At 40.4% G+C, this 288358-nt stretch overlaps 5 protein-coding genes across 13 annotated transcripts in view; 3 read left to right on the top strand and 2 right to left on the bottom strand.

Moving 5' to 3' along the window:
* Positions 1-97499: 97499 nt before the first annotated feature.
* On the top strand, positions 97500-222825 carry slc38a10 (solute carrier family 38 member 10). Its single transcript, XM_041217004.1, has 16 exons — positions 97500-98687; positions 103794-103911; positions 110370-110415; positions 118844-118937; positions 119854-119997; positions 124981-125105; positions 129565-129667; positions 131271-131456; positions 131818-131929; positions 149307-149413; positions 163219-163372; positions 211521-211676; positions 212872-213336; positions 214976-215113; positions 216195-216362; positions 218513-222825. Exons 1-16 carry the CDS (start codon positions 98598-98600, stop codon positions 219739-219741), a joined length of 3435 nt encoding a protein of 1144 aa, XP_041072938.1. The 5' UTR covers positions 97500-98597; the 3' UTR covers positions 219742-222825.
* An 8874-nt stretch (positions 222826-231699) lies between these two features.
* ndufaf8 (NADH:ubiquinone oxidoreductase complex assembly factor 8) lies at positions 231700-235235 on the bottom strand. The gene is made up of 3 exons (XM_041216680.1): positions 235087-235235; positions 233306-233416; positions 231700-232153 (listed from the first exon to the last, which is right to left on the bottom strand). Exons 1-3 carry the CDS (start codon positions 235165-235167, stop codon positions 232136-232138), a joined length of 210 nt encoding a protein of 69 aa, XP_041072614.1. The 5' UTR covers positions 235168-235235; the 3' UTR covers positions 231700-232135.
* Positions 235236-235359: 124 nt separating this feature from the next.
* Positions 235360-269955, top strand: tepsin (TEPSIN adaptor related protein complex 4 accessory protein). 6 transcript variants are annotated; one of them, XM_041217149.1, is made up of 14 exons: positions 235360-235450; positions 240124-240196; positions 241782-241873; positions 247032-247125; positions 253598-253665; positions 253875-253959; positions 256843-256999; positions 261913-261984; positions 263721-263921; positions 264229-264397; positions 265126-265239; positions 266260-266338; positions 267098-267232; positions 268448-269955. In XM_041217149.1, exons 6-14 carry the CDS (start codon positions 253900-253902, stop codon positions 269213-269215), a joined length of 1755 nt encoding a protein of 584 aa, XP_041073083.1. In that variant the 5' UTR covers positions 235360-235450; positions 240124-240196; positions 241782-241873; positions 247032-247125; positions 253598-253665; positions 253875-253899; the 3' UTR covers positions 269216-269955. The 6 variants fall into 6 exon arrangements, with proteins under 6 accessions (XP_041073083.1, XP_041073077.1, XP_041073082.1 ...); XM_041217146.1 differs by lacking the exon at positions 256843-256999 and adding an exon at positions 239840-240005 and having other exon boundaries at positions 235380-235446; XM_041217144.1 differs by lacking the exon at positions 256843-256999 and adding an exon at positions 239840-240005 and having other exon boundaries at positions 235385-235450.
* Positions 269956-275240: 5285 nt separating this feature from the next.
* si:dkey-21c1.1 (protein FAM104A-like) lies at positions 275241-285713 on the bottom strand. Its single transcript, XM_041217021.1, has 3 exons — positions 285373-285713; positions 280073-280184; positions 275241-277384 (listed from the first exon to the last, which is right to left on the bottom strand). Exons 1-3 carry the CDS (start codon positions 285387-285389, stop codon positions 277160-277162), a joined length of 354 nt encoding a protein of 117 aa, XP_041072955.1. The 5' UTR covers positions 285390-285713; the 3' UTR covers positions 275241-277159.
* Positions 285714-285807: 94 nt separating this feature from the next.
* si:dkey-21c1.4 overlaps positions 285808-288358 on the top strand; it is a 12071-nt gene continuing 9520 nt past the window's right edge. For 2 of the 4 annotated variants that reach the window (XM_041216559.1, XM_041216558.1), the window contains exon 1: positions 285816-285942. The gene's annotated coding sequence lies outside the window, so the exon portion shown is untranslated. The other 2 variants (XM_041216557.1, XM_041216560.1) reach the window with 2 other exon arrangements.

The following is a 288358-nucleotide window of genomic DNA, read 5'->3' as shown; positions in this document are numbered from 1 at the left end:
GAAATGAGCCATTTCTGTCCATTATGCACAAAAGTTGTTATTCTATTACCTGGTTGTCAGGTTCTAAGTAACAATATCATAAGTATTATTATGAATATCAGTGCTCAATATAAAAGACTGCTCACTTCACATGGATGTAAAAAGGATTTGGAGTGTCATTTTCCTATAAATGATGTGCTGCTTGTGCCAGTAATGTAGACCACAGATCTCTCCCTCCATGTTAGCAGCACTTTTCAGGCGCCAGTTGGAGAATTCATGGACATCAGCCAGTCAGCAATTCATAATGTTCCTTTTCAAGTCACTACTGCCTTTTTCAGGGGGGCCTCCAATGTATTAATTTTCTGACATGCCCTCAAGTGCATGTGGAAATCAAACTTGGATTCATTGTTGTGGTTGGAGTATAGGAACACAGGAACAGGAGTAGGGCATTTAGCCCTTCGAGCTGTTCCACTATTCAGTGACATCGTGGCGAACTCCAAATACCTGCCTTTGCCCCATACTGCTTAACACCTTGGATAACAGAAGTCTTCAATCTCAGTTTTATAATTAACAATTAATCGCTCTTTAATTGCCACTTGTGGATGAGAGTTTCAAACTTCTACTACACTTAGCCTGAAGAAATGTTTCTTAGTTTCACCCCTGAAAGGTTTGGCTCTGATTTTTGACTAGGACCTCAGTTTTAGACTTCCCAGCCAGTGAAAATAGCTTCTCCCAATTGACCTTGTCTGTTCCTCTTAATATCCTGCAAACTTTGATCAAATCATCCGTTAATCTTCTAAGTTCCAGGGAACACAACCCTAGTTTGTGTCACCTCTTCTCATAACTTGAGTCCAAGCATCTTTCTATTAAACCTATGCTGCACTCCTTCCAAAGCCGATATATCTTTCCTGATGTGTGATGTCCAGAAATGCTTACAGTATGACAGGTGTAGTCTAACCAGGGCTTTGTACACTGAAGCATGACTTCTATCTCCTTACATTTTATTCCTCTAGATATAAAGACCAACATTCCATTTGCCTTTTGATTATTTTCTGTACCTTTTATACCCAGATTGACTTTGTAAGGATTTGGGAATGCAATTAATTATATTCAACTAATCATCCATGAAATGTGAATTAGCACATCTGCCTTAATAGAACTTTCTGATAAAAAAGTCTACACCTAAAATATCAATTCAACTTTTTCTTCACCGATCCTAAAGGACATGCTCTGTATTTCAAATAATAATTTGTATCCCTTGCAACTGTATCTTAAAGCATTAATATGATAGGAAGAAAGAAATGCATTAATATAGTGCCTTTCCTGACCTCAGAGCACCCTGAGGAACTTTCCAATAATGAAATACTATTGAAGTGGAGGCACAGTCGTAATGTTGGGAACGCAGCAGCTAATTTTGTGCACAGCAAGCTCCCATAAACAACAGCATGATAATGATCAGATATTCTGTTTTAGTGGTGTTTGTTGAGGGGTACATATTGGCTAGGACACCAGGTAGAGCTCCCTTATGCTTCTTTGAAACAGTGCGATGGGATCTTTAACATTCACTTGAAAGGACAAATGACCTTTGTTTAACTTCTCAACCAAAAGACAACACCCCCAGTAGGGCAGTACTGCCTCAGTCCTCCACTGAAGTATCAGCCTAAATTTTGTGTTCAACTCTCTGGAGTGGGACTTGAACCAACAACCTTCAGTGCTGCTCCTGTCTTTTAATAGGTATATAACTGAATGATATCATATATGTGTGTGTACACGGGTAATAAAATAACAGCATTATACTAAACAACTGGCACATAAATCTACATTGTGTACATCATGTGCATTGGCAAACATCAAAAAAATTAAATTCCATTTACTTAATTTACAATGATATCTGCCTCCAGCCTTTTGTTAGCTCACTGGGGAGAAGTTTCAATCATAACATTTTAATAACACTCACTTTAAAATGATCCCTGAGTTACAAAATATGTTTTAAATTCTGGCAACTGTTGAGTTCTTTACTAATATCCAGTGTTTAAAAGCTGAGAGTTCTTCATCTGCATCTTAAATTCCTTAAGTGGGACTATGTGTTTAACAGTAAACTACGTATTCCCCAAAAAGGAGGGGAAATGGCGAATGTTTCTTTGAGACTTCCTTCACAGCATTTGAGTCCCAGAAGATTAATTTCAGATACAGCTTCAGGTGTGAATGGTGTATAATGCAGGAAGATGAAAAAGGATTGGGAAGAAAGTATGATAAAATAAAGTTAGGAACTATACCATCAACAAAAAGGTAATAACATTTATTTCCTTTTATGTTGTCCTTATTATTTTAATCAGTTCAATGTGTCTCAGGCTACTGATTAAGCAGGTAGCATGCAAAACATAACTAATATTCAGTTTAACATTCTATCAGCAGCAACATGCAGTAAAAAACATAATTAACAGCAAAATATAAGGCACTGAGAATTAACAAAAATGCATTTTTACAGTTTATTATAAGCATACGATGTACAAAAACATTGAATTCTTTTTGAAGTGTAGTCACTGCTATGTAGGTAAGCTTTTCATGTCGAGACATAAAACTGGATCCATTACTTCCTACAATGTAAGATGTCAGAATTTTAGGCATTGAGTTGGGAATTGATTGAAAATCTATTAACTTGGTAGTCATTTTTCAGATTTATATCTCCCATTTTCCCAAAGAGTTTTAAAAGGCAAAAAGTTGGACATCATTATTGCTGTGTGTATAAAATATTTATTTTTTTATAAATATTATTTATGGCTCTCTTGGGTTTTGTGATTGAATGCTGTAAAATTGTCCAAGTAATATTTAGAACAAAACTGCACTGTTACCACCAAAGCTTCTAAACAACTAATAACCAGTTTTAGTTGTAGGACTGTTAACTTTTAATTTGGAAGATTAATCTTTTGAGAAAGCTAGAAAGATTTAATGATGTATCTTGGTTAAATATAAAACTGGTAAAGTACTCAACAAATTGGCAGTGTTTAAAATGAGTCATGAATTGCTGAGGTGAATGACTAACAAACAGAGATTTTAATTTCTCACAATAGGTTTCTTATATGCACGCAAAAGTAAATGTACACTTTACATGTGACTATATGTAAACATATGGCTTAAATGCACCTTTATGTAAATATATGCTTTCTATGCACCTCTACGCAAATACAAGCTTTATAAATTACTATTCATAAACAAATACTATAAACTTGCTGCGCATAAGTATTTTGCTAACCGAACTATTCCAGTGGATACCATATTGAATGCTAAACAGATAACATGAAGAATAAACATTACTAAATCTAAGGAAATCTACGCCGTGGAACCATTACAAACTTAGGATATAAAAAGGATTATCTACTGGCTGTAACTTGCACAGATCGAAGTTCAGGGAACCAAACTACAGTTTGTATATCACCCACATCTAAGTGAAAGTACTATCATTTGCAGTAGCAGAGTTTTGAGGTTGCAAATTTATTTAGATGTACTGTGTATTTTCTTAAAATTGCACCGAGTAGTTTTTTTCGAACAGCTGCTTCTGTCTTTCGGAAGAGTATGGAATATCTAAGTAGAATATTCTGCACTGACAATACTGGCCTCAGATTTATATTCTTACTAACAATCCTCCCCAGCTGCTGTTAACTATAAGTTTGGAATTGGCAAGGTAGAATGCTGGAGCTGTGCTACAGGGTGATACAACATGGGTTTGCACCCAGGGGTTAACCTTTTATTAGCTGTGCCTTTCAAGGGAGAAGACAAATGGAGACCAACCAGGTGATTTCTCACAGGGAAGGTGACAGAATTAAAGGGTGAGTCATGCAAGGCTTCTCTCATGTTTCCTAGCAGCCTGTAGTAGAACAGCATTGGCAGAGGACTGGGAATATGTTGGCAGGTTTCCCAATTGGCAGGGGAATCAAGCGTGACCCACCTCAGGAGAGGGAAAAAAAACTAAGACGAATTACAAAACTTTTGAAGAAAGAAGAAACAGAAGTACAATGAATTTACTGCATGTGCGCATACTTATGAAGTGATTATGTTCATTGTTTAAGCTCTGTATGGTCGGAATATAACAAGTTTATTATTTATTATCTTCCAACATGTAGCGTGGCGCCCTCTGGTGCATACCAAATGAAAACTGCAAGCGGAACAGAGGATGGAATTTTCTAAAATGTTATATCATTCTAGACTTTGTAATGTTGTTTTTAAAAAGCCGACTTTCAAAAAATCATTGGTTAAACGGTGGTAATGATCTGGATGGACCTATTATAGAATAGGGCTTAAAAAGGCAGTGTGGAATAATGAATGGAATCTGCACAAACTTAACAATGCGGCACATGTGCGAACTTATAATGTATAAAAACAAGAATCCTTTTTCAAGATTGTCCCTCACCTTTCCCGAAAGTGCTGGCTCATTAATGCTGTAAAGATCTGAGTGTGGGGGGAAATGCGAAGTTGTGTGCCTATGGGCACTGGTTGGCTTACAGGACAGCAGCCAATTACATCCTTCATGTGTGGGCATGGATGATAAAACTGAGCCTCAAAGATCACAATGATCTTTGGTTTAATCCCTGGTCCATTTTGAGTTAGCTGATCCTAACCAGAGCAGCACAATTTAGGCAGATAATTTGACCAGGGAGCTACATTCTGTATTTCCCTGCCATCCAGGTCCATGTAACATCTAGCAGGAGTAAACAGGTAGCAATTAGAATAGGATCTTTTCCTTCCTATATCCATTATTTTTAAATGTATTTCCATCCATTGTTTTATCTCTACCTTTTAGACTTTTTCGATCCCTTCCCTTCACCCGCCCCCCCCCCCCCCCCCCCCCCCACTAGGGCTATCTGTACCTTGCTTGTCCTGCTTTCTACCCTTAATTAGCACATTCCTTAGATAATATCACCACCTTTAACAGCTCTTTATCCTTTTGTCTGTGACATCTTTTGGTTATCTCCACCTATCACTGGCCCTCTATCCAGCTCTACCTGTCCCACCCACCCCCTCCCCATTAAACCAGCTTCTGTTTCACCTCTTTTTTATTTTTACTTAGTTCTGTTGAATAGTCATACAGACTCGAAACATTAACTGTGTTCCTCTCCGCAGATGCTGTCAGAGCTGCTGAGTTTTTCCAGGTGTTTTTATTTTTGTTTTGGATTTCCAGCATCCACAGTTTTTTGCTTTTATATTAGAATGGGATCTTTGTTTGACACACCCTTCCCTAGGCACTAAGGTTAATTGTCACAACCTGTGCCTCATTGGGCACCAATTTACCATTTGGGCCAGTAGGGAAATCATAACTTATCATTGTTAAAGGGTATTGTAAGTGCAATATGTGCATTGAACAATAAGCACTTCCACACAAGGATTAGTTGTTCCTTTCTAGTTCTCTGTTTTACTTCTCTTTGCGGGCATGATCCATTCTAAGAAAACCACCTAAAAACCAAATATATTACCTTCAGTGAAATGAGCATTAAAACCACAATAAAAACCAAAAACTGCTGGAAATACTTGGCAGGTCTGGCAGCATCTGTGGAAAGGGGAACAGGGTTGAAGTTTTGGCGAGAAAAACAGTTAATGAAATGTTGACTCTATTTCTCTCTTCTCAGATGACGCCTGACCTGCTGAGCATTTTCTGTTTTTATTTCAGATTCCCAGCATTGGCAGTAATTTGCTTTTGTATTAAGAATGACAATTGGGTGAAATATTGCATTAAAAGTGACCATTTAAAGTAGTTGTTTGGTAGTGGAAAACCTGAGTATTGCTGAAAAAGACACATGTTGTCGAAACTTTTCATCTGGATCTCATCAGAAATATTCACAAGAATATCAAATGCAAAGGGAGCAACAATTTATAATTCATGAGAAGAAAGCGCTGATTGGTTGGCAAGTGGACTCTCACTGATAGAGGCATTGCCCATGGAGAATACACTTCATGGAGAGTCCACTTGTCAACCAATCAACACTCTCTTCTCATGAAGTATAAATTGTTGTTCCCTTTATATTTGGTATTCTTGTGAATTGTCCTGATGAGTGCAAAATGAAAAGCTTTGACAACATGTGTTTTTTTTCAGCAATACACAATTTTAAATGTTGCTGCACTTCAACTGAATACAACTGAGCAAGGCTGTATGCATTAATTCTCAATGCAGGTGTTGCATCTTGGCAATTATAGTTATACTTTTGTAGATTTAAACCTGGGTGTCCAAACTACAATGCATAAGCCAGATGTGGTCAACAAGTCCTGGCAATTAGGGTTATAAAACCCATTAGTTTCTATTTGTTTAACTGTTGTTTTGTGCTAGTTAAACGTTGTAGACTCAAAGACTTGGATATGCTGTTGCATCTTTAGTCATCAAAGCTTCAATCATAACCCTGAAATCTCATTATTATATATGAGAGAGATATGTAGTTTAATGAAAATAGTGCATTCTCAAGTTTTTCCTAATTGTGTTTTCTTTCAGTTTTCTCCCATGCTCTCCTGGCTTAAAACTGCAGGGATACCAGTGGCCTGATTTTCTTGATCTGACCACCGCAGAGACTTCTGGGTGAGGAGGACTGCACCCCACCCCCCCTCCCACTTAGTGCAAATTCCTGCTGCTACCTGAGGCCAAATGCTCGAGTTCACCTGTCAGTCCCCGTGTGTGTGGAGGGAATAGGAGTGGCTGGAAGGAAAATGAGCTGGCAATCAGGTCTCCACTTGGAATTTGAATGTGGTGGGTGGGAGCAGCAAGCCAAGAGGAGATCAGACTGATGGGACCTCACCACACAATGCTCCTTGTTTACTATGGCTATCTGGTTTCAGCCAGGGTAACGAGGAAATTTCAACTCCCAAGAGTCTTCTGGCTCCTTTCCCAAGGGGTTACCCTTCCCACATGACCCTAGATAGCAAATGGTTTCAAGCTCTTTGAACTTGGGTGTTACCAATGCCAAGTTAGATTTTATCCTTAGCCAACATCTATGCATGCACTTCCCAGAAGTCATCACTGGATCATCATCAAAAGAATGTTGTCTGATCTTCTCTTCTCTAGCTCTCGGGTGTTGACTCCAATTGCAAAGCCATTATTTCTGTTCCAGCCAAGATACGTTAATTCACCAAAGATCAGGGTTGGATCTGAAACTGCTTTGCCATAAAGTGCATAATAGTCCATTTGGTAGGCATTTATCCACAGAATCATACCAGGGAAACTGAAATCCAATTCCTTTGCCATTATTTTTAACTGTAATAATAACGTGAAATAAATTGTGAGCTGTTATGATAATTGAAAAATCACTTTAACAGCAAAAAAACATTGGACAGAGTTTCTCCAGGGCTGGAGGACATATCAGCACCTAGCTGCTTCAGTCATATCTTGCGGCAAATGTATTATCAACAGAGGTGGATAGAAAGTAGAGGGAGTGAGACAAGAGCACAAATCTCCAGAAAACAAAGTGGGATAAGGTCAAAAAGATTGAATTTTCTTTAAATGGCCTGTTTTTACTGAATGCTGCGCTGGCCTAAAGATGTGATAAATTCTTTCGACATGGGCCTCTGGATCAACGGCGACTGAATAGTCCAGGAATATGTCGTCTCCATGACCTGGACGGCACCGATATACTTGGGCCTTTTGGAATCGCACAAATTCAGCGTGCATTGTGAAGTTTTGGATCACAGGGTCCAGCCAGTCAGCAAGAAACCGCGAAAAGGCTTTTGTGATCTCGGAAAATATGCAGGAGATATACGGATGGAAATGTGCAAAGAAAATTGAAAATCACGTCAGCTGACCTTTCATGGTTTAGTTCAAAAACAGGAGGCTGGAATTTCAAGGGACAGGACGTTACAACCAAAATTACATGCTGCAACCCACAGCATCGTTTTAAAACACAGCAGGGAAGAGCTTTCAAGTTTACCAAAGCCCTCTGCAATTCAGCGAGGTAATTAATTTATTGCTTTCATCAAAGGATACAATTTGCCAAGCTATTTACATGTACTACTCATCACCCAGTCCACTGAAGCTCCTATCAAGGAATTATTTGTTCATCTCCATCTGTGAGAGGCAGTACGGCTATAAAAGCTTGGCAATATTGGTTCAGTGGGGTTGGGCTGTGTTCCTTGTACACATTAAACTCTATAGCTTCCAGTATTGTTTCTAAGAGCCTGGAGAGTGACTGTGGAATTCCTGTTATCTGCTGCCAATAGTGTAACTTTCTAAAGCATATCCTTTCAAAGAATAAATCTCTTCTCCCTGTTTATGTGGTGTGATAAACTTCGGGGCAAACAGGGCCACGCCCGACACATCAAAGCAGGCTAAAGAAGGGATAAGCAGTGCGGTACCACAACTATCCGACAATAGGCGCATTCTCCACTCCCCAAAACTTTCAAGAATATCTTTTGTGTGGGCTTAGGCAGAGCGAAGCCAGAAGGAAGCGTTTAACTCAACCAGAGTGCAAAACTGTCCCAACCTTGTCCAGTTTTCCAGTCCAGATGATTCCTCTTTCCTTCAGATTACTCCAAGTCACACAAGGCAGAAACACAAGGACAGAAACCACCCAGAAGGGAAAAAAAAACAGTTCGGACCAGTACTCTTATTTCACAGTTGTAACTGGTGTTCCATTTTAGGGTAGACAAGACCAGTTCGGACCAGTATTTTTATTTCCCAGTTTTTACTGGCTTTTCCTTCTGAGCGGGCAGGCGGCCAGTTAAAGCTGCCCATGGAACTTGCCTGTTGAGGACCCACTGCCTTCTAACGGGTTTCAAATGTAAACCTGGTCTTCAGCGAGCGAGGCAGACCCAGGCCAACTTCTCAGGAAAAAGAGACAGGGCCTGAAGAGGTTTTGAAAAACACATAACAAAAAACAAAAACACCTGGAAAAACTCAGCGGGTTTGGCAGCATCTGCGGAGAGGAACACAGTTAACGTTTCGAGTCCGAATGACCCTTCAACAGAACTAAGTAAAAATAGAAGAGAGGTGAAATATAAGCTGGTTTAAGGGGGTGGTGTTTTGGATTTCCAGCATCCGCAGTTTTTTGCTTTTTTTTTGAAAAACACATGCCTTCCTTAAAAAGTTCAATATGCCCGTAAATCATTCAGGGCTGTAATCCAGTGTCATGACATCAGTCACTCCATCAATAATTATAGACTCTAATTATTTCAAAAGGTTCATATTTTCCATTTATTTTGCTTCCCTTGTGAGGCCAGGAGAGGGAATTCTGCCCCTTCCTGGGGATTACCCTATCCCCTGATTGTGGCTTCCCCAACGGTGAAGGCCAGCATGAGGATAGGGAGGCTGAAGAGGCTCTCTTACAGGTAAGTGTCTCACTTTTGTTCATGGGGCCAAGAGGAGAAGGAAAGTTTAAATCTCCTACTCCAGACTACTACCTAACCCTCCCTTCTGTGAGACAACTCTCCCAAGTCCCCTGGAGCCCATTTCTCTGCATTCATCTGAGTGGCTCTGGGTTAACTTTGTGACTCAATTTTTCCAGAGGTCAGTAGGAATTTTGGGAAGTGAACCAACAGTGAATGAAACTCAATGGTTGGCATTCCAGTGGCCTCATACTGCAGGCAAAGGCACTCTCTCTCTCTCTCTCTTTCTCTCTCTCTGTTGCTGGAGGCAAGTCAGCAAAGCCATAATCAAGAAGGAAATAGGACAGCTCTTCAACCAACCTGCAGTACCAAGTGTCTCCAAACCAACTGCTAAACAGTCAAAGTCAGCCCCACCAGAATCACCCAACTTAATAGCTGCAACATTTTACCATCTACAGCTCAACTTCTCATTTATGGTCTATGTGCATGTGTGTTATGTTTTTATTTTTTTTTCTTGGGTTTTAGTAACTAATAAACTTACTCTTTATACGACTCAAGAAAGCCTGGTTAAATTGGCTCCTTCTAAACAAATAAATACATTTAGACTAGGGAAAGGTATCCACAGGGGGGAGGGGGTCCCTTTTAAAATAACCTTGTCAATAACCAATCAAGGGGGGGTTGAATAAAAAAGGGAGAGACAGCTGATTCCTCCTCACCCGGGAGCATGACAGAATTGGGGAGGGTTAACAACTTGGGAGACCTCACCCGGGGACCGGTCGTAACACTGAACACCTTGAAAGTTTTCGGCTGATCAATGAGAGGCAGCATGGATTTGTAAAGGTACATCGTGCCTGATGTGTTGGATTTAATTTTTGAAGAGGGACTGTCTATACCTGTTATTTATGAGGATTTGCAGAAGGCATTTGATAAAGCCCCGCACATGAGGTTGTTAGCTAAACTTGAACCTCATGGAATTAAGGACAAATTATTGACCTGGCTAAGAGATTAGCTGAGCTGCAGGAGACAGAGAGTGGGGATAATGGGCAGTTATTCAAATTGGTAGGATGTAACCAGGGGCATTCGACAGGGATCCATCTATCTACCTATCACTGTATTTATTAATGATCGTAGATGACAGAATAGAGAACAGCATAACCAAGTTTGCTGCTGGCACAAAGATCAGTGGCATCATAAGTTGTTTAAATAGCAGCATAACATTGAAAAGAGACATTAACCATTAAGTGAATGGGCAAAACTGTGGCAAATGGATTTCAGTGTACAACAATGATGATAACGCGTATAAATATAGCACCTTTAACAAAAGAAAATATCCCAAGATACTTCACCTGAGTGTTACAAAGCAAAATGTCACATAGCAAGTTTTAAGACTGATGATCAAAAGCTTAGCCAAAGAAGTAGATTTTAAGAAGAATCTTAAAGGGGAATAGAGAGGTAGAGATGTTTCGGGAGGGAATTCCAGAGTTTAGGGCCCAGGCAGCTGGAGTAGAGCCACCAATGGTGGAATGATTAAAATCAGGGATGCTCAAAAGGCCAAAACTAGCGGAGTGCATGTTTCTTAGAGAGTTGTGGTGGGAGGAGATTATAGAGAAAGGGAGAGGTGAGGCATACGTGAATTTCACGCCCGCCCTTCTCGCACTACCCACCCCCCCACCCCCACCCCCACCCACACAGGCAGTGCTGAGCGCTACCACTCGCATTTCACGCTAGATGGGCCTTAACTGGCCCACCAGCATGAAATCGCCTTCTGGCCTCGATCGGCTTCCCAACCGTCCCCGCCGAGCCTGCCCGACAAGGGTTAAATTCTGCCCTATGTGCACACCACATTTAAATATATACTGAATTTAAAGAGAGTACAGTGTAGATTTATTACAATTGTACCTGAATCCCAAGGGTTAAATTACATAGATAGATTACTCAACTAGGGTTGTGTTCCCTGGAATTTAGTGAAGAGATGATTTGATCAAAATTTTCAAGATATGAAGCGGAACTGAGGAGGATAAATATGGAGAAGCTGTTTCCACTAGTTGGGGAGTCCAGGACTAGGGGACATAGTCTAAAAAATAGATCCAGGACTTTCAGGAGTGAAATTAGTAAACACTTCTATGTGCCAAGGATTGGAGAGGTTTCGAACTCCCTTCTGCAAATGGCACTTAATGCTAGGTCAAAGGTTTAAATCTGAGATTGATAGCTTTCTGTTAACTAAAGGTATTAATGGGGTTTGGAGTAAAGGTAGATATATGGGGTTAGGTCACCAGATCAGTCCTATGCTCATTGTATGACAGAACAGGGCCAAATAGCTAAATGGTCTACTCTTGTTCCTATGTTCCTAAGACTACATTTTTAAGATCTTTTGCAATTTCCCCAGAAAATTTTGAAACATGAAAATATTTATTACTGTTATGATCCCAGCTGATGTTAATACTGGACAAGTCAGACTCCAGAGTGAAACATGACTTGATAAATCCTAACTCTTTTTAGAAAGCATCGAGGAAAGTTACTGAACAAGTTCACAGGAGTCTGCTGATGAATTTTTAACACAAAAAAGAAAATATTTATTAAACAAGAAAAACAGACTGTAGTACACCAGACAAAAAGGTTGTAAAGATCTCAATATAAATACAAGAAGACAATTTAATTTCCCAATATTCCTTTTACCCAGCAACATCTTTACAGACACATAAACCAGTAAAGTGTTGCGACTAGCTTAACAGAAAGGCTCCTTGCTTGGGACTGTCACACGTATAAACGATTTTCTTCTGGTAAATTCTTGAGCATTCACTTGATACTTCTCACCCAACTCGTATCTCTCCCCTAGATACCCAAAACCACACTCTAACCTCACTATTACTTCAATTGCAGAGCAAACACACGAGTTCCCTAAACTCAGTCTCTCAGTAGCCTTGTAGTTTTTCTTATCTCACAAAGCTGAAAAAACTCTGTCTTCATTCTCTGACACACACCCTGAACTCTTCCCTGTCTTTCTCAGTGTCTGTCCCACTTGACCGCTGTCATGAGGTAACAGCCCAGTTTTTTTTCTACTTTTGTGTTTTTTTCCCAAAATCACTTAACATCTAATCCCTTTTTAACTTCAGGGGTTGTAAAACCTCATTAAAAATATATTTTTATATATAAACAAACTCAAAAGACTAAACTTTCAGCCACAGGCCCACCCAGACTCCCAGGCACCAAGGCTCATAAATAACTAAAAATGAAACTGAAACCATTTTACCTTTCTTAACACACAAATATACGTAATCAATTTAAAAATTAGACATTGCTTCTAACATTACTTTTGAAGCAAAAACAGAAAATGCTGGAAAAACTCAGCAGGTCTGGCAGCATCTGTGGGGAGAGAAACAGGGTTAACTTTTCTTCAGAGGTTTTAGACAGATTGACGCTGTAGTTTGAAAAGGTATGATTATTTTCAGCAGATACATCTAATAGATTAATGACAATTGTAAACTAACAGATGGAAAGCCTTAATTGTCCAGGAAGAAACATGGGGTGGAATTTTCCATGCCTGCTGGTGATGGGCATGATAGCTGGCATGAGCAGACAATATGGCACAATCGGTTTCACCATGGCGGGAAGGCAGGTCGCGATTGTCCACTTAGCCCGGTTGTCGGGAGCCTCACTGTAATACATCAGCATATCATCATCAGGCCATCCCACCAGGGTCTTGTATCCCCACTGGATCATCCGTCCATGCCGGCGGGAAAGCACACCGAAGTGTTTCACAACAGCACAGAGGCAACGTGCACTTGGTGGCCTTCACTTTGGGTGAACTGGAGGTGAGTGAACAGCAGAGCTCACCAGGGTCGCCTGTTGCTTTGCAGGCTTCAGGGGCGCTGGGGGGTCTGGGTTAAGTGCCGCCCTGCCCGACTGGTGGTGGTGGTATTGGGGGTGGGGGGGGGAATCAGGGGGCAAGTGCAGCACTGCCTCTGAGGTGACATTCAAGGGTAAGGGGGAGCACTGTGATGGGACTTCAGGGAGAGTAGCTCCAGATTCCTCTTCAGAGGTTTCTTCGGAGCTTGAATGGAGGCCCTGGGTCATGGACTCTGTCAGTTGTTTGGCAGATGTGCCTGAAAAAGCAAAGAGAAATAATTAGTTTTTTGGCAGTGGCCTATGAAAGAGGACATGTCACTCACAAAATGGTTTTCTGCTGGATGTTGCACTGCTGGGCCCTCACTTGGTAGAGCAGCGCCGACCTCACTGTCAGCACAGCATTGGTCCAGATCCTCGCTGGCCAGCTGGGTGACTCTGTTTTCAAAGTCTGTGAGGATCTTGATTTTGGGCATTCCACCACTGGTCTGCAACACCTCTCTCTCTTGTTGAGTGCCAGCTTGTCCTGCATGGATAGAGATGGAGAAAATATAAGCAGGAAGTCTGCCAGGCCAAATGACAAGTGTGCCTGGCCTGTGTGGGTGTTGAGTGGTCCCATGGATGGGATGAGGACAATGAAAGTGTGAGAGAGAGAGTGAATGGTGATGCCTCTTGAGCCGGCAGTGAGTGTGGGCCCTGTGGATGTGTGATGGGTTTGTGAGTGTGTGAGTTGAGTGATGAGATGAGTGACTTACCCTGGCAGAATGGAGGAGATCATTGCGGCACTGGGTGGCTGTCCTCTTTTGCAGGGCACTGGCACTGACCACCGTTGCCACAGACTTCCAAGCCAGGTTAGTGCTGTTGCTGCCCATCCTGCAGCCAGAATGGGGGTAAAGGACATCCCGGCTGGCCTCCACAGCATCCAAAAGTCGCTTGAAAGACGCGTCGCTGAACCTAGGGGCTGCAGTCTTCTTCAATTTCAGGGCCATGTCTTCCATGCAGCTGTGGTGAGCTGGAAGCGCTGAGATGTGTGCTTGCAGCTGGACTTTTAACATGGCGCCCAGCGTGATGCAGCGGCAGGGTAATGGCGGGTGGGTGAATGACAGCCTGCCTGCCATGGAAATGTTGTGTTTCCAGGGTGTGCATAAATGATGAAGTGTGTTCGGGACAATACAGCGTGAAAACCCACCATCTCAGCTGGCGGGTAAAACGTTTTACCCGTCCGCTCCGGCACTTAGTGCAAATTTGGGAAAATTCCGCCCATGATCTTAGGTGAATCATGATAAGCCTTTCTGTGTTAAACAAGGACACTTAACCTGTGGTTTCAATGTAAAACCAAATGTTTGGCAAATCAGGGGATGTTCTGGCTCTGATTAATTTTTGTCTGCCTCTACCCAATGTTAAGATAATGTTCTGTCCAGAATAGTAAACGACACGACAAGCAAGCAGCTTTTGAATCACTATCAGGTCATCATATTATCAGTTTGGCTTTCAATGGTAAAACTAGGCCTTGTGGGAAAGCCAAGCAGCAGCATGTTGACTCAATCACATGGTCCAAACCCATGGTTGCTGCCTTCAGTAAAAGTTTGTAGAGGGCAACATATTAAAGTTTCAAGCTGCAGGGGGCAGCATGGTGACACAGCATGTTGTAGCTCCGGGTGAAAAGACACACAGTTGTGTGTGTTAATCCCTATCAGTTGAAGCAATTGGTATCATTGATGCCACTAAGCAAAGTGAGGTTGAGAGGTAGAGTGGAAGAGGTGTTCCCGTCGAGAGGGAGGAGAGGAAGGTAATGTTGGACCACCTGTTCTTTCCGATGGCTCTCATGCACTTCTTAGTGGCCTGCCATTGACTGCAGTTAGCAGATTCCCAGCAGTCTGTAGTCCACCTTCTGGGTTGAGGGAGAAGAGAGGCCCCTGTAGGATAGAAGAAGTCAGAGATGATACAATAACATGAAATGGAAAAATCCTAAATGGTGCCACTTACTTGAGGTTTTGGAATATTCAAACTGTAATAGAAATTTACTTTGTATTTTGCTGCTGGTCAGCGTATGAGAGGAAGAGTCAGATATGTGAATAGGTGAGGCCCAAACAAAAATCACGTCAAATTTTTATATGCTGAGGAATTTCTGATTTGCCAAATATTAATTTTTGCATTGACTATGGAATTACTTGGAAAACACATGAAAACTATGAACTGGATGCAATTAATAGTGTTTCATCTTGGAGAACCCTTATCATCAAAATCTATCTACAAAATATCACATATTTGAGGTCTATGTAAGCCTCAACGCTGCCAGCCTTGTGCTCTGAGCAAGGGAAAATTAAAATACAAAAGCATTAATTTTATTGGTCGCCTGATTCTGCAATAAACAAACAGCATTTTCAAACCGACTGGCGTACAAATTCTCAATGACAACGTATCAATTTGTAACGCTAATAGATAAAAACTTTTTTGCATAGCCGTGTGCTTTCTGCAGCGTGAACAGGGCTTGAAGTTTTTGCCGATGAGAATTCTCTATCATTTCCAAGATGTTAACGAATTTTTGCATTCTGGTCGACGGTATAAATCTCATCATTGTGATTTACTGCACACACGCTCATGTTGTCAGGCTTGGCAATTTTTATCACAGCGCCCCAAATCATAAACAAAAGGGCTGCAGTTCTTATCATGGGTAACTGGAGCAATAAGTCAGAGCAACTCCAGGTGCTCGTGTAAACAGAATGTTTAAAGAATGTCAGAATGAATGAGCTTTGAGTATAACTGATCCTTTGTGTGGTTTATAGAGTCAAAGAATAAAATAAGGAGATTACTCTTATCTATGAACTTATCAGCATTATTTTAGTCATATCCAGTAATTTATTAGGTATGTCCGTTGACTACCTTGTATTTAAAATCAGTTATCGTATTGAGTTCTGGCTGACTGTATTAATAGTGGAGAGGGAGGGAGATATTAGTTGATTCCACATAGCAGCAATAAAACCTTAATGGTCATAGTATTCCTCAGGCAATATAATAACGCTTTCGTTCTGCTGGCACTATGGGTGTAACATGCAGAGATCTGTTATTTTCTGCTTGCGGCAAGGCTACTTAAAATGTTTGCATGTCCTCAGAGTAAACTTCACAGTTAATATTTTCTATAGCTGTGGGCTTCGAATGGATGAACAGGGCATTTGCTAATTATTAGTTCCATCTTTTACTTTCAAACTATTATGACTAGTGAGTCAGCTGTGGCTTCGTGGTTACACTCTCACTTCTGAGTTAAAAGGTTGCAGAATTCAAGTCTCATTTCAAACACTTAAGCACAAAATCGAGGCTGACATTCCAGTACAGTACTGAGGGGGTTGTGGCACTGTTGGAGGTGTCATCTTTTGTATGAGACATTAAGCCAAGACCTCAGGGTGGCTAAATTTGATGGCCCTGGAAACCGGATGCAGGGATTATGATACACAATTAACCCATGCCCATTAACTCCGAGGCAGGCAGCATGTCGACTTGTCCTGTTTTAAATGATTTCAGTGTCCAGCCAGCGCTAACTGCACTGTTGACTGGCCGGGTGCCTGAGTGAGAGGCCAATAGGATTGGCCGGCAGCAGCCAAAGTTAACCTGCACTGCTTAAAGCTAGCCTGCACCTCTTAAAGGGAAGGTGTATTGTGGTTGGAGCAAGTGCTGGGGAGCTGAACCTGATCTGGGAAAGACAGAAGAATGGCTGAATATAGAAGCGATCAGGCACCCTGGTTTTCCAACACTGTACTGGAGGCTTTGGTGGAGGTAGTGAAATGGAGGAGAGATTATATGGAGCAGTGTCATTGGAGCTTAATGCTTCAGCTAATGTCCTCTGTTAACCTCCCATAGCTAAACACATGTTCAGTAGAAGGAAGGACCTCCCACCATTTCTATTAGGTTAGATGCTGGTTGATTTCTTCTGGCTGTTGTTGCTTTGATTCTACAAGTGTTTGATGCTTTCCATAATTGGCTAAAGTTGCCAACTCTACTGGGAGTACTGTGTGCTACCTCGGTTCTGTGCCACCTTGTCCACAGGGGGCCAGGGGAACCTCCTAGCATTTGGTTAAATGGCAGTATGTGCTGTGGAGGTCAATGGCAAGAGCCTAGCACTGAGGACTTGGATGCAGTACCACAAGAAGTTTAGTGACCTCACGTGAGTGGTCAAGGTCAGTGAATCCATCTTCAAATGCCATATCATACCCGCTGCATGCATGGTCTCAGGCACTGTTCAATTCAACACACCTCTACACCGACCTACAACAATCCCTGTTCATCACAGCTCATATCTAACATTCATGTGCTTCACCTCAGCCTCAAACTTAGCATCACACCCACATTTCATAGCTTGCACACACTGCCAGCTGAATTCAACCATGTCAGCCACATCAACCAAGCAGATTGCGCCACACTGGCACACTTCCCCCTCTCATGCTGGACAAGGTGGCACAGAACCGAGGCAGCGCACAGTACTCCCAGTAGAGTTTGGCAACTTTAGCCAATTATAGAAAGCATCAAACACTTGTAGAATCAAAGCAACAACAGCCAGAAGAAATCAACCAGCATCTAACCTAATAGAAGTGGTGGGAGGTTCTTCCTTCTACCGAACATGTGTTTAGCTGCTGGAGGTTAACAGAGGACATTAGCTGAAGCATTAAGCTCCAATGACACTGCTGACATCAAATTAGCATTGTATTTTGATTGCCATCATGCTCTGTATGGCCTGCACACTTCTGGTGGGTGTTCATTGCACTAACACCTTCGCCAAAATAGAGACTTAACCCGAAAATGTGCAGGTACCATGGGTAGAATTTTACGCCTCGTGGGTGAGCACACATCCGACCTGATTGGGCGTAAAATAGCGCGAGATGACATCGGGCCAGCGTCCTGATGTCATCCCACACGTGGACAATCTTCAGGTCGGCGGGTGCACGCGGGTGTCGGAGCTGCATCCGCCATCAATTAAAAGGCCACTTACGGCCATTAAAAGGCCAATTGATCCCAATTTTACATTGCCCGTGCGATTTCACGCTCGTCACATGGGCAAAATGGGCAGGCGGGCAGCCCAATTTTTGCAAAACCTCATCCAAGGGCGGGGGGGGATAAAAAAGGGTCAGCAGCATTGCCATTGTGAGTAGTGAGGAGTTTAGGAGAGAGTTTCCTATTGGTTGCTTATTTGATCTTGACAGCTTCATCTCTGCTCTGAGCTTCAGTCTTAGCATTTCCAAGCTTCATTTCAAGCTGCTTTGGTGTCTCCAAGGCCCCCAGAGAATTTTGACCGTGTGGACCCTTACCACCACCAGACAGCCTTCTGTTACCCTGGTATTGGGGATTGTGCTCCTCGCTGGTGGCACCTCCTCTGAGTAGGAAGAGAGGGGCAGGCGTCCCAATGCAGCTTCGAGGGGAGTGACCTGTGGAGGAGAGGCGCAGGTACAGAGGGCACAGGGGTCAGCAGGTAGTCCAACGTGGATGGGGCCAAAGAAGCCGCCACTCTCCTGGTGCCAGGGTTTACAGACAGCGATGCAGCTACCTCAACATGTCTAAGGTGCAATGCCAAAGGAGGCTCCGCCTCTCCAGGGAGATTGTGACCTCCATTTGTCATATAATTAGGCCTGAGATCACCTCCAACTGTATGGGGGGATACCCCATGCCAGTGGCCCTGAAGGTCACAGTGGCCCTCAACTTCTATACTTCCGGCTCTTTCCAAGGCTCAGTGGGGCATCTGTGCAGAGTAACCCAATCAGCTGTCCACAGTTGCACTAAGCTGATGACAGAAGCTCTGTTCAGGTGGGTAATGACATTTATTCATTTTCATGCTGATGAGGCCAGCCAGGCTGAGTGAGCCAGAGGGTTTGCAGCAATTGCTGGCTTCCCCGCATCCAGGGTGCCATTGACTGCACACATGTGGCCATCAAGGCGCCAGTGGGTTAGCCGGGTGCCTTCGTCAACAGGAAGGGACTCCACTTGATGAACATCCAGATAGTGTGTGACCATAAGGTACAGATTCTGCAAGTCTCTGCAAGGTATCCTGGCAGCTCTCCTGATGCTTATATTCTGAGACTAGGTGCCGAGACTCTTCTGTGCTCCAGCCCGACTCATTGGATGGTTGCTGGGTGACAAGGGCTATCCATTGAAAAGGTGGCTCATGATGCCTCTCCACCACCCAAGAACAAAGGCAGAGCAGCATTATAATAAGAGTCAAGCCTCCACAAGAACAATGATAGAGAGGACCATAGATCATCTGAAGATGTGCTTGCAATGCCCGGACCGTTCAGGGGGTGCACTACAATACCCCCCAGAGCAGGTGTCACTGATAGTGGTTGCATGCTGTGTTCTCCACAATCTGGCACTGGTAGGGGGGACCCACTGGAGGAAGATGATCTTGGCACAGCTCCACAGGCCACGGAGGATGAATCCAGTAGTGAGTCAGAAGAGGAGCATGGTGAAGAGAACACTGAGGGTGTGGAGGCAGACCTCTGTAATCTCCAGGGAGGCAGGGACACCAGGGGTGGCTTGATCCAATGCTCCTTCAGCTTGGCTGCCAAAGATCTGCTTCCACCTCATGCCAGGGCTGCTGCCTCCATCCCGGATGTCTGAAATGACCGTTTCATTCAAACCCAAAGTCCACTCAGTGCCTGTGCAATAAAGTTTAGAGCCACCCACATCCAGCATTACATACTGGCGTACCCTGCACCAAAGAAAGAGGTGAAGCCTCCTCAGGCCATTACGACAAAAGCAAAATTTATACAATTTTCACACTCATAACAAATTAACAATACCACCTCTGGTGTTCATGCCCACACCAGTAAACATATAAACAAAAGATCACACAACAGAAGATCACCCGTGACCAGTCCTGGTGCTCATAGTGCCTTAAACTTATGTTTACAAGTGCTGCATCTTGGTGCCTCCCACCACCAACTCACTGGTAGTGGTATTGGAGGCAGCTTTCTGACTCTGCTGTCTTGTTGGCCTTGATGACCTTGGCGGTCGTCCTCTGGCCAGTGGAGCCTGTGCTGGCCCTGCCTGCCTGATAACTTGTATCCCCCAGTTATCGCAGCCTCATCATATGCCATGGTCACCGGCAGAGGGGCGGAGGGATCCCAGAGCACCCTGAATCGAGCCTGCAGAGATGACAGGCAGTTTGTTCACCAATGTGAGGTCACTCTGGACCTCCCTGCTCGCCACTGATGGACGGGCACCCAGCTGGGATACTGGATGCCTCATCCATCTCCCACACTGGCACTGACCACCTGAGGTCAGTGCCTGTGTGAGGGCTTGCAGATTCGAGCGTGACCCCCAGAACTCCCCCGATTCTGCCTCTGCAGCTGCCTCTCCATGAGAGTCGCCACTCTCTTAATGGAGGAGGCAGTGTGCTCAGCCATGAGGGTCAACGCAGTGATCATGCTCTGTGTGGACTCCTCCATAACAGAGACCATGGCACACAGACCCTCATGGGTCTCTGCCAGATCCTTCCTCACATCTCGCTGGACACCCAGCATCTGCCGCCTAATGGACGACTCCAGAGACTCATCATCAGCCTTTGACTCAGCATCATCCTGGTCTCCAGCAGTCCTCTGACTGCCGGCGCCCTGGGCACTCTCTGCCTCCGCCTGCACCTCAGGTGAGTGTGAAGCGCCCTCACCGCTGTGCACCGACATTCTAGCCGCCGATCTAATGCCCTCCAAGGTGCTGGTATCCACACCAGTGGCTGGTTCAGAGAGCGCATGTGATGCAGGTGCATCTGCAACCCGGTGGTCCTCTTTGGGGTCCTGCCGAAGAGGGGTGGCTCTTCGGGGTCCTGCGATTGGGTGTGTGCTGGCGAATCTAAGGGAGAACAACAATGTGCCATTAGTTTAAGTCATCACACTGTCACTGTGCATGCCAGGCAGCCTGGTGAGACCATGGCAATCCGCATCATGGTGCTACCGTCTTTCAGTGATCAATGGGGAATCCAGTTTTGAGGCTCCCATCAATGAGGAGACCACACAGGAATGTTCGCACCATCCGAAACTCTCACCTCTATGCACTGCACTCTTACCTTCGTCTGACACCCCAGCCTCTCCACGGCCGGCTGACTGAGGTGGGTGGCATCTCTCTAACTCCAAGGCATCCAGTTTAAATCTCATCAATATCAGGAGGTTTGGAGGGCCTCCATCTGTCCGCAACCTCTCAATGCTGTTATGGGCTGTCTTCCCCTGAAAGGACAGGGGAGCATTGATCAGTCCACTCTCTACCTGCAGCACCATTGCAGCCTGGCCAACCCCACCTGAGGAACACCTCGCAGGGCACGTCTGAGTCATGGCCCTCGAGCCACAAGGCACTCAGTCTGAGCAGCCAGTGCTCACCCCCTTGGCTAGCTCCGGCATCAGTGACAGTTGGCACTCAGGCTCTAACACCCCTGAGCTCCATGGGGAAATGGCCAGACCTTAACACTTCTCCACACTGATCCATGCCAACATGGTACTCACCCTTCCCGAGCGCAGAAGGTCATTGTACCTTTTGCAGCACTGCACCCATGTGCACTGCACCTATGTGCACTGCACAACGTCGTGGCTGCTGACCTCGGCTGCCACTTCCTCCCAAGTATTTTTTGTCTGGTGCGTTGGCCTCCTCCCATCCCTGGGAACGATGGTGTGCCGCCTGACACCCACATCCTCCAGGATAACCGTGAGGCACTCGTCCAAAAAACAGGAGTCCGAGTGCCCACCCAACCTGCCCTCCTGCCTGATGTCTCCAGCTGCTGTTGAGGCTATAGCTCCAATCTCCAGGCCACCGAATATAATTCTCCCCTGGCAGGCATCAGTGAGCTGCCTCTGCCGTTTTTAAACCACCTGCTGGGTCGCCATTGGACCTGGCACCCGACAGGCCCCCACCCCCACCCCCACCCCCACCCAGCCCTTCCCGCCCATTCAGAAGACGTGTTTCATGTCTTAATTGGCCAGCCAGCGTGAAATTGCGGTCGTGGGCCTATCGCAGTCAGGGGACTGTTTCCTGACCGGTCCCAGGCCCGCCAATCACGCGCACCCGCCAAAGGTAAAATTCAGGCCCATTTTACACACCAAACAGGCCCAAACAAAGGGCACTACTGATCTGAATTTCACACTGCCCATCTACCCACTCAGATGGGCCTAAAAGATCCCATAACATTTTTTGAAGAACAGCAGGACTGTTCTCCCTGGTATGCTGGCCAATATTTATCCCTCACCCAACATCATTAAAGCAGGTTATTGTGCCAGTATCAGATTGTGGAACCTTGAGCACAAATTGGCTGCCGTGCTTCATACATGACAACAGTGACTACATTTCATTGGTTGTAAAGCGTTTTGGGTCATCCTGAGATTATGTTAGACGCTACATTAATACAGGTTCTTTCTTTTAATGTGCAATGGGCCATAAGACTGTAACTTTTGAGTTCTCTCTCTCCAAGAACAGTATGCTATTACTGTGGAAATTGCACCCAAGATAATGCAGCGAACCAGTTTGCTGGGAGTAGGACATTTCTTTAATTGTCTCTATTTCTGGCCTGTACCTCAAATACTTTACAATAAGAATTGGCTAGTAGATCAGTAATATTGTCACTGGATTCCATTAATGCCTAAGCAGCCCTTCCTTAAATCCAGTGGTAGCTTCATATCAGCAGTATTAGTATAAATTAAGCTAATTATTCTGGTATATCACTAGCGCCATGGGGAAAATCCAATTGCCAATGACCATAAAGCTGCTCCCAGCTACCACCAAAAGGATTATTGTGCAACAGGTGTGAGAAAATGGAGATAAAAACAAAAAAACTGCGGATGCTGGAAATCCAAAACAAAAACAGAATTACCTGGAAAAACTCAGCAGGTCTGGCAGCATCGGCGGAGAAGAAAAGAGTTGACGTTTCGAGTCCTCATGACCCAGTGTCAACTCTCTTCAGCTCTTTTCTCCCAATTGTCATTCTACTGGTTGGTGAGCGCTTTCTAATACCTCATCTCAGTAACTATTGTTCATCTGTGAGACTAGCCCGTGAATGTTAGCAAATTAATTATGCATGAGGGGTATTACACCAAAACCCAATCCTATTCTCGCCTAACCTTCACACACGTGCTCATTTCTGGAAAGTGAGCATGGAGCAGGAATGCACCTCATTTTCCCCTTCCTAACTCAGGGACACTGAGGCCAGTTACAGCAATCCCATCACAAGCCTAGCTGAAAGAAAGTTAGTCAGCATTGACCATATATCCACCCTGGAACCCTTCTGGCCTGTAAGGCTCAGTTGCTCAATTTTTTTTTAATTAGCTGAGCCATTAAGGCTAGAATTGAACTTTTTATGCATTTATGATAGTCTATTTATGTGTGAAGTGAATATTTCCCAGTGTGATATTCAGGAAGCCTCTTCGCAACCAATTGCTAAATGATTCATTTGCAATAAACAAGTGTTTGTTTGAAGTGTTTGTTTGGTGGCTGGGGGGAGGTACTATTCTGTTTGAATGTTTTAAATCACTTGACAAATTAGATACAAAGTAAATTCTGTCCTGTACACATCACTTTACAAAGCATTGATTGAGGTAAATAACCTGTTGGGAATAGAGGAAGCAAACTAGTTATCACCATCTTTAGTTCTGATGCCTTAAACTAACTCATCTTACTGTTACACACTTTTAATTTGATGTGGCTTCATAGAAATTCTTCATGAGAAGTAGTCTTATCAAAGAGAATATCTTTCAAAAGCATCGTCTCATCAATCTTCAGTAAATGTTTTACTGTTGTGTAGAAAATCAATTAATTTTAAAAATGCAATAATCCCTTCAGGACCCTCATGAATGAAGTCACTGTTGTCCCACTGTTTCTCATGCTGGGCACACTGAAAGTGCTGAAGCATAACTTCTCAGCAGCTAGCCTCAGGCTTGTATCCAAAGCTCAATGTATTCAATACAACACCAAAAATATAAATCAGTTTCAAAAGCTGTTTATAACAGCTTTACCATATTACCTGAGCCATATTTTTTTAGATAGCCCCAATGAAGGCCAGTACTTCATTTGTTACTATGCAGTGAATCGCGAGTTTGCATTCTGGATATTGAAAATTAGAAGAACATGATGAGATTTTAATTTGTAGATATTGCTAAGTTGTCCTAATAAGTCAGGTAGTTAGTTGCCATATTTTTCTCAGAAGGCCTGTCACATTTTTGTGACCTGTTTTATGTTGCACACTATTCACAGGCGATGGAATTGTAAAGATTTCCTTCAGAGGGAATGTAAAATGCTTATGTACAGTAGGCACAGGCACTGTGTGTCCTACAATTATGTTTGGCCTGCAGATCTTGTATGAATATTATATATAAACATTTTTTATATATATATATACACACACATATACACACAAATGCACACATCCTTTGGCTTGTGTTTGTCTTTCATGCTGGATTACAATAATATGGTTTAAATTCATACCTGAGGTGGGGAAGGGTGAATGCTCAGAAAAACAAATCTCCAAATGCATATTGCTAAAGCTTATATTGATTCCATTGTTATTCTCGGTATAAAATAAAAGACCATCAATGTTCTAAGTATAAGGCAAACCTATACCAGACTTAGAAACAATCCTTTCCTCTGTGTTGCAACCATTTTATATGCAATTAGTTTGTGATTAGTTTTGCCTCAACTGAGGTATTGTGTCCAGTTCTGGGTGTCACACTTTAGGAAGAATGTGAAGGCATTGGAAAGAGTATAGAGAAGATTCACGAGAATGGCTCCAGGGATGAAGAACTTCAGTTACGTAGATCTATTGGAGAAGTTGAGACTGTTTTCCATGGAGAATAGAAGGTTGAGAAGAGTTTTGATAGAGTTATTCAAAATCATGAGAGGTCTGGACAGAGTAGATAAGGTAAAACTGTTCCCATTGGTGGAAGGATCGAGCACCAGATTTAAGTTAATTGGTGAAAGAAGCTATGGAGACATGAGGAGAAACATTTTCATGCAGTGAGTGTTCAAGAACTGGAATGTGCTGCCTGAGAGTGTGGTGAAGGCAAGTTTAACCAAGGCGTTCAAAGGGGAATTGGATTATTATCTAAAAAGGAAGAAAAGGAAGAATGTACAGGGCTCCGGGGAGAAGAGAGAGAATGGCACCAGGTGAACGGCTTTGTCAGCGAGCCAGTGTTCTTACTGTCTCTCGCTTTTACTCACACATATAACAAAAGAAAGTCAAGCTATTCGGGTTATGTCATCAACCTGATAAGGATGCTGGTAAAACAAAAAGTAAATTAACTCTCCTATAACTTTATAGTAGGTTTTTGGTTTATCTATTCAGGGTTACTGTAATGGGAGATAGAAAATCAGTTAACGATAGATAAGGCAATGTGGTTTTCATGTTCTGAGGAGAGCTGTATGTATGCATTGAAAAGCGAAATGCAATGACATTGTAGACTAGTACTAGAATTGCTTTCTTACCAGCCTTAGAGAGACATTAACAGTGTTGATTCCTGATGCATGAGTTGCATGAGGCCCAGAGGGAACCCAAAGTTAAACTTGCTGAATTCGTAAGCTCCAGTTTTGGAACTATTTTCAGCAAAGCAAGCAAGGAAGCTGATCTCCATTTTTGCTTTCTGTTAATGATCAGGTCACATTACATGAAACCCAGAGAAACTGACTCTTGGGGATGAATCTTAGTTGCAGAATCCTGATGACACCGTCTGTCCACCAACTGGAGAATCCAGACAGTGTGTGAAGAATGCCCTTGATGGGCACCTTAATTGGACTAAGTCACTACCCGCAATGCGTGGGAGGTAGTTGTCATCACCCCTCCCCAGAAGCCACCTCTGTGGAAATAGACCAGAGGAGAGGACATGCCAAAAGACCGACATACCGGCCAGTATCCAGGGGGAGAATTTTCTCCCCGCCATGGGGGCTGAGCGAGTGCAGGAGCGGGTGTGGGCAGGTGCGCAGCCGATCACTGCCCACGATTGGCTGCCTGGCACCATTTTACGGTGGGCAGACCAATTAAGGCCCGCCCAGCGTGATGCGCATTCGGAAGCGCTGAGCGCTCCCTGTGCGGGTGGGTGGGGGAGGCTGAGTCTGGGCCTGCACTCCTTCACGCGTACGCGTGAAAGAGCGCAGAAATCTCCTTGAGGCACAGAGCTGCCTCAGGGAGATTAGTTGGATTACCAAAAATTTAAATACAGGAAAAAAAGAATTTTTAAGACATGTCCCCTCATGTGACAGTGTCACATGAGCTGGGACATGTCAATGAACTTTAATAAAATTGTTATTCAATTTATAAATACTTCATGAAACTTCATCCCGCCCGTGGATGAGGTTTTGCGATAAATGCAACCTGAAGGTTGGACGGACAGCGCTGTTAATTATTCTAATTAGTTTTTAAATGGCCTTAATAGGCCTTTGACAGTTCGGCGGGCGCACAGACAACTCTGGTGCGTGCCCATTGAACTGAACATCGGAATGAGGCACGGTGACATTGGGACACACGCCCTACGTCACTGTGTGTCATTTTACGCATCGGCGAGCCCAGATGCTGGCCCAGAAATTGCTGCACTCCACCTCCACCTCAGGATGAAAAATCAGCCTCCGATTAAAGATTCCAAAGCTTTTGTCCATCAGCCTGCCCCCTCTGCTTTCATTTCATCCATGACTTGAATCTCCTACTCATTAGTTTCCCTCCCCACCTGACCATTCACTCTCTTTCCTGGCCCTTATGCAGCCATTGTCATCAATCATCCTCTTCCCAACAACCATCCTTTACTTTTCTAAAGCTATCACCCATCTTCACAAAAACCTTTTCATGTCCAGCTGTCCCCTCCTATTACCATCCAATCTCCAGCCTTCTTTTCCTCTTTTTAATTCCATTGACAAAGGAACTGCCACCCAGCTTTATGCCCACCTTGGTTGAAACACTGCTCAAATTCATCCACACCACTTCTACACTACTCATAGTGTAAAAAAAAACTCCTAAGCCAAAGTCATGAACACCTTCTGACCATAACTGTAGATTGTAGTGCATTATCCATCCTTGGCCTTCCTACAATGTTCAATGTGCTTGAATGTATCATTTTCTATCGGTCTATCTTCCCCATTCTACCTGTTCAAGTGCTGCAATTAAATCTCCAACAATGGATTCTCTTAATTTCTTGGATCCATTATACCAGATATCGCCATGATTCTAACTTTGCCATCTGTCTAGTACTGTCCCTTGGTAGTTAAATCACCAAACACAGGGATAGCTTTCATAGCTGCAACTTTGATGTCAACCCTTTGATTGCATCCACACTTTCGGACTCCTTGGCTAACATAAAATCCTGGATAAGTCATAGCTCCTTCCACCTCAGTATTAGGAAGACCAAAGCCATCCTCTGTTTTAAGTTGTTTCCTGATTATGCCTCCCAGTTGAATTGCTGCTTTCAGATGCTTATTGTGTGTTTGAAAACAATCTTTGTGAGTGTATGGAGCTTATTGCAACTGAGCTCTGCTGATCATCATAGTTTTCTTAATGGTACCAGACCAAAAAAGGGAAACTTTGTCTGCATGGAGCCTGATCCTGAGTAATAGTAGATGTGACATTTGAAACATCTGCTGGGTATCTGCCAGTTGCAGATTTCCCACTGGAACAGATCATGCGTAATACTGGGCAAAGACAGAATTCATTTTAGGTGGGATGGTCACTGCTATCAGCTTGTCCTCACAGTACAGGAGAGAAAGGGAACAAAAATAAAACAGGGACATGAGAATTGCTGAAAAAAAAATGACATGCTGCCAAAGCATTTCGTCATGCACTCATCAGGACAGACACAAGAATGCCAAATTTCAAAGAGAGCAATGATTTATACTGCATGAAAAAATGGTTGGCAAGTCAATTCTGGTCAAGGCGTTGCCATGGAGAACGCACCAGGGAACTACTGTCCCCCACAGTTTTGTTTAATTCAAAAAAGATGCCATGCCTGAACATGTTTCTTTTGCCTGCAGAAGACAGGTCCCTGCGTATGAATATGTGTTGCTTCTAGCAAGTGTAAATGAGCCACATTGCAAGCCCAACTGCTAATCTTAAATTGGTTGTGAGTGTAATTCTTAACAATCTCAGGATTGTTCAGGAAGTGCTGTCCAATCACAGAATCATATCTAACGTTAGACATAATATTCTGAATTTTGTCATCAAGGGCTGGTTGAGTATGATCAGTACTCCGCCTATTCTGCATTGCCCTAGGGATGTACTGTTTGATATGGTCCACCAATCATTGGGACATATGACCTATATGCCTGGCATCACATCGGCACTGAAATTCACATATCATGTTATTCATTTGTGTGGTGGGATGACAACATCCTGTTGGTGGAAAATACCAGTTGTGTTGCCAATCTTCTCCTGTTGCTCAATTTTTTGAGATAATTGCCTTTCCAAGGTAATCTGAGGTAGACTGGGCACTTTTCAGGTCTGAAAGTGGCAGCATGAGTGTGCACGATATACAGTGAGCAATGACCTGATCAAGGTAACCATTATCCCGCAGGATAGCTTTGATGTGCCCGATTTCAGGATCAAGTTTGCACAGTGAGCAAATTGCTGGGACCCTATTTACGAGACAAAGCCATAGGTCCCAATGACTTGTGAATCATTTCTAGCATGTGCAGACCATACTCAATCAGCCCATAGTTACAAAACATAGGCACATGCCCCACACGCCTGAGCGTAAAATGACGTTCGGGCGTGCGTCCCAAAGTCACCGTGCACTCGTGCAATATTTCATCTGGCAGGCGTGCGCCGGAATTGGCTGCGCGCCCACCGGTAATTAAAAGGCCTATTAAGGCCATTAACAATCTAATTAAATTCAAATCTACACTGCCTGTCCAGCCTTACAGTTGGTGGGCAGGTGAAAAGTCCAAGCAGCCTTTACATTTTATAGGAAACCTCATCCACAAGCGGGATGAGGTTTCCTAAAGCAAATAAACATTAAATAAAAACTTTATTTTGGAATTGAAAACATGTTCCATCTCGTGTGGCAGAGTCACATGAGGGGACATGTTTTATTAAATTTTTATTCTCTTCATTTTTTTTTTAAAAGCACTTAAATCTTCCTGAGGCAGCTCCGTGCCTTAATTGGCCCGCCTGCATGAAATCGCAGTGTGGAGCTGATCGTGGCCCGCTGAGCACCCCTGCCAAGGGCAAAATCCTGCCCATAATGTCTAACATTGGATGTGGTTCCATGATGGGGCAGCACTTGCAGAACAATCCCGAGTGTGCTAAGAATTACACTAACAACCAATTTAAGATTATCAGTCAGGCTCGCAATGTAGCTCACTTACGCTTGCTAGAAGTTATATACACAGGGACATGTCCTCTGCAGGCAGAAGGAACATGTCTGGGCTTTGCGCCTTTTTTAATTTAAAAGCATGGAGTTCCGTGGTGCATTCGCCATGGCAACAGCTCAACCAATCAGATTCAACTTGTCAACCAATCAGCTCCCATTTTTGTGCAGTATAAATTGTTGCTCCCTTTGAAATTTGGTATTCTTGCATCTAATGAGTGCAAGACAAAAAGTTTCAACAATACACAAGTTCTATGCTACTAAGATAGTGACAGCTTGAAAACAAGACAAATCCAAGATGAAAGATCTGGCACATGATACAAAGTATCTTGAAGATATAATCCAAAGCTCCAGCACTACTGAATCCTTAAAGCAACGATTAGAATTAAAATAGGAAATTAAGTAGGAGTATTATTTTAACCATAAAAAGCAAATAAGAATTCCTTGATTTTCTAATGTTGTGCACACTTTCACAATATACAATTAAGTACACCAGATTTGTGGTGATTTTTTAAATTCATTTGTCTTTAAGTCATTTTTAGTTGAAATCCCAACCTGGCCAGTTGTTTTAAAGCTGCTTGTTTGAATTAACTGAAAAATGCTAGCTGTGTCATTTGTAATGATATGTTGCGAGATTGTTATGGAAGGAATCAGAAGGTAATTGGCCATATAGTGCATGTGGGTGGTTCTTTAATGCAATTCAGCTGTGATTTTGCCCACATTAACTAACAGACACCACCAATACAATGATGCCTTTACTCAATTTAAGAGAGTAATAATATTTACATTTATCTTTTCTAAAATTACAATATTTAAAATTAAAATGAGTATTCTACTGTACCCAAGCATTTAGAATGTGATAGTTATCTTGGTCCACCATTACATGTGCAACAGTGAGGATGAATTACTATAAACTTTTGGAAGCAAAGCCAACCACTCAGTCTGTTTTACTTGAGCACACAGAACTTTTATAGAGTCCAGACATGCAACTTCCTGTTTTTATTTGAACATTCTTTCTATTACTTCCAAATTCTCACTCTTCCCAAGCAATTTTTTTCTTTGACATTATCTGTGAAATATCTTGCATGACCTTCCTCTGTATTCCATGACCTATTACATTATTTTGGGCAGTGAGTCATTTGGTAAATGCTTTACACCACCAAGCCAGCACAAGGTAGCTTTCCCACAGTGTTACTCAGTTGAACTGATCCCAAGTTCTTTCCTCATAACCCCACATAGCTAATCATGTTTGGCCATTGTTGTGTTGCTACAGAACTCTTGTATAAACTGTTACTTCATCAAGTTCCAGATTTTGGCTTGGAATTGTGTTTCAAGTTTTCTTGTAGAAGGGAGCCTACTCCTGAGCACTCAAATCAAAAACTTCAGGCAGGACTTCCCTCCATGCGCAGGAACCAGAGCTCAGGACTGTTTCTGGGTGCCAAACTTGCTGCAGGGGGTGGGGGAGGGGAAAGAGTCACTCGTGATTTTCTTGGGGCTGCACCCTTAATGGTCTGGAGACAGGTTGCCTGCTTTAAAGGAGCAACAGGCTGCAATAGCAGTTAAGTAAGACAGAGAGCTTCAAGATGGAACCACCCTCTCTCCAACTTTTTTAAATCTTAAATTAAAAAATGGCTTTTGCAGCCAAGCCACTGTAGAGTAAAGGGTCAACATCAGGAGCACTTGATACTGATGTAACTGCTGATGTAGCTATGATATAATACCACATGATAAAGAACTAAGATCTGGTGAAAAGCAGAAGTACAACTTCATGTAGAGTATTGAGATGTATATAGATCTGTATATAAACAAGAACGTTTTTGTGAATAACAGTCTATGGTAGCATTCTTAGAGTAATAGGCAAACCCTAAAGAAGCCCCATTTAGATGCCAAACTCAAGGTAAAACATGGTGGCAGTGGACAGACCATAAAGACACAGAAAAACTCCAAGTGAAGACTGCAGACCCAAAAGACGTCCAAATCCTTGGAAAAAGGATAAGAAGAAGAAACATTGAAGGCTCAGCTGAGAACAGGGCATTGTGGATGCTGTGGATGCAGTCTGTCACACAGGCCTGGAGTCCACACAGCAGTGAGTACAGATCACAACCTACAAGCCAACCTACTGAAACAGAAACAGATCCAGGGCTTAGAATAAGTATGGAGTTGACATTGCCACTCCCAGAAAATTTCCGAAGCGCTGATGGCTCGCAACAGGCTCAACACTGGGACAGCTGGAGGAAGACATTCTCCAGATATAGAACAGCTTCAGGTTCACATAAGATGGAACAAAAGGATCAGGTCAGTACTTTATTCTATGCAGTATGGGTTATTGTAGATGATGTAATAGCAAGACAGAGAGTCAATGAGGCTTCAAGCTTTTATGATGAAGTCCTCCAAGCATTCAATTCATACTTCAGTGTTCAAAAAAACTTAATCATTGAACAAGCAAAATTTAATAAGAGGAAACAAAAACCAGGTGAATGCATGGATTCATTCATAAATGACCTATACAGACTAGCATAAAATTGTGACTATGGGATCCTCAGAGATGAATTAATATGCAATTGCATAGTAGTTGGGGCCTCAGATGAATCTTTATCAGACCTCTCGCAAAATGAGAGATTTAACTCTCACAAAGGCAGTGCAAATAGCATGACAGACCGAGCTTAGGAAGCAAAGCAGAGCGGTTGTTCATGGGGAAAATGATGTCCTTTGGAAAAGAATGAGTGAGGCCGTTTGATACAGTATGTCAGACAGAAAAGAGCACATTGAAACAAAAGCCCATGAAATTGGGGAAAAGTACACCAATTGCCATCTTGAAATGTTCTTGATGTGGTTGGGAACCCTGTAAAGCAGGAAGAATGTCCAACAGGGGGAGCAGAGTACCACAACTCTGGAATGTAGGGAGATTTTAAAAGTGTCTGCCAATCTAAAATACATATAGCTCACAGGAAGAAAGAGAAGATGACAAGGATAAGTCAATCCAAGAATTGGGCCACTCAAGTGACCAATGAAGGGCCACTTTCTGCCTCTCTGGGCATTCTACATGGATCGGGAAGGCTCACCACCATGTGAGGAGACTGCCCAGTGAAACCAGGCAGCTTCCCAATGGGCTATGGGTTGGGTTGAACCCTCCTTGATGGGCTCTCCATGGCACAAAAATGGGGCCCCCTGGTGACAATGGCTGGCCTTGCAGCAACAGTGCAGTTGGTGCTCCAAAATACCTCACCACCAATTGCCCCAGCCAGTGTTCCCCCAACCCTACCTACCTTCCTTGGAGTGCGCTCGACCATTGAGGCAGCTTCACCCTGGAAGTTCAGCCTCAGCAATGGCCACCCACTAGCACAGGCACTGTTGATGCTGCTGAGCTGCTAGCCCTCTGATTGGGCCAGCAGCTCTTTGGGGCAGACCATTGAATGGCAGCCCCAGCTGCAGCTGCCTAATTGGCCACCACCAGGCAATAAGTCTCCCCAGATCTGGCTGGCTGCCAAAGCAAGATCACCTCCTGCTTTTGGCTCCAGCAGTGGGACTTCAGCCACCTGCACAAAATTCAGCCCAATACGTCTGTCTGTGAAGGTACCCTATGGAGAGCCAGCAATGTAAAGAACAAAGACCCACTCACTCTGTACACATGTGTACACATGTGTACCCTATGGAGAGCCAGCAATGTAAAGAACAAAGACCCACTCACTCTGTACACATGTGTACACATGTGTACCCTATGGAGAGCCAGCAATGTAAAGAACAAAGACCCACTCACTCTGTACACATGTGTACACATGTGTACCCTATGGAGAGCCAGCAATGTAAAGAACAAAGACCCACTCACTCTGTACACATGTGTACACATGTGTACCCTATGGAGAGCCAGCAATGTAAAGAACAAAGACCCACTCACTCTGTACACATGTGTACACATGTGTACCCTATGGAGAGCCAGCAATGTAAAGAACAAAGACCCACTCACTCTGTACACATGTGTACACATGTGTACCCTATGGAGAGCCAGCAATGTAAAGAACAAAGACCCACTCACTCTGTACACATGTGTACACATGTGTACCCTATGGAGAGCCAGCAATGTAAAGAACAAAGACCCACTCACTCTGTACACATGTGTACACATGTGTACCCTATGGAGAGCCAGCAATGTAAAGAACAAAGACCCACTCACTCTGTACACATGTGTACACATGTGTACCCTATGGAGAGCCAGCAATGTAAAGAACAAAGACCCACTCACTCTGTACACATGTGTACACATGTGTACCCTATGGAGAGCCAGCAATGTAAAGAACAAAGACCCACTCACTCTGTACACATGTGTACACATGTGTACCCTATGGAGAGCCAGCAATGTAAAGAACAAAGACCCACTCACTCTGTACACATGTGTACCCTACGGAGAGCCAGCAATGTAAAGAACAAAGACCCACTCACTCTGTACACATGTGTACACATGTGTACCCTACGGAGAGCCAGCAATGTAAAGAACAAAGACCCACTCACTCTGTACACATGTGTACACATGTGTACCCTATGGAGAGCCAGCAATGTAAAGAACAAAGACCCACTCACTCTGTACACATGTGTACACGTGTACCCTATGGAGAGCCAGCAATGTAAAGAACAAAGACCCACTCACTCTGTACACATGTGTACACGTGTACCCTATGGAGAGCCAGCAATGTAAAGAACAAAGACCCACTCACTCTGTACACATGTGTACACATGTGTACCCTATGGAGAGCCAGCAATGTAAAGAACAAAGACCCACTCACTCTGTACACATGTGTACACATGTGTACCCTATGGAGAGCCAGCAATGTAAAGAACAAAGACCCACTCACTCTGTACACATGTGTACACATGTGTACCCTATGGAGAGCCAGCAATGTAAAGAACAAAGACCCACTCACTCTGTACACATGTGTACACATGTGTACCCTATGGAGAGCCAGCAATGTAAAGAACAAAGACCCACTCACTCTGTACACATGTGTACATACGTGTACCCTATGGAGAGCCAGCAATGTAAAGAACAAAGACCCACTCACTCCGTACACATGTGTACACATGTGTACCCTATGGAGAGCCAGCAATGTAAAGAACAAAGACCCACTCACTCTGTACACATGTATTTGCATACACAACCCAAATTATGGCATTGGAACTTAGTATAAATAATTTTATGCGACATATATTTGCATCTATGGGTTGGATGATACTGCTTTAGGCTATGACCGACATGCTGTCCAGTGCTGTAGGTAGATTGTTTACATTGGTCTGATTGTAATCAACTTAATTTTAAGGAAGTTTTAACAATGCTTTTTGCTCTAATTTTTGGAATGAATAGCCTTGGACATTCACGTTGTCAATGGAACTGGTAGCACACTTGCCTCTGAGTGAGAAAGTTTTTCGTTCAATTCCTGCTCTAGTCTTGATGTGTCTAGCCAACACTGTGCCTTCAGGAGGTGCTGTCTTTTGGATGGAATGCTAAATCGAGACCTCATCTACCCTCTCAGGCGCACGTTAAAGATCCCATGAAATTATTTCAAAGAAAAGCAGGGGAGTTCTCCCTGGAGCATGAGACAATATTTATCCTTCAATCAACATCACCAAAACAGAATATCTGGTCATTATCATATTGCTGTTTGTGGGGGCTTGCTGTATGCAAATTGGCTGTCGTGATTCTTGCATTATAATAGTAACTACACTTCAAAAGTACTTCATTGGCTGTAAAGTGCTTTGGGACATCCTGAGGTCCTGAAAAGCGCCATATAAATGCAAACCTCTTTTTAAAGCAAACCAGTCCACGTTTAAAACAAGGTGAATTTGCAGCTGTTGTATAACCAGAGAATTTAAATGGAGCAACCTACAGTAAACTAACACTGTTGTCTCAATTTAGTTCTGTCCTCCATCCGTTTTGTTATCTGCTATGTGCAGCAGTATGCTGGACAGCTGCGTGACTTCAAAGGAAATCGTCATTCTCTGATTCCCATGGTGAATATATCTCAGGGACAGATACCTTCAGGCAGCTTCAGCTTCCTTTTAACGTTTATCATCAGGCTACATGTGCCTTCCAGACTTTTCAGTTAACCAAAAGAGAAACTGTAACTCCCAAAAGATAAAAGAAGATACTGTGAAGGAATCATTTGCAGAGATGACACATGGGGGCCTTGTTTGAGTCAGTCTGTGGCCTAATCTGGTTCACGAATGAATGGAAGTCTTTCTGAGCTTATCCAATAAGATAAAATCTGACAATTTGACTTTTGTTTTTAACTCCAACGATATGAAAAGTATCTAATCACCACAGTAATTACCAGCTTGAATGCGGTTTTAATGATTTGAAGAGAAGTTACTCTTCTCTTTTCTTCGTTGGTAATTTAGAAAGCCCAGATGTTCTGGTGTACTATGAGGATGATTTGTTTGTTATGGATTAACTGCCTTAAAAGCTGTTATATCTTTGCATATGTTAGATCTTTGATGCATCAGAGCTGTAGTGATGATGGAAGGCCACAAGCCTGTTTTAATTTTGACAATATTGCTCATTTCAAATAGCTTCAATAGCAAGATGATTCTTCATCTAAATGAGAAAATCCTGTTTTCAGACATTCAGAATTAAGAACGTGGCTATCTAGGAGGATTCCTGGTTTGTAACCATGGCAACAGGTAACAGCAACAACTTATTTTACATTGCACTTTAAATGTTGTAAAAATGTCAAGGTGCTTCACAAACAAATAAGCAATCAAAGAATTTCATCATTAGGACAAGCGACTAAAAGTTTGATTGATATTGATTTTAAAGAGGGTCTTAAAGGAGGAGAGAAAGTTAGAGAGGGGGAGGTGTAGGGAGGGAAATTTAGAACTTAGATGGCAGAAATCCCAGCTGCCAACTGTGGGGTGATTGAACTGGGGTATTCATAAACAGCCAGAGTTGGGAGGAATGTAGAGTTGAAGGGGAGTTGTAAGGCGGTAGGGGGTTACAGAGGTAGGGCAGAGTGAGGCCATGTAGGAATGTGAACATGAAGGTAAGAATTTTAAAGTCAAGATATTAGTGGACTGGGAGCCAATGTAGATCAGCGATCACAGGGGTGATGAGTGAGCAGGATTTAGTGTGAGTTAGGATACAGGCAGCAGAGTTTTGGATGGGCTCAAGTTTACAGAGGATGACAGGTAGGAGGTCAGCCAGGAGAACATTGGGCTAGTCAAGCCTGCAGATAACAAAAGTATGGATGAGGGTTTCAGCAGATAGGCTGTGATGCTGAGGACTCAAACGTTGTCCAAGTCCGCTTGAATGCCCAACTTTGTGAAGCATCCTGCAATTGTAACAAGAGAAAGAGATATAACAGATCCTTTATCAAATATGTAGAGTTATTGCAGATGATGCATGTCCTCATCCAGAGCACAGTTTGAGCAACTTCTGAGAAACCTAGATGGCCTTCCCATTGATCACACCAACACACTCACAGGAAAGGAGGGTGAATAAGCAACATCGTCCAGCCAGAATCCAGGCACCAACTGTAGCAAAATAATGTAGACAGGACTCCCCATCTGACCCTTTCCCTCTTTGAATTGTCATAGCTGTTCCCAAGTTGTAATAGTAGCATAATATGTACAACTATACCTGGAAGTTCATTACACATTTCAGCAATTCAATGTATCAATGGACTTGTCTATATTCCTGAAAGTACAGTTGAAACAAAATGTCACATTTACATTTGTATATATGTATGAAATATTTAACACAATTCTGCAAACATTTCAGTTTTGAAGTTAGGAAATGTAATTAACAAATTAAAAATTGATATAAAAATGTAAAGAAAAAAGATTTGTGAAATCTTAGCATCAGGTATCAAGACATGGACTGCAAATTTTTCAAAAATTAATTCACAGGATGTAGGCATTACTGGCTAGGCTAACATTTATTGCCCATCCCTAATTGCCCTTGAGAAGGTGGTGGTGACTGTCTTCTTGAACCACTGCAATCCATGTGGTGTAGGTACACCCACAGTGCTGTTAGGGAGGGAGTTCCAGGATTTTGACCCAGTGACAGTGAAGGAGCGGCGATATATTTCCAAGTCAGTCTGGTGAGTGGTTTGGAGGGGAATTTCCAGATGGTGGTGTTCCTATGCATCTGCTGACCTTGCCCTTCTAGATAGTAGCAGTCCTGGGTTTGGAAGGTGCTGTCTAAGGAGCCTTGGTGAGTTGCTGTAGTGTATCTTATAGATGGCACGCACTGCTGCCACACATACTCACAGGGCATATGATTCTACTCTGGTGAATTAGGTTAGCACGATTTTTGCTTGTTCTTGGATAGTGTTGTGAGCAACATGTGCTCAGCTACAGGCAGCCATAATTGAACTAAATTTATTTACACCTCTCCAACAGAGAGGGCAGCAGAGAGGGCAATATAACAAAATGCTCAGATCTTGCAATATACCACACTCCCTCCCCAGTTAAAAAAAACAGTTTATATATTAAAATATAAAATGGTATGTGCACATAAGTTCCTAGAATGCAATATGACTAAAGTCACATTAGTAATACCTGAAAATTTAACAGGTCAGATACTTGTTTCACTGATAATCACAACTAAAACATATATAACCAAAATTACCAGTAATTTACATGTAAATAAAATATTCTTTTACCTTAACACCTGTAGGTGTTGAACAAAAATATCGTCATTTGACAAGAAATAATGAAAAGAACAACTTATTTCATCTTCCTTCCCACATTCTTTCTCTTCTTTTCTGGCTATTTCCTTCTATTTCCATTTGATTGGTTCTGCTCTCTCAACATCTGAGCTTTGAATTTGACTACCATCTCCACTTAATGGTTAGGACTGTGATATTGATTGATTTCTCTTAATCAAAGGCCTTGGCTCACCATGCTCTGTCAGTGGATTCTGTGATGCCAGCAAACTTTCAGTTTCTTTGTGATTTTCACTTACTTTCTGACTTTCACTTTGGGCTATAGGAGGAACTTGGACTATAGGAGGTTTCTCATGCCCTCCCTTTATCAGATTTCCTCTTTCAAACAAATGATCTACATGATACCAATGGAATCTCTCTCTAATTTTTTGCTGGATATGTGTGCATGCACCTAGTCTCTTTACAACAACTCCAGTCACATAGTTCTCCTTATTATCTCAGGGGTTTTTCACCATGACCTTCTGACCAGCGCTGAACTTGAAGTTCCATGCCTGGTGTATCATGACTCTTCTTCACTTTGTCCTGCTTTTCTCTTACATTGCTATTGATGTCAGGCTTAAGCAAATGAAACATTGTGCTGGGACTGTGTTTAAACACTAACTCGTAAGGTGAGCAACCTGACGTAGACTGTCAGGTTAACTCTGTAAGAGAACAGAAAATTGCCTGTGTTGAAGAGAAACATGGAAATTGCTGCCTAGTTTGTCACCTAGCAAATACTTCTGCAAAGACCTTTCCACGAGCTGTACGCTCCTTTCTACAGCACCATTTGATGCTGGGTGATATGGTGGCATTAGTGTACGTTTGGCTCCTTTCTTACTCAGAAATATTTCAAACTCTTCTAACGTAAAATGTGGACTATTATCTGATAGCAATACATCTGGCAAACCATAAATTGCAAACCAACTTCCAAAACCTCAATAGTTTTAGCACTTGTGGTATTGGGCATAGACTCAACATTCATCCATTTGCTATATAGCTATAGACCAAACAAGGTACTCTTTCCCTTCAACTTCAAAGAAATCAATGTTAAATGGATCACAAGCCACATAGTGAAGTATGAAAATCCTTTTCTTGACGGTTGATTTAGTTACAGAAAGCAGTTTTATACATGTGCAGGTTCTCTGTGTACTCTTTTGAGTGCAACAAATTAACCAATTGAGAAAAAAAGCCAATTAAATTAATTGATAGCCCCTAAGGGACACTGTAGCTAAAGAAAAATTTAAAGGAACTTTACTGAATTAAATTGCAATGTAATTTTGGGGGCTGAGGAAACACTCCAGCCCCCATGGTGCCCAACAGCCATGGAAGGCCTCAAGTGTGCCAGTGACACCGTTTGCTCCCTCTCTGAGGACACCTGGCCATGAACATAGCCACAGAAGAGGGGCAAATAAACAGGCTGGACGATCCCCTCGACCATCCATTGCCTGGACCTGTTGTTGGAGTTTCTTTTTATAAGCACTCTAAGCACTTAATTAAACAATGCCTTCACCTATTAACATACAATTAAAAGATTCCCCCCTCTTTCTTTAAACAATAACTTTCTCAAGCAATTAAACAATTACAAAACAAATCAAACTCAAGCCAGCGTTTCTGCAAACAGGGTACTTTTAATGACTCTTTTTATTTTCTTGGCTTCCCAGGCCAAGGGACAATATTTTCCAATTTTACCTATCAAGAATGTTATAAACTCAGCTGCGCTCAAATACCCATCAGGAAGAGTCACTAAAAAGGAGTTATTCCATGTCTTTCACATCACCTAGGGCTGGAAACTTGAGTACACATGTCTCTGAATTTAATTTCTTTAATGTTTTATTTCTCCTCAAAACTTCCTCAATTGTAGGACGCTTCATCATAGTACTAAGTTCCAAAATGTCATGACTGGCATTGGGTCTTGTCTGACTAGGTAGCTAAGTTAGCTGTCCAATCATGCTTCTTAACTTCCCTGTCTCTTCTTTGGATATAAGATCATCTTTCTGTGACAACCTGGCCCAATTTATCTAGATACGATTAATACTTTCTAGATAGGATTGTTGATTCAAGGTTAGTCCTGACCTGTTCTGATCAATGTCTGAGCCTATTTATTTATTTATCTATTTATTTATTTATCTATTTATTTATTTATCTATTTATTTAAAGGCCCCTAAAGCCTGACTTCCAATCTTAAATTCCCCTTTTATCTTATCTATAATAATTTGCTCAATTTCTGCAGAACCTCCTCATAGAAACTCATCAACAAGCATCGTAAATATACCTGTGAGTTTATCTTTGTGATACCTCCGGAGCATTGCTGGACCTGCTTTGAGCTGAATACAACCTAATTTCAGCAAGACAGACCTAACTGAGAAATACCATACCCTCCACACGTCGTTTGATCCATAATCATATTTGTTTAGTTTGCACAGCTTCCCTTCTACATCATTTGCTTCTTTAGGTGATTTCAAAAACACCTTTAAAAATTTTCACTTAGCAAATTACAGCTTTTGTATCAATCAGTTTACATTCCCACAAATACCTGGCTAAAAGAGCTAAGAAAATTTTCAAGATCACTTTTCCTGCCTTGGGGAGTTCAGTCTAACAACTTGATCGCCCAGTCTCTCTTCAAAACCCTGAACCACTAGTCTCGCTTTAGACTTATATGCCCTATCAGGGAGTACCTTTTCTGTACATTTCCACTTGTGTGATAAGGCTGGCTGCCCCCTATCTGATACTTCAGAGCCGACACCAAATTTCATCCCACTATCCAGCTCATTTTGTTTTGCCTCTTATTAATTTTTTCTCTAATGACATAATAACATATCATGACAGTCAAACTAATTTGTTTGCAGCCACCAAAACTTCCGGGTTATAAGGGCTTCTCCTTCTGGTTGTGTTCCTCAATTGTTCTATAGATGTTGTTCTGTCACATAACTCAGTCAAACTATGGCCCCTATTTGCCCTCTTATTTCTTTCTGGACTACTGCTACAGTCAGAGGTTCTGATTGCATGATCATTTCCTAGTGTCAGAGACACTTCCAGATCCACTACAGGGACTCAAACTATGTTTTCTTACTTTCCACCATTTCACCTTATTTTACCAGTCCATAGATGTTATCTCTTGTCTATCATCCTGGACATTTAGCTAATGTTTAAATTTGCTGCTGGCTTTCCCTGCTCTCCCTACAATGGTCACATGCGTACATGCATTAGATCCTTCTGGTATGTACGTTACCCTTGTACCGACTTTAGGCAGTTGCCCTTTGGATAGAACAGCCCTATCCTGTGCATCAATATCACTTTGTTTATCATCATCGGGCCCCTCATCTATCATATTCTGTTCCTCACAACAGTCAAATGTTTGGGCATGTGAGGTACAGGATGCCTCATCACTTCTATTAGTAGCTCAGATTCTGAAAGTTTATAATCAATCTTGATTAACTGAGATGAATGGACTCTAATAGTTTGATTACCCCATGTTGGAGAATTACTGTCTTCCCATTACACCCTATCACTTTACACAGACCTTTCCACTCTTTCTGACCTCTCTTTTATAGCATACTAAATCCCCAGGATTAAAGTTTATCTCTGATGGTCTTATGTGATGCCATAAAGCTTGCCGAATTTTCTCTGAGACTTCTACTTTGATGAATGCCCTTGTCCCTGCGTGTAGGGCATTCCAGTGCACAGAAAAGGTGAAACTAATTGCATTCCCTTTTAGGGCCAGGGGATTAACACAAAGCACAGATGGTATTTTGGAATTTCTCGCACAGACCAACTGATACAGACTATGGGCCCCAACCATTTAAGGAGGTAATGTTGGTGAATAGCTTCATAGTTAACTGTGATTCAAGATCAAAAGTGATGGATTCTTACCTTCTTCCTGAAGCTGTCCAGCAAGTGACTCAGTTGTATCAAATGCCACCGATGAAGGCCACCAGCATCTCTCCAGGGAAATGAATCCCATCTTTGCCAGCAATGCCTAGAATCTGGGGCAGAATCTTGCCCTTGTCAGCGGGCTTGGCGTAGGAGGTTAGGGGCAGTCAGAAGCCGACTGCCGCTCGCGATCAAGGCCAGAAGGCAATTTCATGTTGGCGGGCCAATTAAGGTTCGCGCGGCATGAAATGTGAGCGGTAGCACTGCCTGTGCGGGCAGGGGGGGATTGTGAGCGCGACCTTCACACATGCACATGAATGCATGCTTCATAATCTCCCTGAGGCACACAGCTGCCTCAAAGAGATGAAGAGTTTTAAAAAATACATAGAAATTAAAAATGTTATAAAACATGTCCCCTCATGTGACTCTGTCACATTAGCAGGGACATGTTATTAATTAAATGTAAGTTCTTAATTTTTAATTTTTATTTGCTTTAGGAAACCTCATCCCACCCATAGACCCAGTCCTTGACCTGCTCCAGCACTGAAAGGTTTATCAGCCTAAATATCAAACTAAATTTTATTACTGTACAATCTCTTCATGCATTTACATAAAATTATTACCCGTTAATTCAAGGCTCTGTCCTTTGTTCATCATGACTAAGAGCATTTTTCTGGCACATTATGATAAACTAACAAGATGCAGTTGGCGGCAATTGCCCCTGACCATCATTGTACACATGACAAAACTGGAAGACATTCTACTGTAGTGGAAACGGACACAGGTTCACCAAAACTTCCCAGATACTTTGAGTAGACCCTGGTCCTGGAAGTTATAATTAACTCTGTATTAGCACTTTTCCATAAAAAAGGACATATTCCTGCTGCCTGAAGTGCTTGAGAGATAGTTAAACAGCATGATAATTGCTGTGTGAAAAGTTACCTCTCTCTGGTATTCCATGTGGACCTCAGGATTGATGCAGAGATCTGAGATGCAACTGCGGGTAGCTTATGTGTTCCAGGCATAAATATAAAGGTCTGGCTTGTGAACTAGAAACATTTAGAAATTACAAAGTAAGTGTGAGGCTGTTATTAACAATGCTAATTAGATATTGGGATGTATCTTCAGAACATTTGATTATGAGTCGAATAATTTTAACACTAAAACTTAATTGCTGCATCCACATTTAGAATATTGTGTACAGCTTCAGACACACTATTCAAAAAATCACTAATGCAAAGGGTAGAGGCAAGGATTCTTAACTGAGTTACTGAGGTAAACTCGAATAGTGAAACTGTTTATCATTTCAGAAGGGGAAGGGATAGGATATAAATGTTTGAAGTGCTGAGACATGTGGATCAGGTGGATTATTTGGCAGAGGATAACATCCGCTGACAAATTCTATGAATTTTTCACACTAACTACATGTAGTGCAATTTGCTGCCTGAGCATTGCAGTTTTGCATAAAAGGTCCCGGAGAAGGTGAAAATACTGGTTTCTAAGTGGATTTGAGTAATAAATCATTTGCCCTGGGCATGGATAATGCAAATATATCTCAGAACTAAAAGACAAAATTAGAAAACCTCAAGGAAGACGAGAGATTAGAAAATTCCCTTGAGGGAGTAGACTCCTGTCAAAAGCAATTAAGAATATGCTGCTTAAATTCCTTTAAAAAAAACGTCCGATAACTTTCTGGGTTGGAATGAAGTTGACTGTTGTAAGGGCAGTTACTGGCAAGGGTGCTTAAATAGTTGTACGAAACACAAGGGGGTGGCAACTTGTCGATGCCCAGATTCCAGCATAGCCCATGAGCTAACTGGAAGCCCCATGACTGGTCTGAAATTGTATTTTATCAATAAAGATTAACGAGCTGTAACTGGCTTTCCTATCGTGAACATGGAGGTCTAATTGAGGGTTACAAATCATTACAGCACTGAAATTTCACTGCATTCCTGTTCGTTTTAAAATGAAACAGATAAAAAAAATATCTTGGGGAACAGTCCTTTGACTGCCTAATACAGAACATAAGCATTTAAATTGCAATCACAGTGCTTCTAGCATCAAGCACCCTCTTGTACCTTGCCCAAGCAGCCATTATTCATTGGAGCTTTGAGCAGTGTCATCAGATTATTTGACCACAGGAATAACTCAGACAAGGCTGATCATGTGAAGTCCATTCATATACACGTCTAGCAGGGATTGCTGGATCATGATCAGACAGGACAATCCTGTCTGATTTCCCCTTGTCTAATCCAGGAACGCTGATGCCACTTGCAGTGCCCTGGCTGTAATCAGACAAATATTCACAGACTTGTGGTTCCAATTGTATCTCTGGGTAGCTGGGCAGCGAGATGATTCGGAAATCCACCTGATGATCAGAAATGAGGCCATGTTATTTTAACTTTTCGGCCTCAGGATGAGCTGACTTCCTGCTCAGAATGAGCAGCAAGTCAGTGGGAAGTGACGGAATCTCATGTTGTCTGGAGACCTCCCTGTTGACACAAGCTAAATAAATCTTGTATTCGAGATGGAGAAGGGATGGAGAGGGGACTGGTGCAGGGCAGACATAAGTCTTCCTTGTTGGATCTGACACTGCTCCTCCTGACATGCAAAAACAAGTTAAAAATCGCAGCTTCTGGCACCGGCACTTCACCCCACAGTGTTTGTCAGGTGGCAAAGACACAGCGCCTTCCCCACTCAGGTCACCAGTTAAAACTGCTGTCAGGTCAAGATGACATCATTGGGACCCAGTATAGATATGTTAAGAAGGACCACACTGGCTTGCAGTAGACATTCTTGCAGCCTGCTCAGTAAAGCAAGTTAAAATTCAGAAAAGTTCTGACCTGAAACACTAACTTTGTTTCTCACTCCACAGGTGCCAGTCCTGCTGAGTATTTCCAGCTGCTTTTGTTGCCAATTTCCAGCATCTGCAGTATTTTGCTTCCATAAAACTCTGAATGTTGGGTTCCTGGTAGCTTTCTGGCCGGCAAGCGGCACGGGCAATCACTTATCCTGTTTCCACTGGGCAGATAAAATTGCTCCCTATAAATCAAACCTCAGATTTCAGATGTGAATGACTCAGCGACTGACCATTTGGAGCATTTAGATATTGCTGCTGAATGCACTAATAAGAAGGAAGATAAAATACAAGTTCATAGTATTAATTATGTTCGATTTTTTTCTGTTGTTTCCACCTGTCAATTTATCCAATGTAGAGACAGCTCATTAATAAATAATGTATTCAATTCAGGAGCAATCATAAATGTAAGAACTGAAAATAAACTAAATGCTACATATTTCTGTAGTATAACAGTATATGTTCGACTAAGCCCCATAGAAGGTTAACTATAATAGTCTATGTTGTCATATAAGGAAAACGTACTTACGTGTCGTGAGACTCTGGGACAGTATAAAGGGAAAGTAAAAGGAAAGCAAGCATGGTCAGAAGATTGTGAGAGTGTTCTCCATAATCTGTAAATGTGTTAAAATAAATGTCACAGTGTTTGCAGCTAGCAGTCAGTTGTATTATGGGTTCGTTTGGTATCTCATTGGTGAGATCTTGAGACTTGTATATTTAAACATGAACCATTTATTGATAATCCTTAACTATGTACAGATCCCAGTTGCATCTATGCATGATGCTGCACCCATGCATGGTTCCTTCTAGACTGTTCTCCAAGTCTATTACCATGTGAGTTTATGCTATTCTCCATCCCCACATTAACCCTTGATCTGCCAAGCACCTTTGCTTTACAATGGCATGCAGGCACATACAACATCCCCCTTGCTTCTCAAATGAAAACTTTCCAAGGGAGTATAGCCATTTACAATACAATCTTTACCTGCTATCCCTTCTCCCCTACCCCAAGTCTCTGGCCAGAATTTTTCCGTCGGCGAGTTGGGGGCGGAGCCCGCTCGCCAACGCGAAAATGATACAGGATGACATCGAGCGGAAACCCCCGACATCATCCCGGTCCATTTAAATCTTCAGGAAGGCGAGCGGACAGCGAAATCAGCTGTCCACTCACCGACCTGTCGATGGCCATTTGAGGCCATTGACAGGATAATTAAGTAATTAAGCCAATTAATGGCCCTGCCCATCCAACCTGATGAGGTTTCACGTCTGTTTTAAAAAACTTTAATAAACTTTATGTGATAGTTATTAACATGTCCCATCTCGTGTGACATTGTCACATGAGGGGGATACGTTAATAATTTTTTTATTTTTCTATTTTTTAAGTTTATAAAACTTTCAGTGCTCTCCCTGAGACAGCGAAAGAGCGCACTTTAACAGTTGGGGAATCCCTCCCCCCCAGCGCACAGGAAGTGCATAGCGCTTCCCATCAGACGGCCCACTCAAAATGATGGTAGGGCCTGTTTCGGCGGCGGGGGTCAGCTGCCCATCAAGGGCAAAATTCTATCCTCTGAGTTTATATATTCAGGCTTCTTGAGGCTTGACAGTTCATCCGCATCTTGGTCTGTCATGTTTAGAGGAGTGGTAGTAGTACTCTGTGTTTCTGTCACTTGGTTATCTCCATTTGATTCGCTTTTTGTGCTCCTTTGAGTTGTGTTTCTCTTTATTAACAACCAGTCTGCTTTATTCGGACGCTGTGAGGTTGTCCCATTCCTTCCACAGGGAATGTGCACTTCATTCATTCCTAACATGGACTTGAATTTTCTTTTCCATGGTGTCTGCTATGTTCTTGCTGCATGTTGACATTTCACAAATGGAACCTTCATTTCCACTTATTTCACAATTTCAGCCATTTCATTTTTCAACAACTCAATGGGTTCTCAGAATGAGAACTGAGACATCCAGTGCTATTTGTTCTACTAGTTCCTTACACTTCAATGTCGGGTTTACATTTCCCAGTCTCATTTCTGTCTTTTCTTTCCCTGTCTGCAACAGAACTTTTGACCTTCATTTTGGATTCACTATTGGCCTGGTCTGTCTCCAGTGAAGTCTTAACTTGTTTCAGTTCCGTAATTGTGCTACTCATGGCTTCATTATCCACTCGTAGCTTGGGAAGTTCTATGGCTTTTCCTTTCAGTGCCTCTTCTTTTTAATTCAATTGGTTCTTCAGCTCAACTCTCTTTATCTTGTAGCTTTCAGCTTCCCCCTGGAATATGGAACATTGCTGAGTCTTCTCTGCCAACTGGTTCTTCAATTTGTTCAGAGTGATGTTAAATTCATTTTGCTTCTATTCGTAGTTTTCCAGAGGTATAAATTTTGACCTGAGGGATCCTTTTAGCATGTGAAGGTCTTTCAACAGGTTTTCCTTTTCTTTGCGGAGTTCGCTTGCTTCATCTCGAGTTTTTCTGTAATTCAGCAGAGTCTCCTCGAGTTTCTTTAACTGTTCTTCCATGCTGCAGTTTAAGGCAGTTTTCATTTGTTCATGTTACTGAATGGTTATGCATTCCTTTTGCATTTGATCTTGAAGAACAACCAGCTGTTCTTTCAACTGTTTAACTTTTGTTGACCTCTTGCCAGCTCACTCTGGGCTTCAGTGCATTGTTTTGTTGCTACTAATAGTTCCAACACAAGTTTTGCTGAAGTAATATTCAATGTTCTTTTTAGCTCCTCATGTTTTTCCATGGCTACATTCTTCAAGGATTCTTTCAGGGTAGCAACGTCTTTGCATGCCTTTTTTGCCCGCTGTTTTGCCTGGATGTACATCTGGTTGAGTTTTCCCAACTCTTGCTTTGATTCGGCAACTGTGGAATTAAGGGTCCTTACTTCCTCCTGATGCCTTTGTGTTGTCTCTGAAATTTGTTTGTTCAAGCCTTGAGCAGCTTGGTTCATTGAAAACTTCAGTTTGTCATGCATTTTCAAAGGTATATATTCAGCTTGGATCTTGTGCTTCATGGCTTCCAGTTCAGCTCTGATATGAACATTTTACTGTAGAGCAGTTTCATTTACTTTTGGCATGATTTGCTTCTTTGGAGTTACCTCAGATAGCTTTCCTTCATTCACAGCCATCTTCTCACTCCACACTGCCATCTGCTGTTGCTGTTTGGGTACTGTGTCAGCATTTTCAAAAAGCTCTATTTTTAAGATTTTCAGCTGGTTCTCAGCCATTTCTTTCTCCTGAACTAATCTCTTTAGCTTGTGCATTTCATTGCACTGACATGGTTGGCAACCATCTTATGGTTTACTTGAATATTGTCTCCCTCACTCTTGGGTCTTCTACCTCTCTCTGGGGCCTTTTTGCTCCCTCTCTCTGGGGTTTTCTGTCACCTACTCTCTGAGGTCTTTCTTGCCCTTGGTCTGGGGTATTTTGTTGCCCACGGCACTTATTTGGGACGTGCTAGGCCTTCTTCCAAGGTCAGTGCTCTCCAGAACATGGAGTTTAAAATATCTATCAAAGCCTTTTAAAATCTCACCAAATATCTCACCGAGTATTGACCTACACATTGGCTGTGGAGTACCTCATCTGCAAGTGAACCAAACACAAATAAAAACTTGTCAACTTGTACTTCTTCTGATTCCTTATTTAATCCGGTAATCTTCTTTTAAACTGAAAATTCCTTTCTCCAAGACTCCCACTCTTACGGACATATGAAGAAGAAGCAGGAGTAGGCCATTGAGCTCCTCGAGCCTGCTCCACCATTTAATAAGATCATGGCTGATCTGATTGTAACCTGAAACCTGCATCCCGCCTACCCCCAATAACCTATCAACCTCTTGCTTGCCAAGAATCTATCCATTCCTGCCTCAAAGACCCTGCTTTTCAGGAAGAGAGTTCCAAACACTTTCAGCCCTCTGAGAGAAAAAAATTCATCTCATCTCTGTTTTAAATGGTGACCCCTTATTTTTAAAACAGTGACCTCTAGTTCTAGATTCTCTGGCAAGAGGAAACATCCTCTCCACATCCACCCTGTCAAGACCCCTCAGAATCTTACATGTTTCAATCAAGTCACCTCTTAATCTTCTAAACTCCAGCAGATACAAGCCTAGTCTGTCCAACCTTTCCTCATAAGACAACCCACCCATTACAGGTATTAGCCTGGTAAACCTTCTCTGAACTGCTTCCAATGCATTTACATCCTTACTTAAATAAGGTGACCAATTCTGTACATAGTGCTCCAAATGGCCCTTAAGAAGGGTCATACAGACTCGAAACGTTAACTCTGTTTCTCTTTCCACAGATGCTGTCAGACTGTTTTTCCAGCATTTTCTATTTTTACTCCAAATGTGATCTCAATAATGCCCTGTATAACTGAAGCATAACCTCCCTAATTTTGTATTCAATTTCCTTCGCAATAAATGAGAACATTCTATTAGCTTTCCTAATTACTTGCTGTACCTGCATACTAGCCTTTTGTGATTCATGCACTAGGACACCCAGATCCCTCTGCACCTCAGAGCTCTGCAATCTCTCACCATTTAGATAATATGCTTCTCTTTTATTCTTCCTGTCAAAATGGACAATTTCACATTTTCCCACATTATACTCCACTTGCCAGATCTTTGCCCACTCACTTTACCTATGTACATCTGTAGCCTCTTTCTGTCCTCTTCACAGCTTACTTTCCTACCTATCTTTGTGTCATCAGCAAACTTGACAACCATCCCTTCAATTCCTTTCATCCGTATCATCTATATAAATTGTAAACAGTTGAGGTCTCAACACTGATCCTTGTGGCACACCATCGTTCCATCTTGCCAACCTGAAAAATATGTTACCCCCTATACCATGAGCTTTTATTTTCTGCAATAACCTTTGATGTGGCACTTTAGCAAATGCCTTTTGGAACTCTAAATACAGTATATCCACCAGTTCCTCTTTATCCACAGCACATTGTACTTGCTCCAAGAATAGCAATAAGTTGTTTAAACATGATTTCCCTTTCACAAAACCGTGTTGACTCTGCCTGATGACTTTGAGTTTATCCAAGTACCCTGCTATAACTTCTTTAATAATAGCTTCTAACGTTTTCCCTACGACAGATGTTAAGCTAACTGACCTGTAGTTTCCTGCTTTCTGTCTCCCTCCCTTTACCTTGTGTCCCATTTAACCATTTCTTATCCAAAATGGGTCTGGCTCTTCTAATTTTCTGTCCATGGCTGTTTTTTTTGCAGTTGTTGCAGCTTCAAATGTCATTGCCCCTTTAAAGCAGCAACCATTTTTGCAATCAGGCTGTCTGCAGCCTGTTGGCTTCTCTGTTTTTGATTTTCGTGCAGTTTTATGATTTTGGCAGGTCCTTTCGCAATCGGCTGCCTCATTTTTTTAAACATTTAAAACTTCAAAATAGCAGCATTTATTTCCTGGGAAATTTTATATATTTTTTTCTTTTACCGCTGCAGGTCCTTTTTCTTTGAACGCCCTGTGCTTTGGGAGTTTCGGTGGGCATGCACATTTTAAAAAAATGTTATGAGCTGTTAACTCTGCAACACTTTTCTCCTCTGTACAAGAAGCCAGGGACGCAACTGAAAAAGGTTGCCTTTCTCTTAAACTCTGTAGGAGTTTTCCTTTTTTTTACTGTGCTCTGCAGGTTTCTCTCTTTATTCTTGCAATCTGCTGACCCCCTGGGACTGCCGCCTATTCTACAATGTCCATACAGCTTCTTTTGGTAGTTTTGCTCTTTGCTCTGTCCTTTGAGATCTGACCAGGCTCCTTCACTCTGCATTACTCAGGGCTTCGTTTTTGTAATTTTGCTCACCCATCTTTTGATCTGACCAGGTTCCTCAACTCTGCATCACTCGAGGTGGACCTCCACTCACTCTTGTGGATTCCTCAACTTCCATGTTTGTGGTGAAGCTTCTTCAACTGTTTCTTCAATTTTTCTTCTCAAGCACATGACCCTTTGGTCAGGCTTCAGTGCTTTAAGTTTTCATATCTTGGGATTATGTCCTGGGTTCATCATTAAAATGGAACCTTTCATATCGTCGCTGATCAACATGTGTTATAGGTGCGTTTGGTATCTCATCGATGAAATCTTGAGACTTGTATGTTTAAACGTGAACCATTTATTGGTAATCCTTAACTATGTACAGATCCCAGTTACTGCCATGCATGGTGCTGCTCCCATGCATGACTCCTTCTAGACTGTTCTCTGAATCAATTTCCATGTGACGCCATACCTCATAATGTAGGTGGTGCTATCTTCCAGTCCCACGTTAACCCTTGATCTGCCAAGCACCTTTTCATTACATTGGCATACAGGCACACACAACACAGTGTTCTGAAATCATTGAAACAACTCCAACACAATAATATATGTTGGCAAGGGGTATAAAGATGGTGCTACAAAAATCTCTACCTTTACCGCAGAGTTTCGAGAAAGTTGCAGGCCTAAATCAGGCTGAAGCGTGGCCAAAGTGGTACAAAATATTCAGTGATTTCTCACCGCATTGGGTCTCACAGCGAAGTCAGATTGTGAGCAGATCAGTGCACTTCTGTATGCAATGGGTGATAGTGCAGATGACGTTTCTGTTACCCTGGGGATTGTTGAGGTAAAGCCGCATATGCTGAAGTCATTAATGCATTAAGAGACATATTTCAATCTCTGCAAGAACAACATCATGGAGCGCGCATAGTTTAACAAGCATACCCAAAGACACGGGGAAAGCATCAACGCATATATTAACCATTCGTGCTAATCAGCTGTGAGTACATCATCTGAAAGAGGAGCTAATTCGCGACAGGATAGTTGATGGAGTAATGGATGAGGCATTATTAGATAATTTGCATTCCTGAGAATACTTCACACTGGCAAAAGTGATTCAAAGTGATCTTCAGGCAGTATGGCGCAGTAGAAAAAACAGACAGAAAACTCAAAACGAAGTTTTAAAAGAGAACAAAGTCCATGAAGTCAAAGATTCATATGACATTGAGATACTCTTCTTCGGAGAAATTAAAGGGAAACTACTGGAGTTCAGAAATCCTGGTATGAGGTCACAGAACACACTTTAAATTAGATACTAGAGTAGCAATTTCAGTTCTTTCAGATGCTGAACCATTGTTCAACAAGAGAGTTCTTCAACCATCCTACAAAAAGCTATATGGACCAGGAGGAACAGAGCTGAAGGTTCTGGGAGAATTAACTGCTACTTTAAAGCACAACTGTACGTAATTCAAGATCAGGGTTGTTCACTTGTAAGTAGAAAGGCATGTATGGAATTGAATCTAATTCGCAAAATAGAAGAAATAAAGAATGGTGAAAGTCAATCAGGAGACTTCAGAGCCAAAGTTATTTACAGGCCTGGGAGAGCTGAAATGGCGTATTGTATAGCATTAAGCTGAGAAGCGAAACCAATATGCTTATAGACACCCTGATAGGTTCCACACCCTTTACTCTAAAGGTAAAGAAAGAGGCCGACTCAATGGTAACACAAGGAGTCGTTTTGCCTGTAAAAAGTCAACAAATTGGTGGTCAAGGATGGTATCAGTTCCAAAGCCAAATGGTTCTATAAGAATACTTGTTGATCTCACACAACTCAATAAAGCTGTGAAAAGAGAAGTCCATCGAATGGTATCAGTATGTGAGAGTTTAGCAAAATTAGGGACGAGCTCAGTATTCTCTAAATTACATGCTAACAGTGGATTCTGGCAAATACCACTAGAAGAGGAGTCCAAGCTTCTCATAACTTTCATAACACCATTTGGAAGCTTCTGTTTTAACAAGTTACCCTTTGGAATAACATCAGCATCAGAGATTTTTCAAAGAACAATGTCAAATCTTTTAGAGGGCTGATGTAGAGTTGTTTGCCACATGGATGACATGTTGATACATGGGTCCTCTCAAGCTGACCATGACTCGACACTGTTCTCAGAGAACAGTGCTGAGAAGACTACAAGGGGCAGGATTGACACTCAACAGTAAGTGTGAGTTTTCACAGCGAACAATCAGGTTTCTTGGTCACCAAGTGTTTGCATCAGGAATAAGGGTTGTTCCACTGAAGATCAGAGTCAGAAAAGAATTTCCAGCTTCAAGGAACATCACGGAATTACAAAGGTTCATGAGGACAGTCACTCAAGTGGCAAAATTTCTAAAAGAAAAACTTAACAGAGTTCAACAGGCCACTGTGCCAGTTGTTATGCCAAGACAAGGAATGATGTTGGGAGGAAGCACATCAGAAATCAATCAAAAAATCAAGGAGAATTTGGTTTCATTAGAGATATTAGCACATTACAATCAGGAGTTACCTACAATAATAGCAACAGACACATCCTCTACAGGATTGGCCTCAGTACTTTTTCAGGTACAAGAGATGGAAAATGTAGACCTGTCTATTACACTTTATGATTATATACAGATATGCAATAATCAAAAAGGAGACATTAGCAGTCATGTAGGCATGCGAGAGATTTGCTGACTATATTTTAGGTCTACACATTATGATAGAAAGAGATGACAAACCTTGAGTCACACTATTGAATTCAAAAGAGCTTGCAGTGATGCCAAGGTTTAAATTAAAATTGATGAGGTTTGGCACTCATTCGGTATAAGTTCAAGGAAAACAACGAAACACAGGAGATACATTATCACAATTGAAATAGAGAATCCAGAAAAATGTGATCTTGAGTTTGTGGAAGAAGTGAGGAATTTGCTATAATAACAGTCCATACATTATCAGCAACTTTATAAGATTGAGTGAAATCTAGGGGGCTCAAAATCCAATAAGGAATGTGAGCAGATCAGAGAATTTTGCATTAGAGGATGGCAAACATATATACCACGTTGTCCTATCTTGAGACAGCATTTTGGGCAGAAAGCACATCTTCCCCATTTTTTCAGTGCCAAAACCAGACAGCTGCCCCTTTGGTTATGTATGCGGATCCAGAGTTCTCGCTCGCTATTAACTAGCATACAAGATAGTTCAATAAGGAATCATATTCATGATTCCTCTGCATTCTATCATTTGTAAGACATGAGGTAGACCAGAATTTCTTCTAGTCTTCTTCCAGAACTTTCATGGACCGACAATCACAGTCGGATTGCCACTCCGCCCCTTTTTGTTTACCCAGGTTGGGAGCTACACATTTCTCACCCAATCTTCTGTCCCAGGCCTGGTGAGAAATGTGCAGCACAGCAGCTCTGGAGTCTGCCCAGTACAGGGCAGCAGCATCGGAGGAGGTGAAGCCACACCCTCTATTGTATAGCACCAGCTGCCTTAAACCAGGTAGGTTTTTGAGAAGCCAGGGAGAAAGTAAGTGGTGATGAGGTCAGGTGATTGAGGAGGGCCAAGTGGTCGGGTGTCAGTCCAGTGAGGTTGGGGGGATTAGTTGGGGAGGGTCGCAAAGATATTCGGGGAGGCAGGTTGAGGGTGTTGTCAGGCGTGAGAGAGTGTTTGGGGGTTTAGGTGGGGGGGAATGGGAAGGTAAAGGGGGATCAGGTGAGGGGTGGGGAAGGCTGGGGGGGTGGGGTCAGTTCCATTGTTATCCAAGAGATCAAAGTGATTGTAATCCTTCTAACTTTTTCCAAGTAACTATTGTGTCAAGACAGTTGAAACCATCTATGTCTCCACATTAAATCAGAGTATCAGATGGTTCCCAGTGCAGGATAATTGTCCATTGGAAATTAAAACTTTCTGGGAAATTACCATGCAGTCTTTTGCATGGGGGCTTCCAGTTGTCCCCAGCATATCATCTGTGATACCTCCAGGGTACAACCCGCCAGGGAACAGAAGTTCAGGACTTGTATAATTTTATAGATTGTCTTCAATTTACATAACGTTCACGTACATTTGCCTAGCTCCCAAGCTCTGGAATTCCCTCCCTACGCCTCTTCGCCTCTCTACCTCACTTGCCTCCTTTAAGAACTTCTTAAAACCTCTCTCTTCGACCATGCTTTTGGTCATTTGACCTAATATCTCCCTATGTGGTTCGGCGTCATATTTTGTTTTTTATAATATTCCTGTGAAGCACCTTGGAACATTTCATTATGTTAAAGTTGCTATATAAATGTAAGCTGTGATTGCTGACTGTGCTGTGCTGTGCATATCTTAATGAAACATGTTAGCTCTGCAGTAAAATGTTGCATTACAATAATGACGATCCCAACGAGAAAGAAACAGGACTTAGAGATGTGTTCGCTGTCTGAGATTAAACTTTAACCACTGCTTGGTTTAGTAACAGTTTAATCATGAACAGACGTACTGTTGTTGAAATGTATAATTTTGTTGAACACTTGCATAGCACACACAAGAAGCAGACTGATGACTCCATCTTAAAGTTCCAGATTGGCAATGGGTGAACAAATGAGTCAGAAGACTCTTGCCGAGTTCAGGATCATAAAAACAAATCTGAGCATTTTTGAACCCTCCCACTGTAGCACACAACTCCTTGGGCGGTATTATAAGAAAGAAGTTTAATATAATGTCAGCTAACTGATCTGTACAGCCCATGTAAAGTGCAACATCAAACTGTACTAAAATGTATCTTTACAAAATTTACAAATGAAGTATATTTTGAAAGCAAACCAAACCCCAAATCTGACCAGTGGCTTTTGACTCAATCAGTTACTGTAGATGGCAGCATATAAATCAAACTCTGAGGCCTCCAAAAGTACTTCCAAAAATGGAGGTTGACTTAGATACCAGATATAAAATGTGAACCACTAGCCTGAGTGTAGATGGCTGCCATTTTGAATGTGACAAAAAGGCATAACTTCGGTCATTCATATTAAATTAAAATGGCACAGCCTGTTGAATGAATTAATTGTGCAAAGAAACCTCTAACCACAATCACAGCATTTTAAAACCATCAAATCTATTGAATTTGGCATCTAATGCAAAAGAGTTCATCAAATGAATGCAGAGTTACTTTGGCTGTGGCGTCATCATAAGGATCATATTCTGGATCAGATGTGGCACTTTCCCTTTCAGCATCATCCCTCCACAAAAGATAATTTTCCTCTCCATCCATTGAATTGGATATTCTACATTTTTTGAATGATCTGATGACATTTTGTACACAGATGGTATCATGATTCGATGATGAAACCACACCAAATACAAGTGGGGCAGCACACTCATGCATTAACCATCGACCATTCGGGCTGAGCATGATCCTTGAATGGCTTGTTGAAATGCACATCCAAAGGTTGAACTATGAACGTTAGATGTCCTGTATGACTGCAATGCGAGTTGTTATTTATTTGCAGTCACCTCTTGATCTCATCGTTTGTATAGGGATCTGACCATGTCCCACACAAGCTGCATTATTTCCACAGGCCAGTGAGATGCCTATTCCACACATTTTCCATCTCTAACTTCACTTCCTCCTTATTCATCCAACCATTGTCATGGATGTGCATAAAAACTCCTTCAGGGGACTTGATGTTTGGCATAGTTTTGTGTTTGAAAATTCTCTTGGGCTTTAATTTTGTTCCATGGGCCATGCAGATGACTACAGCCATGTATCTTGCCTTCTCATGTCCTGTCATTTTCACTATAACTGTTTTTTAACCTTGCTTCGCCACAGTTTGGCTGCTGGGCATATAGAAATTCATGGACACTTCATCCATGTCGATGATGTGACTTAATGGCTTCATGTTTTTGCCACTGTTTGATGATGAACCGCTGGAAACTGGTAATTTTTGCCTTGAGGTCTCTTGGTAGTCTTTGAGAAATCTTGGTCTTCTTTTGCAGCATTAGACAGGTTATGACCAGGTTAACAGGGATGAACTGATTCCTCCCCTTGTCCCACTCCTGAGTTGGTTATAACAGATTTTAAATTTAAAAGGGAGGTGACAGTGCTAATTCAATATAAGTATTTAACTATGTATAGCTCACTGCAAGAAATAAGCCAGCCAGCTTCCTTAAGTAAACAAGAGTTAGTTTTATTGCTAAAACTCACTCAGGTAAAGATGCAGAAATTATTAATAAAGGTCTCAAATGCACAAATGTATCCAATTACCCATGAATGCAAAAGTAACATACACAGAACCCCCCTCCCCTCCAAGTATGCAAAATTAAAACTCTGCAGAGATCAGATATTAAAAATTTAGCCAACTAACAAGTAAAGCCAGAAAAAAAATATGCATAGAGTGTCCAGATGCTTGTTTACAGTTAAAGGATCCTAGTCCACAGTAGTTGCTGGTTCTTGGGATTTTTCACTGGTGCTGATTCAGAATTCTCCTTTAAGAACTGCTTGCAGCAGTGAGGCCTTCTGGTGGGTTTTTCAAATCACAAAGAGCTCAGCTTTGATGAGAAAGGTTTAAGAAGAAAGAGAGATGGTGTAAAGCCATTGCCCCTGTGGCAGTCTCTCTCTGACTACCCAAAAAATCCAGTATCTTTTTTATACTCAAGAGTTGGATAATGTAACCTCTCCCTGAGAACTCCATTCACTCTGTATCTCTATAAAAGCAGCTTGTGCTTTTCACAAATCCAACATAGCAGTTTGAGAGGAGAGCGTGAGAGGAGGACCTTGGGATAGGCAGTCAGCAGCACCTAGAGGAGAGTGCGAGAGGAGGACACCTAGCGAGGCAGTCAGCAACACCTAGAGGACAGTGTGAGAGGAGGACCCTGGGACAGGCAGTCAGCAGTACCTGGAGCAGAGTGGAAGAGGAGGACCCCGAGCCAGGCAGTCAGCCACATCTACAGGAGAGTGTGAGAGGAGGACTCTGGGACAGGCAGTCAGCAGCATCTAGAGGAGAGTGCGAGAGGAGGACCCTGGGACAGTCAGCAGCACCTAGAGGAGAGTGCGAGAGGAGGACTCTGGGACAGGCAGTCAGCAGCATCTAGAGGAGAGTGCGAGAGGAGGACCCTGGGACAGGCAGTCAGCTGCATCTACAGGACAGCGCGATAGGAAGACTCTGGGACAGGCAGTCAGCAGCACCTAGAGCAGAGTGCGAGAGGAGGACCTTGGGATAGGCAATCAGCAGCACCTAGAGGAGAGTGCAGGAGGAGGACCTTGGGATAGGCAGTCAGCAGCACCTAGAGTAGGATGCAAGAGCAGGGCACCAAGCCAGGCAGTCAGCAGCACCTAGAGGACAGTGTGAGAGGAGGACTCTGGGATTGGCAGTCAGCAGCACCTAACATCACAGGAGAAATATAAGTCCATTGGCTGATGAGAAACTGCTGTTAGGGAGTGTTATCAAGTAGCTGAAAATTAGAAAAACACATTCTTTTTAAAAGAAGGGACTGCTTACATTAAGTAAGAAACACAAGCAATAGGGAAATAAAGGCCAGATGAAATAAAGTTGCATAAGTAAACCAAAGTAAAATAAAGTTAATGCAAGAAAAGTAAATTGAAGCCATGGCAGGAGAGTTCAGTCGTGTGGAATGCGTGTTGTAATATGTGGGAAGCTATGGATGCTACCGGGTGTCCTAGACAACCACACGTGCAGGAAGTGTCACCAGCTGCACAACCTTGAGCTCTGGGCTTTGGAGCTCAGGCGGCAGCTGGAGTCACTGTGGCACATCCGTGAGGCTGAGACCTACGTGCATAGCACATTCAGAGAGGTGGTCACACTGCAGCTTAGCAGCCTGGAGGCAGAAATGGAATGGGTGACTGCTAGGCAGTCCAAGAGAACTAGGCAGGTAGTGGAGGAGTTGCCTGGGGTCCTGCTCACCAATTGGTTTTCTGTTTTGGATACAGGTGAGGGCGTTGGTTCCTCAGGGGAGTGCAGTCAGAGCCAAGTTTGTGGCACCACAGGCAGCTCTGCTGTACAGGAGGGGAGGAAGAAGGGGGGAGAGCAGTAGTAATAGGAGATTCATTAATTAGGGAAGCAGACAGGCATTTCTGTGGCCATAGACGTGACTCCAGGATGGTATGTTGCCTCCCTGGTGCCAGGTCAAGGATGTCATGGAGCAACTGCAGGACATTCTCCTGGGAGAGGGTGATTAGCCAGAGGTCATGGTCCACATTGGTACCAATGACTTAAGTAGGAAAGGGAATGAGGCCCTGAAAGCAGATTTTAGGGAGCAAGGAGATTGAAAAGCAGGGTGTCTAAAGCATTAATATCAGGATTACTCCCAGTTCCACATGCAAGCGAGTGTAGAAAAAGGAGAATTGAGCGATTAAATACATGAGAAAGCTGGTGTAGGGAGGAGAGCATCAGATTTCTGAGGCATTGGGACTGGTTTTGGGGGAGATGGGACCTGTACAAGCCAGATGAACAGGACTGGGATGAATATCCTTGTAGGGAGATTTGCTAGTGCTGTTGTGGGGAGTTTAAACTAGATTGGCAGGGGGATGGGAACCTGAGGGCAAATTCAGAACAGGGAATGGGAGATGGAGAATTAGTGAGTGACTCTGAAAGACAGAAGCAGCAGAGGTTAAAAAGTGTACAGCACAGAAATTTGGCAGTGTTAAAAGGTATATATGTAAATGCAAGGAGTATAGTAAATAAAGCCGATGAGCTGAGGGCACAGATATAACATGGCAGCATGATATCATTGCTGTAACAGTAAATTAGCTTAAGGTGGGGCAAAATTGGCAGCTCAACATCCCTGTATACAGACTTTTCAGGCAGGATAGGGAGGAAGGACAAAAATGGTGAGGGTGTAGCATCATTGCTAAAGAATCAATTACAGCTGTGAGGAGGGATGATATACTAACTGAAGCATCAAATGATGATAAATGGGCTGAGCTCAGAAATAAAAAAGGGACAGCCATAGTGCTAGGCGTGTACTATAGACCCCCAAATAGTGGAAGAGAGTTAGAAGAGCAAATATGTAGACAGATTTCTGAGTGCAAAAACAATAGGGCTGTAATCGTTGGGGACTTCAACTACCCTAATATCAATTGGGATATGAACAGTGTGAGGGGCACAGAGGGTGCAAAATTCTTGAGCTGCATTCAAGAGAACTTTTTTAGCCAGCATGTAACAAGCCCAATGAGAGAGGGTGCAATTTTAGATTTAGTCTTAGGAAATGAAGCTGGGAAAGTGGATGAAGTAGCAGTCAGGGACTATTTTGGAGATAGTGACCATAATATAATTAGATTTAGCATCATTATGGAAAGTGATAAAGATAGAACAGGAGTAAAAGTTCTAAACTGGGGGAGGACAAATTTTACAAAGCTGAGAGGCGAGCTGGTGAGAGTGGACTGGATACAACTATTAGAAGGAAAAACTGTGTCAAATCAATGGGAGCCATTCAAAGGCGAGATTCTACCTGCGCAGTGTAGACATGTCCCTACAAAGAAAAAGGGTGGTACTGCTAAATCTAATGCCCCCTGGTTATCCAGAAGCATACAGGCCAAGATAAAGCAGAAAAAAAGCTAATGACAGGCATAAAAGACTTAATACTGTAGAATGCCAAGAGCAGTATAGAAAGTACAGAGGTGAAGTAAAAATGGAAATTAGAAAGACAAAGAGAGGATACGAAAAGATATTGGCAGGTAAAATCAAAGAAAATCCTAAGATGTTTTACCAGTACATTAAGAGCAAGCGAATAACTAAGGAAAAGATAGGGCCTATCAGAGATGTTCATGGTAACTTGCGTGTTGATGCAGAAGCTGTGGGCAGGGTTCTCAATGAGTACTTTGTCTCTGTCTTCACTAAAGGGAGGGATGATGCAGACATTAAAGAGGAGGAGTGTGAAATACTAGATACAATAAGCATAGTGAGAGAGGAAGTACTGGAGGGACTGGCATCCTTGAAGATGGATAAATCGTCAGGGTCAGATGGATCATATCCCAGGCTGTTGAAGCAAGCCAGGGAGGAAATATCAGATGTTCTGAGGATCATTTTCCAATCCTCACTAGATACAGGCAAGGTCCCAGAGGATTGGAGATCTGCGAATGTTGTATCATTATTTAAAAAGGGTGTGAGGGATAGGCCAGAAAATTATAGGCTGGTCAGTCTGACTTCAGTGTTGGGCACATTATTGGAAACAATTCTGAGAGACAACATAAACTGTCAATTAGAAAGGCACAGATTGATCAGATATAGTCAGCATGAGTTTATAAGGGGAAGATTGTGTCCTACTAACTTAATAGAATTTTTGGAAGAAGTAACAAAGAGGATTGATGAGAGTAGTGTAGTGGATGTTGTCTACATGGATTTCAGTAAAGTATTTGACAAGGTCCCACATGCCAGGAAAGTGAGATCTCATGGGATACAGGGGAAGATGGCAGGCTGGATCCAAAATTGGCTCAGTGACAGGGAACAAAGGGTAAGTAATGGTCGATGGATGTTTTTGCGAATGGAAAGCAGTTTCCAGTGGTGTTCCACAGGGCTCAGTGTTGGGGGCCTTGCTGTCTGTTGTATTAATGCTTTAGACTTAAATGTGGGTGGCATGATTGGGAAATTTGACGATGAAACAAAAAATTGGCTGCGTAGTGGATAGTGAAAAGGATAGCTGTCGTCTCCAGAATTATATCAATGGTTTGGCTGAGTGGGTGGAGAAGTGGCAAATGGAATTCAATCCGGAAAAGTGCAAGTTAATGCATTTGGGGAGGGCAAATAAAGAAAGGAATACTCAATAAACAGCAAGTTATTGAGAGGAGTTAAGGAAGTGAGAGAACTTGGAGTGCATGTCCACAGGTCCTTGAAGGTGGCAGGACAGGTGGACAAGGTGGTCAAGAAAACATATGGAATGCTTTCCTTTATTGGGGGAGGTATTGAATACAAAAGCAGGGATGTAATTATGGAACTGTATAAAACATTGGTTAGGCCACAGCTGGAATTATGTGTACAGTTCTGCTCACCACATTACAGAAAGGACATAATTGCTGTGGAGAGAGTGCAGAGGAGGTTTACAAGAACGTTGCCAGGGCTTGAAAATTACAGCTATGAGGAGAGGTTGGATAGGCTAGGGTTATTTTTCTTAGAACAGAGGGAACTAAGGGGTGACCAAATTGAGGTGTACAAAATTATGAGGGGCCTATATAGGGTAGACAGGAAAGACTTGTTTCCCCTAGCTGAGGGATCAATTACCAGGGGACATAGATTTAAGGTGATTGGTAGAAGGATTAGAGGGGACATGAGGGAAAACTTTTTCACCCAGAGGATGGTGGACGTCTGGAATTCACTGCCTAAATTGATGTTTGAAGCTGAAATGTTCAACTCATTTAAAAGGTACCTGGGATCTGCATCTGAAGTGCTGTAACCTGCAAGGCTACGGACCAGGTGCTGGAAAGTGGGATTAAAACGAACATCTGATATCTTTCTCTTTTTTGGCCAATGGAGCCATGATGGGTTGAATGGCCTCTTCCTGCACTGTAACTTTTCTATGGTTCTATGATTCTAGTAGCTGCTGGAGGCCAGTGTCCTTTGCTTAGGAAAAGGGTTCTTTTCAAAAAGGTTCAATGCATATGCATGTCCAACTGATGACATTATAAAGTAATATTTTATATAACACATCTTCAGAACAATGGTTTTGTTCCATAAAGCAGCTACACCAACTAGCTGTTGGTCTGAAATACTTGCTGGACTTATGGTTTAAATTTGGGCAGAATCATCCCAGGTTTGCACTAAGTGCGGTAGTGGGTGGGTAAAATGATGTTTTACTCGCCGGCCGCGATCATGGGTTTTCATGCCATATCAACCCAAACCCGTCGTATTACTTTTGCATTCCTGGGAAACACACCATTTCGATGGCGGGCAGGCTCTCATTCGCTCTTAAACTCTCGGGCATCTTATTTGCAACGCTTGATCGCACACACCAACTTACCAGATAAGGTAGGTAAAGCATGCATTTCTGGGGTGAAAAACTGATGCCAACTACTCATGTCGCTAAAAAGCCTGGTGGGGCAGGGTGCAGTCAACTTATGTGCTGAATATGTGCCAAAACATGACTTTTGGCGCCAAAAATTGGGGCTGCCCTATACACCGAGTCGATTTATCTGCCACAATCTACAACAGTTGGTAACGGGGGGAAATTAGACGCAACGTCAAACTACATGAAAGCCTTTGTGTGCATTCCTGTGGTCAGCAAGCACGGTTGTTGCAAATTTACCAAGTCCTGCTTTCTTTTTTAGGATACTGTGTTTACTAATTTGCTTCATCAGAGTGTGTTTTCTCTGTTTTTGGAAGGAGGTTGAAGCTGGTGTGCAAAGGCAAAGGGGAACAAGAACAACATTCTGAAGAGGAAAAGAACACAGACAGCTGCTCCTCGGTAGTGACTGCAGGCGACAGGCAGTGAGGGAGCTTCAGAACACAAAACAGCCAAGAGATTTGTTTTGATTGCAATGAAAAACTGACAAACAGAAAGTTGCGAGACCTGTTGAAAATCAGGAATGATAACATTTTGTTTGAAATCAACAGTGTTTCTAGCTGCACATTCTGGTACCATGAATCATGTGGTTTCAATCTGACGGATTAAAGTCAAACCAAAATCTTAATGATCCTCAATTATCCAATTTTGTAACTGAAAAGAAAGCTTGTAGCAGCAGGTAAAGGATGTTTTACAGAACACAACATTCAATTTGTTTATTACTTCTGAAATTTGAAAAAAAAGTGTTAACATTAGAAGAAACAATCCTTTCCCTCAGATTGGTGCGGCCAGAGACTTTCGCCACATGTTTATTCTTTACATTCTTTAAGATGTCCAAGTTTTCTAGTGCCTATTAGAATGGCCTTTGACTCAATTATATAAATGTCAAAGCCTATGACCAAGGCTGTCAAAACTTTGCCCTTTCAAAGGGGGCAATTTTCACCAAATACCTTAGGTGAAAAATAGTGTCCGACATGGCCAAGATAGGTTTGTTAGATTGCAGTAACAAAAGCAGCCTAGTGTTATCCAGTCTGCATCATACAATAAATCTGAGTAAGTACAAGGAGAGCAGATGCACTGGAAGACTATCCCATTCAAGTTTCCCTCCACGTCACACACCATCCTGACTTAGAAATACATCACCGTTTCTTCATCATCTTGAGGTCAAGATTCTGGAACTGCTACCTAACAGCGCTGTGGAAGCATCTTCACCACATAGACTGCAGCGGCTCAAGAAGGCAGCTCATCGCCATATTCTCAAGGGCGATTATAGATGGGCAGTAAATGCTAAAATTACCATTGATGACCATGTCCTGAGAATGAATTTTTAAAAATTAATTGAAAGAAACTTGAGCAGTTTTTTTTTCTATAGTTATCAAGTTATTGATATCTTTCTTTCTGTCATAATGCATATAGGACTAAAAATTGAGTTCATGCAAAGAAGATGACCCATTGGTGTTGATGCTTCAGAAGAGAGACTAACCTAAAAGTTCTGCAGACATTTTCAGGGTGGCATAAATACAGGGGTGTCAGATTCAGACCATAGTAGTGTCCTCACTGTGACCCTGTCCCGAATCCTGGGAAATGGCCATTTAAATATTAGGGCCTTCAATGCCATGAGCTGGTAGTCACACAACGGAGTATAAGTTCATTTACCAGTATAAGTTCAAAGCGTCGCCCTGCTACTCCAGTGCGGCTCCAAGGGGGGAACTGCAGGGCACTTATCAGGCCAAAGATGCAAGCACCAAGTGAAATTCCCCACAAGGAATTGTATGCCAACAGTAGGATGAGACCAATTACCTTTATTCTTATACATCTTTGGGGACTTTTATTAAACCCAAAACCAGCAGGGTGAGCTAGATAGAATTCCCAGGATTTCCTGATGGACAGCAAAGGTAGAAATGGGTGCGGATGATATGCTCCCAACCAGACAGAATTTCAAATCTTTGCATAAATAGGGTACAACTTGGTAGACCTAGCTGCAGCCTAAAGGTCTGACTTCCGGACCCCCAGCCACCAGTCCATTTGGAAATCTGCACTGTGGGGAGGCAGTGGCATAGTGGTATTGCTACTGGACTAGTATTCCAGAGACCCAGGGTTAAATTGCTCTGGGGACCTGGGTTCGGATCCCACCATGGCAGATGGTGGAACTTGAATTCAATAAAAATCTGGAATTAAAAGTCTAATGATAATGACAAGAACATTGCTGATTGTTGTAAAAATCCATCTAGTTCACTAATGCCCTTTAGGGAAGGAAATCTGCTGGTCTGGTCTATATGTGACTCCGGACCCACAGCAATGTGGTTGATTTTTAATGCCCTCTCAACAGGGGTAATTAGGGATGGGCAATAAATGCTGGCCTAGCCAGTGATGCCATGATGCCACATCCCATGAACAAATAAAAAAAAACTACAAGGTCTTTTACATTTACAACAGGCATCTGATTGAAAGGTCAATCTATTCGATTATAATACGCGAGTTTTTCCACTTGGGTAGAATATTTCTTTGATTTTTCTGCTCTATTTGAATTTAAGAGACACAGTTTTAAATTTTGACAGTATATCTAAACCTCTCTTCTTGGGGTTGAGCAGTCTGAGTTCATTGAAAGATTGAGGTAGGCCAGACAGACTTGATTGAAGATAATCAGCAGATCACCATCTAATGTTAAATTTCAAGGGGTTTTGCCAAATCCAGTCTCATTTAAATTTTTCACAGCAGACATGACTGTTATTTTTTCTATCTCCCAGGAAGCGATAGTGGGTCAATAGTTACTCTAAATTTGCAGTGCCAGTGTGCTATTCATTTATGCACTTAACAAATTTGTTTGACAGCTTGTATACACCATGGCCTGGTAGAATGTTTATTCCAGCACATTGCAAAGGCCAGGAAGATCATGTCAGGGCACATGATAAAACCAGTAGCCAAAATACAGCGACAAAGGGTTCTTTGTTCGACCCTGGGCTTGCTATAAATTGGACAGAATGCACTTTGGTTTGTACGGAATGAGGGAACACCTACAGGACTCATTGAACATTAGAAAATATCTAGTGTAAAACACAAAATCATAACAGTAACCAATTAACTGCAATAGAGTAGAGCTACAAATAGACTGCGTATTGACCTCACTTGGTTCTTTGTAGCCTGCAGGGCATTCACAGCCATCCACATTCACTTCGAATTGACAAGTCGCATTTGACACAAATTAAGGATATACATATAGCATCAGGAGCAATGGGGTTGAGGGGTGTGGTTGGTAACGGGAAGAAAATGGGATTTCAAGTGCCAGCCACAGTCAGTTAGATTTTAGTAGATTTTTATTAAATGCTTGGAAAGATTAAAAGAATTGAAAAACCCATATTTTTGTTTAAGCAAAGCTATTCTTGCAGACTTCTGATGGTTTTTGCGTTTGGCTGTCTGGCATGTTCTGCAGCTCAGTTTGTGATTGAAAGTCTAGCTGCAATATTGAATCTCAGAGGGGGGCCAGGTTTTAGCTGTAAGTCATAAGATTTTGCAAGAAACTGCTGCTTTTTAGAATTTAATATTTCAATAGTCCTTCCAGGTCCTATTTAAATCCAAGGGTGCTTAGAGAGCGACATTTATTAGCTGAAAGAGAACACCACAGCAATGTAATCATAACACAAAAATTTTATTGCAATTGCTACACAACAAGAACAACATCATCAACACAGGAAGGGCAATGAAGAGTTTTCTAGCTGATACTTGCATCAGGCACCTGAGCTCCAAGAAGATACTGCAGAAGATATGTTTGTTTGCACTAGAGAAAATTGACTTGGATCTTACTGAGGTATTTAAAGTCCTTCAGCGTTTGGACAAGTTAAATCTCAAGAAACTTATTACTAAGACACTTAGAAAACTGAAACTTAGAAATTACCACTTCACACAAAGGGTTGATTGTATTGGAGGTTATCAAGGTTGAGAGCATCAGTTATTTTAAGAAGGATTGGGCAAGCAGTTGAGTAAATCAATTGAAGGCATTATAGACAATGAGCTGTGTATTCTACTCAGGAAATTGGTTTTGTGGTCAGGACTAGCGCAAAGTTGATGGTGCATCTGAAGTGCATGCCCAAAGATAGAGGCCCTGCATCTTGTATGTAAATGGGTTTCATCTCTATAATACTGCAAGCTATGGAGATCAGTTACGATCTTCTCAAAGTCTGCCAGCTCTATTGCCAATACTTCCATGGCAGGTTTAAATAATGAGGGTCTTGCGCAGTTAACCATTTTAACACAGCAGCAGGTTCCATATATACATTGCTGACACCCAGCTGTACCTCGCTACCACTTCTCTCAACCCCTCCATTGCTTCTGAATGTTTGTCTGACATCCAATTCTGGATGAACAGAAATCTTCTCCAACTAAATATTGGGAAGACTGAAGCTAATGACCCAGAACTTCCGGACTCCAGATGGTTATACCCTGGAGGTAGCCCCAAGATGAGCTGGGCACCCCTTGGAATTCCCCAAGCACTGATTATGTGGGAACTGCCCAGGAAGTTTGGAATTCCGATGGGCAATTCCCCTGCATCTTGAGCCCTCCAACACTCTGAGTTAGAGTTGGTTCCGGTGATTCTAACTCACTTACCAGAATAGTTACCCAGGAAAAGTTGGAAGGATTGAAGCCAGTTCTAACTCCTTGGTTACTACACTACTGAAGTTGCAACCCCCCACTGGACCCCTTGACCCTCTGACTAACTCCACTCCCCCTGGTCCCAACCACTCAAACACTCCCTGGACCCAACTATGCCCCGACCACCCGGCTCCCACCGACCCCTGATCACCCAATTATTCCACCACCACCTGACTAATCCCCACCACACACTACCCCTGACCCACCCTAACCCCTCAAACACTTACCTGCCATCGTACCCCTCACCCACCCACCTGCTACCCTATCCCCACCCAATTAACTGCCATTCTATCCCTCACCCACTTATCTGACATACTTCTTTCTGTAGCTTCTCAAAGTGGCTTTAGGACATACAGGGGTACGGCAGCTCATAAAAAGGGGCGTGGCTTGTCTTCCCTGACGATCCTGCCCTATGAAGGAACAGAACAGATGCACTCTGCATTTCAGAGGAAGCCCACTTCAGGGTGAGAAGTGAGGAGATCCAGTAAGAAAATAGGAGTGGAGTGGCAATCCAATGGTGATTGTCAACCCTCGGAAGCTTCGGCCCAACGTCTAATGACTCCACAACAAACTCTGTTCCCCAGCCACTGACTCAATCCCCCTTCCTGGCATTTGAGTCTAATTCAGAGTGTTCTCAACCTTGGTATTGTATTTGACCCCAAGATGAGCTTTTGACTACATATCTAAAAACTGTCTAATTCCACCTCTTTGCAACATTGCCCGACTCCATCCATGCCTCAGCTCATCTGCTGCTGAAGTCATCCAAGCCTTTGTTACTCATTGAAGGCTATTCCAATTCCTCTCATGTCTAGCCACCCATCTTCCACCCTCAGTAAAATTGTGGTCATCCAAAATTTTACTGCCCATATCCTAACTCACACCATGTCCTGTTCAGCACTGTGCTTGCTGACCTACATTAAGTAAAGCCTAAGTTTTAAAATTCTCATCCTTGTTTTCAAATCCCTTGTCTCTCCCTATCTCTGCAACTTCCTCCAACCATCGAACCCTCTAGGATATGAGCACTCTTCCAATTCTATCCTCTTGAGAATTCCCAATTTTAATCTCTTCCCCATTGGTGACCATGCCTTCAGTTCCCTAGACCCTCATCTCTGAAAGTCCATTCCTAAGATTCTCTGCCTCTCTACCTCTCTTACCTCCTTTACAAGGCTCTGTAAAGCCTTTAGGGCATCTGCTCCAATATCACCTTATGTGGCTTGGTGTCACTACTGTGAATGCCTTGAGACAGTTCACTATGTTAAAGGGGCTATATAAATTTAAAGGTTGTTGTTGTTTATTTGTTAAAGGTTATTTGTTGCTCAAATATATGACTGCCATCACTATCAATCTGGACCAGGGAACCTTACCAATTAAATTGCTCAAATAATCTCTTCAAAGCTGCCATTTTTCTTCCTCTTTATGCACTGTTCAGAATATTCAGGCTGAAAATTCATGAGGGGAAAGAGGGTGCATCCTGAGACAAACACCAAGCTGTACCAACCTAGGACCTCAGGCACTCACCCTGGCAAAGGAGAGCAGCTCAAATGCTCACCGAGGGTGAAATTTTATGGCAGCAGGGTTTTAGGTTCCCGCCGAAGCCAATGAAGTTTATAATGGCTCGCTGCATTTTACAGCCCCATCCCCACTGAAATGGGGCCATAAAATTCTGCCTCTTGTCTCAGAGGCTATCATTTGTAGTGGAGATTGTAGTATTAGAGTTGTAAGTGTTAATGTGTGGGACTGTGTAAATAGCACAACCCATAATGGTGATGTAAGGGTCACATGACCAAGCATCGAGCGGGAGAATGTTCCTAACTTCAGCAGAGTAACACCTGTGCACATCTGCATATAGCTCAGTTATATCTAATAAACCAGTTATTGTTTAGACATACCAATGTCTCAGCAATCATTCCTCAGCCAGTCCAACCAACATACAACAGAAATATGCAGCTATGGGGAGGTCTGGGTTTGGGCAGGGGGGTTCCAGAAGGAACTTTGATGTCTGTGCAGCAATCATTTTTGTTAAGGAACCTCACTTAAATACTAAACAAAAGTAATTTAACTTTCTCATCTGGGCTCTGACCACCATCCCAGTTTGGACCCTTGCAGGGGTGAGGTTACCAATTGCAGCTCTGTCCAGTTTCACCAGGAGTTGATCCTGCCCTCACTGAATGAGATCCAGTAACATTAAAGCTCTCAGCAATGGGGGTCCTCATACACCACTTCTCATCTTGTTGGGGGGTGATGGTGGCACAGTGGATCCGCTCCATAATGTTGATCAAAAACTCTCCCACGAGTTTGGCATCCAGCTTATTTGCATCCCAACCTAACTTTACACCCTCATGCCTTATTCCCACTGTAGATATGGCACAAGTGGAAGAGCAACTGATTCTCAACCCCGATATTTCTGGTATAAAAAAACGACAAAGTTCTGAAAATAAATCACAAAGAATGTCCATAAAATGAAATACTTAATTTTAAAAACATCTGCATTAGGTTTTTGCAGATGTACCTTATAAATATATCTGATATCTGGGGTTTGAACCCTGCTTGGGTCTTGGTGCTTGAGGTGTATCTTTTTCGGTTAAATTCTGTAGGTGAGAATACAATTCCATCACGTGTGATTTACACTAGACTTTTTTCTGCATGTCTGCTGCATTGCAGTTAATTCCAGTTAATTATTTAGACTTACTGCACTACAAACAATAGATTATAACTTGAAGGCTGCTCCAAAAGCCTAAACAAATAATATTCAGATTTTGAGAAAATGTTGTAAATCCACTTTGGGACAAAATCAAGAAGAAAATAATCATAAGTAAATTCTAATGTGAGTTGATTTTTGCATTTCTAAAATTAGGTTTTGGTCTGTTTAAATAAAGGGTGGAGCCATACTTATTCAATGCTTTACAGATCCAACAAGGTGTACTCTAATATGTTCAGACATTATTTCCATCATCATGTTGAGTTCCCAATCTAAATATTGTCGCTGCTCAGTGAAACTTCTCTAAAAGCAAGAGGCGAAAATTAGAATGCAAATCTCCTTGTCATTGTTGGTTAAACAGCTGTCTTGTTGGAAGCCCAGAACAGATGTCCAGGCCATTTCTTTCCTAAGAAGGTGTTTAATGAAAGCAAACTGCAGCTGGGAGTAAATTTTGACTTTGGACGATAGTGCAAAATGGGCAAAGCCAGGCAGCAGCCTGTTGGTCAATGGAGATTAAAATGATGAGAGAATTCATTATCACTTGTTTTACATTATCCCACAAAATCAAGGTTTATCTCCAGGAGTGAAAAAAAGAGAGAAGAAAAATACCAATCAATCTTACTTCAACATTGCTGTGTTTTCCTCGCGATCACCATCTGCAGCATTGTTCTCTTACTTATCAACTTTATCTCCCTTTCATTCTTTCTGTGATCTGCCTCTTTCACTCTTTGGGTCTCACCTTTAATTTTGTATTGTCCCCATTTCTCTTCGTCTCCCCTCTGTTGGACTGATTTCCTCCTGTAGTATCAGGGTCTGGCACACACAGGCTTAATGTGGGACTGAGTATAGAAACACCCACACAGTGATGTAAGAAGGCACATGACCCAGACCCAGGGGTCAGCGAGGTATTGAGCAGAGAGGCCTCTTCCCTTTACTGTACATGTGTAAATAGTTGTAGTAGTTAATAAAGACTTAGGGGAGGATTTTTCCCTCGTCAGGCAGGTGGGCCCCGGATCGGTTGCGAGACTGACTTGCCGCCCGCATTCAGGCTCTGACTGTGATTTCACGCTGACAGGCCAATTAACGGCCAGCCAGTGTGAAAGGTGCGCTAAGAGGCTCAGTGCTGCTGAGGTGGGGGGCGGGTGGAGCGCGAGCGCTGAAGTCTGCGCATGCGCGGGGGAGCGCACACTGACAGCTCCCTGAAGGCGGAGAGCTGTCTCAGGGAGCCGAAGGATTTTAAAATGAAAAACAAACTGTTTACATATGATCTAAACATGTCCCCACATGTGATGCAGTTACATGAAGAGGGACCATGTAAAAAAGGATGTTAAAACATTCTTATTGTTTTTTCAGTTAGCGTTGGAAACCTCATCCCGCCCGTGGATGAGGTTTCGTTAAAAATGCAAAGCCCGCCTGGTCTATTCGCCCGCCCGCCAACCAAACAGTTGAGCAGGCAGCAAAAAATGCATCTTAATTAATTACTTTAAGGCCTTATTAGGCCCTTTAATTGTCAGTGGGCGCGAGCGATGACGTTGTGACGCTTGCCTGATGTAATCATGCACTATTTCACTCCCGTTCGGGGCAGGCATGCGCCCGCCTGTGGGATGAAAAATTCTGCCCTTAAGAGTTAACCTACTGAAGGCTATGAAGACTTAAGAGGCACAGTTCTGTAACCAGCACACTCCCAACACTTCCCTCCAGCTTATTCCTGTCTCTGAAATATCCACTCTTTCAGCGCATTAATTTCTTAATCTTAGCGCAAATTTCTATCTGCCTAGCCTATTCCGTGTGCATGATAGGAGGGAATAACTAAGTCAGGAGGATTTATGGACATCTTTCTCTTGTCGTTTTGCCACAATTAAGATCGCAGAAATGTATGAAACAAGAAAAGGCTATTTGGCATACCTAGCCTTTATTTACTTCGTAGACTTCAGATACATGCCCTCCCTGTTGATCCTGTGGGTAAATGCACATGTGCTGGGAGATGAAAAATCAGCCACTGTTCCTCTAATGATCACTATCCACTAATCTTTGATGGAAAGTCTCTGTGTGCGCACATTGGTTGAGAATGGCATGAAGCCATGTGTCTGGCATCCCTTCAGCTTGGGCACTTTGCCAGAACTATTCTGGGTTCACTCTTGAAGAATGACTTGCTTGGTTCCAAAATACTGCAGTAGCTCAAAGCATAATGGGCAGTATTTTCCATCGAGCTGTCATCCCATTCATTTTGAAAACCAGAATAGGCAGACAATTAAAAAAAAGCTAACAACTCACAGCCCGCCTGACTCAAAATGGATAGCCAGCATTCTCACCCGAAACAGGCGGACATCATATTAAAATATTTAAATTGGGGACCGACAAGGTTTTATCTATATAAGTGGAACGTTGATATAAATAAGTTTGAAATACATGGGTAAGATTGTGTCCCATGCTACAGTGGAAAATATCATGGGCAGAAATTTTTGCTCGGCGGGCAGGTGCGTGCCCAACCTGCTCGAGTGTGAAATGATGCGCATTGACTTCAGCCAAGCGTGCCAACGTCAACTTGCAGTCGTGCAATAGTTCAGTCGGCGGGTGCACGCCGAAGTTGGCAGCGTGCCCGCAAACAATTAAAAGGCCTGTTAAGGCCATTAAATAATCAATTAATCTAAACTTTTCACTGACTGTCCAACCTAGCGGTTGGTGGGCAGGCAAAAAGGCCAAACAGCCTTTGCAATTTTCGGGGGGGAGACGGTGGCATAATGGTATTGTCACTGGCTAGTATTCCAGAGACCCAGGGTAATGTTCTGGGGATCTGAGTTTGAATCCCACCACAGCAGATGGTTAAATTTGTATTCAATAAAAATTCAGAATTAAAAGTCTAATGATGGCCATGAAACCATTGCCAGTTGTCAAAAAAACCCATCTGGTTCACTAATGTTCTTTAGGGAAGGAAACCTGCCATCCTTACCTGGTCTGGCCTACATGTGACTCCAGATCCACAGCAATGTGATTGACTCTTAACTGCCCTCTAAACAAGGGCAATTAGGGATGGGCAATAAATGCAGGCCTGGCCAGCAAAGCCCACATCCCATGAATGAATAAAAAAAAGCTAAGAAATTATGTATGTATGTAGCCCCCTCTTTTAATTTGCAAGGATTCAATTTAAAAATAACCAGCAGCAAAGGTTTATTACAAAGCTACTGCTGTAAGTTACTCAGAGTAAAAGTAATAAAGTTACTAACTGAATACATGCAAAGGTTGACTGCAGAATGGGTAAAATATACTTAAAAAGAAGTGATTCCGTTCAGTCCTTTAAGGTATCATTGCAGGCCCATAGCTTGCAATTGAAATGTTGGTTGCATGGAGTGAAAGGTTGAAGTTGAAGTTGTGTTTAGCAGCTGCAATGTCTTCTGTAGTCAATTAGTCAGTGTTTGCCTTTTTGGGTGGACTCAGTAGGTCTAAAGATTTTGGGAGAGAGAGATTTATTTGCAATTTAACGACTTTTTGTGACCAGCTCGAGAGTCTGACAAGGTTTGAACAAACACAGAAAGATGCCAGGATGTTTGTCCATACTTCCATCTTGAAAAAGGCTTTTTAAACTAAACTTACAGGTTTGAAATCAAAAATGTACCTTCAAAACAATTGTCCTCAAAATCTCTAATTTCATTATTTCACTTTCGTGACAGTCAGTTTGGGGATTTTCAGAAGACTGAGAGAAATGACTTTCACCAGGCACTGGGTGTTACAAGTCAGTGAAACAGGGGGAAGCAAGTTCGTTGGAAGATGGGAGTAACTTTGGAGTGGTTCCTGTAAACAGTACAATTCGGCAGAGAGTGTGGTGTAACTTATAGATGCAGCATGGGGTTTTCAGTTGTGTCAGAAAAGTAAGGGGGGGTATCTTTTCAGTAGTTTAGTGTGTTAATTGACTGCTAAGTAATGTTCAGCCATTGTTGATTTTGGTTTGTTTGTTGCAGTAAAAGTGTTAAAATGTGAAATCTTGTTGTATGATCCTTTAAGTCAGTCACTGGGAAATCAAGTCTGTTTTAAAAGCTATTGGTCTCCATGGGGATCATAACAATATGGATAATAGCAATATTCTCTTTAAGCTGGGCAAGTGCCTGGTCACACAGGCGTCTAGAAACTTACTGTGCAGGGGCCAACAGGCAATGCACAGGAAGCAGCCCCTTTAAGATGTGTACATATGGGGCTGTGCAGCAATCTTAAAAGGGCCTTGCAGTGTAACAAATAGGCCATGCAGAGGGTAGGGAAATTAAAGGGAACATTGGATAATACTTGTCCCAATGGTTATGACAATAACTATGAATGAGTCATTGGACACTGGGGAAGTACCAGTAGACTGAAAAGGGATGAAAATATTCAAAAAAGAGACAGATCAGAAGCAGGAGAAAACAGACCCATTAGTCTTACCTCCATTCTGTGTAAACTGAAGGAGTTGATTATCAGAATAACCTTGAGGTTAGTTTGTAATGACAAGCTAGTAATCACTGGACATATGAATTAAGAAGCAGAAGATCCTGCCTCACCAATCCCCCAATCTTTGAGGAAATGACAAACTGAGTGGGCTGTGCAAATCCCTAAATTTCCAGAAGGCATTTGACGAAAGGTTATTAGTCAAATTCAAAGCTGAATGGATTCAGCGTAGACCATGGGAATAAAAAAGTTACAAATTTGAGTTCTGCCATAGATACTTTCATGGGTTCAATGTCATTAGTTGCTCCTGGAAATGGGCCCCACATCTCTCATGTTCCAGAGTTAATTCCTTGAGCAAGGAATTGTGCTCAGATGCGCTCAATTCTTTGGGTGCTACGAGGGTCCTCAGAGCACCAAAATGGTGTCCGTGGTGTGTGCGCACACTTGTGATGCAGGCATTAGCGTGTGCACTGTGAAGGTCTACCAGAAGTATTCAGAGCAGACAGGTCAATATGTCATCATGGTACAATGCTGATTTGACCTCAGTGCTGCAACTTTAAGCTCAACTCTCCAGGTACTGTCCTCTCTTAGACTTGCACAGCCGAACATGCGTTGGGCCTCTTCCCCCACTCCCACTCCACCGCTCCCATCAGTGATGTTTATAGGGGCGAACAACTACTTATAGGTTATTTGCTGGTTCTTCTAGATGTTGCTGCAATTTAGAAGTTTTTGGCTCTCTGTGAGTACCTCTGTGAGTCTTTCCTCCATTTCCACCTTCTCCACCAAACAGTGTCAAAAAATATTGGTGCCTGCATTCTCCTATGTTCAATCTTTCAATGTATGGGATTCAATCTGTTGGATCTTCTCTGGACTGCCTTCATTGCTTGAATATCGGGATGTTTACTGGTGACCTGACTGAATGCAATATTCAAGATCTAGCCTGACCAGGGTTTTATACAATTTGATCATTACCTCGTGTGACTTATATTCTATTATTTCAGCTATGTGGGCCAACATTGTATTAACCATGAGTTCTTGTGAAAGGCCATCAACCTGAAATATTTCTAGCTGTGCTTCTGATTTTATCCGATTAACTTTGTTGATTGCTGCACTGTAATGGTTGGACATGTTTGGTGTCAAGTCTACTGAAACTCCTAGGTCTTTTTCAGCTACACCTTTGGCTACTTCAGCATGAATGATGGAATGCATGCACCATCTACTTTTCCTTCCTGTGTGGGACTGCAGCAACTTGTATGCATTAAATTTCATCTGTCACCATAGGGCACAGTGCACTCCAAACCACAGACCCTACGATCCTGACTTCAGCATGAGTTCAGTGTGAATTTCTCGTGAGTTTAGCTACTGTAGCTCTGAAGTATTTGATCAGTATTCGTGAACAGCTTATTTCTTATAGGACCCAAGAGACACATTTTGTGGGCATAAAGGTTGTGATAATCACTCATCTGCTGTGATTTGAAACATGATGTTCCTACACATTCATACTTTCTTTACACCCTGTGCTAAATAAGTCAATTGAAGGACCACTCACTTGGAGTCTCAATCCTAATGGGTTACATTCTGTGAGAACATTAATATTTGGAAAATTGAATAACCATAATACTGCAAAATTATTTATCTTTAAAATATTCTAATGCAATTGGTGAGTTTGAACTCATCTCTTATCATCTTTTGAAATCATATTCAATTTAAACTGTGTATTTAGAAAAAAAATTTAATGATGCCTTTGCTTTGAAATTCTGCCAAATATGACATTTGTATATCTTTTATCAATTAACGAAGCCAGTAATTGTATAAATTTTTACAAATCTACTTGAAATAGTGCGAACGCAAATGACGGTACTCAGGTTGCTTAATATTTGTTTCAACAATGTTTTGGAAGCCATTTACAGAATTTGTGAAAGCTATCCAGATTTATGTAGAGCGATGTTATTTATCCACAGTTTGCATTATTGCCTGAATGCAGATTGGAAGTGCACATTTATGCTTCAATAGTAACGTTTGTAACATAGAGCGGAATTGCCCGGTCCTGTTGGCAGCGGGTGTCATGGCGGGCAGTGGGGGACAATTCGGCATGAGGGGCAGGAATCAGTTTTACACCGGCGTGAAATCAGAGCCGGATCATCTGATGGTGTACGCCACGGCGGAACGTGAGTCCCGCTGGAGGCCAGCGTGAGCCCGATTTGCATCCCAGTAATGGGTTGCAAAGTAAGGCCCGGCCGGCATCGTCCCCCAAAGCCTGATTTACCATTATGCCGGTGTGAAAGCACACTGGCCCAGAACACGTCTGGACAAGCGTGATGTGCAGAAGTCGGGACTCACCTTTAAGGCCTTGTTCAGATCACGGACGTCCGAGAAGAGGAAGATGCTGGAGCCCTACAGCTACTGGGCCCTAGAGGAACACATGCATCGCATGCTTGGTGGATCTTCATGGACATGGCTCCGCCACAAAGCAGCTCTCGGAAGGTGGGATCTCTCCGTTGATGCTTCAGGCCTACTTCGGAACATCACAGTCTTGGCCATGGGCGGCTATGGATGATCAGCAAAGGAGTGCGAGAGGAAGGTCTACCTGTGTGTGGGAGAGGAAGGAGTACTGGGGCTGAGGTTGGGAGGGGAGGATGAAGGTGTCGGGGGGGGAGGGGGGGTGAGGTGAGGTTGGAAGGGGTAGAACAAAGTTGTGGGAGGGAATGAGGTTGGGCGGGGGGAGAATACTGGAACTGGGGAGGAAGATATAAGAGAGGGAGGTTGGAGTGGAGAAGGTGTCCGGGGGAAGGAGTAAGGGTGGAGGAAGGAGTAAGTGGCGGGGGCGGGGTGTGGTTTTCCAGGTGAATGTGCAAAGGAGGGGTCTGTAGAGTCAATGGCTACTTCCTGGGGAGCGAATTGAGGTTGGATGTGGTAGGAGGAAATGGTGAGTGTGAGAGGGGGCAGAGGGAGCCGGTAGGGTGGGAGGGTGAGGGTGCATCGGTAAAGTTAGAAGGGAGGAGGGTGGTTGTTGGGGACTCAGAGGTAGACACAGGGCTGGGACAGAGGAGGTCAATGTGGTTGGGGGTGGGATTCTCAGGAAGGTAGGGAATGTGCATGTTCAAAACAAAAACAGAATTACCTGGAAAAACTCAGCAGGTCTGGCAGCATCGGCGGAGAAGAAAAGAGTTGACGTTTCGAGTCCTCATGACCCTTCGACAGAAATGTGCATGTTCACCTGGACGTTGTGGAATGACAAGGGTTCGGGTTGGTAGGTGGCAGTGGGGAGGTAGAAGGTGATGGCAGGGGGTTTCCACAGTGACGGGAAAGGACATGGGTGACTGGGGGAGGGGAAAGGATGGGGAAGCTGATGATGTGCTTGACCATGACCATGGCTGTCAAAATCGAAAGTGAGCGGAGCCTCATGTTGGATGGGCACAGGTGGCTGCATGGGAGTGTGATCAGTGAGTGGGCAGAGATGCAGGTCAGCTCAGATGGACAACTGAAATAGAACCCCAACAGGCAGCATTGAAAATGCTCAAGACAGTGAGATGAGTGTGATTGATGAAGGCTCCGCATGTGTCGGAGAGTGCTTACATGAGGCTCTGAAAGGCTTTTGCAATGGTTGTCCCTGTTGCCTTTGATGACGGTGGTGTGTGTCCCCTGGAGAGCTGAGGCCTTGAGGTTCCTGGCTTGCTTTGGCTGTCCTCCTGTCGGCCAGCTGTTCCCTTTGCAGTAACAGATGATGAGGTTAAGGTGTCACAGGCAAAGGGAACTTGGAGGGTGCGGACAGCCTCTGAGAGTCCTGAGTGGATGATCCAGGGGTGTCCAGCTGCCACTCCTCCTCCATTCAGGTGCCCCGGCCTGACTCCTTGAGGGGAAGGAACATCTGGAGGGACATCGAGGTGCCATGTTTCCATTTCGCATTGCCACTGTAACGGAGTGCAGGTCTGCGCACATCTCCAGGTTCTGCTAGACCAGGGTCTCCATGGCTTCCGCCATCCTTCCCATGTAGACATCCATGCGTGCACATGTGGGCACCACTTTATCAGAGAGCAGGCGGACGCACTCCTCTGACTCACATGCCACCCTGTTGAAGGCTTCCAACAGTGCTGTGTGATGTTCCCCCACCTTCTGCTGACTTTCCATGATGAGTTGGAAAGCCAAATATGACTCAGATCTCACAGATACCACTTCCCCAGCTGTCCTCTGAGTGCCAGGGAACTCAGCTGAACCTGCCTCCTCCTGTTGTGGACATTTGTCTGTGCGGTGACCACCAGATTGCGAACTTGAGCCTGCTCTAGATCTATGTCCCACCGAGGTGTGTCTCTGCGCTGGTTGATGGTGTGAGTAAGCGCTGTGACAGGTCTTCCAGGCTGCTTACTTCCAGCTCTTCAATGGAGGAGGTGTCCTATTGGCTGGCGGTGACGACCTGGATGGAGCTGAGGGACTGGCTGGTGAGGATGTCGGTTGCTTGGCAGAGCTCCCTGTGAACTAAAGTAGAGATAATTAGTGCATGGCAGCAGAGTCAAAAGCAGGAGAGGGAGCACTCACAGTTGCATTGAGAGAGGGATGATGTGGTGCAGGATATTCAGGTGGGTCTTTGTCACTGACCACACTGTCACCACAGGCAGGGTTCACATCCTCACCAGTCAGCGTGATGGCAAGCTCCTCAAAGTGAGTGACAGGCCTAATGTGGGCCACCCACAGTCTGAGACCTCTCCCTGCTGTTGTGAGCGAGCTTTCTCCTGCAGTACAGAATGTTTGTGTGGTGAGCAAAGCCATGGACAGGATGAGGATGCGCGCTCGAGAGGGTATGAGCCTGATGAAGGTGTGAGGCTGTGTGTGTTGTCCCTTGAGGTGTGAGATCCCTGTGTGATGGGTTTGTGAGTGTGTGAGTTAAGAGTGATGAGGTGGTTGACTTAACCTGGCGGAACTGATGAGATCATTCATCCTCTTCCTGCACTGGATGGCTGACATTCTCTGTGCTCTGGTGGCGCTGATTGCTGCTGCCACGGCCTCCCAGGCTGGATTGGTGACTCTGCTGGGCCTCGTGCTGCCAGAGCGGGTGTAGAGGACATTGCAGTGACCTTCTACTGCGTCCAACAGGCACCCCAGAGAGGTGTCACTAAATTTGGGGGCTGTTGTCTTCTTTGCTTTCAAGGCCATCTGTTGCCTGGAGCAGTCCTGGTCTGTAGACATGGAGTAGGCTGCGCTCTGGTGCGCTTTAAATATGGCACCCGGACTGAGAAAGCGTGGCAGACACAACCGGGCCCATCCACCAATGATGCAGTGTGTTTCCCGTGAATATATTATGAATGAGGTGGACGTACCGGGAGGGGGACGATATGTCAGGAAAACCCGCCATTGCGGCCGACGGGTAAAACATCATTTTCATGCCCACTGCCACACTTAGTGCAAATCTGGGATAATTCTGTCCATAGATGGCTACAGATCAGTGCAATGTACATTTGTATCAAAAGCATGAAATCAATTGAGTGCTATCAGAGCATCGAAACCTTCTCACTAAAGCATGGCTGTCTTTATAAAGAGGTGGACTTTACCAGCAAAAAGGTGACCATGAATCATGATAGCCATCAGTCTGAAGAACCAAGCTTCTTCCAGTCCACGTACTGGCCTTGCAATGGTTTTGTTTGTTCTTGCTAGAGGAAGCAGAACAATCTGAAGCCTCTGAGCAAGCAGTAGAAAGCAAATTTGAAGAACATGAAAGACAGTATACAACATGCTGCAAAGGAAATATTACCAAAGCCTAAAAGAAAAAGGGAGGCAACATGCTGAACTTTATGGGCCACATGCAGGCAGGAAAACAGGCGTAAATTATGGTGCCACGCCATCAGCGGTATACCTGCTGCCGGTTCACCTGTCCCAGCCCCCTCCGTGATTTTATGAGCCGCTAGGGAGAAGTTGAAAGGATTGCTCACTGTGGCCCAGCTGAGGCCATTAAGTGGGCAATTAAAGCCGAATTTAGGGCATCACCCCACCGCCACTCCGATATAACGGCGGGGGAAGGGGCCTGCGTCCAATGAATAGCCCAGCAGGTTTAACCCTGCAGGCTGCCGGCCAGTAAAAGGTGGGGTGCCTCATTCCCAAGCCCTCTATGTCAATTGGAGGACCCCCTCCCTCCCACAGTTTTGCCTCCCCACATCTCCCCTTCCTCCCTACCCTGTCCAACATGTTCCCCCCCACCGTAACCCTTGCTGGGGCCAGTCAGCTAGATTTCGGATGTGCTCAAAAGTCCAGGTCCACCTGAATGCCACTTCCTTGGCCTCCATGCAGTCCCAGCATTGGCCAGCGCTGCTGCCAGTGTGCGGAGCTGCTGGCCTCCGATTGATCAACAATTCTGAGGCGGTATGTCCTCCTGGAGATGGACAGAATACTAGTTAAAGGGCCAACAGCCAAAAAGTTGAAGTGAGTGAGCCGGCTAAGAGGTAGGGGGGGCTCACCCAAAAATTTACGGTGCAGGGACCTGTCCTCAACATAAAATCCAGCCCAAGGAATGGATGACAGATGAGATACTAGCAATGATGATTGAAAGGGGAAAGAAAAGAAGCACACATCATTATGATGTAATTAAAAAGAAAATAATGAATGTAACTTAGGAGGCTAAAGAGAAATGGTATAATGAGATATGTGTATCAGAGCTGGAAAAAAAATCACAAAATGAGAGTTATGAACCAGAAGGTGAAATCTTTGACAAATAGAAAGAAATAACAGCAGATAGCGGGTACATAAAAGATAAAGATGGAAAAATATTGTTTGAAAAGGGTGCCAAATTCAGAAGAAGGATAGAATATAAAAGATGGACAGAATATATGTGAACTATATGGTGACCCAAATTGTTGGATCCCTCAAGATACAGAGGCAAATGAAAGACGAAACATTATGATATCAGAGGTAAAGAATGCTTTGAAATTGATGAGTACAGGAAAAGCTCCAGGCATAGATGAAGCAACAACAAAACATCTAAAAGCCCTTGGAGAAGAAGATTTAGAAGTGATAACAGAAATTTGTGATCAAATATATACCAAACGATACATTCCAAGTGACTCGAGACATTCATTATTCGTTAAGTTACCTAAGAAACCTAAAGCAATGGAGTGCAATGAGTTTAGAACTATGAGCTTAATGAGTCATCTCATTAAAGTGATCTTGGAAATCATATAAGAAAGAAATAATAATATTTGAAGCAGAAAATGGTGAGATGCAGTATGGCTTTACACCTAGAGTGGGAACAAGAGAGGGAATATTTATTATAAGAACAATTGTTGATAAATATCTAGAAGTAAATAAGAACATTTATATATGCTTCATGGACTATGAAAAAGTATTTGAACAAGCTTATCACCAAAAACTAATAGGCGTGTTGCTGAAATGTGACATTGGCAGTAAAGATGTGAGATTTATCTAGAACCTATATTGGGAGCAAATAGTGAGCGTCAGGCTAGAAAATGGACGATCAGATATGTTTCAAGTGAAGAAAGGTGTATGACAAGGCTGTGTACTGTACACTGAACAGATATTCAGAGAACTAGATGTACTTCCAGGAGTAAAAATTGGAGGCAAAACATAACAAACTTGTGGCACGATGATGACTCATTACTACTTGTAGAATCACAAGAGGTCCTACAATATATTGTAGATCAAGTAAAATCTGCAAGTTTAGAATATGGATTAAGTATGAACACCAAAAAGACAAAAACAATGGCAGCCGGAAGGAACACATTAGAAGAAACTAGAGTGAAGATTGAAGTGGATGGTGTCACAATGGAACAAGTAGATAAGTTTGTCTACATAGGACAAGTGATAACAGAAGATGATAGATGCGATGCCGAAGTCAGAAGAAGGATAGAGATAGCCAGAAATAATTTCACGAAGATGAAAGATGTGTTAACAACAAGAAAACTCAAGCTTGTAACAAGAAAAAAAAATCTCATAAGATGCTCCATTCTCTCCACTTTCCTGCCTGCCTCAGAAACCTGGACAATAAATAAAGGTCTGTGGAAGAAAATAGAGGCCGTTGAAATGTGGATGCCAGGACGAATGTTAAAAATTCTCTGTATAGACCATAAGACAAATGAAGAGGTGCTTGAAATTGCAAGAGCAAAGAGAACTCTGAAGAGTGACATCCAGAAAAGAAAATGTCAGTATTTCATCCTTTTGATCAGAGCTGAAAAACCACAGAGATTTCTGCAAGAGGGCAAAACGGAGGGCCACTGAAAGAGGGGTCGAACTAAGCGTAGTTGGATGACTAACGTCACAGAGTGGTTGGAGAAGAGGCAAAACATTTGGATGTGTGAGGACGGTGCAAGACAGGCAAGCATGATGTGCCTTGATAGCAGATCTCCTAGTAGGAGCAGCTACAAGTAGCAGCAGCATCTAGTATGGAGAGAGTATGTTGAAAGTTTTTCAAGTATCAACATATAACCTTATAAACCAGAGAGCAGGCGACTTTTATTGGCCAAGTGCAATTAGTCTGCCTCCAGATTTGTCCACTGGCTTGTAAGTCTTATGCCTGCAGAATTATACATGTAATTAATATGCCTGGCATGGTGACAAGTTCTTAGTTTTTTTGCTTTTGTAGAATCTTGCTTTGTTTATCTTGTTGAAATTTCCAGAGGAGAGGTTGATGCTCTTTCATTTATAGTTTCTGGTGGAAATTTGATGGAAACATTATGTTACACTTGGGCAGCTAAGCTAGTACATTGTACTTGCTGCTTACAGTGCAATTCCCTGTATGTTGAGGAGACCAAAGGCAGATATTGGAGAGCACATTGTCAAAGATTTCTGCTACCTCTGCAAATCTGACCTCTCCACCTTTGGCTTCTGCTTTGTTCCAAACAAATGTCTCCATATCTGAACCCCCCTTTCGTCCTTTAAGTCACTCGTTAGTACCTCCCTCTTTGGCCAAGCTTCTGCCCTAACATCTCCTTATGGGGTTCGGTGTTAAATTTTATTTGATAATGTGTACGTGAAGCATATTAAGCCAATATAGTTAGAAGAGCCATTAGACAGCATAATGGAGTAGCCCAAGTTAGTAGTCTTACATAGAAAGTGAACAATCATCCAGGCAGAGGCTATAGTATTTAGACTGTTCAAAATATGTTTAAAGAGCTATAGAAAGGTAAGTTGTTGTTGTTGACTGGAAAGCAATAATGGAAAAATGGGTCAAGAGGTGGCTTTCCAACATGAATGTTCAGTAAGGAGAAGTAGACACAACTGAGCACACAAATAAAATGGCAATCTAACAATCAAGGGCCCTTACAGCATTGTTTGTGGACCAGGAAAAGCAAAAGTAGTTCTCCTGCCCGCACCACCACCATGCCCCCGCCCACCCTTCCCCAAGTTAATCTCCTTCTCTGCTCATCATTGGACACCCCACCCCTGGCCCCACTCTGTATCGAGAATCCCTCCTCACACCCCTATCCCTAAGACTATCAGAGTGCTGATGCTGCATTTGCGCCTTTTGTGGGCAGTAAAAATCAGTCTGATAGAAGCAGACATCGCCTCATGATGGGGTAGGAAATTGGTTAGGTGAAAGAGAACAGATATAAAAAGAGCATTCACTTATTGACACTGTCTTTCAGCAGTTGACGGTGTGCCCCAACTTTTACTCAATATATAAATTACCTGGATTCAGGAATAAGGGGCGTATTTCAAATTTACAGATGATACTTGCTAAGTGATGCAGGGGCTGATAATGGAATTGCACTACAAGCCCCAAAGAGACTTGTAAAATGAGCAGAAAATTGCCAAAGGACATAGATAGATTAAGTAAGTAGGCAATATTCTGGCAGATGAATTTTGACATAACAAAGTTAGAGTACACACTGGATGTAAGGATGGCAGGTGGGAATACAGTCTAAATATGGAAAGAACTGGGACACCTAGAGGTCTAGGTACATAAGTCATTAAAAGCCAGCTCACAGGCACAAAACCAATCACTAAAGCTAATGGTTTAATGGGCTTCATCACAAGACATAAAATATGAAACCAAGGCAGTAATATTGTTGTTATACTAAACATTGATTGGAACTCATTTGAAACCTTGGGTGCCCATCTCAGGAAGGATATCCTGGCCTTGCAGGGAGTTTAGCAACAATCTACTAGGATAATTAAAGCATTTAAACTAATGAAGGAATTTGACAAGGTGTGACAAAAATGAAGCAATCTGCACTATTTATTAGATTCTTTCTTGTTGATCAAAGCTAACTGCTAACTGCTTCAGGCTGCAGAGAATATACATTATGCTCGGGTATGCCAAGAACATAATTATGCATATGTAGATCATCCCTGAGAGACAAAGGATAGTTAAAAATGTCAATGTATGTTGAGTCCGGAGCCATTAGTATCATTCTGTTCAGCAGTGTCCTTAAGGGCTATCTGGACACAGGTTAATTTCTTGTAATCAGAGGCTGATCAGAGGGTTGGAACAGATCAATATGTTTCTCAGAACATTGGGGGGAGGTCACCTATTCAATTCAAATATGGTATGCAATTGACATTCTGGGGATCTTTTAAACTAATAGATTTAATTGACAGAGATGAAGACTGAATCAGATCCATGAGGTGACAGAGCTACAATTCTTTGTGGTCCCATTGAAAGACAACTCTTCAGCCAAGCAGTTCCTGTTGTGTCCAGCTACAATTAGCCTTCTAGTCAGTCTGGAACTAGAAGTATCAGGTTTAATCAGAATGCGATATGGTAGTGCAAAGCCATGTAAGAAGTTGGCAACTCCATTCTAGGGATCCATTTTATGTTGTTGGCTTGCACAGGAGACAAACCCTTGTTGCTTTGACATTTCAGGGAGAAATTTGTAATGACACTATTATAAGTATATCAGAACCCCAGGGCAACGCATCTCAGCACAATTGCCAAGATGCATCCACCCTTGACCTTGACCTCTGCTGCTGACTTTCAACATGAAGTATGGGGGGAGTTTCCATGATTTAGATGCTTGGTGTGCTAAGGGCACACCTGAGGCACCAAACATCATGCCCACAAGTTCCAGCCAAGGAGGAGAAGAGGCAGGTAAGTGCTCCAATGGACCCTTTCAAAGGACACTGCTTTAAAATTAAAAAAAAGACAAAGCTTCAGTGTTTCTTGGCCTTGACCTGAAGTTACATATTCCTGTTTCATGTCATTGAAACTGCACCTCACCTTCCAAACTTAATACATCTTACGATACGTTCAAACTCATGAAGGATCTAGACAGAGTAGATGAAAAGAAACTGTTCCCACTGGCAGAAGGTTCAAGAATCAGAGTGCACAAGTTTAAAATGATTGGCAAAAGAACTAAAGCTGATATGGGGAAAACTTTTTAATGCAGCAAGTGGCTATGATCTGGAATGCATTGCCTGAAAGAGTGGTGGATGCACATTCAATTATGGCTTTCAAAAGGGAATTAGATAAGGACTTGAAGGGAAAAATTTGCAAGGCTATGGGCAAAGATTGGGACCAGCTGGATTGCTCTTGCACAGAGCAGGCTTGGACTCAACGGGCCAAAAAGCCGACTTCTGTGCCGTAACCAATCTATGATTCTATTCTATATTAAAATACATTTTGTTGACTATAGGAATTAAATGCTTTTAATATATTTTATTATTTGGAAGGAAAGTAGTCTGAAATATAACAACCCTCAATGTAAACCCCCATTGTAACAGAGCAACAGGGGCCTTCATTATTTTGTTTGATCTATATATAAAAATAACTATGAAGGGAGCAAAACCATGCCAAATCAAAAAGGTTATGCTCAAGATTTTAACATCGCTGTCTTTTTGTTTTTTTTAACTTCCAAGAATGTAATTTGGGACTAAGTAAAATGCTCCAGAAAACCCACCAAAATCTGCTAGCTTTTAACTTTGGCTCAGGACTAAATAGTAAAAATAGTACAATTCGATTCACATTAAAATGCCACAATAAATAGATTTTGGCATAGCCTCAATCTCAGGACCTCAGGCTTAGTCTGAAAGCTGTTGGGATTTCAGTGGGATAACAGACAGTGAAATAACACAAAAAATGGATTATGTTATCAAGCTCTGCTATTTGGAGCCTGTTTCAGAATCAAAATGTATTAGAATAATAGTCAATTTATATGTTATTAATGAGCTAAAATGGAAAAGAATGCTTGCAACAAATCGGAAATAAAAACACCAAGTGCCAGGAATCAGCAACTGCAGGAGAAACAAGGGCTAACGTTTTAAATGCATTGTAAGCACTTCCTGCTTTTACTTCTGTCATTCCATTAATTAATTAATTAGAAATTACAATCAATCTTTTTCTTTAGTGCTTCATTTTATGAATAAAGTGATGACTGTGACTGTGGTAAACTATCCCTCATCTTTCTGCAACCTTTGACACAGTTGAATACACCTTCCCTCTCCAATACTTCTCCTCTGATATCCTGCAGGTTGAGACTGCCCTCACCTGGTTCCATTCCTGGCTATCCAGTCATTGTTAGAGAATCACCTGCAATGGCTTCTCTTCCATCTCCTGTACCAATACATTCCTCCCCCCCCAACCTGTGGATTGATTCTTGCCCCTCCTATTTCTCATGCAAATGCTGCCCCTCGGTGACATCATCCCTTAATGACATCAAATCCTTCCATGGCCTTGTCCCTCCCTAGCTCTGTCATCTCCTCCAGCCCTATAATCCTCCAACATCTCTGTGATCCTTCAATTCTGGCCTCTAGCATTTCCCCTATTTTAATTGCTCATTGACAGCCAGGCCTTCAGCTTCCTAGGCCCTGAACTTTGGAATTCCCTCTCGAAACCTTTCTGCCTCTCCACCTCTCTTTCATCCTTTAAGGTACTCCTTAAAACCTATCTTTTTAACCAAGCATTTGACCATCTGCCCTGATATCTCCTTGTGTGGTTTGATAATGCTCCTGTGGAGAGTTTTGGGATGTTTTACTTATTGTGCTAAAGATGATGTACAAATGCCATTTGTCATTGTTGTTAAGGCACAATACTTTTCTCCTTGATATGGAAAGGGAACTACGTCTGTATAAAAAGCAAAATACACCTCACAAATATGGATGCAAGTACAGTTGCAACTTCTTAAACAAAGGAAAAGGAAAAAGAGTTGGAATAACAATTTTTGATAGAGACAAGAATTAATGGTAGTATATTATTAATCTGCTTTCATTTTAATGTCCTGTAATTGCAGCACATAATCCTGTTGGCTTGTTAAATAAAGGGCCACCACATTATAGAAAGACATTCTACATCTGTGAATGAATGGAGGCAACAATGTTTTAAACACTTCCAAAGGTAAAAAGAACCTTTTAAGAATCAGATTTGTGCTCTGCAGTGATTTGATTCTTGTACAATATGTGGTACAATCTCTTAGTGGTTGACTAAAATTGATACTTACACATGCAGCACCAAGTCAGTCGTGCACCCTTTTTCTTTGGTGAATTGCAGCACTTCAAACTGTGGGTGAAACACATGAGGATTATATGCCAGTAAGAACAAGTGAGGTTTGGCCTCTCTCTGCAACAGGGGAAATATCAAATGTCCAAGGTCCTTTTTTGGAGGCTCACTAAGTACAAACTTCCGCTTGAACCTCTGCTTGGGCGTAACAATCTCCCCCTCCCTAATGAAAACATCCCCAACTGACAAGGCCATGAGTACGCAGCCTCCATGTTTCCAAGTCAAACTAATCCTGACAGTTCAAAACAAACCAAATTGTTTCAGCCCTTGACTCATATTGCTCCTAGCACAAACAGATATGTCAATAAACCTGATTGTATAAGTGTACGTTGCCCATGAGCAATCAAGATGTGCAATCAAAATGACCATTCTCTTCATAAAGTATGAATGTGAGTGGACCTTTCTGAAAATTCATTTAAAAATCCGCAAATGCTTAATGTGCCATGACAGCGGATCACAGCCCCAAATTACTCACGGACACATTGAACTTTTTAAATAAGATATATGTTTTTTTCCAAAAGACATACAAGCAAAAGCTGGCTGAGAATGTAAAGTAACCACTTGCTGGAAAATTCCTGTGAATTACACTTGACTGACTAGCCCAGAGAACAAGGAATGTCGCACCTAAAATGTGTCAAGGCCTCCTTCAGAGACACTTGAAAGGGAAAGGTGCAATGCAAATGCTTGAACTCTAATCTCCTGTGGTTGTGGAGACAATGGAGGCTGAATACTATCTCAGATATGGGCGAAAGACATGTTGGTTTTTCCTTTCCAGGTTTACAAAAGAAATGGGGTTAAAAAGCCAGCTGCAAACCTGGTCTGTGTGTTCTAGTTCTGGTGTACTGGTGCTGGTGTGCTAGTGTGTGCAGTGAAGGTCACAGGTGAAGAACGTCAACCAGGCATCCCCGCAGCTTGCAGGTAAAAAAGTCTTTCTCTGTTGCTGGAGGCAAGTCACAAGTCAACAAAGCCACAGTCAAACAGGAAACAGGACAAAACAAAAACAGAATTACCTGGAAAAACTCAGCAGGTCTGGCAGCATCGGCGGAGAAGAAAAGAGTTGACGTTTTGAGTCCTCATGAACCTTCAACAGAACTGAGTAATATTAGGAGAGGGGTGAAATATAAGCTGGTTTAAGCAGTGGAGGGAGAGGGGGAGAGAGAGAAGTGGGGGGGGGGGGTGTGGTTGTAGGGACAAGCAAGCAGTGATAGGAGCAGATAATCAAAAGATGTCACAGACAAAGGAACAAAGAGGTGTTGAAGGTAGTGATATTATCTAAACAAATGTGCTAATTAAGAATGGATGGCAGGGCACTCAAGGTACAGCTTTAGTGGGGGTGGATGGAAAGACTAGCAGGGCATAAAAGATTTAAAAATAATGGAAATAGGTGGGAAAAGAAAAATCTATATAATTTATTGGAAAAAACAAAAGGAAGGGGGAAGAAACGGAAAGGGGGTGAGGATGGAGGAGGGAGTTCAAGATCTAAAGTTGTTGAATTCAATATTCAGTCCGGAAGGCTGTAAAGTGCCTAGTCGGAAGATGAGGTGCTGTTCCTCCAGTTTGCGTTGGGCTTCACTGGAACAATGCAGCAAGCCAAGGACAGACATGTGGGCAAGAGAGCAGGGTGGAGTGTTAAAATGGCAAGCGGCAGGGAGGTTTGGGTCTTTCTTGCGGACAGAACGCAGGTGTTCTGCAAAGCGGTCGCCCAGTTTACGTTTGGTCTCTCCAGTGTAGAGGAGACCGCATTGGGAGCAACGATTGCAGTAGACTAAGTTGGGGGAAATGCAAGTGAAATGCTGCTTCACATGAAAGGAGTGTTTGGGCCATTGGACGGTGAGGAGAGAGGAAGTGAAGGGGCAGGTGTTGCATCTTTTGCGTGGGCATGGGGAGGTGCCATAGGTAGGGGTTGAGGAGTAGGGGTGATGGAGGAGTGGACCAGGATGTCCCGGAGGGAACGATTCCTACGGAATGCCGCCAGAGGGGGTGAAGGGAAGATGTGTTTGGTGATGGCATCATGCTGGAGTTGGCGGAAATGGCGGAGGATGATCCTTTGAATGCAGAGGCTGGTGGGGTGATAAGTGAGGACAAGGGGGACCCTATCATGTTTCTGGGAGGGAGGAGAAGGCGTGAGGGCGGATGCGCGGGAGATGGGCCGGACATGGTTGAGGGCCCTGTCAACGACCAGGAAACAGGACAACTCCTTCAGCTAACCTGTAGAACAAAGTGTCCCCAAACCAACTGCTCAACTGCTAAAGTCAGCTCTACCAGAATCACCCTGCTTAATGCTGCAATGTTTCACCATCTACTCCTCACAGACAAGCCAAAGACTGATTCATATCGTGTTTAACTTTTACTTTTGGACTTAACTTCTCATTTCTAATCTGTGTGTATGTCTTACATTTTTATTATCTTTTTCCTTGAGTTTTTAGTAACGAATAAACTTACTCTTTCTTTGACTCAAGAAAGCCTGGTTAAATTGGCTCCTTCTGAAACATAAATACATTTGGATTGGGAAAAGGTATCCACGAGGAAAGGGACCCTTTTTAAATTAACCTTGGTGCGATCAACCAAGAGAGTTGAATAAAGAAGGGGAACCAGTTCATCCCTCCTCACCCAGGAGCATAGCAATTTGGGGTATCTCGTCCGGGATCATAACAAATTGGGGTACCTCGATCGGTGACTGGTCATAACAAATGAAAGCAAAATACCACGGATGCTGGAGATCTGATATAAAAACAAAAAGCGAGGGAAACCCAGCAGGTCTGGCAGCATCTGTGCAGAGAGAAACAGAGTTAACGTTTCAAACAGGGTTCCGAAGGAGAGTCATATTAAACTTGAAACTTTCAAGTCTAATATGACTCTCCTTCGGAACCCTGTTTGAAACGTTAACTCTGTTTCTCTCTCCACAGATGCTGACACAAGTACTAAATTCTCTGGGAAGAGTGAAATTGTAGGTTAACAAATTAGCTGACAAGACATTTATTATTTTCATTCATAAGGACAAGCTTTGCTTGAAAGATGAAAAAAATGGACTTTCCATTTTACAGTGTTTTGTTCTGTGTCTTGCTAAATAGTAAAATGCTTACCAGAGCATGATATTGTATTTTCAAATAACAAAAACCTTTAGAAAATGTACACATTTAGAAAGCTTTTAAAAAGAATCTAAAAATAAAGAACTAGGTTTCACTGTAGTGTTGAAGATTATTTGATTAATAGTAACTTCTTTGGATTATATTCCCCAAATTGACTTCGCAGCTTTGACTTCCAGTCCCAAGTTGCCCATTTTCCATTTCCCCTCCAAAATGTCACTGCAGCCCAGTGTTCCTCTATTATCTTATACATTTTATCAGCTTATTAACTCTTATTAAATCATAATATTTGAACAGATTGGCAGGAATGAACGCCGTGTGTTTTAGATTTAGCAGTTGCAGCATCGTCTATTTTTTTTCCTGTTGCAAAGAAACGAGGATGGAAATCCAGGAAGCACTGCAGCAGTTCAAGTCCTGAGTGCTTTAAGGATTTGATTATACCAAGTAGAGCCTCTGTCAGGTTCATAATCCCAGAGGAAATAGTTACAGGATCACTGTGAACAGGATCGAACTCACACAACTGGCTTGATGAGCTGACTGTACCAGATACAGTGAGATCACTTTACATTTTAATAATTTATGTGCTTCTGGCAGGGATAAAATTATTGGAGCAACTTTGCAAAGCTCAAGAATGGCAACTACAATTTTCCCTTTCCAAAACTTGTATGGAAATTGAGTGTGACATCAAATGGATATACACCATACTAGAGAGGCATGAAATAGATTCTATAGGCAAACTAGGAATGTAAGAATGTGAGTAGGCCATTCCTTTTGCCTGGAATTCCCTCTGCCCTCCCTTATAGATGATCCTGGAGACTGAATCTAGGATGTGGTTCACTGTACTTCTACACTTGCCCATAAATTTACTTCTCAACAGCTATGGTTGTATTAGTGGGACTTTAGTAGTTATCATGCAGGCCTGGATTTTCATTGACAAGGTGGGTAGTAGGGATCAAGAAAATTCATTGCCAGTTTGCCGGGGGGGGGGGCGGCGGGAGAAGAGAGAGGGTGGTGGTGTGTGTCTGTGCAGTGGTGGTGGAGTGGCACGTATGGGCTGCAGTCAGCCCTCAGCCCCCACACACACTCTCCATGTCCCATCAATGCCACCTCAAGCCCCACCCATGGTCCTTCATGCCCCCATGCCCAATCACATACTATACACGATGCAGAACCAGTTAATCCTATAGTGACGATACAATGTGTGAAAACAGCTTTTAAAAAGTCATTCATTCTTGCTTTGCACTATGTTAAAAAAAGTCCTAAAAAAATGGCCAAGAATACATAATGAGGCTTGGCTGAGAGTCCAGACATCCATTACTCTGATGAAATACCTAAGCCCCAGGGAAAACATTGCTTGATTGACTGCTCTGTCTTTCTGATCACGGCTGTCAATTTCACAATGTTTACCTATGCAAGGTTAAGAGGTTTTGAGTTCCTGCAGTTTCTGTTATTTATACCTTAAAGGGTCTGGATATGATTGACACTTTTATTGGGCTGCAGTGAAAGGATTTCTTTAACCTAGTGGAAAGTAATGAATTATGACTTTTTTTAAAGGTTTTTTTAACACTTCCTATTGTCATTATAGGGTTCATTTGTTCTATGCCGTGTACAGTGGGTGAATGGCCATGGAAATGCCACATCTTGGCATAAAGAGCATGAGAGGCCATGGAGTGTGGGTGGGGGGCATACCATGGCATGGGGGCATGAAGGGCCACGAGGGCTAGGTGGAGGGCATAGCTAGGCATGGGGCATGAAGGGGAATGGAGGTGGGATATAGCTTGGCATGGGAGCATGAGGGATCATGGGGGCAGGGCATAGCTTAGCAAAGGGAGGCATGAGGGGCCATGGGGATAGTGCGGGGCATAGCTAGGCAGAGAGGCCATGCGGAGGATCTTTTGAACTCTCTTTTAAAAGGTCCCCTCGTGTGGACTATGGTTCATGATCTCTCTGAAGGGCTATGGACTACGACTGTTTAAAAACCTGCCTGACTCCATGAAAGTTGCGGAGGAATAGGACATGCCTATCCCCACAATAGAGCTGGCTAGATCCAGGTTGGAGGGTGCCGGCTCAAGGTACGAACCAGCCTGGACCCTTAAAAGGCATTCCTGAAAATCTCACAGCCTGGGAATGGGGTCGGGGATCCCAGAAATGGGATCTGCCTGCCATTTTTGAAAGGTTTCCAAGTCATCCCGACTCGGCAGAAATCCAGGCCGGTATGTCTACCAGTTGCACGGTACCAAAGCTATGTAGGGGATGCTGTTGATGTATTGGCCAATGACTATAAGAAGACTAAGATTTTTTAAATCACGTAGATTAGTCTTAGCAGATACATGATTTTCTCTGAACTCTTATTCCAAAGTGTTCCAACCCTCATCGACTCTTTTGTTATCTTATCTGTTATCTATATCTCTTCTGCTTGTATTTAGAAAGGAGCCCAGAAACATATTCATGTTCAGGCCCATGCCGAGCACACTAGGAGACCCTAGAGGGAATTTGTTCAGTCCACCTTGATTGTTTGCTTGGTGAAGTCTTTCGTGTCGTGCAGCACCTTATCCTCCTTATGGTTGGATCTTTGATCTGATCTGGCTTTTAAACATACACTTGCATGTATATTAAGTTACATGTATACTAACTTACATATACAATATACTAAATATTGCTTTCAAAAATAACAATAACATGCACTGACAACTCAGTTAAGATGATTAGTCTTTTACATGCTTCAATATCAGTGTTATTACAGTCACAAAACAGTGATAGATGGCCCTGTGTTTATTTTAAAAGCCCACAGCCTGGTTAAATCCATCTTGAAACTTCTGGCCTTATTATCTTCCAAACATTAGAAAAATAATGCCGGTAATTGGCAACCGCACAACAGATGTTTTCAACATTTCATTTCTGCATGGGAGAGCTGTGGTGGGTAATAGTGGCCTTGGGGATGGAAATGCTGGCATCCTCATGAAAGATTGTGGTGATATTCTTGGAATAAAAAATGATGAGTTCAGGAAAGGTGGCAGTTGTGTTGATGAGGTAACACATACTTTGAGGACAAGACTGTGAATGCCTTTAATGTTACCTTTCATTTTATCATGCTTCTCATATCCTCCATATGGAATGCCACACATGACATGAGTTTAAAGGGGAAAGTGAGAACTAGGACATTCTGTCAACATTGGTGCTCAAGAAATAAAATTAATGTACTACATCCTTTAATTTACTGTATGAAATTGTTAAGGAAACAACAATGCTCGAAGAAAGGCAATGATTTATCCCATTGATTATTGGAGACAATTAAGATAGCTGTTATGAAAGTACTGTCTATAACCTTTAGTGATGTGAATATTTTATATCCTAACTGAGGTGTTTTGAATGACAAATCCCTGTTACTGCAACTGTTTCTGACACCACCATATAAAAGAATTAAGATGCAAGATATATAGTGGCCTGCCACATGCTATGACAAGTAGCTTTCTTAGGGAGACTGACTGGCTAACTCGTGCGACACAGTCACGGTATGGTTATAATTAGCCTCATGAGTGGAGATACTTACCGTGTCATGTGCTTGGCTGCAATACGTTCTGCTTATAATTACTGAGCAGCTTCACTAGGAAAAGGTAATCAGTTTATATACAGTATAAATAGTTTATATATATGTACTCTAGAAAATTGGGAAAAGCTGAGGAGCGAGGGCACTTTGCCATTGTGTTAATATACTTCTTGAGTTTCTAACCACTCACTATTCCCCTGGGCTTTTCAGAAATTATTAACTCGATCTCAGAAAAGCCTACCTTTGTAAACAGAATAAAGCTAAAAATAAAATTATGCCATTTCATTTATTTCTGTGAAGACTGGGACTGGGTTTGGTTAGGAATTAAATCAATTAGGGTCAACACTGATTAATAATTTTTATCTCACGTTATTTCTACAGAAAGCTTTATCAAGTGTAAAAATCATCAAAATGTCTGATCCAGAGGTTCCCAAACTATATTTTTTTTTGCTGAATTTGCTTCAGAAAATTCATGTCCCATGGGCTCCCCCCTCTTTTGAAGAAATGGTGGATTGAACTTCTAGGAACATAAAAAGAATGGCAGCCACCTCTTAAATACCTGGACGGGGTTTCTAACAGGCAGCTGATCTGGTATCACTGATTTTGCATTTTCCACTACAGTTGAAAATGCTGCCCAATATTTTTGCATTGAACAGGGTATTTAAATTCTTTGGCCAAAATAGTATCTACAGTAATAATGTTACCAGTGTCAAACTGCAGTGTATAATTTAAAGACCAGTCAAATCCGTGAGAAGGCAGTCATTACACAATTAAATGGACATTATTCATTAAAGTATCCCCCTCCTCCAGTAAAAATCATCAAGGTTTAGCCTAGGATTTAGGACCTAGATCCTACTGTGCCTGAGACATTTGTGAATGTTATCCTGGCTCTGTGCACATTGAAACCTCCCCACTTGCAAATGAGTCCCATTACCAGTTGCTGCAGTAAGAGCTGGATGGGGCCTATAAGCAGCAAGTATACACACATCATCAAGGATGCTGCTTTTTCTGGAACCATTCTACCAGGCTTCACATGATCCACAACTTTATTCTGTAGGCGTACTGATTTGTGACTACTGCCCCATCTGTGGCTGCTGCCATCTTGTCTATTAGGAAATATTTGGCCACTGGGATCCAGGCTGCAAGTCCCATGTACTCCAGATTGAGTCCGGCTTGTCCCTGGTGACTGCTGCAATTGGAACATAAGCCATAATAATTACACATGGCTCACTGGGTTGCCAACCCTCCAGGTTGGCCTGGAGTCTCCAGGAATTAACAACTAATCTCCAGGACACTGACTGCTGTGTGCAACAAGAGAAACAAATCAGAGCAGTGAATAAAAGGACGCTTTCCTCATTCACAAAAAAAATGGAAATGGGAGGAGACGATCAAGAACCTTCCAATCTGGTAAGAAAGAGACTGTGTGCTTTTCAAATGGAATGGGAGAAAGGTGAGCCATGCGAATGGGTGTGATGGGCGACCAGTCATGGAAGTGTCGGGAGTAGGCAGTCATTTGATGAAACTTCCAGGAATATGTCAAATCAGAGTTGGCAATCCATCACTGGCAGCATTTCCCCAGCTGAAGAAAACAGCAACAAGATTCACCCTTCACTGCATTGTGGATTGCAGCCATATATTAATATTTAATTTCTATTTGCTGACCCAGTGTCGTCCTCGCCCTGCTTGATAATCTCGTCACGAGCATACAGATTAGGAGCAGTAGGCCATTCGGCCCCTCGAGACTGCTCTGCTATTTGATGCGATCATGGTTGATCTGATATGGCCTCAACTTAACTTTCCTGTCTACCCCCTTTGACTCACATGGCAATCAAGAATCTATCTATCACAGCCCAAAGTTTGGGAACCTCTGGTCTGATTATCTGTTTCAATTAGTGCAAGAATGTCAAACTTAGTGCAATAATAATTTTATCTCATGTGAAGCAACAAAAGTTGTAACAATCACATATTTAGTTCATTATTGCTTGGATATAGAAACTGCATTGTTTTAACAGAAACTTAAGTTTTTTTTACAGATGAACATACATTCATGGGTAGAATTTTCCCCGTCGGGGGGTTATGCGGGGACAGGCGCCTGTTCAGCGCCCGCGCCACCATTTTAGATGGGCGAGCCAATTAAGACCCGCCAAGCATGACCCACCCCCGGAAGTGCTGAGTGCTCCCTGTGCGGGTGGTGGGGGGAGTTCCCTGAGTCGGGGCCTGCTCTCTTTTGCACATGCGCGCAATGTGCCTCAGGGAGATTAGTTTAAGTTTCAAAAATTTTAATGAAGATAAAAAAATGTTAAGACATGTCCCCTCATGTGACAGTGTGTCACATGAACTGGGGCATGTCAATTAACTTTAATGAAAAAAATGTATTTAATTTATAAACCCTTCAGCCCGTCGATGAGGTTCCATGAGAAATGCGAAGGCCGCCTGGGCTCTTGGCCTGCCCGCCAACCTGAAGGTTGGAAGGGCAGCTTTCTCAATAGGCTTAATTAGTTCATTAATGGCCTTCACAGGCCTTTGACATTTCGGTGGACGCGCAGTCGACTCAGCTGCACGCCCGCCGAACTGAAAATCTAAAAGACGCGCGGTGATGTTGGGACACACGCTTCGGCAAGCTGGCCCCGCTGCTCCCCGAGCGGAAGATTCAGCCCCATGTGAACATACGAATTAGGAGCAGGAGTAGTCCAATCGAGCCTGCTCTACCATCCAATATAATCATGGCTGGTCTGACTGTAACCTCAACTCCACATTCCCACCTACCCCTGATAACCTTTAACAATTGAACAGCTGCAAATAAAATTAAAAAAAAGGAAGCATCTGCAAAAGTTGGAAATCTGATATAAAAGCAGCAGGCAGTCAGCGCGGGTGTAGGAGAAATTGTTTTGGGGGAGTAGGTCATCTCAACTCAACTCACCAGCTCCAGCATCTGAGGGTGTCATTAGTCCTCCGGACCTCACGGGCGGCGCTGCGCTCGGAGGACCGTGGCTGTAGGGCGGGTAGGCCCATCCGTTGCCGGGGACACTCGTTGTCAACCTGACTTCCTGGAGACGGAGTGGGGGGTGGGTGGGGGAGGGAGAGAGTTGGCAAGAGCGAAGCGAGGGAGAGAAAGTGGTGGAACTGGGAAGGGAGGGGTTGGAAATTGAATGGGCTGCAAGTTGAAGGAAGGAGGGAGAGAGAGGGAAGGAAGGGCGGAAGGGTGACCGGTGCAGGTCGGACTGAGTTTCGGTCCTTTATCCTCCGGCAGCAAGAAGTTGGCGACAAACGAGAAGAAGCGGCGCCTGCTGCTGCTGCTGTTGTTGTTGTTGTTATTGTTGGGGGCTGGCGGCGGCTGTTGTTTTGAGGCGGAGGGAAAGCGCCTGGGCCGAAAATGGTCGAGGGGGAGTGAGAGGTGGCCCCGGAGCGGTCGGCGTTGAGGAGCTTCGGTGACAGCACAAGGAGCGCGAGGGCTGGTGGTAAACAAGAGAGCCCCTCAGTGAAAGCAGAGTTTGCCGCCGAGGATCCGCCACGTCACGGAAAAGTCCTGGTGTCCCTCAGCCTCCCCACTTTCACACTCCCTTTCCTCACCTTGCATTTATCTGGTATCTTCCCTCCACCTCCTGCAGCCTTCACGCTTTTAGCTGCAAACAACTTGTGATTTCATTTCCCTTGTTTTGTTTGCGGTCGCTGCACATTCTGCCAAACTTCAAAGTCCCATTTCTTTCCTTCGATTTCTTTAAACTGTCATTCCCTTTCCGTTATCTACCTTTCCCACCTTATTTCAGCCTACTTGACCCCCCCAGTCAACCCCCTTAATTAATTTATGTACAGTAACCCTACTCCTTGCGCTGCAGGGTCACATTACATGACCGATTCCGTCCTATGTGAGGTTTCTTTCTGTGTAGGGTGCCCTTATTCTCCTTGCACACCCAGGATTTTTTTTCTCTCTAGGCAGTCACTGCAGATTTTCTTTTAAGTTACAATAAATTTCAAGTTAGCACGGTCAGTTTTCTGTTCAGGTGGGATTTAGAAAACAATGTTTGATATTTAGTTTTCCAATACGGACAAGACTCAATAGGCAGCTGCTTCCAGTTTGACATTGTGCTGGTAATTAACTGTTCATTCTGCCAACGTCGAAAAAAAGTAATCCACGGTGAAGTCAGTTTTTTTTTAAGCTCCTATCTGAGATTACAAAAACTAATCAAACATGACTGCTTCAAACTGGGGCTTCATCATGAACGTAGTGAACAGTATCGTGGGAGTGAGTGTGCTCACCATGCCGTTCTGCTTCAAACAGGTGAGTGAAGATATACTAGGTTGCAAGTGTCTCATTTATTGTAATACAGCATGTTATGTGCTGAAGGTGTTTTTACAAGTATAAAACGTGCACCTTTATTTTAATTAAATGTGCTAACAAATATATTTCAGCTTGATTCTGGCATATTGTATCTTGAGTCAGAAGGCAGTGATTTCAAGTTCCAATCCTGGGAGTTGAGCACATTTTCAAGATTGACACCAGTGCACTACTGACCAAGTGATGCATAGTTGCAAGGTGTTGCCATTTGACTAAAGCCCCATAGACTTGTTAAAAGTGGATGTAAAATAATCGATGGCATTATTCAGAAAAAGTAGGGAGTTCTTGTGCCCTGGTCAGTATTTATTCCTCAATCAGCAGACATGTATTTCACCTACTGTTTGTGGGACTGTGCTATTGATAAATTGGTTGCTGTGTTTACTTACAAAACAGCTTCACCAGTAATTGATTGGCTCTGAAGTGTTTTTCATGAAGACATCAAAGATATACTGTAAATACAAGTACATTTTTTCTATGTTCCACTTTTGCTCTTTTTGTCCCAGGACATGAACACTAATACTTGTATATAGTAGCCACAAATACCGACTGTTGCTAGCACCTAGCTTTGCACAATATATGTAATTGTGCTGTGTATTTTCGAAATTACAATACACGTGATCTTCACTATCTTTAGGAAGCTCATATATGTTCTAACAAAGGTGGTTTATACTGTTGTCAGTGCATGAGGGAAACTGCTCTCCTTGATTAGGTTGTGATAAATGACATTTTTCCAGTAAGAGATTGATATGCACTTTATGATGTCTATGAAGGCTGGCTTGTTTTCAATTGCAAAGCTAATAAAACTTTATACCTATTTTGTGATTATAATACGATAAGTTAATTATTAAAACATTTATTCAATATGTGGGATTGTTGAAGTTACATAATTGAAATCATATTTCTTTCATTACTAATGAATCTCTTTAAATAAAGTAGATAGTTCCTACTTGTGAAAACAATATGATGCTTATGAACAGAGATTTACGTCCCACCACTCAATGAATCTTGGGTTTCAACTGAGCCAAGTACCTATGGATTACAAAGTTGCCATATCTATCCATAGTGTGGTGTGGTATGAGAATTACTTTGAGGGCACATTACTCAGGGTTGCCCTTGCTTACTTCTTGTGCCCAGCTTAAGACCATTCTCTTAAAACTAAGAGATAAATGCCTGCTTGTTATTTTTAAGTGATCCAGATGAAAGGGGGGAGGGTGGTGGGGGAGGAGGATGCATTTCAAAAATAGGTTGATTTTTATATTAATAGAAAATTACACCAGTATTTTTGTTAAACATGCATACATCCTGTAATAATTTAAAGTAGTCTGCATGGATGTTATCACAAAGCAGCAAATGAATTAAGAAAATGAAGTGGTCTAAACTGCAAGAGCAAAACTTGAGGGTCAAGGTGTGAGTAATTGAACAAATGTTTTAGTATTGAAGTTATAGTATTATAATTATAAAAGGGAAATAAAGATTTGTTAGCTTTGCATTAATTACACCGGCCATACAATTGAAAACAAGTTAGCTTTCATATTCTCACATCATGTAGAGTACGATCTACACTTGTCGAGTCACAGTGGAGCAACAATCAACAAAGAGAATAAAATTTCTGAACTGTCTTAAGTCAGTGGAATTGAACTCCAAGCATGTTGGTTTGAAAATGTAAAACAGCACTCGGAACCAGCTGTCCATTAAGTGCTTTGTCCAGTATTGGTGGCTGTATGACAATCTCTGGAGGTAGTGCAGAGAAAAGCTACAAACCTATCCCCACATGACAGAAGCACAAGAAAAGATTGGAGCAGCTTGGGCTTTTCAGCTTTGAATGGAGGCAAGGGAGATGGAATTCTTAAAAGGATTTGAGATAGTAAACTGTATGGAAAAGGCAGGTTGTGAATGCTACTTCAAGATAAACCGCATTAGGATAAGGAGGTAATAGTTCATATGCACTAACGTCAGGACATTGTTCTTCACGTAGAATGATCAAAAACAAATGGTCCTCCAGGTAGGAAAGGCAAGGCAAAAACCTTGTACCACTGAAGGGAGAATTTCAGTGCTGGAGATATTGTAGGTGTTTTTGGATCAACTAAGATGTGCTGAAAACCCTTCCCTGTCTATATTTACTTGTGATCTTAATCAGTTTAACTGCCTATTTAGTTCACATGGTGACACTCCCTACTCTGAGTCGGGAGGATGTGGGTTGATGCTCCACTCCGGAATTTGATCAGAAAAATCTAGGCAAATCTGGCACTAAGGCAGCACTGCATTGTAGGAAGTGCAATCCTTTGAATGAGATATTAAACTGAGAAAAACTTCTGCCCATTTCATTGGTTCACATGAATGCTAAAGATCCCATGACACTATTTATAAAAGTTACCAGCACGAAGCTTACTGATTATTTCTCTCATTGTTTTTTGTACAAGATTACTATGCACAAGCAAGAGGGTGCTGTGCTCATCTACCGGTAAAACCATGTCTGCCCTTTAAAGGGATTCTTTGTATGTAAAGTGCTTTGGGACGTTTCTGATGGGCATGATGTGGTATATAAATTCAAGTTCCTTCTGTACCTTAACCATGAGATTAGTTTTACAGCCTTACAAACATTCCTTGCTATCTGTAATAAGATTGAAACTGTAGGGACTAAAAACAGCTTATCAGGGAAGGAATCTGAGAGTTCAATAGTTATAAATGGCTTCTTTCTTGCATTTTGACATCATCTGAATCCCTGAATTAGATTGGAACCTTGAAGCTACTCCCTGGTATCATATTGTGTATCATAGATGCAGCTTCAATTTGATGTTTTATCTCCCTTTTGTGCTGCCAGTGTGGCTACAAGCTGTCAGTGTCCCGTGTGTCTTCATATGTGATGGCTGTAATCACAAGATGCATTAAAGATGTGATTCCACCAGCACAGATTTCTCAAGAAATAATTCAAAGTTAATAATCAGAGAAAATCTGTGCGTTTTGAGAATAAAAACTCTCAGGGAATATAATCAAGGGGTTGCAATAACATAAACTCCTCTCACAGTTTATGTGCTAAGATCATATTACAGTCCACTATCTCTCTCAGCCATCATGTATATTCTTAATGGATACACCGTTGTTGCCATTAGGGTTATATCTTCCCTTACTGACAGTGTTAACAAAGAAAACTGGTATATCACAGGCATTGTTGCTGCTGCCTTGCCACCTGGTTTCAGCTCTCATGACAAAAAGAGGGCATTTTTTTTCAGTAAAATAATCCACATTCTCTTGTGTCCAAAAAAAATGTTCTACTGAAATGTGTGACGCCAAGAATTTCTATTTTGTTATACATTGTCTGTTTCAAAAGCACAATCTGATCCTTGGCATTCAAAAGGATTACATTTTGATTGCCTATAATCTTTCCTAGCCTACGTTTTCTGTTGACTTTTAGCCCCATGTGCAGCATACATTTCCCTACCCAGGCAGTCTTAGTGGCTGTTTTGAAGATATCTGCATTATAATTGTGGCTAAGCAGAAAGGTCATTAGCACCAGCAGTCACTTTTGTTGTATCCAGCTGGGTAAAGTTACATTGGTGTCAGAAATTGTTTGAAGCATTAAAATGGCTTTTGCATTTTTACAATTTCAGCAGTAGAGGGAAGGAGGGAAGTGTGGGAACATAATTATCCTCCATCAGTGCAGCCAATTTTGTGTGCCTGGACTCAGCCAAAACTGACTGCTAATCATTTGCCCAGCTTTTAAATTCCCAATTGTCACCCTGGAAAAAATCACCATGGCTGTGCTGTGCCAAATTGGGTAAATCTGAACATTGGACTCCTTCACTCCCGTCGTGTGACTTTAGCTTTTCCCTTGGTTTTGCATAAACCTAAAAGCTAGAATAACGATTAGTACCATCAACATCCTCGGGGTTACCATTGACCAGGAACTTAACTGGACCAGTAAGAAAATATGCAGGGGCTGTTTTTTTCCCTTTGTATATCTCACTTTCCCCCCTGAAAGGCAAATATTTCCTGTTTTAGTCATTACCAATGGACCAACACCCCTGGCACAGGACCGCAGCTTGGCTGTGCCACATCATTTATAGCTTGGGCAGGAAATAGTACAGTTGTAGATCTGAAAAGCCTACAGCTGCTTTCTTGGATGTTGGCTTTAACATATTGTGCTGCTTTTGCAGAGCCAAAGGCTTGAAGGATTCCATGACTAAATTCAAAAACAAGTTAAAATATTTTTTCCTCTTGGGCTTGCTGATGAGCTTATTCATTCTGGAGGGACTGGGGCAAGCCCAACATGGCATTTTGGACTGCCCTGTGGCTGCTAGTCCAGGGATAAGAAACAAAGGTCTGGGACATTGCTTCCTGCCTCCTTAGAATCTCTACCTTATGTCTGTGCCCATTGCGCATTTGTGCTGAGTTTCACCCTGCCTAGGAATCCCGATGGGGGGGGGGGGGTTCACGTTGCCTTCCCTTTGTGCTTAAAGAAATCATAAATAAGGAATCATAAATGGTCTTCCTGAAGGATCCTCAGCCGGTAAACAGCCATTGTCCCTCGAGGTCCTAGCTGTTCTGCCATCACTACTGTAAATTTGTTGGTTCAGCTGTTGGCCATGGCCCATAATCTTGAGCATGGGACCCTTACCTGGGTCTGGGTTGATTATGCAAAAAGGCAGGGACAACCACCCCCTGAGGTTTCAAATGATCCTGCTACTCTTGATAAATAAGAAATAAACTAAATGGATTGTAGAATTGTCTTGATAAACATGTTTTTTTCAGGAAACTAAAATCAAGTTTGATTAATTGAATTGAAAGTTATTTTTAATTCATATTCTAGTCTGCAGCTTAAAATATAGTTCTATCAAATACCGATCTGTTGGTTGACATTGGTTGGGTCTGGTTCAGGATGATTTCAGAACGAGGTGCACCACAGTTTCACTGGACTGAATTATTGATGGGTACTTTAAACTTGCTAATGCACATACTGTAGGATCAATTCTTTTGTGGTCCATAACCTTGCTGATGTTTCTTTCAAATTAGAATGGATATCTTATCTCCTGATTTTTTTTTGCCTTGTAGTGTGGAATTGCATTGGGTGTTGTCCTACTCCTCTTCTGTTCCTGGATGACTCACCAATCCTGTATGTTTCTGGTGAAGGCAGCGAACACCAGTAAGCGCAGGACATACCCAGGCCTTGGTAAGAAATTCTGCATTAGTGCTAGTAAAAAAGGCTCGGTTTCTAAATCCAGGAATTACCCTTTGCATCACTGTACCAAAATACAGCAACTTCAAATACTACTTCCTCTGTAGGAATGTAGCAAGTTGCCATTTATTACTGCTGTGCCAAGTGTCAGCCTTCTACTTTACTAACAAGCATCAAAGCTGTGCTTGATGCAGTCCGAACTCGGAGCAGGATTAGGCCACTTCACCCTTCAAGCCTGCTCCACAATTCAGTAAGATCATGGCTGAACTAATTCCTGCCTACCCCTGATAACCTTTCACCCCCTTGCTTATCAAGAAGCTATCTACCTCTGCCTTAAAGATATTGAAGGACTCTGCCTCTTCCACCTTTTGAGGAAGAGAATTCCAAAGTCCTACAACCCTCTGAGAGGAAAAGGTTTTTCCTTATCTCTGTCCTAAATGGGCGACCCCTTATTTTGGAGCAGTGATCTTGAGTTCTAGATTCTCCCACAAGAGGAAATATCCTTTCCACATTCACCCTGTCAAGTTCCCTCAGGATCTTATATGTTTCAATCAGGTCACCCCTTACTCTCCTAAACTCCAGCAGATACAAGCCTAGTCTGTTCAGCCTTTCCTCATAAGATAACCTGCTCATTCCTGGTATTAATCTAGTAAACCTTCTCTGAACTGTTTCTAATGCATTTACATCTTTCCTTAAATAAGGAGACCAATACTGTACACAGTATTCCAGATTGTGGTCTCACCAATGCCCTGTATAACTGAAGCATAACCTCCCTATTCTTGTTTATTGTGAGGGGAATTGAATACAATAACATCCTATTAGCTTTTCTAATTACTTGCTGCACCTGCATGTTAATCTTTTGCAATTCATGCACTAGGACACCTAGATCCCTCTGCATCTCCACAATCTCTCACTGTTTAGATAATGTCTTTTTTTAATTCATCCTGCCAAAATGGACAATCTCATATTTTCCTACATTGTATTCCATTTGCCAGATGTTTGCCCACTCGCCTAACCTATCTAGATCTTTTTGTAGCCTCCTTACGTCCTCTTCATAACTTACTTTCCTACTTACCTTTGTGTCATCAGCTAATTTAGCAACCATACCTTCATCCAAGTCATTTATATAAATTGTAAAGAGTTGAGGCCCCAGCACTGATCCCTGTGGCACACCACTTGTCACATCCTGCCAAGCAGAAAATGAGTCATATAAGCCTACTGTTTTCTGTTAGTTAGCCAATCTTCTATCCAGGCTAAAAGCAAAATACTGTGGATGCTGGAAATCTGAAACAAAAACAAAAGTACCTGGAAAAACTCAGCAGGTTTGACAGCATCTGCGGCAAGGAATATAGTTTACATTTCGAGTCCGTATGACTCTTCATCAGAACTATGAAATATAGAAATGAGGTGGAAATAAGCTCGTTGAAGGGAGCTGGATAGAGGGCCAATGATAGGTGGAGGCAAAGAAGAGATTGCCAAAGATGTCATAGACAAAAGGACAAAGGGGTGTTCGTCAACACTTTATATTTATATTTTGTCTTTATATTTCTAGCTAGCTTTCTCTTGTGCTCTAACTTTTCCCTCCTTGTTCATGTTTTAGTCATTCTTCACCGTTTTTTTTATATTCTGTGCAATCTTCTGACCTGCCACCCATCTTTGCACAACTATACAACTATATGCTTTTTAAGTTTGAAACTATCTTTAACATTTTTAGTTAACCATGGCTGGTGGATCCTCCCCTTGGAATTTTTATTTTTTGTCTGAATGTATCTATTCTGAAATAGCTCCTTAAATGTCTGCCACTGGATCTCTATTGACCTATCCCTTAACCTAAATTATCAGTTCACTTTCGCTAGCTCTGCTTTCATGCCCTCGTAATTGCCCTTATTTAAGTTTTAAATACCAGTGTTAAACCCAGTTTTCTCTCCCTCAAACTGAATGTAAAATGCGATCATATTATGATCACTGCTATCTCGAGGCGCCTTCACTGAGGTCATTTAATTAATCCTATCTCATTGCACAATATCAAGTCCAGTGTAGCCTGCTGCCTGGTTGACTCCAGAACATGCTGATCTAAGAAATTATCCCTAAAACATTCTGTGATTCCGTCATCTATGCTACCTTTGCCCATCTGATTGTTTCAATCTATATGTAGATTAAAATCCCCCATGATGATTGCAGTATCTTTCTGACAAGCTCCCACTATTTCTTCTTTGATGCGCCATCCTACCATGTGATTTCTGTTAGGGAGCCTGTACACCACTCCAAGTAACTTCTTGCCTTTATCATTCCTCATCTCCACCCAAACTGCTTCTATATCCTGGTTTCCTACATTTAGGCCATCCCTCTCTATTGTGTTATTGTCGTCTTTAATTAACAGAACCACCCCTCCATCTTTTCCTAACTTTCTATCTTTCCTAAAGGGTCTCACCCTTCAATGTTCAGGTCCCAATCTATCCCATCCTGTAGCCATGTCCCTGTAATGTTTTTTAGATTGTACTTATTTATCTCTATTTGCACTATTAGTTCATCTGTTTGGTTTCGAATGCTACGTGCATTCAGATACAGAGCCTTAAGTTTTGTCCTTTTTATCATTTTTGTAACTTCTAGCCTTATCTATTGGTTTACTCTTGACTTGTACTCTCTGTCCCTTCCTGTCATGGCCTGTTTATCATTTCCCAAAATTAATACCTTCCTCTCTTACCTTGTCTCTACTCTTTTTAATTTAGCACACCTTCCCACATTTGATCCCTTGCCCCCATGATTTTGTTTAAGACCCTTTCTACTTCACTAGTTATGCGATTCGCAAGAACGCTCGTCCCAGTACGGTTCAGGTGTAAACCATCCCAATAGCACAGCCCCATTTACCCCCGTACCCGTGCCCATGAACCGGAACCCATGTGGCTCAGGTAATAATCCAGAAATTATGACCTTTGAGGTTCTGCTTAATTTTGTACCTAGCTCCTCACACTGACTATGCAGAATCTCCTTCCTTGGACTACCATGACGACTGGATCCCTCTCATTCCTCCCCCCCCCCCAAAGTTCCTCACCAGCCCTGACCAGATGTCCCGAACCCGGGCACCAGGCAGGCAACACAGCCTTCTGGTCTCTCACTCTCTGCTGCAGAGAACAGTGTCAATCCCCCTCACTGTACTGTCCCCTACTACCACTACATTCCTGTTTGCTCCCTCTGCTTGAGCAGCTTCCTGTACCATGGTGCCAAGGCTAGCCTGCTCATCCGCCTTGTTGACCTTGCTTTTGTCTACACAGATTGTAAGCACTTCAAACCTGTTTGACAGTTTCAAAGTCTGAGGCTCCTCCATTGCTGTCTGCTTGGTCCCTTTACCTGCCTCATTCACGGTCACATCCTCCTGTTCCATACTGCTGACCAAAACAGATGACCCTATTTTAAGAGTTGTAACTGTCTTCTGGAACAAAGTGTCCAGGTATTTCTCACCCTCCCCATATGTTGCGCAGTGTTTGCAGTTTGACTTCCTAATCAATATCCTGATCCAGACTTCCCTGAACTGCTTACGCTCTCTGCAAACAACGTTCAACTGTTGCCCATTCATATCAACTTCTGGGATCACTGATGCTCAACCACACTGAAATCAGCTGACTCAGTCCAGGTTAATAACTGTGGAGGCAGATGAGCCTAAGACAGCTTTTGCAATTATTTCCATTTTGCAATTCTGTTTTGAACACAGGTAACCCAACAACTTGGGGAGTATTCTACTTTTTAAAACCTGTTAATGGGTATAAGTGTTAAAATTGCTTCTCATTTGAAATCAATAGCTGTAAGATGTTATGTTTGTTCTTAATGGACATTGGATAATTTGATTTGAAGTCCATACTATTTCAACAGCATGTACTTCTCTACACCCTCAATGTTTCCTGCTTTGGTCTTTGTTTTCTCTCTTCACAGCTATGTGCTCTCATCCCTAATATGGTCTTAGTGCAAATGGATGTACTTTCTCCACAGCTCCATGTTCGGGCTAAAATGGAGTGATCAATCCAGGTGCAATATCACCTTGCATTTATAGGACACTTTTAACACCAATAGTGCCAAGGAATTGCACATAGGAGAGTGCAGAAATAAAAGATGTGTTAGGAGAAAGAAAGGTCGATCATTAATTTTAAGAAGCTTTTAAAGACAGGAAGAAAAGTAGCAAGGAGATTTTTGGAGCGTTGACCACAAAGCTGGTAGATTGCAGAAGTTGTATTTGAAGATCTTGAAAAGGAAACAAAAGTTAGAAATGGAATAAAAGCAAAATACTGCGGATGCTGGAAACCAAAATGGAAAATGCTAGAAAAACTGAGCAAGTCTAATATCATCTGTGGAGAGAAAAACAGTTAACGTTTTGAGTCCATATGACTCCTCTTCAGAGCTAAAGAGAAGTGGAATGGCTGCTGGAAATGAAGAGTTCGGTAGTCTCTTTATCTAATTTGTCCTTAGCTCCCACCTATCCCTGACCATCTCTTTTGCTCCACCTGCTCCACTCCTTATTAAACAGTTTAAATCCATCACATTTCTACCTGTCTTTAGCTCTGAAGAAGAGACATACAGACTCAAAACGTTAACTCTGTTTGTCTCTCCACAGATATTGCCAGACTTGGTGGGCTTTTGCAGCATTTTGCATCTTTATTTAATTCAGTACAAATTTGTCAAGCAGTGATGTGATGGCATCTGTTTTGAAGGGGGTGCCTGTGTAACGAGAAACATTTAGGATGGTGAGCACTAGGACAAGGGAAGGCCAGGATTTGGTAGTGGCAAGGGGTGGGAACTTGAGGGAGAACTTGGATAAGGACCAAGGGGTGGAAGATTGTTAGAAGTTACAGCAATTGGTGTGTTAGTGTTGGGATTAATTGGTTATCTGAGGTGGCTTCTTAAAAGATCAGAGTCACAGGCTTGATAAATTCATGGTAGTGTTGAGGGTGTGTATTTGGGGCAGGTTGAAGTTAAGTGAGGTAGATAAAGCTCGAGAAGAGGAGATGGAGAAGTTTGTGACTGAAATCAGCATGATGAGAAGTCACTGGGTGTAAAGGTTAATGGAGGAGAGTACGGAATAGTGCTTAGTGCGGAAATCACAGTGGTGCTTAGGAAAACATTAGTAAGTGAGGACTTTACAGGAGAGGAGCGAGGAGAGGTGGAAATTTAACACACTCCACTGTGACCTATCTAATGCCTTGTACAGATTTTTCATCAAATCTGTGTGTGCGCACATGTGTAAAATAACCCTGAATCTTGTTTTCTATTTTTATGACTTTCCACCTGGAGCCCTACTACTCATCAGTGTATGTTCTTTAAGGAAAGGTATTTCCATAGGGACAATACATAACTAATAGATCTTTACCCATAGAGTTCCTCTTGATATAATAATTTCCTTTCCACTAACCACTTAAATTCTCTGTTGCTACACTCCACTGAGAATTTAACCATTTAGGTTATATTGCTGCTGATATCTGTAATGTTGACTGAATACTGCTGCAATATAAACATCATGCAACAGTAGGTGGCATATCTCCTTGAGCTTTTGAGAAGATGTTAGAATCTTCATAACGTGCAGCCAATGGGCTGTGTCTTTCTCCTTCCCTGCTGTTTTATTTAAAGTAGTAAGTTCTGAATTCACGAATTGACCATTATGTCAATCTAATCCTGATGTAAACAGGAAGTGTCATTGCAGCTGAGTACAATATGTGTGAGTACTTTGCCAACATATTAGGTGTCTTGATATCTCATAGAAGCTATCCATCTTGAGTTACTGTACTCCAGATAGCTGACCTAGCAATGGAATTTTTACTGCAGTTCTGCTGACTTGTGCCTAATATCTAATCCAAATAATAATATATATTTCAATGTTTTGGAATTTATTAATACATTATTCTTTAAAGGGAAGATAATTCCATGGGGAGTACCATCGCTTATAAGTGTTTGTTCATAGAGTTCTTCATCTTGGTCTTGGAATAATTTTTTTATTCATTGGGATGTGGATGTTGCAGGCTAAGCCAGCATTTATTGCCCATCCCTAATTGGCCTTGAGAAGGTGGTTGTGAGTTGCTGCCTTGAACTGTTGCAGTCCATATGGTGTAGGTACCATAATAGATAATTTTTTTAAGCAAACACTTAAACATTATTTGCAACTAGGAGCATCAATTAGCAATTAAGCATCCTTGTGGAATTACCCTCATCATTAAATGGTATTTAGTGCTTCAGTGTCTTGTGCCAAAATTTAGAAACTCTAGAAAGCTGATGCTGACTCTATTTAACAGAAAATATAACAAAGCTTGATGGTGCACTTCAGGGATTTGTATATGTTTCAAAATTCTTTCACTGCAGTCACAATTACTACGTAAGCATTTTATTCTGAAATGTAATGGAAAATAAATTCAAATCTATTCCAAAGTGCTTGTACTGTTGTGCTTTCTAATCAGTTGCTTTTTAATTTTTAGCTTTTCATGCCTACGGAAAAGCAGGCAAAATGCTGGTTGAGACCAGGTAAGTTTAAGTTACAATTCAAGGTTGTATTTTAAGCAGTAATACTATTTTATTAAGCATACTTGCACCACAGTTTACAGGTGTCATAAATAAAATCTCGATAACGTGTCGTGCCACACTTACCCAGCAGAAGTTGCGTTTAACCAACTTGAACCAAAGAGATGATTGTCACACTAGTCCTCACCCCACACTAATTTCCTCTTTAAATAAGGCCTGTTATTATTTTAGATCAGAACTGAGAACATCGCAAAAATGGTCTGTTATTGTAGAGCTCAAATCTCTGATTACTGAGAACCTTGTAATTCTGAAGTAACTGAACAACTATACAGTTCATAATAGAGAAAAGGATCAAGGAGATTTTTGCTATGGCACTACCCATGTGTATGTAAAGACTAATTAGTTTTTCTTGGGAAACTGTAACCTCAGGGACCTAATTCCATTTTGAGTTAACTTACTGGCCTTCGAACTCTGACTTGGGTTAAAATCAAATCAGTTTGAAAGGATGAATGATTTTCTGTTTAACAGCAAGGATCTGGATTGAAATGGGTGAATACAAGACACAACCTTGTTCTTTGTGGGTATGGGCCCACAGCTCAAAGTACCATAGGCATGAAATTCAGCCTCTAAATTAGCACACTCATTCAGAGGTTATAAGGATTGTTGGCATGAGAAATGTCGTGCTGGTTTGGTGGGAGGGTGTGCTGTTGAGATTGGGGCTATACAACAGTGTTGGAGAAGACTGCAGGGAGCTTTGCTGCATTTAACTGCTATAACTAAAATGGGAATGCTTGCTTTTGACACGGCACGCCTGGAGTGGAAAATTTCCATTTCCCACAGCTAACATGGTTTTAAAAATCATTATTTAAAAAAACTTGCATCTGCTTTTATCATGTTTTAAACATGGCTCTTAAGTACTTTTCTCTCATTTGGTCAGACCTCAATCTTTTTCAAAAATTGGCATTGTTCACTCTGGCATTTTGCCCTGTTAAACAGTGATGTCATTTGAATGTTTTAAAATCAGTTCTCCCAAATCTTAAACAAACTTTTGTTTTCCTTCAATAAGTGAACATGTTCTATGTGGTCGCATGGGCTTTTTTACAAAAAAACTGTATTTTCTGTAACTTCACAACCTCCTGTTTGATCTTTCTTCAGACTTGTTGAGTAACTGTCAACGTTCTGCGTGCTACTTTTGAAAATGGACTTACTGGAGACTTTCAGAACTTTGGACCACTTTTTTCTAGTTGGTTTTTAAAGCAATATGTCTAGCAATAAATTACCAGTACTGTAAATCTTGCTAGTTTGCTTATTTGTAAGGTGCTTGGCAAAAGATTAGTTCATTAACCAATCTGACTGAGGATTTCATCCTTCGTTTTAAGGACAGTTTAAACCTTTTCCAGGATGTTACCCATTGTGTTCTAGACTTCTTGAACTGATGTTTAATAGGAGCTTAGAAAGATTCTCACGGTGCATATAAGCAAGGTTGAGTACTATGGAATTAGTGTGCAGATTTTGGGTTGGTTTTGGGTGAACGGGCTTGTTTTTTGTCATTTAACTTTCACTATGGATAAAAGCAACATAATACACTTAGATAGGGGCAACTCCAAGCATGTGTACACTGCTGGGTATTGTGCTCAAGACTGCTGAGTGGGAGATGGATCTGGATGTAATAATGTATGAGTCATTGAAGCCCCATGAACAATACAACAAGGCTATTGTAAGAGCAAATAAGGGTGTTGGATGTACTACCAAGAAAATTATCTATTTTAAATTCTCCCATGGGATGTGGGCATTGCTGGCAAGGTAAATCATCCTTAGGCCATTTCAGGGCAATTAAGAGTCAACCACATTGCTGTGGGTCTGGAGTCATATGTAGGCCAGACCAGGTAAGGTTGGCAGATTTCCTTCCCTAAAGGACATTAGTGAACCTGATGTGTTATTACCACAATCAATTATAGTTTCACCATTACTGAAACGAGCTTTCAATTCCAGATTTTATTAATGAATTAAATTCCACCAGCTGCCATGGTGGGATTTTAACCCACGTGCCTGGAGCATTAGCTTGGGACTCTGAATTACTAGTTCAGCGACATTACCACTGTGCCACCGTCCCCTCCCCCCATTTGTAAAACAAAAAATATTCTTCCTCTGGCTATATCTAGACTACTGTGTCCAGCTTTGGTTGCTTCATGTGGTGATGACATATGTAGTCTTTGGAAAAGGTTCAGAGAAGACCCAACAGATTAATTACTAGTTTACGGGCCCTCAGTTGACACAATAGATCGAGAGAGACTGGGGCTCTTTATCATGGAACAGCGTAGACTTTGAGGAGACTCAACTAAAATCTTTATAATAATGGGAGGTTTAGATTCAGATAAGTGGATAGCCTATTTGGGCTAAATTGGTTAGGGAAGATGAGAAGATATAAGCCAAGTTACTTAAGATAGAATTAGGTTAGATGTTAGGAGGTACTTTGTGTAGAGACACATAGTTATTAGAACTTGGAGAGAGTCTGGATTTTCTGGAAGCATTCGAAGTGGAGCTGGATGAATTCAACAACAAAAACTTGTACAAAGCCTTAAATGTAGAAAATGTCCCAAGGCTCTTCATAAAAGCTCAGTCAGACAAAAATTGACAGATAGTAGAAGTGACTTGTTACAGTCAGGTGAGGAGTCATCAAATGGCTCCCCTCTTTTCCCTCCCCTTGTTTGGTCACAAAAGGTCCTTTGTTTGAAAACTTGCCAATTTAGTGAGCACTTAACTGTTTACACAAGTGGTCATAAAAGAACCAATTGGACAGGTTTTCATAGTTTAACAAAGAAAAAGGTTGGCTTGAATATACTTAAACTGTTCTAAGTTAAATAGTAAAATACACTTTGACTTTTGCACACGTACACACGCTCAAAGTTCACACACTGCACAAAAATACAGAATACAGAGCGGGGAAGGGTAGATTGGCCAAATTAGGGTCCATAAAAAGTAAAAATTAATATACAGTCTGTAGTTTGGCTGGCTTCAGACTTTCCTCAGTGGTCCCGATGCTTCCGATTTAATGGTTTAGCCGGCTGATTTGTTTGTTCTGGAGACAGTAGTGCTGGGCTGAATTCTTTTAAGAGGTCTCGGGGCAGCATTGTCTGGCCCCACCAAAAGCCAAGGGACTTTTGGCTGGGCTGCTGAATTTCCCGCAGCAGGCCCTGTCACAACAAGGCCATAAAATCCTGGCCTCTGTCTGCAACAAGGGCATCCCTGGATGGTCATAGTCAGCAAACAGGGCTCAAAGCTTGTCTTATGGGTTGGGGAGCGAGGGAGGCAGGAGGACCCCAATTGGGTCTTCTGTCCCAGCTGTTTGTCCTCCGTTCTGCTGAGAAAACATGTGCTTAAAACATACAAAGGGTTGACTTGCCATGTGACCTTCCTTCTCCAGCTGCTAGGGGAATCCAAATAAGATCATTGTCTGTGTATCCCAAGGGTAACTTGATTGGCTCATGTCTGGAAAGTAATCTTGGCCAGGATCCCATTGTCCAAGTGGTTAGTTTTAATAATCTCTAACAGTTGAATACCTCAGATGATTGCCATAGGTGACTTGCTAATGAGACATGAGGTGAGAGTCCTTCACTATCCCCTGAAGCCTTTGTCTTTGATGGGTTTTGCAGACTGTCTCTATTCTAATGAATTGGAATGTGAAATGCATGGTAATGCACATTGGGGTAGCCAACTTTGGCTGCAATCTTAAATCCCCTTTAGTCTGTGTTTTAAACAGTTTGTTTTTAAAAGTTCAATTCATGCTTCTAGCCAGTGGATTAAAAATCATCATTTGACATAAGCCCGGCTTCATGACAGAGTAAAAGCTTGATCAAAGAGGTAGGTATCACGGAGGATCTTAAAAAAGGAGCGAGGCATAGAGATATTTAGGGAGTGTGTTCTGTAGCTTAAAGCTTTGTAAACTGACAACATGGCTGCCAATGAAGGAAGTGCGGGAATGCTCAATGTGAGAGTTGGAGGAATGCAGAGTTCTTGGAAGTGTTATAGGGCTGGGGGAAGTTACAGATAGAAAAGAGTGAGGTCATGTAGAGATTTCAACACATGGATGAGAATTAAAAATTGGAAGCTTTGGAGGCCTGAAAGCCAATGTATGTCAGAGCAGGGGTAACGAGTAAGTGGAACTTGAGGGTGGCAACACAGGCAGCAGAGTTTAAGATGAACTAAAATTTATGATGAGTGGAGAATGGGAGATTAGTCAAGACAGCATTGGAATAGTTCCTGAGAGTGGCCAACATAACTTTATAGAAGGTAAGTTGATCATTGCGTGGTGTGCTACTCAGTCATTGTGGCCTCCTGGAACTTCTTTAATTGCTAGGTTGGAGGGAAATTTCCACGAGTATTTTTCCCATGTCAACCTAAGTTTTTTTTCTTTAAAAAATGTTTTCCTGTGAAAATACTACGTAGAAGGTACACCATGCCAACGTAGAGTAGGCTTGATGGGCCAGTTGGTCTTCAATCATTTTTTTGCATGTTAAAACTTGGAGAAAATGTAACTTGTCGTATGTGGTATCCTTATACTTATTAAAAATGAAATCCTTAGGTGCTCCACAGAGGGGAAAGGACAAAATAAATAAATGAGAGAACAGAGTAGCATGCAAAAGCTCATAAGATCGCAAAAGCTTCACTCTTGGACTTCCAAGGCTTAATAGTTGTATCTTATTAGAACTCTGATCACATTACTCTAAAGGTCGTTTACAATTTAAACTGTAATATTTCAGTCTTGACATCTAATCCATGCAACCGAATAATTGTAGAGCACTGTTCTTGTCTAATTATGGACTTCCTTTCTTCAGTAATTAGAGTGTAATTGACTCAGACTGAAAAGACAGGTCTCTACTGCTTGGCATCTTCTTTAACATCTTCAGCTGAGATACTGTATTTTGAAATCTTCGAGGCTTCCAGAAAACATTAGTGTTTAAAATTGTGTTTTATAACGGTGTATTGGGCTGCTGTTTGACTGTCACGTACCCATTGATGTAAAGCTAACTTGACTTCTCTGGGTATTTTGTCTCAAAGATGAAATTGTCTCCAGTGGATGACTACCCTCTTCTGGCTTTGCACTTGTGCTCTATAACTCAGAACCGATGTGAGCCTGCACCCAGAAAGGTCCAGGCAATCTGGAATGTTTCTAAACCAAAGCAGAGCTTTTTTAATCCCCTCAGAGTATGACTGCTCTCACCTGCACCTTCAAAGGCAGATTTCTTTTTCATAGTTATTAAGTGAAAGGTTTTACACAAGTATGCAAATAGACATGCACAGAAGTTACATTTATCTGAGTTGCTTGTTGAGCACTAAAGTTGGGCAGACTGCAGTATAACTTTTTTGCCTGTAGGTGTGCATTATAACCTACACCATAAATTTAGAGTCCTTTATCTTCATCGACATTTGACAGCTGAAGACTCCAGACCATTCAGAATTCATGTGGATGTTCTTCAAGCTATTATATTATAAAGTCTGCTGTCTGAATTTTCTGTTATAGTATCTGCAACTATAAAATGCTGCCTAGCTAGTTTTGAATTCCCTGACAGATGCACTATTATACCTCAAGATTTGAGGGTACACTGTAGGTATATTTGAAAATAAAAGCTGCATCATTTAAGAGGCTACTTTTGATTTAAATTGATGCTCTTGGTAGTGAAGAAATTATTTCAGATCTCAAATTAATCATTAATATATTAGCATTATAAAGACAAAGTCAGGAATTAGAATGTTAATTATAAACTTCTAACTCCATGTGACCAAAAGCTGCTAATGAAATTTAAGTTGCCACCAAAAAGCTGGCATAAATATTTTTATTTAGTGACTTTTATCTTTATCACTATACTTGTTTCTTCCTCTTCTCAATTCTATTTTTTTTGTTTCAACTGTTTCCACCCTCTTCATGGGCCAGTCCTGTTTGTTCTTGCCTACTGTTGCTTTTGTAGAAGGTTTACCGAGTCATATTTAACCTGCTTTATGTACATTAACCTTTTTACAGCGGTATCTTTTACCTGTGAAACGTACCGTTTTGCATAAGAAAGCTGTATTACAAAAGAAGGAAACATCTTATTAAACTTCTACATCTACTCCTCAACCTGGTATACAGTGGATATTGCTGAGAGTCAAAACTATTACTAATTCAGTGTATTGCATCATGTGGCTTATTTAATAGTAAAATAAGTTCCATTGAGCACTTTTATTTATTCAGTGTACGTGTGTGTATTTTTCTTTGGATGTTGGTTAGAATTGGCCAAAATGAAACATCATGATTGATGTGACAAATAAAACAGTTGGGAAGGATTTAAACTAGGAAAACAGGGATAATGGACCAATTATTAATAAAGAGTCATGTGGATGTAGCAAGGATGGCAGGAAATTAACTAAGATACATTTACATGAAAGTCAGGACCAGTAGAACTGTAATGGGTTTGTTAAAATAGTGAAACATAGGAATTGAATAAATACTATAGGAATTACTTAAACTTAATTAAAGGGCGAGGATGTGTGGGAACAAATACTTATTCACTTTCTTGAGCTAAATTTCATGGTGTTATGGAAGGACAGAGAAGGAAATAAAGGGGATGAGGTGGCAGTGTTTAGCGGGGGAATGTTTATACATTGTTGAAATGAAGGAATGAGTTGGGCATTAACATGGAGTATGTGGGTGGAACTGGAAGATGGTAAAAATTGGTGATAGGAATGTGTAGCAGGGCACCACATAACACTGATGTATTACTCTGGGAGGCCATAAAAATGTTTGTTGTAACACCTCAGATGTAATCTTGGAAGATTTTAATTTTCCTGACTCTGACATTGAGACAGTCTGTATCCATAAGAGAGTTCATCATGTACTTTAAGAATCTTCGTAAAGTGAAGTGAATTTGCTTCTAACTCCCTGCTAATGAGCTATGAGCCAAGTTGAACTCAGGGAATATTTGGGGTCCAGTGGTCATAATATTAATTTTTAAGATTGAAATAAGGACAGAAAGTATAATAAAAACAGTTAAGAAATTGCATTTCAGGAGAGCAGACTTTTGTCAAGAAAGGCTGTATAAAAGAGAAGTTCTACATATCAACAGAAGCAGGCTATTCAGTCCCTAGAACCTGTTCTGCCATCTAATTTGATCATGGCTGATCTTTACCTCAACTCTATTCACCCACATTTATTCTACGTCCTTTAATAATCTTACTTAACAAAAACCTATCAATTTCAGTCAGAGAGACTGCAAATGTAGGGCCTGTCAGTGATGTATCCGTGTTGTGTCCTCCTGATCATTTCCCGCTCAATGCTGTACCTGAGGGTTGCTTCACAAATCTAAATTGTTGAACCATTGAATGGGAATCTTTTTTTCAAAAAGCAAGTGCTTACCATGTATGATGTGAGTCATCTCAATCATCTATGGGGAGGGAAGGGCAATCTTTCTTTCTTTAACATTTAGTTTGTATTTTAGGGTATGGATGTTTAATCTAAATTTTAACTTAATCTTTTACAAGTAATTATGAGCTAGAAACTGAAAATCATAAGGGTTAATTGTACACATGATATTGTATAGAAAAGATCCATTTCATTCTCCAGCAAAGCAGAAGAAAAGCGCATTGTATGAGAGTAGAAGTACAATAGAGTGGATTTGGCTTGTCATGAACTTTGTTTGGCGGTGGGATTATGTGGAAGTATTTTGTGACTGACGAGGAGCAAACCTAAATCGAGCAGGAATTTAGAAATTACTTTTGACACGTTAGTGGATGAGCATTTAATGCATTTGTGTATATATATTAATCTGTCTGTTTCAATGGCGACATTATCCTACTTAAAAGTAGATGCAAGAGCAGATAAAGGAACATCGTATTCAGCATTCGTCTGCTTTTGTGGAATAAGGGCCTCAGGCCGTTGTATAGTTTGGGATTTTGATGTACTTAGTTCCAGTGAACCTATAGTCCTGTGATTGCAAACATTTTACTTTACATGTTTCCTGAAAAGCATTTTATTGTTTGCAGCTGACATTGGCAATCATGAAGTATCCACCTCGATGGTGGGTTTTGACAGGCTATTCAGTGGGTGTGTTGCAGCTGAATATAATCCAATTTCATCTGATGCCTGAATATGTGCACTTTCCTTCAAAGGTTTTTGGATAGCGATCAGGCGTATGAGCTAGTTGGCAATTTTTTTGTATTTTCCATTATTCAGCTCATTTTATTAAGGTTTACTGAACATTCCTGCTGTCATTCCAGCTGAAATAGTCTATAACACCTTGCAGATGAGGGGTAAAACCTTTGGTGTGTCTTGCTCTGTATGGGTGCAAATCACAAGGTGGAGCATTTATCTTCTGAGCTTACTAGCGCTTGGGCTGGGTGGTGAGGGTAAATTTTTATTGCAGGGTTACTAATTATGGTTTCTCTATTTACTTTCTAGCTTGATTGGTTTGATGTTGGGGACCTGTATTGCTTTTTACGTTGTTATTGCTGATTTAGGATCTAATTTCTTTGCTCACTTGCTTGGACTTCAGGTAAGTGGACTTTGCATATGTCATACATTTGAGGTCAAGAAAAGTTTACTTTCAAGAGTGGCACACAAATGCAGTAAGGTAGTTGTGCATCTCTAATCAAGTAAAATATGGAACATTTTGTGGTCCACAAGTTTATCTGAAGCAATGACTAATAGGAGTATTATCCATTGCAGGTAGAAACAAACTTCACTTCGTGACTTTATAATATATGTAGTCTGCGTTATGCAGAGCATAAAATGTGTAAAATTTGATCTGTGCTGCATCTCTATTTTGTCATTTTGATATCAACACTTAAATTGCTGCACTATAATTGGTGGATGCAAATGAGCCACCAGATTTCTTTACGCAGCAGTTTGGGTGCAAGTGTCCATCAAAAACTGAGCTTCAGTCTGAATGCTTGTGAAGTCATTTGAGCCCCTCAACAGAATGACAGCTTTGTAGCCCACTCCCTGATTTCTATTGAGTTCTATTATTCCTTTGAATTTTGTGACAGTAATAATCTTCAGTGATGACCTTACAGTGACCTCATAGACTGCTGTTATTATACTTTTGATGCTGCCTGTAACTGACATTATTATTGTTCTCCCTTTAGCAAAACTGATGAGTTATTTTTTTATTAAAAAAAAATGGTGAACGAAGAATAGAAGATTGCAATTTAATCTGGGTTTTAAGTGACAACCATAAACCGTTCAAGATTCATGTTGTTTGGTTCTGACCTTGTTTGCACTCTCTGATTAAATTACAATATTATTACTTCAGTGATTTATATTTTCATGTATATTGCATTTTTAGTTCTTGTGATCTATTTACTACTGGACTGTACCTTGTTACAAGAAATCCACTTGTGCTTTGACCTGTTGGTATGATGGGACTCTTACATTTGTTTGCTCTTTTTACTGCCATTTTTCTGTTTTAGGCAACGCAGGGATTTCGTGTGTTCTTGCTGTTTGCAGTCTCACTATTTATTGTACTGCCACTGAGTTTGCAAAGGAACATGATGGCCTCGATTCAGTCCTTCAGTGCCATGGCTCTAATATTCTATACTCTCTTCATGTTCGTGGTGAGTACCTTTAATTTATGTTCAGCTGTCTAATTCTCCAAAGTTTTTTAATTTCTCGTTTATCTCTGTTTGTAACAGGTTTTAAACATAACTGTAAATAGTTTTTTTTGTATTAATTCTGGTGGTAGTTGAACCTTCAGTGGTAATGCTGTGTACTGTCGATTTCTAGAATAAAACCTATAAATATGTTGCATAAGATAGGATAAAATTGAATTTGAAATTAATGAATGCATTTATTTTTATATTTAAGAATAGATTCCACATTTCTGTATACAAGCACTGTGTAAGATTTTGTTCCCAGAACTGATCATTTAAGCTATTTTAATAGAACTATCCTTTCATTAACGACCGACTAAGATGCACATTGGAAAATGAAATTGGAACGAAATTGGTACCTATTAGCAAAGTATAACGATGTCTTGATTATAGTTTTACTATTGAGTTTGCAGAAAAACTACAAATCAAAAATTTTTCATTCCGAAAAAACATTTAATTATTTTTAAAAATCACTATTATACTTTGGAAAACAGGTTACAATGGAAATAATTACGTAAATATTTCTAAGTAGCAAAAATGATTTTTAAAAGATTACTTAATTTATTGCCCAAAGTTCCTATAGCCATTTAATCTCTCCAAAAAATGTTACAAGAAATTTGCAGCAAGGCTTAAGTGAAACCAAGGTAGAAAATGCTGGCAATACACATCTATAAAAGAGACAGGTTCATGTATTAGATTTTATTTCAGATTTGCAGTTTCCCTTTCTAATTTTACTTCCATTAATAGCATGCATCAAGCACATAAATAAAACAGGGCTTTAAAGTTAGTTTAGTAAGTATTTAATTTTAATTTCTCGAAGTACTGCAGTAGCATATTTTATTTAGTAGCCACAATATTTGTTGGATGATGTAGCCTTAAAGTGAATGTTTGTGAAACTATTTCCTTTGCAGTTGTACTGTTGAAATGCGTAGATTTATTCTGGAATAGAGACAGAATTGAGCAACGTATAACAGCTATTGCTGCAGTGGAACCTTTGTGATGCTTTACTATAAACGTAGTAATATTACATTGCTGTGTTCTTCAACTACTCATTCGTATGGGAGTAATAAACTTGAGATGATGCTTCTCTTTCAACCCCCATATCATTACTGTGTGTGGGTGGTCATTTTGTATGATATTTAGTAAATAAGATCGCGAGCTGCTTTGGTTTCCAGTCCGGACCTAGACATTTGTTGGCGGTTTATCTGAAGTACAGTGATTACTGTACTTCATTTTCAGTTTTTTGAAAATGCTGTAAATGTTTTACTTTTTAAAAGCAAAAGTAAATGCACACTTATACTTTAACTTTGGCTTTGAAGCTTTTGACTTAATTTCTAATTCTGAGCAGAGAAACAACTTGGCCACTGAAAATACTTGTAAATGCAGTTATAAACATATTATTTGTTTCTGTTGCTTCTTGCAAGATAGTAATAACCTTGATTGTGAGATTTCATTTGGGTTAAGCTAGTGCCAAAGGTTATGTGATGCAAATGAGGAACACAAGACGGGTGTGGGGTTCAGAAGTTAGGGGACAACGTTGAGGCAACTCAAAGGCGTGACCGAACTCATCAAGACTCCCAATGATCGATGGAATGGTTAGCCATCACATGGGTCAACGCAAATTAAAAATATGATTTGATGCAATTTTCTGTTTGATGCATTAGAAAGGTCGAACACCCTCACAGAAAGGAAGTACTATTTGTATGAGGTGATGATTTTTTAAAAATTAATTCATGGTATATGGACGTTGCTGGTTGGACCATTATTTATTGCCCATCCCTAATTGATGGTGTGAGCTGCCTTCTTGAACCGCTGCAGTTCATGTGGTGTAGGTACACACATAGTACTATTATGGAAGGAATTCCAAGGTTTTGACCCAGTGGCAGTGAAGGAACGGCAATATAGTTCCAAGTCAGGATGATGTGTGGTCTTGGAGAGGAGCTTCCAGGCGGTGGTGTTCTCATGTGTCAGCTACCCTTGTCCTTCTAGGTGGTCATGGTCATGGGTTTGGAAGGTACTATCTAAGGAGCCTTGGTGAGTTGCTGCAGTGCATCTTGTAGATGATACACACTGCTGCTACTGTGCGTCGATGGTGGAGGGACTGAATGTTTGTGGATGAGGTGCCAATCAAGCAGGTTGCTTTGTCTTGGATAGCGTTGAGCTTCTTGAGTGTTGTTGGAGCTGTGCTCATCCGGGCAAGTAGAGAGTATTCCATCACATTTCTGACTTGCGCCTTGTGGATGGTGGACAGGCTTTGGGGAGTCAGGAGGGGAGTTACTTGCTGCAGGATTCCTAGCCTCTGATCTGCTCTTGTAACCACTGTATATATATGGCTAGTCCAATTCAGTTTCTGGTCAGTGGTAATTCCAGGATGTTGATAGAATCCTGCATCATTTTTACGCAGCATAACATTAGATAATGGAGGGAAAAGATGGAATGATTGAAAAGCATGCATGATGTTTTGAAGAAGACGACCACTTACATGCCAATGTAAACTTTCAAATTGATTGTCAAACTTTACAATTATGACCACCATTGCCATTCTCTGATCCAGTGCCACTTGTTGCTGAGACCAGTTTGTGTGCTGCTGACTTATATGGATCACTGAGCTTCGTCTACAAGGTCACATCTAAGTAATGACAGAATTCTGGTGGAGCAAACCATGCCTTTTCATCAGATCCATCTCGATTAATACTGTACACCAAGAAGGACATTCTTAGCCTCAGTGACTTGCAAGATAATTTGAGCTTCCGCATAGTGCGAACTATAAAATGATTTCTTTCAAAATAATTGACCATGTATAAGGATTGCTGTGTTAATATTTAGAGTACAGATTCATTTAAAACAAAACAGATTTGAACATCTGCTTCTCAATCATTAACTGCTGTGTGCGCTAGAAACAACTACATTTTTAAAAAAAATCAACAATCTATGTTGCCCTTTGTTAACTGCGACAAGTGAAACCATAGATGAGAATAAAAACAGCTTTTCAGCTCTTTGCTGTGATTACCTGAATATAAATGTTAATGAATGTAAAACTTCCATTTTCAGTATGCAGTAGTTATATAAACCCTATCTAGTTTGGCCAAATGAATAGGAATTGTGAATGGAAATCCAAAAAATGCTTTTTTTCCTTTATTCTTTAGAGTGCCTTAAGGGTAATAACCATATGCATGATTTTTTTAAAATTTCCCTCCTCATTTTCCTCTCCTCAAATTAATCCCATAAAACTATAATGCCAGTTGGGAAAGTTGGGATGCCTCACCTGAGGACATTTGCAGAGCTGTGTTAAAGCTGCTACTTGATCAATTGGCCCACAAGCGCGCTGAATGGTCTAAGCTAGAATTCTCTTCAGGCTTGTTTTTCCTCACTTGTGGTACCCCATGCAACTCCTCCAAGATGAGAGATCTCTGCGGGGAAAGTTGAGGATATTGCAGTGGTGGATTTCACACCAGGGCCTATCTGCAAATTAATATTTTGGCATTCTGCCTTTTAAATTTTACCTGCCTTTGATTACAGCTGTTTTAAGATATTTCTAGATATGAATTTTGTATGATGAAGAAATAGCTGAATGATTATGGATATTTCTATTTTTGATTGATTTTTGCTTTGGGATTTATATCTGTGTGTTCCTTTTTCCTCAACCGAAGATTCCCCCTACCATGGTTGACTAGGCCCTTAATTGTGTATGAACTATTTCCTGCACAACTTCTCTCACCCCTTCCCCTCCCTTCCAGAACTGCAATAGGGTTCCCATTGTCCTCCCCTTCTGCCCACCGGTATCCACATCCAACAGATTATCCTTGGGTATTTCTGCCACATCCAGTGTGATGCTATCACCAAAGACATTCTCCCTTCCCCTGTCAGCATTCTGGCCCACACTTCATCTCCCTCCCGTGGCACCTTCCCATGCAAACGCAGGAGATGTAACACCTGCCCTTTTACCTCCTCTCTCCTCACCATCCAAGACTAAGAATACTTCTTCCAGGTGAAGTGGCAGTTTACCTGCACTTCTAATTTAGTATGCTATATTTGCTGCTCACAATACATTGTCTCCTCTTCATTGGGGAGGCCAAAGGCAGATATGGAGACCGCTTTGCAGAACACCTCTGCTCTTTCCACAAGCATGACCCCGAGCTTCTGGTGGCTTGCCATTTTAATTCTCCACCTTGCTGTCATGCTCATCTCTGTCCTTGCCTGCTGCAGTGTTTCAGTGGAGCTTAACGCAAGCTCGAGGAACAGCCCCATATCTTTCAATTAGGCACTTTACAGCCCTCAGGACTTAATACTGAGTTCAATAATTTCAGACCATTAACCCTGTCCCCCCCCCATATTTTGTTTTGCATATGTCAGTCTTAACGTTGATTTCACATTTTGGACACCGCTATTGATTATTCTGCAATTCACATCCACTCTGGACAAATCTTTTTTTTTACTACAACTTTTAGCACTGTATTTTCCTTTTATACCATGAATTCTTTTGTCAGTTAATTTCTCCTGTCCTCCATCTATCACAGATCTCCCCTTTTGCTCTTCCCCCCCTTCACTTGCTCAAAGCCTATTATTTCTATCTTCCTTCAGTCCTGAAGAAAAGTCCTTGACCTGAAACATTAACTCTTTCTCCATGGATGCTGCCAGATCTGCTAAGTATTTCCAGAATTTTCTGGGGTTTTTTTTCAGATTTTCAGCATCTGCAGTGTCTTGTTTTTTTAGTGTAAAATGGGTTCCCAGATACATTGACGGAGATAAAAATCCTGGAATCATGCAGAAGCATTAGACGTTGCAGTGATCTACAGGGCTGGTCTAGGTGGAAGAACTAAGAAGGGCCAAATCGCCTTCCTCATCTATAATGTCCTTCTAATCTTGTTTAATCTTGTGATCCTTGGCGGTAATGCTTAGACTGATGTATATGTTGATTGTTAATCTTGGTGTTCCCTCCCACCACAGATCGTGCTATCTTCATTCAAACATGGCCTCTTTAATGGTCAGTGGCTTAGCCGAGTCAGTTACGTTCGCTGGGAAGGCTTTTTTCAGTGTATTCCTATCTATGGAATGTCTTTTGCCTGCCAGTCGTAAGTACTTGGTTCCTCTTTCTAAATTGCATTGTGCTGTTTTTGCATTAAGAACTTTTCATCCTTGAAGCTTGCTTGTTAGAATTAATTAAACCTAGTTAATTGATATATATATATATATATATATATGATCATATGAGAGGATCTGGAATCAAGAGAACAACTTGCATTTACATTGTCTCTTTGTAGTAGACAAATGTCCCCAGATACTTCACAAGCATTAGAACGGATGAACAAAAGCTGGTGGGTTTTCAGGAGGACCTTAATGGAGGGTAGGGAGGTGGAAGGTTGTAGGGAAGGATTTCAGTTCTTGCGACTTAGGTGGCTAACCGCATGGTTATCAATAATGGAGTGAAGGAAGGGAGGGATGCACAACACATCATGGTTGAAGGAACAGTGTGTTTTGTGGGGGTGGGTGCAGTGGGGCTTTGGAGCTGGAGGAGGTTATAGAGATACTGAGGGATGAGATGATATAAGGATTTAAATGCGGGGACAAGAATTTTAAACTGGAGGTATTGGAAGATCAGGATCCAGTGTAGGTCACCAAGAATGTTCGACTGCTGTAGAAATGGACCAGTTCAGAGTAGGCAGCCTGTATGAATGAGTCTTCCTGTGCAGAACCAAATGCCTGGGGAGAGAAGGGGAGGGTAAGTTCAGTGACCCAGTTTTCCCCTCATCCTTAAAATTGTAACTTTAAAAATCTCACATGAAGGAGTGATGCAGGTTGTTAAAATGGCATTTCTAAGTAATTTACATCAACTGTTCACTGGAAATGGAGGCCATTGTGCCAGCATGTTTGGTGATATAATTTTGGTGCATTGGTTATATTATCCTGTGATTTGAACTGGAGAGATTTTCATCTAGTATGCCCAATTTTTGTGTTTGTAGCTGTTGTCGTGTAATGTAAACCACTTCCTTCCCATTTGCAGTTGTCCTCCACATAAAAGACACCCTTGCCTTACAGTTTTTGCTGAATTAACATTATACAGTAAGATAAAATCCCATGTTCAGTCATCTACATAGCTATTGTCTAAGGACTGAATTTAATTTGTGTGATAATGCCAGTGTGATGCCACTTTCACAAGGGACTGTTTGTTTTAAATGCAATATCATGCTATTATCCTATGTTATACTCTTTGCAATTACAAACTGATGGGTAACAGTGCACCAGTTGTGCCGAAATTAGCTAGCAACTATGCCAAGTAACCAAAGGCCCTCCAGTTTATATTCCATATTGTTCTACTTCAGTTAAAGAAAACGGTAGACATGAAACCTGCAGTAACTCTGGCCACACTAAAAACTCTTCACTATCTTGAATTTTATATGTACAAGAATGTATTTGAGGAAGTTGAAGCTTTATGTTGGAGCAACTGGGCTTAACTGTGAAGTGCAACCAAGTTTGCAACTGTGGATTTAGTTGGTCTAGATTAAATAAAATACACAGCACCGCCATCCCCAAGAAATAAAACCAAAAAAATGATAGGTAATTTTTAGCAAAATTCTGTGCCACATATGGAGATTGCTTAAGCATAAAAATACATTTTATCTCAAATTTGTTGAAAAGCTAAAATGAACCAATTTTTGTCAAAAATATTAAGTTAGAACTTTGTGTCATCTACACTTGTGCTCTTGTGAAATTACACTTCAAAATATTCAACAATCCAATGAGAATGAGATGTTGTAACTGAGTTGTATGTGTTTTCAATGTATTATTGCTTATCTGTTTAGGTGAACTTTATTAAAGTTGCGAAACAAAAATTAGGTGCCAATTTATATTTTCAAACCCAGTTGACTTTTCAACATATTTGACAAGGTCCCACGTGGCAGCTTGGTCAGGAAAGTAAAAGCCCATGGGATTTAGGGTAATGTGGCAAACTGGATAAAAGGTTGGCTTTGTAACAGGAAACAAAGGGTAATGGTCGATGGATGCCCTTGCGAATGGAAAGTTGTCTCAAGTCGTGTTCCACAGGGCTCGTTGTTGGGACCCTTGCTGTTTGTGTTATATATTAACGATTTGGACATGAACGTGGGGGGCACGATTGGGAAATTTGCAGATGACACAAAGATTGGCCGAGTAGTGGATAGTGTAGAGGATAGCCATAATCTTCAAAAAGATATAGATGGGTTGGTGGAGTGGACAGTAAAGTGGCAGATGGATTTTAACATAGAGAAGTGTGAGGTTATATATTTACGGAGGTCAAACAGTTTCAGGTGTTACAAAATAAATTGGAATATATTAAGGGGTAGATGAAGTGAGAGATCTTGGCGTACACAGGTCCCTGAAGGCAGCAGTTCAGTTAGACAAGGTTGTAAAGAAGGCATATGGAATGCTCTCCTTCATTGGCAGAGGTATAGCATATAAAAGTAAGGATATAATGTTGGAATTGTATTCAACACTGGTGAGGCCACAACTGGAGTATTGTGTTAGTTCTAGTCACCACATTACAGGAAGGACGTAATAGCTCTGGAGAGAGTGCAGATGAGGTTTACAAGGATGTTGCTAGGGTTAGAAAATTATAGCTATGAGGAGAGATTGGATAGATTGGGGTTATTTTCCTTAGAACAAAGAAGGCTGAGAGGTGACTTGATTGAAGTGTACAAAATTATGAGGGGAATAGATAATGGACAGGATAAAATTGTTTCCCTTGGTGGAGAATTCTAAAACCAGGGGACATAGATTCAAGATAAGTGGCAGAAGGTATAGGGGGGACATGAGGAAGAACTTTTTTATGCAGTGGGTAGTGGGCATCTGGAATTCACTGCCCGAGTTGGTGGTAGAGGCAGAAACTCTAAACTCTTTTTAAAAGTACCTGGCTCTGCACCTAAAGTGCTGTAAGCTGCAGGTGCAGGAAGGTGGGATTAGAATGGGCACCTGGGTGTCCTCGGGCTGGCATGGACAAGATGAGCCGAATGGCCTCCTTCTGTGCTGTAACTTTTCTATGGTTCTATATTCAAACAAATGCAAAAACAGAGCTTGCACCTTTTAAATGAATTTATATATTCCTACTAACCCTTCTCACTGACCACCTGTCCATAATTGTTGAAACTCACTTGCTTCTGACCCAGTGTCTCAAATGGATAGCATCTAAACTCATTAAACATTCAGATTCAACTCTATTATAATGTAAAGTGACTTAATCATTAAAAGAATTTGTGCCATTGGATGTCTTGCATCTCAAAATTACTTTATGTGCATTGATATACTTTGAACTGCTCTCATGGCCATGTAGGCAAATGCATAATCCCACAATTAGTCCACTGAATGGTCAGGATTTTTGAGGAACCTCAACAGTGCACCCCCTGGAGAAGCATAGAATCACTGACTGCAACTTCTGGATTTTCACATTGTTCTGTGCATATGTGGACTCCCAAAGTTGCTGTTAGTTTGTGGAATAATGAAGATGAGCGCTGACAATTTCACTGTCATTACCATCACAAAATCCGGGCCAGTTGCTGGTGAATTGTAATTGCTTTTCTCTCTCAAAAGTTACCTATCATTTTTTTGGTTTTATTTCTTGGGAATGGTTGGCACTATGTTTTTTTTTGTCCAGATCAACTAAATCCACAGTTGCAAACTTGGTTGCACTTCACAGTTAAGCCCAGTTACTCCGACATAAAGCTTCAGCTTCCACAAATGATTTTGCTGTATTTTCAATATTATGATCAAGAACAATTGCGATTGAGATTTTTTAGGCCATTGAAGCTTATCTTTTCAGTAAATTTTAACTCATCCAGTTTGGCACCCAACTGCTTGTTGAAATCCTTGAAGGCTTTTACCTGAACTAGCCAGGCAGGTTATTCCAATTTTTTATTGAACATCATGTAAAGAAGTTCTTTCTAGTATTTGTTTGAATTTTTAATTTCACTAACTTTGATTTTGTACCTTTTGTTCTAATCTGCCTAACTTTCAAATCATCTGTATTTACAATTTGCCATTTTATGAGTTGGCTTTCTTTCCAAGCTGTTGAGATTGTTTTTTTTCTAATGGCTCAGTCCCTTTATATTAGGGGACATTCTTGTTGGCCTACTCTGTACCCTCTTCTAGGCATGCACATTCTTTTTTCATGGTGTAGAGTGATTGAAATTAAACACAATACATAGTATTGTTGTGCCAGTGTATTGTTAAACCTCATTGTAACCTGTAAACTCGCTGTCTAAGTACTTGTGGGGTTCATTATGGTTTAGGCATGTCATTTTTAATTTTTAATTTTTTTTTAAGTGACTTACTGCTCTGTGATGAAATTCACCTGTGATATTATTAATTTAACAATTTCTTGGTTCTTGACTTGTAAAAATGTTACCTAGTATGATATACCAAGATATAATAAAGAAAAGACGTATTAGTGGATTACTTATGAATGATTCTTGTTTGTACATTAGGGATATTTCAGATATCTTTGTTTTGAGGGAAGAATATGTTGCTCAGACTTACAGGTTTATTTTCACAATTTCCTCATAGCCAAGTGCTGCCCACATATGACAGTTTGGATGAGCCTTCTGTTAAACGGATGAGCACTATCTTCTCATCAGCCCTGAATGTGGTTAATATGTTTTACATAACAGTAAGTCTCTGGTGATTTATACTGCATGTAACTAGACAACTCTGCAATGGCTTGTGAAAATTAATAGAGCAACTTGTATTAGGAATGAATTGTAGAGCATGTTACAACATTTCAGATTATTAAATCTTGTGAGCAGTGGCAATGCTAGACTGTTAAAATTAGAATAAAACATTTTGAATAACCAAAATTTAACTCAACACTTGCATAACTTTGTTTAAATGTAATGTTTCACTGGTATGGCTAGAACAGTTATGTTCAGTAGATTTTCCTGATAAATATCACAAACCAAAGATTGAGCAAATATAATTTATTTAAAGTTTTAGATCTTAGCATTTCAGATCTAATGAAGGAAAACTTCTTTCCACTTAGTACTTTCAATCGGTGGACTGATTAAAGTTTGAAAAACATGGACTTATTCCTGTAGATATGACAGGCTTAATGCATGAGTCTTATTGATTAACTTTAGGTGTTGAAGAAGATAAATTCCGATATTTTTATAATTCATTTTGCTCGGAAAAAATTCTTTATTGCATCTTGGGAATGAGCTAAATTGGAAATTGGTATATAATTCCAGATTGTGGCTGATAACTAATATGTCCATACAGTTCAGGCCAATTCATGAAACGCAAATACAATCTCAACCAACAAGTGTATACATGTGCATCTAATTCAATTTTTATTTATGTAAAATTTCGTTTTATATCTGCATGGGCACAGTAAATCTAGGAGGATCTAATGGTCATATGACAAAATAACAAAAGAAATAATTTAAACATGTATAATTTAAGCCATGTGTTTTAAAAATGGAATGCTTTTTTTGAAATATATTTATAAACAAAAACTTAACCAAAAACCTTTAAAGTTCTACAAGGACTGAGATTATCTTGATATTTTCATATACCTGTTTTGTGACAATCTTGAGCAGCATTGTTGTTCATTCCTTTTAATTTTGGGAGCAAATTACATATTTCAGTAATTATCTTTATAATGCATTTTCATAATCATTCTTTACGATTATATAGAGTACTGAAAATTAACTATTGTTTTTGATATGTTTTCAAAAAAGTGCACTTTTAAAAAGCAAGCGTGAATCAGTACAGGTTGAGTATCCATTATCCATAAATCCAAAAACTGAGCACTTCCAGAAACCACAATTTCCTTGAACCTCTCAACCTTTAGCGTGGGAAGTCTAGTTGTTTGTCTGCACTGTTTACCTTGCGATTTTTGTAGTAAACATGTCAAAAAGAAACTTATTACAGGTACCCTGTATTTATTATTCCGTGATACATCTTACTTTTCTAACCATTTTATTCACTTTAGACTATAGCTAGCCTAAGCTTAGGCTACTGTAATGTAAATTTGCGCAGTATCCAAAAACCAAAATGATCTGAAATCCAAAATACAATCGGCCCCGAGGGTTTTGGATAAAGGTACTTAATCTGTGCTTCTAAGACTGTGATATTTTTGCATTGGTTACATTGTTCAGATTGCAGACTTGTAGATGAACATGATAAAGGATATTAAATTTAATTGCCAAATACTAAGGCTAAAACAGCAGAGTTGCAAAGCGTATATAATCATCCTCATTATTATTATCCAACAGGTTGGTTCTTTTGGTTATATTGGTTACCTTGACAACATTGCTGGGAATGTGATGATGAATTTTCCCTCCAATTTGGTGACAGAGATGATTCGTGTAGGATTTATGATGTCCGTTGCTGTGGGATTCCCCATGATGATTCTTCCTTGCAGACAAGCTCTGAACACCTTTCTCTTCGAGCAGTTGCAAGTAAGTACACAGTACAAATGCAGCACTTTTGAAAAATAAGTTATCTGTACATAACAGAAATACAGGGTGGAGAAGGGAAGGAATAAGTTGATTTTAAATATGGCTACTATATATATATATATATATATTTTAAAATTACTTGAAGCCCACTGTTCTATGTCACAATTTGCTCAAATTTACTCCATAGCATTGGTGGTTTGGGCTACACCTTTTAAGCTTGTTAGGGAGATGAAACCCCTTACAGATGTTAAGCTGATGTCAGCAAGAAAAATTCAGTAGGGTTAACAAAACTATAGAATGTTTTATTTTGAAGAGTATTGAATAATTCACCAGCTTTTTTTTACACCCCCTTTGATTTCAGCAGAAAGATGGTACTTTTACTGCAGGAGGGTATATGCCACCTTTGCGGTTTAAGCTCATCACAGCTGGTATAGTGTTTGGCACCATGTTGGGCGGAATCCTGATTCCTAATGGTAAGAAGACGTCGCTATAGTTTTGCTCTACATTTATTGAGTTTTACTTTATTTACATGTGCAAAAATATTGTGCTTTAGAGAAGAAAAACAAAACTCTGATCACTGCTGGCAGGGGCAGAACACACTTTCCCAGCTGTTCCTTGCCTGACAGCTTGGTAATGAAGAAAAGTATTTAGAGTAACTGGCAAAGTGGTTTTCAGCAGTTTCATCAGCAATGCCTTCATTCCGGATATTGCTGCAAAATGATGGTAATTTTGTACTACCAGAATACAGTAATGTGTACCTTTATCTTTCACATTGTCTTTTTTCCATAGTTACACATTTTGTGAGGGCTGAATTTTGCTGTATAGTTTCCAGAAAGCATATGAACCATAAATCATTATCTTCAGTTGAGTTTAATGCAGACATTTAGGAACATAGAACAGCAATCAGTCCATTGAGTCTGTTCTGCCATTCAGTGAGAGATCATGGCTGACCTGCAACCTAACTCCATATACCTGCTTTTGCCCCATATCCCTTAATACCTTTGGTTGACAAAAATCTGTCAAGCTCAGTTTTAAGTTTAACAATTGATCTTGCATTAATTGCTGTTTGCAAGAGAGAGTTCCAAACTTATACCACCCTTTGCATGAAGAATATTCCCCGAAAGACCTGGCTGTAATTTGTAGACTATGCCTGCGTCTTAGACATCCCAACCAACAGAAATACTTTCTATCTATTCCCCTTAATTATTTTGAAAACTTCAATTAAATCATATCTTAATCTTCCAAATTCCAGGGAATGCAACCCTAATTTTTTTAATCTCTCCTCATAATTTAACTATTGGAGACCAGGGATCATTCTGGTAAACCTACCCTGTACTCCCCCCAAAGCCAATATTTTGTTCCTAAGGCGTGGTACCCAGATCTGCTCGCAGTATTCCAAATATGGTCTAACTAGAGCTTTGTATAATATAAACATAACTCTTAACTCCTTGTATCCTATTCCCCTAGATACAAAAGCTTGCATTCTATTAGCATTTTTGATTATTTTCTGTACCTGTCCATAACATTTTATTGATTCATGTGCTTGGACCCCAAATCTCTTTAGGCTTCCACTGTTTCTAGTTTGTCACCATTTAGAAAGTCCCCTGTTCTATTATTTTTGGCCTGAAGTGGATAACCTCACATTTGTCTATATTGAAATCCATTTGATACAGTTTTGCCCTTTCACTTAATCCATTAGTTTTCATGAAATTGCAAATACATAGCTTAGCAACAACCCTTTTTGTGTGTTATGGGTGAAGTCTCCTCACTGTAACCTTTCAGTTTAAGGGGCCTTAACTTTGTCAATGAGGCTTAAATTACAAGCTAGTGCCTAAAACCCTTTTTCTTTTAACTTTGCAGTGGTTGAAAAGTGCCCTTGGGCAAAATTATTTATTTTGATAGCATTTTAATGTAGATGGCCACTCTTTACAAACTCGTTACATTATGCATGCTGAAGCTTACCTTTTACTATAGTGATGAGCAAAATGCGGTACCATTAATGAGTCACCTAGGTATTTTCATGACCACTATCACGACCAGATAAAAGGTGTTTCCCCAGAGTGGTCCGTGAGCTAAGAATTTGTGTGTGTATATGTAGCCCCTTTTAAATTTTTGTGAGTGATTCAATTGCCAGCAGCAAAGCTTTAGCTTTAAACAAGAAAAAGTGTTGCTTATTGCAAAGCTACTGCTGTAAATTACTTAATGATGAAGTTACTAACAAATAAAGGTTAAATGCGGATGATACTTATAAAGATGAAATTCAGTTCATTGCTTTAAGATATCGTTGCAGGCCGGTAGCTTGCAGTTGAAGTGTTGGTTGCCTGGAATGAAGGATTGAAGTTGAAGAGTTGTGATCACCAGCTGCAATTTCTTCTGTAGCCAATTAATCAATTTTTGCCTTTTCGGGTAGACTCAGCAGGTCAAACAGGTTTTGGGAGAGAGGGAAGATTTCTTGTTCCTCACGAGTTCTACGGTTATGACACTTGAAAATTGCTTAGATTCTCTTCAGAATGGCAGTTGATTTCTGGATACCTTGTTCTCCCTTGGCCAAGAATCCTCTCTGATGATGTCTTTCAGAATTCTTCCTGAGGGTTCTGCATAAATGGTTTATGTGCCTGTCTTTATCACAACCAAAGCAAAATGGCTGCTATGTTAATTTCAGATGAGCCATTGTTCCACCAGACAAAGAAGTTAATTATGTTGAGGTTCTTGGAAGTCCTTTCCTGTACCTTATATCCTTGTTTACTGATGACATTAACTTAGGAGACACAGTAAGTCATATGCATGGGTGCAGTAAGTTACAAAGGGACATAGACAAAGCAAGTGAATGGACAAAAAAAATGTGGTGTAATGTGGGTAACTTTCCTGTTCTCTCAGAAGCTAAGGAGTCTTCACACTTTTAGAAAATAGCCCTGGAGGAGTCTTGCATCTTAATGACTCGGTGATCAGTTCTGGAGATAAGAGTCTGACAAGAACTGAACAAACACAAAAATGTCAAGGTGTCTGTCCTTACTTCCATTTTGAAAAGGGCTTTTTAAACTCGATATAAAGGTTGAAAACACAAATGTACCTTTAAAACAGTTGTCCTTAAAATCTATAATATAACTACTCGTTCATGGCAACCACATTAAAAGACATTATAATATGTTAACAAACAGTTAAAAGCCTTTTTTCCTATTTAAATACAATTTCAAAGTAAGTCCAATGATGTCCTTTAGCCAGGTTGTCCTCACTACAGTATGATACTGTTTGCGGTTAGTTTAAATTCCTTGACGTGTTTTGTCAGTACCTATTCTCATGAACAGGTAGCATTTCTCTATTAAAAGCTTGCTCATATAATTGAAAACATTTGCCACAGCTCCTTCCTCACTGACACTGAGGCCCAATTCTCCTATGTTCTTTATGTATGACCGTCTGCCTGATGTCTGAGGAACTTGTAAGACTAAGTAAATATAGGAACCTGCCGGTCTCCAGCCCTGATGCCAACTGTGTGGGAGACATGTGAAGAATAGGTCTGATGACAAAAGTTACATGTAAGTTGATGGCCATCCTGCTGGGATAGTCAGTAACCAAGGACTGGACCTAAATTTTGCAACCTGGCAAAATGTACTTCACAGTGATTCCTGAAGAACTTTATAAGAGAAAGTTGAATAACTGATGGGACAAGCTCTGGTGCCATAGGTTGATTGTGACTGACATTTGGCTTGATGATGATAGAGCTAGTGGAACTGCAAGGTGTTTTTGGAATCACCACATCAAGTAGTTACCAAAAATACAATTACAATAAAAATTAAGGGCAGATTTATGCTGGTTCTTAATTGTTTTATACACTGCTTGTAGACTGAAATTTACAGTTTTTCTTAATCTATTCATTTGACTTCCAAACAAGTGTGGTGCAATAGTTAATTGCGTACCTAATAATTGCTTTATTTTAAAGAGTATTCTCTTACTCTGGCTTTTTCCACTAGTTAGTTAACTATTAAAACGAGAAAGTTCTTGAAAAAACAAAAGCAAAATACTGCGGCTGGTGGAAATTTGAAATAATACAGAAAATATTTGAAATGCTCAACAGGTCTGGCAGCATCTGTGGAGAGAGAGAGAAACAGAATTAACGCTTGAGGTCAATGACCTTTCATTATAATTGTTTTGATGAAAGGTCATTGATCTGAAATGTTAACTCTGTCTCTCCACAGATGCTACCAGACCTGCTGAGTATTTCCAGCATTGATACCACTAAGGCATCAGAAAAGTTGCATGCAATGTTCACTGTAATGTGCAAGCAGCCAGCAACCTCCGCACTGAATACTCTTGAGTGCCTTGTGACCACCTCACAGTCCAGCGTATTTGTGTCATGTTGCATTCAGCAGTTCTGCTTGAGGGAGTGTCTCCATAGAATAAATCTATCATGTTGTCGCAGACTTTAATAAAAAGTTTAAGAGAGCGATTGCTAAGATAAAAATAAAATGCTGCAGTTGCTGGAAATCTGAAATAAAAACAGAAAATGCTGGAAAGACTCAGCAGGCCTGGCAGCATCAGTGAAGAGAGAAACAGTTAACAGTTAACATGACTCTTCAGAGCTAAAGAGCAGTAGAAATGGGATGGATTTTATACTGTTTAAGAGGGAGTGGAGCTAAATAGAAGGACAGGGATAAGTAGGAGCTCAGGAGAGATTGACAAAGATGTCATGGACACAAGACAACGGGAGTGTTAATGGTAGTGTTAAAGACTAAAGAAGGTGCTGATAATGGCATAAAGTTAAGTTAGCAGAATGTGTTAATAGTAGAACAAGGGTCAGCGCTCAAAGTACAACATAGAAACAAGTGACAGATGGCCCTGGGTGGGGGGGCTGGTGGAGAATGATTGCGTTGGGATTACTTTCAGTTCAAAGCGCTTTCACCCCTTCTGCCCAATTTATAAAATATGATAAATATATAGTATGTAATATGGAAGATATATTTCAAGCTTACCACAAAGCCGTGTTAAGGACGCATCAGAGTAATAGTTGCCAAATTGGCAAATATCAGTGCTGCAGGTATGAGTACACTTTTGAAAGGTGATTTCTGAGTTTGTTAATGCAGATGCTTCCTGATCCCTCTACAAACCTGTGTATCTAGAGGAGATAGAAAATGACAGTTCCTTAAATGGGTACTGGAAATATTTGGAGGGTTGCATCTGATATTGAAATGACCCCCTGTTTTTTTTTAATCCCCCAGGCTGTTTATCTTCATGTTTGAAAATCAGTCAACCTGGGGTATAAACAAGTTAAAATAAGGGGCTGGCTAGTTTTTGAGAAAAATAACTTTACAATCAACATCAATAGACTGAATTGCGCTCCAGACATAACTTGTCGGCTTCTTTTTCAGTTAACCACTGAGGCATTATGAGATGCTAACCCAATCAGATTTATCTTTCTAAAAGCTGTAAGCTAGGTATACTCCTACATCGCATCAATGAATGATTGCTGTAACCTTGGTATATTTATATCTATGTTACGATCTCTGGAGACTGGTAACTTTTTTAAAAAACTAACTTTGAATGAAAGGATGACATGGCAAGATTTCATGTTTTAAGACTTTTGCTGTAATAAAGAACTAAAAGGACTATTAACACTATCTTTGTAGGCAGCTTATACTTTAAACCACAAAACAAAACAGTCCCCTTTTTCTTTTAGCACAACCGAAAACACACTTCACAGATATACTTTACACTGTTCTTTAAGTACACACTCAATTCTCCTGGAAGCAATCCTAGGTGATTCTTAGCTCATGAATGTTTACTCCTGTTCTTTTTCTTTATCAGCCTGGAAACTTTGAATCTCAGAACCGTCTTTCACAGTGAGGTTTTTCCCTTGAGACTCTTCCTCTTGTAAAAACTAGGCAAATCTTCCAGCCTTGTTTTAAGTCCCCTTGGATTTGGTCTTTTCAATCCAAGCTCGAGCTCCCACCTGCGTGGTGAACTGCAGCATCTTGTTACATAAAGCTTCTCTCCCTCTTCTGAATCCTGACAGACTAACCTTGTCAGTGAGTTTATAAGGATGTATTATACCCTTCCTCTCTCAAAGCCCATCTCCATGGCAACATGAATCATATGAACCTTGTATCCTGGTAGAACTGCTGATTAGCTATCCTTGAGACCCCAACTCTCTCTCTCTCTTATTTTGTAGGTAAATGGATAGTTTAAAGCACAACTGTTTACAACCCAACATTCTCAACACTTTTCTGGGATTTTGGAGAAACTCAGTCTATCCACTGTTCATAACACAGGCTGCTGCCATTGTCTCCATCTGTAAACACCTTGCACTTTCTTCACAGTAAAACATCTGGGCCCACGTTAATCTCTTAACAATCATCTGAGGCTTGCTGGCAGGCAGACTTCAGAATAGGTTACATGATTCTCCTTCATTTTACCTTAAGCTAAAGACACAATCCCAAAACATAACCATCTTTTAAACTCACATTTGTAACACCTAAGTTTCCTGGAGCATTACAGTGCTGGATACTAGCTTTTACATCCACAGTAAACTTGTATAAAGAATCATCAAATTAATCTCCCCGTCTAAGTGGAGTGCTTACAACAAATATATGCGCACTGTTTTGCTGCATAATCTTCAGCCCAAGAGCAAGCGGTCACATTGATTACTGTGATGATTGCTGTCCTTTAATCTGGAGTTCTCTGAACTGTAAAATAAAGTAAACTTCACCATTTCATATTAAAGTTCAAATGAAATAATTAGCCATCTTGCATGTCCACAGCATCATACACTTTAAAAGCGTGACACCGAGGTAACAAAATTGTGATTGCCTAAATGCAAGACTATCTAATCTATCTGTGCTGTTGCTGGGGGGAGTGAATAGATCCTAGCGAGCTCGCCTGTTTCTTTTCAAATTGTCCTATGGGATCTTTTATGTCTATCTGACCAAACAGACACATACTTGGTTAAATGTCTCATTTGACAGGTGCAGCACTTCTCCAATACTGCACTGAAATGTCAGCCTAAATTCTAAAATTATCTCTGGAAAGGAGTTTGAACCCAGAAATTTCTGATTAAGAGATGAGAGTGCTACCACAGAGACAAGGCTGATGAGAACAATGTTATTTGCACATTAAAGCAGTTGTTGGCCAAGTAGTGGGAAAATTATATTGCAAATCATTTTCCTTGGTATTAGAGGTTATATTTTTATATTGTCTGTACTGTTATGCTTTGCTGTACAAAAGCTTCAGGCTGCATTAAACATTAGAAGACAGATTACGGTTCCACTCATGGAAGAGACATTATAACTTACGATTGTTGCTGGTGAGTTATATGGTCATCTCCACTTGAAGAATAAACATTATTGTATATTTAGTTGTCCAATGCAAACTTCTGGCCAGAGTTCAAAACTGTGATTCAATTACTTCACGGCACTGACATTTTCAAACTGCTAAGCCATTGTCCTTGTGGTTTATGATGCTGTTAGAGCTATTTATTACAGACTTCTTCAATAACTTGCATTTATATAATGTCTTTAATGTAGAAAAAAAAGTCCCAAGGCATTTCAGAGGTCTAGGGAAATAAAAAAATTCCAAGCCAAAGAAAGATTTTTCCTTTTCTTGTCACATGAAAGTTTCTTGACAAACTTGTTAAAATGTGACACAAGTAGCAGAAAAACATAATACAGCTGAATGGAAAAGCAAATATATGTTAATAAGTCAGCAGTCTGCTAAAGTTTGTAATGCAAGCTTGTGTTTTTCGAATGCACCTTATTCTTTTGATTAATACAGCCCAGGGGTTATATTGATCGTTGATTGGTCCAGCTATGTTCTTGAAATTTAGGAGCTACTGAATTGTTGCCTGGCAATCAATTCCATGATGCTTATTATTCTCTGTATGTTACTGGGTACGTGTCTATGAACATACGAAAGATAAATGACAAGAATGGACCAGCTGGTCCATCCAGTCTACCCCATGCAGACTTAATGTCCTAACTATCATGATTTACATTGCTCACTCCCACCAGTATTCATGTTTCTTCCTGGGAGAAGCTAATAAGGTGCAAAACCCAAGGCAAATTTAGAGAGAAAAATAAATAAAATTCCTTTCTGTCCACCTTCAGCAATCCAAAGCTCATTCAGCAGAGCATGTTGATCTCATTCATATTGCTTGTTATTCCACTTAGCTATTATATGTTACGATCTCTGCACCAACCAAGAGCTGGTCCAGCAGTGACCCACATGGGCTGACGGCTTATTCCATAGCTCCGTTGTCTTCTTAGAAAAGAAGGATCCCCTAACATCTAACCTAGTTTTACTCTTCTGCAACTTAAATACATGAACCTGGTCCTTCTCATTGAAATAATTATTTATATGAATACAGTAATTATTCCTGGCACCTTTAACAGCACTGCTCCCAACCCCTCAACATCCCTACCTGAGCCTATGCTTTACTAAAATAAGTAGACCTAGCATTTGGAGCTTATCTGGGTAACAATGGTATTTTAAGCCAATAAGCGCTACTTTACCCCCCACCCTGCTGAAAGATGAGGAAAAACAATAATTTAAATCTTGCTTCTGGACAGGAGATCTTTCCATTTAAGCCTAACAAAAACAGATGGCTAGAAACTGGCCATTTTGTGTCTCTATCATAAAAAGTACAGTTTGCAGTGATTGTTTGTGACACTAATTTCTTGTGTCTGTTAAGAATGCTTAAAGACTTCCCCAGGATGGTCATTCCTTCCAACAAATCACTGTGTGCATTCATTTTTCACAGTGACTCACTGCAGATGCTCTGAAACTCTTAGTAATGATTCAATGTGATGCTCTTATTTCTCAGAATGCACTGAAACATGTATCAATTTCTCATCATACTGATGTTTTAGTTTCCACGGTTACTCCCTTTGTGCTTCTCAAATTCACTCTACAATTTACCACAACAGTTGTGGCATTTTTTCTCCTGAAGACCCTTGTAAACTGCCTGCTTTTCCATAATGTTCTTTTCACATTTACTTGATGTGATGCTCTCTTTTCCTGCAACACCTACCCTGTAATGCCTGTGACTTAGTGTAACAGCCTTGTTTTCTTGCAGAAATCCATCATGACACTAGTTTTTCGTCATCTTGCAACAGTATGTTTGTTTCTCCCAGAGGCTTGGCACAATAATATAGATTGTACCATCAGCTTGCTGATCTTTCCTCTTTCTACAGCTCTCTTATTTCTTAGTAATTTTCCAGACCATCCTTATTCCTTGTAGGGATTTGTTGTGACAGTTATTTCTCTCAGGGATTCATTGCAATGCATGAGATGCGCTTGTTTCACACAATGGCCTATAAACATTGACTTTTGACCTCAATAAATTCAAGACGTCATTAGGTTGTACCTAAACCTATAGGTGATTTCCTCTTAGAAGTTTAATTTATCAAATTCATGACAGAATTTTTTGTTTATGTGAGCATGTTTAACAGTGTAACCTAAATGTTACAGTAAATTTGCATTGCTGCAAAATTCACCATTTAAAGTATATATTGGAAATAAGATTGGATTTTGTACTTGTAAGTATGTACGAGACACATTTTGTGCTCTCCCTCTATTTGCTTTAGAGCAGTGATATGACACGTCCACACTTATGATTTCGGCAACCTCTCAGCCACTTTGGAAGCGTTTCTATATACAAATAATACAAAAATATTTTGTGTTCATGACACTTTGGAAATGCAGAATAAGCTGTCAAAAATATAATAATGTAAAAAATAGGTCATTTTCTGGTGGGTTTTTTCTGACCATTGTCTTTGGAATTATCTTCCTCAACAAGTGGTGGAAGCAGAGTCTTTGAATATTTTAAGCAAGTGGGCGAAAGGTTATCAAGGCTAGACGGGAATGTGGAATTGAGGTTACGATCAGATCAGCCAAGATCTTATTGATGGCGGAGTGGACTCGAGGGGCCGAGAAGCCTACTCCTGTTCCTAATTCGTATGTTCATTTGTCTTTGTTCGTAACATGCAGAGGCTTTCATCCTCAAAGCTATTCGGAAGGCGAGAGAGAGAGACGGGGATAATTTCCCGACTCCAGAAAAACATGCAAAATCTGCTCTGGCTGCAGCCGATGGGGGTTGGTGTCAAGGAGGACCTCCAAGAGTTGTAGAGCCAGCAAGCCTCGCACTTTGCCTTGGAGGCCTCCAAGATCATCTTCCGGTCCTGGGTCTGCTCTGTGGAGCAGGATGAGACGTGTTCACGTTTCTTCTTCCAAAAGGCACACACAGATGTGGATGTGCTCTCCAAAATGGGGTTTGGGCAGGGAATCAGCAACTGGATCCAGCTGTTCTACACAAACAACTGTAGCACAGTTTCAATTAATGGGTGGGAATCAGAAAGCTTTCCAATTAAATCTCAAGCCAGGCAAGTCCTTTTTGTGTGTTGCGTGGAACCCTTTCCTGAGTCCTTCAGAAAGGATTGGGGCATAAAAGGAGTGACAATCCCAGGCAGTGGAGGCACTCTGGTCAAAGCCTCCCTGTACATGGATGATATCGCCGTCTTCTGCTTGGATCGGCTGTCGGTATGCAGACAGATCAATATCTGCAACCAGTTTGAACTGGTCTCAGGAGCCAAGATGAGTTGTGGCAAGAGCGAGGCCATGTTCTTTGGGCACTGAGCTGACCGATCCTTTGTCCCCTTCACTGTCAGGTCAGACTGCCTGAAGGTGCTGGGATATGGTTCGGAAGGACCAGGGCATGCCTCAGAAACTGGAAGGAGTGAGTGGCTATGGTGGAAAGAAAACTGAGCATGTGGGAGCAATGCTCCCTTTCCCTTATGAGCAAGAACCTGGTCATCCGGTGTGAGGCACTCTGTGTTGCTGTATGTGGCGCAGGTCTGACCCATTCCTCAATGCTGTGCTGTGGCAATCACCTGAGCCATCTACTGCTTCATCTAGAGGTCAAAAATGGACCACGTTTGCAGGGACACGATGTACAAACCTTTAGATAAAGGGGGGAAATAACATGGCCAACATCGCCCTCATCCTGATGGCCACCTTTTTGTGTGGCTGCATCATTCTCTGTGTAGACCCTTAGTATGCGAACACCAAGTGTCACTATGTGCTGAGGTTCTACCTGTCCCTGGTGTTGCGAAGGATGGGTCTGGCCACGTTATTGTGGAATGCGCCAAGCAGTTGGACTGTACCATATCACCTGTCCTCATGGAAAAGTTTATGCAGAAAAGCACCTTTGACCACAAGTCCATTGGGCAGTGGTTGGCACGTAATGCCCTAGAGGCCCTACAGCAAAAGGAGATGGTGGATCCTGTTGGATGGTTCCCCAAGCAGACTGTCAAAGTCATTCGACAGAATGCTTCATTACCAGAACTTTCCAACAAGTGCCAGGATGTAGCTTGGCTGGTGGTTAGTAAGGCCCTCCCCGCCAGATCCTTCCTACATGCCAGGAGTTTCACCTCCTCTGCATGTTGTCCTCGAGGTTACTGTGGAGGGAAGAGACTGTTGTCCTCCACCTTGTGGAATGTGCATTTGCAAAGAAGGTATGGCGAGAGATTCAATGGTTTTTGTCAAGGTTCATCCGGAGCAGCTCCATGACTCAGGACTCTGTGTTCTACAGGCTGTTCCCAGGGACACACACCGAGACAAACATCAGCTGCAGCTGGAGGATCATGAACTCGGTGAAAGACGCTCTTTGGTCTGCCCAAAACTTGTTGATCTTCCAGTGCAACGAGTTGTCCCCGATTGAGTGTTGCAGACTGGTATATTCCAAGGTCCAGGACTACGTGTTTAGACCTCTAGTCTTTTTTTCCTCTTTTTCTTAACGAGAGCCTAACGATACTGGTGTTTGTAAAAAAAACTAATTATAATAAAGTATAGAAAAGGGGAGATACTAGAGTAATTAATTATTAAATTGAATAAAATACGATAGCGATGGCTGGATGGGTGATGCGTTGCTGCTGCAGCATGTGGGAAAGCTGCTGGATGCCAAGGTGATCCGGAGCAAACACATCTCTACCAAATGTTCACAGCTTGAGGAACTTCGGATCCAAGTTAAGGAGCTAGAGTTTGAGCTGCAGACATTGCGCTGCATCAGGAAGGGGGAAAGCTACCTGGACACTTGCTCCAGCAGGCGGTCACACCTCTTTTATTAGGTAACTCAAATTTGGTCTGTGATCAGCGACAGGAGGGTGTGACTGCAGGTGAAACAGGTGTGGGGACCCAGGGGGTAGCAATCAAGGAACCTCGGCCCCTGCAACAGTTACAAGGTTCTTGTAAGCTGTGTGGATGAGAGCAGGGACTGCAGGGAGGATGAGCGAACTGATCGTGGCACTGTGGTACAGGGAGCCATTCCAGTGGGGGGGGGTGGAGGAAATAGGGAGCATAGTAGTGGTAGGGGAAAGTATAATTAGGGGGATAGATACTGTTCTCTGCAGTGAATCCCGAAGGCTGTGTTGCCTGCTCGGTGCCAGGGTTTAGTACATCACCTCAGAGCTAGAGAGGAACTTGGAGTGGGAGGGGAGGGATCCAGTTGTCGTCATCCATGTTGCTACCAACAACATTGATAGGACTAGAAAGGAGGTCCTGCTGAAAGAATTTGAACAGTTAGGAGCTAAATTAAAAAGCAGAACCTCCAAGGAAATAATCTCGGGATTGCTACCTGAGCCACAGGCAAACTGACGTAGTCAAGGAGTTAAATGCGTGGCTCAGAGATTGATGTGGGAGGAATGGGTTTCAGTTCATGGGGTACTGGCATCAGTACTGGGGTAGAAGGGAACTGTTCCGGTGGGACCAGTGTCCAGGGCGAACTGAATAACTATGGCTGTAGAGAGGGCTTTAATCTAAATAGAGGAGGAGAGGGGTTCTGGAAAGGGCATACGTGGGCTTACAAAGCAAAATGATACGACAGCCTTGCCGGGCAGCTATTTAGGTAATGACACCCAGAGTGTGAGAGGAAGGACAGAGTGTACAAACATTAAAAGAAACAACAAATAGGGTCAAAGGGGGAAAATTGGTAAAAAAGCAAAATTAATGGCCCTTTACTTAAATGCACGTAGTATTCGGAACAAAATTAATGAATTAACGGCACAAATAGAGGTTAATGGGTATGGTCTTATAGCCATTACGGAGATGTGGTTACAAGGAGATCAAAGCTGGGATCTAAATATTCAGGGGTATGTGACTTTTCGAAAGGGCAGGCAGGATGGAAAGGGTGGTGGGGTAGTTTTGTTAGCACGAGATGGAATACGTATGATAGGATCTTGAATGGGAAGATGTAGAACCCATACGGGTGGAGGTAAGAAATGACAAGGGGAAGAAGACACTAGTGGGAGTGGTCTATAGGCCTCCTGACGGTAGCTATACTGTAGGACAGAAAATAAATCAGGAGATAATGAGCGCATGTAAAAAAGGTAGTACATTAATCTTGGGTGACTTTAATCTTCATGTAGATTGGGAAAATCAAATTGGCAGAGGTAGACACGAGCAAGAATTCATTGTATTCGGGACGGTTTTTTAGAACAATCTGTTGTGAAATTCAACCAGGGATCAGGCAATTTTGGACCTGGCAATGTGTAATGAGGCAGGTTTAATAAATGATCTCGGAGTAAAGGATCTCCTAGGACACAGTGACCATAATATGGTAGAATTTAACATTCTGTTTGAGAGTGAGAAACTTGGGCCGGAAACAACTGAGCTAAACTTAAGTAAGGGTAATTACAATGGAATGGGGGCAGAGTTGGCTGGAATGGACTGGGAAAGGAGTTTAGCAGAAAAGATGGTTGATGAGCAATACCAGGCATTTAAGAAAATAGTTTATGACTCTCAACAAAGATATATATCCAAGTGAGGGAGGAGGATTCAAGAAAGGGGATAAACTAACCATGGTTAACCAAGGAAGTTAAGGACAGTATCAAATTGAAAGAAAAAAAGTGCAATGTGGCAAAGATTAGTGGTAAGCCAGAGGATTGGGAAAGTTTTAAAAACCAGCAAAAGATGACAAAATAATGAAGAGGGAGGAAATAAACTTTGCGTAAACTAACAAATAATATAAAACGGACAGTAAGAGCTTCTTTAAATATATAAAAAGAGAGAGACCAAAGTGAACATAGGCCCCTTAGATAATGAAACTGGGGAAATAATAGGGAATCAGGAAATGGCAGTGGAATTGAATAAATACTTTATTTCAGTCTTCATGGTAGAAGACACTAATAGCATACCAAAAATATTAAATAATCAAGGGGCAAATAAATACAACAACTATCACTAAAGAAAAAGTACTAGGGAAACTAATGGGGCTAAAAGCCAGTAAGTCCCCTGGACCTGATGGGTTGCATCCTAGGATATTAAAGGAAGTAGCTACAGAGATAGTGGATGCACTTGTAGTAATCTTCCAAGAACCCTTAGATTCTGGAAAAGTCCCAAAGGATTGGAGAACGGCCAATGTAGCACCCTTTTTCAAAAAGGGAGGGAGAGAAAAAACAGCTAACTATAGACCAGTTAGCTTAACATCTGTCATTGGGAAAATTTTGGAGTCTATTATAAAAGATGTAATAACAGAGCATTGAAAAATACATAATCTAATCAAGCAGTCAGCATGGCTTCATGAAGGGGAAATCATGCTTAACAAATTTATTAGAATTCTTTGAGGAGGTAACAAGCAGGATAGATGAAGGGGAACCAGCAGATATAATATATTTGGATTTCCAAAAGGCATTCAATAAGGTACCACACAAAAGGCTACTTAATAAGATAAGAGCTGATGATGTTGGGGATAGTATATTAGCATGGATAGAGGATTGGTTGACTAATAGAAGACAGAGAGTTGGGATAAGGGGGCATTTTCAAGATGGCAACCTGTAACTTGTGGAGTGCCACAGGGGCCAGTGCTTGGACTTCAGTTATTTACAATATATGTTAATGACCTGGATGAAGGAAGTAAATGTACTATTGCCAAGCTGGCATTGGAGGCAGTCCAGAAAATGTTCACTAGGTTGATCCTGGGTATGAAGGGATTTTCTTATGAGGAGAGGTTGAGTAGATTGGGCCTGTACTCGTTGGAGTTTAGAAGAATGAGAGGAGACCTTATTGAAACATAGAAGATTCTTAGGGGGCTTGACAGGAGAGATGCTGAAAGGTTGTTTCCCCTTGTGAGAAAGTCTAGGACCAGAGAGCATAATCTCAGAGTAAGGGGGTGCCCATTTAAAACAGAGTTGAGGAGGAATTTCTTCTCAGAGGGTAGTCAATCTGTGGAATTCTTTACTGCAGAGGGCTCTAGAGGCTGGGTTGTTAAGTATAATAAAGGCTGAGATAGACAGATTTTTAATCAGTAAGGTAATTGAGGGTTATGGGGACAAGGCAGGAAAGTGGAGTTGAGGATTATCCGATTGGCCATGATCTCATTGAATGGTGGAGCAGACTCGATGGGCCGTATGGCCTACTTCTGCTCCTACATCTTATGGTCTTTTTTGGGAAGAGCAAAAGATCTTGAGCATGTTCCAATCTGTAGGTAAAATGAAAATAGTAATTTATCAGCACTTTTGCAGTCAATAGAGAAATAGTTGCTTAATGACCTTGTGTCTAAGAGGAATTGCCCACATTTTGTGCCTACTTACTGCAATTTAATATTTGTGGGTCTTGAGAGGAAGGGCAGAATGCATACAGTGCCACTTCAGCAGAATGATGCATTGTATTGCATGGCACAATTCTGTTGCCTTTATAAAACTGAGTATTCCCTGACTTATTCACAATGCCTTGTGTAATCTGCTAATATATTTTATATTAAATTAAATGGCCAAACTGCTAACCTTTCGCAAGTTGTTGCGGGGCTGCGCAGAACTAGGTTAGGTTTTATTACCTACATGTGAGCAATTTTTAATCACTTGTTTCCTAGCTCTGCGGTACTGTTGAGTGACGCTATTGAGTTTAATTTTAATGTTCACATGGGCAAATATTGAAGAAACAATAACAGAATTAGTCACGGTGGTGGCAGCTGGCTGCTGCAGTGATTGAAAATCTGCACTGGGTTTGAATTCAACCATTACCTACAGAGTCGCAAAGATCAATCCTTGTCCCACTTTTGCATGTTGCTCTTGGGTGACATCAACCGCAGACATGAGGTCGGCTTCCGCATCTTTACAATGGCATTTGCTCTAACTCTCCATGATCTCTGTCAACCTTTCAGTGTCTCTCTGCTATCAGTTTGTGTGTCTGCCAACCAGTCTTGGATAAATTACAATTCCCTCCAGTTAAACATTTGGAAGATGGAAGCCATCACCTTTGTCTCCTGTCATAAACTCTGTATACTTGCCTGTCTCTCAAACTGAAATAGACTGTTTACAAGCTCTCTCTGTCCTATTCAATTGCAAGCTGAAGTTCCAACCCCATAACCTCTCAATCACAAAAGCCTCCAATTTCCACTTCCATAACAAAGCCTGCCTTTGCCACACCTCTCCCCATCTGCTGTTGAAACCTTTATCCATAGTTTTGTCACATCAGGATTTGACTGATCTAATGCTGTCTTCATTAGAACCCCATGTTTCACCCTCTGTAAATGCCAGCTTTACCAAAACTGTCACACCGTATCCTCCTACTGACCAAGCCCTGCTCACCCATCACTGCCTTTACTGACCAATGGCTCCAATTTGTCAATTTTTGACCCTCTGCTTCAATCCCTTCATCTCTTTGCCCTTTTCAATCAGCAATCCTACAAAAGTAGTACCAATCATCACCGTCCGTTGAAACTGTTTTCATTCTCTGCTGGTTGTAAGGGTCCTACATGAAATTAACTTTGGTAGCTGCTTGCCAGCTTCTAGCCAGTACAGATCCACACTCAACTAGTTGGTGCAATTTAGCACAGATTGGCATTAATACTCAAGAATGATGTTAGGATGGTTGATTTGGGAATTTGATATGTCACCTTTTAGGTAGTGGGCAGTGCTCTCTCAAAGTTGGCTTTTCAGGCATAGATGCGTCAGTATAGAAAGGAGGTGCAGTCTGCTAGTGGCTGTGCCGCACCACACCGGTGTGTTTTAATACTATATGAGCACTAAAAGTTTCATGACAGCACTTGAGAAAATTGTATCCAGCTGGAGAAAAAATGCAGTGGAGAAAAGTGGCAATTCTAATGCCCCAAGTCCAGATGACTAGACTGTAAACTAATTACACATAACCTACAGAAGACAGAAACTTTAAATTGGCAGTAAATCAATATTACAGCTGAATAAAGTTTTTTGATCTTTTTCATCACAAGTTAGTGTAGAAAAGCTTGATAATTATTTGATATGGCTACTTCAGATGGTCCTACTGCATTTCAATTCATTTCTGTGACCACGAAAGTTGTTTTGCAGTTCTTCCTTAATGATACAGTATATACTTGATGACATTTTCCTGTTGTGCATGTGAAAGTCAGTGGAAGATTATTGTATGCATTATATTGTTGGAAGGAACGGTTAGTGGAAGATGCATAACAATTTCAGGAAAGCCATTTAGTGGTATTGAATGCTCAGATTCATTTTAACTTCCTACCAGTTTAATGTGATTTGCAACAAACTAAGTAATTGATCAGTTGCCTCGTTTGTGGGCAAGCTGATTCTAACATTGTAAGAGTACTGTGCAGATAAAGTGGATATACTTCCCATTTAAAGGAGTGTTACTGATTTTTGTTAATTTTGTTTAGTTTATTAGCAGGGCAATTTGTATATATCAGTCAAAAGGGGAGAACAACCACAATCGTGGACAACAGTACGCTTGCAGTTCAAAATATCAGTTATTCATTTCAGTAATAGAATCTATGAATTCAAAAGGGAAGCCATATTTGTTATTGCACTTGTGCGTTAGACCAGAAAGGTTGGTTCATTTTTATATTCTAACACTTACTTGTTCCTCCTTTGTCAGTGGAAACGATCCTTGGATTGACAGGTGCCACCATGGGGAGTCTCATCTGTTTTGTTTGCCCAGCGCTTATCTACAGGAAAATCCAGAAGAATGGTTTCACTTCGCAGGTTAGTTTTCTAATTCATAAAGAAGCGGGAAGCCGTTTTACTTCTGCCCACCCAAATCCAATTATGAAGCTAACTTCTGCCTCGCTTTCACATCTTAATTTTGTAATTCCTTACAGTCTCTACTTCCCTTTCTGAAGATAGCGGTTGGGAAGGGAACAGTGTTAAAATTCCTAATGCTATACCAGAGGAATTGTAGGTTTTGCTATGCATCCATGCTGTAGTGATTAATTTTGATTGCTATTTCTGTCCTTTTATGGAACATCATTCAAATATGTGGTAAATATGTATTTATAATACACCAGAACTTATCCCCCTCATAATTCTGTACTCCTGGAAAATGCTAGAAAATTCAGTTTGGCAAAAAAAAGCCCCTCACTAACATCATGATTAATACTGGAATGTTTTGCTCCGTGGCTGAACTCCCACTCTGTTGCCTCCACATGCTTTCAGACATCAATCCTTCAAAGCAGCAAGTAGTATTTCACTTCCTTTTCCAACTGTCCCTACAAAAGATATTTTAAAATTTATATTTAAAATCCATTGCATCGAGTTCAAGTTAGTTTCTGACAAGTAAAGGATTTTTGTCATTAGAACTCCAGCATCTCCCAATCAGTTGAGGAAAATTTTATACAATCTTTCGCAGTAGGGTAGCTAAATTAGTTTTTTTCCTAGTCAACTAAGCGTTCTGCAGTTGTGCAGTGTTCTGTTGTGGCAAAGGGGAAATTGAAGGTTTGTCCCTCCGCTGCAAATATGTCCTTCTGTTGGGGGATCGTGGAGTGGCATTTTAGCAGTCAATCACTTGCCTTGCTTTACCAGCTTGGGTGAAAGAAACTTTGTGAAGCTGAGCTATTTTTGTAGTAAGCGATGGGGAACACCTGGGGATAAAAATAGTTTGAAATAAAATTGCACTGCACTTTTTCTATTATCAGTAGAGCTACGTAAGCCCTATGGTAGTTGCCAAAGGCAATTCTAGTCAAGATGACAAAATGGCAATGAAAGATAACTGGTATTATTATTTCATTTGCAATAGCTTGAATTACATCACTGTCATACTAGATTTATACGTACATAATTTTTCTGGTTTAATTCTCCTAGGGCAATTGCAACCAGAAATTCTCTAAGCAGCTATTTTGGTTGTCCCAAATGATACAGCTGCAGTGCCATGAGGACTGAATTTCCCTGACAGCTTTTAAAATACATGCATGCATTTAATCACATGACAGCAAAAAAAAGTCTTGTTTAAATTATCCAATAGAGTTGGAGAAAGAGAGTGAATCTTAGAATGTTAATTTACTCTAATTAATTATTTCCCCCTCTCCTTTGGGGTAGGATTTACAGTACTTAAAATTAAACTCCGTACACTTAAAAGTGGAGCAAACTATAAAATGGAAATTATTAGAACAGTTGACTGTGACAGAAGTTGATGTGTAGTATCCAGTAACATTCTCCAGTTGTCCTCAATGGCTGAAAATCTTGCCTGATGGTGTTCGTGGTTAGTGTTGCAACTTTACTTTTTTCCTTTGTAAATTGTGTCCTCCTCCACCTTTTTCCTCTTACAATATTACACATGTAAAAGAAATGCATTGCAATGTACATTTTACTTAACATGTTGCAAAGGCTTGCCTAGTTTCTTGCGGGATTAAAGCCACATGGTACTTTGTTACCCTTTGTTTTAATTAAGCTGAAACATGTTTAAAAATGTTGAAGGAGTTGCTTTTTTGATGGTTGTACTGCAGCCAAACCAACCAACGATTAATAAAAGTGCATTGTATTTTTTTTTTCAATGTCCCATATTAGTGTGTTGATGTGGGAACACATTTTATAAATAGAACGAAATAAGAAAAGACTCTTTGATCTAGTCACTTAAACTTTATTTAGACTGTATAGTTTATAGTAAGCCAGCTGGTTATATTTTCTTAGTGGCCGGATCTTTGCTTAGCACGTAAGAAGTTTAAATTAAAGACATTTTTTGTTTTTCTAAGAGTAGAATGATTTAACTGCCTGGTCAACAGGTTTGCAGTGACAGATGGCACGGGGGAGGAGGGCAGTCCACACAACTTGAGACATTAATCAGGAATTCTTTCTTGTAAACCAGTTTCCCTATCCAAGGTGATGAGATGTAAATTCACTAAGGCCTTGACTGTACCACAGTTTCTGAAATGATGCAGTCTTTCTAGAAAAGGAAGATTTAATTCCACTGTCCTCTTGAGCTGGCTTCAACATATTTTGTTGCTAACTCTTTCATCTGTTAACTGTGCTTTCCCAAATTGTTAGTAAGTTTATGCAGTAACTAAATGAGGTATGCAAACAAGGAAAGTCTAATTTTAATCTCAGCCTGTCCTTAGTCAACAGATTTCAGGTAGGACAGAGGCAGCCAAGTATACTTGGTGCCAGTCCCCTTAGTTTAGATAGGAGGCAGGTTTGCCAGGTTTTCTGATTGGGATCGAGCGTGCCTGTGGATAACTGGTGAGGAAAGGACTGGGTTTGATTGTGACATTCATACATTCAAATAGTTTGTCAACATGGTTACCGAGGTTCATGCATCAACAGTGAACATTTGGCAGCATGCCAGAGGATGACCAGTGTGTCTGGAACCACTGTGCAACAGGGAGAGGTGGAGAGAAAGTTGGAGGAAGTAGGGAACAAAGAAAGAAGGAACTTGCATTAATACAATGTCTTTGCATGTTTTGCTTTTGAAGTGCAATCACTTGTGTAGAAAAATGTGACGCTAACTTGCACACTGTAAGGTCCCACTAGCAGCAAGTAATGAATGAATTAATGTTTTTATACTGTTGTTTGATGGATAAATGATGGCCTGGACACTGACAAAATCTCCTATTTTTATATCCATCTGCGCTGTCAAGTGGAGGTGCTGGTTTACCCTATATACAATAGCCTAGTGGTCATGAATATTGGACAGCAGTCCAGAGATCATGAGTTGAAATTCTAAATGCCCAGTTAAGAAATTTGTGGGTCAGCACCAGAATACTGCTGGATCGCTGTAAAAACGCAACTGACTCACCACTGCCCCTCTAGGAAGGGAATTTGCCATCCCTGTCTGCTGTGGCCTATGTTCTGTTCTCGACTCTTAATGCTCATGTGGAAATCAGCAACGAGCAATTATACTGGCTTGCTAATGCCACCCATATCCAAAGAACAAATATATCAAAATCTTGTCTAATTCAAAAGGTGGCATTTCAGAAAATGTAGCCTTCCATTGGTATTGTACTGAAGTGCCAGGCTAAATTATGTCCTCAATTCCTCGAGTGGATTTAAAATCAAAACCATTGATTCAAAGGAGGGAGTGATATCAACTGAACAAAGTTTAAAATTTAATAAATGACACAATTAGCATAAATAAACTATCATTAAAATATATTATATTTCAAACTCCAAGTGTCCTTTGACTGCTAGTTGCTCTGGGTGCTCTCTCTGGCTTTTTAAACTGGTGCATTGAACATAAGAAATAGGAACTGGAGTAGGCCATTCAAGCCTGCCCTGCCATTCAATAAGATCGTGGCTCCTCTTTTGTGCCAGCTCCTCATAACCTTCAATTCCCTGCTTATTTCAAAAATCTATCTACCTCCTCTTTAAATAGCCTCCACAACTCTGTGGGGTAGAGAATTCCAGACATTCACTGCCCTCTGGGAGAAGAAATATCTTCACGTCTCAGTTTTAAATGAGCATTCTCTTACTAACTATGTCCCCTAGTTCACAATTCCCCCACTAGTGGAAACATCTTCTCAACATCTACCCTGTTAAGCCCCCTCGGAATCTTGTATGTTTCAAAAGATTACCCCTTATTCTTCTTAACTCTAAGGAATAAAGGCCTAATGTGTTTAGCTGTTCTTGATAAGTCAACCCCTTCATCCCAGGAATCAGTCTAGTGAATCTCTTTTGAACTGCATCCAATGCTATATATCCTTTCTTAAATACAGGGACCAAAACTCTACACAGTACTCCAGGTGTGGCCTCATCAACACCCTGTACAGTTGTAACAAGACTTCTCTATTTTTAAACTCCAATCACCTAGCAATACGGGCCAAAATTCCATTTGCCATCTTAATTACTAGCTGCATCTGCATGCTAACTTTTTTTTTCATGCACAAGAACACCCAGATTCCACGGTGCTGCACTTGTTTGGAGTGTCTCTCCATTTAAATAATAGCCTTTTGATTCTTCCTACCAAAGTGGATGACCTCACACTTTCCAACATTAAGCTCCATCTGCCAACCTTTTGCCCACTTACTCAACCTATCAATATCCCCTTGCAGATTCCTTATGTCCTCATCACAACATGCCCTCCCACCTATTTTTGTTTCGCCAGCAAATTTGGATACATTACACTCTGACCCCTCCTCCAAGTCATTAATATAGATAGTAATAACTGAGGCCCTAGGACTGAACCTTGTGGCACTCCACTAGTTACATCTTTCCAACCTTTAAAAGATGCATTAATCCCAACTTCTGTGTGTTAAGCAATCCTCAGTCCACGCTAATACATTACCCCCCAATACAGTGAGCTTCTATCTTATGCAACAACCTTTTATGTTGCACCTTCTCGAATGGCTTTCGAAGCTTGAGCTTAAACAAGTAAAGAATCACAGAATTGTTATGGTGCAGAAGGAGGCCATTTGGCTCATCGTGTCTGCACTGGCTCTCCAAATGAACCATTCTAACACCTTCTCCCCGTAACCTTGCACATATTTCCTTTTCAGATAACAGTCAACAATTCCCTTTTGAATGCTTCAGTGGAACCTGCCTCCACCACACTCTCAGGCAGTGCATTCCAAACCCCAATCACCCAGTGCATTAAAAAGTTTCTCCTCATCACTTCCGCTTCTCTTACTAATTAGTTTAAATCTGTGCCTTCTCGTTCTCTATCCTTTCACGAGTGGGCACAGTTTCTCCCTATCTACTCTGTCCAAGACCCCTCATGATTTTGAATACCTCTATCAAATCTCCTTTCAGCTGTCTTTTCTCCAAGGAAAACAGTTCTTAATTTGAAAACAAATTTTCCAAAAGTATGTATCCTCTTCATCTTCTGGTTAGCATTAAACAGTACGGTGTATACCTATTCTATTGTGGGGGGAGGGGCAGGCAGTAATGCAATGGATTCAATTTTCAGTGGTGAATTAAGCAGCTTACGATCTCCATTTGAGAGGAGTTCTTGGTACCTGTTGTCTGTCTAACAAAGATTCAAGAACACCATGTCAGTTAGCTGTCAATGACCAATGAATGACATGTGCAGGCTGGCGAATTAAAAGTAAGAAAGATCTTTTAGAGGTTGAATTAGCTCAGTTAACATGCTTGATGATGACACATTGGATATTTAGCAACTTAGTGATCTAATACTTGAGCCAGACAGTTACACGGTGTTGTGGAGCACTATTGTTGGTTTGAAGGCTAGGTCATTAATGCCACTTAGTGGGATTTGCCACTGGTGGCTTTTTCCACATTGGCCCTAGAAAACTGTCTAATTTAATTCCCTAAAACCTTGGGTGGAAACTTACCAGTGCAGTGTGCTGAGGACCTGTATGGGTTTAGCTAGTTACATCCTTGTAGTATTGTTAATATGCCAACTTTAAGGCCCTTAAGCTTTGGCGTGCATATAATTATTCTGGATTTGGGCTAAATGAGGCATGCCCCTAGAGGGAGAACACTTGATCTGTTTATAAAAAAAAAATGGAAATTATACTTGTTTGGATTTCCCAGTTTGAAGTCCCTTGAGCATGGGATTGGTTTTTTGTGCATGCCTCACCAAACTGTACAATGCATCAGGGATGCTGAGGTTATCTTATACAGACAAATGATAGCTTTGACCAGTGGTCATAATATATTGATATTTGGAGACAGTTGAATCCTAAATCAGAATTCTTACTTTATCCTGATCCTCATAAATCTCATTCCAAAGTTGAATCTTTTGTGCATAAGGAAGAAATTACCATTAATGCAATGCTATAAAATAAGATCTATTCATATATATGTCTGTATGTGTGTGTGTGTGGGTGGGCATACATTGTTTTTTCAGTCTATATCACCATCCTTTTAGTGGCACCTTACTCATGCTACATTTACCTTTATAATGATTGTTAAATTGAAATGTTTATTGTTTATCACTGCTGTGAGAATTGGTATTGCAGCCAATGCTGAGGTTGAAATGCTTTTTGGATGTTGGTGGTGAGTACAGGGTGCACCAATGAAATTCAAACAGTTTCCTATCTGGATTTCGTGTAAAGGGGAAGGTTTGGTTTATCTTGAGCATTAGTTCTTAATACCCAAATATCAACATCTGCCTTAATACCTCTTGTTTAATTTTTATATACATATGCTTTTTATAATGGAGTTCATATTGATCTGATTATAACCACACTGTTCAACAGGTCAACAGCAGCTTGTCAACCATTTCCAGGTATTCTTATTGACTTTGCTGATTATACTAATCCCAATTAGCAGGTGAATTTGAGTGACAAGTAGAAGTGGAACTTAGAGAAATTTATTGGCTTTCCACTTATTAACTACCACACCAGTCATCTTCAAATTTCACTCAGTGCATTTTTTTTTCCAAGATGCCCTGATAGAAGAAAGTGTGGACTTACTTGTTGCCTCTTTAAAAGTTTGGAAACCTAGGTTGGTTCATCGAACCTGCACTTTTCAAAGGCCACGATTATTCCATTAACTTGATGTTGGGTGCAGCTATTGTATTTACGGAATTAAAATTGTATTGTATTTTTGAAAATTGGTATTGCATGCAACAAATTGAAAATGCATCATGTTACAATTTATAAAGGAATTGTTAAAAGAAAAGCATGGCTTTATGGCATATTATTTGCTGTGATTTTCTGTTTCCTGCCTTGAAAACCAGATGTTTCTTTTGGCTGAACAACTGCTGTATTACTGCCAGAAATCAGTCAACTGTTTTTGTGACAGCTGGTTTCCAGCTTTTGCTTCGTTTTCTAACACGGAAGTGGCATCCATGCAGAAAACTGTTGCAAAATACGTTGACACATGTATTAAGTTGTTGTTTTGGGGGCAAACCAGACTAGTGGACCGTTGAATCCACATGAAAAATGAGAGTTAGGCCTTAAATTCACCCACCATTAGAATTTTTAAATTATGATTTTGCTGAAAGTGAACCCTCATGCTAGAAGACACTATATAATATCTATCAATTATGGATCTTAGTAAAACTATAATGTTGGAAAAAAGTTACGAATCTCCTTCTCTTGCATACTGGGGAGGGATTTCCAGGTTATAAACCAATCCTGTTCAATAGAAGAGTGTATATAGTAATTGATGGTAGGGTAGACTTATTAGGCAGTAACACTATTCAAGGTTTGAGATGGCTGCATAAACTTCAAAGTTAGAGCAGTTTATGAATGTCATCTCTACTTCAAAATTGGTTTTTGACTGCTAACTTCCTTCTAGGCATTAGTTAACTAGTATAATATAAATGATTTCTACCCACCTTTATTACAATTGTGATAGTTCATTGTTATAACTTGTGCAAAAATTTGGTACAACACAAAACTAGTCAAGTAAAGCATGGATATAGGGATAGTAAAGATATAGATAAAATTCTAAATTCATACTACTGTGAACGTGAGAGGCTAAGAAGAAGAAAATATCATTTAAGCTATTAAATGTGTTAAGTTTATAGTAAGAAATTATCCTCTTTTTGTACTCCTGCCTCTTTGGTGACACAAAAGGCACAAAGACACCTTAGCATGCTGTTATGTTGGCATCAGCAGTCTTCCAGCAGTTTAGTGGCCATCCTATATGTGAGGGTTTGCAGGCTGTTGAATCATGATGGGAAGAAGGAGCCATAGACAACCTGGTCCCTGTGTATGTACACAGCCTTTTTCACCTGATCATGACCTAAAGTGAAAGTCTGTATTTTCTTTTTCATTCTTCCTCTCCATCGTCATGGATGCAAAAGACACTTTTTACTGCTTCTGATCACTGCCCTGTCTGTGATTATACCGGGGCAGGTTAAGGATCAAGGCTAATACCGATCTAGTTTACATGGTTCATTATCCAAATAAACGATGCAATTTACTTACTAAACTAACCGTGAAGTGTATCAAGCATTATTGATGTGTTACAGCAATGAGCAAGAAGCATCAAGTGGTTAACTGATTTCATAATAAGCACAAGATTACACATAGGTCTTGAACAGCAGAGTGTGGAATTTAGCCTCAGGAGGAGTGATTGGGACAAGTACTGAATTTTTACTTACTAAATGTATTTTGTTTTTCCCTCATCTTTGTTCACATATGAGGTACTACTTTAACTTGTTTATTTAGTACCTGACCTTGGTGGTTTTGAAACATTAAATCCCTTATTTTATCTTGGCATTGAGAAGAGTGAGCCACGGTTTTATGGATGGGTGCTGCAGCATAACAGATAGACTTGTTAAATGGGACGTAGTTATTTGAGTAAGAAATTTAAATACATAAATACTGCATAGTACTAAAATGCTGTAAAGGAAAATTAGTGGCATTGCGTTTCATTGCTCATACTTATTGCTGTGACTAGGTGAGAAGGGGTAAAATGGCTTCCCTCTTCTCCCAGTTCTCATTTGAGTGCAACATGGTTTTTTTAAAAAGATATGCTTGCCTGCTGTGACTGTGGGGAAAAAACCACACAGGTTTTCTTAAGTATTTAAAAAGAGAATAGTATTTATTGTACTCAACACCTGATCTAAATAAGAATAATAGTGCTTCGATGCACTCACATTCAAGAGCTCTCTCTATCATACACACACACGCACACACACACACACACACACACACACACACAAGTTACAAAGGGGAGGATAGATTAAGAGATCAAAAGTCCAAAAAAGCCAGTTATATATGATTCGGTAGATTGATGCCTTGGATGGTTTCAGACTGGACTGAAGGTCCTTCAGATTTCTGCAACTAGATGATTTGAAGATGTTGGTAGAAGACTTAGGTTTGGATTCCTGGAGTCAGCAACTGCTAAGTTGGTTTTTAGATGCTGCCTGTGGCATATAACTGGTCAAATAGGCAAGGCTCAAACTTGCAAGATGGATTGGGGGAGAGAGAGAGAGACAGTGTCCACTCTGGGACCAGCACCTTCTGCACCTCTTATGTTCCTTAAAACAAAAGATTAATTGGCTCACCGCATGATCCCCTCTCACCAGCTGACCAATTACCCAAACGTGGTCATAGCAAGTTGATTCCAGGATGTTTTGTGAATGGGTCATGAGATGGGCCATTCACATTCTTCTAAGTTGATTATCTCTGGTGGGTTCTTCTAAACAGGCCGGCACCGTTAGAACAGTTTTGTAATTTGGAAGGTACAGCAATGTTAATGTTCAGCCATCTTAGAAGCTGCAGCTTTAAGTTACCTGAAATGCTGTTGTGCAGTCTTTTAAAAAAAACTCAACCAGTGGCTTCTGTCCAATATTTACATAGTCATTTTCTATATAAAGCATAGCTGTGTAACATTATGCAGAACTAATTTACACTCAACCAACTGAAGAGGTGAGAGAGAAGTGCCAGAAAGGCTCTTTCAGTTGAATGCAGCACTAATGGTCTGTGTGAGTTCTTTGATCCTAAATTAAAGATATTTTGACCAACAGATGGTTATTCTTTAAACTTGTCCTCTATCATCACCCCCCCCCCCCCCCCCCCCCCCCCCCGGCAAACCCTTCCCACAGCTTCAGCAATATTTTCAACATAATAGAGTGGAACTATGCACATTAATGAATCTAAATATCCAGCTGATTATTGATACCCTGATCTTGGGATCTTTTACTACATCTTGAGAGGGCAGATGGAGCCTCAGTTAAATGTCTTCTCTAGAAGATGCTATTTCAGTTCAGAACTGTCTCAGTACTAGACTGAAATGTCAGTCTCAATTATGTGCTCAAGGCTTTTGGACTTGGTCTTGAACCCACAATCTACTGAGTTGAAGGTGAGGATGCTACCATTGAGCCAACTCTGAGCACCGTCCAGACTCTGACTGACCGCCATTCAGTGACCTCCGTTGATTTGTGCACTTGAAACAGCCAGGTGAGAGCCGGAGTGGACTTGGCTGTCATGCAGGTCAGAGGCTAGAAATTCTGCGGCGAGTAACTCACCACTTGACTCACCAAAGCCTATCCATCATCTGCAAGTGTTGTGATGCCAAGGTAAGATGGTTCTGTTTTGGACTGTCTCTTTAAGTAAAATGCAGTAATGAGTAGAGTCATGTGATCTGCCAAGAGTTCTGCGTGACAGCAAACCTGTGTGTCTTGGTTACTATGGTGGCGGGGGGGGGGGGGGGGGGGGTGGGGGGGGGGGTGGCGGGGGCGCAGGTTGAGTGCTATTGAAATGCACACGCCAGGTTTAATACCTGAAAACAAAGCCAGAAGCAGATGTTCTTATTGCAGACTTTCTGCCTCAGAGACTTTGAACAGGAACAAAGAGAGTGACTGAGCAAGCCAGGAAAGCAGTTGCTGTGGTCTTCAAAGGAATAAGGCTGTATTCCCTGTTAGTTACCAGACAGAATGCTGGGGAAAGCTTGACCACTGGTTGAAGAGAAGGAACACACAGTGATTTAAGGATATTGTAAGATTTGCTCTGGCGAAGCCAGGAGAAGGAATCACTGAAGTGAGTCTTACTGATGTAAGTCGATTTGGGGATTCTCAAGTGACTGATGAAGAGGATTTTCAACGGTTGGTGGATGTTATGACATGGCAAAATGGGAAGAAATGGAAGCTGGGAGTGACTTTAGACTGTTTCCTGAAAGACCTGCAATTCTGCAGAAAGTGTGCTGTCATGCGTTGTGGGGCTCTTGGTTTTGTTAAGACATTAATAAGTTATCTTTTGTGTAGTTTAGAGTATTATTTACCAACTAAGTTTTTTTAGTTTGTTGCAGTAAAAGTCTTAAAACTTGGAAATCTTTTCATACAATTCTTTTTTAAGTTGGTCACTGGGATTTCAAATATCTTATAAAAGTTATCTCCTCTCAGGGATCGCAACACAAGGCACAAATGAAGAGAGTGATGGAATACTCTCCACTTGCCTGCAACTCCAACAAAACTCAAGCTCAGTGCTATCCAGGATAAAATAACCTGCTTGATTGGCACCCCATCCACCATGTTAAACATTCAGTCTCTCCACCAGTAGCACACAGTGATAGCAGTGTGTACCATCTGCAAGATATACTGCAGCAACTTGCCAAGGCTCCTTCGACAGCACCTTCTAAACTTGTGACCTCTACCACAAGTACAGCAGACGCATGGAAAGACCATCACGTGCAGCTTCCCCTCCAAGCCACACACCATTGTCATTCCTTCATTCTTACTAAGTCAAAAGCCTGGAACTCCCTTCCCAATGCTGTGGGTCTACCTACATCACATTGCAGCTGTTCAAGAAGATGGCTCACCACCACCTTCTCCAGGGCAATTGGGGATGGGTAACAAATGCTGGTTTTGCCAGTGGTATTCACATCCTAGGTACAAATAAAAAGTTCTGCTTATCTGGACTCGTACTTGTTCACACGCTTCAAATGTAATTGTGGCAAATATCAGAATTTGCTTTTTCAAATAAATAAAACTCTGAATACCCTACTGATTGCATTACTTTGTGTAATGTATTGATGAACAAGTGCTCTTTGGCAGGGTCTGTTGGTCTGTTTTGTTGACTGTGATGGTTTGGAAACATTATGTTTTCACTTCTTTCCTGTCACCCTGGAATCATATTGGTACAACATAATTATGTAACCATCAGGTAATCATAACCTGATCTGACACTCAACTCAGCAATTTGATATCGGTTGTTGCAGGCCATCTCATATTACTTGGGTTTGATACAATGTGGGATAATGTCAAATTAGATTTGTAAACAGCTCAGCTGTCTGCTGGCCCCAGAAATTTGGTTCAGAGCCTGGCAGTCAGAATGGCAGTTACAATGTAAAACATCCTTAGCTTTAAAAAAAAGTCACGCAACTACTCTCTCTCAAAAAAATATATTTATAATTACCGTTTAACAAGCAGACTGCTTATGGAACAAAATGTATTCTGCCTAAGACTAAGCAGACTTAAGACTACTGCCTTGTAATTTTTAAGTACAGAATGTAATTTCCTTGAAAAGCTTTTTCAGGCTTCTTATTTATCATGTTAACTGAACAATTCATCGAGTGTAGGCTATTGGTAGCACTCCTCATTTTTGCTTCCTGCAATAATTATTAAACCTAACATCTCTTAAAATCTTGATGTATAAACATTAGTAGGTTACCATTGAATCATGTCTGCTGTTGGCAAGTTGGTAAATTACATGTAGAATTATTCCTGCCAGAGGCCTATGGCTGCAGCAGAATTCCTGCATTGGATGGCTGTAATAATGCTAAAAGGTGGTGTAGTAAAACTGGCCATTTAAGAAGTGATTCTCCAATGTAAGTGCAGCACCAGAGACTACTGCAATTACCCTATCTATTAAGTGGTGATTCTTTTGAACTCTTTATTTTAACTTTGTAATAAGTGTTATGACCCACCCCCATGTGAGGTTCCCCAAAGTTGTTGATCCAGGCAAGACCCCTCAGTTTGTCACCGTCTGGCTGGGACGACCCCAAATTGTTATAGCACGGGAGAGAAGGAATGAACTGGCTCCCTGTCTTTGTTCAGCCCCCCCCCTGTTGGTTGCAATGCGATTCAATCTAAAAAGGATCCCTTTTGCAGATACCTTTTTCCCAGACCCAGTCATTCTGGTTTTGAAGGAGCCAATTTGATCAGACTTTGAGTTAAAGGTAGGAGTAAGTTTATTAACTACTAAAGGCAAGAAAGGATAAAACACATGCATATACAGCCATACAAGTTAAAAGTAAGAATTTAGTTTGAAGTAAGTGAATACATATATGTACCTTTTTTAAAAAAAAGGTATATGGAACAGTCCTTGACTCGGGAGTAGGTGTTTGGCCGTTATGATTTGAGATTCCAGTAGAAATGACTCCGGTAGACGTATAGTCGGTTTCGAGACTCCAGTAGTGTTGAATTCGATAGGGGGGGGAGAGGGAAAATGGCGATTTGCAGGGTTACTGTGGCAGTTACTTCGGAGTCAAACTTACATCATTTGCTCTCTCTCAGAACACCCACCAACAGACAGACACTGGGGTAGTTTTTCAGCTCACTTTTACCCTCTTCTTTGTATATTCCAAGTGGGAAGCAAATTCACAAATCTGCCTGGGCATTGCTTCTTGATGAGATAATACTCATCTCCCATTATGGCCCATTGTCTCTACCGGAGGGATCAATTAGTTTCTGGATGTCTTTAGAAGTACCTTGCCTGGCAGGGTGGTGTTCCATTATCTCTTCAGGACTCACCCTGCAGCATTCCAGCCAGTGGTTTCTGTGCATTTTTAAAAACTCTTATCTTGTTTTTAAAGTCCAATATTTCCGGTCGCAGTTCAGTGTTTTTCCTTCATTATCATGACATAAGCAAGTTAAATATTCAGCAATGTACAACATTGTTTGAGAAGTGTTTTCTTGCATAGGAACTGGAAATGAATTTGGAATATCCCTTGTGGAAAATACAAGATGGTTTTGATCAAATAAGGATCATGTATTTTGATACTTTTGGCATTAATAGCCCCTAAGCTGTGTCTTCTGGCATTTAAATGAGAAACGTTTATAGGACTGAAAATGCCTGCCATTACATAGTTAAACGATGATTATTGCTTATTGGATTTTACTATTGACCACACCCCATTTTAAATAAAACAAAGTATATATCTTTCAAATGGTTATGAAAGTTTGTGAATACTACATATCTGTTGATATGTTTGAATTTCTTCAGATTATTCTCTGGGTTGGCCTAGTCATTCTGGTAATCAGCACATTTACTACTCTGACTGCAACAAGTGAACAACCGGTGACACCTGAAAAGCCACCACAGGACATTGACCATGAAAAGCTACAAAATGAAATGGACCAGCAACAGAAAATCTCAGGTAAGTGTGGGAGTGGAGAAGAGACCTTGGTGATTTTAAAGTGTCAAGCCTTGTTATATCTGAGCACTGAGAAACATAATTTTATGGATGGGTAGCAGATACAGTCTTGTTAAGATAACAAGTTATTTAGGTAAGAAATTTAAATACATAAATACTGCATAAGACTAAGATGATGTAAAGGAAAATTAGTGGCATTGTCATTCACTGATTATTTAATTATGCAAAACTAATTTACACTCCACCATCGAAAGAGATGAGAGGGAAGTGCCAGAAAGGCTTTCAGTTGAGTATAACATTAATGTGTGTACACTTTGGTCATGAATTACAAATTTTTTTGAGTAATCGATGGTTATTTTTTAAACTTGATTTTCATTCTGCATCCCCACCACCACCCTCACCAATGTTCTTGACATAATAGCCCATAACCATGCACACTAATGGTTCTAAACCTTATTTATACCCTGATCTTTGGGTGACAGAAAAGAAAGCCATTGGATTTCGGAATGGGGGTGCCTGGGGAGAGCAGATAAGCGTCCTTATGCTTTCCAGTAACAAATGCAGGTATAAAACACATAATTGAACTTAGAAAATTAAAAGTAATCTGTACTATAATAATTTCTGAGTTAGTTATAGATTTCCATTACTTTTAAAATAGCATGCACTGAACAGTATTAATCTATTTCAGACATCTTACAAAACCATTCTCTCCCTAAACTATTCACTATCAATTTCTGCTCTTGCCTGTTTAGACCTGGGATCTTCTCTAGCAATCTGTCCTTTGCAGATTTGTGTGACATGATACTCTTCTTAGTTTGCTTACAGGGTTAAACATAATCTAATGGTATGCTACCATACTCACAATGGATTGGTGAATATTGAATAGAAACTTTTTTAGATTTAAGTTAATTTAGATGACACAAAAAAGACAAGGATATAACATAAATACAAGAAAAATTCATATTGGCTCAGTTGCTATTTGAAAGAATGCTTTTTTTAAATCAAAATAAAATCTCAAACTTCCAAGTTTGGCATATATCCTATGCTTTGGATTGTACTTAATGTAACCCACAAATAGTGTAGTGGAATACTTTGACCTGATGCAGACCTTGGAATATATTTTGGTGCTGCTTTGGAGACCTGCTTTTAATCCCTTAATTCTTTTGAAGTCAGGTTTCCAAGACTATCTTAATGATATATTTGTAAATAAAATTGACAAATGCTATTGTTGCACTTCCTGTGGGGGGTACTGTAACCAAAATTACTGAGTGACTCAGATAAAGAAATTTCCAACAAGAATCCATTTTTTGTAGCTTTTATTTCAACATGAATCAGAACCAATGTAAAATGAAACAACAGATAAATAATACTTCAAATAAAAAGGTAAATTTCACTTTAAAAATGCATCTTGCGCAACACAAGCACCCCCATCACTCCCCACATAAATATGGCACTACCAAGCTACACAGTTTCACAGAATGCTGTTCTTTTTTGAAGTAAGGTAGATCAGGAGTCCTATCTGACAACAGCTTTTACCTCCAAGTTTCACAGGTACGATTATAATCAACAATACACGCTTCTATGAACCCTCTCCCTCGGGTCATGACAGTCCTGATGGTGTACCTTTCCAGAGTTCCTTTTCAGCCAGCCAACCAATAACATCCAGTTGATGGTTTGGCCACTTCTGGGAAAACACTCAGCTCTTTAGTGCCTCTGACCTATTCACACAGCTTTCCAGATTTTATACCTTTTTTAATTAACTCGGACATGCCTCCAAGAGCTCTTGTCTCTTTTTCTGCCAAGCAGAAAAATTGACCTCTTCCTGAGAGTAATTTGCTTTTTCTACTCGTAAGACTTCAGACTCGCAAAGGGATTCCTCTTTGTCTCTGTCTGCTTTTTCTGTGGCTGCATCTGTGCCTTCACCTTCCAGCTCCACTGCTTCTAGCTCTTTTGTTCAGGCCACATGACTTCTGGCCCAACTTCCATCCTGTTGGTACTGCTTCCAGATCAAGGGTTGTCAGGTCACATAGACCAGTATTTCTTATTATCCAAGAAAATTACAATTGATACAAATTCTTAAATGTCCTTTTCAAACATTCTTAAAAACAATTAGATTCCCTAGACATTTTAAAGAACTTGCACATTTTCCTTACTGCTACTGCTTCCTGGTCAAAGGTTGACACACTGCTTACAATTTGCATACATATATAGTTGTTTATTCATAAATACAATATTAACTTCATACCCTTTACTCAGCAAAATCCATTTTTTCTGCCAATTTTGACAATTCAAAAGTTTCAGGTAAACTGCTCTGTTGGCTAAAGGATAACCAAACCTCCCTAATGTTTACACACTATGTTCCCTCTAACTTCTGTTGCTGTGCACTGTATGGTACACACATTTAAGATTGATACACGTATATCTTAAAGGGAATGTTGCTTGTGCATGGCATGTTTGTTCCTGGTACTGCATATTCCAAATTGCTACATGACCCCACAGATTCAAGGAAACACCAGTTACAAAAGTAATCTATTTAGCCCATTCTGATTGCAGGAAATTTTGTTGTTTACTTGTTAGTGCATTGATTGAATTAAGTATTTAAATCAGTGAACTACTTTGATCTAGGATCTAAAAGCCAATGCCTTTTTCTTTATTTAAAAGTGAAACTAAAGAAACTGTTTAAAAAGGCCACAGACTATACTTTCCTGGCAAGTATTTTGGCATAGGTCATTTGTAATAAGATCTGCTTTATTTGTTTGAATGTTATTATTGTAGTCCTCTTAATGCAAAACTGCGCAATGTTTAGGCTATGTCTAGTATATTAACTTAAAACCAAAATACTGTAGATGCTGGAAATCTGAAATAAACAGCATTTTGTTTTTAAGCATATTGGCATTTACTATATGTAAAAAAAAAAATTTAAAGTGATGAAACACGCTCATTGCTTGTATTCGCGGCATAAAACTCTGTGACAAATCTTGTCTTATTATAATCTTCTGTTACCAGTGTGATTTAGCCAGTAATTGACATTTTCTTTTACAAATGTCACAATGCTACATGATTTCATTGCAAATTCTTGTTTCTGATGTATTCAGATGGGAAAAATCCGATCTGAAGCCCCATGCTACGATCTATATAAATTGTCATTGATATGTAAACATGTCGTTATGACGTTGTGTGCTGTCAGACTAGTCAATAAACAATTAGTGTACCAGCTTTAAAAATATTCCTACACTGTTTTAACAAAAAGTATTTGTACATTAATGGGTACTCGAGGAACAGTTCCAAGATGCATTCCTTTGGAGATTATAACCTAGTAATCATTCCAAGATTTTTTCCAACGGAGCCTGTGTTTGTGTGATAATTTCATTGGCCCAATTTTAGTAAGATGACAAACTATTCCATTTCTTTTTGGCAGAGTCAGATGGATCACTGGTATGGAAGTTCTGTGTATTTGATACCCTCAGCTTGGCCTAGCAAAAGGGTCAATGATACCAGCATTTATAGGTTAAAACTATTTGTTGGTTTGTTTATAAATGTATATCTCTCTTTTTAAAAAAAAAAAGATTTTCTGTGTTCTGCTGTGAAGCCATAGATGTAATTTTCAGTGAACAGTGGAGAGGATGCACTGAGGTGATAAATGGCAGGGAAATTCTCTTGGAGCACATATGTTCCAAAATGTGGTCTCATTGACATGACTATAAACTGATTGGAAGCTGGTTGCACTCTTTTTTTCCCAGCCAAAATTAAGTATTCCCTATGCCCCCTTCAAAATATATTTGCTCTAATCAAGAAGGAAAGCAGGCAATCTGTTTGCTGGCTCTGACAGTGCTGCACTTGTGCTAGCTTTTAGGTTCGACATGAGTGGTAGCAATTGACTTGTACAGTTTTTCCTCTGAACGTGAAACAGTGGCTAAATCCTTATGGTACTGATAGATCCACAAATGTGCTTTTAACCCCTATGTGGTAAACTGAATAAAACAATGAATATTATACTTTTGTTTGTATAGTTGTCTCAGCAACCAATCACATTATGTAGTTTTGCTACCAGCATATAAGTGCAATAATTATATATTCACTCAGCCTACTTTGTGATCTTGCCCTGCTTTAAGCACCCTGTTGGATTGTTTTAACCTTTTCCTCTCTGCCTGAAAAAATTTCTTGGTGCAATATTACTAATTACAGTTACATGACTATAGGATTCCCCGAATGTAGAGCTTGAGAAACAACTCAACAGATCCCAGAATCTTAATGCCCCCAATTTGAGCTTTTCAGCAATGCCTCATTTCAGACATTACTTCATCTGTTATATCTGTAGTCCCCAAATTGCAGTAACAGTTTAACCTGAAAGAAAGTGTGTAATAATCCAATCAGCTGTGAATAATTACATTTGGACTATCTCATTGTAAAGTCATAACATAGATTCTGATGATATTGGATATTTCAGATCTAACTTTTGTTCTCAGCTGTCCGGTATCATGTTAAGGGGTGTATTAAAATAATTTAAAATTTATGTGCAAGTGGTAACAAAAAAAAAGCCAATGTCTAAAGTTCTCTCGAAGATCTAACGATGGTTGCCAGTCAGATGTGCTGGAACTTTACAAGTTTGCTGGAGATCTTGCTTATTCAAAATTTGCTTAAAAGAATAGCGAGCTACAAGTTAGACTTAGGTCTTGGGCACCCCCTTCAGTGCAAGCCTGTCAGTAAGGTCTTTTTAAGCAGGTGCTATGTGACCCTGCTTTGACCTTCACCATCTGTGTCCTGTTTTTCCTGATGCAAAAATACTCCAATTCTGCATTCAAAAGGAACAAACGTAAAACACGCGTCCTGGGGATTATCCTAACATTGGGGCTGTCACAATAATTTATTACCAAATTAACCAGCCCTGATGAGACAAAATATTGATTATTTTTAGCATAATGATGGTAATGTTTAATGTGATAATTGTATGAGCTGTGGCAGTAATTGTCACTATGTTAATTGTGCCTAAATCCTTTCACGTGACATATCCTGACTTTCTCGGAGGGAACCTCATTGTTCTTCTGTGGAAGAGCAGAAGAGAATGTGGCTTGAGTTGAGGCTCATTTCAATAATGGAAATCTACAGCATTTTCTTGTATTTAATAGCTGGTATGCGTTTTCCTTTCAATAAAGTGCTGATGGGCAAAAATGATATTTCCATTTACAGAAAGGTTCTTTGGCAGTTTCTATACTTGGGTGAAAATACGTGCATAACAAGGATCACATAGACTTGCTTCACAGCAGTTCTTGAACACTACCAAGCGGCCTTACTCCTTTGATCTGTAATAATTCTTCTGCTATCAGAAATGATCCTTTTTTTTTCCCAGAATGTATAAATCCAGTACTTTTTTGGAGTAGCAAACAGACATTAGCCTTGGAAGAATAAACATAAACCCAGTAATGATTGTCAGAGGAAAGGTCATTGATCTGAAACATTAACTCTGTTTCTCTCTCCGCAGATGTTGCCCGACTTGCTGAGTATTTCAGATTTCCAGCATCTGCAGTATTCTGCTTTACTATACACACCAGTTTGAATAAGATCCTTCACATTTCTAAAGCATGCCAGGGAGTGAGTAATAATTAAACTTTGTTACGACTGGTCCCCAGGCGAAGTCCCCCAATTTGTTAGCTTCCCGAATGGGACCCCTAATTTTGTTATGCTCTTGGGTGAGGAGAAATGTGCTGCCTCCCCTTCTTTATTCCACCCTCTCGGTTGGTTGCAACAAGGGATCCCTTCCTCTCCCTTGGATACCTTTTCCCAGACCAAATGTATTCATTTTTTAAAGGAGGAGCCAATTTAACCAGACTTTCTTGAGTCAAAGAGTAAGTTTATTAGTTACTAAAACCCGAGGAAAAAAAATCAACAGATGATGGATTTTTCGGTGATTGCTGAGATGTGCAAATCAGTCTTTTGTCTCTGCAACCACAGGTTAAAGTTCTGTCTTTTGCATCTTTCCTATCTCCCTTTCAGTGTCTCTGCTTGAAGAAGGCCAAGATACCTTTTCAGGTACGACATTCCATATTCTCTCAGGTCAAGTCTGTCAGTATAATCCACATAGGAATTTTCCAAAACGTGGTCACTTTACATTATCAGCCATCCTTTGCTCGGTGTCCTTGCTTGTATTTCTTTAAAAACACGCCAGTCTTCCTTAAAAAGTTCAATATGCCCGTAAGTAATTCGTGGCAGTGATCGACTTTTCATGATAACTTGAAGTTGATCCAAAAGAATGAAATTGGTGTAACCTTTAAAGAGCTGTATTCCATTGTTTTGATAGTCAAAAATAATTTTTCACCTGGCCTGCATTGCTTAATTCATGAGAACCACCATCATCAAACTTTTTAAGTTAAAAATTATTTATTCCAGTTAGGGCATAGCAGAATGTGCCCTTTGTTTAAACTCTCAATAGCTGATAACTCCCTTCACTTGTGACTTTAACAAGTATTTCCCTAGTAACAGTGCTGCTACCAACGCTGAGATACCTGAACTAAAATGTTTTCTGTAATGACAGCCTTAAGAGAATGAGAGTTTTATTCATTGCTTTGAGAAGACATCACACTTCTTTGATATCATGACATCACTATATGTCAACTTAATCCATAATTTATGTTTCATATTTATATCTATATTCCGATCTCTTGTATAGAATTTGAATGCTTGTTTGCATCAGCAATAAATCTTGAATATGAATGACTCACTGAAGAACTGTAATGCGAGGAAATAATACTTGATGTGCAAAGTATAGAACAAGGCTTGCTCATTTTTTTTTGAAAAGGATAGATCTAAAAATGTATTGGAACAAATAATAAATACACTTTTTTGACTTCAAGCTAAAGTATTAATCCTTCATGTATAAAAGTGTCGATTTTGTTCAGTTAGCACTTTTTTGAATCAAGACTATAGATTTGAATGTCATGTGAATGGATAATCCAAATTGAGTGTAGCATTGGTGTACTCTCCTTCAAATGAAACATTAAACTGAAGCTGTAATAAAAACAATGATTACTAGAAATACTCAGCAGGCCTGACAGTATCTGTGGAGAGAAACAGAGTTAACATTTCAGGTCGAGATGATCTTTCAACAGAACTGTAAACTGAAGCTGTGCCTGATAGTTCTCCTCCTGGATTAAATGGAGCATAAATGAGTTTAGTACTAAGAGTCATACAGCACAGAAACAGGCCCTTTGGCCGATCGTGTCTGTGCCAGCTGTCAAGCACCTATCTATTCTAATCCCATTTTCCAGCACTTGGTCCGTACCCCTGTATGTTATGGCTTTTCAAGTGCTCCTCTAAATACTTCTTAAATGTTTTGAGAGTTTCTGCCTCTCCCACCCTCTCAGACAGTGTGTTCCAGATTCCAACCACCCTCTGAGTGAAAAAAAAATTCCTCAAATCCCCCTCTAAACTTCCTGCTCCTTGCCTTAAATCTATGCCCCAGGTTATTGACATCTCTGCTAAGGGGAAAAGTTTCTTCCTATCTATGCCCCTCATAATTTTGCATACCTCTATCAGGCCTCCCTCGGCTTCTCTGCTCTAAAGAAAACAACCCTCGCTTATCCAGTCTCTCTTCATAGCTGAAGTGCTCCAGCCCAAGCAACATCCTGGTGAATCTCTTCTGCACCCATCCTTCCTATAGTGTGGTGACCAGAACTGCACATAGTACTCCAGCTGTGGCCTAACTAGTGTTTTATACAGCTCCAACATAACCTCCCTGCTCTTATATTCTGTGCCTCAGCTAATAAAGGCAAGTATCCCATATGTCATCTTAACCACCTTATCTACCTGTGGTGCTGCCTTCAAGGGCCTATGGACATGTGCATTAAGGTCCCTCTGATCCTCTGTACTTCCTAGGGCCCTACGATTTATTGTGTATTCCCTTGCGGTGTTAGTCTTCCCAAAATGCATCACCTCTCACTTCTCAAGATTAATTTCCATTTGCCACTGCTCTGCCCATCTTACCAGCCCATCTATATCGTCCTGTAATCTAAGGCTTTCCTCTGCACTATTTACAACACTACCAAATTTTGTGTCATCTGCAAACTTACTGATTTTACCTCCTATATTCTAGTCTAAACCGTTAATGTACACTGCAAACAGCAAGGACCCTAGCACCGATCCCTGCGGTGCATCACTCATCACAGGCTTCCAATCGCAAAAATGACCTTCAACTATCACCCTCTGCCTCCTGCCACTAAGCCAATTTTGGATCCAATTTGCCAAATTGCCTGGATCCTATGGGCTCTTACCTTCTTGACCATTCTCCCATGCAGGACCTTGTCAACAGCCTTACTGAAGCCCATGAAGGCTACATCAACTGCACTACCCTCATCTACACAACTAGTCACCTCATTGAAAAATTCAATCAAATTTGTTAGACATGATGTCCCTGTGACAAAGCCATGCTGACTATCCCTGATTAATCCCTGACTCTCCAAGTGGTGATTAATCCTGCCCCTTAGACTTTTTTCCAATAGTTACCATACCACTGATGTTAGACTCACTGGCCTGTAATTACCTGATTTATCCCTACTATCCTTCCTGAATAATGGTACCACATTCATTGTCCTCCAGTCCTCTGGCACCCCTCCTGTGGCCAGAGAGAATTTGAAAATTAGGGTCAGAATCCCTGCAATCTACTCCCTTGCCTCACATAGCAGCCTGGGATACATCTCATCTGGACCAGGGAATTTATCTACTTTGGAGCCGCTGATACTTCCTCCTTTTTAATGCTAATTTGTTCAAGTATATCACAGTCCCCGTCCCTGATTTCTACACCTACATAGTCCTTCTCCATAGTGAACACAGATGAAAAATAATCATTCAAAATCCCACCTACGTCTTCCAGCTCCACACACAGATTGCCACTTTGGGCCCTACTATTTCCCTGGTTATCTTCTTGCCCTTAATATATTTATAAAATGCCTTGGAATTTTCCTTTATCTTGCCTGTCAGTGTTTTCTCATGCTTCCTCTTTGCTCTCCTAATTACTTTCTATACTCCTGTAGGACTTCTGCTGTTTTTGGCCCTCCATCTGCCATAAACCTTCTTTTTCCCTTATTCAATCCTCTATATCCCTTGACATCTAGGGTTCCCTGGACTTGTTGGTCCTACCTTTCACCTTTATGGGAACATGTTAGGCCTGAATACACACTTTCCTTTTTGAATGACCCCCACTGGTCTGATGTAGACTTACCTACAAGTAGTTGTTTCCAGTCCACTTTGGCCAGACCCTGTCTTTTCACATTGAAATCGTCCTTCCCCCAACCCAGGACCTTTATTTCCAGTCCACCTTTGTCCTTTTCCATAACTACCTTAAATCTTAGAGTTATGGTCACTATCCCAAGAGTTATGGTCACTATTCCAAGCAGTGTGCTATTGTGGTTCTCTCAAACAATTCCATCAAAAACAGTTGTTTCATTTTACTATTGTTTGTGGGACTTTGCTATGTACAAAATGCTTGCTGCATTTGTATTGCAAAACATTGCAGTTCAGGGTAATTCATTGCATGTGAAGCATTGATAGATATTTTTAAGAAGTGTGATGATATAATTACATTGATGCAAATTCGGCTTGTTTGCAATAGTGCTCTTCATGTTTTGGGATTTTTGATCGTTGTTTCCTTTAAAGTAAGAATTTAGGAATGAGTTATATTTGAGGCTTGGGTTTTAAAATGAATACTGAGAAATATATAAACTCTGACTGACTGCCCCCAGAGTCTTCATTCTTGTATACTCTGAGGATGGGATCCCTGACTTCCCCTTTCAAGGGATGTAGGCCTTTCAACCAAACCATCTGCTCCTGTTCCTAGGAGCATATTCGCAGTGCATAGCTCCTGCTGGGCTCACATGGACAGAATTATCCTCATCATAATAGGCCTGGTTGTTTGTTAGGCTATTAGAACATAACTTAAGAACAAGGAGCAGAAGTGAGCCACTTGGCTTCTTGAGCCTGCTTGTCATTTAATAAGATCATGGCTGATTCTCAACCTCAACATCATACATATGGACATACAAATTAGGACATACAAAATAGGTCATCGGGCCCCTCAAGCCTGTTCCACCATTCAATAGGACCATGGCTAACCTGATTGTGGCCTCAAATCCACTTTCCTGCCTACCCTTGTTACCCTTTGACTCCCTTTGACACTCCTGCCCAATCCCCATATCCTTTTCTTTCCTTAGTGTCCAAAAATCTATTGATTTCAGCCCTGCACATACTCAGCAACTGAGCAGCCACAATATAGGGTTGTTTCATAACCCTGACCATTTTAGATAATAAGCAGAGTTTGTTCATTAACACATCAAACTCCCTGCTGTTTGTGTGGAAAATCTTTTTTTTAAAACCTGTGCGAATTCACTTTATTTTAAAACATAACCTTTTCATGCAACTCAAAGTGAAATTCCCTGGTTTAAAAAATTGTTCAAAAATCATTACCAAAACATTACCAATCTGTTTCTGCTCTGAATAGAGCATGTGCTTACCAACTTCAATAATCAGTAGTTTACTGCTTTAGCTCACTACCTTTTCATAATGTTTTGAATAAAAATTGATGTACGTTGTTCCCGTTTCCTCCCCTTCCTATATCTCCCATCATTGCTGAATGCAACAGTTGTTGCATGTTTGGTTAACTGGGAACTTGGGTAGCATTTCTGTAGAATGCCCAACTGTCCGTTCTTCATGGGTAATTTTGATATTGCTTTTCAGCTAGCTATTTAATTGTTAGAGGGCATAGCAGCCAAGTGCAAACCTGTTCTCATTCTGTCTATTGAGCAAAATTGGTAAAAATCCTAAATGTAGGTTGGATGATGCATGCAGATCCAAAGGTGAAAAAAGAAGGTGCCTCAAGGGGGAAAGTTAACTTCCCTAATGATCTTATGTGGGTCGGAAGGAGGCTTCAATAAGTAGCAATCAAGAATGAAAATCTTGGTTGATTTTTCCTCTTTATCCTTTCTCTATCCGATGGGTGCTGGAGGCATTGTAGTATCCCAAATGAAATGAGCTAACTCATCATTGGCTGAACTTGAAACCTCCTGGTTTCTTTGCCTTGGTACTATACTGAGCTATATCCTTACTCAGCATATGGGGAAATAATTTGCCACATTTTAAGGTATGGTGTCTCCTTTTACTTTGACCTTGCACCATCCCTGAGCAAAAGGCTTGGCTTTTTAGATTTTACCCAATTCTGCTCAAATCAGGGTACCAGTAAGTACATAATGATGTTCCTCTATAACCCTTTATCACCATCATCACCTTTACTTCAATAATTTTACACAATGAAGTTGGTGAAAATGGTGATGATGGAGAACGTTGGGTGGTGCAGTCCTGTGTATTGGTACTGTCTGCTGCCTAGCCCACTTGAGCCATCCCATTTATTTCACTGATTTTACATCCAGCAGATCACACTCTGGATTGCTTTCATAGCAAAGACCATTTTCTTACGTGAACAGGTCACTAGCTTGACTCCTGACTTTCCACCAAGAGACCCGACTAAATGCGATAGGATGGATTGTCATTCCTCCCATTGAATATCAACCCAGTTTTCAGAGGCTGGAACTTGCTACAGCTATCTAGAGGAGCTCAAACCCATAGCATTCTACCTTAAGTTGGAATGCTGCCACCGCACCAAGGCTCACTCTGACTGGCAACACTACCATAAAGAAAACTACACACAAAGCAGTTGTCAGAATGCTATCAGAGTGGGGGTGTCTTTAAAACTGGAACTTGATGAGAAGGCAGAATACCTTTCATATTTTCTTAATGCACAGGAATCCTCGTTTTGACTTCCAAACCCACTATATGGTCATCTAACAGTAAATAGTATGTAAATAGGATGAACGGATTGTATTTCTGATGTATGAAAAGCTGGGAATGATTATCAAACACCATAGAAACATTTAGTTCAAATTCTTGTACGTTCTCAATGTTGTAAAATTAATGGTGAATGAAAAAGAGTTACGTCTTTTGATTTAAAAAAAAAAGGTACAAGATAAATGATCTATAATGTTGTATTTCTGCCAAACGTAACCATTTAACAATAGTTTGATGGAATGGTATTTGACAGGCACATCCCAAGCTGCTTATCCCTTTTATATAAGACTCCTTACAAATCTAGATAACTTGCTTACAATCTCCTGAAAGTTCAATAGGTCAGTAAACACAAGAACTAGTTTTGCTTTCGGAAGATGTAGCCATTTGATTGCTTAAGAAATTGTGCATGAGAGACATTGAGCAAAACAAAAGCAGTCCCATGGCCTGCTTTACACCTTACATAAAACTGCTTACTGATGACTCATTGGATTATAGTTGCAGCTATGATTGGGGAGATGGGGATAACCGAACAAAATACAGTACAGAAGAAGGTTTTTGCCTCTGTGGATGCTAGCCCCATTTTCTTATAACCTCTCTATAACCTTTTACATTATTTTTCGAATACTTGTCCAATTCCGTTTTAAATTAAATCAGTATTTTGTCTCAATAGGTGAATATTGTAAAGCATTCCATGTTCTAATAATTGTCTTTATGCAAAAGAAATTATTCTAACTCCCTTTTTCAGAACTGATAATGAACCTTTTGTTACTGATTTAATAGCAAGCAGAAAACGATCTTTCACCACTGTGATAACCCATGTGCTTCTGGGGGAAATTGTTTTATGTTGGGGCAATTGTCCCTTTTAAGAACTAGGTTTCTATAGAAGATTTCTTGTGAAAGGCAACTTGCTTCCAGTTACTGATCATGCACCAAGTTGCCTGGGGGATAAACAATAGTAACAAAAGCTATACAAGAAGTTAATTATGAGGAGGGGCGAGGGAGAGATAGATTCCTGTGTGTGTGTGTGGTTCTGTTTTAAAGCAGTTGAGTTTAGAACAAGTAAGCAGGAATGTTTCAAGCTGCATTCATTTGAAATTGTGTGCGCTGGCTAAAAGGGTTTAAATCCTTTGGTAACTGAAGGACTCTACAGTAAGTTGGATAACTGGGATAGCCAAACTGTGAAGAGAGAGAGAGAGAGAGAGAGACCCTAGATGCAAGACTCCAGAGTTAAAGAACATTAGAACCATGAGAGTTCTGTGGCTACACTTAAGACATTAGTGATACCTGTGCTGAACTGGGAGTCCAAAAGCATAGGACAGTTGGAAGAGATTTGAAGGTACAACCTTAGCGAAATAAGTGGAAGTTCCAAGAAATTTCAACCCTTATATGAATCTTTGAAACTGTACTCAGACCAAGTGGGCAAGTTTCCAGCTTCTGGTAAGAATCAAATGGGAAGGAAATTTGAGTAAAAAAATACAGTTTAGAGTGTAAGTAGCTGTGTTCATTGTATTTCTGTTTTTAACGTAGCTGACTAGTTAAGATAGAGTGTAGTTATCAGCATTCATGTTTTTTGACTTTGGTGTAGTAAAATTCTTTTGTTTTAAACAATGAACCGTGTGGTTTCATTCTTTTAGTAAATACTCGGGCTTTTAGACTTCCAGAAAAATTTTAAAACGTCACTGGTCTCTCCCGAGATCATAACACCACCAATTTTCTTAAGTTTTTGCTATTTTGAAAACTTCAGTTAATTTCTAAGCTTATCCCTCAATGAAAAAGACACCTTTTTTAACGTCTGTTTTAATAATTATAATCTCCTTTTCCTGGTATACCCGAGACAGAGGTACAACAAAGGCTGAATTCAGGATATCAACAACATTGTTCGACTCACTGGTAAGTTAAGAACAGGTAAGCTATCTATCGAATTTCTCCGCGGGTGTATTAGACCCAAGGTTGTGCCACTGTTCATTTCCAAGTTTATTGATAATGCTAAAGTGAGACACAGTCCTACTATAGAGCGAGCATTTATGCAGGTTGAGACTGAACTGAGTGATAGTAGGGTTACTAATTTATGCCATGTCCTACACTGTGTCTGGCCTGAGGTACGCAAATTTCTTTCATTTTTCAATTTGATCTGTGTGCCACTATTTTGCCTCAATAAATGACCACACGATAAAAAATGCACGCTTGAAACATGCCTGCAATGTAAACTCACTTAGGCGGAAGTGGTTTGGCACTGCAATTAATGACGCCGCCAAATACTTAGTCAAGATCTCTGACCATGCACTCTGAAAATAAGTAGTTTGTTCTCACACATGGCTTCAATTTTAGTGTGCCTTCGTCCCACATCAAACAGGAGTTCATGTTTGCTAAGCATAAACTCCTCTATTCCCAGCTATCCTGCCACAAACCAACGTCCAATGAAGACGATGAGTTCTTGAAAGCAAACCGAGCTGATCTAGTGCGCACATATTGCGGGATACCCAATGACTTGGCCGATTTTCACGTGCATCACAAATATCTGGTAGCATCGCAAGGCCTCAAGGGCAACCTAGATATACATATCTGTAAGCCCGACAAAGGGACTGGAGTAGTCATGCTTAACAAGCATGACTATGTTGACAAAATGCAGGCCATTCTTAATAATGGGTCCAAATTTGTACTCTTTGGACCTGCTGCTAAGCATGATCGCACAGCCCTGTTTGAAGGCAAGTTACAAAAACGCTTGTTGGCCTTGTGTAAGATTAACAAGTTGCCTGATTTTTTATATGATAGGATTCAACCTCACGGTTCACTGTGTCCACACATGTATGGGCTTCCCAAGATGCACACAAATGATGCCCCTTTATGCCTTATCTTATCCATGACAGATTCTGCACAAGATGAATTGTCTGAATGGTTGAGCAAGTTGTTACAACCAGTTCTGAGCAAATTTTCCACATGCACGGTGAAGGACGTCTTTGCAAAGACCATACAGGACTTGCATATCGATAGTAATGCCGTGTCCATATGCTAGTTCAACATTGCTAGCTTATTCACTAATGTGCTGCTCAAGGAATCCATAGATATTTGCACCATATTACTATATCATGGTGATCTTGACATGCCGCCATTTTCTGAATCTGTATTTATTAAACTTATGAACTCAGCAACTTGCGCATAGATGATACGTTGGCTATATTTGAATCTGTAGCTGCATGTAAGAATTTCCTTACATCAATGAGCTCCATCATGCGCTCCAATTCACCATTGAAATGGAGCAGTCAAATGAGCTCCCTTTTCTTGATGTGCTAGTTCAGAGATCTGCCAGTGGGTTATCTACTACTGTCTACCACAAGCCCACCTTCACTGGTGACTGAAATTCCTGCAGTTCCATATGCTATAAGATTGGCCTTATCAGCATCCTCGTAAATGGGGCCTGAGCCGTTTGCTCACAGCGCAAGCTTGTTGCGGAAATAGGGCGCATCAAAACTATCCTGCAGGTAAATGGCTATTGTGCAAACTCATGAATGGGCCTAAGGCCTCCATGTTTGGACCTGAAGGGTGCTCAATGTACCTCAGATTATCCTGGAAGGATAAGCTGTCTCAAAAATTTGAGCAACACATAAAGCTAGTCATTTCACCTGCTACTATGCAGTAGCAACACGAGCCCTAATTTCCACTAACAGGATGCTGCCAAAAACACGTTCTGCCTACCACACAAATGAGCCATATGGCATATGAATTTCAGTGCTGGTGTGATGCCAGATATGTAGGCCGCACATCCCAATGACTGATGGATTGTATCAAACAGCATGTCCCTTTGGTTGTTTGCAGTAGGCAAAGTACTGATGTACTCAACCAGTCTGTGCTTGCAAAACTCAAAACAAGTCCAACACGAGATGTGATTCTATAATTGGAGAACAGTTACAATGCAATCCCGATTGTGCTAAAAATTGTACTAATAACCAATTTGGAGTTCAGTTGGGCTCAGTGTGGCTCCTGTATGTGTACTGGAAGCTACACACAGGACCCTGTCATTTGCAAACAGAACATATCCACGCATTGTACCTTTTTCAGCAAAACCATTCCCCGGTTCATTTCCCAATGCAATTGATCAATCAGAGTTGTCTAGCTTGGTTTGAGTTTGAACAAAAGCTTCGCAGTTAACTGTTTCCTCCATGCATTCTCCATGGCAACATCTCTGCCAATCAGAGTCCACTTGCCAACCAATTAGCACCCTCTTCTTGCAGTAAGAACATAACAAGAAATAAGAGCAGAAGTAGACCATATGGTCCTTCGAGCCTGCTTCACCATTAAATACGATCATGGCTGATCTTGGCCTTCCAACTCCATTTTCCCATCTGCTCCCTATCTCCCTTAATTCCCTGAAAGACCAAGAATCTGTCTGTCCCAGTCTTAAATGTATTCAGCAATGGAACATCCACAACCCTCTGGGTTAGAGAATTCCAAAGATTCACAACCCCTTGAATGAAGAAATTTCTCATCTCAGTCCTAAACGATCGGTCCCTTATCCAGAGACTGTGCTCCCGTGTTTTAGATTTCTCGACCAATGGAAACAATTTCTCTGTGCCTATCCTATCAAGCCCCTTCAGAATTTTGTCAGTTTCAATTAGATCGCCTCTCTTAACTCCAGAGAATATAAGCCCAATTTACTCAGCATTTCATTATAGAACAAACCCCTTACCCCAGGGGCCAATTTAGTGAACCTTCGCTGTACCACTTGCAATGCAAGTGTATCCTTTCTTAATGTGGAGATCAAAACTGCACACACTATTCCAGATGCGGCCTCACCAAAATCCTGTACAACTGTAGCAGGACTTCTTTATTCTTGTACTCCAATTCCTTGCGATAAAAGCCAACATTCCATTTGTCTTCCTAATTGCTTGTTGCACTTGCATGCTAACTTTGTGTTCCTTGTACAGCAAACCCAAGCATGTTTGAACATCAACACTTACAAGTTTCTCATCTTTTAAAAAGTATTCTGCTTTTTATTCTTATGGTCAATGTGAATAACTTCACATTCCTCTATATTCTACCCCATCTGCCACCTTGTTGTCCACTTACCTAACCTGTCTTTTTCTATTTGCAGACTCTGCCTTCCCCATAGCTCACCTTTCCACCTAGTTTGCTATCATCAGCAAATTTAAATACATTACTCTCTTTCTTCATCTAAGTCATTAATATAGACTGTAAATAGCTGAGGCCCCAACTGATTCTTGCGGCACACCGCTATTCAGTGCCTGCCAACTTGAAAAAGCCCCATTTGTACCCACTCTGTTTTCTATCCGTTAGCCAATCCTCTATCCATACTAATATATTACCCCCAACTCCATAAGCCCTTATTTAGCCTATTACTTTTTTGTGCTGCACCTTACCAAATGCCTGTTGGAAATCCAGGTATGCTACATCATTTGGTTCCCCTTTATCTACCCCTTTAGTTACATTCTCAAAAATTCTAAGAAATTTGTCAAACAGGATTTCCCTTTAGTAAAACCATGTTGACATTTCTAATCATACTATGCTTTTGTAAGTGCATTAAGAGTTTCTTAATAGACTCCAGCAACTGATGTTAAGCTAACTGGCCTGTAGTTTACTGCTTTCCCTCTCCCTCCTTTCTTGAAAAGTGGTGTAATATTTGCCAACTTCCAATCTAGTGGGATAAATCTAAATGTAAGAAATTTTAGAAAACCATAGCTAGCACACCTATTCTATAGCTACCTCTTTTAGGTTATTGGCCATCAGGTCCTGGGAATTTATCGGATTTTAGTCCCTTAAGTTTTTCCAATACTTTTTCTCTATGGCTATTAATTTCCCTAATTTTCTCACACTTTTTAGCCCTTTGGTTATTGTCTCTTTCTGGTATGGAGTTTGTGTCATCTACTCTGAAGGCAGACACAATATTTGTTCAATGCCTCCACCACTTCCATGTTTCCGATTTTTCTCCTGCATTTGCTTCTAAGCAACTAACGTTTACTTTAGCTACTCTATTCCTTTTTATATACTTATAAAAGCTCTTACAATGTGTTTTTATATTTCTGGCTAGTTTACTCTCATTGTATTTATATAATTTTATCAACTTTTTGATGGGTCTGCTGGTTTCTAAAACACCCAATCCTCAGATTTACTGTTGCTTTTTGAAATATTGTAAGCCTGTTCTTTTAATCTAATACTATCCTTAACTTCCTGAGTGAGCCACGAGTGGGTCCTTCTTGCTGAGTTTTTGTTCTTCAATGGAATGTATTTTTGTTGAATGTCTTTAATTGTTTCTTTAAATGTTTCTCACTGTTCATTTACCTCCATACCTTTTTGTCTATTTACCCAATTAATCTTAGCCAGTTCTCTCCTCATACTTGTAATTGGCTTTGTTTAAGATTTTTGTTCACGATTGGAATATGTCAATTTCAAACTTAACATGGAATTGAATGGTATTATGGTCACTATTTCCCAGTGGATCTTTTATTAGGACATTCCTAATTTTTTATTATTCTTTCCTGGGCTGCGGCTTCACTGCCAAAGCTAACATTTGCTGCCCACCCCTGATTGCCCTTGAACTGAGTGGCTTGCTAGACCATTTCAGAAGGCAGTTAAGAGTTAACCACACTTCATTGCACTATACTGGATCTAAGGTAGCTTTATCCCTAGACGGTTCCACTACTTACTGATCCAAGAAACTGTCACGAAAACATTCCACAAACTCATCTTCCAGACCATTTTTGTCAATTTGATTGTCCCAGTCTATATGAAGATTAAATTCCCCCACAATTATTACATTTTCTTTGTTACAGGCTCCAACAATTTCGTGTTTAATGCCAATGGTATAACTACTGCTAGTCAACCTATAAGCTACTCCCACCAGTGTTTTCTGACCATTGCTTTTGCTAATTTCCACCCATATTGATTCTACTTCATGATCTTCAGAGGCCAGATCCTTTATCACTAATGTCCTTATGTCATGCTTTACCAAAAGGGCTACCCCACCTTTGCCATTCTGTCTGTCTTTCCGAAATATTGTGTATCCTGAAATATTTATTTCCTAACTTTGATCACATTGTAACCATGTTTCTAAAATGATGATTAGATCTGAAGCATTTACCTCTATTTGTGCAACTAATTCTTATTGCAGATGCTTTGTGAATTCAAATAAAGAAGCTTTAATTTCATTTTTTTTACTTCCGTTCCCTGCAATGAACTTATTCACTGACGTACATTTTTTGATAAACTCTGCCCATTCCTGTCACACTCTGCTTTTCTTTACCCACATCGCTATACTATTCTGAAACCTCAACTTTTCTCTTTGGATTTCTAAGCCTCCCTTCACCCACCAATCCCATTAGTTTAAAGCCCTGTCTGCAGCCCTAGTTATATGATTGACCAGGGCGCTGATCCCAGCCCGGTTCAAGCGGAGTCCATCCCAACGGCATAGCTCACTTTTCCCTGAATAGTGATGCCAATGCTTGTGAACTGAAGCATAAATTGAGATTTGGTGGTATTGTGAATCAATCCAGATGAGAGGTAGACCATATAAGACTGAGATGAGAAAAAATTAGAGGGTGGTACATCTTTGCAATTCATTGTCCCCAGTGGGCTGTGGAAGCTCAATCATTGAGCAAGTTCAGGACAGAAATCAATGGATTTCTGGTGACTGATAACATAAAGGGATATGGAGATAGAGCAGGAAAGTGGCACTGAGTAGATGATCAGCCATGATCTAATTGAATAGCAGAGCAGGCTTGATGGACTGAATGGCCTACTCCTGTTTATGTGAGCACAAGACAAGACAAAAAGCTTCAACAACTTGTCTCTTTCAGAAATATTCTTGGTATACTTTTTAAAACAAAAAATTGCTGTACCCTTTCTATTGATGTAATATCCTGCCCAAAACTGTACGCAATACTCCATAGAGAGAATTTTTCCTATGGCAGGCAGGCTGGGTATGGAGCTGATTGCCGCCCGCGATTGGTTGCGTGCCGCCATTTTTTGCGGGTGGGCTGATTAAGACCCACCCAACATAACCCGCAGCCAGTAGCACTCAGTGCTACCTGTGCGGGGAGGGAGGAGGAGGGGTGGGGGGGCCTTGACACATGCGAGCGAAAAAGCGCAACAATCTTCCTGAGGCATGGAGCTGCCTCAAAGAGATTGAATGGATGAGAAAACTTTTTAATAAATTAGTAAAAATTGATTTAAACATGTCCCCTCATGTGACAGTGTCACATGAGCTGGGACATGTTTGTGAAGTTAGGAAAATTTATTTATTTATTTATTTTATAAAAGCTTCAGGAAACCTCATCCCTTAAGGTTGGACGGGCAGTGTTCCTAACAAGTTTAATTACTTTTTTAATGGTTTTAATAGGCCATTGACAGTTCAGCAGGTGTGCAGCCGCCGCCAAATGAAATATTGAAATGACGTACGATGATGACATGCGCGCCCGATGTCATTTCGCATTATTTTACACGTCGGCATGTCGGGTCCACCCCTGCACACTGACTGGAAGACTCAGCCCCATATATAAGTTAAGTATTGCTGTGTAGAAATCCAACATCATTTCCTTGATTTTATATTTAATGCCCATTTGGTTTTAATGGCTAATACCGCTTGTACTATCACCACGTAAAGATTTAGGCATTGACACCCTTTGATTTTTCTGTACCTCATTCTGTTAACCATTCTTACCTTTATTGTTTGCTTCTATTTTACTCAAAATATACTAGTTTACATTTCTCTACAATGATTTGTATCCAGCTTTTAATTGATGACTCCACTAATCAATGCCCTCCTGCAACCTCCTTGATTTCTGATAGTTTGCCATACTCCTAGCTTCAGTATAATTCCTCTTGTCATTATTTAGTCAGTTAGGCATCTGTCCATCTTGGACAATGATGGACTGTGCCAGGGTGTATGTCACTTCTGCATTGAACATGTCTGTTGTGGCTGTAGATACTGATTCATGAGTGGCAGCCCCTTCCGCAGATGGCACAGATGAATAGCGTTGGCCCAAGTCAACTGATATTTTTTCCTTCTGGACTCTCTTTTTGGCCATCTGGTCATTTCTTTTGCCTCCTGCTTTTCCACACCCTTCCTGACTGTTTGTCTCCATACACTCTGATCAGCAGTGAAGACTTCCTATGCAAGGACTCTGATCTGGTCAACTTTTAAGTCTAGCTTGCAGACATCCATGTATTGAGGCTATGCGTGACGTGTTGGTCTCATGCCGATCGCAAGCTTGCCGTAGAGCATGTCTTTTGGTTGGGGATGTGGCTGTCATTCGTTCAGTTCTCATGTCCTAGCCAAGAGAGTCACTGTTGTTTCGAGTTGACTGGAGGGAAGTATGCGAGGGCCCCTGCACACTGGTGTACTTCCATGTTTGGCACTTTGTCTTGCCAGGAGATGTCCAGTATTCATCTGAGACAGTGGAGGTGGAAGCTGTTCAGCTGCTTTTCTTGGTTTGCATATGTTGTCCATGCCTCACTACGTAAAGAAGGGTGCTGAGAAAACAAGTCTGGTACACAGGGAGCTTTGTATTTTCGGTAGTTTGTTGGTGGTTCCCACTTGTCCTGATGCCAACTCTCTTTGACATATTTTTTTCCATGGTGCTATTGTATGCTTTTGGTGACTCAAATGAGGGTGCCTACCTTCATTCCTGAGCTGACGGCAAGCTGTTCAACTTGGCAAGACTGCATGCCAAGACCAAAGTGCATAATGCCCTAGTCCGTGAGTTGCTGTTTGCTAATGACACCGCGCTGGCACCCCATACTGAAGTTCATTTGCGACAGCTTGTAGATCAGTTCTCCTGGGCCTGCAGGGAATTTGGACTTACAATTAACATCAGGAAGACCAAGGTTATGGGCCAGGATGCAGAGACTCCGCTTTCCAATAACATTGACCTCCAGAGTGAGGTTACCATCGACAGCTTCGTAAACCTAGAATCAACAATTTCCAGTAACCTGTCTCTTGATGCTGAAATCAGCACCTGGATTGCCAAGGCTGCAGCTCTTATGATTGTGTCCAAATCTTTTCAGATAGATGAGGATCAAATGCCTGATACGTCAACACTAAATCCCACCAATCTTAAAAAAAAAAAGCTGTTTAATCCCACATGTTGCTTTCAGTTCCCTGCCATCTCTCACCATAAGTCTATATTTTCCTCATACTATGTGCTTTAATTTTCATGTCCCTTATTAAGTGCCTTCTGAAAATTCATTTGTAAATATCGACCACATTCCTTTTATCACTGTTTGAAAGAATTGAATTTGACTAGCGTGAGCTGCCCTTTACAAATCTATGCTCTACTGTCCTGATTAGTTCATAACTTTCTAAATGTTCACTAATTTCATTTCCTCATAGGAATCTTGGAAGTTTACCCACAACTGAAATAAGACTAATTGCCTTTAATTTCTTGGCTTCTGTCTTTTTTGCACAGGGATCTACTTGTTACCAACCAATCCTTTTGGCACAATTCCTGTTTCAAAGAAGTTATGACTCCCTTTCAGTGCTCTGAATCTATATGAGCCTGGATATTTTTAATCCTGTTCACTATTTTTAGATGTAATTTTCTTCTGAATATTTATCTCCAGCAGTTCCTCTGCCATATACTCAGGCACTTCCTATGGTTCCACAATGAACTGTTAAGATCTAATGCAGCATAATTATTAGCATCTCTACCATTCCCTCCCTTCATAACTGTGGTCCTACACCTTCTTTGATTTATCCTTCTGTATATGTTTTTTTTTTAAAGCTGTCACTATTCGTTTATCATCTTCTTTCATTCTATTCCTTAACTTTCCTAATTTTTCCTTTTACATCCACAAAGCTGTTTATATTTCTTTGTTTTTTTCTGTATTATTCCCATTTTTCTTTTATAGTACCTTTTGAAAAACAATCTCTATACAACCCCAGCCTTTGACGTACCATCTTTATTCCTTGTTGGAATGCAATTTAACTAGTACTTTATTCATTCTCTATTGAAACATCTTCCATTGCTAGCCTGCTGTCAATCTGGATTTGGCCCATTGGCTAATTTCAACTCTAGCATCTTTATGTTGGAATCCTTTTTGCCCCTATGTTTTCAAATTGAGCTTGATGAGATTATAGTCGCTACTTCACTCTTAAGGAAACTTGCTTGTCCTGCTCATTAACCAAAACAAGAGCTAGCACTGCATCTCTTATTGTTACAGTAGAGCAATTCATGCCTTTACCTGAAATCTTTTATGGAAGAGTATTCTGCTAAATTGTCACATGATCTTAAATATTAGAGAGTAGTATTGATTTTTATCAATTACCAAGTTGACTCTTCAAAACCGTTGATCAGCAAGTTGAGGAAAAGGTATTTGGTTTACAAATTCCATTGATCAGAAGAATCGGCTCTGGTGAATAATATGGAGGTGGAAGAATTTGTATTTGCATAATGCTTTATATTTTTTAGGACATCTCAATGTGTGTTACAACTAATTGATTTTTGAGTGTAGCGGCTGTTATGGAGGGAAATGTGGCAGCCAAGCTACACGTAACAAATTGCACATCAAACAAATAAATGGCCAGAGATAATAGCCTGAAAACCTTTGTCAACACAACAGCAAAGCTAATGGTGCTTGCCATTATTTAGTGCAAATGCCACAGCAACTTGAGGTGGGGACAATGCTAGAAGAAGTTGCTTTTAGCTTCAAGAATATTACATTTCCCTGTCTGTCCCATCAGTTAAATATATTGAACACTATGAATTTCCTGTACTTTGTTTAAAAAAAAGTGAAATCGCCACAAAGTTAACAGTCATATCAAGTTTTATGCACCCTTTTACCAATGTGGTAAGTGTTAATTACTACCAGTCAACCACTGATACTGAAAATTAACTATTACAGGCAGAGTCTCACCCCTTCAGATTTTGATTGTTGGAGATTTTTTAAAAACAAAATTCAGTTTTTAACTTCTCTCAATTCAATATTTCTTTCTCTTTGTACCTGATTTGACATTGAATTCATCCATTCTAACTTGCACTTTCTTGTTAAGACCTTGCACTGTTAATTTCACAATCATTCAATCTGATTAGTTAAGGAAATACAGTTGTTTTCCCTGTTCATACAGATCGATCCCAGATGCTCTGTAGATGGCAACGTGTATTTGCATTTCCAGCAACTTGCCCTTTTAATCTCCATGATATTTTGTGAGACAAGGGCACGTATAACTAACAGTGGTTGCAGTTCATTGACCAATTATCGAAATATTGGGCCATTATGTTTTTGGTATCTGTAAGTATAGTGATTTACCCTTTTTAAAAAAAAAAGTGGGTTGATGCAATGCATTTGCCTTTTATTGGCAGTAAGTACTTTAACTTATATTTCGCTGAGTTCCATCACTCTGCCTGTGTCCATTACCGTAGGTGTATTTAGAGTAACACATGGCAAAACTGAAAAAAGTGGCAAACAAATAAAGTCCCAGTTGAGTCAGCCTCAAGGGGATAAATAATAAAATGCATTTAATGGAAGTATTAATCGCAATCCGGAGATGTTCTCTGTTCATTAGTGTGCAGCTACCGAAAGGGAAAATGCTGACGGAAGTTTAGTAAAAATTAAAATGCATAGCCAAGCCACGTACTTAAGGCATTATTTAAAAAAGGGCTGCAAGCGTGCTTAATATCTTACATTTAATTATGCCCTCCAAGGTAACCTTACAGGTCAGTAGACACTATACCAAGGCTACAAATGTGTAACTGCCTTGTGGCTGTGTTCAGCATAAAATATCTGATCAAAGCATAACTATGTAATAGAACACTTTAGCAGTTGAATCTTATTTCCCAGAACAATTTTTTTTAACGTTTGGATTTGACTGGCAGTTTGATGAAATGTAGAAGACAAGCTTAGTTTCAGTAAATAGATCAGGTTGGAACGCTTGCATTCTTTGTGTTGACATGAGGTGATTCAAAGAACTTCTGAACCAAAAACAGGTGCGAGTTGTCAACTTATTGCATTTAACATGGAGGTTCTGAATTTCTCACTAAAATCTGTTTAAATTTTCTCCAGTTTCTTCACTTCTAGATTAGCTTGTCAGACTTTGATTAGGAAGAAGAGATAGACAAATTGCATGCCCAGTGCAAATGATTTTCCAGCTAACTCTTGTGCATATAATGAAATTATGGATCTATATTGTAGCCTGTAGCTAAAAGAAATGCTGTAAAAACTAAATTAGTGTTGTATCTCAAATGATAACTCTATACTTAAACTAATTATATGTATAGAAACCAGTGAAATAAAAAATCAATTCAAATTCTATTTCCTCAATGAATAGTTAAATGTTTTCCATTTTGCCTTTCATTAATTAAAAGAAAACTGAACCACATGACATGGTAGAATCTAGGTAAAACTGATGGAATGAAGGGCTCTTTCCAAGAACTGTAAAGATCCAAGTTAAATGAGTTTGAGGAACTCAGTTATGGCCCACGGTATAGAACATAGCATATTTGATAGAAATAAATAGTCATAATTCATTTGAGCCAGATGCCTGGGGAGGGAAGTGGAAATATTCACACTTGTACAGTAGTAGGCATTTTTTAGGTTGAAATTAAAGAGCATGGTTGAGATCAGATTCTCTGGACAATTGTGTCCCATGAGAGAGATTTTTTTATACATGTTTTCTATTGTACAAACAATACACCATGGGAACAATGTAGAAAACTATATTTGTTCCACATATGAGTAAGACTTTTTGAAAGTCTTCCTCATTAGTGGATTAATCTTGGCATGTCTCTATTCACCCCGTGCATCCTCTGCGTTTTTCTTCAACCCTGTAGAGGAAAAGTACTCAAATAGCCAAATGGCTACCAGCCAGGGTGAGTTATGGTATAATCAGATCTGTCCTAACATGAAATTGCAGCCATTATGGATGTGGCCTTAGAATCTGGGAAACAGCTGCTTTCTGGTTAACAGCATGTGCACTATATACCAGCACAGCCTTTCCATCACCTGTGCCCCCTTAATCAATAAACATCTGTTTCCCATTCAGTTTACACAAGCTTGTTTTATTTTAACATGTGTTTTCACTTTGAACAACAAGTACCTTGTTTTTGCTTTGTGGATTGATTTTTAATTAATAAGTTGGCTCATGGGATTGGTCAGTGTTTTTGTTAGTGAAGAATAAAAGCAAAAGCAGCCAACCTGCTCATAATAACTATTTGGCGCTGCTTAATGGCAAATGATGAGGGGAGAGAAAATTCTTCCTTCCACCCCACCTTTTCAAAATCTGTTGTTTTCGTATTAGAAAGCACAGAAGGAGACGTCATTACAATGCTTGTGTATATAGTTGAGATTAGAAACATGCATTGCATGGATAAAAGTTGGTGGTGGACAACTACAAAGCCTGTCTGGAACTACATTTGAGACTAATCTGACATCAGAAACATTGCTAGTATACACATTACTGTAGGTGGAGTTTTGTCTACAGTCTGTCTGCACATGACTTACCAGCAAAGCCATACACACTTCATTGTGGTATGGCATAAATTGAGCATCTTACTTTACTCAGTTCCTGCTGTTGTGCCATCATTCCTATCAATTTAGTCTGCTATTAACAGCTCTTTTAATCAACTCAATTAATCTGGGGAAATAATTAAATTCATAAAAGTAATTGCCAGTGTAACTGGCACCTATTTAAGCAAGGCAAATTATTTGTTTTCATTGTGAGTGACATTGCACGTGAATTACCTGAAAGGAAATTAAATACCCAATCCTATTTCATTATTTCTTTATCCTCTAGATCATTTCAGGACACCCCTGTCTACCAGCCCAACCTATAGCACATTTTCCCCCTTTGGTGACATTTGCAGGTTGGGGGTGGCACAGGGGGAATTTCAGTTTTTTTCCCAATCTTCAATGAGATGCTTTGCTACTGTGAATTGTGAAACTTTGAAAGTCCAGCTGAGAACTAACAATGTGTCAAGTGAGCTTTGTTTTATTATTTCTTCATGGGTTTAGAACGTCACTGGCAAGACTGGCAGTTATTGCACATCTCTAATTGCCCTTGAGAAGATGGTGATGAGAATTGTGGAAAGGATGAGCAAATGGTTTTGCTTTAATTATTTCCTTTTAAAGGGCAAGTCACTTGGCATCAAACCTTTGATTGTTTCTGCTGTACTTTCCCCCACTAATATCAAGTTTCCTTTATTCATTTGGCAAAGTCGGAATCACAACTTTCTCCTCTTGTTGAAAGGTAAACATTACATGCCTGATTGCATGTATGCAATTTATTTTTAAAGCCAGGGCTATTTATATGAGGATAAACTGTACACTTAAGCAGCTCTGTATCTGTGCATGCATGAAGTTGTTGTCACGTAATGAGGCGGAATGTTGAATACCAAGACACATTCTAACTGTATTCTGGTGTAGGAGAAGGAAGGCTGTCAGAATTTTATTGTGGGTGCTGTACTACCTTGTAATTACTCCCCTTTCCTTCCTGTCCTCCGCACCCTTGCAATAAAAAAAGGTAGACTAAGACCAATTCTTCTTCATAAGCACCCATGGAATTTACTCAAGAAATTTAAAGTCTCTCCATGTTAATGCCAAGTATTGTTGTTGGCTTCTGTGGAACGAACCAGTTCCAGACATTGAGGGCTTTCCTAACTGCTGCTGTTGATTTACTGGTGGAGGATAGTAATGCTGACTCTTGGTGCAGTATTTAAATGAGCCTAGTTTAAAATATTCAGCCACAGGCAGATTTGAAGTGCATGAAGAGTAGAGTGTTTCATATGGCTGGATAATTCCAACCCCTAGAAGTAGTTAGAATTGTCCAAAATTGATTCCTTAATTCAGGTAAATCTGCTCTTAATGCATACAAGTAAACTAGTCCAGTAACTACTTTTTATTTCTCCTATTTTGGAACTTTTGTTCCAGGATTTTCTTAATTGGTGCCTTCAGGCCATACTAAAGAGCCTACCTCTTGATTTTCTTTTCCAAGTCCTAATCACTCTGGAGCCTTTTATATTTGTTGAAGGTATTCCATATTGGTTTCTAGAATGCTTACTGTAAAGGCAACTGCTGTTACAATTATTGAATGGATTTCTGCCGTAATTAAAGGCAGTCATATTTAGATAGGTGTTCCAAAATTTATAGCATTTGCCTGGTCTGGCAACTATGAGAATAAGAAGCATATCTTTGGTTTCCATGTCACTAACTGACAGGCTGATACAGTTTCCCCAGAAGATTGTCCAATAACTTAAAGTGTGGTGACTGATTCAAAGCCAGTTTTAGGAGTTTTGTAGCAATAATACTGCACCTGATGAATGTAATGAAGTGGCAAGGCTCTCTGTTCAATGACTAAGATTTATTTGAAAAACTTCGTTTTGCAATTCAGTTGTTGCTAAATTGGTTGAGCATTTCCCTGTGATGAAGCCTGAACCGAGTAGAGTATGGAAATGAGATTGTCAAGATATTAATGCTTCTTTAAACTAAGTAAATGTTAAATAACTCAGTAATTTAATTCAGTGAGTAGCTCAGATCAGGAAAGTCCAGGATTTCATCCCCAGCCTGTTTTGAGTCAAGGTTGACAGAAAGGAACTTCAATTGATCTCAATATTCAAGGCAAAGGAAAATCTTCTTATCATTCCTTGACCCGATTTAATGGCCACTATAAAAGTATTTATGTATGTGTGTATGTGTGTACATGTAGATTGTCAAGTGAGGATACCTGAGGCTGAATGACCTGCTGATGCTTATGATCTAGATTCATATTACATATAAATCCCAAGTCCTTTGAGCAAGGTATAGGAGGGCATCTAGAGCCCCTAGAACTGTACATCATCAAGACCTTTGCTATCTTTCATTTTATTGTATGTTCATAAGTAGTCAAAAGTTCAGGAAGGGAAGAAAATTGGAATTCATCACTATTCCCTCACGTATTAGCTTTGAGACTAAGCAAACGAATACTGTTAAGAATGAATTTATCCAGAGAGGCAATTGAAATGAGCTTCTTTGCCACTGTCATTAGTAGAGTGTTTTCATTTGTATTCCTTCTAATCGCATTACTTTGCTTTCACTTGTGGATTACGCCGAGTGTGGCTATCAATATCTCGTTGCTGAATGAATGGAGGATATATAGATTAATCGAATAAATTAGGTTGGAAGTGGAACAAAGGTAGGCACTTGGGGAAATTAGAGACATTTTTGCTGGATTCAAATTGGAGGTAGATATGTTGTATAAGTCAGATACTTAAAATTAATAGAAAAAGAAATGGCTTTTTTTTTTGCAGATACTAGATTTGAATACAGATGGTTGTGCTTATGTTATCCACACAGCATAAATAATTTGTCAGATTAGTTTGTAGGGCAGTGACAGAAATTAAATACAATACACAACTACAACACAATATTATGTGAACCCACACAATTTCTTAGGAACAGATTATGTTAAAACTGGAGCAGTATATGGGAATTGGCAGGATGTTACAACTGAAAAAGTCAGTACACAAAGTTGATTACATTGGTCACTACATGTCATTTTCTCTCGAAATTGATGTAATTTTTGAGTGCTGGTCTTCATCTCTCCCATGTGGTTCTGTAAGATCTCACCATTCACTAGTTAACTTTTTGTTTTCAATGCAAAAGCTTATCAAAGATTTGGAGGTATTGTTTGGAAGTTTAAGCTGTCAACTATCAAAGTCAGTCTTCTCTAACCATAGATATTGATTTTATAAAACATTTCAGGACGCATTTAATGAAGTTGAGATAAAATTCCCAAACTACATCTGGAGTGTGGAAATTTTACGATATTAATTTTTTTTTAATGAGACATTTCTAACTTTATTGGGGGTATTAAGAATTTGACAACAGAGTAGAACTCCTTTTCTAGCTATCAGACACTCGCTGGGTTTGTGTTGATGTCTGATACTTTTTCTTTTCCTCCTAAATCAAAAGCGGAAATGGGAGGAACATATTGATCATGCAAGTAACCCAACTGTGGTGTAGCATTGAATCTTCAATCAAACTCTTTCATCAATCATTGCAGTGAAAGGGTTGTGTGAAGAGTGCTGTATCAGTCAGGTGAGTTTCATTAGTTGACCATTTGATGCCATGCAGTGCCAAGGATGTTCCATTTCCCATGTTCCATATGCAGAGCAATGCATAACCTGAAATACAAATGCAGGAAATACTCAGTAGTTTAGGCACCATTTGTGAAGACAGAAACAGAGTTAAGAATTCATTTTGCTGATCTTTCATCAAAATTAGAAAATGTTACAGATGTAAGAGGTTTTAAGTAAATACAGGAGCAGGGAAAGATTGGGTGAGGATAGGGGGAGGAAATAACAAGAGGGAAGGTTTGTGATGAGGTGGAAGGCAAGAGTGATTAGTTGATAAAAGGAATAATGGTGCAAGGCAAAAAGGGATGGTAACGGGAAAAGGAAAGTGCGAAAATAAAAGATGGGTTTAGAGGAGCTGTAAATTACATCAGTAGAATCATTTATCAGCACCTGTTGACTTGAGAAAATGGGAGCAGTGGTTATGATCTGGAATTGTTGAACTCTGTTGACTCTGGAAAGTTGCAAAGTACCTAATTGAAAAATTAGTTGCTGTTCCTTGAGTTTCTGTTTAGCTTCAATGGAACAGTCTATGAGGGAGAGGGCAAAGAGCTAATGGGAGTAGGGCGGAGAATTAAAATGGCAAGAAACCAGAAGCTCAGGGGTCATGCCTGCAAACAGAACAGAGGTATTCAGCAAAATGATCACCCAATCGACATCTGGTCTGCCAATGTAGCAGTGAACACAATATGCAAAATTGAAATAAGTATGAGTAAATCACATTGCAGGAGTATTTGGGGCCCTGAACAGTTGATAGAAAGGAGTGAAAGGGCGGGTGTTGCATCTCCTGCTTGCATAGGAAGGTGTCATGGGAAAAAGAGAGGGAGATGGGTATTATCTCTCTGTCTTTCCATTCGCTTTCCTTTTCTAAAGAATGGATTCAAAGAGACACATTAAGGGAACAAATGCTAACACAAACCTTCCTGTATTCTGAGATATGCTGCTAAGCAATCCACAATAAGAGAAAACATGTTTTTGTTCTGAAGAAAGAAACGGAAGAAAAAAATCCAAAGCAGAAAGTGACAGTAGTATTTGCATGGAGTTAGATGGGATGAGGATTAGAGAAAATATATTGATAGCAGTCAGCTAATTCTTTGGCATCTCTACTTAACTGTTTAATTCTGTGATGCCAGCAAAATACTGTTTGTCATACTGGACTTATTATTCTGAGATTTCCAAGGGCAGTTAGGGATGGGCAATCAATGCTGGCCTTGCCAGCAATGGCCACATCCCATGAATAAATAGAAGAAAAGTAATGAGAAAGCTTCTGTGTTTTATTTTTCATTAAGCCTTCTTATGCAATATTGTGGAGTACACTATTTCAAAGTCACAGAATTACTAGCAGTGATACTTCATTAAAATTAAGGAGTGTTTCATGTATCCCAGTATTCATTTTTAGTGACGCAAATTGTTATTTTTATATTATTTGGTATGGAACTACTACCACAATCCTACAAGAGGCCTCAAGCCACGTTTTAAAAAAAATAGTAATACTTAATGTAATTAATACTTAACATTTTCTGAAATGTTTTCCTATATTTCCAAGACATACATTGAGTCTATTGCAGCTTCACTAATAAGAGCAAACAAAAACAAATCCAGAATATTTTGTTGAACCTTAGTCTGGTATTCAGGTTTTTCAATGTGTTCAAGCACATTTTTGATTTTTAGTTGGATAAAAAATTTAATGCAAGCTCTTAAACAATCGTGAAATCTGATAATTGAAGACCCTTTATCTGTGCTGTAAACTGAAGTTGATAATAGTTCACAACAATCCAGTGCATTAAGTGATGTGAACTAGTTGTCACCAGCTCAGACTGGAACTCTCAACAGGAACAGATTACTTGTAAAAAATCACACTAGAACTGTTGTTAGTTAATGACTGTAAAATGCTATTGGATAAGAATTCTAATTTTGGTTTGCAGGTGTAAAGCTGCACAAAATAAAATCTCTGCTGAACTTTTATCTAACTTGTGAACCCCTTATACAGAAAACACTACAAAGCTCAGAAATGCTGACAAACAGCTTCAAAAATAAAAGCTAACACTGCTTCAAAATCAAAAAGAAAGTAAAGCTAAAAAATGCGCCTGAGTAAAAAGACCTAACGTCAACTAAATAAGTTAAATGGCTCTTTTTTTTTCATTGAAATTCAGGATTTTTATTTGTGTTTAGGGATCACATTCCACAATTTGGTTTGTTTTTCTGTGAAAATTGAAATCCAATGGCCTAATGTATGGCATGCAAAAAGAAACTTACAATTGAAAAACAGATTACAACGAACTTGTCATGACTTCAGCTACAGTTATGCACAATGTTCCACCAGTTATAGGGGGAAACTGTAGTATGCAAATGGCCAAATAAGGATGCGCAGAGAGTGCTCAGAAACACCAAGGTAAGTTACCACAACCTCTGGTGTGCCCTGATGTCCCTGGAGCTTGAGCTCTTGTGCTGCTGTGTTTCTAGAGCCTTGATTGTATAACATTTGGGTGGATTTGGGCTCAGTAAAAGCAAATCCACAATAAGATTATACTACACAAGGTTTTCCTTGCATGTTGTCAGTGATTCTGCATGTTGATGTTTTTGCATTTCCACAAGGGGTTCAGAGCATTTACTTTGCGCCAACAGAAATGGAATAAAAGTAACAGGCTAAATGAGCATTTACCAGGAATTGATAGAATTTGGCACCATCCATCACAAGGTATAAATTGATTCTCAGGCAGCCTGCAACAGAAAGCACTCAGCCAAACTGCAGTAAATAGAAGGCATTACAAATACCTGAAAGGCTTTTTATTATTTAGAATTAGCTACCCTGATCTTTTGTACTAGGAGTTATTGATGCAAGTCATACTTCAAAGTAAATTATGGTTAATTGATAACTGTGCAAGACAGTAAAATGTTGAAGAGTTTACAGTTACAAACAGTGAGGGAAATATTGCCATGTTGTCTATTTCTCCTTGTGAAATTTTAAATTCTTTGTGACAATGAATACTTGAAGTAATTCTGGTGCTGAACGGAAGCCTATACCTTGCAGGGTAATGCACTTCATTCACAGTAGTGTAAAATTTTTCAGCACTTTTGCATATAAACAAAGAGGATCAGATTATGACTCATGTATAACTCAGTACTTCTGCATATTGTCTATCTACTATTTTTTTATTTGTACATATCTAGTAATTTGTTTATAGATGTATGTCTAATCTTAATGGTTAAATAATAGCCTGCAGTAAAATCCAAAGCTAATCTGGTATTTAGACCTTCAGATAAATTTGATTGTCTGTTGATAATTATTAGTTAATGGGAGGCAGGAACTCTTGGCAAAGATATGGACAAATCTCCTTACAATGTTTTCTCCTTTGAGCTGGACTTATTTATGAAGTTTCGTGACCAGTAACTTGCTGAGAACCAACAAAACTTTCAACTGCGAATATCTAGATTTGAATATGAATTACAATTGCCTATTATACTGTACTTTGGAATATTAATAAGAAATTTCTAATTATGCTTTTGAATGCTGTTGAAGTAATCTTATGAATTGTATTTGTAATGCATTTAGTTTGCCCAGAGTATCGTGTTGGGGAGAAATTTTACCTAGCGTATGAAGGAAAACCAATAAAAAAAAAAAATCAATGGATAGACCTCTACTATAGAGGAAGTATTTTGCATAAGTGATGAATAAATTTGTGCTGAAGTAGTACACTAGTCTAGCGAATAGTGAATCTATTTCCGTGAATATGCAAAAAACCTATTTTAATGAATATAGAATTAATTTATTTTGTTGGAATATAAAATCATTTGAATTTAAACTCTTATGCTTTAACAGGCAAAAAAGTTATGCGGGGGAGATTTGCTGCCGATGTCCCAGTCCCAGTTCCATTCACCCAGGAACCTTAGGGAGCCAGTTAACACACAATACACGGTGCAGAAGCTTTTGCCTCTGAAAAATGCACGTAAAAGAGCATGTGGAAAGTACTGTGAACCAAAACAGAGAGCACTGCTAGAATAACATAAACAGGGCCAAAACACTGAAAACTCATTCATAAAACGAGCTGTTGAAACTATGACCCTAACAAAAATGAAACTACCAACCCGAAACTATGAATGGGCCCTGGTGTCTTTCACAAGCCCTTTGAACCCATTCCTGGCATTAATCTCTTCACGTGGAAAGGAATGTAACACATATACTTTTTGGTAAAATGGTTAATTTTTTTGAAGTATTAGCCTACTGAAAAAATCACCCACTTTCATTTGAATAATTTAAGCATATCATTCACTACACTGAGGTGTTCTATGATTATTGAACCATGTTGTACTGAGATGCTTTCAGTATTCAAAATAGACTTCTTTAATGTAGCACCTGTAAACATTTGTTGGTTCATTGCTGGTGCCGAATATTATAAAGTACAAATTAAGTCAAGGGCAAAAAGGAAAAATAAATCACAGCACTAATGAAAAGAAAACACAGTTTTAGATTCGGTGCAGGGTCTTTAAAGGGATTTTTCAAAAAACTGAATATTTCTGGAGCATTCACTTTATTTAGTACAAATCTTAATGGACAGTTAATTTTTAATCATTTATATTCTTATCCTTTCTGAAGATATTTAAGTTCTTAATAGCCATGACAAAGTGTTCCTTTATTCAGCATGTCTTGCTGATGTTTATACTGTCTAGTATAGTGGCAGACATGATGGTTTATTTTAATTCTCCATCCTGCTCCCACTCTGGCCTCTCTGCAATTGGCCTACTGCTCTGCCTAAACGAGAAGGAACTTTCTATCAATCACCTCAGAAGCTTCCTGGCTTAATGCTGAGTTCAACAATTTCAGATTGTAATATTGGCCCCTATTGTGTTTGTTGATTTTGGTCTTTCTCTTGTTTTTCTCTTTTTTTGCTTTTGGATGGCAGCTGTTCACGATTTTGCCATTCACACCTCCCCTAGACATATCTTTTTTTTTTACATGTCCCATTACCACTCCCTTTGGCCTTGTAATATCAACGTTTTGTCATTTAATCTCTCCTGGCTTCCACCCTATCGGAGACCTTCTCTTTGTTTTTTTTCCCGCCCTCTCCCCTTCACTTGCTTAAATTCTATTACTTTTCCCAGTTCATGGGTCATCAGCCTGAAATGTTAACTCTGTTTCTCTCTCCACAGATGCTATCAGACCTGCTGAGAATTTCTAGCATTTTCTGTGTCTATTTCAGGTTTCCATCATCTGCAATATTTTGCTTTTGTATGAAGGTTTAGAGTTGGACTAGTACATTATCCGACATTGAGGCTGTTCACCTACAACTTTACTACAGCTCCACAAGAGGTAGCTGTTCTACTTTTAGTCCTTATTCATACTACTGCACTGTGGTTACCCCAATAAGAGACCTACCACCCCTTAATATTATCCAAAAGTTAGTTACTTTTCAAACCCAAACTTCTTTGTGGCTCTCTAAATATGTATGTTTTGCCACATCTATGAAGGTTATTCTAATATTTCCTAATGCTCTGCAAGTATAAAACTGGAAGTGTATGAAGCAAAAATTCAAAAGTTAGGCCTCTGATAAATATCAAAACTTTTATTATACTTGGTAACAATTTTTTTATGTCTGTAAAATTATTAACTTGAGATCTGCACACAAGCCGGTAAACAATACTGGAACAGCCCTCAAGTACGTCGTGCGTGCGTGTGTGTAAACCACTGCTTCTGGAATTTGCTTAGCCTGTGAGAATTGGCTGATTGTAATTCCAGGGGAACACAGGTTTTATAGCCCAACACACTCAGCTTGTAAAACCTGACACCACACATAAAGTCTTAAGTGCTACACTATTTTGCCAGCATTATACAAAACAACCTCCAGGGTGATTGTTAGATTACCATAATTATTGTGCATTCCAACTCGGATTGTTTCATATAAGATGAATATAGCTCCTTGAAGATCATTTAAACTCTGAGAATATGTTAATTTCATATCCTCTTGCTCCCTTTAATTCTACATCCTGCTGCGGAAATGGCTAGCTTGAGAGAAATTTGTACAGTCACAGTACAGTTTATACATTTTTAAAGGATTTTTTAAAAATGGTTTAATATCGTTGATATAAATAGTGATGGCTTTGAGTGCCTAAAGCATATTCTTTAAACAAAAAATCTAATTTACAATCTAAAATTTAAATTAAGTTTATTAAAACCTGCTAGCATTTCCCAGTTACTGTTGTGCAGTGTCTATTTATCTGGTTTCTTGTAGTGGGCTACAAATTTCAGGACTAAACCTAAATATTTTTCATTGGAAGAATCGAAGACTTTGGTTTAGAAATATCAAATTTATATTAATGATCCAAATTTTAACACGCAAATAATATATAAGCTTGCATCAAGATCAGAGTTGCACGATAATCCTGTGTCTTGGAATGTCCTCATTTCATGCTGCTCTTAATCCAGCAATCTGTGGATTTTAATTATAATTGTACTATGATCAAGATTACAGAAACCTAAATACAAAAATTTTTTTGGAAACTTTATTAGGAATGTAAATTGGTTTCAGTTCACGTTTTGCAACCAAAGAAACATATTGGCCTTTTTTTTTGTTTAACCCAACAATATCTGTACTATCACTTCACCCATTGCCTGTAAGCTTTGCATTTATGCTACGGCAGACATGCATGTCTCGATTAAAAATGTGGTTTACAGTTTATACTGTAGTTATGTAGAATACAGTCACTGGTATCTGCCAGATCTGAATTTCCCAGCAGAGATGGTAATGCAAATTTTTATTTCGGGGTTGAGGGTTACCTGGAGTAAACATTTATGTTTCCCTAGTTATCGGCATAAACACAGGCTGTTATCACCCGCCCAAATTTGTTTTCCCATTGGAGATAATAGGAGGACAGGCAGGATAAGGAAAAAATTACCTTATTTGGACCAGAACACACATGTAACTGTTGAAGAGTTGGCATGTGTCACCCAGTAATTGCTGCAGCTGTCTCCTAATTGGCATCTACAGGCAGTGAGTGGTACTTGTTGAGATTACAGCTTTAGAACATAGACTACGTGACAGATGTGAAAGGCACAGGTTGTAAGCCTATGAAAACACATGCCAAAATCAAGGGACACTGTTTCCCAGTATCATTTAAATATAAAGAAAATTGCAGTGTAATATTAGCTAGTATTATGTAATAAACAATTGCCCATTGGATTGAAAAAAAATGTAAAATATGTGGTAATTAAAAATGCACTTAATTTTCTAACCATTGGAGTAACAGTGCACTTGTATAACGTTCAACTATCATCAATATTTATTCCTATATGTGGTCTAAAAATTACTGTTTTACTGTTTTATACTTGTATACTTTGTCCCTTATATTTTCTAAAAATGATGTACTTGGAAACTACACCCCATTATTTCAGAATGGGCAGGTTATTTTTCTGTAATTTTTCATCTCTGCTCGTGGATAGCTACTTTCTATTACATCACACCCAACGTTCTTCATTACCGGTCCTTGTCTGGAGTCAAATCACATAGACAAAACAGTGGCCATTTTCATGAATAAGGGAAAACAACCTTGTAAATCTATATTTAAAGGATGACCTGCAGAGATGTTCAAGGTATAGTTTTGTATTTGTATCTATGTTGGGGCCTGACATTAATTCCACGTATTTATGCACCTTTTGTATTTTTTCCTTTTCTTATTAAACCATGCAGTTATTTTGCTTAACTACTAACCAGCTGTGCACTGCTTTTACTCCATGCTGATAAATCATAAGATGCTGTTAGGCAAATATTCAAGAAGATAACAGGTGGTTTGGGGTAAATTCCACATTTAAAATTCCTTTGTTATCCTTTTAGTGGTGCAGCCATGAGGCTACATTCTAAGCAAAATGAAGGAGCTTCGTACACATGCAGAATTCATTCATAATGAACCATTCTTTGATACAGTTCATGTTGGGCCCTCACAGTTGCAGTATTTCCTTTGTCCTAAATTATAACAGAAATCAACCACCTGTTGTTACTGTTCATTTCCTTGATGCTTAGTAGCTTCGTTTGCATACCTTGCTGTTACTTGGCATCTGTGATTTCTATGGTCTTTAAGCTGTTGCTGCCTTTGTAGTTTAATTTTAAGGAAACTGCATATATTTTCATGATCCTTACCAGAGATTCACTTTGACACCAAACATATGAAAACATCACACAGAAAGAAAAGCTGTTCGGTGCAGCCTGTCCCATACAGTTGTGATTCTTTGCGTATCATGTCAAGAAACTCATCACCCTCTAGGTGCTGTGAAGTCTCCCAGGAGAGGGAAAAATGATGTTAAAAAGCCAAAGTCAATTCAGGGGGAAAAACTGGAAAATTCCTCTAGGATCAAAACTAATCCTTAAGACCACATTCACCATGATTGTATTATTTGCTACTTTCCTTTTATTTGGTGTGATCTTCACCGCTGCCAAGAACCAGACCAGCTGTTTCTTGAAAATATACTGGGAACCAGCACTCATTACACAAGGCAGCGCCTTGTTCCATAGGTTTGCTTTTCTCTGTGAAAAGACGAACACCCAACATCTAAACTATTTGCTCCCTTGTATAATTTATATGCATGCTCCTTGTCCTCTCCAGCCTATTTAATTGAAATAATTTATCAACTTGTACATAATCTAGTCCTTTCATTTTATCAACTGCAATCAAATTGCCTGTGTTCACGCTTTAAGATATTATGGACTCAGCTGTCCAGATCAGCTAAAAGGGCTAAGGTGTCCCTCTTCTGTTCTGAACATTTTCCAAAGCCTTGGTATTGCCCAGGTGAAGTAATAGAACCATTGAGCATTTTAGTAATTTCATCATTTTAGAGTTTTGGTTGTCTATAACTGCGTTTGCAGGAATTCATATTTGTAACTATCACCTGTCATATCCTTGCAGTGTAACAAGCTTTTCTTGTATGTAAGATTTGAAATATTGTGGATTCTAAACAGAAGTTTATTTTCTGACTGCATTGCATCGTGTGTAGAATGTGGGTGTGGGGGGAGAAATGGGTGTGTTACAGCTACTTTATTATATCCAGTTTGATTTGAATGTAATTTATTGCCCTCTCCCATTCACCTTCACTGACATCCCATCTATTTGTCTTGTTTTCAACTCCTGCTGTCAGGTTTAAAAACACTTATTCAGGGACACAAATTTGTGATAAGCAAGACTTGCAGGTGATAAGGAAGAAGCTTCGAGTTAGCCTCCTTTTACATTGATTATACTATCAATAGTTTTATTTAAATCACATTCTGTTCTAGTCCTGCGAACATTTTTTCTAGTAGTATTATATAACGATCTAACATGCCACAAATCCACATTCAGGTTTGTTCTAATTTACACCATTGGTAGAATGTCATCTGTGAGACAGTCTGATTTTTTTTTTTGGCCCTGAGTGCACATGAATCAGATACAGGTCAATGGGTCTGAATAATGTTAAACTGAATTCTGTAGAGTCAGCTAGATTTAGTACCTATTAAGAGTAACAAATTGCCACCTGGGTTTCATTGTTTTAATAAAGTTATTACAATAGAAGCCTGTTGGCCCCTTTACCAACATAAACGTGTACTGAGCAGGTTTGAACAGACTGCACACTAGAAAGCATTCATTCATATTTCTAATCTGTATATAATTTATAAGACATATTTCTTCAGTATCACAATTGATCATTGAAAGAATTATGGACAGTTTGTAAGGGGGAATAAACATTTGCACAGAGCCCATTCTACACTGTTTGTTTTATCCACCTGTTCCTGATATTAAGCTGCTTTGCTTACCAGCCAGATGTTCTCATTATGAAGCTCTTATTCTGATTTTGTTAAGTGATATTTGCTTTGTATTATAGCATACAACTCTGAGTAACAACAGACTTGCAACATGCAGGTTCCTTGCCATTGCACATACCATTCTAATTAGGTTGATAAGGTCTGAGCTGCAAATTCTACTGTCATCAGGAGGTACAAAGTTTGAACATCACTTGCAGATGGAACCCTATGCTATAGTGTGGTATTTGCTTACAGCAGATTATCTGAACATGGGTAATGGCTGCTGGAACTTGAATCATCACTGCCTGATTAGAAATTGAGCACTGAACCATCAGGGTACCCTTAAATAATACTTTATTAATTTTAAAAAGACACCGTGTTGATAAAGGCATTAAACCCTTTAACAAATTTATAGATTAAAGAGCTCTTTTCAATATATCTTGGGCTATTCATACTGCCTATACTTAGTAAAAATGTAAACAACATTCACAAAACCTTGCTACTTCTGAATTACTGATGTATGTAAACTCTTTGGCTAAGTGCAGGATTTAGGTACAACTGATCCACGGCGTAATTCAGGGGCAGACTTAGCCGATAAGTGACGAGTGGCCAACTTTGAAGCTAACCAAATCTGATGGGCTGTTTGTGTTGATGCCTGAATACCCCCAAAAAGGGCATAGGTAGGATATGCAGTATTCTGAGAAGAATAAGTGAGAACTGTCTTACTAAAATCAACTAATTGTGTACTCTAGTGTAGGAAAAAATATAGGACAGCATCACTCCAGTAAAAGTCCTGTGATTTGCCACATATATACTAGTGAATCTAGCCTAAGGAAGGGAAAAATGATTTCACTAAAAGTACCTTTGGGAATCCTTGCCACGTATGTAGATTTGAAACGAGGAGCACCTTCCCTCTGGGGGAAAATGTTGTTGGCAGAATATGAGGAAAACAGCTTGTTAGAATTACATCTTGGAAAGCTTAGGTGCATAGGCAATGTTGGGTAGCAGTGGGTGTCTTCGACATATTGAGTTGAAAGCAATGCCATACCCTGTTTCCTTCTAGACCACAAAAACCTATCTTTAATTATATAGGTTTTAAGAACAGCTTATCCATTCTTAGAAAGCTTTTATATCCACAAATGTGTTATGAGGTAGCACCTCAGAGGAATCCACCATAGTGAAGGATTTCTTGGTTCTAATCATCCTTTCTGTTTTGTAATGCAGAAAGAGCTCTGGTTTTGTGTAGATTCCTGCCCTTTTTCAGTGTGGGGGCCTCGTTAGAATGTGTATGAAAGCCATATATGTCATTCTGAATGTACGTCACTTGATGAAAAGGCCAAAGGTTGACTGGTCAGGAAGTTCCTCTTTGTGTGTGGCTGAGATTCAGAACAGTGTGTGGTTCATACTGTTTTAAGCTTTGTGCGCACTTAAGTTCCTTGAAATCTGTCCATGTTAATTCACTTGAAGCCTTGGCATTTTAATTCTTTTTCTATTAATGCTTAACCCCTTGCCTACTAAATATTCTTAAAATCTTTCAGAAAACAGCTTAAAACAGCATTAAAAAATAGGTTTCTAGAATTTTTCTCCAATAAATCTTAGGAAGTAATATAAACAGAACAAGGTTTAAAAAAAAGTGATCACACCAGTAATGTTATATAGCTGGTTACCCTTCACATGTTTGAAAGAACTTCTGTGTTGTCAGTACAGGGAGGTTGAGGTATTTTCTCTAAATAAAAGTTACATTAGTGGAAGTTGGTGTGATTTGTGCATTCTAATTATTTTGATTTTCTTATTCCACTTCCTCAAAGGAAACTCCTGCAATTTTATCATTATCATTAGGGATCAGTCTCTGAATATCTCCATCAGATGAGTTAGGCAGTGCAGAAACTGACCCCTTTTTGAATGGATTTCCCTCCTTCCTCAGTGAACACACCGGTAGTTAGAGTGACATGCTAACTGAAAGGAGCTTGAGACTGAGTAACGACTGATGGGAGCATGAGCAGAAAGTTCAGTGCTTCAGCGCTGTGGGCAATGCACTGACATTCTAATTATTTCATTTTAGCCGTGGCCCAGTGGGCAGTACTCTCACCTCTGAGTCAGGAGATTGTGAATTTAAGCTCCACTATAGGACTTGAGTTTATTATCTAGACTGATGCGTTATTTGTGTTATTTGCGGTGTTGGGGGTGGGGGCGCAGCATTGATTAGAGATGCTGTCTTTTGGATGACATGTTAAACCAAGGCCCCTATCTCCCTGTTAAGGTGGGCATAAATATCTTTGAGCACTGCTTCAACATCCAACCTTCAAGCAACATCACTACAATGGATTAGTTGGACAGTTATCTTGATTTGCTATCTGGGGGACATGATGTGTGCAATTTGGTGTTGTGTTTCTCCACAAAACAATTGTGAATATACTTGAAAAGTAATTCATTGTAATCACTTTAAAGAAAGAAAGGCTTCCATTATATACTGTTGTGCCTTTCACAACCTCAGGGCATCCCAAGGTGTTTTACATCCAATGAAGTACCTTCTTTTGAAATGCAGTCACTGTTGTGATATCAGAAACACAGCATCTAGTCTGTGCACAGTAAGCTCCCACAAACAGCAATGTGATAATGGCCAGCTAAACTGTTGTTCTGATGTTTATTGAGATAAATATTGGTCAGGGCATTAGGGATAACTTCCCTACTATTCTTCGAAACAGTGCCATGGAATCTTTTACATCTAGCATAAAGAACAGGCAGCACCTTGGCTTAACATCTCACCTGAAAGGCAGAACCTCTGACACTGCAGAACTCTCTCAGTATTGCACTGCAGTGTCATTCTTGAAGTTTGTGCTCAATTTCTGGACTTGAACCTACAATCTTCTGACTCAGGAGATGAGAGTGATTTTAACTGAGCCAAGCTGACTTCAGTGCATCCCAAAGATTGGAAGGTAATATATAATGTAAATTTCTTATTGATTTCAAATAGTTAACATAACAAACAATCTTTTCTCCTCTGAGTTCAAATTTCAAGGCTTGCAAATGACACAAAATTTGGAAATGTATTAACAGTGAGGAGGATAGTAACAGACTCAGGACACAAACAGACTCGTGAAACAGGCAGACACATGTCAAATGAAATTTAACATGCAAGCGTGAAGTGATGCATTTTGGAAGGAAGGTTGAGGAGAGGCTGTATAAACTAAATGGCACTATTTTTAAAAGAGATGCAGGGACAGAGACCTGGGCATGTACAAACACATCTTTGATGGTGGCAAGACAAGTTGATTAAAGCTTTTTTTTAAAGAAAAACAAAGGATTTATAAAGCCAAAGAGGCATAGAGTACAAAACCAAAGAAATTATACTAACTCTTTATAAATAATTGGCTTGGCTGGCTCCAGCCAGAGAATTATTACCAATTCTGAGCGCTGCGCTTTTGGCAAGTATGGGGAAGATATCAACAAGATTTACCAGGGTAGTATCAGAGATGAAGGACTTTTGTTCTCCTTAGTACCTAAAGGGTTATGGGGAGATTTAATAGAAGTGTTCAAGATTCTGAGGGGTTTTGATCAACTAAATGGGGAGAAAATGTTTCCACCGGAAGGAGGATTGGTAACCAGAGGAGACAGATTTAAGATAATTGACAAAATAATGAGGGGAAAGATGCGAATTATGCAGCAAGTTATGATCTGAAATTAATTATTTGAAAGGGTCCTGGATGCAGATTCAATAGTAACTTCCAAAAGAGAATTGGATAAATATTTGAAATGCAGCTAGATGAAGGGCTGTGCAGGGAGAACAAAAAACTGGGATTAATTGGATAACTATTTTGAAATACGGCACAGGCTTGATGTGCCAAATGGTCTCCTGTGCTGTAAGATCCTGTACCTAGGCCTCTTAGCCTCAATTGAGAACGAGCAAGGTGCATTTGCTTGTTCAGGGTGATTCACTGTCTGTCCTATCACCCCTTTTGGAAAGTATTTTATCTCTGCTGCATGCCTTCAGAGGGCATGGTTGCAATTGCGAACGGCCATATGTATTGTAGATGTAAACCTACAGTCCCTGTGGTGGAATAGTACAGTATTTTCCAATCCCCCTGCTGTTTATGTTAAAAGAAATTGAAGATGCTGTGTCTTTATGCAGGTGCTGCCACCTGGCAATTATCACCTTAGTAAGTTCTGAATCTTGATCGAATTATCAGGAGAGTTCCCCCTTCCACAGAAGTGAAACATTTTCTGAGCAAGTGAGGAAGATTAATGGGTGTAGACTAAGAAGAATTATTTGAATTAGGGACATAGATGAGAAATAATACTTTTTTTGTCGTGGAATTAAAATTCCCTTGGAAGAACTGGGGTTTAAAAATAAATACACATTTCAGTTTTCCTGCAGGCCTGTTGGCACTTTGAACTTCACTGTTGGCATTTTTATTACACCACAACAATCTAAACTGCTGTCCTGACGTTGGATTTATAAAATCTACTTAATTCCAAATTATTCCTCCTCACAGTTACCAGAAAGGAAACTGTTTTAGCCCTCTGAATACAGCATTCTAGTTTTCAAACTAAATAAAGGGAGTGGACTGTTTAGAGTTTTGTCAGACTAAATACATTTTTCATATACTGTTTTATTGCTGCCTCTGAACCAAAAAGGCTGCAAAGGGATATTCAGATTTGTTGGCAACCAATGTGAATGAACATACTGATATGTGAATATTTCAGGGTCTAAGCATTATCCCTTATTTTTAATTCCGTAACATTACATTAATAGAAATATTATTTTGAAATTAATTGCATTCTGAGCAGTTCTGAAACTTTAAAAAAAATCTTCTTTTCCTCAAATTAGGAGCTTTTAAATTTCCTTCCCTTTTTGCCTTCCCACACTTTGCATTATACTTTATCCAGGAGATTGTGTACAGAAACTCTTCACTGACTGACCATCTCACATTGGCTGCCTGACTGTGCACAAAAAATGGCTGCAATTACCGCCCTTGTTGCCTCACTCCTTTTAGATAAATACCCTGCTTTTACTTTGCCTGTCTGCTCCTCCCCCCCCCCCCGCCCAAATCTGTGTTGCTCCTTAGATCAAGAGTTTAGATACAATCAGTGATATATAGCACTGATAACTTCAATCTGCTATTCTCCTAGACACGGGACCAGAAATTTGTTATAAGACTTTCTTTTGCCATCCATCAGTGTGTCCTTGGGCCAGTTGCTTTTAATTTCAACTCCTAAGTCCTTTGGTATATCTGTGCCAAACTAAATAGAATGACTTTCTCTGTTACTGGTTAGTGATTCTTTAGTGTTTAAAAATAAACCCCTAATATCTCCAGTTGGTGGCAACTGTCAGTATTATTTTGTTTTTTTAGTATTAGCCCTTACTTGATGTGATGTCTACCAAATTCAGTTCTACTAGGATGTGATGATGTACTTTGTAATTGTATAGATTTCTTTTTAAAATGAACATGACAGATTACTTTTTTTAATGTCCCCTTTTAATGGTTTAAATAAACTTTGAATTTATAATGCACTCAGTAAATCGATGTATGCCATAATCATGTGGGTTGCTTTTGAAAGCTGCATTAATCCAACATTAAAATTAGTGATGATAATCCGTACTAGAATTTGACAGCATTTCAATAACTTTTAAGTATTTAGAAGATACTTATTCCATTGTATGGAAACATTTGATAACTGGTTAGCAACTGTTGCCATTTTGAGATATTTCTGTTTTTCTTGGTACCTTCCTATTTACCTGTGACTGTTTGCTTTTGAAAAGTGAAAAAATGTCATGTTGTGTTCAGTGCATCAAGATCACTTTATTAACACTGCATTCAAAGTACAAATTTAGCATTGGTGAAAAGATGTTTGAGCATCCCAAACTGCCAGAGGTGAAGTGAAACTAATTCTTCCAAGAAGTCTCATTTTACTTTGCTCTTAATCTAGTGGGAACCTGACTTTGGAGTCAGCTACATTTACGCTGTAACTAATGTAAATGCATACTAGTTGTTCCTTTTATTACACATTTCCAAATCACCAGTTTTGGAGCAGACGTTGATACTTGGTTAGTTTTCTTTTTTTGACAGGTTAAGGATTTGTCAAATTTATCGGCTTTCAGACTTGGTTTTATTTTCTGCTGTAAAATCGTAAAATAGTATAATAGAAGGAATGTAGTGAAGCAAAAGTTATGTTTTCTTAAAATGAAAGAATTCTCTTTGAATCAATTTGTATTTTTGTGATACAGAAATTCTCTGCATTTCTTCCCATGGTTAACTTCACTGATAGCTACTAACTTTCTCAAGCCTTCAGCACTGAAAGTGTTTGCCCTTTCAACGAGATTGAAATACTGTTCTCTAATCCCACAGCAACACCGAATAATGTAACTTTAATACATACTCTGTATTGAACAGGGTAAAGGAGCTGACGAAAGCACAGAAGTAATTGCTGAAAGCTTTAATCATGAAGTTCTTTGTCCAGTGTAGAAAATATTGCTACTAGCAAAGAAATATTTGTTTAATTTGTTCTAAGATTGTAGTGATCTGTGGCTGTTTAAGGACTTGCATGATACTGCTTATGAAGGTAGGACTGTAGAGAGATATGGACCTACAGATATTCAGTCAAATAGTTAGATTTGTACTTGGTGTCCTTCGCTGTAGTTTAATGTTATGTTTGTATTAATAATCCTGAAATTAAGGGCTTGTTCTGCTGGAGATAAGGGTGATCGGTTATCAGCAAAACTTCTTTAAAATAAATCAGCCCCTTTGCACGTGCTTACAATTCTGGAGAAAGCTGACATGTTAGAAACAATGCAGGATTTTAATTTCCAAATCTTAAATGTTGTGTAGCTCAAATCATGACAGTACACCATTAAAAAAAATCAATGCAGCGCATAATGCTACTGGACTGACAATTGAAACCAAAATCTGCTGAAGTGATTTTCCAATTGCAGCCTTGGAAAGTGAATTTTGATGGCAAAGATGTAACTGGCTAGCACACAAGGTATGGTGGAGGCTTGTGCCATAATTTCTTAAAAATGGTGTTCCTGTTATGATTAAATCTTGTCAGCAAGAGGAGATAGGCAGAAAGTCCTCCCTCCCGAGCAGCTGGTTAAAGCGTAGCATTTTCCTGACATGACGTTTTTTGCAGAGCAGAACTATGGATGACATAAAATATTGCCAATGGTATACCTAGAGAATAAACAGTGAACTATTTGTTTTCTTCATTATGTTAATTTAGTCATTAAAAGGTTTATAACTAAAGTCATAGGAGGGTTACAACAGATATGATTTTGCTAAGCTGATCGTAGAATATTGGATCCAAAATCATGGCTGGATGTTTATGGACAGACTTTCAGTAAATAGACAAACCTGCCCCTGAAACCATCAGAAATGCAGTAAACTCCCCAGTGCATGGTTGTGCTATGGTCCATTAGCCTGGTTTGTACTACACGTGTGGTCTGTGATGCTTATGGGAGAATAAGCCATGAGGGAATGGCAATCCATTTGTCTTCCAATCTGATTGGGGGAGAAGAATCTGATTGCCAACTGGTCAAAGTAAAATTGAAATTTCAGAGAACAGGTTGGCACAAATTAGAACAACAATTCTTTTTAAATGGCTCCCCTGAAGGGCTGATAAAAAGGATTCTAAAGTTACAGTTTCATATCTAAAATTTCTGTAGATTTGAACATTCTTAATTCTGTTTTAAATATTCAGTGATAGAAATTTAGATGTTGTATTTCAGATAGTATTTGCTGAGACCCCATGCTTGCAGTGGTGTACATTGCCACCTATTGATCATTTTAGGAAGTATCTTTTTTATAAGAAATAACTTTAAAGAGACTAATTAACATTTTCTAGCTAATCATCTATTCAGTAATTATTATATTGCAGTTTTTAAGAACACAGTTTCATTTTACAGTCAAATGTGCCTTTCAGCTTTTATACTGGTGATCATGGCTTTGTTGTATAGAATGTATTAATTTGAGCAGCCTCAGACCTAGTGTCTTGATGTTTTAACACTGCTATGTCTAGACCTATCTGAGTTCAGCTCAATAAAGACTGCTAACTCAGCTCAGACAAGCTAACTGAAAGCAGGTGGAGCCCAAATAGAACTTTACAACCGCTGAACTAGTCACTTTGTAAAGATCAGCACAAGGCATGCACGCCTTTTAAAGTGAACATTGATTTGGGTTTGCAAAAATAGTCAACCATATTTTCTAGTAATCTAAGCATGGAATTTGAAAAGTCAAAAGTTCTCTGGAGTCACTTACAGAAGCCAATCTGAACAAGTTATACTTTGTGGAATTGAATAGAATTATGCTGATGCAGAAAGATAGAAAAATGAATGTAAAAACAATGCCAAATATCTAAGCATTTCCCCAGATGTGTTCAAAACACCAGCTAAAAATAACTCCTTGCTACATAAAGATTTTGCACTAGTCAGTTCTGTATTAATAACTATTTAAGTTGCCTGTAGAGTTGTTGTAAATACAATAATGTCCCAGTAACATGAATGTTATGTGCTGTTAGTTCAGAACAGTGTACTTAAAGAAGCTGGTGATGATCGAGATCGTCTGAAGTTAGAGAAGGGTGCTGTAGAGCAACCTCAGATAAAGGTCCCAATAGAGCCACCTGAAGAAAGTAATGACAAAGGCGCGGAAGTACAGCTGGATCGTCCCAACCAAGGTACTGCAAGTTGTGGCTGTATGATAATTCACTTTGAATTGAAATTGAAGATTTTGCTATTTATAGACTGATAGCTTGGTTGTTTTGCTCCTGGTATCAATACAAATTTGCATTTGCTCTATTTCTGTACTGAAGAACAAGGCGGCCTCTGTTTGTCCTGTCCTTGCTCCTTTATCAGTGTTCTTCAAGCTGATCTTGAATATTTACAAAAGTGGCCCAGGGATCATTTCTTCTCCATTTTCCCCTCTCACGTAGGAAAGTACCAAGCTTTAGCATGACGCTTATTCAGAGTTTGGGAGAGAGAGAGAGAGAGACATTCCTCCTCAATTTTAAAAATTAGGCATTACTTGAGAAAAGGCTCATAACCCAATGAAAGAAAATGCCTTGAATAAATCAAAATTCCTGTTGATGTTTATTACCACTGATGAATCAGAAATGAGGTGTTTTTTAAAAAGTTATTTAAATATTTTTAATGCGATAATGAATTGACGTTAGTGTAATGAGAAAAACAGATAGATGTCATTAGGTGTATTAAAACAAGCAAAACAGCAGATATTCACCAATGTGCAACCAAGCACACATGGAAGCCCCAATTTGTGAGTGAAGAGCAAGGAGTGTCCATCCAAGAAAGAAAGTAAGTAAACTGATTGAATAGCCTAGTATATTTTTTCAAAACATTATCAGCTGGTTATTTAAGTCCTTCATGCTGGCTGGCTGGTTTTTGATCCCCTGAGCAACCTCATGGGAGTATCCAGCTTGTTGGGTCGATGTCCAAGTAGCGACTATCGAGTTCGAGATTTATGAATATTATTGGAATAAAATCTATTAATCACCTTGCTTTCGAGTCCAATGAGCCTGTATTGACCAAGTGATTGACACATTACAGCTTCATTTTGGCTGATCGGAAACAGGAACACACAAACATAGTATAAATATTTTTGGAAGTCATGATTGTATACAACTATTATAAGTCATAATTTATCTGCATTGTCTGTCATTTGGAAATGGTACGGTGAGAAGAATTGTGGAATGGTGAATAACTTCCAAATAAAAGATAAATATATTTTTTAAAGTTATAATTAAGTGACAGCTGTTTTTTAAAAAAAAACCCAGATTTCCAGCTGCTACTATAGTTTGCTTAAGAATACTATAGAATTTGCATCTAGTCTTTTCTGTTCATCATGTTTCTTTGCAGGGGTTGCTCATCCAGTGGGAGAGGCTCATCGACATGAACCACCCATCCCACATGATGAAGTCATTGTCGATGAAGGAAAGGATGGTGACGAATCAAATGAAAAGGAGCTCCCGGCAATGAAAGCTAAGCAGCCAAATGATGAAAGACAAGAGGGGAAAATCAATTTTAATGAAAAGATGAAAGAATTGGAAGAGGAAAAGATGGTTAATCCAGGATTAAAAGAGCAGGGAAAAGAAATGGTCAACCACATCAATGACGCACCAGCGGTTGATTCAAAACAAAGGGACCAGCCAGGCAAGATGGCACCGGAGATGAACATTCAAGGTGCAATACCTCAACCAGGTGTAGAACTGCATCAGCAAAAGTTAAATGATAACCATGGCAAAGTTCCTGGAGGAGAAGGTGCAGTGATTCATAACCCAGAAGGGAATGTAGAAAACATGAAGAACAAAGAGTTGGAAAATGGTAAGCGGCACCTAATGAGCTCTGTCTAAAACCCTGATGGGTGCTGCAGTGGATCCTGCAAATTGTACATCCTATAGCCGCATTGCAATAATGGTGGGGTGGAGGATGGATATTGAGTCCTGTGGCAGGGACGTCAATCAAGTGAACTTCTTTCGCTTGAGTACTACCAAACTTCTTGTGTTACGACTGCGCCCAGTCAGATGTGTGGTGAGCATTCCATCACACTCTAACCTGAGCCTTTGAGGTGGTGAATAGGCTTGGAGAAGTCAAGAGGGTGAGCCACTCAAGAGCACGCAACCTCTGCTCTGCTGCTTTACCACAATGTCGTTATGGCTATTCTAGTTGTGCTTCTGGTCAATGGTGACAACCTCCTTGGTGTTGACAGTAGGGAACTTGACAATGATCACTACTACTCTTACTCCTACTCCTTTTCCCTCCCCACCATGGTGCAGTGAAGTCCCTGATATATAACTCTCCTTAAACTGAAAGCTGCACTCACTTTTAACTCCCCTCCATGCAAAGGCATGGGAAAACAACTAATATATTTAAAAGAAATTGCAGCAGCCTGAATGTTGGCTTTCAATGTTTCTATTTGGGCTGTGATAATCACATTAATCCATTCATCTAATTATTTCCTGCAAAAATTGGGCATTTCCTCTCAATGATAGCTGACATTTTCTTTGGCCAAAAGTATTTAGTATCAGTTGACCTGATAGCAAAAATAGTTTTCTACCTTAATTTGCTGACTTAAATTTCTGCTATGCAGCTAACATCAGCAAAATGGCATCCTTTAATAAGGCCCGATTAATCTCCCTGTGGCTGAGCAGAAACTGAAGTTGTGGAGGTGGGGGGAGAAATATTTAATTCAGATGAATCAGCCCAGATACTGTGATAATCTTTTAAAAGGGTAAAACAGCAATGTCTATTAATACTGTTCTCCACCATTTTGTGGTGCAAGGAGATTTTATGTCATCTTTATAATATTTCTTGCATTAGTCACATATGTTGAGTCTGTCATTTGTTTTATGCCCGTTATATGTCTGTCAGTTTTGATACTCATTGGTTAACTGGATTGTTCTTTCTAATTGGTAGTTTTCTTTAGTAATTCACCAGACAAATTTCACAGAAACTTCTCCATCATTTTCATTCCATCATATTCCACTGAAAGATTTTATACAATCTCATTCTAAATTTTTTTTTAAAGTTGGGAATTACATTTCAACAAAGTCAAGTTCTGAAAACAAGTGTCATTTCAATGCCTCACAGGAAGGGAAACATTTCTACTTCGACTGGATGCCAGAGGAGGTGATCAGTGTCAGCACTTTCCCCACCACAGGAGAGTCTCTAATATTTATAGAGAAGAGCTACCCATTGACGGAAAAAATAGAACTACAGACTACTGGCTAAAATATGTCATTAAATCTTACATACCAGTTTTATATTCACTGCATTTGAATTTATGAAGGACATTGAAGCCCTCTAGTGTTAGAAAATTGTTTCTGCAATTGACTGAAAAAAAGCTTTATTATTTTAGGCAAATTTGTGCTCTTGTACTGTACCAGCCAAGATTTCTATTAACATTTGTAGATAAATTAGCCACACATAAAGGTTATTATTTTTTTCACCCTGCCCCATTAAGGTAACAAGAGGGATTTGCCAGCCCTGGAAAATGTTGGTGCAGCTGAAGTGCCACAACCACATGTCCGTGATGAGAGGGACAGTGAAAATGCAATTTCAGAAGAAAAACAAGATGGAAAACCAGCTGAAGGAGGAGAGGGTGAGTTGTGACAGAAAATATGTTGAGCTGTACGTGTTTTTAAGTTATTGAAATATTTTCTTGTTATGGTGTATTCGTCTCCATTGTCCTGTATATTCTCTCCCACTCTTGTCTCTCCCACTCTTGTCTCTCCCACTCTTGTCTCTCCCACTCTTGTCTCTCCCACTCTTGTCTCTCCCACTCCCTCTTTACCAATTTCATTTTTTGAGCATATTTATCAATGGAACATCACTGCTCTTTTGTTAAAACTGTGCTCTCATGACATCATAAATTGCTTTAGTTCATAGTTACAAAACAAAATGAAGTGACTTTTGAAAAATTCTGGTCTGTAACAGTTTTACTTGCACAATGAACAGAATGCACAGTGCTAATCAATTCAGCATGTGGCTTTCTCCTTTATGAATCGTAGCTCAACAGAGCAGAATAAGAAATGAAACTGAAAACTCCACAGCTCCACAGTTGTACTCACAGGATTTGCATATATTGAATTACTTCATCCGTTTTGAGTCATTTATCTTTATCTTTCTGCTTTAGTACCCCTCACCAATGACATGCACCTTTTTTAAGAGATGGACAGGCAATTTGCAGGCAGATGGTGTGTCCTTCCTTCCTGTAAAACAATATCTATAGTTTACTTGCTGTGGGGAATCACAAACATGACCCCATTTCCTACCACATCTTTGCACAATGTATTAGATCATCTCACCAGAATTAACTGAGTGGCAAACACGTACTCTACTGTGAAATGTTGATTGTATTAATAAGCCTTGAATTAAATTTAAGTCTTTACATTAACATGCTTATATGCCCCGCTTCTCCCCCTTCCCCTTCTCACCCAACTAAAGAGATACAGAGCAAATGCAGCTTAGGTACAAATCAGCCATGACCAAACTGCAAGGCAGAACAGGCATGAGGGGCTGAATGGCCTATTCCTGTTCCTTTGTTTGTAAAAATTATAAATTCTAAGTTATAAATTAAAATGAACAATTGTGTAGGTTTAAAAGTGTAGAGCAAAAACTCAGCTATCATTTTGCTTAGCAGAAAAAATGCTGATTTTGTGTTTACCCTTTCTCTAATGCAGATGATGAAAAACATATGGATCATATAGTTCTATTAAACGTGATTAAAGAACAGCAAGAACAGCAGAAGCGACTTTTAGACCAACAAGAGAAACTGTTAGCCGTCATTCAGGAACAACATAAGGAGATCCACCAGCAAAGGGCTGATGATGAGGACAAAGGACAGCAGGGTAAGAGTCATTATGAAGAACAGAATCAAACTAAGTAATGCTTTATTATACTGAGAACCGCTACCTAAATGGAGAGATTCATCAGGACATTCCTTAATCTGGATCACTTTTACTGATTTATTTGATATGAGGGAAAAGATTGAGACCAACTACTCAACTTTTTATTGATGTCACATCAACTTGTCATCAAAGTTGCTTAATGCTATAAAAGAAGTGGCAGATTCCTTAGCATTAGAAATCAAAAGTAAACTTTACATTATACCCTGAATTTTTACCTTTTTTGATATATAGCTAGGTACTAAAATATATTATACTACAATATATTTTCCTTTAAATAATCCATCATTAGTGTGTGAGCTTTATAAAATAGGCATAAAAGAGCTGTTCAAATTTGCAGTATATTATTAGCTCTCAGTTGTATATTTCCCATGTGAATTCAGTGACATTTTTCTGTAAAAAGAGAAAAGAAAGGTAATCATCAATATTTGATAAACTGCAGTAAGTACATTGAACTAAGAACTTCATTAATTTAAGTGGCATCTTAAAATATATAGTGATTACGCTAGCAATAATATTTCTTCATTATTGGCCAGTCCTGTGCATGATGTGATATAGTATCAATCCTTTATCACAGCTCTTGTATTCCTCATTCCCATCATTTGTCATCACCACCACATCAAGATAGTCATGGAGGGAAGTATTAACACTTTGTAACATTATGACTATTCGTAAGCATCTAAGTATCATACCCATGTTACCTCAAGTTCTATTGGAACAAGATATATTTGAAACACTGTTTTGCACCTTTCACCATTTTAACCTTTTTGATTACCTCACAACCTTGCAATATGCTCCAGCTTAGCCATTATGTGGGCTCCTCAAATGTACACCAGTTTGGAATCCTTCTCTTGAAGTAGTATCTGCTCTGGTGATTATGAAGCATTTTTACTTTTTGACATATTTGCTGAAGAAAGACATTTTGCTGAAGCTTTTTGTTTTGCACTCATCAGGACAATCACAAGAATACCAATGTCAAACCTTTGATTGTCCTGATGAGTGCAAGATGAAAAGCTTCAACAAAATGTCTTTTTTCAGCAACACTTAAGTTCTATGCTACCAAATGACTATTAGTGACATAATCTTAAGCAATAGTTAGGTAATGGATATACATATAAAAGAACAATTATCTAAAGAAATAGTTTAAAAACCTCAGACTTTTTTGCTAGGGTAGATGTTATTGAACCAATGGAATTTGCTGAAGCAATGCTTTATTACTAAAAAATGAAGACATTAGGTTTGAACTCAGTTTTAGGGAAAGCAAAGTGTGCAATAAATTTTCTAAGGTGTAAGTGGTTAGTGGAGGACAATAGTCTAAGGGATAATGAGTAACTTTGAATATGTTTGAAAGGTTTTTTTAAAAATACCACAAAATCTTACATGAGCCATCTATACCAATCAACTGAGGCTCTCAAAGATTAATTAATTATCTGCTGCTTCCCCAGCCACCTCCTGAAATCTCTAGCCATTCCTTGCTGTTTTAAGCCACACCTGAAATTTCCAACACGCCTCCCCCAATTTAAATAGTTCTACAGCTTTAATCCCTGAGCAGATGAGTGTTTAGCAGTATTAATAGATGTTATTTATATGTACATGTACAGTCTTAAAATAGTTGCATCTAATTCTGTGTCTTTAAAAAAAATATGCACAGGAAGGCCACAAGACAATGGTACTTAAGTTGTGGAGCTGTACCAAGAGACTTCTGGAGATATTTTTTCTCCTTTAGCAGAGTCCCTTGAGGGACCATATGAGCTTTAAATTTGTATTGAAGAGCATAAACGAAGTGGCTGTTAGGATGTTTGAAAGAAACAAGGGAGAAGATTTGGAGTTTAAGAAACTGAACTAAAATTAAGTCAACTATTATTGTAAACTTGTAGAATAAGCTGCCATCAAGTGCCATAAGTATTGAATCTATTGAGTGTGCCAACGTATAGCTTGCCAGATTCCTGGTTAAAAGTGGAGCTATGAATGAAATAGACATTTCTAAGAATAAAGGTGGAATCATATTGAGCTGCTTTGACCTTTTTCTCATGCCTTGGCCTTTGTGTGTTTCTGTAAAACACTTGCATTACCCTTTTTTTCTTACTTTATAGATGGTGAAAACCCCGCGAAAGAACAGGCAGGTAAAGAAAATGAAGATCAAGTAAAAAATGTTGACCCTCTGAATGGGCAGAAGGCAGAGAAGCCTAATGCTGATTCCCAGGGTGACGCTGCTAAACTTGGTCAGGATCTACCAGCAGCTGACCATGATAAGGATGGTGTTGAACCTAAAGATACTTTGCAACAAGCTCAGGGCAATGTCCCAGAAAACCAGGATCAAAATCATGACTCCAAACAGGATGGTGAAATTGGAGCTAATGTCGAAGCTCTCAAAGTTGCCCCTCAGTCTAGAGATAAATTTAAAGAAGTCATCCAAAAAATTGGGACTTCAAACCTTTTCTCAAAGGGCAAGGAAGTTGAAAGGGTGGTGCCACAACCTGATGCTAAAGTCCCAAAAGTTGTCCAACGTGATGAAGGAGCAAAAGCTTCCCAAGAGCATGGAGTTAAAAATCCAAATGTTCCCTTGGAGAATGAGGTCAAAGTTGAAAGGGAAGGACCCGAAGCTGGAAATAGAAATCCAAATGTCCCAAATAATGGGGCCAAAGTCCCAAAGATTTCTGAAGATCTCGGTATTAAAGCAAAATCAAAAGACGAAGTTCATAAGATTGATTCCAAAGTTGACACCAAACCTTTAAAAGCTGAGCAAGTAGAAGAACATGGGAGTGACGAGAAGAATGGGAAAGTGAAAGTCAGGGATAGAGGTGCATTTCAGGAAAAGCCTAACCAGCCAGGTGGACATATTGAAGATGGGAAGGAAAAGATCCACTGGCCTGTGAATGCAGGTAAAGTTCAAGGAAGAAATTTTATTGACAGAGCACAAGAGCTTGATGAAAAGAAAATTGAGGAAGATGCAATGAAAAGTCAGAGAAAAGAGAAGGTTTTAGATGAAAACATTGACCTTCAGCATGTGGACCCAAATGCACCACCAAAACACAAGGAAAAGAATCCAAGCCAGAAGGATGGTGAGCCATACAAAGATTTGAAACTTGATGGAGGTGGTGACCTTCGTAGAAGGAAGAGAGACTTAAGGTCAAGTATGGAAGAAAGCTATCAAGATGACAGTGGTAAATTGATCATCAGCCTTGATCCAGTGCCAAACTTTAAAACTGATAATCTCCGAAGTGCACTGGAGAGCCAACTGAAACAGGTAGCAGGAGCATCATTCCAGATAGTTCAGAGCCGAAAGATAAAGCAAGTGACAGATACAGAAAAAGATACGTGATTCAACTAATCTGTTTTCCAACCCATCACATTTCTAGAGGAAGCCTATTTTGAAGTTTGAATAACATGTCTCCTGGATGGTATCAAGCTACCTTGGTGTCCTATATGCATCTTATACAGTGTCATGTCTGCATTGCATTGTGTGAACAAAGCCCACTTAAAGCAGATGAATTCAATGGGACTTCAAGAAGAATTCTGAAATAACAGGCCAGAAGAATTCAGAGAAAAGCAAATAGTTATCAGAATTTAGTTACCTGCTGAAATAATGAATATTCTACAAGGAGATTAACCAATAACTCTACCTGCGTAGCTCAGTATACTACTTGTACTGAAAAGCTGATTACCATAAGGCATTGCACATCCAGGAAATTCTAAAGGAAGTGACTGTGAATTACAGGAAACTTCAGTTCCTGTCATTCTGTGCATCTGCAACCAGAAGCAACCAAGAATGAATGAAAATGACTTTGCTATTGGAACTCTGACAGTTAGATGTACCGTTGATTGTATGAAAGTCTGTTTCAAACATTGGAAATGCCATTACTAGTGTCTTCTTTTTCCTCTCAGGGCAACAAGCTGTTTCATTGTAAACAGTAGGCTTTTTGTTGTATGGATTTCTAAATGGTTGTTCATTAGGGCAGTTGATTGTGTATTTTAATGTAAAGATTTATGCAGTTAATGCCTAATTTGTTTACATGTGTGTACGAGAAACTCCTAGACCTACATGTTATAATGGCTGATTTTTTTCAAAATTTGATTTCAAAGATTTCAACTTTTCCAGCTAAAACAAACCAACTCAGCACCTTTCATATTTTATGCTTTAAAATATGGTCTGTTCTCTTAACTTTCAACATTAATTCTAATTAAGCACATTGAATTTTACTGGAGTTGCACCTATAGTAATTTTGATACTGTGAACCCTGACTAAATTATTCGACAATGTAATTTTTTGCACATATTCCATCTTAGGAGGGGTTAAAGGTGCAATATTTAATTGTGGCCCTTTCCGTAATATTTTTGTACAGCGTACTCATAAACAAGACTGTATAAGTCATCTGTAAGTCCACAAAATGGAGACTAGTTAAGATCAGTGTACTTTTAAATAATCTAGAATAAGGTCCTCTACGCAATGTTTTTTCCCTCGTGTTCATTTGTACAATACATTTTTATGTATTTTTTTTATAAAGAATTAACTTTTTTTTAAAGTTGCCCTTATGAATTGACCTCCCAGTTTGGCTGCCATTTTTAATTGTAATTTGAAAACTTGGGTTCTCAAATCTGACTGATCATGAGATTCCACAGCTGTTCAATGGAAATATGTAGCAGTTTCAGGATCAGTGATAAAACATCAAGTGTCCACACCCACCCTGCAGAAATGCATTAAGGACAGGCGAGCAGATACCATTTTTTTTAGGCAAAGGCAGGGAAGTAAATTTATATAAAAATATATAATAGAATGTATCTTAAAACATAATCATAGGTCTGCTGGAGTACATCACTGTTCAAATAATCCCATGCTGCTGGTGCCATCAAGTTATTCCCATTTAGAGGCTTCCCATAGATGTAATTTATTAATATATTAAAAAACAAACTACAAACATCTAATGTTGAAAGTAACCAGTTTATATAAACTCTGCACACTTGTAAATAATAGTATTAAAGCATATAGTATGATGCGTTCTCTGTAGGGCTAAGAATAGGTAGTAGGTTTTCAGTTGCAGAACCGTCTTTGTTAGAATGTCAATTTTATTTATGAAAATTGATCAGGTCAGAGGACCAGGTTATTGTAAATATCCAAATTAATGTGGCCTAAACATAGTCACTATTTGTGCAAACATTTTTAGGCCATTGACATTTTCCAATGACTCAACTTTCTAGCACATCACCAAATCAAAAACATAACCATTAGCTGAATTTTTCTTGAAAAATATTTACGTCCTATTCATATTTAAATGTTATCATAGCTGGTATCTGGTCACTACCGGTGCTCTAAGGGATCAAAGGTTAAAATTGTCCATGTACCAATTATTGTTGTTATCTCTGTGTCTCATTTTAAATGTACTTTAAGTTGATGCATGTGTTTTTCGGTATTTATCTTGCAGCAATGTTACAAAACTGTAGGGCATCTGTTATTATCATCAGACAGTTTTCTTTTACATGAAATTATATTCTGCACCATCTCAACAAAGAGGATGAGTCTGCACCTAGACCCTGGCTAATGCTGCTAAAGCTACCTGATGGGAGATGAGCTGTATTTGTTGCCTTAGCCTTTGGAGTCCCTTGTGTCCTGTAAATAAGTGCCTGAGTTCCACTTGATGCCTTCTCTCGAGGTCCAGCCAAGTTTTGTGAGCCCATCATATGGGGAGTGTAAACTATACTTCTAACTGCAGGTTTCAATAAGTACTGAAATCTAATTCCCAAATGGTTCCTGGTATCAGTGATTGAAATGTCTGATTATTTATCACTTTTTCTATGCTTTTTGCTGTTAAAATGTTTTATTGCCTTCAAAATGCTGTATTGGGTTAAAGAATAATGAACACATTGATGAGGTCAAAAGTTAAAGGTCAGAACTTAGTCAAACTTCCAGTTTGTTGCCTCACCTGAATTTGGTAAAGTTTAGATAGTGTGTTTTTCCCAATCCTCTTAAAAGATGCTTACATTTTCATCCAACCATGCTTTTTTTAGAATTGCTTATAATTTGCTGTACTATATATTAAAAATTTTCTCCGAATGCTTGCAGTTAGGTCTTGTGTGAAATCGCGGTATCTGAAGCTGTATTCCTCAGTCAAGCTGATTCATCCTAAGTTAAATTTTCCTTCAACGAGTCATCCATCAGGTTTGAAATAAGGGGTGAATGTAGTTAAGTCCAAGAACCTACAAAATGAAACTAGATGATGGTGAAGGTGGGCTAAGCCATTGGCAGTTTAAGCTGGGGAAACATTACTGATGAGCTCAATCTAAAATAACATTCCAAATGAGTATTAGCTACAGATGGAAAATGAAATGGAACATATCTTGCAGATGCACTCTGTATTCTGTCGTCCTATTATAAACGGTTGGTTTAACAATAAAGTGCAATTAATAAAAACATCTGGTATGGATTTTTCTTCTTCATATTTCATGGAATGTTGCTATTGGGTAGTAGCAAAAAAATATTACTATCTCATCACCGGATGAACTGTGGTTCACTGAGCAATTTTCATTTAATTAATTTGTAGTGTAAGAATAACATAAATAGCCAAACATGAAATAATCATATCTTATTCATGGTGTTGATGTTAACAAACTTGCAGTTGTTACTTAGGAGTTACTTATATAAATCCTATGCTATGCATTTTCATCCACATAGACCTAGCTATTCCTTAATTAAACATCACTGAAAATTTTAATGATTTGAAAATCGTGTTTCCTGTCCACACCCAAGAGTGAAATAAAAGCAAAACTTTATTCTACACATTAAAAATTTCAATTGCTGGGTTTTTATTTTGGGGATGGTGAGGGGGGGTGGGACAGATGATTTCAAAAAGCATTTTGAAAGAAAAGTAATTGATTTGTTCATTCTTGGTTGGTTCTAAACTGATCTCGAGATTGTCTATTTTCATAAATCGTTGGTCATTTCTCATTAGCTGTTTCAAGCTAATTTTGATTTGTACATACCCTGCCTTGTCACTTATTTACTACTGTACTAATTTGCACAAATCAACAAAGTGGTAACCACAACTGTGACAGGAAGAAACTGACACCTCCAGGATATTCATGCAATATGTATTTTTAATATCTTTAATAAGATGGAACTTGTATTTGTACAAAGCCTTTCGCAAGTTCTGGGCATTCCAAAGCACTTCCTCGTCAAGTAATCACAGCTGTAATGCAAGAAATGTTACGTTAAAAAATTCCACAACACTGAGGGAAGATGTTTAATGTGTCTTTCATAAATCAGCACTTTGGACAGTATAGCATTCCCTCAGTACTGCACTGGAGTGCCTGTTTATGTGGTCATATCTGTGGAGTCACAACTCCACAGCTTTCGCACTCAGGCAAGAGTGCTGTCACAGCCAAGGCTGACACCTAATTCCTGTACAATCTTTAAAAATCCTATATAAGCACATAATTCCATCTGCAAAAATCTTGACTCATAATTTTCTTGTCAATTTATTGCTATTATAACTTACATCCACATTGAGAATGGAAGCAACCAATATAAACTTGCCACCCTTTTACCTGTAGTATAGTACTGCAGAGCAATCCTTATGTTGTAAATAATTCAGCTCCAATTGACAAATTTTACCATTTAAATATAAAGGTATGAAATCAAAAGTTAAAAGCAGAACACAAGTTGAATATTATTCCTGCTTGTGAATGCCTAATTGTCTTCTGACCTCTAATCTTGCCACACCTGGGAACTGCATTTGGTCTTGATGCCATGTAACTTCAGAGTATTGACTTTCTTTTATTATGCAGATATAAATATATATAAAATGAGTCCAAATTTTGTGTCTCTAATTTCCTGCTATTCAGATTTCCAGCCAAGAGTCATGAAACATGTAATACGTTCACCACTATGGATGGGCATGTTGCAATGATATTCAAAGAACAGAAATATGTCATTTAATATGTTTTCCATCGTTTGACACAAAGAAATGCTGATTGCAAGGGGTGTTTGTTAGGCCTCAGTGTTTGTGCTCTGTTGGTGGAAAAGGTTTTCAATTTTAAAGGCAGGGTGTGGCAGAGCCCAGTCATATCCTGTTTCCTATCTCTGTCAGCCAAGGAATTCGTTGTGCACAGAAGATCTGGGCTCATTTTGTAGAAAGCATTATATATGGATAATAAAATTATTCAATATCCTGTGTAATTTCACAAGGGGTCAAGAGCAAATGTACAGTCACTCTCTGACCTGTGCCAGATTCAGAAGTTATTCTTTTTCAAACTCAATTTTGCTAGCAGCTTGGAAGACATTGACATAGGCCTGAAAGTCTCTGACCCCCATGCCAAAAATGCTCTACAATTTGACAAAAGCTCAAGATCTTAGCCATATGTGTGTGTTCACATTACAGCATCACCCTGATGCAGACAGTGATAGTTGTGCTGCAGTTAAAAATACAGGCAACTCATGTAATATCTCTCACCAATCTTTGTAACAATAATGAAGACTAACAATCTGAAAGAAAAAGGGCGAGCAATCGCCTCATCATGGGATCAGAATGTCTAATTTCGATAACAATGTATGGTTTTTAAAGTGTAGCCAATTTTCTGAGCAGACTGGCAGTCAATTGAACATAGCAACTGGGATGGGTGAGCAGTTAATCTGATTTTTTTTTGTTTAGTAGTGGTAATTGAGGAATAATGGCTAGGCCACGGGAGAGCTCCTTGCTCATCTTTGAATTGCAGCATGGAATCCTTTGATTCCATCACCTATAGGCAGGTGAGACATTGGATTTAACGTCTCATACAAAAATAAACAGCAGCTCCAGTAATACAGTACCTGAGTGAAGTGCCAGCCTAGATTATATACCGAGTTCCTGGAGTTAGGAGTTGAACCATTATTCAGAATTGAGAGTACAACTTTCTGATTCAGTGACCTTCAGAGATAAGTGAATGAGTGAATATTTCTTTTAAATTTGCAACACAGACTTTTCAAATGTGTACTGTAATCTTATGAGCTTCAACAATCTGTGAATGAAATATGCATGGTATGAGATAGTTTAAGCCAAAAGCATAAAGAATTTATCTGCATTGGCAGTGTTGCGAGAGGCTCATTAAAGAGGACCTATCCACTGTTTTCGCAACCTATATTTGAAAACTCTTCAGCATTTAGTCTTTGAAACTAGCAGCTGCAGAAAGTTTATATCGTACTAGCGGATATTTCATGATCATGAGGCTACCAAAAATATCTGAATGATGCGGAGGACAGAAAATGATATTAACTCAAAGGATGCACTTTTATAACAAGGAAGATATAGGGCAGAATTTTATAGTCCGGCCCAAGTCAATGGGCTTATGAATGGCTCGCCGCATTTTGTGGACATGCCACCACCACCATGAATTCCGCTCAATGTATATTATTCCGCTAAAAGAGGCAGCAGACTTTCTAGCTGGACTGAGGTTAACAGTGGCATTTCAAAAAGCGTGTCTTAGTATTCTTGGGGACAATTATAAATGAATTATATCAAAGCCGACCTGCACCAACACCTCTACTAAGCGGAGATGAAGCAGGATTTTTGCAGGGCTAACAAGGGGCCAGACAATGGAAGTGCGGCAGGCTCAAAAGAAGATTATTAATAGGAAATTGCCGAGTTGCAACCAAGTGCTTGTGACTGAAAAATGTGACACAGGACTGAGCATTCTTAATAGGAAAACCCTATTATGATGCCACCTTTGGGACTTAGATGTATGAAGGTCTGAACTTGATTAACAGTGAAATCTCCATGAGGAATGCTGCTAGATGATATGATATGATAGCAGTGGTGAAATATAAGTCACTTAAGATTTTGTAGCTTGCAGGTTATACAGTGTTTACTGAACAGAACATATCCTTATATATTGCTGGAAAGAAAGACACGTTGCCGAAGCTTTTTGCCTTGCACTCATCAGGACAAAAGCAAGAATGCCAAATTTCAAACTATCGCAACAACTTTTACTATTGTTTTATTGTTTGAAACTTGGCATTCTTGCATTTGTCCTGATGAGTGCAAGACAAAAAGCTTAAGTAACATGCCTCTCTTTTTAGCAATAGTCAAGTTCTGTACTACCAAACAACTGTTTGTATATCCTTATGTCTAATTCCAACAACTTCATTTTGGGAGCAGTAGTATATTTAAGTATTTATAATCATGAGCTGCAATTATCAACTGCAAAGACACGTGGAGTATAATGTGGGCAAATGTGAAATTGTTCATTTTGGCAGGAACAATAAAAAAAGAAGCTTGTTATCTAAATGATGAGAGATTGAGGAGCTCTGAGAGTCAGAGGGATCTGGGTATCCTAGTGCATGAATCACAAAAGGTTAGTAAGCAGGTACAGCAGGTAATTAGGAAAGCTATTAGAATGTTATCATTTATTGTGAGGGGAATTGATTACAAAAGTAAGGAGGTTATGCTTCAGTTCTACAGAGCATTGGTGAGACCACATCTGGAGTATTGTGTACAGTACTGGTCTCCTTATTTAAAGAAAGATGTAAAGGCATTAGATACATTTCAGAGAAGGTGTATTAGACTAACACCAGGAATGGGTGGTTGTCTTATGAGGAAAGGCTGGTCAGGTTAGTATCGACTGGAATTTAGAAGAGTAAGAGGTGACTTAATTAAAACCTTTAAGATCCTGAGGGATCTTGACAGGGTGGATGTGGAGAGGATGTTTCCTCTTGTGGGAGAATCTAGAACTAGGGGTCACTGTTTAAAAATAAGGGGCTGCTCATTTAAGACAGAAATGAGGAGAATTTTTTTCTCTGAAGGTTGAGAGTCTTTTGAACTCTTCTTCAAATGCAGTGGAAGCAGTGTCTTTGAATATTTTTAAAGCAGAGCTAGATAGATTCTTGATTAACAAGGGGGTGAAAGGTTATCAGGGGTAAGCAGGAATGTGAGGGGTTCAGGTTACAGTCAGATCAGCCATGATCTTATTGAATGGCAGACCAGGATCAAGGCATTGAGTGGCCTACTTCTGCTCCTAATTCATATGTTCGTATGCAGGAACAGAATGAAGCCTCATTTCTTTGAAATAATGAGCTAATAAATCAATCATTCAAATGATAGTAAGGGTAACATGTCTACATAGGATTTTTAACAGTCAAGCTTTTGAAGTGGAACAACTGTTGAATGTACATCCAAAATTAGTGCAACTTATTTTTCACAACTATATGATGTTGCTAATCCCCAAAGTGAAAATTACAATCTGAGAAAATGTACAAATCAAAAATTGAAGTTAAATTTATTATTGCAGAAAGAGAATATGGTTTAGAGACTGAAATTCAATGTTGGTTATAGATCTGGGTAAAGTGGATACCATCAAGTTGGTACATTTTCCTTTTACCCCTAGGAACTGGGTTTTACTCCAAACTACAGCAACAGGATAATAAGCCTCTTTTGATTTGTTAAAGCTCAGATGGGACACCTTTAAAGAAAGCTTATGTTATACCTAACTGTTAATGGGCATGTTTTTGAATGTATGGTAACACTAGGTGTTTTTTTTAAATGTCCTCAATTTGAGCTTTAAAATATCAGGTTTTCGAACAGCAATAAATGTAGAACGGCAGAAATAAGTGAATGAGAATGTCCAAACATCAAGGAAAATTTTCCACTAAGGCATTCAGCACAGAAGTTAAAGAAGTGGGTGTTGCATCTTATCACGAGCTCAGTTGCTACCACCATTACCCATCTCTGAAAAGTTCAGCAAAAAGAATTCTCTTTACCATAATCAGACTTTTTTCCCCCAAATGTCTACATTTTGTCTTCACAGTGGCGACCCAGACCAATGCTATATTTTCTTTTGACTTATCAATCCTTTGCATTCTGTTGATGGTCTGGGCATTCGCTCACCCTGTGAGATTTAGCCCAGTAGCAGACACAATGGCACCAGTACTAAAAATTCAATGAACTTAAGCAGGATACTGAAAAAAACACAAGGTCTTGGTGTGTGTTTTTTTAAACAGAAGTTTTCACCACAGTTTCGCTAACTGCTGTGTTCAAAATGCCATGTTTCAGCTCCACTTCCCACAAAAAAAAATATTGTACAGGAGAAAAGAGATCATGCTTCTCAATCTCAATTCAATTCTGACCTCGCCATTAATGTCCTGGATTCCAATATTTGCTAATATTGTGAAAAACTCACTCTCCTTGGGTGCTGCTCCCCTATCTTTCAAGATTTCCATTCCACTTCTTGTAAAACCCATCCTAGATGCTCTCAAGTCCAAGTTTTACAACCATCCCTCCACAGTCTGCTGATTTTTCTGTATTGGTGCAACTGGTTCCCTTGATCCTTGTCTTATCCAAGTATTACTCTACTTCTAATCTCCCTGATCTCTCTGCCTTGCTACATCTCTTCCCAATTTCAAAAGCCTCCTCTTCAATCTTGCCTTTGGCCACCCCTACTAATTCTTCCCCGATTGGTTCAACTTCTGATCTGCCTCTGTGTGGCTCCTTGGGATTTTTACTCTTTAAAAATCACAATGTAAACTTGTTGCCCTGGTTTGGTGGGGCATAAGCCCAATTTAATTGGTGGGATTTGATATTTTGGACTCAGTGGAGATACGCTGGTTTTGCAGCACCTTTAAGTTTTGTCCTGAAATCCACTGAACCTGGGTGTAAGTCCACCTAAGGTACAGCCTTGCAAATGATGGGTGTAGGTATCCTGAGTTAAAATTCCAACTTGCACCTCTACGAAATAAGGTAAATTTAACATAGGTAAAGCTGAAGTTGGATAGGATATTTAAGTTGATTTGCCATGTTTCAGTGTGCTGTTTAGTAGAGGCTTAGAATTTGTCCTTAGATGTATCTTTTATCAGAATTTGTCTTGCCCTTTATTTTGGGGATTCCAAACTTCATTTAGCAGTCTGCCCCTGGGCCATTTTAAGAAAATTCCTATTGTTAACATTTAGTTTTTGGAGCAGAAAGATTAAGAGCAACAGCAGGTAACCTTGGAAGCCAGGCTTGTGAGATAGCAGGACAGGACATCCAGATCCTCCCACGCATGCCCAAACGGCTGCAGATCATTCCTTAGTGTGTCAAGAAACCAGAGGCCTATGTGTTCTTTGGTATTTTGTGCAAGTTCCCAGAACTACCACTCACACCAGAACACTGCATGGTAGAACCCCCTCTGATAGTGCCACAAAAAGTTGCATTGGGCCCTGTTGCTATCCCTGCCACCTGCCACACATCCTCGGAAGGATTTATCATCCTATGGTTCTGATGCATTAAAAACATTTGTCTTTTCAGGACAAGACCTCTGCAATCATCAACTGAAGTCCCAATAGCCAGGGTCTGACATTTCTTAAACCTCAACTCAGGTATATCGTTGTTCCACTTTCTCATCCTCTGGCTTGAGTTGTGAATCATTCAATATCAATTCCTCATCCATCTGTATCACCCAGAGTTAATTCATCTTTGATATCTCCATCCCCTACCTCATTAGCTTAGTCAGTTCCCATGATTTGCCTTGCCCAGCCCTCTGAATTTTCATGGAGTCAGGACAGCTTCTTCAAGAGGAACCATAGTGTGGATTCGGGAATCATTTGAAAAGTTCAAAAGCTCTTACCTGTGCCTCCAGCCACTCTCCATGGACCCTCTTACCTGCCAAACCAACTCATGCCCCCTAGCCTCTCCCCATGGCCCCTCTGCCCTCCATACCAACTCATACCCCCAGCTACTCCCCATGGCCCCCCATACCAACTTATGCTGCTGTTCCTCCTTCTTTGCCTTTCCTTCCCTGAAATTATGTACATTCTTTTCCTATTGAACAGCAGAATGATTATTATTGTCAATCATAGAACGCTGCTGTTGACAACTATTTGAGAATTCTCATCAATTAGGAAATTCCCACTGAAATAGTGAGGCTTCACTAGGGCATGCATGGTATTCCAAATCAATTTATATGGTGGGACTGATTTCATATCCTGATATTTGGAGCTGGATTTTTGTGGATTCAGTATGACTCCAGAGCCATTTAAAAATGACAAGCAAGACCTGATTCTGGGATTCACAGCACTGCCAATTTTCTCTAGCACGACACATGGGTGTATGTAACAACCTGCACTCCCAACCTGGCTGGTTCTATTACAGGGTAGGCATCGCCTAGCCTCCTGCATTTTCATGGAGTGAGGCCAGCTTCTCAATGAGGAGTTGTGAACCATAGTCTGGATTCGGGAACCATTTGAAAGGCAAGTTCAAAAGTTCTTGCCCACACCCAGCAGCCACTCCCCATGGCCCCTCATATGCCCCATACCAACTCATGTCCCCAGCTGCTACTCCACATGGCCCCTTATCCCTCCATACCAACTCATGCCCTTTTTTTTAATTCATTCACAGGAGGTGAGCTTCGCTGGCTGAGCCAGCATTTATTATCCATCCGTAGTTGCCCTTTAGAAGGTGGTGGTGAGCTGCCTTCTTGAACCACTGCTAGGAAGGGAGTTCCAAGATTTTGACCCAGTGACAGTGAAGGAACAGTGATATATTTCCAAGTCAGGATAGTGAGTGACTTGGAGGGGAACCTCCAGGTGATGGTGTTCCCATCTATCTGCTGCCCTTGTCCTTCTAGATGGTAGTGGTCATGGGTTTGGAAGGTGCTGACCAAGGAGCCTTAGTGAATTCCTGCAGTGCATCTGGTAGATGGTACACATTGCTGCTAGTATGCGTCGGTGGTGAAGGGAGTGAATGTTTGCAGATGTGGTACCAATCAAGCGGATTGCTTTGTCCTGGATGAGGTCCAGCTTCTTCAGTGTTGTAGGAGCTGCACTAATCCAGGCAAGTGGGGAGTATTCCATCACATTCCTACCTTGTGCCTTGTAGATGGTGGACAGGCTTTGAGGAGTCAGGAGGTGGGTTACTTGTCACTGGATTCCTAGCATCTGACTTGGTCTTGTGGCCACAGTATTTATATGACTAGTCCAATTCAGTTTCTGATCAATGATAACTCCCAGGATGTTGATAGTGGGGAATTCAGTGATGGTAATGCCATTGAACATCAAGGGGCCATTCACCCAAAATGCAGAGTACATAACCAGTGAGCTATATAGCAGTGGCAAGTGGGCTGATAAATGAAAACATCCATTCAGAAATGTTCTTTGAAAAAAAAAATCTGCTGTTCCTATAACCCCATAAGTGTCAATCACACATAATAAAATATCAGTAAGAGGCTTCAAACACTTAACACCTCAGATGTGTGACAAGGCAGAACATATTATTTAACTATATAAAGTATGACAAAATCTGCAATGCGAAAAGCTAAGACAAACAATAATGTCAACCAGACAAAGTGAATTTCCATCTCTTTAATTATCGTACATATAGAACAATTATTGTAAACAGTGGTAATTATGATTGTGAAAAACAAAATATTAAGAACAGTGGGAACTCTGACGTCACAGAGTGCAGAAATTGTAGTTGGGGTTCAGGATCGGCACATCACATCCGTCCTCAGTAATGCCTCATTTAGAAATACTGGACGCAAAATAGTAAAACGTTCCATTTTCAAACATCTTTTACAAAGATTAAAAATGCACCAAGCCAAGAAAATTAAATAAAAAGATAGTGGTCTATTTGAGTTAATTCTACTCTTTAATATCATGCTTAATTCTGATATGCCTGTTACAGGATGCTGATGTTCAGATTTATTTGATAACACATTGATGGGACGTTCTTTTTGTGCAGCAATGTTCCTTGGACAACTTTGCAGAGATCAGCACTTGTACTTTACCTGGCTTTCTTGGCCTGAGAGGAAATAAATAAAAATGTACATTATAGTTATAGAAAAAAAAACTAGTAAAACATTAAATGAGGATGGTCAAGTGCATTGCTGCATAACATGAAAAGCTTCATATGAAAGCAGGTGGGTTTTCATCCATCATAGAGTTCCCAGTCTCAGGCTGCCTTTCAAGAGTAGCAGTGAGTACAATGAAGATTAATCTTACAAGGTGAAAAAGGAGAGAGAAGTCAGGGGCCAGGTTATCCAGGCTGCTGTTAGTGTAGGGTAGAGAGTAGAACTGTCAAAAAGTCTTGTGAGCATGCAGTAATCCAGTTTCTCAAATGGGAAATTTTTAAAAATTATCTTGTTGTAATGATTGTTTCAGAGTCTGAGCATTAGCCTTGTATTGGAGTTATTAAAAAAGCGAAGACTTACAAAATATTTAAGATATAACTTTTACAAGCCATTAATGCTTCTTCTGTTACACACAAATGTTCCTTGTACAATGAAGAATTATTACCTTATTACACAGGTTAACTATCAGTTACTGAATAGTCTATGTATACCATAGATTTGTTAAATGTTGGGTGGGAACAATGACTCATGTGCAAAATACTTTATTATGCTTCCATAGTTCTACAATTTGCCTCACACAATGTCTCTTCGGATAGCAGAGATGGAAAATCCAGTATTTGGGGTTTAAGCTAAATAACTGCAGCTTATACAGCCCTGTGAAGACAATTATAATACATCTGGAACTGATTTTGAAAGGACACACAAATTTGTGTACTATTCACCCAGAACTAAACATTTTAATTAATTTATGGCCAACATTGTATTTACAGCTTAGTTTTCTTTAAATATTGTTAAAAAAGTGAAGAAAAGTTGTTATTTCCAAATAGAATTAAACATTTAGTTGGAACTTTATCTTTGGGTGCTTCCAATATTAAAAATAATGTACTGACTAAATAAGTACAACAAATGTAGCTGCAATGACCTTTAGATGTACCACTGTTTACTGTAGCCAGTTATAATTCAGTTTGCAATTGTGTATAATATTTAAGACTATTTCAGTTATGGAAAATAGATATTATAATAGTGTGCATGTTTTCAGACTATTTTGCAGGTGAAATGTTGTTGCACTTCATTTTTCGTTTTCTGATAGAAAAAAAACTTACATTTAATGTAAAGCAGCTCTTAAGTGCCTGAAACTCTTTTGCACACATGTCCTTTCGGAGGTCCTTGCTTCCCTGGGTATTTGCAGCCACACATCTCCCATATACTGATGCCTTCAAATCAAAAATCGGAGATGGAATAAGCAAATATACTAGAGAGAAGAGATCACACCAGCTAGAAATGTGTTGTTAATAAAAAACTACACAAAAATAAGAAAATAAATAGAAAATACTGAACATACACAAGTCAGTCAGCAGCTGTAAAGATTAACGACAGGGCTAACATTTTAGCTGTACGACTCTTAGAATTGAAAAGTAATTAAGCAGTTGGGTGAATGAAAGAAGAAAATAGGAGGTGATAACAGAAACACTAATCACAGAGAGCAAATTAATGCACCGAATGCTGCAGTCAGCCTAATAAAGTAATAGATTATAGTGAGGCAATAAAAGGAGGCAAAAACGAAATGCAAGTAGGTAAGATGATGAAAAGTACTGGAGAAATCCATGCAACTATAATGGCAAGGAAGTGATTAAAATAAAAGATTCAGGGATTCAAAAATGAGAACAGCAAATGCTGGAATACAAAATAGGCTCACCAGTCACAGCAAGAGAAAAAAAACTCAAGTCTGGCAATGTTAAATTCAGACCAGAAATCTAAAAAGTGCCCAAAATAACATGTCATTCCTTACGCTTTGCTGATAACATTGTATAGCAGACAAGTTTTGTTTATTGGAAACAAATAATTTTGTTTCTTAATATTTGCCTCTTCAGCACTTTAATCTCCAGAGTTACCCAACCATTTATCAATTAAGGACTGGAACAACCTTCCACTTATCTTAATCTCTATACCCTCTAAGGATGGAAAATCCATTGAACTCTTTAATGTTACCACTGACTGCACTCACTGTGCACTTTGTGAAAATCCCTGGTGGAAGACTACAGATGGAAACATTACCAAGTATCCTTGGCTTCTTCTTTGCCTCCTCTTCCTTATCAGCTTGTCAGCCTCATTATCTGGAGGCTTGCAGTCATTTTCCGCATCTATATTGAATACACCCAGCTCCACCCCTCTCAAAACTGTGACCACCTGCATGCTGTCAGACTGCCTTACTCATCTACCTTTGCATATGAGTCACACTTTGCCCCAACAGAAACCATCATTTTTAGACCCTCCCCAAACTCCACTACCTCATCAATGACTTAATCACCCCCCAAGGCCACTGATTCAGAGTATACCAGACCTTGCAAACCTTAGGGTTTTGTTCAATAAAGGTCTTAGCTTCAACCACCAACATCTTATTCATCACCAATACCATCTCAACTTCAACAACAGTGCTTGCTCCACCACTAGCATTTAGCCCTTAGTTCTGTATCCCGTTGCACCTTACTAAGCTCCAATGACTTCCTTTTCTCTCCCACACATACTTAACAAGCTCCTATTGTTCAACCTCCTCCGGACTTACAACCTCCTGCACCTGTCAGTGCTTTGACTTTTATGATCTGGGCCTGATGCTCATCCTCTGCTCTCCAACTCCACCTTTAATCGCAGAACTTGCAGTCACCTCAGCCCTCCTCTGGTCAACCCCCTCGCTCTCTCTATCCTTCGGTAACAGCTGGATCCTCATCCTCCTATTAACTTCCATTTGTCAAACATCTTGGGAAGATTTGTTTTAACGTCGAGGTCAACTTAATGAATCCAGGTTCCTCCTGTTGACTCGTGAGCAAAAGAGATTGTACAATCCCGACATTCTGAAAGACAACAACTGGATAAAATTTGAACCCACTTCTTCAGCACATGCTGCCATGAAATCAGGGAAACTCCTGAGTTTATCCCTTGTGCGGATCCAGATCTCCTTGCCCGGCATAGCCCTGTCGGTCAGGAAGAGGTGAAGCCGCCACTCGGCTTGACCTGGGCGCAGCCATCTTGGTCCCAGTGACGAGGATTCCGGTTCCGCTGGGGTGGGTGAGGCCACCTACCCAACCACCTACCAGATGGCTGGCCGCTGATTGGCAGATGGACGGACGTCACCGGGAGGGGCAAGGTCGGCCGCTGATTGGACGGAGGCCGCCGCCGTCGGTCAAAGGTCGACGGGCGGCTGGAGGTGATGGCAACGGTGGGGGAGAAGCTGGGATTCCTGCAGCGAGTGAGTGAGTTGGAGCCCGGTTCAGTGCGGGCGGCGGGGGTGTCAGTCACACTGTGCACCCGAGACTTGTTTGTCGAGGCCCCGGGGGGTGGGGCTGTGGGTGTGGAGTGGAAAATGATGGCAGAAACCTGGCCCCTATTTGTAAGGCCCTGGACCAGCAGCCAGGGATTGGCATTGTCAATGATTAAAGCCCTTTCAGGCAGATTTTAACAGTGTCGCACTGCTATTGATATTTTATATATTCTATTTTATATAATTATATATTTTTTTTTACATATAGAAAGTGTATATGATGTGTGTGGTAAAATTGTAATCCTACTGGTGTATGGTGTGGTTTCTGTGCATTTTAATACCATATCTGTGCTGCTGTTTGGGGATTATCTCTAATTTCTTGTTATTTCAAATGGTGGTTGTTTTAAAACTTACACTCAAACTTTCTAGGCACAGTTGAGAGGTTTTTTTTGATGTGATCACCTGTTGGTGTCATCTTGTCGCAAGTAGTGACTAAAACGCATTTGTTCATCTGTTTATCAAATAAAAACACTAATGATGATGCACCAGGTATGCCAGGAACTACAGTTACAAAGACATGGCATAGATAGAATTGTGTTGTGTCTTTGTTTCTTTTCTTTTTGCCCCGATTTTAAAAAACAAGTTAACTTATTAAAAATAAATCTTTTATTGAAGTCTGACCTTTTCGTAGACTCTTGCTGAAGATAATGCGGTAGCTGACACATTTTAGTTCTGGGGATCCTGATCAAGTCTCATTTGGGGTTAGGTATGATTGTTTCAAGAGCTGTTCATTCTGCTTGTGCTGGCCCTGGATGTAATGTTTCTACCAATAAAAATGTTGAATGGCTTTTCTCTTTTCGGTCCCTCCGATTGTCCTGCACTTGTCTGCGTGTCTTTTATTACCAATCATATAACCCCCATTGTCTTCGTTGATTTAACTAGTCCAAGGAATCACAAAAGCATGTTTGTATTATTGTTAATGCCAGTTGGTAGGCCTGTCATCTTCAGGGAGAAAAAAATAATCAAATTTATTTTCCATAACTAGCAACTTCTATTATCCCAGTCCCTCACCTTGACCTCCCTGGTCTGTGGCAGCAGGTGTGTGTGTGTGGCATGAAGGTGACAGCCTCAAATATCTGCAGCCTGCAAGTTCAATTTCAGCTATCTGGGAGCTCTAATGAACAAAGAATTTGGGCCACCTTTGCTGTGTGCTGATACCCAGCCAGCTAGACTCCTCTCCGCCCAGTTTAGCCTGCCATCAAATGTTAAAGAAACAGAATTGGTGGTTCATTTCTGAGGAGGAGATGCATTAGAAGTTATGTTTCTAGTTCATTTAAGCACTCTTATGCTTCCTAATAATGGATTTTTTTTTAAAAAGTCCTTTTGATTTTCAGCAAGCAATCAAACCGTCACTTTCCAAACGTTACCTCAATTGTTGCTCTCATGCAACTCCCTGCCTAAGATAAAGTCAAAGACAACGTGTCCAATCTAACACCACACCCTTTCTCAGCAGTGGTTCCATACCGTGGCCAGTCAAGTGTGTGTCTTTGCTATTCTCTCCCACCCAGAGTTTCGGGACAGTGAGCCATTAAATGTTAAAAAGTGGCTTGATCAGGGTTCCGTGAATTTGAGCTTCTAAATGCAATGTTGTGGGAATTCCACTACTAATTCTAAACTTCTTTCACTTGCAGATTTAAGTCAGAGACATATATATAGGAAAATCTGACCTGATAGCTTCAAAAAGTGTAAGCCATTCAAGAATAGCCCTGGTTAGCCTATGACTTGTACAAAAGAGTCACAGAATAGGTTTGTAACATAAGCTATAGATATTCCCAAAACTCCTTCACCTATATTAGAGAAACAAAAAGTATATGAAGGCTTACTGTCAAATGTTAAAGAAACAGAATTGGTGGTTCATTTCTGAGGAGGAGATGCATTAGAAGTTATGTTTCTAATTCATTTTAGCACTTTTATGCTTCCTAATAATGGATTTTTTTAAAAAATCCTTTTGATTTTAAACAAGCAATCAAACCGTCACTTCCCAAACGTTACCTCAATTGTCGCTCTCATCCAACTCCCTGCCTAAGATAAAGTCAAAGACAGCGTGTCCAATCTAACACTACACTGTTTCACAGTGATATTCTTAACCTCCTCTTGGCTAGAACTCCTGCCCTTCTTCAAGTAGTGCCATAGGGGCTTTATACACCCATCTGAGAAGATGGCTAGAGCCTCGGGTTAAAAATCTCATTCAAAAGCTGCAACCCTCGATAATGTGTACGTTCTTGGTACTGCGCTGAATTGTCAGCCTATGTTATATGCTCCAATTTCTGGAGTGGGATATGAACCCATGGTTTTCTGGCATGGAGAAAGAAAGCTGCCATTAAGGCAAAGCTAACATTTCAGTTATAGTTTGCAGTATTGGGCCCAAGCAGTGACGAGCAGCATCCATGAGGGTTTCTCTCAACCCTTGGCCTATTTGTGTTACAATTCTGGAATTATATTTGTCACCTCTTGTACCGATGCGAAAGTGGAATTATAATTGTCCTTGAATTTACAGTCCCTATTTTCCCACTGGGCCAAACAATTAATACTGCAGATTCTGGAACTCTTAAATAAAAACTGAAAATGCTGGAAATACTCAGTAGGTCAGGTATCATCTGTGGAGAGAGAAACAGTTAATGTTTCGGGTCGATGAGCTTTCAGCAGAACAACGAAAAGTTAAAGATGTAATAGGTAATCCTCAAGCATGAGGAATAGCACCTCATCTTTCGATTAGGCACTATTCAGCCTTCTGAACTAAATGCTGAGTTCAACGATTTCAGACTGTAAACTTTCTTCCTCCACCCCACCAATTTTGTTTCCTTTTCTTTGCACGTTTTGGTTTTCTATTTTGTATTTTGCTTTCAGACAGTAGCACACCTGCTCTAGGCACATCTTTTGTTTCTTTTGCTACCCCACCACCATTTCCTTTGGCCCTGGAAAACTAACTCTTCTATCATTCAATCTCACCTGTTTTTCACCCTAACACAGACCTTCCTTTGTCCATGTCCCATCCACCTCTTGCTCAAAACCTATTACATTTCTAACTTTTCCTAGTTCTGATGAAAGGTCCTTGACCTGAAGCGTTAATTCTGTTTTTCTCTCCACAGATGCTGTCTGACCTGCTGAGCATTTCCAGCATTTTCTGCTTTTAGGTCTTTATTTTAGTTTTGTTTCTCAGCATTGTTTTGGTTTGAATGACTCAGTACCATACCTTGTTAATTTACACAGTGAGCAATCCAGAAAGAACAATTAAAGTAATAGATTTATTTAAAAGTTGTTTCTGATCCAAAAGTACACTAACGCATTTGTATGAAAATCTGAGGATACTTCACACTGGAGATTCATAGAAATATGTGTACATTAAAAATTGAAAATGATGTTAATTACTCCATAAGTGGTTAATATGTGAAAATGACTGACAACTATTAATAATGAAATTTTCTTCCTCCTAGAATTAAATTTGACAAAGCTCTTAATTCTTTCACTTTGGTGTCTTTAATTATAGTGTCTGACTTGCTATCTTTTTAGGATTTATTCTCTAATTTGAAATGCAGCAGCTGTTTTTCATAAAATAATGAAAGCTCGTTTTGGGCTTTAGAAGTTGGATTTTCTTGTTTGTTCCATTGTTGCTGTTCCCGATTTTTGGGCACTGTTACTTAACAAGACTGAAACCCTTTGTCATGCTTTCCTGACCAGCAGAATTGACTTCTCCAAGACTTCTCTCATTGTTCTCCCCAGATTTGATGATGCAGTTAAAATACATAACCTCCAACTTGTCCAAAATTCTGTCCTATTCCAAGTTTTAATGCTCATCAACCTTCTGCATGCCATTCTCCTCATCATTTTCAAAACCATCATTCTCAGTCAGAAATCCCTCTGTGGTCTCACTACACCTTAATCTTCTTCAGGACTGCATCCCAGGCCACGCACTCTGCTGTTTGAAGCATTAACTTCCTACTAATCTTCTATTCCTCTGCTCATCAACAGTGGCAACACCTGCAGTCTTGCTCCTACTCGCTGGAACCCTTTCCTTGAATCCTTCAATCATGCTAACTCTTCCGCCTTCAAAGTCTCTTTAGTCATACCTTTGGTCATCTTCCTAACTAGCTTGTTGTTGCTCAATGTCTATTTCATCTCTCTGTAAAGTTTGAGATGTTCACTACATTAAAATGCTTTCTTTATGCAAGTTTCCATTAGTAGTTGTGACAAAATGTACCTGAGAAATGTGAATTCCAGTTATGGTGACAAGGAAAACTATTGCTCTGCATCATTATTTTGCTTCATTTAGTGGCCAGGCTGAGAACTAATTATGGGAGATGAACTCTTGATATCCTCCTAGGGGTTTCAGTGATAAAAGTTCAGCTGAGGACTGGAATGGGATACCACCATCACAAGAAGCAACTGAATAACCTTTCTCATTTGTGTACTGACACCTTGAATTGTGGTGTCAGCTGTGGACAATGGCTTTGATCACTTGAAGATTATTAGGCCTTCTGTCTTGTACAGTAAGTAAATTGTGTGCTTCACAGCTTATCAACAGGTATACTCCTCCTTGTAGCTTTATTTGTGCAAAACTGGTTGCTGTAACTAAATTCCCTTTTATTTTATTTTTTTTCTTTCCAGCTTCCTATGTTGATGAAAGCAACATCAGATGATGAAGTACCATGTCCTGGGTATCTATTTGAGGAGATTGCCAGTATCCTTACATGGTGCATTCACAATTTCCTCTGAGTTTAACTGCCCAGTTTTCTGTTGGAAAAGTAAAAATGGATCCTTGAAGCAAATTATTTTTGGTTTTAGTAAATTGCAAAGTTTGTACACATTGGAGAAACAACAGGAATGGGCCGATTTTGAATGGATTCCTTTTAAAGTCATCAAATGTCCCATCACCTTTCAGCTCCAGACCTTCTCTCCCAAAAATATGTATTCAAACCTTCCAATCTGACTTCTACCCATTCCCTGGCCAGTACCATCTTCCGTGACCATGACCAGGAATGTCTTATTTATTGTCCTCTACTATCTTTTTGCAAAGTTTGATACAATTGAACATGCTGTTTCTCTCACCAGCTCGCCTCCATTGTCCAGCTCTATGGCACTGACCCAAAATAGTGCCACTCCCTCCTATCCAGACCCAGTCACTTTATCTCTAGCAATGGCTTCTCCTTCACTCTCTGTACAATAACCTCTGGAGTCGTCAAAAGATCTACCCATTTTCTCACTTACATGCTACCCCTTGTTGACATAATCTGCAGACATGGATTCAATTTTTATTTATATTGATGATATTCTGTTCCTGGATCACTTCCCTCAAACCACAGATTACCTTGGCATTGTCAGACACTTGTTCCACATTAAGTCTTGGATGAATTATAACTTCCCATTGAGAAGAACAAAGACATTACTCTCAGCCCCTACCACAAACTCTGCCCCATTGACACTAATTCCATCACAGTCCTTGATCTCTTCCACTTACTAAAAAAAGCCATTCAAAGCCTTTTTGTCCTGTTCAACCCTGAGCAATGGTTCATAACCCACTTCTTATCTGTTACCAAGATCACTTTTTTCCATCGCCACAATCTTGCTCGTTTCACCTCATGCCTCAATCCTTCCACCTTTGAAACTTTTAATGATTGAAATCCTTATCTGTGTTTTTGTCACTTGGAAACTGATTTGTTTTAATGCTCTCCTCACTGGCCTTGATAAGCATCATGTTCTGCCCACACGTCACTTTTGGACCTACACTGGCTCCCTGTCGCTAACATATTCAGTTTTAAAATGCCTGTTTTAAAAAATCCTTCCATGGCCTTACTCCATCCTGCTTCTGAAACCTCCTCCAGATTTCCTTACCTTCTCACACTCTTCAGTCATCTTAACTTTGACCTTCGACGCACCCTTCCTCCCTTTGCTCCATCATTGAAGGCAGAGATTTCAGTTCCCAAGGCCCTACTCCATCTATAAACCCTTTATTTCTTTACTTCCCTATAAAACCTTCTCAAACCTTGTCTTTTCACATAAGCCTTTAACCACTCCTCTTAAATTACCTCTTCTGGCTTGATATTTCTGGTTTTACTATTTTGTGTCTTGGGATTCTTTTTTTACTACAGACACCATATTTGTTGCTGTTATTTACTCAACCCTGTAGTCTAGTATATTAAAAAGGATAAGAACCTATCATCAAGCTGGAGTTACTGGTTTATTTCAACCTGAGAAAATAATCAGTCTTACATTGTTTAAGTTTGCCGTTAATGGTAGAGTTATATCCTAACCGAATGGAACTGCAGAAATTTCTCATGAGTCTGTAGGATTGTGTCAGTGCCTACTGGAGTACCTGCTGGAGCGACTGCAGAGCCATTCCTGTTATGTCAAACTGAAGGTGGGTAATACTCCTTTTGACCTCACGTATTATTTGCCCAGTGTAGATTCAGCATGACTGTAAAGCTCTTAGTTCTGTTTAAAAAAAAAATAGGGAAACAAGCCCCTTTGATCTATTTATTTGACTTATAAAAAAGAACAAAACACTCTTGGTGACCAGTAATGTAGCACAGTGGTGTACCAACATCATATATAGGGTGAGGGTGGCATTTTCATCATACTGAGTTTCTGATCTCTGGAACGCTTTTGCACAAAGAATGGACCCCCCCCCCCCCCGCCTGCCATTTAAAGGAATCATGATCTATTTACAGTTTAGTTGCTGTATTATTCCTTCTGGCTGGTGGTGCATTTTTGGAGCTTTCCTATATTTGTCTAAGGTATCAGTAGTTTGCTGGGCGTGAACTGACTATTTTATTGTAACTCAGCAGGCTGAACAGCGGCCTCCTGTACCGTTATGATTCTGTGACTCTGAAATTTAAAAGCTCATGCTGAAACAAGTTGCTTTCAAACCATGAGTGGCCTGGTAGGGTTGTTTCTTGTAATTGAGCATGACTGAGTGAGTAAAGAAAGGCTGAGCAGGACAAGCTGCTAGAAGAGGGAGGGGCAAGGTGAGGAGAAGTGCTTTTGGCAGTGGGCCATATCCAACGAGGGCCTTCAGCAAGCAATTTTCTTATCTCAACTTGAGCAATGACCAATGTTTGAGACATCTCCAGCTCACGAAAGAGGTCATGATGGAAATCTGCCAACTACTGCAGCCAAAGCTGAAACCTCAAAATAGGACATAAAAAGTATCATCCGTGGCTCTCAACTTTTATGCATCTGGCTTTTTCCAGGCTTCTGCTAGGGATATTAGCAACATCTCATAGTTTGTAGTACACTGCTGCACAAGGGAGGTCTCTAAACAAAGAGAAACAGCGTTATCTCTCTTTTGTTAAAGACAAGTAGGTGAAGCGAGCATAAGGGTTTACTTGGATTGAAGGCTTCCTTTTAGCAGAGGGTGTCATTGACTCCATGCACCTTGTTTTGCATACGCCTCAATTGAACTGTGCTGTTTTCCTGAGCTCAAAGAAATTCCACACCCTCAGTGTGCAGCTGACATATGCAGGACATCATTCAGGTCGGTGCCCATTGTCCTGGCAGCAGTCATGGTTTCCTTCCTTCTGCAGCAGTCCATTGTGCCAGATGCATTTGACCTGCCATGGTAAGTCAAAGATTACTGGGTGACCAAGGTTATCCACTCATCACATAGTTGATGGCTCTAGTCTGGAACCCTCAAACATGTGCACAATAGGCATATAATGAGAGCCATGCTGCCACAAGGAACATTATAGAGCACAGGCATCTCCATCCTCATCGACATCCTGGTACAACGCTTCTGCCTGGGCCAGAGGAGCCGTGTAGTATTCAGCTGAGCAAGGAACAAGGTATACTTTGTTCTGCACGCTACACGAGTTGGCCATTATGAGGGAACAGCCTTGGTAAGCACTGATCATGGAGAAGCTGAGGAGCAGGGGCATGAGGAGGAGAAAGTGAAGGAACAGGAAGAGGAAAGGAGGATACAATCCAGACAACCCCTTTCTGCCCAGACTTGACATGATCAAATAGTCTCAACCAGTTCACCATTCACTAATCATGTTCCTGTCCTCAATCACTGACCATCACATTGTCCTCTTTGCCACAACGCAAAAATAAAAGACAACAGTAACTGCATATTCCATTCCAAATTATGTGCCCGTGAAGGATGACCTTGAGTAGCTCTGCATAAAAGGTCTGACTTCATACTACACTGTTTTAGCCTGGGCTGGTTGTCTGACAGGGAAAGACAAGTGCACTGGCAGAATAGCAGGGGTGGGAGCATGAATGCTGTCATCCTAAGGGAGAACTGCAGGTTCGTACTCCATGGAGCCACTGCTATCCTGTGTCAGTGCTTCAGCAGTCCTAGAAATCTTTTGGAGAAAAGTTGATGGACTGCGTTGATGCCCTATAACCTCCTTTGAAATGGTATCATGAGGCATGATGGCAGCAGTCTAGGTTTCCTTTGCAGCACTCAGACCTCTGGTGGAAGCTGCTTGTGCTGTAGTGGAAGCTGAGACATCGCCCATTAGATTCCACAGATATGGTGATGGAGGTGACCATGTTGGAAAGGATGGGCTCTAAGCTCTGCACAAAATCCTGTGCAAGTTGCTGTTGGACTCCTTGACATTGGCTTTCTGGCAGACTGATCCCTCCTTCATCTCAGCCTCTAAAATGGGCACAGCATCAGCATCTGAGCTGGTGTCTGTTACTGAAATCGAGTGACGGTGTCTATCTTCACTTTCTTCTTCCCCTGGTTCCACTAACTGGGCAGGTTTCAGTTCTTGAGTATCTGAAGTGAAAAAGGGACAAGTGGGAGGTTGTGGTGAAGGGAGAGGAGAAAGTAAGAAGTGCGTGCTTACGCCATCAGCAGCATCTCCCTCAGAAGGGATTGTGGGATATGGGAGAAGTGGGATAAGAGAAGGAGGATTAAGTATGCCGATACTCTCATCATCAATCGGTTAGCCCCATCAGTGGCCAAGGTCTTTGCAATTCCCCCTTCCCATGGTGGCCAGCTCTGTCTCCACATAGGAGTTAAAACATGGAAGTGAGTTTGTCCCCCTCCAGCTCTTTACTACTGCCCCCTGTATTATGCTACCTTCTGCAAAAAAAAGAGATCAATTTGCTGGTGAGTGTCCTGCAATATGTTAGGGTGATGTGGCTGAACAGCTGCGAGTGTGTGGCCAAGTTGTGGGTGCTAGGCTTGCTACCATGTGTGTGTGAATGTTAGGTAAAGCAAATGAATAGTAGGGTTGAGTCCTGATTGATAGAGACTGTTGGCAGCTGAGTGATGGAGATGTGGTGAATTAAGCTAGTGATGCAGCTGGTAGGATATAATTTAAAAACGAACACTCATCTTGACAACTTGTGAGCCATCATTAAACTTCTTCATGCATGGCATCAGTGTTCGAGGACTAACACTTGTGGCATTAGCCTCTGTCACTATGTCTTCCCACTGCCTCCTGAGCATGTTGCTAGATATATTCTACACCTTAGCCCCCCCACCAATACAGGATATTTCTCTTTCGTTCCACATCATCCTTCAAGGCCTCCAGCACATTTTCAGAAAATGTTGAATTTTGCTCTCTATGGTCAGCCATTCGTCACTCTTTTTTAAAGCACAGATTCACTTCTGAAACAACTGCTAGCACCTATTCCAGCCACGATGCACCTTCCCTTTTAAGAGGTACAAGCTGCCTTTAAGTAGCACCAGCACTCATGGTATCAGGCCCTGTGCTAATGCATGTAGTCAATGAATAGCACGGGGAGCGTTGGCTACATACAGCAATCATTTAAAACAACAGGCAGCAAGAATTTGATGAGCATAGGTTAAAAGAGCATTGCAATCTCTGTTCCTCTGTTTTCGGGGGTTATCCAACTTAACCTCCATGGTATTTTGGGAAACCATCTAGCTTACTCTTCCAAATCTCCTATCTGTCTCCTTGCTCTAATCCCAGAACTAATAATCCTGTATCTTTTTTTCCTATTAGCAATGATCATATATGAAGAAATTGCCTTGATTTTCTTTTCCATAACTCCCTTGTAATATATTTCACAATTCTATCACCCTTTAACTGAAAAAAAGTTGCCTAAATTTCCTATTTTTGTTTGATACTCTTAATTTTACACTATGCTCTCTAGTTCTTGCATCCTGTGTCCAATAAAGAAACTTTTTGGATTCAATTCTCTATACCTTTGTAAAGATTAAAGACTTCCATCAGGTTTGTGCCTCCCTTTTTCAAGAGAGTTAATTACCTCTATAGATGACTTTTCTGCAAGACTCTGCCCCTCTAAGTTTTTCCTCAGAGGAATTTCCCTGCAGCAGTTCTACTTCTGCCCAGTACTGAACTCAAAACTGAACACAGTAATCTATTTGTGGCCTCACCACGGCCAGACGCAACTTCTGCCTCACCTCGTTTGACTGAGATGCGAACACTGAACTTGGCTCTAATGACCTATTTACCAAAACTCCCATATTTCTTGCTGCTGTGTTACCTGAACACATTGCCACTTAACATGTTATTCAAATTCTTGCTTCTTTTTCCTGATTTTATTGATCTATTCTTTTTAACTTGCTCAATATATTCTCTCGAGATACCTGCACTCCCCCAATTTTGGTCTCTTGCGTTCTGATTTTAATCACTGCACCACTGGCGGCTGTGCCTACAGTTGCCTAAGTAGGACCTCAGTTCTGAAATGCCTCCCTAACCTCTCTGCCTCTTAACTTCTCCTGTCCTTTTTTAAGATGCTCCTTAAAGCCTACCTCTCTAACAGGTTTTGGTCACCTTTCCCGATTTCTCCTTCTGTGGCTTGGTGTCAAAAAATGTGCCAAAAATCTTAAGCGCCTTCATTAAATACACTTTATAAATGTAAGTTGCTGTTCTTGAGCCCCCGAGAAAAAAATTGCTGTCCGAGGATATTGCACACTTTGGCTGAGGGGACAATGGATTGAGCAGTATTTAATTTACATGCCGATCTCGCCTCTCCTGAACAGTCTAGAAGGTTGTCTTAAATGGGCACTTCAATCTAAAAATCTGGTAAATCACAACATAATAGTAACAATTGGGTTTGAGATTTACAAAAAGTATGAATTTTGGTGCCATTTTATATTAAAGTACTGCCAACAAAATAATATACTAAGGTGAGAATAAAAAAGGATTATGTGCATTTTGTGAAACAAAGAAAATATACAGTTGCCAATAAAAGCCAAACTAAATGGGTTTCTTGATTTCCAATGAACTCTGGAATTTCTTTCCATCTTTGCCTGACAAATACAATTAAGGAGCAGCTGGTAAATGAGCCAATTGCAAAAGTCTTGCTAAATAATGCTATGAAATGTGAATTTTTTAAAAAATAGGGTCTGGTAGCACTCAAATTGTCTTACGTGTCATAATTTGCAAGCTTGCATAAAAATTGGGCAGGGTGTTGATCCATGAATAAAAAAAAGGTTATATTCTCACTAGCACTCGTCAGCTCATTTACACAGAAAAGTAGACAAAAGGTGCCATTGTGCTGTGTTAGAGGCATGTTGGCTTACATTCAGAGAGCAGTAAAACTGTCTGCTCCATCTTTGTGCTTATTGATAGGTTCTCAAGATATTGCGGCATGTATGTAATCATGGTTCACCTCAATTTATTCTGGAGCTTCGGAGGAATGCTACCCTCATTCAAGAGGTAACAGGTAAGAATTAAAAATAGCTGGTAAGCTGTTATAATGTAAGGCCCATTGTATTGTCTGTAACAAAAGAGAGCAGCACCTTCAACTTTGGTTCATAAAACGGGTGGTAGCAGAATGGTCGACTTATACAACCCATTGGATTTGCAAGGAAGGTTGGGCAGTGTGTCTAATGTGCGGCAGTTCCACTTCCTCCTGTTTTCTACCCTACCCTCTGCATTTGGAATTTCCACCCAATATTTCCACTTCTAATTTCTAAAAGTGAATGTAAGCCATCGGCATCACTGCCTGTTTTGTAGTTGTCACCACATGCTCACACATCCCTGTTTGTTATAACCTTCTTGACTGGGAGATCAGTAACAACCAGTGTCAGTTATTTTCCCTGGATTATTCAAAAGATGATTTTTATCCTCAGTAAGGTAACCTGCCCCCTAGCAGTCTCTCCTAAAAGGAAGATGGCCCAAGCTTTACAGTCTTCATACTTGGTTCATTGAATTCTGTGGTGGGATAAGATGGACCAAGTTAATTAATTTATTTGACAATTGAAATGTTTGATCGTGATCTTAGTGACCTGGTGAACTTATCCCAGTTGTAAAGAACATTATGGGACTTGAAGATATTGTCATCTAATTGGGAAGGTAGTCTGGAACCACTCAGTGACTGGGTTACCCATTCTATTTCAATTTTGTTATGGAGTTAATTATACTAAAGTACATTGTGAGCTGTGAAATTTCCAGTATCACTGGCTGTTCCAGCCGTTTGAAAAGCTGCACCTTGAGATTTTTCATTCAGTACTGCCTCATCTTGATAAATGGCATCATTCATCATTGTCTTAAGGTCATCATGGTACACAGTACCAAACATTCGAGCACAGTAACCAGTTGTAAAAAAAAAATGGTATAGTAATATCTAAGCTGTAAGTTTTAAGATTTTTATGTTTGTGTGAACCAAACTAGTTTGGTATCATCAGAATCCTTCAACTGTCTTTGTCCTTATCACACACATCATGCCAACTCTTTTGCCAAATGTACTGCACCAGGGTTTCTCAACCTTTTCACTTCTGAGACACTCCTCTCTTGTTGCAAAGATTCTACGGACACCTTGTAACACAGTTCTTTTCTTAATATATATTAGTTATACAATTAAGCACTTATTTTTGTTTTATTTCATGTGAAACTTGGTGTTGAACAATAATTCTGTCAAAAAGTGGAGGTATCTTTGACAAACGCACACTAATGTCGTGATTAATGTTTATCGTAACTTAGTACTTTGTTTCCGTTGCTGTCATTGCTGATACTAAATGGGAATCAGCTTTTTAATGCTGCAGATGAAACAGTGCTGCCTTCAGTTGCCTCATGACCAACGTGATCCTGCTTCATGTAATGTCTGCAAACATGCACTTTCCAGCAGGGGTCACTGAATGGCAGTCAGGAGTGGGGAAACCTGGATAACTGCATTCTACCTTTCCACCTTATGTTGGAGGCACGCTTATCGCTCTTTGACCCTATATGGCTAATTTTGCGCAGCCTAGATATCTAACTGGGACACATCTGTACTAGTATCACATGGGTTTGTGAATTTATCCAGTGATTCATCAGTGAAGGCCTTTATATTTGCTATACATCTACATGTATTGCACAAAACAGATTACCAGTTTGGGCATGCCATACAACAAGATGTATTGCTTTGGTAAGACTACCACAACAAATCAACTTTGGTTTTTGTGTCTAAAATTATGCAACATACACATACATTCAAAGCCATTTGTGTAGATTTTCCACCAAGCCAGGGGCTCCTCCACATCTGCCATTGTTTGTACCAGTAGATGCATCCTGTTTTTATCCCTATACATATGTTTTATATGCAGTTGGCTGTATTTAATGGGTATACCTCAATGCAAATACAAACTCGGTTAATATGCTTGTGTGAAAACCCAATGAAAGAATATGAAAAGAACAAACGATGGAATGAAATATATATATATAAACTGGAGTCAGATTTTGTGGAAACAGGACCTAAAACTGATTCATAGATAAAACTCGGGTGTTGTTCTGCTTGGTTCAGGTGGTTTTTTTTTTCTCAGGAGGGTAAATTCTGAGAAGGAGGCAAGATTCCTAAAACAGAAAAAAATAAGTGGTTATAAAACAATAAAACTTGTGATTAAAGCTGACTGAACACAGGTTAAAAGTGTAGAAATGGTTGGCAGTCAGCTAAATGAATAAATGAAGAAAAGTAAGCATTTCCCTCCCAAAGAAAAGGACAAATAAAAACCAGCTGATGTTAGAAGCAAGTTTTAGGTAAGGATGCAATTAATCCAACCCTTATCCACTTTTAAAAGCAGAGGTGGTTGGGTTTTGATAACATTGAATGTTGAGTGGGAGATGGGGAAAGATTTATTTTTTTTTTTAAAAATTGAATGAAGTTGTTAAAAAGATCTCTACCAGATCCTTGACACCAAGCACTGGGAGATATTTTACCACAGCCTAGGGTGAAACTTCCTTCCTTGTGGGAAAGCAGCCAGTCTCACCTTGGCATCTTCGCAACGCTGAGATCACAAGGAGTATGTAGAGCGGAGTATGTTGGTGCTCATTGCAATACAGCACTGGGTTGACACGTTTTTGACTTCATTATATTAAGTAAGAGGGATCCAATCACTTTTGTCCTGTTAAAATCTAAGTTCCCAACAGCACAGGCAGTGAAAGAACCTGAGGCTAAATAAGACCACTTATCTTTTAGGAATTTTACAGTGATGCTCAGTTTGTCAGAATCCTTCTTCTAACCAACCACAATTTAATACAACAAAATTTGTCTGACAGTCAATAGGTGGTATTGGCAGATATTTTCGGTATATATCTAAATCATTGATAAATTGTTCAGGTTGACAGTTGCAGAAGGGTGACCTGTGATTTAGCAGCTGGGATACTCCCAGTGCTGAAAGCAGCCAGGCTATTGTGTATTGTTGTATTTTATCACAATTGGCTTCTGTTATCTAAAAATTGAAAAAAAAAATCAATGTTGCTTTTATATTTGGAAAAAGGGCCTCACACAAGGAAATTAATACTGTACAGTTAAGTTGTGCTATTTATCATTTTATTCAGCTTCCAGGGTTTATGACTAAAACAATTGTGATTTTTGGTGGAGCTATTCTGAGTGAACTGTACTAGCTAAACTATTTTAAAGTATTGGCAGCTTTCTGAGGTTGAACCAGACTCTTTGCAATCTTAGTATCATATGTGACTCCAAGATGACCTCTAGACTTATCTGTCCCAAAGCACACTTCCACATTCTCCCTCCATAAACTTGAGGTTATCCAAAGCTGTGCTGCAGTGTCCTAACTCTCAAAGTCCCATTCCACTATCACCCCTGTGCTTGTGACCTACATTGATTCCCAGTTAAGCAATGCCTTGATTTCAGCATTCTCATCCTTGTTTTCAAATCCCACCCAAGCCCTTGCCCCTCCCTATCTCTGTAATCTTCTCCAGCCCTCAACCTCCCGGTATCTACGCCCCTCCAATTTGGGCCTCTTGAGCATCGCAAATTTTAATCATTCCATGCTTTCAGCTATCAAGGCTGCAAGCTCTGGAATTCCCTCCCTGAACTCCAATATCTCTCTAGCTCTTTTCTCCTTTTAAGATGCTTGTTAAAATGGCTCTCTTTGACCAAACATTTGGCCATCTATCCTAATATTGTTTTATTCTATGTCAAAATTTGTTTGATAGTGCTTCTGTGAAGCAGCTTGGGATGTTTTCTTATGTTAAAGTTGCTATATAAATACATCGTAAAATGCATATTATATCTGAGAAAAGTAAGATCTAAATAATCAATCCTTCAGCAACTATCAAAAGTCCAATTAAAATATTTCACTGCGATTAGAAGAGGATAGGTGGCAGGAAGGGTGTCGAGTTTTCTTTTTTACCAGGCAAAAGTTGTAAGTTCACAGAAAATGAAATATTTCCATGTCCCTATCAGATTTCAGCAGTTACCTCAATTTAATGTCCGGCCAAGTGAAGATATTCCACAGAAATTACCACAAGGTTTCCTTATAGAATTGATAAAAATGTGAAGACTCATGTGCCTTCAAATTTAGAAATAGCTCCATAGAATTTAGGTGTCCCTCCTTTAGAATTATGCTGAATGTTGTACAATAGAATACTGGTAACATTGTGAAACATGGCTGACTTCACAGTTTAGGTAAATTAGATCTTTGAATAACAATGATTTGTGGGTGAGATCATAATTACATTGTTGTGACTGTTCACTGTGGTACAAAGGAACTCAGTTATATTGCCAGATTAAACAAGGAGGCCAAAATGTCTTGTAAAAATACGTGTAAAAAGCCATTTGAAGACATTTATCTTGTCATCATGTAAGGGCTTGGAGCAAACAGCGATGCTATATCGAGTGAGGCCCATGACTGTCAAAAGACAAAAGAAGAACCATGTGGCATAAGGAGGAGAATGTGGAAGGATTTTAAAAAAGGTGAATCCATTAGCATCAGTTAGAGAGAAGCCTTGGGAAAATATAGAGAGTACAGTCTGAAAAGGGGGATTTTAAACATTGAATATCAAAAGATAAGCTGAAGAAAGGAATAGACAAGCAAAACTTTTTTTTTAAAAGCTGAAATCAATGGATGTGAACCATGAAGATCAACCCTTGGGTAATGGATCAGAAAAATGAAAGAAAAGTGGTGTAAAGAATTGGAACATTGTAGATAAATTTAGTTTGTAAACTCCATTGTTGTATTATAGTATCTGGCTGTTTAACAAGTTGCACAGAATACCCCTCTCCACTATTCTGGAGGAGGTATTACCCATTTATTTCAGATTAATTCCTCTGCTAAACTGGCACATTTAAAAATCCTATGCTTAAAATATTAGCACATTATTATCCCACAGTGTAATTTCAAAGCCAGATTGAATGTGAATTAAGGATTAAAGAATGTACTGAGTAAAATTAGCCAACAGATAGGTATTGCATAAAACTATAGCATGGGACAACACAGCTAAATGCCAAGAGTAATGATAATCAAAATATTGCTAGGATAACACAAAATAAACTTTCAGAAGAGAATCAAATTAATGTAAGATCAAAAAAAGTTATTTAGTTTTGATAATGAAGGAATAACAACCTCAATGAAAAGGAACCCCAGCCTTTATTATGGAACATTGGTAGCTTAAAAAAAATAGAAAAGTGAAAAGAAAGGTACTGGCTGTCTGAATTTTTGAAAATGTGCGAATGGATAAAATTGAATGCCCATCCTTGGAGGCAAATTTGGAGGTGGCAGGGTGGGTGGAGGCTATGTGATCAGATGGGAGGGGTGCGGGTGGAGGCTCCGCTGCCTTCCGGCCTCCCTTTGATCAAGCTCAGGGTGGGAAAGGTGGCGGGCTGCCTTCCACCCGGAAGCCAATTGAGACCCTTAAGTAGCCGCTTAAGGCCTTCATACTGCCGCAGCTGGCATTCAACCAGAGTGAATGGGGGGTCCGTCATGCGGGAAGACCACCCGGCAAAGCCTGTTGGATTTGTTTCTGATCTAATTGGGGGGGTGGGGGTCCCTTGTTCTCAGGCATTCTAATCCTGATCAAGGGACCCAGCATTGGGAAGGAGGAGCCCCGCTGAAAGCCACCTCTTTGCCCTTGCTTCTGATGTCCTTTTCCCCTCACCCCCTTACCGGTGACCCCTCCATGATCCCCATCCTGCCCACACTTATCTCCATCTAGGGATCCATGGTGAATCCCTCCTGCTGGCTCAAGCGTAGTGCCGGCATTGCCCACCAATCCCAGTGGCACTATAAGTACTGGAGAGCTGCTGGTCTCTGGTTGGCCTGAAGCTCTCTGGGGCAAGATTTCCACCCTGCACAGGACTTAATTGCATGGGAAGCCCAATGTTGCCAGCTAGGTGCCTGATTACTTCTTAATAGCATCAGGCCTTCTGGAGAGAAGCAACACGGTGTTCCCACTGGCTTTCCGGCTGGTGGGTGGGGTTCCTGTTGCCCACATTATATTCCAAACAAATGTTTGTTATTTTGTTAGAACATATGGCTGTTGAAGAATGTTGAAGAGTATTGAAATTGTACCTTTACTGTCAAACCTTGCTAAAGAGGCAATCTCAAAATAGCCTCCTTCATTAGTTTTAAGTGGTGATTTGAGAAACTAGGTGCTCAACTTTACTTCTGGCACAGCAAATCCCTTTTCCTTATCTGGCAGTATTCATTGTAGGTTTTTTTCATGATCTACAATTAGTCCTGTATTCAATATCATGCTAATTTGTGGTTTTTTTTGAATGTGGTCTGAGTTGAAACACAAAAGAAAACCATAATAAAATGTTCATGGTTTTTTTCGTGAATAAAGCAATAACTCAGTTATCTATGTTTTCATTTATAAGGTTTTTCTCATTCATGGAATAAATTTCATGCCCCTGACTGTTCTCTATCCTGTAGCTTCTGATTATTTATTAGACTTTTTTTTTTCTTCCCTGCTAGTGTTTAGTGGGCCTCCAGACCTGCTTCATGGAAATGCCTTATACCAGAGGGTGCGAACAACTGCAGAGGTATTTACATTCTTAAGGCTAAGATCAGCCAGTGTAGCTTACCAGTAATTTTAAAGGCTTTCAAATGGCTAGTGTTTGAAACTTAAGAGAATATCAGTTCTGTGTAATGCTGATTTAATCTAATTTATGTGCATGTTTTGAGAGATGCACGGCAAAGGGGTCATGGAGCCCCTGAGACCAGTGATTAATGTCTCCTTTTCTTTTGGCAGGATTTAGCAAATTTGTTATTCTCTGATGCTTTGCCATATCAAACCTCGTGCACTTTGTCTCCTTCCCGACCGTACCCACAGACAGGTAAATTCTACTATTCATAAATTTGGTAATTTTTGAAATGCCTAAGGTAATTTTGTAATTCATCCCACATATTCTTACACTGAAATAATGCTCTCTCAGTATCCCCAGTCAGCTAATTGTGGATATTATGGGTAGCCATCTTTATAAGTTCACAACCTAAATGCCTCACAGCATCATTAAGGGAAGCTGGTTATTCTAAGGCAAGGGGTTGTATGGGACATATATATAATATCAGAAATTAGTAAGCCCCTTTTTTTGTCGTTTCGTAGTAATATCAAGGAAAACAATTTTATCAAAAATGGAAACAGAAGCCTGTTTTCTTCAGTGGTTTGCTTTTTGTTCTTGGGGATATTAGTTTAGTCAATTAGGTTAATGTACTAAATGTCAAGCTCTGTGTTTTGAAGGTTTTAATGCATTGGGATTCAGTAAATAGTCTGTCATTGGATTCAAAATTGGGATTTGTTTATGTGATTTTCATATAAAACGGCACAGCTGTGGTTTTGTTTTGTTGTTGTTTTAAAACTGACTAACCCATAACCAATATCCGAAAGCTCGGAAATATTATCTCACTTTTACGTAAAATTCTTCACGTTAGGAAATTATTTCAAAGAAATTATAAGGACAAAATCAGAGGCCACCTGTAGATTAAAAGCAAAATACTGCAGTTGCTGGAAATCTGAAATAAAAACAAAGTGTTAGAAAAACACAGCAGGTCTGGCAGCATATGTGGAGAAACAGTGAACGTTTTGAATACAATATGACTTCTTCGGAACTGAGGAGAGGTAGAAATGTGATAGGTTTTATGCTGTTGAGAAAAGGGTGGAGGGGGGGTGGTCATGTGGAACAAAAAAGTTCAGTGATAGGCTAAAGAGCAGGAGAGATCAAATAAGAAAGGTGTCATGGAACAAAAGGCAAAATGAGTGGTAATGGTTGTAAGAAATAAAGCACAGCCCCAAAGTAAGTATTAAAGACAAAATAAAGGACAGCTCTGTATGAAAGCAAAACATGAAAACAAGATACAGACCAGCATTAGCAAAAAAAAAAAAATCAAAATATAGGACAGAGTTCATGGTCTGAAGTTGTTGAACTCAATGTTGAGTCTGGAAGGCTGTAAAGTGTCTAATTGGAAGACGAGGTGCTGTTCCTCAAGCTTGTGTTGGGCTTCACTGGAATATTGCAGCAGGCCAAGGACAGAAATGTGAGCCTGAGAGCAAGATGGTCAAAAATAGCAAGCAGCCGAAAGGTCGGGGTCATACTTGCAGACTGAACAGAGGTGTTCCTCAAAGCAGTCACCCAGTCTGTGTTTGGTCTCCACACTGTAGAGGAGAGCACATTGTCAGCATTGAATACAGTATACTCAATTGAAAGAAGTACACGTAAAGTACTGCTTCACTTGTAAGGAGTGTTTGGGGCCTTGGACTATGAGAAGGAGGTAGGTAAAAGGGCAAGTGTTACACCTCCTGCGATTGTTTGGGAAAGTGCCAAGGTGTTGGAGCTGATAGCAGAGTGAACCAGGATGTCGTGGAGGGAACAGCCCCTTTGGAATGCTTACAGGGGAGGGGAGGGGAAGGTATGTTTGGTGGTGGCATCACGCTGGAGGTGCTGGAAATGGTGGAGGATAATCCTTTGAACACAGCGCTGGTGGGGTCAAAAGTGAGGACAAGGGGAACCCTATCATGTTCTGGGAGGGAGGGGAAGGGGTGAGGGCAGAAGTGTGGGAAATGGATCCGATATGGTTGATGGCCCTGTCAACCACAGTGGGGAGAATTCCTCATTTGAGGAAAATGGAAGACATGTTGGAAGTGCCATTTTGGAAGGTAGCGTCATCAGGACAGATGCGATGGAGACTGAAACTGGGAGAGTGGAATGGAGTCCTTACAGGAAGCAGGGTGTGAGGAAGTGTAGTTAAGGTAGTTATGGGAGTTGGTGGGCTTATAATAAATATTAATAGATGGCATTGCTCCAGAAATGAAGACAGAGAAGTCAAGGAAGGGAAATGTTGGAGATGAACCCTGTAAAGGTGAGAGAAGGGTGGAAATTGGAAGCAAAATTAATGAATTTTTCAAGTTCTGGGCAAGAGCAGGAAACAGTATCGATACAGTCGTTGACGTACCAGGAAAAGAGTTGGTAGGACTGGAGCAAGGGGCAGGATTTTGCCCTTGGCGGGGGTTCTCGGCAGGGGCGGTTGGGTTCACCTGCATTCAGCTCTGCACTGTGATTTTATGCGGACGGGCCAATAAAGGCCCACCCAGTGTAAGACACGGCTGTGGAATGAGTGTGAAGGGGCGGGTGCTCAATGTCCACCGGGTCCAATGGCAACCAGGCAACCGATTCACTTGGACAGCATTGTGAGTGGACTCGGCAGGCGGGAGGGCCATACGGCAGGGCATTCGGCCCCACATTTCTCTGATGAATGCCTCGCAGCCCTCCTGGAAGAGTGGCAGCACGGAGAGAAATCCTTGTCCCCAGGGACAGGAGGAGGAGCCCCCCCCCAACCTCACCAAAAAGGCCTGGGAGGAGGTGGCATCCAGGGTCAGCAGCCACAATGTGGTGAGACGCACATGGGTACAGTGCTGGAAGCGTTCAATGATCTCCTGCGATCAGGAATGGTGAGTACCATGTTGGCATGGGTCACTTTGCAGAGCAGTTAAGAGCTGCCCATCCCCACCTTGGACGTCAGAGGTCTTAGAGTGTGAGTGGCAAATGTCAATAAGGCAGCATCTGGGCAAGGGGCTGAGCCTTGGCTGCTTGGACTGAGTGTCTTGCATCTCCAGGCTCTCTAATCGGCTGAGCCCTGCAAGGTGTTCCTCAGGTGGGGTTGGCCAGGTTGCAGTGGCACTGCAGGTACAGGTTGGACTAATCAATGCTCCTCTATCCTTTCAGGAGAAAACATCCTGTAATAATGCAGAGAGGTCACGGACTGGCAGGGGACTACCCCACCTACTCATTCTCACTTGGCATGAGCAGGAGACCCTGGGGCTGGAGAGGCGCCATGTGCCTATGTCAACTGGCTGCGGGGAGGTTGGGGTGTCACAGGGAGGTAAGATCGTAGTGCACTGAGGTCAGAATGTCGGTAATTGCAACCATTCCACTGTAGTCTCTAAATTGATGTGAGCCTAGAACTTGGAATCCCCATTGATAATGGAAAGACAAGGGCACCCTGATGCTTATCTCTGTCTCATCCGGGTGCCAGGCATGCAAAGTAACAATGTAATGACTTCAACTAATGACATGTCCTCATTCTTCCTTTCAGGCTCACCAGCAGCCCATCAGAATGAGGAGCCTCGAGCCTTGGGCCCACCCTTGACCCTTGAGGACAACAGTGATCGGAATGCACCTGCTTCACACCCTCTCTACCAAGCAGGCACCAGTGCAGATACTAGCAACTGAGTGAATATTAGATCGCTGGCTACTATCTCGGTGCATATTGGTGAGGGCACTTCCCACACAGTTGAGGTGCAGGCAGAGGCAGAGAGTTCCCAGGGCGCTGGCAGTTGGAGGAATGCTGGGGACCAGGAACATGCTCAGTCGGTGGCTGATGATGTGCCTCTGGAGTTGTCCATGAGGCAGAAGATGCTGGACATCCAGCAGGGTGTGCAGGAGGATCTGGTGGAGATACATGAGGGAATGCGTGCCCTGGTCTCCATAGCGGAGGAGTCCTTGCGGAGTGTGAGCAATGCATTGACTGTCATGGCTGAGCGCAATGCCTCCTTCATGGAGAGAGTGGCGACTCTCATGAGAGTCTCCTCCAGGAGCTGAATCAGGGACTCCTGGGGATGCGCTCAGACCTGCAAGTCCTCACACCGGCAATGACCTCGGGTGGTCACTGTCAGTGTGGGAGATGGATTGGGTACCTAGTATCCTAGCTAGGTGCCCGTCCATCAGTGGTGAGCAGGGAGGTCCAGAGCGACCTCACGTTGATGCATGAGCTGCCTGTAGTCTCTGCGAGCTCCTCTCAGGGCCCACCGGATGAAGGCAACAGCTCCTTCGCCCCTCTGCCAGTGACCGTGGCATCCAATGAGGCTGCTGCAACTGGGGAGATGGCAGCCGTGGCACTGGCCACTCCCTCCTAGGCGGGGCCAGTACAGGCTCCACAGGCCAGAGGACGCCCACCAAAGTCACCAAGGCCAACAGGACAGCAGAGTGAGCAGGCTGTCTCCAATGCTGGTGCCAGTGAGGGGGGAGCACCAAGACGTAGCACCCACAAGCACAAGCTTAAAGCACCTTAGTCACAACTTGGCCTGATCGTGGGTGATATTTGTTTCCCCCACTTTTAAGTTCATTGTTTATTGGTGTGATGGATAACACCTGTCAATGTTAATTTGTAAAATATATGCCAGGGCACCATTTCATTAAATGTGGTTTAGTACAACAAGCCTTTGGGTGCTTCATTTGTTCTGCAGGTGCAGGGTAAGCCATGATGTTATGATTGACTTGTTTCTCATTAAACGTTATTGAAATGGCACATAGTGCATGTTGTTGACCAAACAAATCACCCTGTCCTCGGACTCACCACTAGACTCATGATCTGTTGCTTGAGTAGCTGTGTCAAGATCATCTTCCTCCACTGCATCTCCCCTTTCCAGCGCCAGATTGTGGAGAGTGCAGCACGCAACCACTATCAATGATACTGGAATGCACCCCCTGAACGTTCCAGGCATTGGAAGCACATTTTGAGACGACCTATGGCCCTCTCTACCACAGCCCTTGTGGAGGCGTGGCTCCTGCTGTACTGCTGCTTGATCTGTTCTTGGATGGCGGAGCGGCGTCATGAGCTACCTTCTGAGGGAATAGCCCTTGTCACCCAGCAGCCATTCATCCGTTGGGCTGGAGCACCTGGGAGTGCAGGATGTCAGCATCGTGGAAGCTGCCATTGTACCTTGCACAGACTTACAGAATCTGCATCTTGTGGTCGCACAGTATCTGCAAATTCATGGAGTGGAAGCCCCTCCTGTTGATGAAGACACCGTCTCACCCGCTGGCGCCTTGATGGCCACGTGTGTGCAGTCGATTGCACCCTGGACGGGGGGGAACCCAGCAATCGCTGCAAAGCCTCTGGCTCGCTCAGCCTGGCTGGCCTCGTCTTTGCGGTAGTGAATGAAAGTCGATGCACACCTGAACAGAGCGTCATTCACCAACTTGACATAACTGTGGACAGCTGATTGGGAGACTCCACACACATTCCCTACTGACCCCTGGAAAGAGCCAGAGGCATAGAAGTTGAGGGCCACCGTGACCTTCAGAGCCACTGGCATGGGGTGTCCACCCACACAGTCGGAGCTGATCTCAGGGCCGATCCTCTGACAGATGGAGGTCACTGTCTCCCTTGAGAGACGGGGCCTCCTTCGGCATTGCACCTCGGACATATTGAGGTAGCTGCTTTGCCATCTGTAAACCCTGGCAGCAGGATAGTTGCATCTTCTGCAGCTGTTTCCGCCTTGGACTTCCTGTTGGCCTGTGCCCCTTGTGACTGCACCTCTCCTCCCACGGGTTGCTCCCCTGGAAACTGCACTGGGACACCTGGCCTCTCTTCCTCCTCAGAGGAGGTGCCTCCAAAGGACACCACAATCCCCATTAGTAGGGTAAGGAAAGGCTGTCTGATACCTGGAAGGCCCCAAGTAGTATGAATCCTCCGGGGGCCTGGAAAACAACACTAAGTCCTGAACTGAAGCCTCTTATTTCTGTCAAAGCAGCTCTGAAGCAAAATGAAGATGTCCTGTTCACACAAGCAGCAAGTTATATTCTAAACTATAAATTACTCACATTTACAAGCCCACTGACCCCTCTTATACTGCCTGTGGATGAGGTTTTTGAAAATATGGCCTGCCCGCCTGCCCGTTTAGCCCATGTGATGGCCTGAAAATCTCATGGGCTACGTAAACTCTGAGACAGTTGGTGTCTTTAGGGCTTTAACTGGCCACTTAATTAATGGCAGGTGCGCCTCTGCCTTCATCGCATGCCCGCCTAGCGAAATATTGCGAGAGTGTGCGTTGACATTGGCATGCTCGGCCGACTTCAACGCGCTTTATTTCTCGCTCGGACATGCCAGGCACACGCCCGCACGCTGACCTAAAAATTCTGCTCCAGGAATGCTTCACATCCCACAAAAAGGCAGGCATAACTGGGGTCCATGTGGGTGCCCTTAGCAACACCTTGTATTTGTTGGAAGTGAGACAAATTAAAGAAGAAATTGTTCAATAAGTGAACAAGTTCCGTCAGGCAGAGGAGGGTGCTGGATGGAGACTGTTTGGGTCTCCGCTCAAGGAAGATGTGGAAATCCCTCAGACCACCCTGGAGGGGGATGGAGGTGTAGAGAGATTGAATGTCCATAACGAAGAGGAGGCGGTTAGGGCCGGGAAACTGGAAATTGTTGAAGTGACGTAGGGCATCAGGAGAATCACAAAAGTAGGGAAGAGACTGGACACGGAGAGAAAAAAAGAGTTAAGATAGGAAGAAATAAGTTCCGTGGGGCAGGAACAGACTGAAATGATGGGCTTACCAGGACAATTTTTTTTTTGTGAATTTTGGGAAGTAAATAGAAGCACGCTGTGTGGTATTGAGGGTCGATGAGGTGGGAAACTAGATTCTTTTGTTGCTAGCTTCTGAACATTCTTCAGACAAAAGAGCTCCTTGAGCCTATGGTTTATGCATTTCATCTGAAGCTTCCTACCTGAGGGATAGAACTTGGGAAAGTATTCTGTGGCCAATGGTTACAAGAAGACTGGGCTATTGTCTCAGGACTTTTTCTTCTCAATAGATTACTCTATTGCTGGTAAGAGCTGCGATGAGTTGTATGTTACAAAACCTGGTTGCTTTTCTGTAACATTTGAGACTGAAAGATTGGAGACTAAAAATTAACTTTGATTAAAGTTAATAAGTTTTGAAAAGTAATTGTCAGTCTTTGCCATTATCTAAGATTCCAGCCTTTTGGGATAACAAGACTTGTCACAGGTGTGATTTGCTTGGGACAAGCTTTCTGGAAAACAAATATCAATTAACATGAATAACAACAGCAACACTGGAAATGCTTAGCAGGTCTGGCAGCATCTGCAAAGAAAGATAGAGAATTTTCTGTTTTTATTTCAGATTTCCAACATTCACAGTATTTGCTTATCAGTAGCGTTAAATTTAACTCTCTTATTTGGTGTCTTCTGCCTGCATTCTGCAATGCTTAATTGCAGATTAATACCTAATTTTTAAAAATTATCTTACTACTGTATACTCCTCTCCCCTTCATTCTTACCAAATTGAAATCCACTCATTATTGTATCTCCATCGTTTTTTCTTATCTCCTTTAGGAACCTTATCTCTCAGCCTTTTGTATATCTACAAACTTTTAAAAGCCATTGTTGGTGCCTTCTTTATCATTCTTTTGAACCTTATTGAAATCGTGTACTCTGCTAATTAATTATTCACCTAATTTTAATCATTTACCTGGTTTTCTCAGTGATAAGAATGTTGGGAAATGGTGGATTTTCATGTTCTATGAGCCAATCCAACATTAACTTGGGATTAATTTTAAAGCTTTCTCTGACATTTAACGTGTAAAATGTAATAATGTGTAAAACTTTGATTCTATTCCTTGTGTTTCTTATTGTTGATTGCTCAGTGGATAGCTTCTTAAATGTCAGTATTGCAGAGGGAATAGCATCCAGTAATTAAGTTCGGAATTGAAATTGCCTAATCCCTGTTTTTTTTAAAAGACAATCTTCTAGGGATCCTTTAAATTCCCAGCGTTCAGTAGTAGTTCATGGCAACGATGAGATAAAGCAATTGTTTTGCTCATCACATGCATTTCAAATAAAAGACTCACTTTTTAAAACTGATCTGAGTTTAAGATGCTTTAAGATGAAATGCCAACCTCAGTACTCCAACTGAGTATACATTTCGAAGTAAAATGCAATGCAAAGGTTAGTGGAACTTGGGAAGATAATTTTTGTTGTTTCTCTACAGGAATGGGTTCAAGTCCTTCATCCGGCTCCATAATGCAAGGCTTTGGGCACACAGCAGGGAAAATACCTTCAGGTAAACGTAAAAACAGATCTCTGCTACAGAGTCCTCCAGTCTTGTCTAAAGGAATGCAGTCAGTGATTCAATCATGAATTGTGTATTCTCTTGTCTAGGAAAACCTGGCATAGGCTCCATTTCTTGATTTTCCAGACATCATTAGATGGTAATTGAACTGAGGCCAAACTTGCGTTATTTCAGCCTTAATTTATTAGTATTGATTGTGCTGCTGCATACACACTTGATTCTTCTTGTTTGGGATATTTTACTGAGTCTACATCTATCTGTTTTGAGGTTTATTTAAAAAAATTCTAATCTCTTGCCATGCATTGTTGTTATCATCTGCAAAACTCTATTAGGGATTTTCGCTTTTGTTTAAAGTGACTTGTCCTTTGCCTCAGCAGCACTGAGGCAGCGCAATCGCCTGCCCTTTGTACAGCTCATTCGATTTTCATTCCATCCAAGCAGCGGAGATGAAAAAGTGCCCTATTTAATTTCCCCAGTGTTTGTCATTTCAGTTCAAATTAAACAGGTTTCAAGTAATTTATCATACGTAGCAGCACCAGCGTTTCCTAAACGACTTCAAGTTTGAATGCTGAAGCCATCTCTTACATAAAGCTACCTAACACAGTTTGGCTGCATTTCAAGCTTTGACCTAACCGCCTGAATTCTGTCCACAAGGGATACACATATATTTCCTATCAAATACTGACGGATAATATTGGTGTTCCTGTATAGTGATCAAAATGTCTTGACAAGCACTTCAGCATTTCTACTGCCCTTGTTTTGTTTAGATCATAAGATGAGGTTTAATACGAGGTTAGCTAGAATTTGTCCTGGATGATAAGAGCTAGAAAGCTACAAGTGTCTGACTAAATTTTATTTATGTGCAATTTTTGTTATTAGTAATCTCTCCTCCTAAAAGGATTTATTTGGGTTACTAGTTAACCCACCACTAGTGAGGACAAACTATGAACTTTAACTATATTTTATCTATAAGTGATGTAGGCTAAGTTTTTTAAACCAGACCAGGCACCTTGAACCTGGGAGAAACAGCTTTGTAGCTGTGTGATTGGGACATTGATCATTCTCCCTGTGCCTTTTCAGTGTTATTCAGAAACACTGGTTATGAAATCAGATGTGAAAAGGAGCCTGTCAGATTTAGCCATGGTCTTATTTCAGATGACCTTGAATTGTGCTGGACTAGGTATGCATTTTATATAGTTATGTTAACTAGATTAACATTTGATAAATTAGCAGAAACTTTGGGTTGAAACTAGGGTGTGCACACATCTAAGAAGAAAAGTCTTCTATCAACAATATAAATTTGGAAAAACAAGTCATTTAATGTTAGTTGTGGCTTTCTGGGATCCAATCGGAATGGTACCAGATATTGCAGGACGGTTTGTTTATTGAAGCTCCACATATAACGTTTTTTTTGCACTAGTCTGAACAATGTCCTCAGCCGTACATTCTTTAATTAAATAATGTGTCTCTGATGTGCTGGCCCCAGGAATGGATAAAACGACAAAAATAAATGTTTCCCTATGCACAAATTGGCGACAGACTAAAAAGTTGCTTCATGTAACTAGATTTGCATTAAACAGGAATAGCAATACTAGTAGAATACAGATTAGAGTACAGTATAGTAATTTACTTGTGCAGATTTATTGGCACTGTATCATGTGGTTACTACCAAGTCTGGCTGCTAAATCATAGTCAGCAATTAAAAATAATGTTTATATTATTATCAGGTTCTGCCAGTGATGCAATTCTTAATAAGATACAAAAAGCAGCAGAAGCTATGGCGAATGCTGTACTTCCTCAAGATTGCCCCAAAAATCGTGGAAACCATTATCATGCTGAGGGCTACCAGCCAGTATTATCAACTGCCTCTGAAGCAAAAGAGTTGAAATCAGTTCCTAAAAGTCCTGTTGCTAGACACAGTACAAAGGGTAAGTTAGTCTTCCAGAGTTACAATGGGTTAATTAATATATGAACACTCATTTGAACAATGCACTTTTGAACAGATTTAAAGTGCTGTGAAGTAATTCCCTCTCGATTTCTCATTCTCCCATAACGGCACAAGTTAACTAGAATTTCTATTTTATGTTTTTTGCCACTGCCTTGGATTAAACTAAAGTGGTAGCTTGTCTTGAAACAAAGGTGAAAAACTTTAGAACATCGTACACAGAGGAGGAGCAGTTTTTGCTCTGGTTTTGTTTTGGTTTTAGTATCATTATGATTTACTTTCCTTTACAGCAATTCATCATCAACCTGGTCTGCCAGGGGGAGGCTGGGAAGAAAGTGACAGTGGGCACAGTTCCCAGGATTCCTCACAGACCAATTATATCTCAGATGGCAGCAATAGTAAAACAGGTACAGACAGCCAATCAGGGGGCAGCAGAGAGAGCGGAGACTTGATGGAAAGGTAAAAGTATTTGAAAATTTAACAGACCACTAATGAGCTAGTTTAGTGCCAGTTAAACAGTGAAGTTAAATACAAGTACAAATTGTGCATTTGAAGTGGAACTTATCTTTTGGTCACAGTGCAACAACAGATATATTTGAAAACATTAAAAAATATGTTCCCACACAGGTACCTAAGAGCTTGCTGAAGGAGTTTCTTGTTTGCTCTGAGGACCATGTAAAGCAAATCATGCTTCTGCTTTATTCTGGTCTTTGCATGAAAATGCTTAACATCTTTCAGCTCATTGCCTTTAATCAATGTCTGACTGGGTTTCCACACAGTATTGTACATTCAAACCGACAGAACATCAATACAATGTGTGTGCATATAAAAGATTAAAAATCCCCATAGTTAGAACAACTTCATAGCTAGTGGTGCTAATTTGTCTGAATTTTGTGTGTTGATGAGCTGTTAATTATATGTATGTGCATGTAAAAGTTCAACTTGCCTGCCTAACAATCAGTTCTTAAGTCATAGCTTGATTTTCAGTGGATAAAAAATTATAATGAGAACATCCTTTGCTAATCTCCTCCTTATTTACTTATTTAAAATCAACAGCGAATGTTTTAGTTTCCATATAGTTCAGTAAAATTTCCGATATGAACATGACTATAATTTGAATTTAACTTAGGAATGTTTTGAAGATAATGTTATGAAACTTATAGTTGCCTTTGATTTCTGTTCAATAGAGTTGAATCAATAAACCTGAATGACTGCGTGCAGGAAATAACCTTGGTAAACAACCTGACCCAAGGGTCAAAAGTATTTCTGACTAGAGATGAAATGCTTCATTTTATCAAAGAGTGAGTATGATTCTAGTAATAAGCCATTTGATAAACCGCTTCATTGAATTTGAGATAGATAACAATCAGCGGACTTTTAAATTTCTGATAGACACTGTAATGGTCAATTGTTTGAAAATGTAATGCCTGTAAGATTAAAATCCAGGAATATAGTCCCAACTCCTTAATTCAGTGTTCCCTGTCTTTTCTGGTTGAATTTTTGAATAGTACAATTTTAATAAGACACTTTGAATATATTCACTCATCTTCTTAAGAAAACCCTCTGGAATAAGACCATAGTGAGACCTGTTCTGAAATACTTCTCTCAAAAAGAAATCAATTAAAGCACTTTCTTCTTAATTTGGCTCTCAACATGGCTTCCAAAGTTGAAATCCGAGAGAGTGCCCACTGTGCTGAACTATCTAAATTTAGATTCACGTTGTAGCTGCATTCCCCACTGTCACAATATTGTAAAACCTATGATAGTTGCAAAACTGAGGAATGTCTTAATTAGGCAGTGCAAATAGCTTTTTAAAAAATTCTTTCATGGGATGTGGGCATCACTGGCAAGGCCAGCATTTGATGCCTATCCTTAAACGCCCTTGAGAAGCTGGTGGTGAGCCTTGAACTGCTGCAACTCATCTGGCAGGTTCACTACAGTGAAGGGAGTTCCAGGATTTGATCCTAAGCTTGGGCCTAAGTCACCTGGTGCTCCAGAGGAATTAATCGAATCAATGATGATGATCAATGGTTTCTTATAGGAAAAGTTGAACAAATAAACGTACATATGAAAATGACAGACAGAAATAGGCCAGCTGGTCCACCAAGCCTGTTGCAACCTGTGCACTCCATGGTCCCCCTCCCATCTGACATCATTCTTGCTAATAAAAATAAATTACTACTTATGTTGCACCTAGACGATGTTTTTCAGCACCAACCAATTTACCTACTTGAACAGTTTTAAACTTTATTCTGGGACACTGTTTATTTCTTGTAAAATTCATTTTGCTATAGTAGTGTCTTTCTCTTTACCAAATTCAGGTGTGGATTGCTCAACTGTGAAGTGGTCGTGGAGCTTCTCAATGAGAAACTGAAGGACCCCTCTGACTCTGTCAACATGGTATTTCCTAAGAGTTCCATTGTAATTCCTTATACTCAAAGCACTTTCAAATGTGGCACAAGATGAATGCATGTCTTCCTTTTTGCTTTTCAGGCTTGCTAATCAAAAATCAGTCAGGTTGATAACACCCTCTGAATGGTCCCTGGGATTTGACACTGAATATTTCCAGTTCTGTAAAAAATTGTGTTAGTGAGGTAATACCTGCAGCTGCTAAATTGGAAAAGAAAAGAACTTAAATATCCTACAGTGTATGTATAGAATAATAGCCAGGTTAATCTAAATACAGAGGTTAGATTTGGTTACATTTATGGAAGAGGAGCAAAAAGATATTCCAATCAATTATTTAAAAATGTCGTCAAACAGGGATTTGAGGCCAATTGATAACACTAAATCTCTCCCTGGTGGTGTAGATTTCCAGGATTTCTTTCACATGAGCAAAGGGCCTATCATGACTGTTTTGCAGCTGTAGTACTTGAGGCTATTAATTTTCGATGAGATTAAAAGAACCACTGTTACTACTAACTCTGAGGCTCCTATGAAGGTTGAGTTCTTCCCGAACATGGTTATTGTTTAGACTGAGGTTGGTAGACATCTTCACAAATATCTTGGATTCCTTCAACTTGTGTTTAAGTCTCTCATAAGCAAGAAGTAGCAGATGTACAGCCTTTAATTGTTGTGTCTATATATCATGTTTGGAGGAACTATTTTCGCCCTTTTTTTTAATATATTCTTCATGGTGATTTTTTTTTTATCTTGTAGAGGTCAATGAGCATCCTCTCCACCCTAATGTGCTCTGACCTGTTATCACATGATCAGATATTTGCAATTACCCATAAGTGCTTGCAGCAGTTGAGTGAGGGTGGACCAGGGCCTGTGACCAGTCGAGCCACCAAGGTAAGCTACTTGTCAAAAACATCACTTTTCCTGCAGTTAAAATGTTTCCTCCAGGAACCTTAATTTAAAATGATTGTCGTAAGCCTATAATCTTGAGAATAGGTTAAATGATTCAAATAATAATCAGTTTGTAATATAATACATACATTAGTTAATGGAAATTACTCAATTTTGTTCATACTTTATTTCCCATGATTGTACTTTTATATTTGTTTACTTATTATTAGCTTCTCTTAAGACCCAGCCTCCATCCTGCTTCACAGCTGCCTATAGTTTAGTCTAGCATAGCTTCAGCCCCTTCAGAATTCAGTGTCCAATAACAATTTGATATATCATGGTTTTGACAAGTGACAGCTGATTTCATCTTGCTGTCCAGTTGTGATTATCACAATACAGCGCTCAAGACATAATGTGACACTTCACGGTGTAAGGCAGTACTGCACTGGGATGAGATGCCTGCATGTTTAGGTGGATGTGGCATTATTTGAAAAAGAACAGGAGATCCTTGATGTGTTTAAGCTAACATTCCTCTCTCAACCAACCCAACCAAAACCAGGTGGCCTCTATTCATCACCCCTGTTCTTTATGGGTTGCTCTGTGCAATTGCCTCCATATTTTCTTTTGCAACAGTGACTGCACTTCAAAGCAAATTCAATGATTGTGAAGTGCTATGAGATGTTTTGCGGATTTTAAACAGTGCAATATAAACGTAACTTCTTAATGGTGGTGGGAGTTTACCTCTTTGAGGTGGAGTACAGCACGGGTGGAAAATCCTGGCACTTCACACTTGAAGGGGTGGTGAAGATAAAAGGACAGAGGTACCTGCAAAGATTCCACTAATGACTGCTGCGAATAGGTGCTGGGCTCGGCATAGACTGAAGTGTAGCTGCTACTAGGCGCTCTCCCTCAGTTGGGAGAACTCTGATCCTTTACTATTGCTCTGAAAGTGACATGATATGGAGGACGGGAGGGAAAAGTGCCTTGGGGTGACTTACTATGTTAAAAGTGCTTTTGAAATGCCTGTTGTTGGTGATGCTGGTAAGGAGGGAAAATTGGGGGAAGAATTAAAAAAGCCTATTTTATCTTGAAATCGGCCAGTATTTGCATGGGTTAAAGACTGTCATTGTGGAGGTGGAAAATCCCAGCACCAAAAGAGGTGCCAAGGTGCAGTCATCAAAGGTACGGATAACATTAATATTTTCATTTTTTTTTAAGATTCTGAGGCAGTTTCAGGCTTTGGAGGGAAGTAAGCTGGCAGCTCGGGGCTCAGCATTGGAAATCGCTCTGCCTATTTCCAGTGACACCCTGTCATGTAATGCTGTGACACCTTTAACCAACTTCACTTCGGGGCTGAAAGGGAAAGTGTTGACGGACCCATTGCATTTCCATCCTGGGTTAGAGAAGATTCCAGTATTAGAGAAAAGCCAGGGATCATCACTGTGTTTACCTCCATTATCACAAGAAACCTCAATCTCACAGGAAAACCAGGGCCCGGTATTTCCATCTCTTTCATTACCAGAGGTCAAAACTCAACATACAGAAAAAGTGACTGAAATTTCATCCGATGCAGTGGATACTGAAAACAGTCAACCACATTCAGAAGCACAAATTATAACTGTAACACAAACTTCTATGACTGAGCAAAATTTACATTGTGAACAGCACAAGAGAATAACAGCAGAACCCAAGCTACAATCAGTGCAATGCCAGAGCACAGCTTCTGAAGACACAACAGACAGTAAACTCTCTCTGTTTGCTGACATGGTTCTTGTAGTACATGAAACACCTTCATTTCTGAAGCCCTGTCTTAACCAAGGATCATCCAGAGAAATGCACACATTAGCAGAACAGAATAAAATACCGGTATGCATTACAACTGAGGTGAAGATACCACATGGTAACTTAGGAAATACAGACTCTGAATGTAACCAAACATCCGTATTCTCATTTCTTAATACATCCTCTTCTTCACACAGTATCTGAATTCTTGTATTCACTCAACCATCAACCAAAATGAAACCAGTTTGGTACTTTCACACACAAGTTATTTTAGATTTTGATTCTGCCCAGTCATAAACATAAGCAGGTGAGGCATAGTTTTGTTTATCAAAATCCTGATTTCAGAATCTAGTGTTTGTGGTGATATCAGAGACACTATCAAGCAGCCAACTTGAGAACAAAACTGGTGTCTTAAGATGAGTCACTATTGAATACAATTGATGAATTTTGTGCCTTCAAATCAACCAAAACAGCAGTTTTAAATGTGACTGTGTTTATCGTGGCTGTCTAACATTGTTTGCAAAACCATAATTAATTGGATGGCATACATTCTTCCACAGCATATTTCAGGAACAATATGTTTGTGGTATATCAATTGATATTTTATGTCAGTGAAATTGGAAAGCATTCGAAATATATTAATTTCATATCACATCATATAACAACCAAAGCATGCTTAGAATATATGACACTAAATACTATAAACCAAAAACAGTACAAGTGCAGATTTCAATGATTTAGTTGTGCTGCCAACTTGTCATTTTTTCCAGCTGCTGTGATCCTGTTGGTTAGCTGCTTGATGCAGGTGTGTGAAAATTTTTTAAAAATCATTTCTGAAAAAGTCTGTCTGCTTATAACAAGTGTCTGCCTAATCAAGTCAACAAAGAATAGTTTCAATATATTACAAATGCTGCTGAAGAATAAAAGTACCATTTTTAACGTTCCATTGAAAGTTGTTGTGCCTTATTTTGCTGTTTCACAGCTTCTGTATTTAAAGCCAAACCAAATTCTGCATCACTCAGATGTCGCAGCCAAAGATGAAATTTAGTTATCTCAAAGGGCGAAACTCTGAATCTGAACTTTTGGAGACTGCGTAAGGGAAATACTGTGAATATACTCCTAGAGTTTTCCATTTCAGAGCTGCCAACCACATCTTGCCTTTGAAGGGGGGTGGTGGGACTGTTTCTTTTTTACTGGCATTTGAGTGGCTTAAGCCTGCCAATGTGTTAAACTTTGATACAACTGGCTGTAAAGACAATGCTGTTTTTTTTTTGCTTTGTGCATGCCAAACAATTTTATATGTGCAGGGATCAACAGCAACTTTATTCCAACAGCTTGCATTTATCCGGCACCTTTGGTATATCAAAATGATAGAAGGTGCTTCACAAATTTAGGGTGGAGGAAGAAACAGGAACTGAGCGGAACTGCTGAAAGTCCAGGGAGGTGACCAAAGAGAGATACCAATGGAGATTTTTGACAGTGGAGATGAGGCAAGGCAGAGGGGGGTTTGGGAGAAATTTCAGCGTGAACTAAATTGTTGTAATACTTCATTGCTTCCACTATATGCCTCTAGTTGGTTCGTGTAATGTGATTGCAGCATGTGCGTGGAATACACTGCAATCCCAGGCAACCACATCTGCAGCATGTGTCTGCAACTTTGGCTCAGATTGCTGAGCTGAAGGCTGAATTGCAGACATTGTAAGGCATTAGGGAGGGGGAGAGTTACCTGGATGCTTAGAACAGTATAGTATGATTAAAACAAGTCAACAAGCGTAGATAAAAAAGAGAATCATGAGATGTAGCATAGCTGGATTTCTAAAAAGCATTTGATGAGGTGCCTCACAAAAGGTTGATAGGCAAGATAAAGGCTTATGGAGTTGGGGGTAATATATTAGCATGGATAGAGGATTGGTTAATAGGAAGCAAAGAATGGGCATAAACGGCATTTAAGTTGGCAGGCTGTGACTAGTGGAGTGCCACAAGGATCAGTGCTAGGGCCTCAGCTACTTACAATCTATTTTAATGACTTGGATGAAGAGGCAGAATTACATATCTACATTTGCTGATGAAAGGTAAGCTGTGGAGAGGACACTGAGGCTGCAAAGAGATATAGATATGTTAAGTGAGTGGGTAAGAAGATGGCAGATGGAGCATAATGTGGGGAAACGTGAAGTTATTAAATGTCATAAGATAAAAGCAGAGTATTTTTAAAAGTGCGAAACTTGTAAATGTTGATGTTCAGAGGGACTTAAATGTACTCAAAGAACACAAAATTAGCAAGCAGGTACAGCACGCAATTAGGAAGAGAAATGGCATGTTGGCCTTTATTGCAAGGGAATTGGAGTACAGGAGTAAAGAAGTCTTGCTACAATTGTACAGGACTTTGGTGAGACCACATCTAGAATAACGTGTGCAGTTTTGGTCTCCATATCTAAAGATAGATATACTTGCATTGAAGGCAGTACAACAAAGGTTCACTAAATTGGTACCTGGGATGAGGGGGTTGTCCCTTGATGAGAGACTCAGTAAATTCGGCCTATATTCTCTGGAGTTTAGAAGAATGAGAGGCAATCTCAGAAATGCACAAGATTCTGAAGGGGATTGATAGGGTTGATACCCAGAGATTACCCAACCAGCAGAAACAATCTAAAACATTGGGGGGGACAGTCTCAGGATGAGGGGCCAATTATTTAGGACTGAGGAGAAATTGTTTCACTCCAAGGGTCGTGAATCTCTGGAATTCTCTACCACAGATGTTTGTGAATGCTCCATTGTTGAATACACTTAAGGCTGGGATAGATTTTTGGTTTCTCATGGAATTAAGGGATAAAGGAAACAGGCAATTAAATGGAGTTGAAGCCCAAGATCAACCATGATTGTATTGAATGGTGGAGCAAGCTCGATGGGCTGCCTGGTCTACTCCTATTTCTTGTGTCTAGGCCCTCGGCTCTGGAATTTCCTCCCTAAACCTTGCTGCATCTCTATCTCCCCTCTACTCATTGAAGATACCTTATTTTTTCATTCATGGAATGTGGGCATCGCTGGCTAGGCCAGCATTTATTGCCCATCCCTAATTGCCCTTGTTCAGAGGGCATTTTTAAGAGCCAACCACATTGCTGTGGGTCTGGAGTCATATGTAGGCCAGGTAAGGACAGCAGATTTCCTTCCCTAAAGGACATTTAAAAACATATCTTTTTGACCAAGCTTTGGTTCACCTACTCTAATATTGCCTTATTTGGCTCTGTCAATTTTTCTCTGATCACACTCGTGGAGTACCTTGAAACATTTTACAATGGTAAAGACACCTATAAATTCAATGGGTTGGAGGGAAGGGACAATGCACAATAGCTTAAAGCCAGAAGATCCAAGGCTATGAACTTTGGTAGACATTGGGGTTTGGTGACTGGGTTTCTGAAGGGGATTATTTTCAAATCAGTGAGTGGAGATGGGAATGATGGAGAAACAGGACTTAGTAAGGACTAAGATGAGGCCATTGACATTTCTGATTAGTTAAGAGTTTGTGTAAGGTGGGATTGAATGGAGGGTGAGAAAAATGTTGAAAAGGTTAAGCCAGAAGGTGGCTTTGATGAGTTTCAAGTAGGAGGAATGGAGGCAGATGATGTTCCAGATATAAACAGGTGTTTTTGGTAATGAATATGAAGTGGGATTGGAAGCTGTTAGAAGTGAATGGAGGAATCAACGTTGGCCTCCAAGGAGGGGTTGAAGACAGTTTTTAAGTGATACATATATGTGAACAGAGATGTCACCACATATTGGGCAGACAAGCCAGCTGAGTAGTCAGGAAAGATAGTTGAATAGTCAGAGACACTGGGTTGTGAGGTGTGTCTCATGGGAGACCTGGAAGTGAAGGTACAGCATTTTGTCAGGGTTGGAGCTTATGTAAGGAGAGGGATGGGGTGAGGAGGAGGCTGACTTGGACAAGCAAATAGCCTTAATCTTAGATGAAGAATCAGTGAGTTTTTTCATACTTTGGAGGCATCGATAGCAAAGTGGGCTAAAGTCATTGAGGGAGTAGTTTATGGTGGACGAAGTCAGAGGGAAAGGCAGTATTACTGGAGGTGAATTAGACCCAGTTCAGTTGTGGATGAGGTGGCAATTACACCAGGGAAGCAGTGGTGTTGTGTTAACGAGCGCTTTTCATGACCACTGGACACCTGAAAGCACTTTACAGCTAATGGAGTGCTTTTTGAAATGTAGTCATTGTTGTAATGTAGGAAACATGGCAGCCAATTTGCACACAGCAACTCCCACAAACAGCAATGTAATAATGACCAGATAATCTCTGTAATGCTGAGGCGAGCAGCAACTGTGAAATCCGGCTCCATATGCAGTTCAGAGTGAAAGATGGAACATTTTCTGACTCTTCTGGAGTCAGTTAGAATCAAATGTAGCATGGACACATCTCTGTCCACATCAAAAATGTTCCTTAAACCCATGTTAGTGCACCTGCAACATTTGTTTTCCAACCATCTGTCTCCATTGTCCATATGCAACTTAGTGTCAGTCTACCCAATAACTATGAAAACTGTACTAATATAAATCAAGCTGCTTTGTTGCAACCAAAGAAAGTAATCTTAGGCTGGACTACATTGGAACCTATATCTAGAGGTGAGGAGAATGCACTAAAATCTCTAAAACACAAGTTCATTTTCAAATATGTCCACACAAGTATTTATATAATTTTTGTACCCATTAGTCCTGTAATTCAGTGCATAAATCACCAGCTATCTTTCATCAATTTGACTTTCCTTCCCCTTCTTCCTGTGAGAGAGCCCCCAACTTGGTTTAGTGCCACTTTAGTCCATATGAGGAACCGAGCAGTTAATTGTTTTTTTTCGTGACCTCTGATCTAACTTGTCACATATCAAAGTTTGATATTAAGAAATCACATTTAATCTCTCTTGCCTGTGTCTTGCCTAACAATTACTTACTTCATAACCTTTAAACATAATGTAAGTGCATCATAACCGCTATTAGTAGGCTGAATTATATTTCCACAAAGCACAGAACCAAGGCATCTCGAGGCTAAACATGTTGAATTGGTGCAGCATCATAAAATTGACAGTGCTTTCAATAACTCTGAAATCAAAGACTGAGTCATCAGAAATTTAGGTAAAATAAATTTTATTTCAAAATTGTTGAAAGCAAGAAATGGATTTCTCTGAAAAAGAAACTTGAATCTTCTATAAGAAACAGATGCATTTTTGGCTTTAACAATATGAGATCTTGAACAGCCATGATCTTTGCTATAGCTTAAATATCAGACATATTTTTAATTCAGAACACTAAATTTGAACTCTAAACTGCAAACCCACTTAAGGTGTGTTGGTTGAGGGCAAACAAAAAAAAATCCCCAAACTATCCTCACTGGCTCAAAATTGATTGAGATTCAAGAATCAAAGTGGCTGATGTAAAAAAACCAGGCTAAAATGCCACATGTGCTTTCCAATCCACCAGGAACTGTTGTGAACAATTCTAAATTCCACATTTAAGGCCCAAACGCAGTATTCATCATGTAGCCTGCTTCCTCTTCAACAGTGACCCTTAGACACTGCTCTACTGAGCTCCAATGATGACCTGCCTATGTAATGTTAATTGAGCTGGAATTAAATACTATTTTCCTCCACTTTACTGCTTTACAGCAAAGAAAAAGAAATGCAGTTGGAGCAAGACTAAAACCATTTTAAATACAGCAAATGAAACATCTCTACTTTTAATAGAACTATTTTCCATGAAATTTATTTTCTTGCCGTTTCTGATGTGCATGGCCTCCACTTGGCAACTACCCAATGATATAATTAAAAGATCACTGTAAGGAATTGCAGGCATGGAACCACACTAGACCACTCTGTGATGCAATGTGTTACAGCATTTCCAAGAATATTCCTTGAAAACGCATCAGTTGCAATTGTGGATCTCCAAGTTGTTTGTTGTAACACTGTCCTAGATGTTCAAAAAGACAACTGTGAAACTCGGGTTCTGCCACCAGAAGAAATTCTAACTTCCACAAACTAAAAACAATTGGTATCAATACAGCATTTTACCTGTAGTCCAGAAGACCAACTCCTCGGTTATCCATCAACATGTACTAGTTTGGAGATAAAGTACAGCTCAAGTGTAAAGTTAATTGTTCCATGTTTAATTGATCAGTGATTTTTTGAAAAATAAAAGTGTAATTGGACTGTAAAACTCACAAACCGTAAAAAGGTTCAAACTGATGGATTTTATTTATCAGTAAATCACTGGTCATAAATAACAGACACATTTTAGCAGTCAAGCTGCTTCCACAATCAGCCAACAATGGAAAACCTAAGAGCAAGCTGTCCAGAATCTTATTCTATAAAATTCTGGATAAAATGCTCCAAACTGAACCTGCGCTTCAGTGCAAACAGTATATAAAAAGATAGAGTTGTAGGCTGGAAAAGAAAAGCACACAAAGTGTCTTGGGCATCAATACTTGATTTCATGGCTACTTAGTGCTGAAGATTTTATGAAAGATTTTGTTCATGTACGGTGGGCTTCCACATCACTGTATTCTTAATTGCATTTCAAATGATCTCATTAATTTTATTGAACGTAAATGGTTACAATAATTTTTGTACTCATTTCTGAAGGTTAAGCTTGGTAACTTTAGGCTTACAAATAAAATAAAATCTCAGACTCTAGAACAAATTTTTAAAAAAAAATCCCTGACAACGAACAAATTCCCAGCCCCATTCCAAATCAAGAGTCAGGCATGTGTACCCTGAGGTTTTCTCGAGTAATAAGGAATGTCATTAACTGTATCATACCTGTGTTACACTTTTACCCAATCTTAACATAGAAATAACTAAAAATAGAAGACAGTTATTTTAATCTTTTTCTTTCTTTTTGCAACTACCCCTTGCACGCTCCTAAAGGTGTGGCTCTGAGCAGGGATACAGTTCCAAAGGCATCCTCTGGTATGTCACCTAGCTGTCAGCAGCCTATTTGACCACAGGGGTCACTGCAGCTGAACTTCATGCTGCTGTACTTTGCTTGAGCCTATTGCCGCATGCACATTTCCAGCATGGGTTCTCTGTCAGTAGAACCTATACTGTTGTCCCAACTGAGAACAATTAACAACGCAGACCAGAGGGTCAGACCTTCATGGCCCGTGTGACTCAGCTATTCACTATGCGTTCACTCAGCCATCAAGAAAGCTCACAATAGCTGTCTGTCTCACACTTACAATTACACTTGCATGTAAAAGCAGCAAAATACAGATATCTGGAAACTGCTTATAACAAGAGCCACAATTTAAACAATTTTTAAGCTACTTTTGCATTTAACGGTGTGTTCAGGTCTAGTACAGGTTAAAATGATCTGTATCAAATGCAATCCCAGAACTGTACAAAGAACTATATAAGCCCAGATTAACAGAACCCATCTTAACTTTTTTTTTTGGTTAAACGGGTTCTTGGATTAAATCTTTATACCAGCCCTTTATCTCAGTCTAGATCTGCAGAAACATTAGACTTTACTCCAGTAATTGCACAAATTCCACTACTGTATCTGCTTCATCCTCCGAACGACGATTGCAATTTCACAATTCGTGAAAGTTTGCAGCTACAGCATTAGAGAGTCTCAAGGAAAAGCTGGTTGTAAAATACCAGGGAAACTGCTGGAGGCTTAATACAGCAGATCATTTTTAAAAGACCTTCAAATTGGTCATAATCCAGATTCATATCATTTCTTAAAATGCAGTGGGAATGCAAAAAAGCTTCTTAGACCAAGTTGACCCTACTGCATTTGAAAGATAATCACCTTCTCCCTGTTTCTTCAACAAGCCCTGTTGCAACATCACTAGAGGACTTTGCTCACTTGCAGATTAATTCCACAGTGAACAAATTTAGTAAGTTAGAATTGTGCCAGACAGGGTAAATGAAGTAATCAAGGCTACAGTTGTGCTATTATAGTCCCCACAATTTTGATATTACATTTCTCCAAGGGTATTTAAAGAGTGAAAAGATGTTAAATTTTTAACCAAATGGAGCAAAAAAGGGAAAAGATTGTGCAATTTAAATCATCTAAGTACAAACATCCACTCCAAAAGATTACATTTACAGTCCCTGTCCTTCATTGAAGGCACACAGTCCCACATTCTGGTCACGTTTGGTGTCCACGCTGATGTAAGCTATAGAAGTGTGCCTCTCTCAGGATCTGATTGATTTGGAAGTACGGGCCTTGTGCAGACTGTTCACTGGAATCAGAAAATTGAAGCATAGTCGAGCTGTTGCCTGGCTTGGTCCGGCTTAGATTGGCTTCAGCTGGAAACTGTCCGTTCGGTCTGTCAGGACTGCTGACTATACTGCTGCTGTCACTGCTTGAGGACTGCAGAAAAAAAAAGTTTAGCTGGTGAGAGAAACTCTAGAATGTTACTCTAACATACATTGTGCACACCTTTAAACACAAGTTAAATGTGCACATTTCCTCACATTCTAGCATCTTGTACATCAAATGACTATCGTGAATTTCCAGAAACCTCCTTACCTCCAGTTGGCTACCAATACCATTCTCAAGCAATGAGAAACAAGACATTCCTTTGTGGAGATGCAAGATTAGTCAATGGCAGCAGCATACTTTCACATGTTTCCCCAGAACCAATTCATCAATGTACCATGTAAATTCAGAACTAGACAGAGCTTGAATGGTAACCTTCAACACTACGAAACTAAATACTTTAGTCAAGAAACACAATCAGATAGGTAACATTACACTTGAAGAATATCAAGCTTATTGGCATCATAATTACAAAAATTACATTGGAACAAGCAACTAGTAGAGAAAGTAGAGAAAACAAAAGTGGGGCAGGCAATGATGGAGTCATCAGGAATCTGGCTCCGAAGCTGACATCTGCTAAATTTGGCAGGCTGGAGGGAAACCACTTCTTGTTCATTGCAGTCCATAGCCAGAGAGACTAGAGCACTGGAAAAGGGTGACTTTCTGCATGTGGCAGTCATATGGAGACATTTCCCCACCTAAACCCCTCAATGATGCACTCGCTAATGCTGCCTACCCTGCTCCACCATCCACTCCGCATTGCTGGCTCACTGGTGATTCCTATGCTATTTGTTTTACTTTCTGAACTTCCCAATCCTATAGGTTTGGAAAAATACAGCTCCCTTGTTGGCAAATCTAAATCCCAAATTCACCAAGTGGCGAAGCAGAATTGACATAGAACAGTTACAGCACAGGGCCTGCCATGCCCATGCTGGCTCTCTGCAGGAGCAACTCACCTCGTGCCATTCCCCTGCCTTTTTATCGTAGCCCATCCCAAATCTCTCCTTTTCAGGTAATAATCCTTTTGAAAGCCATGTTTGAATCTGCTTGCACCACACCCTCAGGCAGTGCATTCCAAATCCAAACTACTCGCTGCTTAAGAAGTTTTTCCTCATGACGTCATTGCTTCTTTGGCCAATGACTTTAAATGTGCCTTCTGGTTCTTGATCTTTCCATCAATGAGTACAGCTTCTCCCTATTTATTCTGTCCATATCCCTCATGATTTTGAATGCCTCTCTCAAATCTACCTTCTCTTCTCCAAGAAGAACAGTCTCAGCTTCTCCAATCTATCTACATAACTGGTTTCAGGGATGAGGAACTCATTCTTGTGAATCTTTTCTGCATTCTCTCTAATGCCTTTAGATTCTTCCTAAAGTGTGGTGCCCAGAACTGGATGCAATACTCTAGTTGAGGTCAAACCAGTGTTTTACACATGTTTAAAATAACTTTGCTGCTTTTATAAAGCCCAACGTCCCACATACTTTATTACCCTCTTATTCAACATGCCCTGCAACCTTCAATGATTTCTGCACATAAATACCCCGAATTCTCTACTCCTGCTCCCCCTTCAGAGTTGTATTGTTTATTTTATATTGTCTCTCCTTGTTCTTCCATCAAAATGAATCATTTCACACCTGTTTGCATTAAATTTCATCTGCCACTTCTCCACTCATTCCACCAACCTGTCTATGCCCTTTCAAAGTTTAACGCTATCCTCCTCACTGTTCACAATACTTCCAAGTTTTGTGTCATCTGCAAATTTTGAAATTGTGCCCTGTACACCAAGGTTTAGGTCATTAATAAATATCAGGAAGAACAGGGGTCCTAACATTGTATGGGATGGGCTCCAGGAATGGTGTACAATCTTTCCCACCCCAACTTTCTTTTATGTACTAAGCTCAGTTGATCCAATTTACCCAAGTCCAAAATCTATCCTGTGTTTGATTTTAGGTACAGAAGGAGACGAGGTAAAAATATTACAGATAAGGACAGTTAACAAAAATGTGCACTGAATTATCAAAATTATTTGTTTCCTGGATGAAGAGGAGAGAAAGGAACAAAAACATCTCCAGGCCATCATATTTTACATACAAATTCCATGGTTAAGACAAAGTCTTTTCAAACTGTATTTAGAAGATGACTACAGCACCACCTAGAACTTGCTGCAAGGTTCACTGTTCTAATGTTCAGTCAGTTGTGATAATGGACTTGTACCCACTGAGAAATGTGCAAACTAATTGAAATGAAGACACCCAAATATTAAGAACTGCTGGTCCTCATCCACTCTCTTGTTCAGATTCTGATACAGTTCTCAGGATTGAATCTTCATAATTAACACTTTCACCAATATCTTTTAAAGGCCATACAAAACTCACTGCATACTGTGCAGAACTGCATTCTTGAGAAAAGGTTAATTAGTAAAAGCATCTCCATATGTACTTCCTAAAAAAGTTGTTAAAGAAAAAAGACATAAGTTGACTTTTAAGTTTACCAAAGCAGCTCACTGTATATGGTTAAATTCCAAATCCCATTCTAATATTAAGGGGTTGTATGTCTTGTTATATATATTTCTGGCTTCCCCCTTCATTTTCTTAAAGGTAGTAACATATGCTGGGTTTTTGTTCTGGAGCAAGAGTAAACCATTCCCTCAACCAAGTGTCTTATTCATGGACAGTTAGCTTTGGCAAACTGACTGAAAGACGCTACTTAATACTACAGTTTTGCAATTTGTTTCTAACCTCGCAGTCCCAGCTGTCTCTTGGTAGATCCTGCAACAAAGTACTGTTGCTGAGGCGTTTCGGCGGTGGGACAGAATGGTTTTCTTCATTGTTACAGTTCCGTCTTCGCTTCCTGAAATGGAGTGGGGGTGGGTGGTGGAAGAGAGAGAGAACGCCTTAATTTATATCAACAAATACCAATTAAGGTGCACAATTCCTTCAGCTTAACTACTGGCTTCATAAGATTCTCAAAAGATGGTCCTTGAATGAATGGTACACAATTATAAAACTATAATTCAACAATTTTAAAGATTTAGAATAGCAAGTTATTCAGGCTTAGCATGAAAGAAGATGCCCACAGAGCTGGTGTTGTACAAAGCTGATCATTTTGTAGGGTAACACCAGGCTGTCCAGCCCAATACCAAATGGTGCTCAGCAACGGTTTTTAAGTCACAGAGAATGGTTGGGTTATGACCCCCTCAGCCCCTGGCATCATTCTGAGGTCAGTTAGCGTGGCTTTGGGAGACTTCCTCCATCTTGTTCCTAGGAATGGGTCAGTTGGCATTACCAAGTACCCAGCTGCCCACTGCATTGTCTGTGAAAAACAAATAGTAGGAGGAATTTGTAACTCTGCCAAATCTAGATTTCAACCCCTCTCCCTCTACCCCACAGTCAACCAGACCCAGCTCCCATCACTGGGTTTTAGCTTTGACTGCAAGAAGGAGGGTTGTTGAATGGGGTGAAGAACATAAGAAATAGGAGGAGGCTAGACCACCCCATGAGTGTGCTCTGCCTTTCAATAGGACCTTCTACCTCAACTCCATTATGCCCACCTGATCCTCATAGACCTTGATTCCCTTAGTGTCCATTTTGGTGAAAAAGTCCTATTTGGGCTGCATTCAATGGATGGAGTTGAAACACACTATCCTGACTTGGTATCACCATTACTGCACTGTCACGGGATCAAAAGCCTGAAACTTCCTAACAGCACTGTAGGTGTACCTGCACCGGACTGCAGCGGTTCAAGAATGCAGCTCACCGTCACCTTTCAAGGGCAATTAGGGCTGGGCAATAAAGGTTGGCCCTGCCAGTAATGTCTACATCCAAGGAAAGAGTAAAAAAAAAGGAAACAGCTGGCTCTGTTGAACAATCTCTAGTTGTTTTTGCTTGTTACGGATGATAATGTCCTGCCAACACTCTGGTTGAGGGAGGGCTGCGCTGTCAAACTGCCTGCCACCTTTTGGACGAAACTCAGGCCTGTTCTGCCCTCGTGGGTGGACATAAAAGACTCCGTTGCATTATTTGAAAAAAAGATGAGTTCTCCCCGGTTCCTGGCCGATCTTTATCCTTCAAACAACACCTGAAACAGAATATCTCGTCGTTATTCCCGCTGCTGTTAGTGAGAACTTGCTGTGTGCAGATTGGTTGCCAATTTTCCTATGTTGCAACAGTGACTACATTTTGAAGGTATATCATTGTCTAGGGAGCATTTTGCAACATCGTGATAGGTACAACATAAATGCAAGTTGTTTCTTTAACTCAAGTCTCTAGAATGCTTCAACATTGATTGATTGTAGTTTTAGGAGCATTTCCTTAGATGAAACAAATGAACATTCTGCATCATTTACTTGGAAAGTACATACTGTACCCAAATTCTAGTGCTGGGCCTGGCTAGCAAGCATACTTGGAATGACTTTGTTTTCTCCTGTTTTTCCAATTGTAGTTTGGCCCCAAGTTTTATTTCAATCTTTGCCTCCTCCTCAAAATGTTGGTAAAGTTTGAAGAATGGCATGAATCGGCTGCAAAAATGTTTGGTGATATTGTCTGATATTACTTATTTTCTTTCTGCAGCAATGAGCTCTATTTTTATGCACAAACTTCAAAGCAATTGAGACATGTGTCAAAAACTTAAAATGCTGCCAAAATCGGGAAGTCGTGGGATTAATTTATATTATGGAAATGATGAATTCATGCGAACAAAATGCAGGACCCTGAAATCACTATCATCTGGCAGTTCTGCAATTTTTCTCCCCCACATACAGCTTCAATGTCTTTGCCCTACAAATTACAACAGTCCTTATGGATATGAGTTATCACTAGAAGTCTTCAGTGTTGGGTGGTATACTGGTGAAACCACTAGCTTTCTTCCAAGTAAGATTGATGAATTACCACAAGCTCTACCATTGTTGACAAACAATTAAAAAAACATTTTAACCATGCTCTTGCAATCTGATTGTTAACTATGTTTAATTTTTATAGTTGCATACATCTTCATCTTATTGTAGTGTGGCAAAATGATTTTACCTTGTGCTCATGAATAGGATTGTTACTGGTTATAAAATAGCCAATATAACATAAAATTAAGAGCTAGCCCATTCAGGAGTGATGACAGAAAGCATTTCTTCAACAATGGGTAGTGGAAATCTGAAATCAAATGAATTTTAAAAAGAGACAAGCCAAATAAATGATAGTGAGGAGTCTTGAGGAACTCTCCATGCTTCATAAATGATATTACTTACAAATCATCATGTCAGTCTATTTATAGGACACAATTGTACCTCAGAACTCATCACCAAATGTTTGTATTATTCATATGATCATTTCTCACTGTGAAAATGTCCAACATCATTGACCCTTCAGCCAACTGTTGCAAGAGTATAGGCTTCTTTAGCTACACTCCTTCCTGTCTGATGAAGCAAAAACTGCTTGAATTGAGTTTTGTATCTGTCAAAGGTAAATTACATCCCCTCACTGGTCATTTAGCACAAATGTTTAAAACTGATCAATCCCCTAAAAGTTATTTTTTCATTTTGAGGAACTTTGACCATCTAGATATTTTACTCTGAGTATATGGCTACACAACATGATCCAGATTAGCCATTCATTTACATCTTCCAAATTACAGTCAAGATATATTACAGAACTTATGTACAGATAGCTGTAGCACCAATCCCATAGCTGATTATCCAACTGGCATTTTACAATCCTAAAACCTCTATTAAGCAGTTTGGTTCAGCAGTTCCCCTACAAATGAGGGAATTAAAGAAGAAATTCTGTATTCTATGTAGTATTAATACAGCAAAATACATTGTCATAAATATTGAGGATATTTCATATTTTTAGCACAGACTCTTTTCACCCATTATCCTAAAAAAATGGAAGATTACTAGGAATTATGAACAGATACAACTGAAACAAAAAAATGATGTTTTTGGTAACTTGACTGAATAATTCATACCTACAACATTACACTTTTATCCCTGGAACACAGCTTTGAATGCAGCTAAGGATCTTGGAATAAAATATGACAATTTTATAGATAAATTGTGAAACCTAAATTTAGCTCTTGATTGATATAAGTCCACAGCGCTATTCCTTAAAAAGGTGATGGAAAGCAGAAATATGACAAGGGTGCAGAAAGGGTTTTTCTGTACTTAAAACGTGTGGTGCATTGTAGAAAGGTCTCTGCCATGTGTTAAAATGTGGTGCAATTAAGCTGGCAAAAGCGAAAATGTTTAACTATTACAGCAAGATTTGTTTCAATGATAAACTTGGATACAATGATAAACTTGAATGCAGGATGCTTAAGTTTGGAGAACCAAGCCCAGGTTGAGTTTTGAAGCTGAGACCGTCAGACACAAAGTGCTATTCGTGAAACTCAACTGTACAGGACATTCAATCCTGTTGTTATGTACTAAAAAATGAGATACCAAATGTCAGACGCACAAATTCTCACCTCAGAACACTCATAACTAAACCAGAGTGACTCAAATTCTGCTGTTAGACCATACAACTGCTGCTCAATTAAAAAGATCTTCTTTGGACTTGAAACCAATGAACAGGCAGGTTAATTCTGCTCATGCTTGCATTGTTCTTACATGTTCATCTGACCATTCTGTGCTGAATTTAAATCTGCATCCCGGGGAAAAAGGCTGGCACCATCCTCTTAACCACATGTTGGTCGAGCAAAGATTGGAGGGTAAAAATTAGAGGGATTTCCAAGATTTGGTTCTGCGCAATTGAATGTCAGAGTACCACAGAACGAATGATCCATTTTGCAACACAGAACGTGAATAAAATTTTGGGGATGCTGAAACTGTACCCATCAATGGGTTTGAGTCACTTGTCCATTACTCCCGATTATCAAACATATAATTGTTGGGAGTATCAAATATGCCCTTTTGTTCAATACGTGCCCATGAGGTTGACCAAAGCTCAACATTACCTAGCCTTTGTTCAGTGAGAATACCCAAAAGAAAGAGAAAAGCAGCTAGCTAGTTAACTCTCCGAAGGAAACTCGAGCCCACTATAATGCACCTCCAAAATATCTTCTTTGGAAAATAAACTGAGTGAGCCTTGATTTTGGGAGCATGAGGTATGTCTAAACAATTTGCTGAAACGTGACATGACAGATCAAGATAAAGTACATTTTCATCCTGTGGGGGGAGAAAAAATCTTAATCACCCTTAATTTGCCCAGTTGATAATTTAGTACGAAGGGTTTTATTGATTGCCTGCAAACAAGCTGTGTCCAGCCACTGAATCCAAGAACAATAATAAAGTGAAAGTAATGATGATGCAAAATACATTAGGAAATCGCTGGACACCAAAGGTGACCCTGGTCATTTAAAACTACATAACTTATCAATTTATTCAAGCGTCAGGCTTGGATGCAACCCACCCAAGACCGCAGAGACAGAAACACATCGTTTGTACCGTGCAGACTGATCAAAACCCAAACTCACAATGAGCTGCCACCATATTGGGGGGAGGAGGAGAAAGGAACTCAAGACAATACGTCCAAGGGCTTGGAAAGGGGGAAACGTCCCTTTAACAAATCTCCATTGGAGGCGAGAGTAAAGGGGTTGGAGAGGGGGGGGGGGGAGAACAGAGGATAAGATGACATGAGATTGACCAGCAGAAGGTTTCCTGCAGACATTTATTTACACAGAAGCTGCTGCCTGCGCCACTGGGCCTCGGTACATCGGCCTCCCCAAGGCCGTTCGCTGCGGATTGGGGGGGGGGGGGGGAGAGAGAACGGACTCCAGCCACAGGCCGGCCTCCCCTCCGGCTCACAGCTCCTGGAATCCGGGCAGGGGCGAGGGCCCTCTCCGTGCCTCCGGGTACAACGGGCCCCGATTGTACCTCGGCCTTTCCAAGCCGGCCGCCGCCCATTATGACCCGACCCTCTTCCCTCAGGGACTGGACGGAGTGGGAGGAGGGAACGCGGCGGGACGAGTTCAAGGGGAAAGTGGTGAGGGTTGGGATTGCGGGGGGGTGGGGGGGTGTGGAGGGCGGTGAAGGAGCCAAGCTGGCGCTCACCTGCCGTCTGATAACATCTACCCCCGGCTGCTGCTCGCTGTGTCTGAGCCACCCTCAGCCAGGGGGCGGGGCCAGGCGGAGGGGGCGGGGCCACGCACGGTGACGCGTTAATAGTGACGTGTTCGCCGTCCATATACTGCGCCTGCGCAGTCAAGCACGGGCCCCCTCCCACCCTACCTCCGCCCGCCAACTCCTCAATCAAAAATAAAACCGAAAAAGAACGAGGCGGGCCTTCGTTCCGCGGGGAGAGGATCCCGCTGGCTGTTACTCTGTCTTCAGCTCTGGATCTCTCCCTCCCTCCCTCTCAATCTCCGACTTTCCGGTTTACATCCTTCTGCGCATGCGCCTCCACCCCATTGGGGAGGGAGCCGAAAACGTGCGGACCGGATGTTTGGCCCCAAGACCGGAAGCCGCGCGACTGGATTAGTTCCCCCCCCCCCACCGGTGTTTTGCGAAGGTTCCGCTTCTCCTGCTGACAAGTGCCGAAGACGAATGGCTTCATTGTTTTAAAACAAACTCGCAGTTCAGCTTTCGTTGATTTCAAAACAAAATGAAGCAGGGACAATAAAGGTATTCAGGTTTTAAAGAGCCGTGTGGTGCGAAAGTCAGAAATGACCATGGAATAGCAATTGAAAGGATTTAAAGTGTAAGAGTTTTTATACAGTTTTAGTGTAAGATGTGAGGTCAGTGTTTGGGAGCCAGGCTGAAGATGCAATAAGAGAAACACCATCAACGGAATCGCAATTTAAGGGAGGATGTGAAGGCATCAGGGTGCAGAAAAGATTTACGAGGATGGTTGCAGGGCTTCAGTTGTGCGGGTAGATTGGAGAAGCCCTGGGACTTTTCCTTTTAGAAAAGAGAAAGTTGAGAGGAGATTTGATCGAGCTTTTCAAAACCACGAGGGGCCTGGACAGAGTTAGATAGGGAGAAACTGGTCCTGGTGCAAAGGCTGAGAACCAGTGGATACCGATTTAAGGTGAATAGCCAAAGTTAGCAAGGGCCACATGAGGAAAAGCTTTTTAACACAGCGAGTGGTTAGGATCTGGAATGCACTGACCGAGAGTGGGTGGAGGGAGATTCAGTCATGGCTTTCAGAAGGGAATTGGATAATTATCTGAAGAGAAAGAAATTGCAAGAGGGCGGAGAAAAGGCAGTGGAGGGGACTCGCTGAGTTGTCCTGCAGAAAGCTGGAACAGGTGTGTCCTTGTGCGCTGTAACAATTCATTGATTCTGAGAATTATGTCTATTTAACGGAGTAGTTCGCCAAACCCCTCCACAAAATTTATTTTTTAAATGAAGGAAGATGCAGCATGGCCTAAACGCATGTATTCCAGGTACCACGTGTTTGGATTCTTTCATTCCCCGCCCATATTTACAACATGTCCTTTACAGAGACATGTTAGGATTATTGACCGAAGAAAGTGGCTGAGCCAAAGTATTAGGAAATTTGGGATCTCACTCTCTGGACTACAGCAGCACCTTTAATGGAATAACAGTCCTAAGGTGCTTTACTGGGTTGGTATTAAACAAGATATGACACAGAGCCACATAAAGAGATATTAGGTCAGATGACCAAAGGCTTGGTCAAAGATGTAAGTTTTAAGGAATATAGAAAAGTAAGAGGGAGGGGTGTGGGGAGGGAATTCCAGAAATTAGGGCTTGGCAGCTGAAGGTATGATCACCAATGGTGGAGCAAATAAAATAAGGAATGGTCAAGAGATCAGAATGAGCACATATATCTCAGAGGGTTTTGGGGCTGCAGGAGATTCCAGAGATAGGGAGGGGTGAGGCCATGGGGGGATTTGAAAACAAGGATGAACATTTTTAAATCAAGACATTGCTTGTATGAATGCCAGTGTGGGTCAGCGAGCACAGGGGGGACAAGTGAATGGGACTTTGTGCGAGTTAAGACACAAGCAGCAGAGTTTTGGATGACCTCAAGTTTACAGAGGATCAAATATGTGAGAACAGCAAGGAATGCATCGGAATAGTCGGGTCTAGAGGTAATGAAGGCAGGAATGAGGGTGTCATCATGAGATGAGCAGAAATGGGGTGAAGTTGGGTGATGTTACGGTGGTGAAATAGGTGGTCTTAATGGGAGAAATATGTGGTCGGAAGCTCATCTTGGGGTCAAGTATGATACCAAGGTTGTAAACAGACTGATTTGGTCTCAAACTGTTGTGAGGGGTGAGGGATGGAGTCAGTAGCTAGGGAATGGGCATTTGGAGCAGGGACTGAAAATAATGACTTCAGTCTTCCTAATATTTAATTGGAGGAAATTTCTGCTCATCCACAACTGGATGTCAGTAATCAGTCTGATAGTTTAGCAACAGTGCAGGAGTCAAGAGATTTAGTGGTAAGGTAGAGCTGGGTGTCATCAGTGCACATGTGAAAGTTAACTCTGTGCCTTTGGATAATGGACAACACGTAGATAACAGGGGGGTCAAGGATCAATCCTTGGGGGGGACTCCAGAGGTAACAGTGTGGGAGAAGGAACAGAAGCCATTGTAAGAGATAATCTGGCTTCAATTATATAGATAGCAATAGAGCCAAACGAGAACAGTCTCACCCAGCTGGATGCCAGTGGGGAGAGTTGGAGGAGGATGGTGTAGTCAACCATGCCAAAAGGTTGTGGACAGGTCAAGAAGGGATGAAGAGGGATAGTTTACCTTTGTCGCACTCACGTTGGATGTTGTTTGTGACTTTGATAGCTGTTTAGGCACTGTGGCAGGGGCGAAAATCTCATTGCGGGGTTTCAAACGTGGAATTCTGGGAAATATGAGCATCGATTTGAGAGGCAAATATGACGGAGGACTTTGGAGAGGAAAGGGAGGTTGGAGATGGGGTGACAATTTGCAAAGATGGTGACTTTACCCAAGTTCTTTAGTCACCTCAGCCTTTGATTCGGAAATTACTTAACTTCTTTGCTAGTTTGGTTATTCTCCAAGTTCTTCCACACTGGCTGATACAGTGATTAACTAGGATT

This window comes from Carcharodon carcharias, chromosome 22 (assembly GCF_017639515.1).
Source record: "Carcharodon carcharias isolate sCarCar2 chromosome 22, sCarCar2.pri, whole genome shotgun sequence".
Classification (NCBI taxonomy): Eukaryota; Metazoa; Chordata; class Chondrichthyes; order Lamniformes; family Lamnidae; genus Carcharodon; species Carcharodon carcharias.
The sequence above is the reverse complement of the archived record's forward strand: the minus strand, read 5'-3'. Positions and strand labels throughout refer to the sequence as shown.

What these genes read in the sequence shown, in the direction of transcription:
- ndufaf8 (XM_041216680.1), bottom strand. Translation starts at nt 235,167, where the DNA reads ATGCCGGGCAAGGAGATCTGGATCCGCACAAGGGATAAACTCAGGAGT. An exon ending in TGGCAGCATGTGCTGAAGAA is followed by an intron (nt 233,417 to 235,086) that starts GTGGGTTCAAAT and finishes TTTGATTTGAAG; the next exon opens with GCATCAGTATATGGGAGATG.
- tepsin (XM_041217143.1), top strand. Translation starts at nt 235,408, where the DNA reads ATGGCAACGGTGGGGGAGAAGCTGGGATTCCTGCAGCGA. An exon ending in AGCTGGGATTCCTGCAGCGA is followed by an intron (nt 235,447 to 240,123) that starts GTGAGTGAGTTG and finishes TTTTCTTTCCAG; the next exon opens with CTTCCTATGTTGATGAAAGC. An exon ending in GGGTGCGAACAACTGCAGAG is followed by an intron (nt 253,666 to 253,874) that starts GTATTTACATTC and finishes TTCTTTTGGCAG; the next exon opens with GATTTAGCAAATTTGTTATT.
- slc38a10 (XM_041217004.1), top strand. Translation starts at nt 98,598, where the DNA reads ATGACTGCTTCAAACTGGGGCTTCATCATGAACGTAGTGAACAGTATC. An exon ending in TGCCGTTCTGCTTCAAACAG is followed by an intron (nt 98,688 to 103,793) that starts GTGAGTGAAGAT and finishes TTTGCCTTGTAG; the next exon opens with TGTGGAATTGCATTGGGTGT. An exon ending in GAACAAAGAGTTGGAAAATG is followed by an intron (nt 213,337 to 214,975) that starts GTAAGCGGCACC and finishes TGCCCCATTAAG; the next exon opens with GTAACAAGAGGGATTTGCCA.
- si:dkey-21c1.1 (XM_041217021.1), bottom strand. An exon ending in GAGACAGCTGGGACTGCGAG is followed by an intron (nt 277,385 to 280,072) that starts GTTAGAAACAAA and finishes TTTTTTCTGCAG; the next exon opens with TCCTCAAGCAGTGACAGCAG.